Genomic DNA, 236164 nt, shown 5'->3' with positions numbered 1-236164 from the left:
TCATGGATAACTCAATTACAAATTAATTTGATCGCTCTTTATTTCTAAAATTAGAGGAAAAGAAATAAAGATTAACAATTGAAAAGAAGATGGTATCTGTACCTACAGCGCCCTCTCTTACATACGGCGTAAAGTTTTCACTATCTTCCTGTGTCCGTGAAAGGATACTCTATTATAACTTAATACAAACAGTACGAACAGTGCCAACCAAAATGTTTTTTTCTTTTAATTACATGAAATCCGATTGTTAAAAACTATGGCGAATACCTATGTATACTACATCACATATTGGGTAATTGTTCACTTTAACTACTTCTGGAATTTTCGCGTTTTTTCTGGCTAGACAGCCTCAGGGCGTCCTTCTACATCGTTTTCCACCACTCAAACCTTGTGCAAATGAATTTTCCTTACCCTTTAGTTATACTAAGACATTGGCGCGACCTTGACGCGACCTTGAAACAGAACAAGAGAGAGTAAAAAAGGCATTTGCACAAGGTTTGAATGGTGGGAAACGATCTAGGAGGACGCCCTGAGGCTGTCTAGCCAGAAAAAACGCGAAAATTCCAAAAGTAGTTAAAGTAAACAATTACCACATATTGTTGTGTGTTGCAAAATTCCAAAACTTTGTTTCTTGTTTTTCTTTAAGAGTATCCAAATCGTGACGTTATTCGAATTATTGATGAAAAAGAAACGCACATATGAGAGTTTTAGATAAAACTAAAAAAATATATGGCATTTTAGCAATTAAAAATTTGAATGAGTATTCAACTCACATCAAATTTTCCAATAAAAATGCACGATTTGTCATTTCTGAACCAATCGGAACGAAACTTCCTGATTATTCATCACATGTGCAAATTATAGATTATTTGCACTAGTGATGATTATCAGGAAAATGTAAATTTTGTTCGTTGAATAGTCCCTCGAATACCATTCTTAGTCAAAGTTAAGTAGACTATTTTGGTGGTGGTGTTTTCACTCATGTCCCCAACGCTTGAGAATACCACTCGTGCTTCGCACTCGTGATATTCAAATTCAAGCGTGGGTGACAATATTTGCGTTACATTTTATTGTTAACCTTAGATGTTTGTTTATTTTTGTTTGAGGTCAATTAAAATTTTACATTAAAAATTTAATTACATTTTTGAAGTAAAATTTTCTCAAAAAATCTTATCTAAGATACCATTTTTTTACACCATCTATAAAAAACAGCAGAAAAAATTGGGGTTGTCATTGAAAAAAAAACAATCATGACGTCATTGTGCAGAAATACATGACGTCATAAATAAAATGTTTATGTCATAAGGTGGCTAATTAAAAAATAAAATTGACCTGTCCGGGCGTTTTGCTTGAATAACGCAATTATAAATTTTGTTCCTTACTTTATCACCATACTGTATTACATATTTTTTTAATAACGACGAGAAAGTAAATTATTTCTATTTGACATCATCTCTTTGTACATATCGAGCGATCAAATTAATTTATAATCGAGTCATCCATGGATTTGAATCCGTAGGTCTTTGCGATTGATTGTCGTGATCTAACCTGTGTTTCAAACTGTGTTTATTGGAGCGTGGAGTTCAAGTAACGACATAGGCAGGGCCGCCGGGTGCTTATGAGCCGCCCTTGTGCAAACTTTAAAAAATGCCCCCTCCCCCTCCCCCTCAGAAAGATTTAAGAAAATTTCCTATTTCCATTGTTTTATGCGTTGACATTATGGATAATTTTAAATATGTATTCATTCTCCTTTAAGTTCTGTTAAAAATAGCAAAAAAAGTGAATTTTAAAATTATCTTTAGGCTTCATCATTCGCCTCATAATAAAACATTAGATTTCATTTAAATAAATACAGGGTGTAACAAAAATAAGTGCAATTATTTTAACTGGTAATAGTACTCATCAATTACAACAACTTTTCTGAATAATTTTTTTTAAACAAATTCTGAAGGGTTTTAAAAATTAATCTAAATTTACTAAAACTTTACTTACCAGCCTATCAAACGATTTTAATCTAACTACGTACATACCTACATCTAATAAAGAAATAAAGCAGGGAGGTAACAATAAACAAACGAAAGTGAGACCTTTTTATTCATCAAATACAACATGAAAATGTTCAGATTTTTAAAAATTGCACTCAACGTGAACGTCAAAATAAAGGGGGGACAAATGGCAGTTCAATTTTGCAAATTCTAAAATTTTTTATTTAAACAGTTGTAATTGATGAATACTATTATGTACCAGTTAAAAATAAATTCATTTATTTTTATTACACGCTGTATAATCAGTTGATAAGACAACATTTGTAATTAACATTAAAAACACTTCGCTGCAAAATTTTATTAATAGGTTTCTTTTGAAAAATGCTTAATTCAGGTATAAGTAGGAAAGTAGGTAAAATTACCTAAAATATAGTTTTTTACATAAAACAAATCGAGATCACAATGCCAAACATGTGCAACCACGTCTAGACCGTGACCATGTCTATTTGTGATATTCTGAATGAATACGGTGTGGCGGGCGGTCCGGGGCGGATATTTATGGTGCAAACTGGGTTTATTCCAAAATGTGCCCCCTTGGTATTTATTGCCTTATGGCCCTTTGAAGTCTAAGCAGGGTCACTGAGGACGAAGACATCTGGACATAATTGTAGGATTTTACCAAATGGAAACGAAAAAATAAATTTTATTATAAAAGTAATATGTAAGTACTTACACTGATGTGTACTTTGGTTAACACCAATCTCAAAATGCCGCCCCTTTAATTTGCCGCCCTTGTGCGGTGAACAACCTGCACACCTGTACGCGGCGGCCCTGGACATAGGATTTCGGATTCATGGATAACTTGATTACAAATTAATTTGATCGCTCTTTATTTGTGCATTCTTTGTTGAAAATTTCCTTCGTTATTAACATGACAAATGAAATTTAAGTGAAATTAAAATCCTTCTTTTAAAATCCCTTGTTTTTAAAAATAAGCACAAATTCCATCTGGTGTTCCGGTGAGTAGCTCTTGTAGTGGCACGAAGTGCACCTGTTTACAGTTACAGAAATTACAGCAGAAGAATTGATCTTATAATGCTGCAGTAGATGACTAGATGCCGCTACTCACCAGTGAGCGTCTCTGGCTCAAAATCACCAAGGTGGCAAATTTGCTTCGCCAGCAAATAAATTACAAAAATTACCATTTTATTGCACAAGTGAACATTAGTAAATACTAAAATTCATTTGTTTTAACTGTACATCATACAATATACTTCAAAAGTAAATAATATTTAATATTATTTCAAGATATATGTATGGAAAGTCATTTCGAGAACGCGTCCCAAGGATCGATCCTTAGAAATATACATCAGGAATTCCCATACAATAAACGATATTTAACAGTTTCCACTACTTATCAGCGGCCAATTTTATTTAACATCTAATTTTTTTAACTATTATTCAAAAAATCTAATTAATTTAAATAGAAAAATGCTTAAATATTTTGTCCGACAAAGTATGCATCATTTCAGTGAACACAGTTGTAACTAGCTGAAAAGAATTTATAATGAACACAACCTTTAGGCACAGATTACTCATATAAACAGATAGTGCACTCGGACCTCGAATTGTTTCAGTTTCAGTGCGCAAGTCTCTGTTTTGGTTCGCACGAATTTAAAAACCTGTTTAGTTGGTTTTGTTAATAAATACGATAACGAAGAATTTTCCTTTAGATTATTCTCTAAAACTGTATGTCCACATGAGAATTTATTATGCATTAAAATATTACAACCGCAACATAAATTGCCCAACACTTAAAAACAGAAAGTTATTGAATGTATCGCATTTGTGACTTTGTGAAGCATTTATTTGAGATAGTGTAAAAGATAAAACGGCCTAACCCAGAAAATATAGAAATATATACTTAATATAATACACTCACCGGCACAAAAAACGACTCATTATGATTTCTTTAATAAATGATCTTGAAATTATATTTGTGCTTATTTTTCTTTATTATAGTTAAATTGGGATATTTTCAATGATCGGGAGTGCTATGGTCACCATGGCAACCGAATTGTTTTGTTTAAATAAATAATTAGAAAATTTGCGTTTTTCCACGTTGTGTTTTTGTCGGTTAATTTACGTGTTAAAAGATTTAATGTGACAATACGAGATACTAATTCAAAATGCTGTTCAAATTTTGGCAATTTTTCATAAAATAAATTTTTTTCTGGAAAATTACTTTTATTTTTTTTTTCATTAAAATTGTATTTGCTGTGTTTAATGTTTTGTTTGTCGGATATTCTTTGACAAAGAATAACTTAAATAACACATCAATACAACATGACATCAAAAAATTTTTCTAAGACAATGAATTACTTACTTAATTATATTAATAAATTTCAAAGTGAGTCGTTTTTTGTGTCGGTTAGTGTAGTTATAATTGACTACAACATAATATCTTTAGAACCAAAGCCTAATAATAACTTACAATTAATTGGTATAAATAAAACTGTGGTTTAAATTCAATACAACAAAATTTAAACTTATTTCATGCCACAATTAAGTCTGTATGGGTTAGCCCGTTTCCAGTTTGATTGTTTTATTTAGAATAATTGATTTGTTTGAATTGTATTCCTTTTTTTTAATTATTTTTTCTTTCTGAAAGATATATTACGTTAATATTTTATTCTGGTTTTATTTTCTGTATCATTTTTATGGACATAACATCAATAGAACTGATTAGAACTCATATATTGGTTTTATTTGCTTTATTTACAATTTTAGAATTCCGCGTCGATCGGGTCACATTTTAAATTCGCGCGAACCAAACGAAAGTTACCGCGGCAAGAATCTTGGACCGCTACAATCAATGCATTGCTGGTCAAATGCACTATCTGCTTATATGAGTAATCTGTGCTTTAGGTGCTAGCCGCAATTTGTGGTAGGAGATGATATTATAACCGGCCGTCATAAGTGTTTTTCGCCAAATTAATTATAATTAAGTGATAAGTACCTTTCAATTCACTATTTACAGAGCGTACATCAATAAGTCATCATTCCGGGAACGCGTTTATAAGTTTGGAATATTGAAAAAATTCCTTTTAGATTTCAACATTAAAACAATAACCTGAAGTATTTTACACTAACCATGTCAGACCGCGTCGAAAATGGCTGCCGTCAAAAAAAAAACAGCGTTTAGTTGAAAACGTCATTTCGGGAACGGTCATTTCGGGAACGATCCCGGACATGATTTCATGTTCTCAAAATGATAATGATGTTCCCAGGATGACTGTTTCATTCCTGGAGTGATATCTGCTATTGCAAATTCTCAATAAATGTATTGTTTATGTTGTGTTTACACAATTTTCAACAAGATATTATACTTGTTGTTTTTATCATAGCAATATGGCACCACGAGGCTGAAAATACCAAAACAAGGCTGAAAAAGTTACTAAAAAAAGATAGTTCGTCTTATTTGCGCTAATTTGCGCCGAAGAAAAAAAGCTAATGCTAGAAAAAGAAAGTTCTCGAAATGACGATTTTTTGCGATGGCTTTTTTGAAAAACAAATTAGAAAAAAATTAATGTGTTTTGTGCTTGCCCAATTTAATTATTATTTATACACAAGTTTAGTGACGATTTAAGCTAATTTTCATAATCATAGCTTCCAAGTTTTTTCATCATAAAACCAAACTTGTAATTTACCACCTTGGTGATTTTTACCCCTCTATGGTGAGCGTCAAAAGTTTGGAATAATGGAAATGTCTTTTTACCCGCTGAATTTTTCGCAAATAACTGCAACAGTTCAATATAGAGAGGCGGTGAAATTCTAGCTTTACGTCGAAATTTCCACACAAAATAAATTCTTCCTTTAATAAAAACATGATACTCACATGGTTGAATTTCGATATTTCAACATCAGCAATTTAACAATAAAACATTTTTCAAACTAAAGATATGTAGGTACTCATAAATCATTGCTTAATTTAGATTTCTGAAGATTCATTGAGTAGGCTGCGCGGTTTTCCAATCTCATCCCATTCAATTTTTTATAGTTATGTCAAAACTCAAAAGGAAACTTTATTTGTCCATGGAGTCACTGGAAGGCAAGGCAAGGAAACGGAAAGAAAGAAAAGAAGGAAAGAAGTTTATTATGTATTAGCAAAGTGCTACCAAATTACAATACATCGAGTAAACATTAAATAAAGCACAGTTTAATTATTTAAAAAAAAAAACAATAAAAACAGTTATAAAATGAGTTTTTTGTTCGACACTGTCAGAATTTGAGAATTTTCTCCTATGTGAACGGATTTTGATAAATGTCACAACTTGTCAAAACGAAACGTCAAGCTAATTTTAAAGGTTTTAAGCGATTTGGAGCCTTTAATGGGCTCGTCGAACAAAAAAACGTTGTATTCAACTCGTTCGTGTGTAAATTGGGCCTTTTTTGGCACGGGTGGGCCATTTTAAAACGCGAGTGAAACGAGAACACACAAACTCGTCAAATAAACTACTATTTTTATGTTATTTTTTCGAATTTGCACCCTTGTTTTAATTTTTAAATAAAAAAATTAAATTTTCAAATTCTAGGGAATTTTGTATTATGTAATTGGTAATTCAAGGTAACGGATGCAACTATACAGGTGTCCCAGAATTCGCGTCCAGCCCTTGAAGGGGAGGTTCTGGATTAATAACTTGAGTGATAATCTGCAGAAAAAAATGTCCAGGTTTTAACGGTATAAAAACTACAACACATTAGATTTTATGATCAATTTGTGAAGTAATTAAAGTTGTAATAACCACTAAGCATTAAAAATCTTACTGAAAAATCATATTCATTTCAATACCATTGGTTCTTGCCACCTCCATGTAACATTTGTTCCAAAGCTCGCTCTCTTTTGATAACCAACTCCCCTTCAAACAGCATTCTGATTGGCCAACTTAATCGTCCTCTAGCTCTTAAATCATTGGAGCCTGGACATTTTTTTCTGCAGATTATCACTCAGAAGTTAATCCAGAACACCCCCTTCTAGAGATGGGCGTGAATTCTGGAACCTCCTGTATACATCTGCAACAGATGTTAAAAAGTAGAGTTTGAACATTAATATTGGAAGTTTTTTGGTGTAAATGACAATAATACACTGAAATATTGATAAAATATTTTTTTGTTCGACTCTGTCAGAATTTGAGAATTTTCTCCTATGTGAACGGATTTTGATAAATGTCACAACTTGTCAAAACGAAACGTCAAGCTAATTTTAAAGGTCTTAAGCGATTTGGAGCCTTTAAGGGGCTCGTCGAACAAAAAAACGTTCCGTAGAGGGATATGGAGGGAGCACTGTCTATAGTGCCTATGCTGGCAATGTAAAGAAAGCGGCACGTCGCGAGACCTGTGCGGAGACCTTTTATGACACCTTTTAAAATGACCGCCAGTACTTCGTGAAATTTCGTGACGAGGGTCGTTGGGCATCAGATGCTTCATAGGCGTCGGTGTTCCGTCATTTTACTGGGATTTGCTTTTTTACACGTGGACCGGTTGGTGAATTGTCTTTGTATTTTTTCAGTTGTATAACTCTGATCTGTTTTTATTTTTTACTAAATATTTACCGTCGTCTTCCTACAATTCCTACAAAAATTGTCCCCAGAAAAAAGTTAAAGGGACGCCACTGGAAAGATGAAATATCTGCGTTAACTTCGGTTTCGCTCGGCTCATCTGGAGACCTTTTATTAGGTCTACAGAAAAGCGCGGTCGTATCCACTTTTTTGAAGAGTGCTCCCTCCATATCCCTCTACGGCGCGTACCAAACTGCCAATAGTGGCACGCGTGCCGCGGGTTAGCCACCACCGTTGGTCTAAGATGTACTTTAAATTTAGATAAGTTGTTACATTCTTTTTTCTAACACTAATATCTTATAACTTATACTGTTTCTATGGTGCATTTGAGCTGATATGGAAGGAAAGTTAGACGTTTTTTGTACCAACAGGCAAGAGATCAGAGCACTCCTGTATAACCTAATCAACAACCGTCTCGCCATGAGAATCAATAGCTGATCTTTTTCAACTGGTGATTTGGCTAATTTTATGGTTCATGCCTAATACGTTGCTTAAGGTCCTCAATATTCTTCGGTTTTAGGCATGACGCATGAAGTTAGGCAAATCACACCGGAAATGTTACGAAATGTAAGGGATGCTGGTTACTATCGATTTGCAATTTGCCAACAAACAAACGGTGGCCATTTTGAACATTTTTTGCATTAAATAATGTTAAACTTATAAAATTGGTTTTTATTTTTTAACCCGTAGGCTTTGAAAATATTCAGGAAACAAATAGTGCGTTGTACTCCTTGCTAAGTAACCTTTCAAACGAGGTGTCACTTGGCATACCCTTCCATTTGAAAAAAAAAAAAGTTGGGGGTGGTTGCTAACTTCCGGGAGCAAATATGCAAAAACCATATGCGTCAAAATGTGGACAAGAAAGACCATCTTCTTGTGTTAAAAAGTTATTTTCAAAGGAAGCATTAAAATGTAGAAATATTAAATACCTAAACGCTGGCAGGGATTGTATTAAAATGCAAAAACAACATACTGAAAAAAAAAACATTTTAATTTCTTTTTCTTCTGGGTACATTTTATGCCCAAAAATAAATTGGTACTACCTACATTGTTTTCAGGCTCAGAAAAAATAAAACGCAAATGACTTAATACACAGTCGTATATTTTTTGTAATTTAGAATACATATCACAAGAGATGATTATGCATAATTATATAAAAATGGACAATACAGTATAAAATCATTATAAAAAGCTACGTCACTAAAATATATGGACAGATCATGTATCATACAAATGTAATTCATTAATAATAATTTTGTTATATTTGAGTAGGGTATGATTAACAACATTTTTATAATGTACAATTATCAATTAAGTACAAACATTTATAGGTACATTAAAAAATGTTCAAAACTGTTTACTCTCTAAATTGAAACACTGGTCTTTTGAAAAAAATTTCTTAAAACACAGTTAAAACAACACTGGTATCAGCAAAGCCCTTTAATAATGTCACAGGCTCCATATTTGTAATACACTGCATTATAAAAGCAATGTCATATTTATTACATACAATTGAATGTCATGCTATTATACGTATCATGTGAATCTTTCTCACTACAAAAAACTACAGAACAATAAAAAAAACTGTAAACTACTATTACTATGTATAGTACCTATATAAAAGTGCATTATAAAAAGCTATGAGCAAAGAACACTTGTTACTGAAGTCGGAATATGATTGACAAAAATTGTTACATCGTATTATTATTGACAGCTTTATTTATTGTAAAACAGTCTATGTACTCGATTGTATATTACTTTGTCTTCAAGAGTATTTTGGCAGTGCTTTGTGGCTCAAGACAATCAATATACATTAACATTAACTTAAAAATTACCTTAATGATATGCTTTATACACTACCTACATACTTAAATGACAAAATGATATGTACAATTGTATAAACTCCTTTCAGCCAAGTCTAAAAATTTGAGATCAAGAAACTCGATAATTTTACAAACTCAGTGAACTTAATGGCTAAATATAAATAGAAAATATTACAATAATAGTACACACAAGACACAATCAATTTGCTCTTAACATCGCAATAAGGCTTATATATTTCTTTTCAATAAACTGGAAGCTTATACGATTATTAAAATTTCGTATTCTAAATTTGGTTTAGACGACTTCAATTTCGTAAATTATATTTACATAGACTTAAGTACTTCTTCTATTTCTTTCGCTAACTCGGAGAAAGTCGGCCTGTTTTGCGGATTCACGTCCCAACAAGACATCTGCAACAAAATCCACTTGCATTCCACAACAACCTGAACACCTAAAACTTACTTCTAATGTTTGTAAAGATTCTGGCGTCGACGGATGCGGTTTCCACTCGAGTTTCTTCTCTTTCAATTTATTTAAGAAACTAGTGTCGTTCATTTTGGGGAACGGCAATTCGCCTTGATTGAATATCTCCCACATGACAACCGCAAACGAATAGACGTCACTCTTGGTGGAGTATTCATCCTCGTACACTGCCTCGTAAGGCAACCACCGCAACGGTATTATCTAAAACCAGAACCGTCACCTCACTAAGTAACTTAACAAGACGATGATTATTACTTGATTCATGTGCTTGCAGTACTCTTGACTGTACGGATCTCTCGTAAGCCGCGGAAGACCAACTTTAGCCTTTAAAGTGGAAGTGACTAGACAATTTCTCGCCGCTAAGTCTTTGTGAAGCAAGCGAGCAGCAGCCAAGTGATCTAAACCTCGACACAGCTGGTGGATTATGGCCACACACTGCACAGGCGTCAGCGGCGGAGGAGAATCTTTCTGAGTGGCCACCAAGAACTGCTTCAAATCCCCCTAAAACGACCCACAGAGTAATAACAACAACAATCACTAACATTCATCATTGTTACCCAATCTGTATGTTCGAGTATCATGTAGTGAGGTTCCGCCTCGCGGCAAAGACCGTACAGCTTTGTTACGTTCTCATGCGACAGTTTCACAAACATGTCAATTTCTCTCTTGAACTCCGAAAGCGAGCTTTCGTCTTTAGTCTGTGTCAGTGCTTTTACTAATACTGTTAGTTCCTTATCTTCACTGGAGGCGGTCGGAGTGGTCGCCTGGGAGTTGCGCCGCTCCGACAGCAAAACACTCTTTGCCAGTTTAGCCACCATAACATCGCCAAACTCTCCGCGCCCTATCAGTTTCATCTCCTTCAAGTGCGTCCTCGACAGGGCTAGCTTGTCGTAATTCGATTTAGACTTTTTTGACTGATTTGAACTTTGGGAGTGGGTCGTTTCGGCACCGTCGCTCTTCTGGCCCTCTTTCAAGGCCTCGAGTCCGTTGGTATCCAGTTTTGAACAGTGTCCGTTCGCGCCGTCCTTCAACTCGGTGTGTTCCAGATCTCCGTTTTCGGTTTTTGTAGCTGAAATCTCACCGTGATCAAATACAAAAAAAAAAAAGAGAAAAGTTGACAAGTACCATCTGTCACAGGTAGTTTCCTTGACCTTCTTCTATATCTGCACCACACCATGAGACCAATAACCAATATGATGTAAGCCCCAGCAACTGACATCGTGATCAGAACAGCTTTGGTAACTGTGGAGTCACCATCTGGATGGAAGCCATCTCGAGCTAAAAACTTGATCTTTAGATTTGACACATTTTTAAAAGCGACAAATTTACAGTGGACAATCAACTGAATCTCTTGTCTGTTCAAGCCGGCGCTGTTGCCTGCAGTACATCCATATTTATTTTCGTCGTCTCTGTGAACCTCGCTTATGAAGAGTGTCCCATTTTCCAAAACTGTAAATCTAGACTGGTCAAAATCGTTCATTTTTAGATTCTTGTCCCAATGGATTGTTGGTTTGGGATCTCCTTCAACAACACAATCGATCCAGACCGACTGTCCTTCAGTGGCTTCCGTCGGGTTTGTGTACTGCACGCTAAACTTCGGCGCCACTAAAATATTTTTACCTTCGCGGGTGCCCAACAATGCAGATAAAAACTTACCGACGACATCTATGGTGATGGTCACGTTGATGACGCCTTGACTGTTGTTGGCGATGCAGCTGTATTTGCCTTTGTCTTTGTTCAACACCCCGTTGAAGATGAGCGTTCCGTTCATGCTGCTGATGTGCGAGCTGGAGTAGTCGAAAGGTACTCCATCTTTTTCCCAATTAATGATTGGTGGTGGAGTGCCTTGGGCCTTACAGTGCACCCTTGCGACACTCCCCAACTCCAGCTTCTTATTTACAGGTGGGGGTACAAATTTCAATGCTTCTGCGGTATTAAAAATACAAAATAGTAATATATTAAAACATGAGTTTTATAAAACTTAATATTAAGACACGAGTCAGATTTGCAGCACGACTGAGTGCCTATAAATGACGAGTGCTCTTAAGTTTTATGAAACGAGTTTTTTGAGCTACTCCATTCTTTATCTTAGTGAGAGGTCGATGCGATCAAGCAAGCCATGGGTAGCTTTGTAAGTTTTACTTTTTCCACCAAACTTTTGTGTGGTGTAAATCAAATATTAACTGTTATCGCTGTCATTCAGATTCAGAATCTTCGTCAAGCATTCATGTCTAAATCTCGCGATCTTATGTCGCGAAATGTAAATATATAAGCCGTACACATTGATTCTTAAATTTAACCGTTCTCGGTCTGAAAATTATCGGCGTCCGTCGTCGCTCGTCGGTCAAACCGACCGAACATTATTCCCGTTCCGGGCAATATTGCAAAGAAGTTTTGGTTTGAAAAATTAACCGGATTCTTAAACCATAAACCGGACCTAATTTGACCGGAAAGTGTGTGGCCGGTCTAGAACATTTTGAAATTCCCAAGTAAGTTATTAAAATCTTAGAGAACGATGCGATGTGAACATGACACATTTGAGGTTATGTCTCGAGTCTCGGTGCATGTGAATCATGAGCAATTTAACTTGGAAAATAATAAATAGAAAGACTTTACGGCGTCTCTGTAAGTACATTATTGTAATATTTGAATATTTTTTAACAACTACCAACGCACTGTTCCATGGAAACTTGGGAACTTACAAAAATCCCTAAATCCTAAATTCAACTTGGCAGATGAAAATTTCCCAAAGACCACTCCCCAAGATAAAGAATGGAGTATATTGTTTCTAATTTGCATATTAAATACATGTTTTTTACAAATAAAATCAATTTTGGTAATTTAGAGAATTTTGTGGTGACAGTTGGCGACACTATTATTTCAAAGTTGATATTAAAGTAAAATTTTAAATTTGAATCTAGACTAAACATAAATGTCATTTTTCCCAAGTGAAATTACAATTAAAGATGAATTATCCAGAAATACGGCAAATAGCAGAGAATACCACAGTAAATTTGCTGCCGGCAATGTGTGTTACCAACTGAAAAAAGTTCCTAGATTTCGGATGTGATAATGGTTTATTAACTCATTCAAAATCAATGCGTTAACAGCGTTGTTAAAACAGCAAATTAGAAAAAAAACCTCTATAGACTGCGACCACTCACCAATGACGGAAATAGTGGCCGGTTGCGACAGAACCGGTTCAAATCCCCTCGTTAATACCTCACAAACATATTCCCCCCTATCTTGTGTTTCGGTCGAACGTATCAACAAAGTGGCGTTGTGTTTGAAGATTTTAATTCTTTGCCGATCCAGGGGCGACTCGCTGAAGTCGTGCTTGAGAGTTTTGCCGTCTTTGCGCCACTTGACCACGGTGTAGTGCGGTGACTTTGGTTCGTAGTCGCAGCTTAACATCGAGGCTTCGTCTTCGTCGATGGTCACACTGGAGGGGTGCGAAGTGATGGCGGGTTTGCTCAACACGACGAGTCCCACGGTCTCTTCAGTTTTGCCGGCGATGTTTTCCGCCGCACAGGAGTAGTTGCCGGCGTGCTCCATCTTCACCGAGTCTATCATCAATCGTCCGTCGTCGTCGACTCTGATTTCGCCCGAATCCGAGACGGTGTGACCCGCCGGGTTCGTCCACCATTTCTTAGCCGGGGGTAGACTGTCGGGTTCCAGACAAGTCAACTGAAACGGACCACCCTCGGCCGCCACAACTTCCCTCGAGTCTTCCGGGAGCGGCGGTTCGAAAGACTTCGAAGTGAAGTTCTTCAGATCTGCAAGGGTCAACGTTAGGAGCGTGTTTTCTCATTTGAATTATCACCGACGTACAGGCCAGTTTTAATTCGGCTATATAACTTTGGGGCACTTCTGTGGATTCGCTGCGGATTCCCACGCAAGTGTAAACTCCCTGGTCGGTACTCTGGACGTCGTTAATTTGAAGAGTACCATTAGAGTGAATCTCGTACCTGCAACCAGAAACGTTCCGGTCTGGACCGACTGCAACTTTTGTGACTTACTTCTCGTCGGTTTCTAGCTGTCTGCTGTCCTCTTTGAAATGCCACTCTGTGACTTCGGCCTGTTGGTATTGACAGTCGAAATAGGCGGTCCCACCTCTCGCTACTAGCTGGTCTTTCGGAACGACTTGAATTAGCGCAGTTTGATCACCTGCGCAACGATAAATGTTACATAAATCCCACTAACTCCTGTTAAATTCGCACCTGCAACGGCGAGAGCGAAATTTATGTCGCTGTAGCGTGTTCCAGCGGTATTATTGGCCGAACACCGATAAACGCCATTATCAGACGGTCCTACGCCTCTGATGTGCAACCGCTTCTTCTTGATTTCGATCCTGTCGGTCTTGACCAGTCGATCGGTGTTGCTGCAACGATTGAACAATTAACGTGGAAGTGTCGCCGCGGTGGCAAGTCTTATTTACCGGAACCACTCGTAGTGGACGTCCCCGGAAGCGTCGGTGTGACACCTGAGGGTCACGTCGCCTCCTGGACTTATGAACGAGGCCGATTCGGGTTCCTGCAGCTGCACGGACACTTCGTCGATCCCTGCGACAATAAATAATCCTGTTAGAGTCGTTACGGCAATAACGCACTGCTCGCATATCCTTTTTAAATTCGCATAGCGACTTAGTTTATTACTTCCACGATATGCGGACACATAGGCGACATAATGGCATCTGTGAGATTGACGACAAGCTGTTCTGGCCCGTATCTGGAGAAAAACGGCAGGAATCGTAATAAAAACGCTGTTAAATTTAAAGAGCGATAAGAAAGTCCATAAAATGTTTAGGACTTCTGCATTAACGACATTAAACCAGTTTTGCAGCGAATTTATCCACGGCTGATGTGGTATTCACAGCGAGTCAAGTAAATCCAAGTGCTCCGGACCCGATTTTTTGTGCATTAATCTTCTGGTGCAGCGTCCGGTGCAGGTCTCAGCGCCCTGTGTGCTCCACCGCCGGTATTCTTACCAGACGGGGTGGATAATTCGCAATTCAATAAATTCAATAATTCGCCGACTGATGCATTTAGGTACAAGCACTCAGTCCAAACGAGAACAAAACGGCCGTTGTACTGCACGGTCGGGCCGCTCATTAGAGAAAATAAAACCAATATTTGCGTATAATTTACAACTTCCTCTTTCCGCTTTAATCGCTCGATTAATTTTTAATCAACGACGCGGGTTCGGTGTGGCCGTTTCGAACGACGTCTGTGTCTTCCGACTGTTTAAAAATAGTCGTTTGTTTTAATGAATCGGCTTGGTAGTCGGCGAAACACAAAAGCGTTGCCTATTGATGGTGCTAGCCCGAAGATGATCCAGACCCGCTATGAGAAAGTTAAAGTAAATCCAATTAATGGTTTCCTGTAAATAGAAGACGCTCACTGTGTGTATACGAGGCTGAGTAAATATACAGCTCCGACAGCGTATCTTTAACACGTTGCCTTCAAATTTCATAAACCATAACAGATTCACTTAGCTGCTTTTATCGCCTAATCTTTAACACCTACCCCTGAACGTAAACTTTAACAGTTCTTTTGGGTCTGTACAAACACATCGACAACACCAGTTTTACCAGCCTTTTAGTGCCGAAAACTCCACATTGCCCGCGGCACGGCTTTGACGGAGCTTCCAACCAACCCTTCTGTGTTATCACAATATGGAAGAAACATGTTGTGTTCAACTGTTCCCGTTCGACGTGACCACCGCGAACTTCCTCCCGACGCTAATCAAAATCGACTAGTCCTTCGGTTTTAATTCCTTCCTAAATGAGTCGCCGGTTTAACAAGTTGCGAACTCCATAAAAGTTCTATTAAGTATGCAAACTTTATTTTCGGCCCAAGTGGGCTCGGTGCCATGCTCCATAATAATTTTACAACTCATCAACTTGCAGATTCTCTACGGCGGCCTACCGAAGAAAGCACTTCACTGTAGACCAGTCACGCATTGCGAATTTTAAGGACATTCGTAGCTTTAAAAAATGATGTAGACTTGGCTCGGAGTGGAGCTAGATAAGCGAATTTATATCAAAGTGCCTTCAGTCAAAGGGAAAGGATGAAGTTGCAAACTCTCTTGGATATGGCTTAAGTTGATAAAATCACGCATTCCTGCATAGAAACTTGCGGATCGAACTGAAACTAAAATGGAAAGGCATGTCCCTCTGCAGATAAAATTCGACGAAAAGGAAAACTTTTAACAATACGGTGATACAGTCGAGGACCGGCCTTATCATGAGCTCGACTTTCGCCCGTTGCAGGAGTTCAAAGAAACTCCGGTGTGGAGTTGCATGCGGCTAATGACAGATCGACTTGTACACATTAACCGACCCCTCGTTTAACTTAATCTTTCTGTAAATAGTCGATTCTCCGGGCGAATTGACAAAAGGAATGCTGACAAAGCCGCTGCGCGGTAATGATATTCATGAAAAAATATTCCCAAACGCGGGCATCGAGTATGTGACTGCTTTATTCTCAAAGGTCGCGACGAAACCCAAGAATCGGGAGAGAAATATTAAATAATACAGTTATTACTTGTGACAAATTGGATAGGAAGCGAAAGTAAAAGGAAAACGAGAAAATGAAAAATAATAAATAACTCGGGGAAAAGCACGCGCGCAGGTTACAGATGTTGACTTTAGCTGTTCGGCTTGAACGGCAAACCGTCAAAAGGACAATGTAATTCGTTTTTTCTAGGTCTTCCATCTCGGAAAGTCCGGCAGGATTTCTCCCAGGATTACTGACGCGACGTCATAACCGAAGGGATAAAATATGTCAGATTCTTGTTCGTTGCACCACGAGAAATATGTTTCTCAGTCTGGACGACGCGCAGCCACGTTTCTCACAGTGTCTGGGATACGCTTGATGCGAGATAAAATAATTCTCGGAATTTATTACTTTTTACATTAAACATCGACCGCAAATTATAACTTTCAGCCAGTTCCGTGGAAGTGAGACCGCATTTAATAGTGCACAAATCCAGACAACGTCCGTTGTGGACCTCGTCCTGCTGTGTGGTCGGTCAACCTGCGTTTGCTTTCGGTCAATTCTTTATTGAAGAGGCGATGATGATTTGCATCGACATACCGGGCCGTGCAACGAAAAATGTGAAAAATAAAAGGGAATTAATTATTTCAGCAAGTGTCCTCCTGTCGAAAGCTTTTTTTAAAGCAATTACTGTTGAGAGTTCAACATCGGAATTTGCGTACGTTAGAGGTGAATTTTCATTGGAAAGCTTGTCTGGATCTGTTCAAACGAACAAAGCGCACGAGTCGACCAAAAATTCATCACAAAATTCACCTAGACAGACGGAACAACGTTTGACATTGTGCAGGCAGAGTTGTGTTATTGTACAAATTTACCCATCAAATTTTCCTTAAATGCCACATTGATATTCATGTTACTAAACATGCATGCAATACGACTGACGTCACGTCATTTGTCTCGTTAGTAAACATCAACTGCAAGTTAGTTCTTCATTAGTCTTAAAAATGATTTCATGAATTTCAAACAAAGCTTGATTTTATGAGACCGCCCCTTTGAGACTGAAGTTTTCTTTTTCATTAGTCGCAATGGTTTGTTGACCTCATCCATCGCTCTGTTATACGGTGACATACTACTCTCACGTACATGGCATTTTTGGATTCCACGTCGATTTATAAACTCAACAAACTTTCTATTTATACATATTTAATTACTCGTTAAATTAAGTTAGGAGTGACTTAGAAAATATACTTTTTCCCTGACAAGTAATCATGTGTAAAGTACTTTAGAGGAACTCCCTCCATCTTCAACAAAAATTTCTTTTGGTTCAAAATGCCAAACAAAGGACGTTAATAATTATTAAATCAAAAATAATTAAAACATAAAGTACAAGATCCTTGGTGTAAAATTTAAAAAAAAAACCGGCCCACGCTATCCATAACTTTGCTATTGATGACCCAAATGAAAAAAAAATATACAGGAAACGAAGTGGCTCTAAAAACACTACAAACCTGAGTGAGCATATAGTTTTTATACCATCCACCCATTTATAGGCAATGAGCAACTTTTATTTTTCAAATGGTAAAAGTTTTTTTTTCTGATTGTAATGGCATACCCTTTGATAACAAAATTTCCGAAAAAAAAAGGAAAATATGTTATTAGCAGACACAAGTTCAGATGTGCTTACTTTGAAACTGCATGGAGGTTGGAAAAGTTCAAGTGTCGCGGAGGGTAATGTTGAAACTATTTTTGACTATCATCAATGATAATAATAACGTAACCTTCACAAATAGTTTTGCACAAATTTTGTCCGAATTTGCGATTTCGGAAAACATTTAATATGCACTTCGGCAGAAGAATCCAAGTTTCATCCCCCAAAATAAATATATCTAAAGGGCCTTCAAATAAATTTATGGTAATTGTTCACTTTAACTACTTCTGGAATTTTCGCGTTTTTTCTGGCTAGACAGTCTCAGGGCGTCCTCCTAGATCGTGTCCCACCATTCAAACCTTGTGCAAAGTGCAAATGCCTTTTTTTTTCTCTCTTGTTGTGTTTCAAGGTCGCGCCAAGTCTTAGTATAACTAATGGGTAAGGAAAATTTTCATTTGCACAAGGTTTGACTGGTGGGAAACGATGTAGGAGGACGTCCTGAGGCTGTCTAGCCAGAAAAAACGCGAAAATTCCAGAAGTAGTTAAAGTGAACAATTACCAAATTTATATTTAGAGCAACCTATGGAAATTCAATTGTTTGTAACATTTTTCCAGCGTAGAAAATGACACAAGAAACGTCTTGACATTTTAACGAAATAAAATTAGGTTAGAAAATATTTTTAATTTTTGTAGTGCATTCTCCCTATTCCCCCTCCACGAAATATGACAATATTAAATTGGGAAAAAGCTTACTATGTAACCTGTGTAACTCCGGAGAATAATTGGTTACCTACAAAAATTACTTTACACTGTTACACAGAATTAGAATGTCGCCTACGCCTACTCTAAATATATATTTATTTGAAGGCCCAATAGATCCTGAACAATAATAATTTGTCTGAGAATTGAGTTCTGATCCGGTATGAATATTTTCAGTATCCATCAATTTTTTTTGTCGTAATTCATTATACATAAATAATGTTACAGAATAAACAAAACCATCTGATATCAAATTCACTGTAACTCCTCCAATCTTGGGGAATCATATCGTGAATCAAATTAAATGCTTACGGCGTCGACTTGAATGTTTCAGCACCAACACTTATGCAGAGTGCAGATGTTTGTTTTTGGAAGTAAAAGTAGTTGCTACTTAAGAGTGGGTTATTGTTAATTCTTCGGTTGCTTGTACATACGTATCTGACTTAAGACTAACTCTGTTGGTTCCTCCCTTCTTCACGTTGAGGGTGGGTTACTGTTACCCCTACCTTATCTTGTGAGGGTTTCCGAACATTAATATTTTCTTGTATCATAAGTAATTCATAACGGTCAAATTGCTGGCCACGTAATAATAACAGTGCAGAGATGCTTAGTATGTATGTACATTATGTATTAATATCTTTATGGAATCATTACAGCGGCAACCGAAGCTTTTTTTTTCTACTTTAAACAAATTTCATATATGTACAGGAGTATTCACGAGTAATAATGGCCTAACAACGTCCCGACGCAACCAAATAAACATATTTCTCAAACGAGTAGAGTTCAATTGATCTTTTTATTTTTTAATGAATCCAAGACTGCTTTTATTAAGATAATTTCCAGTTGTCGTTATGTGACATCTATCAAACCTGACATGTATTTGTGTTAAAATAAAAATAACCTAAAAAATTTACATTAATTTAGATGTCAACTTCATGTCAATTAAAAAAAACACTAAAACCAACTGTTTTAATTTTTTTTTAAATAAATATAAATGATCCACGAAGGCGATGAAAATGTATAACTGGTTGCGTTTCAAAGCTTGTAAGGCCCATTATTACTCGTGAATACGGTATTATTAATAAATAGTCATTCACTTTCTGCCTTCTACAACGGAAACAACAAATAATGAACCATCACCGCCTAATATATTTCTTAAAGATTCCTAAATCTCCCCCTTTCTCTTCATGATATAATACAATTTATATCATTCGCTGTACTTAGTTTTGTACTACATACTATTGTTTAATTTTACCGTTATTTAAAAAAATACTTAGTACTTACTAATCAAAAGATATTTGTTTGGAATAAGTATCTTTTATCTAAAATCATCTGATCATCAGATAAAAGCAACTTTATTGATGTGAAAGCTCTACTCTAAATTGTCATTTTATCCACCGACAATCTTATTGGTTCCCAGTCATGGAAAACATTTGCAGGACCTTTTATCTACCAAATACAAGAAAGTAGCCATGGTAACGAAAGAAACATTAAAATTTTAAAAATATTGAGCTAAAAATTTGTTTTATTATTTTTTTTTTGTATATTTGATCGTAGATAACGCATAGTCTTATACTCGCTAGTAAAGATTTTTGTCCGTTTAAATGATTACATGCACTCGCCTTCGGCTCGTGCAGGACCTTTATTTTCGTGGATAAAAACCTTTCCTTGCTCACGTAATAATATGCTATTTATTCCTTTAAGTTTTTATTTTAATTTTAACTACGTATTCAAAATATTACACTTTTTCCAACAACTAGAATAGTATGTTATAATATATATATACAGAGTGTCCCCAAAAAAGAAGACGAGTCCATAACTCTGTTATTTATCGGAAGATTTTAATTATCTGGACACCAAATTAAATGGTTGTTAATAAACTACCAAATGGCCTAATAAATTCAAGTATAGCCCCATGGGCTTCAAGGGTAAACTGTCAAAAAAAATTTTTCAAATGGGATTACATATCTTTTTTTAGTAATTCTGATAGAGATTTTTATTCTGAAAACAACAATATATCACAAGTATACACTTAAATACCAAAAATTCACCAAAAAAAATGTAAAAAATCGCTACTATCGTCTATGTTCCATTTTGCCCTAAACATTGGCGGCATATCTGTGCAATCCCACATGTTATTATTTGTCATTTGTTTTTCCAGCTACCTTAATTTGGTTATTACATTGTAACGCGATGCATTTTGATAGCTTTTCGCTTTGTGCTCGTCATTTGTTTCAAAAGTTAGTGTTATTTTTTTTATGTGAAGTTATACTTGTGATACATTGTTGTTTTCAGAATTAAAATCTCTATCAGAATTACTAAAAAAAAGTACGTAATCTCATTCGAAAAAAAAATATTTTGACAGTTTAGTCTTGAAGCCCTTGGAGCTATACGTGAATTTATTAAGCCGTTTTGTAGCCTATTAACAACCATTTAATTTGGTGTATAGATAATTAAAATCCTCCGATAAACAAGGGAGTTATGGACTCGTCTTTTTTTTTGGGGACACCTGTATATATATAATATATACGCCAAGGTAGAGAAGACATTTTTTTAAGCCGAGGCTTCTCGGGGAATAAAGAAGCGAGGCTTAAAATTGTCTTCTCTAGCGTGGTGTATATATTATTTTTTTCACTACTAGATCCGTTAAAACCCTTTCTAATAATAATTATTAATTAAATTTGTTTGTCCGATGCGACGATCCGAGTTCTCATTTTTCAACGGTTGCTATGAAAATTGAAAATCGTCTGTCTACCTTAACCAATAAAATCAAAGAAAATCTTTCGTTGCTAGGTGACGGCTGTTCATTATTGACCTTGGTTAATAATGAAAATTATTATTAACTTTGGGAGAGAAATTCTACTTCTGGGGTCAGTTCGAGAGTCAATAATGACGCCTTCTGAGACTAGTAGTGAAAAAACACTATTTTTAAGTCAGTTTATTTTTTCTCATCCTTTGTTATCTACTTATTTTTTATGGCTGGGAAAATTCCGAATTTGTTAAATATTTCACATTAAGATAACATTTTAATTTAATATTTAAATTAATTTGAATTTAAAACGAATAAATTAGGTACCCGTTAAATTTAATAATTCGTGTGGTAATAAAATGTTTTTGTCCTCCTACTCATTTTCTCTTGATGTAATGTTATTTTTAACAAAATTAAAGCGGGAAAAAGTTCTTAAAAATCACCATTTCCGTTCAAATTTATTAAACAAAATATCATATTTGTATTACAATGAAAAACACAGAGAAGCCAGAAGAGTTTCTCGGTATTATATACGACGAGCTGTAACATGTGTAAGTAATGCATTTTTTGTCATTATACAAACAATCATTTTATAATTGCAACAACAAAACGCATGTAGACCGCACCATATTTTAAACACGAAATAATTTTAAAAATTTATCATGAATAACTTAAATGCCCAGAAAGATGAGTCAGAAAGACATTTAATAAATTATTATTGCTTGCAAGCTGCCTTTAACACTTACTTCATCTTTAAGTAAAAACAAAACATGTAAGTAATTTAAACAAATTTACAAATGGAAATTTCCCTTTATAATCCTTATGATACCATAGTCTACTGTGTAATGATTAAATTCAACTAAAACCGTTAACTTAACAATTATGCTCATGCACGAATTACGTCATTTGTTAAAATTAAATGAGACGTTCAATTCGTGAAATATCGATTATAAATGTGCTCAAAAATTTATGAACTAGCAAAATGGGAAGTTTTATTCGTCAATAAGTTTGGTCCTCGCTGGATAGCATTAAAATTTAACACAATTTTTAACATTCGACCCTCGAATCGAAAAAGAGGAAAACCGCGTTGTAGACGACAGCTTTTAACCCCTTGCACGTCCTGTCATAGCCCATTCGTACAACAACACTTTCAGGTGCAACATTTTAAAAGTTATAAAGTGCTACAGTGTGCCGGCGTTTCGGCGGGAGCGGCGAGCACTCCGCCGAATTAACGACGCTCGTAAAACGGATCCGTTATCGTCGGGGGGGCGGCCGCGACGGACGCCCCTGGGTTTTACGAGCTTGGGGCAGACAGAACGGCGCTGCTACCGACCGTTGAATCACGGCAGCGGAGAGAGCGTCGGCACCGTCGAGACGCCGGCTGCGTGCGTCTGCACCGAAACCCATAAAACTTTACGACCGAAACATCGACCCGTCGCCACGGCAACGCGCACGTGTACAGTGCGCCGCAAAAATCGACGCACCGACACGTGCTCTGGGGCATTGGCGGCGGCGGCGGCGCCGACTGTACCCGCCGCCCAATTGACATGTCCTGAATTTTGATAGCGCCGCTTGCACTCGTCGTTATGTGCAGCGGCCCCGTCGAAGGTCCGGCGAAGACGCCGCCGTCGGGCGAACGGGGATGTTCGAATCCGGGACCCAGACGGAGAAAAAAGGAATTCGCAATAAAATCCTGCAACACAGGGTTATGGATTCTTCCGGCCGTTCCGAAAAAATTTTATTAGGCGAATAAAATTCCAAACGCAAAATAGTTTAAGGAGATTATTGCCGAATTGGGGAAACAATTCCTTTCGCACGGCTAACCCTAACAATGTTTACGGTTGTCAGTTGGTTCCAGTTTCTAGGGGACCGTCCACGACGCTCCAAACATAAACAAGATCGGAATGAGAGAGTGGAGTTTTCTTATCGAGATTAACTTCGACAAATTACAAGTTGATGGTTTTTAATTTACTCTTCTAGTCAACAAAATCGAAAAGCCTCTCATCAATTTTACTTGTCCTGAGAAACATTAATTACTTTCTTTAACACTTCACAGCACCGTTTCATTATGTATCCTCTAAACTGGAATAAAATTTAGAAACGCTAATTTTGAGATATAAATTGAAAACAATTTGAAAAATTACAAAGAGAATCTTATTTTGAAAAAAACAACAAACAAAAATTTTAGTATTAAAGATTTTTACCAAATCAAGAGTTAATCATTGCAGATCTTGCTACCCCGTAGTATTGGGTGTTCATTTAAATTTTCAGTCAAAGTTGGCGTTGAAGAGTCTGTTGTGAACGCACCACGGATTACGGATCACGGATTAGCCGTTTAAATCTAACCTTATTTTTTACGTTTTTTGTGTTTTTAATCTGCAGACTGACGAGTGGTGCGTTGACAATCGACTTTTCAACGCCACTTTTGATGGGAAATTTAACTGAACACCCGATAGTAGTAAGTATGCTATTTCTGAAAATATAATGGGGTTACGGTTTTGCATTTTAAAGAATGTAGTTTGTAATATCCTAGCCGTCACATGTTAACCGCTTCCGAATATTAACTATAAAACAAATCCAATACGATTCTGTAACACTCTATTAGAGACAAAACAGTTATAAACAAGTTTATGGAACCCAACCCTGGAGTCATGGATCATAAAAACTAAGAAAGATTAGCTATAATTGCACTGTATCTTTGAAAATTGCAGTTCTTTAAAGCTTTACGATGCGAATTTTGCATCGTGCAGTAACGCAGATGAAAAAGAATCAACAGTACAGAGTGATCAACAAAAAAACAAATCAAGAGTGCTACCTCATTTTTTGTTTTATCGAAACGTCTCTCTTAGCTTAATCCTACACATAATGTATACTTGGTATACACAGTTGTTTTATCGGTTGCCTACCTCTCGAAAAATCTATTATTAACTAATGAATTATTAATAACTAATGCTTTATCTTCAATGGTAAAACTCATTCTACCGCATATTCTGGGATAATTGTTGCTTACAATTACAGGAAACGTCCGTAAACTTTGCCGAAATCGAAAACTATTTTCAAGGTTAACATCAAAACCGTTGCTTTAAAACTAACGTTTCTTTGACATTTCACCGAAAAATCTGCTTACCAATGGCGTCGCGTGTGGCAATAAAGCTGGTAAATTACCCATTACGAATGTAAAATGTTGCTCTTGTTTATTTTATATGTTTTCTCCATCAGATAATTATAATAAAATGCATAATTATAATTCCAACGTTTAAAATTCATGAGGTATGATTTATTATAAAATAATGTTTGAGACCACAAATTGTCTACGCACATGCATTGAACGCTTATTTGCATAGGATTCCGCTACGACGTGACCGATAATTTGCTACGCCTGCTCTGATTTGTTTTGCTTTTAATGACTGTACTATAGAAGAGTATACCATGCATATTTATCAAAAAAAGAGTGGTTGTGAAAAAAATGGATAACGTATGGCGTAACTTGAATGATTCACCCATAAATGGTTTTAGTTTGATGACTACATGAATGAATCACCCTAGATACCTTACAATAGTACTGTAATTCACAAATTCAGTGTTAGGTTATGTGAATCGTAATATAGGTATACATGTTCATGTCTAATAATAATGTTAAGCTGAGCCACACGTTTTCGACGCTTTTGTTTTTCACATGTCCTCTTGATCATAATTTTTTGAAACATGCAGTACCTTAGGTACAGTATGCAAGTATTTTTTTTAAGTGCAGTACCAATTGTGATTTTTGGTCTTTAGTTAAAAAGAAAAAGTTGGAAAGCTGTTGGGAAATTGGTGGCTCTTGATGTTTTACAGTCTCTAGAAATCAAGGAAAAATAAATTTCTGGTGGAATAAAATTTACCAAAATTTGCAAAATTTATTCAAGATTTTCAAAACATAATTTTGTGGAAGTAAGGATGGATCACAGAGAGATATGAAATTTAATAGAAAGTCATTAGTATTAAATAAAAAGTAATTAACAACCCTTTAGAAGCAAAGCATACTATTTATAAACGTCATCAAGAGAACCCTATCAAAGCCTTTGGTAAACACTGACTTCAGTGATAAATCTAAAGAGAAAGAGTTAGTGCTGACGGTTAATTCTTATGATTACCAACACTAATGTTCAGTCCACAAGAATAGCTCTATAAAATGTGATACATAAAACTATTTGCTACATTTATCCTATCAGTTCATAAAAGAGTTCATACTGAAATAGGTCGAGAACTGATCCATCAATTTGCAACTTGGCAGACTTGAAACTTTAGGGATATTTTTATGAGTTTTAAAAAATATCAGTTTTAGTTTGATCACGGAAGAACGCCAGCGAAAAACAATTGAACTGTAATTTCATTATTCCTTACTTCCTTACTAAACACTAAATCCAGATCAAAAATCGTAAAATGAAAATAAATTTATCAAAAACCGTTACAAAATGTTGTTGAAACTTGTAACAGCGAAGTGTATATTTCCTTCAATGTCTGCTCTCCGGTGAAAACTACGAGAGTCACAGCTTTGCACTTAGCCAATCATTGCTATAATATTAATCATACAACATTTTAGTAAATCTTTTGAGCAAGTATTATATGACATGAAAATGAAATGTACGCGAAAACATCAAAAGGAAAAACAATTGTTGTAATATAATCTTATATTACTAAGAAACGAGTGCGTCAGAGTATATCAATAATTCATTGTCCCGTCGGAGTTATAATAATGGATGGAAGTGCATAAATCTGGAACTATAAACACTCAGGCAGTTTCACCAAACAAAGAAAATTCGTCCTTTCTTAAATTAAAAATTGCGCACGACAAAAAACGGTTTTGCAATAATTACAGGACAAGTCACATCCGCTGCGCAGAGCTGTTCATTTTAATAAAACGGAATTTTAGATAAGATTATAATTACTTTAAGCTACTCTACATAGTAAAGAAACATCCACTGACTTAACAATCAACATCCTTTCCCTACAGCGTTATAACTCGACATTTCCTGCAAGTTTAGGATCCAAAAGTTGTGTGCAACCACATCACAGTAGTAATTACCAAAATAAGACACTTTACATTAATCTCATTATGACATTCAGGTTTGAATATAATTTTAGACAACTCTGTTACCGTGTACAACCCAAAAGTAGACAAGTTTGTCTATGGTAGGAGCGTCTCGTCTTGTCAACACTGAAAATGCGCTAGCAGTAGTAGTATGTAGTTGGAACTGGCAAATTAGTTGTCTCTAAACTTAGCAAATAATTTGTCACAATTCCACTATGAATTATTCATTCAGTACCAAAAAAGTAGCGAATTCATGAAAGTTGTATCCAGTGCGCATACTTATGTCTACGAGATGTTAATCTACTTTTTTGTAATAAATTTGTCTCATTTCGTGTCAGTTATTAATGTATTAAATCATTCTATGTAAAGAACTATCTTAAAAAATTAAAAAGTAAAGAATGCAAACCGTAGGAAATGAAACATGTTTACTTTTTAGCTCTTTTGTATTCAGTTATGCTACTTTTATGTACACGTAGAAAAATAAATGCATTCAAAAATTTTTATTTGTTTGATGATGTAAATGTACATTATGACACCCATAAGAAACGATGTACTTTATTACCACAATGATGATAAGCATAATAAATTCTTGTTGACATATTTTAATCCCTTGGATGCAATAACATAAGTAGCTATCAAATTAGGTAATGGGTGTTGATCCGGGTTGCTAACCGATTAATAAATTTCAGTATTCCACGCAACTTTCAATATCTTTTATTAAGTACGTCAGTGGAACACAATGTAATTGTTATTAAGTTATAACTGAATAACGTATTACATGCTGCGTTTAAAATTCGTTAGGGTCGGAAAGTTATGTGAATCAGTGTCTACTTGTACAGTATTTGTGGAATTTCAAATTCCATTTAATGTCTTCTACGAAGTAGTTAAAAAAGAAACTTGATTCCTCTACTTTGAATGTGTGAAGCAATGCTGATCGGTTTCTACAAGACATTTCAACTCTTCATCCTTTAATCTTTACTCATTTAGAGTTACTATAAGTAGTGTAAAGCATATTTGGAATAAGTTATTACAATTAGTAATTGCCTGTCGGTTCATCAAATACCACGCTGACTCAAAACAATAAATGATGCAACTTAATGATCTGCATTGAATTGCATCGATAATAATTATTCAAAAGTGAGTGAGTGAGTAGATGTGACATCTGATTGTAAGTGGCTCAAGTTCAAATATTTTTCAGACTGCATCCCTAACTTCCTACAGATATACGTATCATTGAAATATTTACAGAAAATAGCTATTTATGTAGTTAGTTGCAAAATGAGAGTGTTTTTCGCATGAGACGTGAAAATTGTCCCAACGAATGAAGTGAGTTGGGCAACACATCGAATGCGAAAAACACTCGGTTTTGCAACGAATCACATACAAGATTTTTTCTAATTCCTCATAAAATTGTTAAAAAAAACAAGAAATATTTAAATTTTAGTAAGTACTTACCTAATTAAATCATTCTACCATTGAATTTGTCAAGGAATTTATGTTTCGCTTTACTATGACAATATGTAAACAGAAAAAAAATCCACAAAATCACAATTTGGTATCAATTTGGTCCCTCAAATGAGTGATTCCGAAGAAAGTGTGGGTGCAGATATTGAAGCTGCAGCGGAAGTTGCTATTTCGACCTTGTTACCAGCGAAGTCGCGAGCTGTTTATGAGTTAAGTTATCAACGCTTCGACCAGTGGTTGGGTTTGAGGAAGTTGGAATGCATATCCGAAAAAGTAATGTTAGCTTATTTCATGCAAAGGTCTAAATTGCTGAAACCATCAACAATGTGGAGCGAGTATTCAAAACTAAGAACAACCATTTATTTGAATAAAAAGGTAGATATTAGCAAATTCAACAATTTGATTGCATTCTTGAAGAGACAGAGTGAAGGCTATCGCGGGAAGAAATCGAAGGTTTTTACCAAGGATGAAGTCCATGCATTTTTAAAAGAAGCCAACGATGAAACATATTTAATGTTAAAGGTACAAGAAAAAAATTATTAGAGAAGAATTACATTACAAAATAATCATCTTTTTCAGGTTTTACTAATTGTCGGTATATCAGGAGCCTGCCGTAGGCAAGAACTACTTCAGTTGTCTATAAAAGACATAGAAGATATGGGAGAATTCCTGAAGATTCAGATCTTTGAAACTAAAACAAAAGTACCACGAGAATTTACCATAACTCCGGGAAATGTTAGTGGATTAAATTTATTAGAAGTCTTTCGAAGATATTCTTCATTGCGATCTAAAAATACACGGCACCAGAGATTTTTTGTTGGTTATAGACTTGGAAAATGCATTGCCCACCCTGTTGGAATAAATACTATTGGCGGCGCTCCAAAACAAATAGCCACTTTCCTTGGTTTGAACAATCCCGAAGAATACACCGGTCACGCTTTCCGCCGTAGTTCGGCTACATTATTAGCTGAATCCGGAGCAGATACGTCGATTTTGAAACGTCTTGGGGGGTGGAAATCGACCAATGTTGCCGAGGGTTACGTTGACGCATCAATACAAAATAAGAAGAAGATCGCTCAAATGATTTTAGGCAAAGACAACACTACCAGTAAAGCCTTATCTTTCAAAAAATTGAAAACACATGATGCTACGTCTTCAAGTGGTCAAATCCCAGAGAAAAATAATTACTTATCGGTTGATAGTTATCATGAGATGTCTGCTGTATCGTCAAACAATCAAATTTCAGACGAACTTAACTTGTCATCATCATTAATAGAAGGTTTCCATATTTCACATTTACATAATTGTACTGTAAATATACAGGGTGGTCCCGATATAACCTGCCAAAAAAATTCTGGGTCATTAGAAGGATCTAACAAGTCCAAAAAACCCCATTTTGTTAGGTCCAAAATAATGGGGATAAATTAACCCCTATCCACACCCATTCGACGCTGCTGACCACAAAAATACGTACCTACTCAGGAATTAATTGTTGGTGTTTGTAAGTATGACAGTATCTAAGCAACATAGGTACCTGAATCGTTTATGACAAATCTCAAATCTGACAAACTAAATCAAATTAATGACATTTATTGAAAACGCTGTACCTACACTGTGTGCGTTAATTCACCAGCTTATTTAGGTACAAAAGCTGATTTTGTAGACTGAGATGAATGAGTAATAAATAAAGTGGTGTTCCTCAATGTGTAAATAAATGTAGAGGTAGTGTGTGCAAAATTGTGGAAGAACTGTGTAACAAGAGTATCGTCTTAATTGTGGTTAAATAGCCAAAATAATGTATTGAATAAATTTATTTACACTTTACATATTCGTACTTTCAACTCTAACTGAGAATATCTACTAACTAATGAAAGGTAAACTAGACTAGAACAATTATTTTATAATAAATGTTCTGTGTGCCTTCCGTTGGCATTTAAGCACATTTGAGTACGCTGGTACCAATTTTAATAAACAGAATTCAGCATTTCTGGGTTTTTACGAATCTGGTTCGCGGCGTCTGTTACGCGTTTCTGGAGTTGGCCTCCTGTATTTATTTCAACTTCGTATACTAAATCTTTCGTGTGGTCCCAAAAATTAAAATCCAGAGGGGTTAAATGGAGGATCGGGGACGCCATCGTATTGGAATCAGTCAGAACCAACCTCACATAAATGCGGATGTAGCTCCACAAAAGTACAACGGGACGGAAGGACTCCTTCAGGATAACGCTCGCCGTATGGTCGCCTTGCCGGTCTTGAATTACCACGTGTTTCGCCATAGAGTAAATGCAAATCGGCGTATTCTTGTTTTGTGAATTTCATAACCTTTTGAAGGATTCGAAAATTTAAAATTAAACTTGACAAATGTCATAGGTGTTGCAGGTACCGTTGCTAAAGAAATTGCAGCCAAGTAACCAGAATTACCTTTTTAAAACCGATTAACTCATTAGCGTACAGCAAATTTTGAGCAAATTTTCAATTATTTTTATCTCGAAAACGAAAAGACTTTTATTAGAAACTTTTTTTGTGTATGAGTTCTACTCATCGTCACCTATTACTGGATGTCTTTTGGCAGGTTATATCGGGACCACCCTGTATATAATAAATCATCCACTTAATTATTCTTAATTGAATTTGACACTTTTTTTTCGCATTAATGCAAAAAAGTGACAATCAAAACACATTAGTGCAAAAAAGAACGTCATTTTGACATTCAAAACGACAACATAAAATTCGACATTTTACAACGGAATTAGAAAAAATCATTTTTGTATGTTTCAAAGATGTTGTAAATAGGTTTTTGTTTACAATAATCTGTGTTAAACATTTTTCTTACAAAAACTACCCACATAGATACATAAAGAAGTAAAAGAATATAATTTTTTTCTTTTCTTTCTTTTAATTTTTAACTTTACATTACGTCGTTTTTTGGGGGATTTTAACTATAATAAATATGAATAATTGTAAAAGTATGTAGATCATAATAGTTATTTGTATATATGTATATCAAGATCGCGAAATCATTCTTTAACGTACCGAGAGAAAAATTGTCGCCGAAGCCGCTTAGGACAATCTCGAAGAAGTTAAAAGGATTTCGGTGCCAAGGTGTACTATTGGGAGCATAAAAAGTGGGACATCAGAATTCTGTCAGTTTTGAAAAATTCGATGTAGTTCAAATTTTATTGTCATTTTGCCTTTGATTATTGTCATAGAAATTTGACATTATTCTAGCTGACACTTCAAAAATTTATTTTATACTCCTATTTTCCTATTCCAAATACCCTCTTCTTTTGATAAAGGTAGATTTTGATTGGGACTTTGCATTAAATAAATATTCATTACATGCTTACTTACACTCATTCCCTACAACCTACAATACTTAATAACAATTCAAAGTAGGGTTAGAAACAGATAATGGTCATTTCACATTAAAAGTCAAGACAGTGATGTTTGATGTCCAACTTTTTTTGCTCCCAATAGTACACTACATTTTTTGTGCAACCGAAAATTTGTACAATACATACATATAAATAATAGTGAAATTGGATTTCGCGGCTTGTTTTATGTACCCGTAGTGCTCGTTTCGCGTGGTATTGCACAAAAACACTTTTTCGATAAAAAAATCCAAATACTTTCTGCAACTCAGTGCGCTTTATTATTTAGAACGAGCTGTTGAAATAATTAACTGTGTAAGATAATTAAATTGTAATTAACTGGATTCATTTTGTAGCTGATACAGAAAAATAAAAAACAAAAAATTAAAACTTTCGAAATGGGCTTAAACTTCTGACAACTTTTTAATTAAATGTCACAGTTGCCGAACCTTCTCAATTTATTCGGCTGAATAGGCCAGAGTTTTCTAAAGGAATTTTTTATCTGACATTCTTTCACTTTTAATTATTACATTAGCTTCGTTTTATTTAATCATCGTAATTACATGTTAAGAAATTAAAACAGATAAGTCTGTGGTTCATCACTTTCGCCTTCAAGCACACATTTGAAAGCAGACCAACTAGTGCCTGATCGGTTAGTTTGAATCCAACAATCGACTGTTATTATAATTATGCGGCAGTTTCTTGTAACAATAACGTGTCACCGTTATCAAAAAGTGTCAACAGCATCGCAAGTTTGCTGATAAGCTGCGCCGAGTGCTAAACCACAATCTAAGCGAACACTTGTTTTCCTCATAGCTGATTATGATTTAATTATTTATTCATGAAGTGTCTGAAGTCGGCCGCCCCCACGCGATGCACCGTCGACTAAATGAGATGACAGGAGTTGGTGCGCCTCTTTCACTCGAATTTTCCTGAAGGATTTGAAGAGTTTAGGGCGAGCACGTAGCGGTGAAATGTGTATTACGAGCCGTCTGACTTTAAGTCGGATCGTGGCAACATCGAGCAAGATTCGCCAGATAGCGCCTTTATCGTGGGGGCTGCTTTTTATTGGTAATAAGTGCCAGGAGTTTCTGAAATACGCGGGCACTTACTTTACTTACGGGGTTGCCACAGCGGCGTGCCGCATAATGTTACGCCGCCGACTAATCCGAAAATTTAATAGCAAAACATTTCAGAAATTTTATCGTAGCGACTCCTGTATAAAAACGTTATCGTTATTATTTCATAACGACCCTATAACCCTAAAGTGGCACAGACGAGAATTTTTATTGTCGGGAAAACAGTCGTAACTTCTTGATAAGAAATGAGTTCTTTCTGGTGAAAACCTAAATTCGGCGCGTTGACATTAACAGTTTCATTTCGGCATGAGGCCTCGTCAAATTTAAACGCTTTTTATGTTTTTATCGTGCTTTTTTAAATTCACCCGCATCTGACGGGGTGCGGATATTAAAAAAGCAATAGAAACTTGTAATTTTTGCTTTACCGAAGGAAATGTTAGGAGAAAAACGGCTCAAACGAGAAACACGCTACTACAACAGTTTAATAAAATTTTGCGTTTTTGTTTACATCATCCGCCAATAGCATTTTCGGTTCCAATCGGTGTGATATTTTTTTTAAACTTAATTTGATTCGGGATCCAATTTACGCCGCCAACAAAATTCAGAATAATGTTATTGTTGCCTGCCGATATAAATCACAATTGAAACGTACTGTCCAGATAGTGTACGTTTATCATTTATTTATTAGGTATTTCACCGCCGTACAGTTGCAGAGATACCCAACGCGGAAATGTATCATAAAGATTAGCAACACTTATTCACAATGTTTGCGTTTCTACAAGATATACTTAGTTCAGTCAGATTATAAAGCTTTACGTTTGAATCTGGCATTCAAATGAATTCCCATAAAATTTTAAAGACAACCTCAACTTCAGCTCATGAAAGTTATGCAAATTAAGCAGCGGCACTTGTACGATTTCGCACCACTTTTTATTTTTTAACAGAAGATATGAATTTCAGACATTGTTATTTCTGGCATTTATTGCTACATTTCTTCGGTCAAAGTCTGTCAACTACCGAGATAAACGCTTTTGCCAACATACATTATTACAGTTTCTTGGTTCAAAGCAAACCTAAATTACATAATTTTACCATAAAGCAGCTATATTGAAATTTCTTTTGCGAATTGTGTTCTTTTTAGAAACGTGCCCAGAATATATGAATATATTAAAATGTTAAAAATATCGTGTCTAGTTACTGGATAGGATTAGATAAATCTTATGTAGCCCTTTCAATTTTTTATAGTAATGAGAATTTATATTTTAACAAAAATTTAAATAATCATTTTTTTAAATTCAATAAACCATTTAAATTTGATAATGCGTTTGAATAATATGGACATCAAGCTTTTTAAGTTGGTTCCAGTTTTGATTTTCTATTTTTGAAATTAATCAAGAATTTTACTTCTGCGATATTAAAAAAAAAACTGAATTCTGAAATTTAAAAGATTAGCACTAGCAAGATGCGCAGAATTCCTTTACTTTTCTGAAAAAAACTGAATATCTTTTTTTTAATTGCTGCATTATTGACAATTTTAAGGATATCATATGCCCATATGTTGCAGGTGAAATAATGTAATAATAATATAGAGACATGCTATAGGGTTTTCATGTGACTATGAAGGGTAGAACTCTAGAACTATCAAGCAATCAAATTAATTTGTAATCGGTTTATCCATGAATCCGAAATCGTATGTCGTTACTTGAACTCCATGCTCCAATAAACACAGCGTGAAACACAGGTTAGGTATTGACGGTTGACATTTCATGTAAAGTCCATTCAAAAATCAAAAAACCACCGACGTCGCATTTTCCTCGATAATTACTATCGGCAACGCTGCCTAGTGTAAAATTTGGTGACACTTGTAATTTTGAGGTTAAATATTTATTAAGTTCTTGTTTTTCTGGGCATATTTAAGTAAAAACAATAAGAATCAATAAACAAATGAAACGTGCTGCTAATAAAACAATATGAACGAAATTGATTTTTATTTTGAATCAAATAAATGTCATAATTGATAGTTACCAACATAGTATGAAAAAATATCTACCTAGGGTTTTTTAAATTTTACCAACCTAAAGCAACAGGTGGTGGTTTTTTGATTTTTGAATTTGATTTAAACTGTAAAATTTTGCAACGGTGGTTAAAGTTACAACGAATTTATATTTATAACTGTACACCCAGGATTAGGATCTGACGAAAAATTGAAATTAATAACATATGTAATTAGTTGTGGAGTCTACAACTCTTTTTTCGGATCCTTTTAAAAATTACATTATAAAAATGTTTGAAAACCAAAGCAATTTTAAAAAAGGCTTTAAAATGACGTAATTTTAGATACTCGATTACATACAAATTAATTTGATCGCTCCATATAAATTTTAAATTATGGACAAAAATCAATTACATACTAAGTAAATAAAAAAAATCTAATTAAAAAGTATCTCAACACAATGGTCATTTCTCTTTAAAATACGTTTTAATGGAATGGGCAGGTTATGAACAAAATACAAATTTAGCTCGTAAAAATGTAAACTGCCGCTTTGTTGATCTGGTGAATATTATAATTTTATTACTACATCCGACAGTCACCTAAAAACACTATACCTAGAAAAATATTTTTGTGATCGTTTTAACCAAAGGTCAAATTTTGTTAGTTATAAACTTCACAATGTTTGTATTTTGATACATTTTTAGCGGTATTGTAAATCATCAAAGTGGTCATTACTGAAATTATTTCGCCGACTTTTACAATCGGAAAGCCCAAGCACGTAGTTTGTGGGTTTGGCGATAAGGGTAATAAATGAAACGGTGAAAAACGTTACATTCAAACACGTGCTCGCCAATTTGGGTATGTAATATTGATTTTAATTTTTCAGTTCGAACCAAACAACAAAATTTAAATAAAGCCTGTTCAAACGTTTTATTAATAAATTTGTTCTGAGACTCGCAGAACCTGCAAAACAACACGACGTAGAATCAATTTTTTTCGCTATTTTTGTTCTGTTTTTGTAGAAAAAATGTTCCACATCAAATGATGAGGCCGCACTTTCCAAAAATCAAATTATGATTTGTAAAATGTGGATCATAATTTCCTACACATTTCAGAATTTTACTTCTCGGTGGTTTTTGCCAATTTCTCTTGATATTTACTGCTTAAAACTGGTGAAATGTCTATATTTGGAAATTCGTGAGTAAGCTACCACCTTTTGCTCATCCCATATGGTCAATTCAATAAACTTAATCATAACCAATACAAATGCCATGGTATGTAATATAAAATATGATAATCTTCATTCCTTTATTTATCTCATTTTTCGAATTTAAACTCTTTGAAAAATATTGTGCCAAACAACAATTAATTGTCTGTTAAGTGATGTAATAAATACTTTCTATTAGGGAATAATATTCCAGTATTTTTTATTATGAAATAAAAATATAAACTGAAGAATTTACAACTTCACTGTTTTAATTGCAACGACCTACATTTGGTTTTATATTAATATAAAAAAATAATTTATTTTTGTTTTTCACAGTTTACAATTCCTCAACAATCTTCAAAGTCAACTTCAAGAAAAATTATGGCAGTCAGATTTCCATTTTCAACCTCTGTGGGTTTCCATTCCAAATAAGGTCATAAGTTCTCTCAGTTGGTGTATTGATAATAAACACAGCTAAATACACCCGTTTTAGGTACAATAATTATTAATCACTTAAGAGTCAGTTTACATCTGAAGCAATTCCCAATGATTCACTTAACTGTTTCTCGCAATTTTAATTCCGTTTAAAACTAATAAAAGCAAAATTTTGATTGCACTGCATTTCTCTCGCATGTTAGGTTGTTCTGTTTTAATTATTCATCATATTCATAAAAAAAATCTAAAAAATTGTCGTTACACTCATTTCTGTCGACAGAAATCCTGAGATCGATTTAATTACGGCCATTGGAATGATTTACAACCAAGAAATTTAACGCTCTAATCTTTAATAAGCTATAAAATTGTCATAAATTTATACTGACACTTAAGTAGGTATAATTGAGTCCCAACTCCTATCAAGCGACTAACGGGGGTTGGCCATTATCGGGGAACCCGGGATAATGAAACCGGCAAATGCGATATTACTCCCGAAATCTTATAAAAATTCCGATAAAAAGTCGCTGGAAATAAGAAAAGTTGAACGATTTAATAAACAACCAAAGGGAATACGGAAATGAGCAAAATTCTGAACACTCGACTCGAGAAATTTCATTAAGGAATAACAACTTGCAGCAGGGCATTTCACAAGGATATGAGCAACTGAAAATTATACAAGTTCACCGCTACTCACACAAAATAAATAAACAAATCCTCGGTTATTTTTATTTCAATGAAAATACTTTCCCATTTTTCAAATCAGTGTTTGGACGGTGGCGGTGTTCGAATTGCTTACGAAGAGATTAAAACTGTCTCGCGCGACATGTTTATTCTAGCATTAAGCAAAGTCTAGAAGAAAATTAACGCCTTTTGATACAAAAAATAATAAAAAACGCCGCGTGATTCAGTTGTTTAATAATAAATTAGGGTATCTGAATGAATGCCTGTATACAAACCGGATGCAGGGGGCGAAAGGGGGATAACTGCTCTTCCCAAGGGTGACTGCAAACCGATTAAGGCTAAATAAGATTTCTGGCATTAAATTCCCCCTTGTAAAAAGGTTCTACCCCTATCTCATGTAAAATGCACTCGCAGTCATAAATTAACAAACAAAAACACCTTATGGGCCCTTATTATTTTATTTTTAATTTTGCCGCTCGGCCATAACAAACTCGATGCGAATGACTGGTAAATAACATCCACTTGTCCAAGAATCCCAAGTTAATTCCGAACACGATAGCGCAAGCGATTATTTTTAATGAAACATGGTGTTCCATAAATAGATTGCAATTATTATCCATGTTTATTTTAATTTCATCATCATTAGGTCGACTTCATGGCAGATGGAGAAACATAAAGAGCTGCCGCTTATGAATATTCTAAAGGAGAAGGGACATTACGTTTTACACAAATAACGAATAGCCCCATCCTTAGTTTCAACACGTCCTGAAACAAAATACTTAATAGGACACCAGGAGCCCTTCGAAAGGTGGGTCTTTTTTATGTGGGACCTTTCACGGCTGATCGACCGTGTGCGTTTTACATTTAGCCATCTAACCTTTTGGACTGCAGATCGGAAGGGCTATTCCGATATTATAAAATAAAACGAAAGGATAAAACATTTCGTTTGGGGTGCGAGACTTGTGGAGAATCCCAAAAGAAGCTATCACCTTTTTTGAGCCGTATTGCGTTACATTGAAATGAAACATGAGAACCAAACAATTCCGTTTCAGGTGTGATGCTAGTATTTTTACGTTCTGATCAAAATTTTACTTTTCACTCATAATCTTAAAGCCAGTAGTGCCCCGCGATCTGCTTTTATGTGACATTTTCGGCTTCAGTCGAAGAATATTCCCGTGACCTATTATAATCGGAAGTTTTTGATGGCAGATTATCTTTATTGAATTGAGCTGATATAAACCGACACTGCTGTGGGTGTACCTTTCAGCTAAGCAATCGATTCATTTTAATTTAATCATCTTACACGGAGCGTTAGATAAAACCGCGAAAGCTGTTACACGTTGTTTATTACCTTTTCAGTTGGGAAATGAACATCCCGACCACAACCACGCAGCCGCACCCATTCATATTTTGTAGTATGAGTGTAAAGCAACAAATCGGATTATTTGCTGAAATTTGTCATTTCCTACATGTAAAAGTAAATAATGGTCAAGTATAACAAATTTAGATCTTATGCGGGTGTGCTACTACCCAAAACTGACGACAGCCGCAGCAAACAACCGAAGGAGAAGGTTGTAATTGCACAATGTTAATTACACAACTTTAAATAATTCTAAATTGTGAATACCGAGGGTAAAGTTGTTTTCAGCACATTCAAATACAGATAGAGTAATAATAAAAGTCTTGAAATTGAAACCGTCTATCATCTTTGAAAGTTAAACATTTTGCAATCAGGAGTTTTCAAAGAGTAAAAATCTACCTAATACAAATAACCGAAGAACAAACATTGTTTAACAATGAAGAAGAGAACTTTTCAACGTTTGTTCAGTTATAACGAAATATGTTATTTCGTCTCTAAAAGTTAAAACCAGGTATGCACAGAGACTGTTAATATCGGGTGTTAATTTAAATTTATCCTCAAAGTTGACGTTGAAGAGTCGATTGTGAACGCACCACTCGTCACTTTGCAAAGTAAAAACCCAAATAACGCAAACAGTGAGGTTAGATTTAAACAGCTGATCCGTGATGCGTTCACGATCGACTCTTCAACGCCTACTTTGAGGATAAATTTAAATGAACACCCGATATAATGAATACCTACACAATATTTTGATTTTACCTTTATCAATAAAAATGTAGGTCTAGCGATAATAAGAAACTAAAAATAAACCAATAAATAGCAAATAATTTGTATGCATAAAAGTATAGATTCTATCGTAAGTGTAAATTTTTATTCGATTTCCACATCTGTATTTTAATTCTTTCGATTTTTTTTTTTAAATATGTAATAGCAATCGATTATTGTAAACAATTGGAATTAATTCCCGAAATAATTTTAAACATTTCAAGCAGATAAGTTATCTTATTTTGTGTCAAAAGATTAAATATCAGAACAGCTGAAAAATTTGCTACTTTATCAGAAAATGCAAATAAAAAAACATCTCATGATTTTACCTATACACTTGAGTGTATGTATGTCTATTATTTTAATATTTACTCTTAAATTTACGAACTTTTTGAGTTGCTTACGCTATTTTAGTAGTTCTTAGAATTTTTGTCTGCCTGGTTCTTTGTTTCACTTAGTGAAAAACTAATATATGTCGCTTTTCCGAAACGGAAAATTCGTGGTTGTGTTCAGGACTCTGTTTTACCACGATATAACGCTAGGGAGCGGTGCAATAACGATCTGTGTCTGCTGTATCGTGGTGTAATAAGCTCGCCTCGCTTACTTCTGTTGCGTTGATTTGAACCTAAAGAATGTGCGGTCATGTCACGTCACGTCTTATGTTTTTTAATTGCAATCCCAAACCTCAGAAGTTCATTTTTAATTTCCATTTTTACTCTAATTTTTTATGGTTAAGGCACTTGTTCCGAACCTGAAGGCCATGAAAGCTTTAAGAAATGTCATGTTATGTACTTTTACAGCTAAAACGGAAAGAAACTTTAGAGTTTTAAATCTTTTGTTAGGTCTAGGCTCTAGGCACCCTCTTTAATTTAAGCGCCCCCAGGGCTACAACCCCGGTAGTGCATAAGAGGTTAAAATAGCCCTAAACAGGTGCCTAATTTATTTTAAAAGGAAACTAATTTCACGTTACTAAACACCTAAAAGGGTCGCATGCAAGTAATACAGTGAAAAGGTGTCCGATAGAGAAAAAGATTGAGAAACCTGATTTCTTCTAATTCCTTAGGTCAAATAAGTTGGTTTTTTAAACGGACTTACATTTGATACTTTAGTAATCGATGTGGCGAGCTCAAACAGAGAGTTACACGAAGCTTTGGAAGAACTTTCAACTAAAAATTCAACTTGATACTGCCATTTTCAAACGCTAATCTCAGTCAAAACCATCTCCTTTTTGTACTCACTTCCTCACTTTTAGAAAATTTCTTTTCACTCAAAAAACTTCACTTCACATGAAGTTGATGAGGATTTGCCGCGCTGTAAAGCTATGTGGCGTGTGGGCAGCAAGTAGGTACACTGTAGTGGTGAAACAATATGTACTTTCCTTTTTGGTCACATCTTGTCTACTTTTAAAGTGTGTTTTTTAAAATTTGTGGTCGAAGTTAACGTCGAAGAGTCAATTGTGAATGAATCACTCATCTTATAAACACAAACAACGCAAAAAGTGAGGTTAGATTTAAACAGCTGATGAACAACTCGTCTTAAAAAAGACTGTAGTTTCAAACTGCATATTAAAAACACGCAAAAAGTGGGGTTAGATTTAAACATCTCATCAGAATTGTAATCCACAGTGCATGAGTGTGTGCAAACGTGTTTTGCTGGCGCTCTGTTTTATATTGATTTTGATTAATCAATTACCTGCTTTGTCGTGATTTCTTTATACCATTATATTGCTTGAGAATCGCTGATTATTTTCGTGTTATTCTCAGTGAGTGTAGTTGGTTTGGGGTGAGTCAAATTTTGATTTATTTTGATTAAATCTGCAATTATTTCGGGGGTTTTTTTGTTTTGGTAGTTTTTGTTGCGGAGCGATAGCGGCTTGGTAAATTATTTTTATCGTGAGGCGAGTGACTGCGAAGTTTTCGTGGCACTCGCCTTTTTTCTTTTTTTCTTTTCTCTCTTCGTTTCTTTTCAATTTTTTATGTTTCTTACCTTAACTCTTATTAAGTGTTATTTAACTGTGATTACTTGTATAAATTGCACAGACTTGAAATCCTATTGCTCGCTTCCCGATCGGGGAAAGTGTGAATTATACAGCACTGCGGCAAGCAGTACATAGTTTCAAGATGATGGTCCCCTGTGGATCTTGTCATGGAGCAATAGACAAAAAAGAAGCCTCTGTTCTATGCGCCGGTGTTTGCAACAAACGTTACCATCCTTCGTGTGTTAAAATAAATGCTGAATTATCTCGGCTCTTAAAAACAACTCCCGGACTCTCCTGGAGGTGTTCTGAATGTGACCGGAAATGTTTTACAATCGATCAGGCTGGTTTGAACACTTTTTTAGAGCAAAAGCATAGTGAAATTTTGGGAAGTTTAAATTCTGTTTTTGATAATTTAAAATGTGACTTTTCCAAAATCGCTGAGGAAAAATTTAAACTATCTCAACATCCGGTTCAATCTGTTTCTAAAACATATTCTGAAAGTTTAAAAAATAAAACTGAACCTGCAGTTCTCATTAAACCAAAGAATATTGTCCAGACTGTCAGTCGCACTAAATCTGACGTAAATTCTGCGATAAATCCTGTTGCTGAACAAATAAATGTAAATAAGGTTAAGAGTATAAACAACGGTGGCTTATTAATCGGTTTCTTTTCCAAAGAAGACAATGCAAAATTCAAAAGAGTTGCCGTAAAAAATCTATCACAAGATTATGAAATTAAAGAAGTGAAAGGATTACAACCGCGAGTAAAATTAGTGGGAATGTCTCAGCGCTTATCTGAACAAGAAATTACTGAATTTATTGAACATGCTGTCAAGTATAATAATGATTGCAACAACGTAGAATCGGAGTGTAAGTTAATCAAATGTTGGCCCACAAAAAAAAATCGCAATGTTTTCCAAGCTGTTGTTCAGGTGCATCGATCTGCATATGATCAAATTATGAAAGCCGGTGGAGTCTTCATCGGATATGATTTCTGTTTTGCCTTCGATGCTCATGATATCTTAAGATGCTATAACTGCAATGGGTTTAATCATTCTTCAAAATTTTGCAATCAGAAAAAGTCATGTCCAAAATGTGGTGTAGAAGATAAATTAGATCATACCATATCTGAGTGTGAATCACTGACCTTTAAATGTCTAAATTGTATCAAATTAAACAGAGACGAAAATGCAAATTTTGATACAGAACTGCCGCTTGGGACTTTCGCTGCACGTGCTATCAGCGTGAACGCGAAAAAATAAAAGATTACTTTCAACTAAAAAAATAGCAATTAACTTCTTCTTCTATTACTAGTAACAAGGCTAAAGAAATTACTATTTATTATCAAAATGTTCGGGGAGTTAACACAAAATTAAATGAAATATTCAATGCTATTTCCTGTTCATGTTTTGACTTTATTGCGTTATCTGAAACCTGGCTGAAGTCTTCAGTACTTGATTCTGAAATATGTCCTAGTAACTATAAAGTTTTTCGAAGCGATAGAAATCTGTTGAAAATGGACAAAAGTACAGGAGAAGGTGTTTTGTTACTTGGTAAATGCAATTACTTTATGGAAAAACTAGATCTGTCCTTGGCAGGATTTGACACTTTGTCATCAACTGACATCCTTGGTATTAAATGCTCCAATAATATTTCCACTGTTTTTATTTTCGTTATACATATATATGCACCCCAAATCCTCTGCATCTGAATATGAACTTTTATTTCAATTATTGGCCCAATTTGTCGATATTCAAGGACACAGGATTTTACTTGTCGGCGATTTTAACATCTCCCATTACTCACCTGACTTACCAATCGATAGCATTGGAAATGACCAAAAATTGTCAATTTTATACAACTATTTAAACTTTTTCGATGTCAAACAGTTTAACAATGTACCAAACCATCATGGTCGCTATCTTGATTTGATCATTTGCAACGAATCGTGTGAAATTACTAAAGCCAATGATATTCTCACAGCTGAAGATCCGCATCATCCATCACTCTGTATAACTTTGAAGCATGTTAGTATTGCTAATAGATCATTCTGTAATTTAAAATATAAGCAATGGAATTTTAAGAAAGCTAACATTCAGCGGTTGTATGATAATCTTTCTAAGATAAATTTGTCGTTTCTTCACAATTGTGACAATGTAAACTATGCTTGTTTATTATTTTATAATAAGCTATACAGTGTTTTCGATACCTGCGTGGCCAAAACGCACTGTGGTAGCAGCAAATCTTTTCCCCCGTGGTTTACAGCAAATATTATAAAAATGATAAAATGTAAATGGCAACTGTGGCGTAGCTATAAAAAAAATCGGTCAATCACTAACTATAATAAATTCAAAACAATTAGGGCTGAAGTAAAAAAGAAAGTCAATGCCGCTCACATTGACTATCTCAAAAAAGTTGAAAACGATATAAAGATGGATCCAAAAAATTTTTGGAGCTTTCTAAGTAATATAAAAGGTACCTCTGGTATTCCCAGTCAATTGATCTTTAACGGTGAAACACTCTCTACACCAATCAAAATTGTTGATGCCTTTGCTGATCATTTCAATGTAAATTATATCAAATCTAATTCAAGTCCTAGTCTAACTGATAACTTAATTTATCACATTATCTCTTTTGGCTCGGTTTCCGAAGATCAGGTCCTCTCTGCTTTAAAGAAAATTAAACCGAAATCAACAACTGGTCCTGATGGCATTCCGGCTTTTCTGCTGCCCAATTGTGCCGCTACACTTGCATTTCCTCTCTCAGTCATTTTTAACCTTGCACTAAAAACAAGTGACTTTCCTTCAACATGGAAAAATTCATATATAACCCCAGTTCATAAAAAGGGTGATAAGTATGACGTTAGTAACTACAGACCAATTTCACTTATCTGCAATTTTGCCAAAACATTTGAGTTCATTCTGCATGAGTATTTATTTACTAAAGTATGTAACCATTTATCCAACTGTCAACATGGTTTCTTTCTGAAACGCTCTACAATCTCGAATCTTTGCTGCTTTACCCAGTTTTCAGCTGAGTGTATTGATGAAAGAAAACAGGTTGATGTGATCTATACGGATTTCTCAAAAGCCTTTGACAGATTAGATCACAATATTCTTCTCTCTAAATTACACAGTTTTGGGTTTTCTGCTTCTTTGTTAACTTTTTTTAAGTCTTACCTAACTGGAAGGAAGCAGTATGTTTTCTATAAGGGATTCAAATCTAAAGAAATTATTCCAACTTCAGGTGTTCCTCAAGGATCTGTATTGGGACCCCTCTTTTTTTCGATTTTCATCAATGATATAGTCAATGGCTTATCATCTTTGAAACTGCTATTTGCTGACGATTTTAAGTTGTACCGTGAAATCTCTACCATTAGTGACTGTGTGCTTCTTCAAGATGACTTACTCAAACTCAGTCGATGGTGTCATGAAAATAAATTACATCTAAATCTGAACAAGTGTACTGTAATGTCCATTACACACAAAATCAACATCATTGAGTTTGAGTATAGAATTAATAACGTGAAATTAGCAAGAGTTCAATCGGTTGTTGATTTAGGTATTACGTTTGACAACAAATTGTCCTTTGTTCCAGATATAAACGTTGTCGTTGCAAAAGCATTTCAGGCACTTGGCTTTATTATAAGGTGTTCCATGCACTTCAGAAATATTGACACATTAAAACTCTTATATTGTGCATATGTAAGATCAAAACTTGAGTATGGCAGCATCATTTGGGATCCAAGTTATCAGAGATATGTGGATAAAGTCGAAACTATTCAGCGTCGTTTTCTCAAATTCTTAGCATTCAAGACTGATGGTGTCTATCCTGAGAGAGGTTATTCTCAACAGAACTTACTCAAAAGATTTGACTTTCTAGACCTTCAGACCAGGAGAAGAAATTTTTCAATGAATTTTAAAAAAAAATTGATCAAATACAAAATTGACTGTCCTGACTTGCTGAGTCAGATTTCTCTTCATGTGCCTAACACAGGAACTCGCCAGTCGAGAACTTTTTACATATCCACACCCAGAACGAATGTTTTGAAGTTTTCACCTTTACATCAAATGTGCACTTATTATAATGAGTCACAAGACAATGATATTTTCAAGTGATTGCTGAACGCCGTAAAGTTTCCTGCCCCGTAATTGGATTCGTCTGTCGCGCAGTGTATAATAATAATAATAATAATAATAATAATAATAATAATCCGGTGGTGCGTTCACAATCGACTCTTCAATGCCAACTTTGACGCCAAATTGAAAAAAACACCCATTACTTTTCAGAAGATTTGCATGATATTTCCTTGCAATGATCTGAACCCTATAGCTGATAAGAATCAAAAATTTCCGAAAACTGAAAAAACACTTTTGCCTGCTTTGGAAAAAAAGAATTGTTTTTGTTGTGATGTTTCTTCTTATTCTTACTGACAAAGTATGTATTTGAATTACTTACTTACACATACAAAAACAAAATTCACCAATGTTAGGCTATACTCGTATATGTTTAAAAATTGACTTGGGGAATAAATCTTAGTAGAAGGAAATTGGTTGATGTAATTATTTTTAACAACAGTTTAGTGTTTTGATTTCGAATAACTTCTCACAATAAAGATCAAGAATTTCTTTTCAAAAATATGTCATTTAAAATCTTTGTTTTTTTGTTGTACACAATCAAATTTGGAAGAATCTCTTTAAGTTACGAATAAAAATTACTTCTTATGATGTAAAATGACATTATTATATCAAACAGGTTTTTGTCCAAAACTGATTGAAATCACGTTTCTTCCCAATTTAGATCAGGTGCACGTTTTGCTAAAGGCTAACGTAATATGTATGTACATATGGTACCTATTATACGTGTGTTTTCCTGAATATAAATTTGATAGATACGGTTTGTGGAAAAAAAATCATTTTTACCTATAACTTGTGTCAATTTCACATATTTAAATTAGAGAAGTTTATTCATTCTCTACATACGTCCACTTGAAATAATCGCAACTTTTAAAATTTTTAATTAACACGAAGTTGTGAGGATTATTTGCTTACGTGTCACAGCTCCTGTTTGGTAAATAATAAAAATTTTATTGTTGATTTCATTAAAATTTTTTGCATTCCAAAAAGCGTGCCGTCATACAATACAATGTATCTTTTCAATTTCGCTCGTAGCTATTTCAGATACAAAAACTTCAAACAATTTGAAATATAACTGACATTCTTTGATTTGGCTGTCTAAACAATGGCGTATTTCTGTTATTCCAACGACTCAAATCAGTCGGTCTGAATCATATTTGTAATGCTCGATGTAATTTATTTATTTCCGTCGACATGCATAGTTTGGTCTGTGCTAGTATACACCTGCCAGTTTTCACTCTTCAAGTAATCATATTAAACGTTCGTTTACATGAGCTTTCAAAACCAATACTAAATTGATTATTTAAAGCAAGGGTGAGGCATTAAATCTCAGGTAGTGATTGATAGTACAAGAACACTAATTAAACATCACACAACACGACCAAAGGTAGCAGCTGTTCTTCCATTCTAAATTTTTGTTAATTAGTGATCATGATCCTGAAAAATGTGACCCGAAAATAAAGTTTTTTTGAAGACCAAACAAAGCACGTTTCCTACCCGTTGTAGAGAAAAAAAAGAAAAAAACGAACAGCTGATTAAGATGCATAGCGACCCATTGTGGTATGCACAAAGAGAAGGGCTAATTTGTTTGTACAATACCTGGTCTGCTTTGTGTTTAATAAATACCGCTCCATACGGTCAAGTTCATGGGCTTTTATGGCTATATCTACAAGCCATAAACTCTAATAGAACACTGTTAAAAGCTGCTCACTACAATGCCTTTTTAATTAGACATAAACGTGCGAGTCGTCCGGCTTGTTATAAAATAAAATAAAAATGCAAGGAATCCGCATGTGCAGCATACACAGTTGATTTTGCAAGTGGAGTTGTTTCCTAAATACTCCAAACAAATACCACTGTTGTTTGAATTATGAATATTAAAAAAAAAACATGGATTGCTACTAATACAAATAGCATTAGCAATTTTGAAATATACATTTCATTGAAATTAGCTCGATAGAAACGTTGATTAACGCATTACATCTTGTACGTCGTTTGGCGAATGCTTATTTGCTTGTACAGTTTTCGTAACTATTGGATGAAATTAACATAAAATCAATCAATTAGCAAGTTAACCACATCAGAGATTAGAATCTTAACGAGTACCTAGTAGAGGATTGAACTCGCTTAGCACCCCAGACAAAGTTAACACATGCACGATTTAAAATGCCAGAATTAATTAGAAACAATATTACTGTTGTATGTACGGGATATAGGATAAAGCAAATGTACAGAGTTCGCGTGTTGCGAAATAGAACAATGTATTTATTGCGTACATCATTCTACTATATGATTGCGATGTAGAACTCTTGATTAGTGTGGAAAATATGGAAATGACAAATAAAGTACGATGGAAAGAGAGTAATACAATGGTGTTAAAATAGAATAGCCACTGCAGTTCGGGTTCAGTACACCTAAGAGTACAAATATTTTCAAAATTTAATGTACACTCAAGCATATTTGGCTCATTAGTAACAGTACTTAAAACCACAACCCAGCTAAAATAAAATTACGAGTCCGAAATAGAGCATTTCTGTTTTGAAAGTTAGATAATGGATAATGTTTTATTTGCCCTATCGGCTTTTCGATTCCTGTTTACAGTTTTATCTAAAAAATAACAATCCAAAAAAGCCCCTTTATTTTTCTATTCTGTCCCTTCTTTTCCATATCTCTTTCATCCATCCTATCTCCCTTCCATCTTCATTCGGTATTTCTCCCCGTTCCTTTCTCTGCCTCTCTCATTTCGCTACATTCATTCCACATGTGTTCAATTGTCTATCTCCTCCTCATAGCACATTCTGCCCCTTCTTTCCTCTCTTTCCGTCCACTACCTGGTTTCTCTCTCCTGGTTCCCACATCTACACTCACCATCAATTTTTTCTTTCACTTGCACTCTCTCTCCCCAAGTATTCCGGAATTTCCTCATACACCTCTCATACTCCCTGTTGTATCTGGATTCTTTGATTCCCGCCCTTCTTTCTTCATTATCTGTGTCTTTGTCCCTTTCACGCAGCTCTACATTCATCCATCTTCCTTTTGCTGTTAATCTTTCCACTTCTTCACTGGCATACCCGTTCCTCTGGTCATATTTTTCTCTCTCCTTCTTCTCCGTGTTCTTTTTCTTTTCTCTCCAGCATTCTGTTAGTATTCTGCACTCTTCTCTTTTTGTCCTCAAACTTTGCCGCTCTCTTTCCCGCTTTCACTCTCAGCTTATTCTTCTTGTACTCTTCCCTTAATATGCAACCTGGCGTTTCTTTGTCCAGTCCTAGCACCCATCTCAAATATTTTTTTTGCAGTCTCTCTACCTCATTTTGTTCCTTCCATCCCCGGATCTCTGCCCGTACTCTCTATCATGCTCTCGAACATCATCATTCTCCTCCTGAAATCACCTCCCCACTTTCTCTCTCCTATTCCCCACACAGATTCCACTACCTTGTTTGCCTTCCTCACTATCTCTCTGATGTGTGCCTTATCCGTGGCTCTTTCATTGAATGTGTAGCCCAAGTATTTGTCTTTCTCTTTTCGTCTTCTCAATATTCACTTCCAGCTTTTCTTCCTCACGTACTTTCCCAGGCTCCTCATCATTTCTTTCATTTCTATCATGTCTCTCTCACTCTTTGCCACAACTACCAAGCCATCTGCAAACGCCAGACTCCAAAATTTCTCTCTACCACACCACTACTTGTATTTTTTTTTTTTTGAGAATTATAGATGTACTTTTAATTGAAGATTATGCTTAAAATGTATTTGATAAAAATATTAAATTAATTAGATTGTTCATTCTATTTAAAAAAATAATTTTCAAATTTCTTACAATAATACATATATCAGAAGCAGTTTATTGACCCACCTGCATATGCGCATATGTGTGTTTTTAAAATGTAATAATAATCGAACCAGCAGTAAGTAACACAATTGGACCTAAGCGATATTACCTTCAATTTATATATCATGTATAGCAAATGTATAGCAAAATTTCAGCAAATAAATTTAATAGACTAAACAATTTATCACTGTACAATACATTTTTATAAATCAAATAAACATAGATAAATTAAATGAAAATAGAATTTTCAAAAATTCCGTTATGAAATTTTTAAATTTCATTAGGAAATATGTAATTATTATTTGTGTATCTATTGTCACTTCCAAACCGAGATGGCTTTCTCGGTTTAAAAAGAAGTGGGCGTGAGAAATGACAGCAGTCCCGGTCAATCAAGGTCCAAAAAGTGCATCTTTTTCGTCCGAGTCTGAGTTTTCTAGTCGAGGCGGAGCCGAGACTTGAAAACAGGCGAGGACAAAAGACACTTTTTGGCAGAGGTGCGCACAACGTTTTTCGTGTTCGTTTAGGCAAAAATTTTGAAAAACATGAATTAATTATAATTGAGGTTAATTGAGGATATATTTGACAGATGTCAAGTTAGGTATATAAACTGAAAAATTTGGTAATTGTTCACTTTAACTACTTCTGAAATTTTCGCGTTTTTCTGGCTAGACACCCTCAGGGCGTCCTCCTAGATCGTTTCCCACCATTCAAACCTTATGCAAATGCCTTTTTTTTTCTCTTATTGTGTTTCAAGGTCGCGCCAATGTCTTAGGGTAAGGAAAATTCATTTGCACAAGGTTTGAATGGTGGGAAACGATGCAGGAGGACACCCTGAGGCTGTCTAGCCAGAAAAAACACGAAAATTCCAGAAGTATTTAAAGTGAACAATTACCAAAAATTTATATACATATTTAGTTATAACCACTTTTCACGTTATGTATCTCGGGAAACGAACACGAAAATACATCTGTCGATTTAGAAAATACTATTCTAGTTCTGAAGATAGAAATCAGAAAAACCAGTTGACAATCGATTTCGGGGTATCTCGGAATGCTCAAAACAATTTAGTTTTTCGAAGAATTCTCGAAATCGCTTACTGTCCATCACATTCCCAAAAACAAAATCAAATTACGTTCAAGCGAAAGGAGTTCGGTACTTAATTTCAATTTGGACCTAACTCAATTGTTTATAACGCGACCCTCTAACTAACACATTTGTTCGCCAGATCAATGTTCGGACTTGCATTAGGAAAAGTGAGTAAAGTCCTATTACGGTTAGTTGAATCTGCAAATTAAGTTCTCAACGCCCCATGCATCAATACAACCAACATTTACCAGGACAATAATTCGTTAATTTCATTACGAGAAAACCGTTGGAAGGAGCATATTTAATTAAACCAAGGCGCTTGATGAATCACTCATTATTAAATGTTCACTACATAATTTATTAATTTAATGAGCCTCCTCCCATCGAATTCTCTACTGCACGATGTGCATAAATATTCTTCCGGGTGGTGGTTTGAAAGGCATTAATTAAAAAAATTATTTCAACAAATAATCAAGAACAGTTTGTGAACTCATCGTAATAGGACTGTTCGGCATAGGACCCTTTTAATACACAGTTTAACGTGTCCAAAACCCTCGCCACCCCAATTCTATATTTCTAATTCTTGACATTTATGGCGGCATTATTTAAGTTACGCGTTTCTAGTCACGACGTACGTTAGTTCAGGATGTGTTTATGATTCACCAAAAAGCTCCCCGTCCAACCGTCGAGTCAAACTTTATCCCAGATTTAACCAATATTCACCGCTGCAATGTAAATGCTGCAACCGATTTCATCCGACTAAAGTTTACAAAAAAGAAAGATGACATCCATTACGGAATTGAGAAAACGAGATGTTCTCTTTCCGCCAAGAGGAATGGAATTAAAATCTACGAATTCTGCAAAAAGGCACGTTTTTAATGCATTAGTAAGGAGATACGCGAAATGCTCTCGCAATCAAAATGCACATTCGTCTGAGAGTAATGCTGAATTTGATATCGGCTTCAATCTGGGTATTTACTTTAATAGAACGAAAGTACATATTTACAGTTAATGTGATTTAAAAGTCAAATATGTCCACAGAAGGTTTTAATGTTCGCTCCGGCATTTTATGAATGACACTCTCACCCCAATGACAAGATGAAATGTGATTATTTTATAATTATCTCTAAAAACGTACAGTTTACTTTTACTCTTCAGCACAAACATGCTTTACAAATCAATAGTGATAAAATATTAAGAAACTAAAATAATTTGCATAGGGATGGGATAAGAAAGTCAACTTTTTGTATCAGAGAACGTATCATTTCTGCATCAGTTGTTATGTAAATAGGGAAAACAGAAGATGTCTCCACATATGGGGGAAGAGAAGAATGTTGACATTTCTCAATATTGAGAAAAAACCGAAATACAGGAGTCATGTTGGTGACATTTGAATCACTATGTGTCTTTGACCGAGTACTGAATCTTTATGAAAAGAATGAAACGAACATTTTAATTGAAGTATGCTTTAAAAAATTTGCAGCTCGCGAATGCCTGCAAGTGATGGTAATAAAAGAAATTATTTTGATTCAGCTCCAATAAATAGAATGATTCCTTTAAAATAATAAAGTTGGGAACATTTCCAATTAAACCGGAGCTCTTTCAAACACTTTATCTGTTATTCATAAAGCGGTATTTTATTACTCGAACAGAACATGCAAAAATCATTGTGTTGGTTCAAAATTTAATCAACAAAACCAGATTCCGGACTCTTCCGGTAAATATTACAATAGGAGGAAAACTGAAATATGAGCCAAAGTAAAATAATACCATATTTACGAAGGTGCTAATAAATGTTTAATTTCTCATCTCCAAAATACTCGTTCGTCAGAATTCCTGTCATCGAACCACCAACTTTCGAATTACGCATAATTTGATCTTTTGCAAACCGTGCTAATAATTCATACAGTTATTTGGTCAGAAAATGGATAGTTTTGGGAGTATCTATGGACCAAAATGTATCAATATCTTGCAGAATATCGATATGAAATATCTGGTAGGGTATCGATGCTGAAAAATGGATATTGCCTTGCCTTAACAAACCCCAACGGGGGGATAACGGGTGGAAGGAGAATGAGAAACTGTTATTATTCTGGGTGCATCGCGCCCATGAAAAATGTTGCACTATGTGGCAAACTCGCGAGCTGCGCTATCACATTGCATTTGAGGAGAGTTGCTAAAATCGAATACCTCGAGGGCTGTTGTCTACAAGCCAGAATCGAATCAACACGAACCTAATTCGGTAATTGTAATATCCCTCACTGAGAGATCTGCAGTGCGCGTGCAGACCGCAGAATAAGGGAAGCAACCCCACAAAGCTTGAACTACTAATTAACTCTTACCTAACAACCTTTTTTCCTTAATTACCGTAATGCTAAAATACGACGTCGAACAGAATGATTTTCTTCTATTGCTCGGAGCATAATTGAATGTCTGCGTCAACAAATTTATGCGGCTTTTTGCAAGGGCGATAATCCAGCCAGCACACCGACGCCCCCGATGACTCACACTCGGAGCGATGCGTTGTTTTTTCGAAAAACGCCACCACCAACGACGACCCGACAGATAAATATTTAGTAATTTTTTATGTTCGAATCATTACCGGGTGTCCCCGCTTAGGTAAGCAGACATTCTGTGTACAACACGTGGCGCATATGTCGCATTACTTTCGGATCCTTACAACAACAAACTGCTACCAGTGCTACCCCAGTGTGCGGCGCGGAGCGGGTTGCGCCTCTTACTTCGGCACCCTTTTGAAACCTAAACTACTAAACCAAAATAGGCAGCGGGGATGAATGAGAGAAACGAAATGACTGCAAGTGGGTCGAAAAACTACAATCCATGCGGCCGAGCCGAGCTGAACGTTCACGGTCCTTTGGTTCTCGATTAGGTGGGTTACTTATCCTCCCTACCTTCGGCCCACCCCTGCTCGTCAAGGGTGTTCCGCATACATCCCATTTAACGATCCCCAGCTGTACTCGATAAACAACGGCGTTTTTGTTTTTGTTGTTTTGTACCCATCGAGGATGTTTCATTCGATCATTTCGAGCTTTTACATTGATTAAGAGGAGGATCGGCTATTGATTAAAGCGGAATTTCAGCTTGATTAAAACATTTTATATGGCAGCAATTATCGGGGTCCTTCCCTTCGCGTTCGCCGACGACTCCGCGATTTACTGATTATTATTCGCGCAATCAGCATCCGAAGTGGTTCTAAAATAAAGAAGCTCTTTAGCTCGAACAACGACGCATATTTAAGGCGGCACAAATTATCACTCGAGAGAACTCTTCATTTTAGTCCAAACATTTAAGTAGCAAATCATGTAGACGGAAAAAATGCGGTTTCTTTAATGTATACCGAAGACACAAGAAATATCCAATGGTTCGTTAACTACACAAGGGTTCCCCCTGTCATCGAAGTGCACGGAGGTCCTAGCGATTTGGATGGCGCATGTCACCATGGAAACAATCTTCTCACTCGCATAAAATAAAACAACACAACAACCGCTTTCCCGGATTATTCCTAGTTAAATCAGTTTTTATCCCTATCATGCATAAATCGCGATTCCATCCGATTAACTGCAAAAAATGAAACACAAACTCCTTGTTTATGACACGATACGTTAGCGCAGGCACAAATGAAAATGTGGGTTTTATCAAAAATAAACATTAACCAGTTGAAAGTAAAAGAAAATAAGCGTAGCTAATAATTCCCATATAGGATCTGATACTAGCGTTCAACGAATTAACTAATTGAACTAACAAGTTAAATTAATAAACCGTAGTCATCATGTTTACTGCTTTTACAATCATAATAATTACTTGCATTATTACATTTATTTTTAATCACCACTTGTAGCAAATTTTATAATAGACATAATTATTATTTTTCTTTTACGAGGTGCATTCATTAATAGTAGATTATTCACGGAGCGTGTAATGGTGGTTTTACTACCCACAAAGATACCGATTGCGGCACGGGCCGTAGGCGAGACCTGTAATCATTCGAGCGAGTAATAGTAATTACACGCGAGTAAATACGATACGACGTACAAATTTCATCAAGTGTATTATCAAATCAAAACTCATTCATTTTAATCATCCTTTTTAATGAAGAAAAAAAACGTGCTTAGACTCGCTAATTATGACAGTTCAAAATATTACATATGAATGTTCCGCTGTATCGTAGCAACTTTACAGTCTGCGGGATGACTTGCAAATGTAGTCATTACTCACGACCGTAGGTAATGAATGTCATTACTTAACAGTCAGTCCGCATGCAAAGAATGTATTCTTTAATAGGAGCAGAAAAGAATATTTCACTGTTTACTACTACGTTGATTGCTTTCGCAATAAAAAAAAATAACAGACTGTGAATTTTTATTGTTTGTTTTACGGCTGTATTGTCTTATATAAACGTCATCGACTGAAGTGTTCCCTTTTTTATGTTTAATACAGTTCTTCAACTCCGGAAGGATTAAATAAATCACTGAATTCCGCAGTTATGTTTAATCACGGTTTTTGTAATGTACCTACGTAATTTTTCTGCCCGAATAAAGTTGATAATCATAATATCTGTTCCAAATTCACATAATATAACACAGACATACATATAACACAAAAATTAATAAATATTTAGAGCTCTCCGTTGCTATGAGAAATCTTTGGTGTTTAGAAAAAATTTCGATTTTACCATTTCAGCAACGGGAATAGTACCGCAATCTCTTTTTAAAAATTTAAAAATTCTGGATTTAGATAACACATTGGTAGTTGAAATTCAAAAAGGTATATTATTATACTCATCTCACATCGTGAGGAAGTTCCTTAACATTGACACAGAACATAATACACAACAAAGACAAAATGCGGAGGCGAGACGCCGGTAATTATGTTGATAAGCACTGCACTATTACTTGATAGTAATATCCGTAATAGTGTATGTACTCCGGCAAAATTGCCGTGCCGCCGGGTGGAGGTGGGATACGAAATTTTATTATTATGAACAGGCTTTCAGCATCAAAGAACTAAAAAGTGTGGTAAGCTCATCTGAAAAAACATAAACATTTGGTGGTGTTTGTAGCTACATACATATATCTAAATAATGTGCAGAAATATTTTTTGTTAAATGAATTAATAAAAGTTGATAATAAACATTTAAAAAGTGCATTTGCGTAATCGTCGTGAAAGTGTAAAAATGCAAACTACGAAATAATTTGATTGATAAGAGATTCTGAATGTAATAGCCAGCACCAATCACAACACACTTTAACCGATTGCTCCTGGTCGTGAGATTAAATCTCTAAAACTTTCATTAATCCGGTGTCAGGTGAAACCATGAAAATAAAGTTTTCAAAACTTATATTAAATTGTTTGATATTTACTGATTGGCTACAAGAGTCACGGAAGTTAAGGAAAATACAAACATTTGTTCAGACTAAACTTCCAAGCTTTACAAATGTTCCATATTGTCTTGAGTTTATTGGAATTTCTCTTCTATCTTATTTGAACAAAGTAAATCCGACAATAAAAATAAACTAATAAAAAGTCTCGTAAAGCATTTGTGGAATATATTTCCAAAGTGAACATTTAAAATTAATGAAATGCCGGTTCACATAATTCAGATTGAAAAGGTCAGGTCGCGAAAATAAAGATCAATGAGTTTATTTTTCGGTGAAAATGATTTACGTTCCGCTTTCGACTAATTTCGCGTAAACTGGTATCGAAATCTGCACTTAATTTCATTCGTTTTTCGTTTTGCAGCCAAAATTACTCACAATTAGATGCGATGATTTGACGATTAGATGACACACAATACACTATCTATAAATAAACTTGAGCGGAAGGAAAACTTTAAAATGTGTAAAATAATTTCAAATTGTTTTAATTTAACAAGAATTCGTGTCATACTTCTGTAACTCTTGGAATTTTCATTTTGTTTTGTAGGAATAAATTTGTATTCGCCTTCATTAATAAAATATTAAATTTTTTTATAATAAAAAAGAACTGTTCAAAATACCGTACAATGTAATTTTGTAAAGCTTTAATTGTTAAGAATGTGGCTATTAAAAAAACAAAACATTTGTTGTCCCGCGGACCGTTTAATGATCTTGTTCTCGATAAAAATCGACATATCTCCAACAAATTAATTTTATTGTCGGTACCCGCATTAATAAATTAACCGATGCGCTTAATAACAATAAAAAAGCAAACCTATTTTGTTATAACCATCATTAAATCATTTCCTTTGGCCCCAAATGTCGATCCGTAATTTAATATATTGATCATTAAGGTAAGGTATCCGTGTTCGGTCGATAGCTTTGAATAAAGACCGAGCTCGATGAAAGAAATTTGAAACCTGTCTGGAAACATAATTAAAAATAAAAAACCCAAAGCCGGACCATCAGGCAGCGGATATTGCTCTTTCCTTCTCTAGCGCGTCTACGCCTCTCTCGAGAATCTTCTGTTTATCTCGGACACAATGACACAAGGGGTATTTAATTAAATCTGAAAGCCTACGCGAATGATCTGAAAGTCTGACAGTTGCATCGAAAACTTCCCACAACTGAAACAAAAATCTCATCGTGTAATACAGTAGAGTCGCGATAACGTGAACACCCTATAAGGTGAACACCTCGGTAAGGTGAACACTCAAAATTTTCTACAGAGAATTCTATAAGGTGAACAACTGAAACCTCGATAAGGTGAACAAAACAAACACTTTTTTATTACACATAATGCAATTGTATTTTTATATTTTCAAAAAGCTTCTTGTACCGTTTTTTGTAATTTTAAGTTACTGCGCCTCACCTCCTTAGATTTTACGTTTCTGCAAGTCTGCATATGTTCATTTCAATTCAGATTTTTGTGGCATTAGACGTAGTCTTGTAGTGTTTTTAAAATTTGATAAAGGGTCTAGCGTGACTGCACTTTTTCGCCATTAAGGTGTTGCTAATTCTACAGTTTGTGGCTCTCAAAAATTAATTCTCGGGTATAAATAATGATAAACGAGTAAAAAAAGAACTTTCGAAAATGGAGGCAGCATTATAGGCATGGTTTTTGAAAATGCGACGTAGGGATTTGCCAATTCCTGTGCAATGATAAAAAAAGCCAAAATATTTCAATGGTATTTTAAAGGAAAACAGAAATTTTAATAACAGCCAAGGATGGCTTCACAACTTCAAAAAAAATTTGGTCTATACCTACCTATGGTCGCAAAAATTTGCAGTCTACTCGAACTAAAACTAAATTTACGCATTACTTTGAAGACCAATAAATCTAAAGTGTTAAATAAAGAGTTACACGATCATATTTTGCCTTATTTTTTTGACCTTGATAAGGTGAACAAACTCGATAAGGTGAAAAGGGTCTGCCTGAATTAGTTCACCTTATCGCGACTCTACTGTAAATCTTTAATTTAAGAGTTATTACGAGACGCCGGCTCGGTGCAGTCAACAAGTCGATTTTTCAATAGCGTTAAAGCACGGGATCAAAATTAAATCAAGGAAGATTAAAGCGTGTAGGGAATTGAAGGAATTCGTCACAAAAACGGAGACTGGCCGTCTCGACAGGTTTTTCGACAGGTCAGGCCAACTACCATTTCGACTGGGCGGCCACTTTGCCATGGTAAATTAACAAAAAATATATAACAGTTTGCAGGTATCTGAATAACAATAGAATGGGCCTTTGTCTAAAATCAGTTTGATTCCTTCAGCATTTTGATCGGTTCAGCGTGTCCACTTTTTACTCCGTCAGACAGTTTTCTTCTTGTATTATTTTCGAACAAACCGCCACAAAGGGTCCACTCAACAGTTCGTTTTTTCCAAATACCGAAGATCCATTAATTTTTTCGTGCGCTACTTCTAATTGACAATTTTTCCCCGGCAGATGACACTTCTGGCTTAAAATCCCAATAAATTGCAGCGAGGAATGTCGTTAAATTACACTGAGAAAAAACAAAACGTTCCTCACTATCAAACTGAAGCACAACAAATCACCGGTGCTCCCTGCGAACTCTCATATTTTACGATTTCAAGGCAATATATTTAAGTGGAGAGCAAACAAAAACAAATTAAGCGCTTCTTAGACTTTCAGCTGGTGGGCATTGCAGAAAACCGTTGAGAAAAATTGCCAGATAAAAATATCTGCAGCGGTAAACACAAAACATCCACTTGTATTTTCCAGGGTTTAACGTGTTGATGATAATTTCCCCCGAATCCTGCAGCGTCGGGAGATAAAACGGAACCAGGACCGAACGAAAAACCCGAACTCTCGGCGTGCGAAAGAAGAGGAAAACGTCTGTTTCTCGATGGAGTTTTCTACCTGAACGTGTTTTCCACTTCGTCGAAATCACGTAAGTTCACTGTCACTACAGTAAGAAGTTTGTCCTGAAATTTATTATTTATGGTATTAGAAGCGTTATCGTGTTGGCCCCACATTAACCGCGAACTCTATGTAAATGAACGGAAAGGAATGGAGCCGCCTCCCGAAAACGTCTCAACACGTTTTCCTGTTTCAGCAGCGTTGACAACATTTCTTGTGTTCTTCATAACACGCACTCGTGGCCTTATTAGACAGCTGGTGCTCGACTGGAGATGCCAGATTTCTCTTTCACGAAGAGAACACAAGCGACCAGTAGCGTAACCGAGAGGGACGTTCAAATTGTCATTTCTCATTTAAAAAAGATTAAATCTAAAACAGAAAAACCGAGAGTGACATGTCTTTGGTACCCCACATGTTACCGCTGCCCGCTATATTTCAGATGTTGGAAATAACTAACATCCCGGACTTTTTGTTTTGATTTTGTCTGTTCTGATGAGACTCGGGATGAAAGTCGTGGCTACTGTATCTCTTTTTTTGCACTTGTTAAAATGACTACAGCCATTTACATTTAAGTATGCAGTATACAATAGCATAGGGACTATTTTCTCGTCGTTGATTGGTTACAATTAGAGAAAAGTTTACACCAAGGCAATGCTCGATTTTTGATAACCACTGTCAAATTTTGATATTTGATCGATTGTTTGGTTATTAGTGTCAAACCTATCGAGTTTTTGTATCAAACCCATCATTAAACTACAATTTTGTTATTAGAATACCACTACCGTTCCTTTATGACTTTTTTTTGTTAATTTTGCTTGGAATGTATGTTTTCAATTTTGCCGCATTCGCCAGTGTGAAACGTTCTCCATTCAAAGCGACATCTACTGCATTCTTAAATGGAATAGAATAGACCGTAGTGAATTATATTTGATGAGAGCATATAATGAATAAATAAATGAGGAACATTTAATTTATATAGAGTGATCAACAAGGAAACGAATGCTACCTCATCTTTTGTTTTATCGAAACGTCTGTCTTACCTTAATCGTACACATTTGTATACATGCTATACTCAGGTCGTTTTATTGGTTGCCTACCTCGAAAAAAAATCTATTATTAATTAATAAATTAATTATTAATAATTAATGCTTTATCTTCAATGGTAAAGCTCATTTTACCACTTATTCTGGGATGGTTGTTGCTTATAATTACAGGAAACGTAAACTTTGCCGAAATCGAAAACTTTTGTCAAGGTTAACATCAACACCGTTGCTTTAAAACTGACGTTTCTTTGACATTTCACCGAAAAATCTGCTTACCAATGGGGTCGCGTGTGGCAATAAAGCTGATAAATTACCCATTCTTACGAATGTAAAATGTTGTTCTTGTTTATTTAACAAATTTTCTCCATTATCAGATAATAATAATAAAATGCACTATTATAATTCCAACGTCTAAAATTCATGAGGTACGATTTATCATATTATGTATATGTTACGGACAAAGACGATAATTCGGCCAATAACGTTATTGGTCGGTCAATGACGATAATGGCCAGTCAAGTTGGACATTAACCATAATGACCGGCCAGTAACGTTAATGTCCATGTAATTTGGGCAATGTTAATAATTCATTCATAACATAAAATAATACCAGCGCGCTGCATAAAAAAAATTTGCAATTCGAAGTACCATGGATCACTCTCATGCCACAACAAAAATGAATAATTTTGAGTACTCTCAATATTATTTGAAAAATTTGTATTTTTCACTTTGTTCTAATTAGCTATTTATGCACCAAGGGCGTTACAACGATGATTATGCCCGGAGAACGATGAATCCAACTCGAGGGCTTTAGCCCGAGAGATGGATATCGTTCGATGGGCGTAATCATTCGGTGACGCCGTGGTGCATACAAGATTTTATTTTTCACTATACGTGTTCTTTAAAAAATTTCATTACACCCGCTTATTCTTATTACACCCTGTTATTATTCCCCGGTTGTTATGGACATGTTTACGTATTTCGTATCCTAGGAGTTATCATGCAATTATAGTAAAGTGAAAAATAAAAAAAAAATTTAGTTTTTTTTATTTACTTACGTTACCAAGTAAAATTTGATAAGTGTGAATAATATTTTTTCACATAGTACCTACTTCAACACATTTGATAAATAAAAATACTAAAAGAAAACAATATATGTATTGTCTAGTTTCAATAATAATCATGTAACCTACGAGTATATCAGCATTACCCAGCCGTTTTTGACCATTATCATTAATGACCGGGCATTGCTGTTAGCGTTAGAATAAAAATGACATTTTTAATAACATTGCCCACTCACCACGGGCCATAACGTTAATGTCCGGTCATTATCAATAATCGCCAGGAAAAATGGACATTCACGTCATTGTCCGGCCATTATCGTCAATGTCCATTTATCGTCTTTGTCCGTAACATATACACAGACAAGCGGAGACAATTGCCCTAATAACATTTTTGCCAAATCGATGAATAAAAAATGTTCTCATGTGGTGTGGACTTCTTCGCACACTGTACTTTTGCTAATCCATTCAAATACAGACAAAAAAATTGAAGAATAAAAACTGTGTGAGATATGCTTTCAGCCTAATTACATTTTGAAAGCATTCTTCAGTGGCACCTTCCCAGAGCCTTAATAATTTCACTTGTGAGAACACTTCTCATCTTACAATTAGATGTGTTTAATCAAATTAAGGTCTCATGGTTGAGCTGGCCATCTTATAACTATACACATCTATGTATTACTTTTTTATGGAACCATTTTTTACAAACTTCACTGCGTGCTTTGTTATTTTGTTGTAATATGAAATTCAACGGCGTATTATCTTGTGTATAGGGAAAATATTACTTTATCCAGTATGTTTTTATAACCCATGACATTCTTGCTTTTTTTTTATCCGACATATTGCATTCATTCCCTTTATTGAAAGCATCCCCCAAGTCATGACAGATTCTGTTCTATTTTTTATTGTTTTGTGGTATATTTTAAATCACACCTGGTGATGGTGACCAGCAGAAACCCACCAAAATTACTTTTATGTTCGTTTCATCAATAAATAAAATGTTATGCCGTTCTTCTTAGTGATTTTAACTTTAATTTCTTTTTCTATCTAATGCCCTTCCATACATATTTTGTTGAACGTTTCTTTTCGTACAAGCACTAAATTTTTCACCTATTATTCCATCCACTTTAAATTTAATAATAACACACGTAATTTTAAATGTTGTGAAATCGTTTTTCGATTTAGGGTGTGTACAGAGTTTTGAACTTTTCTAATGTCGCTACCATAGACAACACAGTAGATTTACTGTGTTGTCGATGGTCGCTACGTCGCCTTATTTCAGCATCATTTCAATTGTTACGGTTGGCTTCAAAAAAAACGGGAACTGTCAGAAAAAGTTCTGTCAGATCTTATTAAATTTTTATAGTTTGAAACGACCTTTTAGAGTTTAGGTTAAAAAACTGCACTTATGTGTCAGAAATACTACTGTCAAACGGACACAAATTGACATAAATTGACAAATTAAATTTCCAATTCACATTAGGTCAGATTTCAATTCTCGTTTTTTTTTAAGCCAACTGTAAGTATCAGGTCTTTATTTACCTAAATAATGATAATAATAAATTAAATATTATGAGCAAGAAAATCTGTAAACGCGTAAACTTTAGGGAGAAAATCGTATATCTTCTCTGATCGATGTGCTTAATTGTGGCATCTAAAGTTACGTCATTTGAACACTTTAATACAATTAATTTAGTTTGGAAAATTTGGTATATTTGCTATAAATATACTGGTGCGAGCAATAAATTTTGGTCGTCAATGTCATTTCAAAATTTGGTTATATTGTCACAAATTAAACAATTTTCCCTGCCTGATTATGCCCATGTCAACAAGGTGTCAAAAAAATGAGAAAAAATGACAATTAATGTCATACAACATGATGGTAGGTTATGATATTTACGACTGTTTTACAATGGAGCATTTTCAATTGCGTCAAAAAATGACCTTGACGATCAAAATTTATTGCTCGCGACTGTACATACGTCGAACTGCAACCTTTAGAATTTATTTTCGTCAGATTCTTGTTGGACATTTCGTTGCAACTTGACTCACGACTGCATACATGTTTACATGAAACGTCAACAAACAATTTCCTAACCTTACTTTCTCGCATTCTTTTATTCTGACTGTCATTTATGAGATACATACTGCTGCAAATTAATAAGACAAATGTCCTCGTTCGAATTTGTGAAAATTCACACATTTTTCCAGACATTTCTGAGGCACATGATATAGGCGTAATTAACTGTTATCTTTAATATTTAATACCTCTAAAAATGCCTGTAATAAGGAAACTACATCAATTTTGTTATACATATGTATTTGAAGTTGATTAATTTATGTTTAGTACCGTAAGTGTTATTGTATTTTATGGAAACGAAATAAAGAAATGTAAATTTCAATTTATTGTAAGTATGTACATATACATATTATTTGAATTAGAAAAGGGGTAATCAAAATATCTTTCGTGATGTCAGTACATTGCCCGTGAGAGTGACTTCTTAGTTACGCCACTGCGGGTGACGACATCGACACAGGCGGTATAAACTCCGGGTGAATAAATATTTCAGGTGATAGACACGTTGGCCGTTCGTGACACACCAGACAAAGCGGGATCCCTTGCAACGAGGAGAAAATTGCGCTTCTCTGCCCGAATACAAACGTGCACACAGCAGAAGTCTTCATTTAATTAGAATTCTTTATATTTCATTCAGCGACAAAGCCATTTGTCCGGAACAGTCGTCGGAGGAATGTGTCGCGCACTTGAAAATCTAGTGCTCTCCGAGGCCGCATCCACCAGGTATTCAACGAAGTGAACGACCGTCCCTTTTAGACAAAAGATAGTGCTCTTTTGGTTCCGCTTTGGTGATTCTACTTCCGGTTCGGTAAGAAGATTGCTTCCGTTGCTCTGTAGAGGACGTGCCGCGCCTCTGATTAAATGTTTCGATTTTTCGTTTTGCACAAGAAAATTAGGGCAAACAGCGCCGACTCTGAAAAACTCGAATGGAACATGGCTCAGACCACCCCAAACTTAAATGAACAACCGGAGACATAAATATAGACAATTCATTAAAAAACATGAAAGATCCCACCGAAAAATCTCCACGAATAATTAATAGATTTTTTTTCGTAAAGCTAGCTGCAAGTGAGCTAACAATAATAATTGAGATACTTGTTTAATTATTTAGTGCCATAAATAAATAAATTTCGATTCTTCCTTAAATTAGTAAAAATCCTAATTCTTTCTCGTTTCAGTTTATTATTATAATAGTCCTATCTACTACAGTCTACACATAGTGATATTTTGTCTCTTCTTAAAATTCAGGCATGAAAGGATTAAACGTGAATAAATACAGAAACATTTGGTCCGGAAGGAAGTTCTATTCTGACTGGATTACTTGAATTGATATAGTTATTCTGTAAATTGAGATAAATGGGATTCCAATTTAAATTAAATAATAAACGTCCGAGCTTAAATCAACATGACCATGATCGTCACCCCGCAGAAAGCGCTACAATAACAATAATTCTAGAGCACTTCAATGACACGACTTTTCAAGTTATTGAATTACATAACAAAATAAACACAAATTGGTAAGTAAATCATTACACTTGTTCACACCACATTTAACACTCGGTCTTTGGTGTAGTTCTCAAAGATGGCCCACTAATAACAACCGAACTGGAGAAGCAGGTATAATGCCGACCCAATGAATAATTCTGGGACGGATGAGCAATAAACCTAACGACAAACTTGGGGATGAAGTAACAGAGGTAGATGAGTCCGACTATTACGAACGGTTGCACACCGCAATGAAAATATTCCATAACGAAAATTAAACTCGTTGAATTAGTAAAAGAGCTTTTAACAAAAATTAAAATGAGCATCAGTCGTCAAACAAAAATGACTCACTGGAATGCATTTTTTCAAGTTTTGCATTTAGAGTCGTCATAAAGTTTATTTGAGGGGTATAAATCACCCTTTTCCCGATGCAAAACGTCAAAGACCTTCCGCTGTGATAATTTTACAATTTAACAACCGTAATCCAGGTAAATGTGTCTGCATTATACATTAAAGGAAATTTGCCGCTTCTAGTAAAATATTTATCAAGTGATTCAGTGGAGCTAGACAGATCAAACTGTAAATAAGACTAAATTGGCTCAGTTCTGTGTTATTTATTTTGTTGTGAATCACGTTACAATACTCGAGTACTTTTCGAACTGAGAACAATTTTCATTTGTGTAAGTTCGCTGTTTTCTCTAACTTGTCTGTGTGAGGTTGTTTATTTATATACAACAAACATAATTTCTATCATTTTGTGAATAAAAGCAACCCATTTGAAGAACCGTGTTATTTCTTCGCAAGATAATCTTTACAGCGCCATAAATCATGATATTGCAACAATATAATTATATGTTCAAGATTAAGTAATAATCATTATGTAAGTATTTATTACTTCAATCGATTATTATCGTTTCACACACTAGAAATATTGAAAATGATACAGCAGTTTGTTAGATAATGTAGTCACTCATTTGTATTCTAATTTAACAAAAGATTTAAACAATTATAACATCTGTTGGTGACAGATCTAAAAGCTTCTGAAGCTCAGTCGACAGAAACCTCTTCTTTCTTGTTGCGTATTTCTTTGGCAAAGGGTTCAAAGAGAACTGTCATGCAAATGCGTTTCAAGTAACTTTTTAATGTTTCTTCAAAATAAATTAAACAATAACTTTAAATTAAAGAAATACAGTCTCCAATTACTCATTTTATTTCATTACGCCATTACTCATGTTAGTACAAAATATTTCAACTATACGTAGTCATATTCCGTAATTTTTGTTGCTACATTTTTTCATATTCTGTAATTGGCTATGTGCTTCCTGCTAGTAAATATTTTAATTAAATTGATAAGTAAAATAGGGATAATATTGTAGTTTTATGACACATCTTATAATTTGATTTTATTTCTTGTATTATTTTTATTCTGGATGTATTAGTTATTTTTGTTGAACACTTTTTGCGATCTTAAGCCTTACGTCTAACGTTTGCCAAATACGATACAGGTGGGATAAAACTACTAACAAGTCATTGAAACTAATTAATTTATGTTTTACAAATATCTGGCCTTGTGTGGTCGTGCATTATCTTGCATCACAGTAATGTTGTCACTTGTACAGAATAAATAGATCACGTAGGTTATTATTCGTCACAAAGTCTCCTCAAGTCTGCGTTAAAATTAATTTTTGGTAAAACGAAACAGTGCGATTTCGAAAATAATAATCAAATTTGGAATAATTTTTGCAATGATGGATATTTTTGCATTTAAAACAGCAAACACCGCCGCATCTGCTTGGATGTAAATACTTGTAGGTGTAGCATCGGTGGTTCAGTGGTAGAATGCTCGCCTGCCACGCGGGCGGCCCGGGTTCGATTCCCGGCCGATGCATCTTTTTTTTTTAATTGCAATACAAATTGAAAACATTTTTTGTAACTTCACCGATTCAATTTTTTGTGATGCTACTAAATATAAGCATCATTGCTTGTAATTGCTTGTAATTAGTCCAAAGAACCGTGCACTTCAAACACATTTGTTAAGCATCAAAGCATCAACTTATTTTTGACTTAGGACAGAAGAAAAAAAAAGGAGATTTACGTCTTCGGTCGGAAAGTGCAAGCCGGCGGATGCGTATCGCAAACGTTCTGACACGGGAGAAGCAGAATTTTAACAAGACTTTTTTATTTGCATTATTTTTAACTTAACAGGAAACTCGAGGAACGGTCACATATTTTACGTTTGAACAGGAAACAACAGTCATAACGATCAGAAACGTTCATAAACTGGCTAGGTATACAGTTAAACTATCTCAACATTTCGAAAGCTTGTCCTTTTCGGCAGATTTTCCAGTTATTTTTAAACTTTTATTTCCGACACATGTTGTGCTTTTAATGCGTTTTTATGAACGTGCTTCGGATTAACTGCACCAATTCAGCGACAGACGCGCTCTTGTCTGTTCGGAAAGTGTTGACTTTATCTTCCATAAAAGCAAATAGTTTCCGTATTAATAGGCCATTCGGATGTAAAATTCATCTGTTACGTTAACAACCCCGTTAGCGGGATCTTCACAGCAGCGCTCACTAAATTATGAAGAAGTGCCATACAAGAACACACAGTCAAAACATAATTTAGATAAATGGCCGACACCACTAACATTAACACATGTAATAAATAAAAAAAGCGATGCTCGAGGTGACAACTTAACAGACGATAAATAATATAACCCAGACACTATCGGATTTTTTATTGACTAATTATTACCAGAGATGTTCCCAAATAACTTTGCTGATGATGCTCAAGAAAATTTTTCATACTGTCTCCTAATATGCGACAGAAAAAGTTTTGAAAAAATAGTAGTTTATTTAACGGGTTCGTGTGTAAATTGGGCTCTTTTTGGCAGGAGTGGGCCTGTTGAAAACGCTCGTTTCACATGCCAAAAAAAAACAACAATTTACACACGAACTCGTTAAATAAACTACTATTATCTACTTTGCGTTACTGATGGGCTCATTATTATATCGAAAACAATTTAATAATGAATCGTATTATTAAACTGTTTTTGGTAACTTTTAGCTTTATGTATTGGCAACATCAGCCGTTTCACGTCAGACATCAAGGTAAAGTGTGAAGCTACGAAGTAAATTTAGTAAATATAACCTTACTTTTTTGTAAAAAATGTCTGTTACCAGCCCACGCAAAAGTCCCTAGTCTAATATAAAAACTTGAGCAGCCGAAATTTCAGGAATTAGTAAACCAAAGTAGATAAAATGGTATATTACCCTCGTTTAATAAGACGTATTATCACACTCGTTCCATTAAACATATTCGTGTGATAATAAAGATACTTATTAAACTCGTATAATAATTCCTACAACAAACTGAATGGCTACTTTTTTTTATTATCAAAAATTCCAAACACAAATCAAGAAGACTTCTAAGGTGTGTATTGAAATGTCGTTAAAAACGTAACATTTTAGTTTCATTCCCAAATGTTCCATAATGTAAAAAAAAAATGTTTAGGTAAGTTTTTAAATTTTATGATATACATAAACATGTTTATGCACTTAAGTAATTCTGGCAATTAATGAATCACGTTTTAAACGAAATGTAACTACATACAATTATTTAAATAAATTGTAACGTTTTTTTTTACATTTTTTGTTATATGTATCTAGTAACATATTTATTATCTTTTTATTAACCATATCGGTTTTTGTATTATAAAAATTAACTTTCACTAAAAGATGAATCATTTACTTTCATGAGTTTGTAGAAAAAAAAAATCTTTTCAATTCATTATTAAAATAGATTTACCGGAAATTTGGTGTTCGTGTGTAAGAAAATGATATTTTAAATAAAATAAAACGAAATTTAATGTGAGACGTAATGGACGATTGGCATTCTGGAAATGATTTTGTAAACATGTTAGTTAGTGCCTCTTCGGATATTTTTAAAACGTGCCAAGTGATATTTTTTAGCAAATTTGATGTGACTGGTTGAAACAACTCGACAAGTCGGCATTACTAAAACAGGGCACAACGAGCTACTGTCTCCTCGCCTATAATTGAGAGGTTTTTCGTGTTTTTCGCGATTTTATTATGCTTATCTAAGTCCAATATTGACAGACGTACTCGTCGCGACATCAAAGCGGTTCTTTTTATCTGGAATATGGCGAAAAACGCACCAACTGATCGAATCCATCCGCGTTCATTATTCCCACTAAGTTTGGACAAAGGTTGTAGATTCGCCTGACAGATTGTGTTTACAAATTGCGATTCCGCGATGGTGAAAAATCCAATCTAGATATGAGCCGACGATGTTTTATCTGCAGCAAGCACATGCTGCTGCATGCCGGTCGGTACGAGAAGAGGTCGGTACTCACATTGAATGTTGAGCGAGGCTCCTGAACTTGTGATGGAGCCGGCTAATGATGAAGTCGAGTCCTCGGCTATGCAGGTGAACTGACCCGAGTCGCGTTCTCGGTCCACTCGAGTTATATGAAGGTTGGAACCCTGCTGGTACCGACGCGTTGTGTTGGCTATTTTCGAACCTGCAGGAAACAATTACAACTCATTTACCTGTCAAAACATGCATCAAAGGACGGCAAGCTCTGCGTCTCTCTCTCTTTTGATTAATCTCTGATCAACTATCTGTGGTCCGTAAGACATGGGTTGATTGCATAGATTCTCGTGACTAAAAAACTGACCTACCGTCTGCGCTCTGAAATGAGCGTAGACATCCATAATTTCTATATAAATTATACTTCATTTTCCTCTGAGATATTTTGAAGTTTTTGTGTAACTACGCATAAGTATTACCGCATAATAATAATAATAAATGACAAGGGATTAAAATGCATCTTTTCTCTCTCTCTTTCGTGTAATGATTGCTCTCGCTACCCTCGTATAATGCACTTCCATTCGGGATGAAAGGATGCACTTTAGTCTAGCATACATAATATGCTTTTAGTATACTTATATGTAGTATGCTATTTTTGGCATGACCTAATGTATTTAATTATTTTTTTGATTAAAAAAGAAATGCGAGCAAAAAGACAGTATCCTATAGCTGTCAACGTGACATTGCATATTCATAAAAAGTTTATTATGAAATAAATCTAGGTACATATTCACTTTTGGATATTTTTTGTTGAGTTTTTTACCGGTATTTTTACATTGTTAATTCATTACTGTTATTACTTTGACACATTATATCAAGGTAATAATTCCATTTTCAATAAATTATCCAAATTATACTACAGAGCACTGAAAACATTTGAGATAACGATAGCTTAGACAAATATAAATTTCAGATGTCTCCACTATAGCACATGATTAACAATCATTAGGTATTATAGCACAAACAAAGCATATAGCAATAAACAATCAGGAACTGAAAATTCTATTGACTTCTAGATAATGCCGGTGGCAATAATCTTGTGTTACTTTACTTTTGAAATTTGTTTTAACTTATTTTTATAGCTGTCGATTTAAATATCAATATTAAACAATTTCTTCCTTATTTATTGATCTGTAAATGGGTTTACATGTGTTGACCATATTACTTAATAATAATAAAATCAAATTACTCCGCTGTGTTTTTACTCCCAAGTCTTTGCTCCCAAGAGACTCAAGTGTATTCCCTCGATGAGGGACTAAAATTACGCTTTATGCAAAGATCGAAAGAAAGAAAAGAAAGAAATTAAGACCCAGTTGAACGTAAAAAGTAAAAATTGATTCGTACACTGATTGATTTATGAGACTTACGTTAACTGATACATTAAACATTAAACCTGGACTAAAAATATATTACGTAGAGTCGATGGACAAATAAAACTGGAACAAAAATGACAATCACATAAGTCAAAATTTACAAATTTGCATCGTTTAATTACGGCTTTATCACAAATAGATTAACTTTAGTATGACATATTACATAGACACTGACAAATATATTGAAAATTCAATAGTCTCATTTACATAGATTAAATTTTAAGTGTCCCAGTTTTATTTGTCCATCGACCGTACAATACTTCACTCTATAATGACGGCGATGCGCTATAAATTGACTGCAAACTTTATTTGAGTGAAATTATTATTACTATTGCAATCATTAAATTAAAATACTCTAAATCATGCTTATTAAAATTGTCACACATGAATAATGAATTTGTTGTCAAATTTATCTACAATTTTTCAATATGAGCGATGACAAAATATAAAGTTTATAGTTTTTATTTATTTATTTTCTATTTTTTATTAATTAAAACCTCGTTCTATTCCATTTGTCCAGTTTTTAAAACTTCTTGAATGTTTTGTCGGTAAATCTGACATTCATATTTTCAAAATTGACACAATCAAAATTAAGGTTATTAATACATAAAGGTCGTTTTAGAATGTATGACAGTACGAAGACAGACATACTATCGGTGGACATTAAAACCTGGGACATCCAAAATTTGCTCATTGTATATCAGACTTTTGAATTGTCACTCAAAATAAAAATTGTCAGTATTTAAAATTAACTCTTTGAACGTAAGAGATGCTAGATCAATGGTGTTATTATATAAAATCATTGTCAATGAAAAGAACGTTAAAGAACTGAACTTTAACTTGGTGTTTCTGACAATATGTCATAATTTTTATAACCTTGTTTGTAAAAAGCCAAATTTACCCAATGTATATTTCTGATTTTTGACTTTATACAATTGTGACGTTTGTCCCAGGTTTTTATGTCCACCGATAGTACATATTAAATGCAAGATTTGGCATTATTTTTAGAGATATCTATTTATCTTAACTGACTTTGCACCAATATTGAAACTTGTTAAAACGTATGCGTAACATTATTTTCTATTATGTTATAATGAGCGTTCAAAAAAAACTGTGATTAACTAACTTGATTCTTGCATTTGTTTCCTTTAACGAAAGGCGGAGTTTCATTAGCTGGGTTAGAAGTGGACGACCAAAAGCAGTGGAAAAAATTAGGAAAATAGATGATTCATTTTTTAAATGGAAGTTGATGAAAGGTTATGTATTTGATGGAAATGTCAAAGCATACGTAAAAACGACATGCGCTTGTAAATAGACAGAAAATTGTTTGACCACATGTTATTTTGAACTCTCGATTCAACTGATTTATTTTTAAATTTGCAGATTTCACAATTTGACGGGTACAAAAATCAAACAAAACAGATAGGTATCAGATAATTAAAGTGCATCTCAAAGAGGTCATGAGATAAGAAATTTTCAAATGGTTCATGCGTACTGTTTTATATTTAATTTATATTTAATTATATGTAAATGAAATAAAACTCCACTCTACATTTCATATCCTACCTAGTTTCTTTCCAACAGATTTTAATAAATAAATAATAATTACGAACTTCCACTTTTATGTCTTATTCTAAAAATCTACATTCTTCGCCTTTCTTATGCTAATTTCTCTTAATTTTTAACTTACCCGACCAAAGGTAGGTAAGTTATTGTGATCGGTCCAAAATTTCGAATTGCTAATTTCATCAGATCTTTACGTTTTGAGGTCCTCTGAACACGTTTATGAAGTTTTTAGAATGATGTCTGTCCGTGCGTCTGTCTGTGCGTCTGTCCGTGCGTCTGTCTGTGCGTCTGTCCCACTTTTCGTTCTCCCACGATTACTCAAAAACGCTTTGACCGATTGCTTTCAAATTTGACCAACACAAACTTACCCATGGTCTCTCGAGTTGAAAAGCTTTTGGTGTCAATCGGACCACGGGGGGTGGAAGAGGGTGGGGGTAGATCGAAAAAATTATAAGAAACATGGAAATTTGACTTTACCGTTTGAAAGGGCATGTATTTTTATGTTGGAAACGATGTTTACCATTTGCGGATTTTTCCAATATGGCGGACTTATGAAGTAATTTACGTCTTCATAGATCGACAGCGATAACTGTTGAAACTTTTAACCCTTAGTTAGGCGCGCCCAAATCAGCTTACACAGTAAGGCGCATGGGGTGATTTTGATCCCATCCCCATTTTTTCTTAAATTGTGTGTTTTTTTTTAATTGTAGTACCTGAAATATGTTCTTTGGACCTTTGGTAACAGTTGTCCAAAATATAGCAAGTTGATATAGCTTATTACGGGTGTTATTGAAATATAAATGTAACCTTACATTTTTTAGACAGACAAAATTTAAATGAAAAATTTATGGTAGTTAATTTTATGAAAAAAAAATTTACCCTATATAATCAACACACAAGAAGGTGGAGTGAAGATTCCAAATGAGTTTTGCACAATTGTTGCAGTTTTTCCTTTTTTTTTTAATTTTTTTAGGACAAAAATATCACCTCATCTGAGTTACGTTGGGGGGTGGGTGGGTGGTTAGGTTCAATTTTTCTTCTGCGGATGTACTTTCTAATCTACATTTCAGGGGTTTTGGCAAAAATGGTCTTTTTCTCTGTAAAATTAGACGAACTCCCTTTTAAATTCTCATATTGTCTTTTGACCTTTGTCGGTCTTCATCCATATAAAATTACATGAAGGTATTTTTTTTTGAGCTTTACAATGCTATTTTGTCGACTTGATTCATTGAAACACTGAAATTACCGAAAATGAAGGGAAATACCTTACTCCGTTAAAGTTCCACAATTGGTCGCATGGGGTGCAAATGGGACAATTATTTTTTTAGAAAAAAACCAATAATCGCTGCTTTGTAGTGATCGATGCAACTTACACTTCTCAAAGTTCTAGAAGATTACGTGAATTCACAGACCTATAAGAAGTGGCATACAAAAGATACACTGAAATTAAAAATGCTTGGGATCGTGGTAACCCCGTGCGCCTAACTAAGGGTTAACAAAAAAATCTCGGATCTTGCCATTGGAAATAACTCTATAATAATGACCACCGGATAGAGTTTGGTGTCAATCCGACTACGAGGGGTGGAAGAGGGTGGGAGTTACCCGAAAAAATAATGAGGTGACATGGAAATTTGACATTACCAGTTGAAAGGGCATGTGTTTTTATGTTGGAAATGATATTTACTATTTGCGAGAATTAGAAGACGACTTATGTGGGTTAACACGGACAAGGTAGGTAGGTATCTCGGGTCAATTCAGATTGGTTTAAATTGATGTCGGGTAAGTTACTAGGCCGGGTCTTCAACTCGGCTCTATCCCAATTTTTTCTTCTTATTTTCTCTATTGTATATTAGTGCATTGATACCATTTTTTTGAAAAGCACAGTAGAATGCAGTAATTTTTATTCTTAAACTTTCTTCTTTAATGCATTTTTATAACTACGTGTTGCCGCTTACAATTAATTTAAAGCTGCTGAACTGCTTTAACAACTCTTTATTAAAATCTTCTGATATCTTAAAAAGGTTGGGCAAACATTATTGTACATAGTTACGAGGGTGGTTCATTATGTATGCCCTCGAGAAAGAAAACGTCGACTGACAAATTAAAAGCTACTTATCTTACTTGCTGATCATTTACAGTAACACTCAAATTCAAACATTTGGGAGCAAAATATTCTTATCTTGGGTCAATCTACATTTTCATTTCAAGAACTACTCCAGAGATTTTAACATGCATCAGACACCGAACAATCCCCAACTCTTTCATGGCACAAGAGAATGTCGACTTAGTGCAGTACGCAATACTATAAAGGAAAAAATTGAGACGAGGTGTGCCGTTTCATCACAACAATACTCCGGTATATAAGAGCTGCACTTCCATAACTGCTATTCATAATGCCAGTTTCAAAACGTAGAAGCAACCCTCCTATTTGTCAGATCTGGTGGTTACTGTGATTTCCCAAGACGATGGAGCAGTGATGAAGGAGGTAAACAAGTGGCTTAAGGCACAAACCAATGAGTTTCTTCTAAGGACATCAACGTACACCAAAAGTATTATCTGAATACATATATTGAGAGCGAAATAGGAATTTGACATTCCGAGAGTTTTTTATTCTAACCATATCAAGGATAATGATGAATCACCCTAGTCTTAAAATGCATGTCCTAAAATTATTTCAAATTTCCTTATTTTGTTTCTTAAGGTCATTCTCATTAAAAACAAACAAAACCGCTACCGAAAATAACATTATTAATTCTCTTCTTAAAAAAAAATGAATCGATAATAATTAATTTGCTTAAAGAATCTTTCTTTTCCTGGCAAACATAAAACAAAATATGAATCACGTCGTTCGGCTAATGACTGCAAGTCATGTAAGGCGGTTAAATAAAACTTCTACAACTTCCCATGTCTTATGTGACCGCCACTCATCATAACTGAATGCACTTGATATACATTATCAGTTGATAAACCATAAAATGTCAGGAAATCATCCGTCTACATGATACGACCGATAATTAGTCGTAACTTCTTTGAGTAACATGTCTCCCATCATTTTTTAATGTCTTAACAACAAACACCGAATGACATTGAAAAGTGAATTTGTGATAAACATAAAATAACAATGGTGACCCATAAATGAAAGCGGACCGGTGTGAATGGAATCCTTTGAGATTTTTTAGAACTGAGACTAGTATAAATACTAATTATGTTGTAAATATACCCACACTTCCACGAAGGCCCACACGGCGGTGTTTATTTTCTTTTCTGTGATGCCGCCTCTTGCTTGAGAAACGAATGAGCAAACTGAGAATATTTCTTAAACAAGAACACGCCAGTAATTTATAACTGACAACAAAGACAGTGAAACACAAGTTGTAGAATCACATTTACCTACTATGCAATATCACACCGGTCCTGATTAATTGAAGAACCAAATCGGGGAACAAAATTTAATTGGCAAGTTTGTATTTCGATAGGGTATTAAAAGGACATTAAATATTTGCACGCAAAATTGGGATATCAGTATCAAACCCCTGTTATCCACTTACCGTTCAGTTCCCAGTAGTATGTCATCCCCATTCCTGGTGTCACTTTACAAGGTAACGTCACGGATTTACCTTGCACCACATCGACATTTTTAGGGCTTTCGCTGAAATATGGATCTTCCTTGGAGTAGACAACGCGTGCTGGAACACAAGAACGACAATACAGTAACAGTTGTGTTTGTTCTTTCTTCTGTTTGTGTTCTGAACTTGTTTGCTGTTGTTTTCTAATTACGACTTTAACCTTTCAATTACGAGCAGTAGTGTAGTAGGTACTCCGGTCAGGTTCAGAGAATGTCTCTTATGGCTTCTCGATAAGTTGTGTGTTCTCAAGTCGGCCGATGGCCGACGGTTTCTAATTATGATTTTAACTAGTCTGTTATGTGTGGTACCGGAGTACTCCAATCCGACGTTGTTATTCGACGCTACTCAATAAACATTCAATCTTTTCAAGTCTCGTCATAACGTCAAACCATATAATTACTTCATTATAACATTTGCTACGATTTATGCTTCCAATTCGTTGCAATTATGAAACAAAGACACACGACAAACGAACGACATGCGCCTGTTATTGTGTAATGGAGGTGCATGAACGCGGTCTCTGCACGAACAAAGCATTCGGCATATTTATAACTCCGCTGGAATTATTATAAATTATAATTAACAATTTATTTATACATAACGAGCCAACTCTGGACGCACCGATAGGTACTTGTGCTTTTACGCTGTTCCACTCCATTTCTGACCGTTAAAAAATGCAACAATTGCTGCAGGGTCGAAGGGAACAATGTTGATTTTTATTTATTTTATGATCCAATTAGCTGTTCTTTGTTCTCGCATCGGTTCCCCACGAAACTAATTTTTTATTATTCACGACGGCCAGACATTCTGCGACAATTTCTCACTACGGTTTTTTTTACTGTAAATTTACTGCAGATGTAAAGAATAAAGAAACAATGCTAATGTGAAATTGTCAATTATTAGAACAATGCACATGCAAGTTTGAACCAATTTTTTCACCCATCATTCAATTTCGGATGTACCATGCCTTCGTGGTACTTTGTCTATTGTTTGGTACTACTGCCACAATATGCGAATAACGTCACGTGGTAGTCCGATGGTCGACTTGAAGCCGAATATGGGGAACAAGTACAATTTCACCAAGATTTTCCAGTTTTCCGTGCATCATTTAAGCCGAATGAGGTTTGCCTTATCGTGTTCAAAGAGAATTGATTTTCTGCACCAAGGTCAGGTCTTAAGAAATAAATACATAACACACATTCACCTCTTCGCAACAAAGATAGGCTTTAAGAAACTGACTATTAGGAGTCGCAGTCTAGTAGGAGTTTTAGAAATAGATTTGCTTTTTAATTTAGACTCAATGAAAAAAATGTTTTTTTGAATATATTTTTTGCTACAATTATTAGATTACTTTTTATTTTCATATATGTACCTATTTTTCCTTGCGTTTTAAGAAGCCCTAGTTCCTGGCCCCGAGCAGTGGTTCCAAAACGTTGAACAATTATGTACATACAATTAAACTACAACATTACTAGGACGCAATTTTTTCCTTTAGATTTTTTTTTTGTACTTTTCACTCATGAAGCTCTGACTATTATCTGCTGAGCCCACAGTTTCAGAACCACCGGTTCAGAAGCTGTCGAAAATATCTGGATATCTGTAAATTCAAACTGTCATTTTTTTATTTTATGTGGAAACTCGTCGACTTGTTCTTTCCCAACTTTGTGTGATATTAGACAGTTTTCCTTTTAAAGGATTAATTTGAAGAGTTTCACAAACATGAGTTAAATTTAACTACATATTAAAATGTACGAAAACATTGTTATAACAATAGGTAACCAAAGTATCGAAGCATTTTAACCTGCAGTTAAATTTAACTGGCGTTGGTGAAATCGGCCCCAAGTAATCAAGTTTAATTTTTTTATAACAGTTGTGATTTGTAAGATCTAAAACTGATTAACATACTTATCTTTTTGATGGTTCCTTCGTATTTGTAGACGTAAAAGAATGAATTATTTCAGCAATATGACTTAATATACCTAGCAGTACAAGAGATAATTTGTTTTTCAATTTTTAAACAGAGAAATTTTTAACTCCCAAGTTCATTCTTGCCTCCAAAGACTATGAAAAGTAAGATTTTTTTTCACATCAAAAATAGTCATCTAAGACATCTATTTGCTGCGACGGCGACGTACCTAAAATGCTTTGAAATTCTTTTGTTTGTCGAACCACTCAAATACCTTCGTCATCATTGCTTCATCACCCGGAAATAGTGAAATACGTATCGGGTGTTCATTTAAATTTATCCTCAAAGTTGGCGTTGTAGAGCCGATTGTGAACGCACCACTCGTCAGTCTGCACAGTAAAAACACAGACAACGCAAAAAGTGAGGTTAGATTCAAACAGCTGATCCGTGATCTGTAATCCGTGGTGCGTTCACAATCGACTCTTCAACGTCTTCTACTTTCAGGATAAATTTAAATGAACATCCGATAGGTATACGCAACATATTTATAACACAATATTTTTTTAAATGAGATGTTTACACTCACGAGCGTAACAGAGCATACTTTTTTTTAGGAATTATGCTAAGTAGAATACTTTGACGAAGTCAAATCTTGGGTCTTGAATAACTAGGTTGTTGGTAAAAAATATTCCGGCAGAAAACTTGCCCAATTTTTGAACGGCTGTGTAGGAATACGAAACCCATCCAAAACCCATTAACATTTAGGTTGATTAAATTTTAACAACTGAGACAACATACATAAATTCCATGTTTTTAAACCCAGATACATAAAAAATATTTTTTAATTTCGAGCCAAGATTAATTTTTACGAGTTAAATTTACATGACTCACAATAAACTCAACTTTATATGACCACTCCGAGTAATTAAATATACTCCAAAATTGCAGAATTAGCAAGCTGTTTATGCTGTCATTAAAATTTCATCAGATATTAGTCCCACACTGGTGGGCCTTTTATCTTACAGCCTCAGTCGGAATATTAACGCACATCACAGCGTAATAATTGAAGAAACGGGAAACCGCATCTGATAATTATTTGGAGTCGTGTTACAACCGCAGACGTCTCCATTTCGATATTCCCCGCTCGTACTCATTTTATTATCTTAATTTCTTTATTCCATAAAACCAAATTGGGACAATGCAAACACGAAAGATGCTGTTGAAACATATCTCTCTGAAACTCACAATTAGTTCGAGTCTTCTATTATGTAATAGAGGTGTGTGTGTGATTTCACTGAATACATGCTCTGCATAAAGTGCACTTTGCACAATTTGCCCGCTAAAGTGAAGGGAAACGTCTGTTTGATATTCACACTCCACAGGAAATGACATTAAACTTGGGAATTCAGTCCACCAATATGCAATTATTATCAAATGGGATCATTTAAAAAATATAAATTATTAGTATTATTTTTTCTCTTAGGTTCATCTTGACATTCAAACGAATAATTTGATCTGATTTTTCAGAATGCAATCTCGTTCTTATCTTCTCAGCCTCGCTATTACAAAACAAAAAACCTAATTCTTAATAAGCTTATTTTTTCAAATTAAACTTTTTTTATCTATGCAAGCAAGTCTTTGACATGTCCCTGCAATTTGCTCTGAAATACTTATATATTTTTGGGGACTTCGGGAATGTGTCTTTTTCTTCCTCTTTGGCAAAACGGAAACTGTCTCGATTTATTCCTCTACAACACTTTCACGGCAATTGCAAATTCTTCCGTTTCTCAAAATAGCAATAAGAGAGAAATGCGTTTGTTAACGAATCTCCAGTTGGCAAACTGACGCCTAATTAAAGAATGCAGCGGGGGAGAACTAGTCGTTGCAAGATGAGTCCCTCGAGAAGGCGAGCTACAAAAGTCCCGGCATCATGCAGATGTTGAGGGACGTGCATCGGTAACATGCCGTCGATTGTTTCGCCTGTAGGAACCCAGACAAAGCATAGAAACACGCTGGACCATGAGAAATGCGCCTGTATTGATTATGCACGCGTGATATGATCACCAGTGGCGTAGATAATGACTCAAAGAGTATAACAATAAAATGAGTGGATTGGTCATGGTCTCTGTGATGTCTTCGGAAGATGCCATTGTGCCGTAAATCAATATCTTCAAAGCTTATAAGCTTTTGATTTCGAATGGGCGCTCGTAGTCCAACAATAAACCGACAAAAACGAAAGTATTCAAATGCAATTACGAAATAAATTAGTACGTGTATAATTTTTATGTTATAAAAACTGAACCTGCTCCCATCCTACATTATATTATCCAGTTCATTATAATACAAATGGCCGAGTTTTATGGTTTAAAATATGCTTAAATTAACTATCCGTTAACATTTAAAAACATGAACTTGGTCGTGCTCTTCAATCAACAGGAAGTTCCATTTGCATAATATTTGGATAGTTACAACGAGCCTCCTTACCACATTTCTGAAATATTTTACTTAATTAAAAATTAGAAATATGCAACGTATTCCCTACACCATTCCAGTAGAATTCTTCAACTGTAAATACGAGAAGAAAATCTTCAAATAAACAAATCATTTCCACTTTTTGTTATTTGCGTTTTTACCACAGACAACGTCCTATTATGATCGCAATAACCAAGTAAACGAAAAACAGGTGGCTATCCTAATTTATAGTAGGTAATACAGTTTGAAGTACCATTAAATATCATAAACTGCAGCTGTTTTATTTGCCGAAAGCATTAACTTCTTTTTAATTGGTGCTTAATCAGCTGTGTAAAGATCATGATAAAATTAATAGTATCTTGTATCGACACAACTTATACGGATTACATTTTAAATGTCTAGCACGTTTAAAATCACCAAATTATAGGAAACATTTTAATTTTCCTTCATTTTTATAGAAAATTAGTCCAAGCATGCAGCACCGAATTCAAATCTAGCCATCATGCTACTCGATCAGCAATGAAGATAAGATCAGTATAATTTACATGAAGCAGATGTGTTATGCCTATCGGATTCACACTTCGATAGATTTATTATTTAAAACTGCAAAAAAAATTAATTACATTTTTCATTCCTAAAATCTGCTAATTAGGGATTTTGTGTAGTACAGTAATAAACTAATGTTTCTTTATTAGATTTAGAAAAGTGTACAACAGAAGTTTCTAAAAATTAAAATTATCATAGAACAGACCTGATTATTATCAATAATAGCTAAACATTAAAAATAAAACTGGGAAGCTATGAAAGAGTTGCACAAGGTTCTATATTAAGACCTGTAAGAGTAGGCTGATGGTTCCTCACATGAATATAATTTTCTACACAAGTTTGACAGTTGCTTTCAAAAATATCTCCAATGATCTACAAACACAATGTATCAATAGTGTTATGATCATAATTTAATACTCAACGCAAACAATTCCAAAGCCAGGTCCTTTTGACAAAATACCAGGCTTTTGAAGAATGTCATAACTACTGTCCGTTAAAAATTCTTCAGTAGCACTCACTTTAGAAAAGAAAAACAAACAGAATGATATTGCAAGAACGAAACCTTTTTTAGAACCAACGTATCCTGTCTGTTGGCTACAAACTATGTAATACCCTTATGTCACTAATCCCATTTTTCAAACAGTTCTTTTCAACAAAATTTTACATTTACTACTTACTGTTTGCGCTGCACGACACGCCTCACATTTTCTCATAAAATCAAGTACTTGTAACTTGTAGTGGTTAATAAACGTGTGTTTAAACAAGGGCACACTCAACAATTATTATCAAAACACGATGCATTAACTTATGTATTTGTAAAGGTTGAGAGACACTCAAGTGTCTTCCAATTGATGCCTAACGTTGATGGTGATCACAAGTCGAATTGTTTCCCAATTTTAAAATTAATGAAAGGGGAAGTTTCCATCCCTCAAAAAATTGGAAGAAAACCCCAAAATACAACAGGAAAGAATATTCCGTAATAAAACCAGAGTACCTGTTTCACTAAAAGATGCAATTGCAACGATGTAAGGTAGGAAGCAATAAACTAATCCTCAACTGTTTAAAATACATACATTAATGCACGTACTAGGTAAGAGGTAATAATAAAATATTTTCGTCTTACAAAATGTAAACCAGGTAGCATAGACATATGTACACTTCTATTCAGAAAAAAAGCGTACAAGTAGTGAGCACAATTTTGGCTAGATTGCCATATCGTAAACCTATCTTTTAATTGTTGTTACTTAGAAACCTGTAACAAAACCCGTGACGATAGCTGGATTTGATCGATGTATTCTTCAGAGATTTTAATGTGTATAAATGTTTTGCTTTATTTATTAGGCATGTATTATCAATTACTACAAACACAATTCAAGCTTTTATTCACAAATTTATGGAAAAAGGCAACTCTCAACAATCTAACAACAATTTAAAAATGTATAAAAAACAGTGTTCACACATTTGACATACATACAAAATGTCAGTAATACGTTTTCTTGGAAACGATTAATTAATTTTATCCCCATTTACAGTAGCTCTCAATACGTGTACGCTTTTTTTTTGAATAGAAGTGTACATCCAGAATCAGTTGAATTGATTGTTTTAATTTTTATACATATGTATTTTGATTGAATTCCAAAAATGTACAAATTCAAATGATTGTAAAATGTTTGACGAAACGACAAAAAAAAATCAAATGTAGAATTAAAAATGTACTAATGACAGTTTGGAACAGCTTCCAGACAACTGCGTCAAAAAAACATAAATGTGTCTTTATTTTGGCAGTTTCATTGAGTTTTGTTTATCACACGTGACGAAGACCAGAGCTACACTCCGCTGATATCTATTCATCTTATCTAACTGGGAAATATGTAATTGATCAACTTCTTATTTTAAAAGATATATTTCCTTCAGCAATTTGTAATTTGCAACTATAATTTATAATTAATGTAATTAACATATCTGCAAATTATTTAAATTCTTTTTGTGCCTTTTTAATTACTACTATTACTATCTGGAGAGCAATCATTATGTACTCTTCTTTTATTATATTCACCATATTTTAATGTACACTTTTCACATTGCTACACTTAAAACCTAGGAGGTTTATTATTTAAATATATTCATATTTGGATGTCGGGAGGCTTGCCCCTCAGCATGTACAGTGGCTCATAGCCAGTGAAAGTTGCACATGTATTTCTATTCAGCGTGGAGAGGTTTTAGAAGGACCCTACCGGTGGGAGCCGTGTAGTGAAAAAGCAAGATCATTATGGGCGTTATCAACAAGGCTTTACAACCCTTCTAACTTAACCCGAGCAAGTATTCACGTTTACAACACATGCGAAGACTGCTCTTCAAAGTACAAGCCAGAACCCGCTGCCGGTTCTCGGTCCGACCTCGCAACAGTACACTCCGAAGAATGGAGGCAAGACAATGCGACTTATTAACATTGAATTGAATTATATAGACTCTCAAAATTATTACCGGTTGCATTCCGAGCGAGCCGAACCTATTTTTCTATCAGCGACTTCATTTTTTCCGAATAGTGAAGAGTACGACGTAAGTAATCTTATGTTAAGACAACTCGACCGACATCCCACAATCGTCGAGATAATGATACGGTGAGTTGCGGGCACGTTTTAGTGATCCCGTATCACGCGAAACATTTTCCGAATTCTTATTATAAAAATGACGGTTATCTTGTAATAATACGTCGGAATTTTTTGCTACGTATAGGTGTAATTGACTCGGAGGGGCAGCCCGGAATGCGAAAAAGCTTACCTGCCTAAATGGCGGGTAGAAATATTCTGGATGATTCACGAGAATTGAAATATGAAAGTAATTACGACAGGGGAATTTTATTTTTTGCTAACGTCTCTCCAATTTATTGCTTCAAATTCGAATTATGCAAATTGGACAGATATCGGGGTTTCAGCAAAAAAGAACTGATTTGTGCGGTTATCCAGGTTACCGTTCCGATAATAATTAATTACCAATCGGCGTTCTCCACAAAAAAAATTAATTGCAAATTGATTTGTTTCTTCATCAATATTAAAGACAGTCGTCGCGGACGTTAATTATTATTAATCTGTGACAAGCGACTGCGACACCGACACTCACTCAAAGGATTCTTCTAATAATTAGTTCACTGTTATGAATGTTTTGATAGTTGCTTGAGCTGTCAAAGCAATAAAAACGAATAAAATCGGTAAATATGTCTGTCAAACCTAACATATGAACTTCACATTTAAGTGACAACACAAGAGTAATGCTTTGTGTTCGTGAAGGAAAAAATCAGACTAGATACATTTTATCCCGAAATATGGATGCATCAATTTTTTTTTATAAATATAGAATATTCATTACTGTCTCGATTCATTTATACATCTGATCGATTTCTACAAATCTGACACTAGCGAGCGGTACAAAATAAGTTTATTTTTTAAAAGACTAATTTTGATCCAGTACTTTTTGTTAACCTGAACATTCATTAATAGAAGGTTGGAGCGAAAAATTTATGTTTTTTTGTAAATAAAAACTATAAAACAGCTTCCATTTTGGATGAGAAACTGGTAGGTATGACCTGAAAAAATGTTAAGTAAATCTTTAGACATTTTATTTACAAAGTGTAATTTTTTTTATTTAGATTAACGTGTAATATGGTTCAATAATATAATTTAAATTTGTTAAGTCCTGTAACAATTGTTTATTGCCATGAACAATTATAGATAGAAATTAGTTTATTGACATCATTTTTACCTTTATCTAAAATACCGATAAATCCCTGAATAAATAGAATATTACTTAATACTCAATAACCCTAAGTTGTTCGGAGATACCAATAATTTTCCGAATATTTATCTCCAATATAAAAAGTTTCTAGAGCGTGAGTAAACATAACGTAAAGTAGTTTATAAGGCAATAAATATAACCATATCCAGCAGTCATTTGAATAAACGTTTTTAACCACCGCCTTGAATCTATAGTTTGTTTCGATTTGCATTTTTAAACTGTACTTAATTTAATTTTTAACGGATTAACAATTATTAAGCTTGACAGCTTAATAAATTAATTTAAAATTATGTATTATTAAATTAACTGTTTGGAAGAAGTGCAGCTTTTGATAAATAGTGGAAACAAGTTCACAACACAAACATGATAAATGTAAGATTTTAAATCTGTAATGATGGTAGTTCTGAGATGTTTGGGTCGTATTGGGTAACTTTTTGAAACAACAAAATGATGTAGTTTTTAGGCGAGACGCCGGGCAACATATGTGAAGAAAAGACGAAGCAAAAATAATAAATAGAGACAAAGACGTTTGAACTTACCCAGGACGACAATAAAAAAAATCAAATCAAAACCTGACATTACGGAAAATTAAAAATAAACAATCACCACAAATATCACGAGTGCACAAATAAACACGGGTTAATAAAGTTTAGATCACATTTCGTGTAAAGTTTGTCTACAAGACTGAGAAGCCGTAGTAAACAATAGATAACGTAACGTATAGAGTCGGTGAGCCTCTAGCCTGTAGCCTCTACACCCCTTCGACAACCATATGAAACTGGCCTGATGCCTGATGAGCCAGACAGAAGGGAAAACTTGACAGGCGGCAGCCGGCAAAAGTTTATCCGGTTTATTTGAAAACCTAACAATTCCGACCGACAACGAACTTGTACGAAGTGATTGAACCAACGAATACTGGCCACGTAGGCAACACACTATACAATGGAATGAGGAATTCGGCTTTCGGTTCTTTTATGTGGCGGTGATTAATGACGGTCATTAGGCTAAAACGAGTAAAGCTTTTAATGCTGACCGTCCATATTAAAAAATAATTTGTTTCTCTCGTTTAAAAACAATCGAAAACGGAATTTGAGAGAATTAATTAAACGAGATGAATTAATGCAAAGCCGAAAATCCCTTTAAACAATGGGGACGTTGAATTGAAATTTAAATGAGAATATGACGTAATTTAGAAGAGTAAAAACTTTTTGTACGATTTCAAAAATATTTTGTTTAATGTTGCACGTTTTCCAGTTAGTCACAAAGACAAATTTTTAATTATAAAAGTAAGAAGTGTTACCTATAGCTATACCTAAGCAAAAAATAAAAATATATTAAAATTTCGAATACATAATCAGAAATAATTTAGTTGACTATCAAGAAAAAATGAGAATGTACTGGAAATATGGGAATGCAAGATACTGAGAAGGACTTTTATGGAGGTAAAAAAGTGAGTAGTCAGTGGAGAAGGAAAACAAACTGTTTGGAGAACATAAAATAACACAGGAAGAAAAGAGCCCAACGATTAAGATAGCTGGGGCATGTGGAAAGACTACAGGAAAATACAATTCCAAAACAAACCATACACAGGGAAGACACGAGGAAAAGAAAATGAGATGGAGAGCAAAAAAGAAGTGGATACGAGGAAGGTTTGCATAGGATGTGAGTGACTCAGTGGAAAACGAAGGCAAAGAAAAGACCAACTTGGGAACCAAACCACTTGCAATACAAATTGTTTCCACAAAAATAAAACTAGGTAGTCTTCTAGTAACAAGATGTAATTCTAAGTAAATACTTACGTTTTTGTCAAGTGTTATTCTCAAGTATCGAGAAGTAACATTGAGCTGATAATTGGTGGTAAATTTAGTGATGAAAAACTGACATTGGAAGAGTTTTGTAACAACCCTGTTTCTTTTGTAATATTTAATATTGCATTAATTAAATGGTCCTTCAAATACGATTCGTAGTCAATGTTATGCAGATCATTTTTGCGGTGGTGTCACTCACGCCAACCAACGGCGCTTTCGAATTCGACTCGTACAAGGACTCGTCCCAGCGCCGTTGACATTCGTAACACCACCACAAAAATAATCGGCATAACATTAACTACTCGTCGTATTATAACTAAAAATCGGATTAAAATAAATTCCAAAAAAAAAGCACGAAAGGTAAGAATTAAACAGGAAATTATCTAAACTCGACCATAAACTATGTACTATGTTCTTAACGAACTTGAAGGCTTTTTCAAAATCAAATACAGTGAAACTTCTGAATAACGGACGATTCCCTTGGGCGAACAAATTCTGATTCCCGGAATCGCCGTCGTCCCATTGGTTTCTTCACAATAAATTCTTCTATTAAGCGGATACTCCCAATAACGGACGCGGACAACCTTTTCATTCAATTTCTGACCACAAAAATGTTTCTAAAGCGGACAGCAACCCCGTGAAAACGAATGTTTTCTGAGAAAAGCCATTTCCGCTGAGGTTGATTTGCCTTGCTCTATCGAATTCTCGAATTCCTAAACTGATGTATGTACTCTGTTTCTGAGCCCGATGCCGCTAAGTCATAAAACGACCGAAGCGCTGACAGATTCCAGTGCGTCCAAATGAATAATTAATTATAAGCAGCTTAGGCCATTCTACTGGTAGTATTAAAATTTTACAATTGAACGTTTTGAACTTCCTACTCTAAAGTACTATCCCTTACCTGGCATCTTCTGAACATCATGTTTTCTCACTCTTACTCCCGCACACAGCTTTCAGAATGAGATGGCCAATTTGTTAACGTGAGCCGAGCGCAAGTATCTTCCCGACAAAAGAAATTTGCATGTGCGTGTGTGATTTATTATTGAATTATGATAACCCGGTTTTACGACTTACCGGCATCGAACTCAGAAACGGAGTATAATATTAGGGTGTCCAGAGAGTTCTGAGCGTTTTTTAAAAAAATAGATAAAAATAAATAAATATCTATTACTTAAAAAATTACACAACAATTAAACTAAATATTCGCCGTTATTGTCAATGACTTCCAACCATCTTTGTCCCAAAAGTTCAATTCCACGACGATAGAAGATGGACTCTTTCGTCCCGACCGATTCTGATCTTTAAGACCTTCTTCCCCATTCAGAAATTTCGCAAACCATCTCCGACAAGTAGACTCTTTTACCGTCCCTGCACCTTCAATTCTGCATATATTTCTTGTGGCTGCTGCCACTGAATGTCCACATTTTTAAACTCATATAACATTAAATTACGATTTCGTTCTTTTTCCATGTAAACAATCAATTGTACCCAATTGAAAATTATTTAGCTGAGAAACGTCAAATTGTTTATGGACAAGTGTACTTCATATTTTAAAAAACTAACAAAAATTAGCGATCAATTTTACATTTATTTTATATCGTGAAACAGAATACCACAAAAACGCTCAGAACTTTCTGGACACCCAAATACATTTTTTAAATACATATACAGGGTGTCCCAAAAATAGCGTACTAACTACTTACTACCGTATCCAGGATGTTTCAATGTACACGAAAAAAATATGGAAAAAATTTTTCAGACAAAAAAATAAATAATTATTATTTTTATTATTAACGGTAATACAATGTAAACAAAGATGTACTCGTACATCATTACCTTGCAATGTTCCCGTAGTGGATTTAAAATATTTTTTTCGATTTCCAAAGCTTCTAAATTCACTATTGTGCAGGATTAGATATTGGTAGTGAGTAATCTTGTACTTTGTGATAATATGTACGATTAAAGGTAGCTGTCATGACAATTTAATACATATATTTCAAAATAATTTTCCTGTTAAGTGCCACTTTCAAGGACCGCCAAATCAGCAATTAAGTCCAATAGAATTTTTTAAACATTTTTCTGACGTTTACGCATTCGACTCCTCTAGGACGGATACAATCCCGACTTCTGCAATTCCAATAAGATATACCTAATTACCTACCGAACCTTGAATACAACGCTCAAAATCTCCAAGGCTCCGACCACAAACTAGAACTCCCTTGACTAACCCAGCAAATCTAGGACCACTTGGAACTATAGGCTATAGGACCATTAAACCCTTGGAGGTCTAGGAATTTTTATTTTCAGATACCGAAACCGAAAGGATTTAGGAAGAAGAAAGACTTTAATTTTACAAATATGTAGGTATTGTAAATTATGATTAAACGAAACAAGAAAGTGTATTACATATTTTAATACCTGACGCTGAACAGACTCTAAAGCGTCAGCCTCTCAATCTCAGCCGAGAATAAGTTAACATAAGCGATTAAGCGTTCAATGAAGAGATCTCTTAAGTTATATAAATATAAATGTACCAAGATGGTACCAAAAAAAAATTGAAACACAGGTGGTCCCGAAATAACTTGCCAAAAAAATTCTATTTGGGCACCGTTTCTTACTTGGCAAATTGCAAATCGATAGTAGAACATGCATCCCTTATGTTTTGTAACATTTCCGGTGAGATTTGTCTAATTTCATACCTATTAGGTTGCTTAGGGTTTTCAATACTGTTCGATTGTAGGCATGAAATGAGGCAAATCGCACCGGAAATGTTACAAAACGTAAGGAATGCATTTTACTATCGATTTGCAATTTGCCAAGAATGAAACGGTGTCCATTTTGAACATTTGTTGCTTTAAATAGTCTTCAATTTATAAAATTGGTTTTTATTTTTTAGCACGTAGGCTTTGAAAATATTCAGGAAACAAATAGTGCGTTGTACTCCTTGCCTCGCTCCTTGCTAAGTACTGTTACGATTTAAGTCGCCGCGCGATTGTAAATCTTCGCGATTTTTCTAGAATGTTCTAGAATCCATCGCGACGGAAACGTACTCGGACTTCCGCCGAAAAATCTGCGCACAGAGGGGGTGGAAGCTATAAATCGGGGGAACCAGAGACAGAACGGGGATTTTTCACGACCTTTTGCCGGGAGTGTTGTCAGTGCCTGGGGAGAGTCAAGGGGACAGTGATCGAGTGAATTTGCAGGGCCGACGAGACGACGTAGTGGAGTTCACGAGGGCCGTTGGAGACGATTCGTCTAAGTACCACCGCCCACATCGCCAAGCGGATCACGGACTTCACTACGGGAGGTTCCAGACCGAACGCTTTTGCGGATCAGGATCTCGTCGAGTCCTGTCAGTCCAGGTCGTCCCCGGACTCACCGGAAGGTGCCGGATCTACCCACCAGCAAGTCCGGAGCAGTGGTGACACCCCAATTTTTACAGGCCGTAGCTTCTCAAAGTTTTCGGTTGTATTTTGTCACTCCGTCGAACTAATTGAGCGTTTGTATTTAACTATAGTCAAATTTCCATTGTCACTCATTATTTCGACGGGTGAAAAGTTCTATCAAATTCCTTTAATTTGTATATCGCGTTTAGGATTTATAATTTGTTCCACTGTTAAAGTTGCAGTTTTGTCATAAGGCGCGTCATTTCATTAATCGTACTAACTTAAGAAAAAATTTCCTTATCAAGTCCGTCGGGTTTTTATATTCACGAACGATTATCAATCCGTGAGTGACCTCGCCAGGAATTGTGTATCGCGCTCACCGAACATTTTTTTGCGCGTGGTTCTTCACCGGTCCATACCGGAGAAAAACATCTTAACTTCAATTTTTTTTTTGAGCGAAGGAAGACTTGGAGGACCTCCCCCGCTTATGCGGGCGGCGTAGCCGAATAGCGACGTTACGTAGGACCAGTCGGCCTTCCTCCTTCGCTAAAGAAGGGAATTTTTTTTACTGTTTCGCCGGTACTCGTTCGTTGAATATCTGGGACCCGGAGGACCCTCCGAGGAGTTAGGGTTATTCAATTTTGTACACGCCATAGGGCTAGTCAGGCTTCGTTGTGTTCTTTTTCATTTATATCATTATTTTCATTGTTTGACATCTGAATAAACGATTAGTTGGAAAATTGTGTATCATTTCCCGTACTCCGGGCTGTTTCGGGATTTTTTACAAAAATTACCTATGTCCAAGTTATGAATTTTATTCCAGTTTAAGTTTCCACACTGTATGTACAAATACACGTTTTGGGAGTATCTAAAAATTGATTTTTTTACACACTGCCTAAATCGGAAAATGAAACCGTTGTACAAATATAAATTAATACAAAATTAAAAAGCTTGTTTCTTTATTACTAAATTCAAAGGATAATGAGCTTATTCACCATAATGATGAAGCTTTAGCAGTCTGGAATGTATAAAATGAGAACGAAATACCAACAATTCCACAATTTCAGAAGAATTGGGATAATATCAATATCAAACGAATAATTGCCAATGACTTAATCTTTAATTCACCTAGAGACTTGGCTCGTTTTAAGGCTTTGCAATGCAGAGAATCAGGATCTTGGTACTCTTTTAGATAACACTTCCTTCCAGGTTTGTATTGGTTTAAGATTGGGTTGTAATCTTTGTACACCTCATATTTGCAAATGCAATGCGAAAGCTGACGAAATTGATATTCACGGTCTAAGTTGTTCAAAAAGCAGTGGTAGATTTTCCAGACACACTGAAATTAATTCTACACTTCGCTCCAAAATTAACGCATAATTTGTAATTTATATGATATTATTTTTGTTAACTGTTTCTTTCAACAGATGTGAAGGAAATATGTTTACCTTTCTTATTCAAGTTTTTTTTGAAGATAAATCATCACAAAATGATGATGTGAGAAAAAAAACATAGCAGTGTTATTTTCTGTTTATTCCTTGCCACATTTTTGTCAATTATCAAAGTTAACTGCTTTGAAAGTAGCCTGTTATTGTTATATTCGAGTAAAATGGATCGTAATGGATGAGTTCGAATAAATCTTTCCGCGGAAAAATGTGCGAAAGTGGTGGCGTTCTCCGAAAAATGCGAATCTCAACAATCCATCTCTCGACGCTTGGGGATGACTCAATCTACCATTATAAGGGTTCGAAATCGAGTTAGAGGAACAGGTGCCAATACGAGAAGGTTGGATCAGGGTAGAAAAGGGATACAAACGCAGCTCAAGACAAATTTTTGCGCCTACGAACCTTGAAACAACGATTTGTAACAAGTTCTAGCTTGAGTCAAGACTTTTCCCGGAGGTACAATACTCAAATTAGCCAAAATACAATCAGGCAAAGATTGGCAGAGCATCATCTGCTGCCGTTTGTACCCGCAAAGGGTCCCCTTTTAACCACAGGTCACCGCAAAAGACGACTAGAGTTTACTCGCGATCACCTAAATTGGCAAGAAGCTGATTGAGTTAAGGTATTGTTCAGCGAAAAGTCTAGGTTTTGTCGATTCTCTAATGACAGGTATACAGTGCATTTTTTTTTGACTGTTGTCATAGGGAATTGCATGGTAAAACTTATACCCCCTGTTAACTTTTGTTCTGATGAAAATATTCAAACCATTTTTGCAACAAAGTTGGAAGATTTTTTAAACTATCGGATATATTACAATTCAATATCCTGAACTGTCGAAAAAGTTGTGAAAAAAATATTTTCTAGCGCGCCGGAACAATAGTACGTCGAGCGGTCGCCAGAATAGCGTCCCTGTCGGCTCAACCAGCACCTGACCATCTCCACTTTTGACTTTTATCACTTTCATTTAAAAATAGGGAGATCTCCTGGAGGCTATGATTAAATTAGCTTTTGGAAGGCAGAACATGTAAACATTTATTTATTTAAAAAAAAAACAAAACGTTAACGCACAAATAACTCAACAAATTAACAGGAATTATTAAAGGAAATGTTCAAAGTGTTTTCCTTCGACTGCTAGACAATGTCCCAAGCGATCTTGAAAATTTCTTCGCGTGTTATTCTTGCCCTTAATTCCTCCACAGTTTCTGGTTGACCTATTATGTTTTTTTTTTAACTGTTGCCGTAGGGAATTGCATGGTAAAAATTATACCCTCTGTTAACTTATGATCCACTGCAGATTTGGTGCAATTTTTTATTTTTGTAATAAATCATTAATAAGACTATGTAATGCATACTGTTTGAACAACGAACGACAAGCAGTTTTATTTTACTAATTTTACTCTTCAAAGTTGAAATTAATGAACGTAAATAATTTGACAAAAAACGTAGTAGGCGATATGGGAACAAAAATTAGGTTTTATATTTTAATTTATTATTTATTTTAATCATAGCCTCCAGGAGATCTCGCTATTTAATTTTTAAATGAAAGTGACAAAAGTCAAAAGTGGAGATGGTCAGGTCTCAGGTGTTAGTTGAGCCGACAGGGACGCTATTCTGGCGACCGCTCGACGTACTATTATTCCGGCGCGCTAGAAATATTTTTTCACAACTTTTTCGACAGTTTAGGATATTGAATTGTAATCTATCCGATAGTTTAAAAAATCTTCCACCTTTGTTCCAAAAATGGTTTGAATATTTTCATCAGAACAAAAGTTAACAGGGGGTACAAGTTTTACCATGCAATTCCCTATGGCAACAGTTAAAAAAATGCACTGTATGAAAGTCTACAGACGTCCTGAAGAACGATTTGCCCAGTGCAATGTTGTTGGAACCGTTAGTTTTGGTGGAGGCTCAGTTATGATTTGGGGAAGCATATCTTTGGATACCCGCACGGAGATGTTTGTTGTAGCAATGGACACTTAAATGCCTACGGACACATAACCAATATCTGGGCACCTCATGGTATGGCCTATGCACCACATATCGGCTAAAATTTCTTGTTTATGCATGATAATGCAAGGCCTCACGTAGCACAAGTGATGAGTCTTTGACTTCTATTCATGTTGATTCAACTTTAGAACCCAGATGGGATGACTTTAGTACCATGGAAGGTCAACCTTTATTTTGGGACGTTACTATTGTAGATACACTTGCAGATAGTTACGTTTTGAAAACTTCTGAAGTTTCAGGTTTTGCCGCTGAAATGGCTTGCAACGCAAACATAGCAAATATATATGTAGTTCAATTATTTCGTCAAATTACATATTTAAAGGTTTAGCCTTTGAAACTTTAGGCCCTTGGTGCAAAGAAGCCATCGATTTCATTAATGTCATCGGAAACCGACTTATTGCGGAAAAAGGCGCTTCAAAATCAAAGAAATTCCTTTTCGAGAGGATTACATCGTCTGTAAGTGTAATAGCTGAAAAAAGTCGAAAATATACTAAATGTGTATTAATTGAAACACTGCTAAAGATATCCAATGTTTTATTACGTAAATTAATTTAATTCAATGCCAACAATGCTATTATCTACCCATGCTTCATTATTTGTTTCATCTTTAAATTTAATTTGAGAAATAATTTCTAAATTCTTCATCTGCTGTTTAACTTCATTCTTGGCCAACGCCGCTATTTCACTTCTAATAATATTTTCGATATCTTTTCTTAATAGTTTTACTTCATTATTATTAGTAGTAATATCTTTTCTTAATTGTTTTAATTCATTATTATTAGTATTAAAATTAACCTCCATTTTTTTTAACACAGACATTAATGAAGCCTTTTCTTCTTTTAATGTTGCGTGTGCCTCCTTATATTTGCTTTCCCACGTAGCAAGCTGTAAAAATAATCATATAATAACACAAACGCATAAAGACGAAGACACGTGACGAGACAGACACATAGAAAGACATAACGAATGATCTGACAACGCAGCTCATAGCTTCGCTATAGCATAATAAAAGGTTTTGCAGGGAAATGTTTGTAGCACGACCTGCTAGATGAAAATGCGTCTATTACGTCCCGCTCAACCTGCACAACACGGTGTAGACATCGCGAGTACACACCGGAAGCCATCAAATGACGCTAACATGACAACGAGACCCTAACCTAAGATTTTTTGTGTCAAATGACGCTTCGAAAACAAACGAACCTGAAGTGTCACTCGGCTTGTCAGTTTGACAGAAATTGGTGTGTGCGAGCGCCACGTAACGGAAAAAATTGCGAATCCCCGAAGTCAAAAAAACAATGAAATTTGCGATATTGAAGAGGCCGCTAAGACGCACTTACATCTAGCAGGTTGTGGTTTGTAGTAATCAAAAGTTCTGTGTTAATAATGTCACGTGTGAGTCGTGTTTTTTGTATACATTCGGTACACTCAGCTAAACTAGAGGTTATAAAGTTAAATTGATGAAAAAAAAGTAAATTTTCAATTAGGAAACGGAACTCATCAATTTTATTAGTTAATTTCCATCAAACCAATATAGGGGAATGCCGTGTTTGTATTGCTAATAAACATCAACGAATGAAACGTTTAGGGCAAGGTTGATATTTTGTGAAAACGGTACAAGAAAACATTTTATCAATATTTTTAACAATTGCTCATAAAAAGGTGTAAAGAGAGTATTCCTAGTATTTCATTTTGACGCGTTTAGCGAACGAATGGCATAGTTAGATGATGATCACGTGTATAGTGAAATTTTTTTAATAAACAATTGTCAGTGTCAAAATGAAGTAAAAAACCATACTGTACCACCCTAAAATTTGGACATATGGACCAGCTGTATAACAATTTGACACCAAATCATGGTTAAGGTTATGTTCACTTCACTTCCCGGACCTGTTTTCCGCGAATTTATTTTCAAAACAAATTTAATGAGAAATCAGGAGAAACCTTTTCGAATTTGAAATAAACTCTCGCTCGTTAGGGCGCAGGCTCAGTTACATAAAAAAATGTTGACACTCAATGTGACCAATCGTATTATCATGAAAATCACAGTTTGGCTCATACCAACAAGACAACGTTTTGACAATTGTTTATTAAAAAAATTCAACTATATGTACTGTTTATACATCTATTTATTTCCTTTTCTATATGTTTACAACAAACGAAAGGGACAATGCTGCAACTAGTGGAGAGCGTATCTGTGTGCTACGTTGCCAGATCATTGGTCGTAAATAACATTACAAACAAATAGGACACATTAACACTGGAAAGTGATTATTACACTTGTCGTCGCTCTTGTCTCGCTAACGCTCCTCCGTCTTCTTTGCGTCTCTCCGGAACTCACCTGCGGCCGTGACGGCCTTGGTCGCAGCGTAGATGTACTTCTTGAACTCATATTATTGGACCTAACATAAAGAAAGATTAGGATCATAAAGAAATATTACACATACAGGTCGCTAAAAAGTATGGATACAGCTAAATATTTTCAGAACGGTTTAGCAGAGCTCATTGAAATGTAGGATACAGTTGGAGTTTTTTTTTCAATTTTTTACCATCATTTATTTTGAAAATGCAAGGCTAACTTGATTTTTTTTTAAATGGTACGGGCGGTCAAATTTGTTATTTAAAAAAACGCATTTTTTTCTGAATTCATTAATGTAACACATGCCCATCTTTATTTTTATGAAAAATGGTTTTTTTTTTGTAAATAAAAACTATAAAACAGCTTCCATTTTGGATGAGAAACTGGTAGGTATGACCTGAAAAAATTTTAAGTAAATCTTTAGACATTTTATTTATAAAGGCCCGGTTGCACCAACGTGAGTTAAATTTAACTACAAATTAAAATATACGAGAACATTGTTATTACAATAGGTAACTAAAGTAACGAAGCATTTTAACCTACATTTAACTTTAACTGCCGTTGGTGCAACCGACCCAAAGTGTAATATTTTTATTTAGATTAACGTGTAATATGGTTCGAATATAGTAATTAACGTTATAAGTCCGGGAACTCATAGTTTACAGTACGAGTTAGACGTTTAAGGACGAGGCGACGAAGGAGCCGAGTCTTGAAACTCGAAACGAGTACTGTAAAAAGAGTTCACGGACGAATGTCGTTATGTATTTTATTTCATCCTGCCTCAAATTTCGTTTGAAAGAAACATTGAAATTAATTTCAAAATATTCAACAAAAGCTCCAAATCTAGTCACATTTTAGGAACATGATTAGCAACGGCTGTTTGGCAGTTGTTTATTTTGTTGAAATAATTTTGTGCGTCAAAATGACTTCTAAAGCAAATCCTCCAGAAATTGTAAGAAAATCTGCAGAAGCCTGTGCTGAATTAATACCTAGCAAGTCTGGTGAAAGGTACCAAAAACAATTCAGCCATTTTTGTAAATGGAAATCAGAAAATAATGTGAAGAAAATTACGCAAGAGGTTATGCTGGCTGGCCTATTTTTTAGATTTGGTTTAAATGGTTGTATTATTTTATTTGTGAACTACCGTTTTTAGTCTGAGAAAGTAAGTGCATCTTCTTTGTGGCCGAAATAGTAAAATTGTTAATTTGTATTTAGATGTAGTTTTGAATAAAACATTTCTTAAAACTGAATCATTGTTATTGCGATTGTTACTTTTGTGTTTCCAGTAGCAACACTTAACCGGCGTCCGGCCGTTTTTTGCGTTTTCCCGGATTCAAACTGATGACGTAAAGTATTGAAATTTGACACAGGATGAAATAAATATAATTTAAATGTGTTAAGTCCTATAACAATTGTTTATTGCGTTGAACAATTATAGATAGAAGTTAGTTTATTGACATCATTTTTACCTTTATCTAAAATACCGATAAATCCCTGAATAAATAGAATATTACTTAATACTTAATATTACTAAATATATTAAAAAATATATTAAAATTTCGAATACATAATTAGAAATAATTTAGTTGACTATCAAGAAAAAATGAGAATGTACTGGAAATATGGGAACGCAAGATACTGAGAAGGACTTTTATGGAGGTAAAAAAGTGAGTAGTCAGTGGAGAAGGAAAACAAACTGTTTGGAGAACATAAAATAACACAGGAAGAAAAGAGCCCAACGATTAAGATAGCTGGGGCATGTGGAAAGACTACAGGAAAATACAATCCCAAAACAAACCATACACAGGGAAGACACGAGGAAAAGAAAATGAGATGGAGAGCAAAAAAGAAGTGGATACGAGGAAAATTTGCATAGGATGTGAGTGACTCAGTGGAAAAGGAAGGCAAAGAAAAGACCAACTTGGGAACCAAACCACTTGCACTAAACTGATAAAGTTTCTGATCTATTAGAGAGCAATACAAATTGTTTCCACAAAAATAAAACTAGGTAGTCTTCTAGTAACAAGATGAAATTCTAAGTAAATACTTACGTTTTTGTCAAGTGTTATTCTCAAGTATCGAGAAGTAACATTGAGCTGATAATTGGTGGTAAATTTAGTGATGAATCTAGATTTTTTCGTGGGGTTGCATTTTTTTTACAGCGGAAAATGAACACAGAAATATTATTTTCTAACAAATTAAAATGTACAATTTGAAAAATTGACATTGGAAGAGTTTTGTAACAACCCTGTTTCTTTTGTAATATTTAATATTTCATTCATTAAATCGTCCTTCAAATACGATTCGTAGTCAATGTTACGCAGATCATTTTTGCGGTGGTGTCACTCACGTCAACGGCGCTTTCGAATTCGACTCGTACAAGGACTCGTCCCAGCGCCCAGCGCTGTTGCCATTCGTAACACCACCACAAAAATAATCGGCATAACATTAACTACTCGTCGTATTATAACTAAAAATCGGATTAAAATAAACTCCAAAACAAAAGCACGAAAGGTAAGAATTAAACAGGAATTTGTCTGAACTCGACCATAAACTATGTACTATGTTCTTAACGAACTTGAAGGCTTTTTCAAAATCAAATACAGCGAAACTTCTGAATAACGGACGATTCCCTTGGGCGAACAAATTGTGATTCCCGGCGTCGCCGTCGTTCCATTAGTTTCTTCACAATAAATTCTTCTATTAAGCAGATACTCCCAATAACGGACTCGGACAACCTTTTCATTCAATTTCTGACCACAAAAATGTTTCTAAAGCGGACAGCAACCCCGTGAAAACGAATGTTTTCTGAGAAAAGCCGCTGAGGTTGATTTGCCTTGCTCTATCGAATTCTCGAATTCCTAAACTGCTGTATGTATGTACTCTGTTTCTGAGCCCGATGCCGCTAAGCCATAAAACGACCGAAGAGCTGACAGATTCCAGTGCGTCCAAATGAATAATTAATTATAAGCAGCTTAGGCCATTCTACTGGTAGTATTAAAATTTTATAATTCAACGTTATGGACTTCCTACTCTTGCCTTACTTGGCATCTTCTGAACAACATGTTTTCTCACTTTTACTCCCCCACACACCTTTCAGAACGAGATGGCCAATTTGTTAACGTGAGCCGAGCGCAAGTATCTTCCCGACAAAAGAAATTTGCATGTGCGTGTGTTAAACGGTGATTATTATTGATTTATGACAACCCGGTTTTACGACTTACCGGCATCGAAGTCAGAAACGGAGTATAATAATTTTTAATCTGAAAATTAATTTGAACCAATTCTCGAAATATGTATCGTACTAAGTAAGGTAACATGCTTGCTGCAATTTTTTCCCATAAATTTTTTAAATACATATATCTAACATAAGCCCCATTTTCTAATTTAAAAAAGTGTCAAATTTGAGGTACCCCGGAAGTCAAGTGACAACTCTTGTCAGTCATATTTTACTCTTTAGAGAAGCAGCGACGATTGCCCTTGCAAAATTTTTGCCAAATCAACAAATAAGAAATTTTGTCATATAGTACGAACTTCTTGGTAAACACTGTAGATCTTGAATTTGAAAATGCGCGTGCTTTAGTGTAGGCGTTGAATGGAGAGACATCTACTTATTCAACGGTATAGGAGAACTCAATCTACGCATTCGACTCCACTAGGACGGATGCAATCCCGACTTCTGCAATTCTAATAAGATATACCTAATTACCTACCGAACCTTGAATACAACACTCAAAATCTCCAAGGCTCCGACCACAAACTAGAACTCCCTTGACTAACCCAGCAAATCTAGGACCACTTGGAACTATAGGAGCTATAGGACCATTAAACCCTTGGAGATCTAGGAATTTTTATTTTCAGATACCGAAACCCAAAGGATTTAGGAAGAAGAAAGACTTTAATTTTACAAATATGTAGGTATTGTAAATTATGATTAAGCCAAACACGAAAGTGTATTACATATTTTAATACCTGACGCTGAACAGACCCTAAAGCGTCAGCAGGCCGCCGAGAATAAGTTGATCTAAGCGATTAAGAGTTCAATGAACAGATCTCTTAAGTTATGTAAATATAAATGACCAAGATGGTACCAAACAAAATTGAAATACCTATACAGGTGGTCCCGAAATAACTTTCAAAAAAAAATTATGGTCATTAGAAGGATCTAACAAGTCCGGAAAACCCCTTTTTGTTAGGTCCAAAATAATGGGGCGCTGCTGTCCACAAAAATACGTACCTATAATCAATTCATTTTTGTAATGACGAACTAAAGTTACTATATTTAGTAACTTTTGTATTGTGAACACATCTTTTTACCGAGAATTTGGGCTTTTAAAAAGTTAGGTTATGGGTCACGTTATTTGTACTGGTCCCAATCAAAGTATTGTGAAATTAAATTTGTTTAATTATTTTGAAAAAAAAACGAAAGTTGCACTAAACAAATACGAAAAGGCAATTGAACGTAACAATGAAATAATTTTGCATTTTGCTACTCATCCACGTCATCGTCGCTGTTTTCTAAGTCCGAATCGGAATCTTCAACCCAATTAACAATAATTGGGGATATGTCATGGATGCTAAAGTTTCCCATAAGCCTTGTTCTTGTTCTTCATTTAAAATTTTGTACATACTTTTGGGACTGAAGCCTGTACAGCACTTAGGGAGAGTTTTATTTTAGATTAGCATTTATCGAAAAAACATCCGCCACTGCTTCTACAGTTTTTCACTTTACATATTTACGTTTCCATTATCTCCATGAGTAATTTCTTTTATTTTGTTCAAAGCCTTTAAAACGTGCTGCTTCATCTGCTTGCTTATTGATGCTTTACTCGGTTTTGGAAATTCATTCATTTTGGCAGTGACAATAAGACAATAATATGACAATTTAAATCATTGCCAACTGTCGAATTTTCATTTATTTTGTAAAATCTAACAAAGAAAAAGTTCCAGTTAGTTTGTCATTACAAAAATGAATGCATTATACAGGGTTATTCTAAATGATTGTAGTCGAAGTAGGCGTGAAAACTGAATGTAAAATTTATGGTTGCCGCTCCACATAAAAAAAACATCAAAATGATGTGAATAAGTGAGTACACACCGTTCACACACGGGTGCAAAACAACTCAATTTTTTTGGATTCAATCGTTAATTTAACGAAAATAAATAAAAAACCCTTCACCGCACTTTTCACCTAAAAAATGAGAGTGACAGCGAGAAAACTGACAGTTCACATGAAAGCGGCAAAAATGTAATAACATGGGCATGGCCTACGTCGACTACAATCATTTAGAATAACCCTGTATTTATCCGTTCACGATTGTTTCAAATTCGGACTGTCTATGAAGATCTGAAGATTATAATTGAATTACACTGATTCAATTAGGGAATTGACAACAAGACGAATATTTAATAACGAAACGTCATATGACCGGACCTGGGGGCTTTATTTGAAGTCATTCGCAAAGTTGCGTGTGCGCAAATCACCAACATGCGAATGGTATTGCGCATATCGCTAAGCGACCGTTCACAATACCATTCGCATGTTGCTGATTTGCGCACACGCAACTTTGCGAATGACTTCAAATAAAGCTCCCCTGACGCCAGTCTAACAAAAAAAATCGTGGCCTCCTGCGTGTTTAAAACAATCGTGAACGGCATATAGTCAGGAATTAATTGTTGGTGTTTGTAAGGATGACAGTATCTAAGCAACCATACCTGAATCTTTTATGACAAATCTGACAAATTGAATCAAATTATGCAATGACATTTATTGAAAACGCTGTACGCTGTGTGCGTTAATTCACCAGGTTACTTCGACGTGTCACTTGGCATACCCTTTCATTTGAAATAAAAAAGTTAGGGATGGTTGCGAACTTCCGGAAGCAGATACGCAAAAACCATTAAGTACGCCAAAATGTGGGCAAGGAAAAACAAAAGTTGACCTGTTTCGGGATTTTTTACAAAAATTATCCATGTCCAAGCTGTGAATTTTATTCCAGTTTCCAGTTTCCACACTGTATGTACAGTTGCGGAATTAAAATTACGGGCACTATTTTTCTGTCACTTCAACAAAATCTCTGTAAAGCACCTTCTACTGTCATCATGACTGACATTCAAAAATTAAACTTTTCTGTGTCAGTCACCCAATCAATTCTGAATTTTGAGATTTCAGTTAGTTGCACTGAGTGTAATTAAATCATCGTTTTGATATGTTGCCTACCCGTTATTATGCCACAAATGACAATTTTTGAATGCCAAAAAGACAAAAACATGACAAGAGTAAAAAATAAGGTTATTAACGTAAAGGTTGTTTTAGAGTTTATATCATGACATTGACAATAGTGTCCGAAATTTTAATTCCGCAACTGTATACAAATACACGTTTTGGGAGTATCTAAAAATTGATTTTTTTACTCACGGGCCGCCACTGCCTAAATCGGAAAATGAAACCGTTCTACAAATATAAATTATTTCTTTATTACTAAATTCAAAGGATAATGAGCTTATTCACCATTATGATGAAGCTTTATCAGTCTGGAATGTATAAAATGAGAACGAAAGACCAACAATTCCACAATTTCAGAAGAATTGGGATAATATCAATATCAAACGAATAATTGCCAATGACTTAATCTTTAATTCACCTAGAGACTTGGCTCACTTTAAGGCTTTGCAATGCAGAGAATCAGGATCTTGGTTGAATGCAATAGGTACAGTTGCGGCTGTTGAAATCTCGGACAGGAAAGATTTAAACACTCTGTATAAATTCCGAAATTTGATTAGCGTAAACAGGATTTTCATCAAAGATTATAAAGTCAGTGTCAGTATTTGACATATTAGGTCAGAATCGCGTGTAACTTTTGAAATGCCGCAATTATCTGATTTGCAAAAATGTGTTTGACTGAGCGACGGTGTGAGTATAAGAGCCATTGCGAGAGAAATTAATGTGGGTAATGTTTGAGTGACATTTTGAGAAACGTCACTTTCAATACCATTTACAAAGCTAAAAGTTTGGCGTTGTCAAAGTGTCTGAGTTTTCAACGGCCGCAAGTGTACAATCGCGGCCATCCAAAAATGAACGATAGCTTGCGAAAATTTCCGTATTTTTCGTTAGATTAAATCAGGCTGTATTCATTGGCGTTCGTGCAGCAGGCGTTACTATTTTAATAACAAAAAGTTGTAATAATAAAAATGAGACTGAGAAGTAATTAATACATTATTAAAGTGAAAGTAAACTTTAGTAAAGAAACCTTTCCAACACCTATTCGCATTGGCCTCTCAAGCCTGTTTTCTTGACAACCCCTCTTTATATTGAAGATGCAAGATGCAAGTCTTACTGCAATGTAATTCTCTCGCCACAGCAGCCAACGACCCAATTTTCTTCTAGCTTTGCAATAGCCCTAGCTGTCTGCATCGGAGAGAGATGTGGCATTTAAAAAAAATAGTTTCAATAAATTTTTTATCGCTAGTGTCAAACTTTGACATTTTAGGACGCCTATGATTTAAAGTAAATATCAAACTATAAAAAAAAAAACGTTCACTTTTGGATGGCCGCGATAGTACCTTCTCCTAATATTGGTAGATACTCTTTTAGATAACACCTCCTTCCAAGTTTGTATTGGTTTAAGATTGGGTTGTAATCTTTGTACACCTCATATTTGCAAATGCAATGCGAAAGTTGACGAAATTGGTATTTACGGTCTAAGTTGTTCAAAAAGCAGTGGTAGATTTTCCAGACACAGTGAAATTAATTCTATTATCAACCGGTCTTGTTAATTCAACTTTAGAACCAAACGGACTGTCTCGGGATGATGCAAAACGCCCAGATGGGATGACTTTAGTACCATGAATTAAAGCTCAACTTTTAGTTTGGGACGTTACTATTGTAGATACACACAGATAGTTACGTTTTGAAAACTTCTGAAGTTTCAGGTTTTGCCGCTGAAATGGCTTGCAAACGCAAACATAGCAAATATAGTTCAATTATTTTGTCAAATTACATATTTAAAGGTTTAGCCTTTGAAACTTTAGGCCCTTGGTGCAAAGAAGCCATCGATTTCATTAATGTCATCGGAAACCGACTTATTGCGGAATCAGGCGATTCAAAATCAAAGAAATTCCTTTTCGAGAGGATTTCCCTTGCTATTCAACGTGGAAACGCTGCAAGCATTCGGGGCACTTTTCCAGATTCCGCATTATTATCGGAAATTTTTGCATTGTAAATCAAAAATGTTATGTAGTTATGTTATCAATACTTACATCTAATGATTTTTTTTATTCAATTAATTAATATTTTTAAAAATTAGAACAAATCTTGTATGTAACACGTTAAGAAATGCAATTTTGTGTAACTCGTGTGATTTTGCGGGATCTCGCTGCGCTCGTCCCGCAAATATTCCACTCGTTACACAAAATAACGCATTTCCTAACTGGTTACATAAATAGCTATTGGGTCATTGTTCACTTTAACTACTTCTGAATTTTCCCGTTTTTTCAGGGCGTCCTCCTACATCGTTGAAAATTTTCCTTACCCTTTAGTTATACTAAGACTTGGCGCGACCTTGACGCGACCTTGAAACACAACAACAGAGAAAAAAAGGCATTTGCACAAGGTTTGAATGGTGGGACACGATCTAGGAGGACGCCCTTCTGTCTAGCTAGAAAAAACGCGAAAATTCCAGAAGTAGTTAAAGTGAACAATTACCTTATTTTGATAATTTAAATGCATGTTAAGTATGTTTTAGTTGATATCTTGCAATTAGTGTTTAATTAAATCCACATAATTCAAAATGACGGTGTTTTAATTCACCAATCAAAACGTAAGATGTCGCTGCTGATGGAACATGTATTTTTACAGAACTTTCCTTTTCACGATTAGCGAATTCTACTTTTGACAACTATTATTTGAGTGATTTGACAGTGACGTTTGTGAACAGCTGTCGAATTGTGTACTTTAGTTGGTGCGTGCTAAAAACATTATTGTAAATTACTGTTAATACAATTCCATCGCGCAGTGTTCAATAATACTTGCTTTTTATTAATTAATTTGTGTGCCATCAACTTTCGTAACATAATTACGTCAGGTTCTTCCTAGTAGAAAGTTTACATCAGTGTTCACTGGGAATTCCTTCTTATCACCTTAGGCCAACGCTCGTCATAAACTCATTGTCCACACTAACTACGTATGCTTCATTGTTAATTTTTTCGCCAACATGGTCAACAAGTGCAAGGTAGGAATACAATTTCACGCCTTGGTCTTTAAAAATGATTTTTAAATGCCTTACAGGAATGTGGTTGCATGTGCAAAAAATGTGTGGCAAGTGACCATGATGTACATTTACACGTTGAAATCGAAAATCTGAAACAGAAATTGGTCGAACGCGAGAATCATATTGTCACAATGGAGACAAATTTTTTGAATGAAGCTAACAAATTTCCCAGTGGAGAGTTGGTTGCGCTCAGGGAAGAACTGCTCACATGGCAGGACAAATATAAGAGGTAATTAATCAGATAATGAAGCCTTAAGCTGACACCCAGATTAATGATTTAAGGTTGTATGATGCACATAGACGAGTCCAAAGAGTAAACCAAGGATTAGAAGATAAGCTGCTAAAATTAGTGGATGTTTGTGAAACGGAAAAAACTACGTTAACTAAAGATGTGGCGGTTTTATCCCAAAAACTGGCAGAAGCCAATTATGCTGTTAAGAAGTTGACTGAAGACAATGTGGGTTTAATATGGTCTAGTTTGTAATAGGTGAATAAATTTGTGTTTTGTAGGAGAGGTACAAGAACGATGTTTCTCTAGCAATACAGTTTCTTCAGTGTAAACAAAGCAATTTTGTAGCTCATAAATTTGATTCTGTGAGTATACATTGTGGGAAAGGTGTTGTCAGGTATGAAATATTTTTTATTGTAGTTACCCCAGGAAGTACAAGTACAAGTGTCTTCTCACATGACAAATAAACGAAAACCTGAGGAAAAAAAGGTTTCTTATGAAATGAAAAGTATTAAAGTGCCCATTCCTACATTTCCGCCTACCGCAATGGTATACTCAGTTCCTAAGTCCCCCAAACCAGACAGGAAAGTAGAATCTGAGGTGGAATCGCCTGCAGTTGACATAGTATCAGCGGCAATAATGGCGAAAGTCTTAGAAGAGCGTCAGAAAGAGAAAGCTTTCGCTAAGCATTGCGATACGTGTACTTGTTCAAAAAAATTGAACATAGTTTGTGAAATATCGCACTACACTGTAGGGACCCAGACGGGAGATTACAAGAACGTATTGTGTCTTAGGTGTAACGAGAATCTACCACAGAGCCCCCAGAGAATGAAATTAGTAAAGCAAGAGCCGCCTAAAAAGGTACCGATCTACCCCAATGAATCTACAGACACTGCTCAAACCAACGGAAACAATATCGTTAAAGTACAGCCCAATAACTTTCTAACCGATGAAACTCCACATGTAGAATCAAACAGCCCTTTAGTCACTCAACCAAACAATAATTTATCGAACCCTGAGGTAAAGTCCCAACCTGATATAAATTTTTTTAGTATAAACGAAGCTCCTCGAGTTAAAAACGCAAAATCTCCGAAATTAGGAGTGAAAGTGGAACACCACCGTCTGTGCACCAAAACCTCGCCAACTTACGAAGTCGAAAACAACAAAGATAAGTCTGAGTCCGACGAGACCAGTGCCAAAAATGGTTCTTCCGAAAACTTGAAAGGCCCCAGATACTGCTCGATGAGAGTGCAAACGGGTACCAGAAACATCCTGCTCGACAACGCTCACAACAACGTGGCGCCCGTCTTGTACAAGCGCCACCACAAAATCAAACACGAAGAGACCCCGACGACGCACGAGGCGTCGCGCACGGAGTCTTGCTCGAGCGAAGACTTGAAGAATATCTCCATCATCAGCGATAACTCCACGCACAATCGGCAGAGAGTAGCGGACTGGATACAGAACAGTAACTTGGAGAACGAGAACAGTAGTTCAGAAAACTCCCAATCGGAGCCGCTGATCGGCGGAAAGAAGCCCAATTTGCCCGGTGTGGATAAGATAAAGTACGCGGAGATGGAAGAGCACGTTAAGAGATTTCTCTTCGGGGAAAGCGAATTTTTGAAAACTGTGGAAATCGGCAAGTTGAAATATCAGAACTACAGGGAAAATGAAGGCGATCGTACAGAAACTAACAGCTCGAGGAGCAACTCGCATACGGAGACAGAGATCTAGTTAAATTACTTCACACATTATGGCTTTAACCATTAAATTTATACTTTGTGTTAATTTATTCGTCTTTTACATGAGTGCAATGAGTCAAGTTAAATGTCATTACAAATTAGGATATATTTTTAAGTAGTGTGGAACTCGAATGTGATCCGTAAAAATTAGTCGGAAGTATCGGAACTGGAGAAGCAGAACTTCACAGTTTTTAAATATTTTTGGATGAGCATGATTAATATCGTAGGCAATTAAAAAAAACATAATCAGGACTTACGAATTGTTATTCTCAAATATATCAGGTGCGAAAGTTCCGCTTAAGACTACTGGTTTTGTGACAAATTATTTGAGTGAGTACTCCCATTCTTGTTTTTAGTGCCACGAGATTACGCGATCATGCCATAACATTATTATTACCCTGTGATTGAGTTGCAGCAAATTTGCGAAATAATACCACGGCTGGATTTGTTTAGTAAACAATTACACACTCTTCAGCAACTGTGCTTCATGCAACAACCGTAAAAATGTTATTAATGGTAAAGTTATGTCTGCCGATAAATAGTCTTAACATTTTGTTAAGGCTCCGGTGGTTCTGTCTGTTCTGACCGAAACCAGTAAACAGTGTGGAAATCGTTTACAATATGTCAACATTGTTATCGTTTGACGACTTTTGATTAATCTCATCGATGTCACTCACCTTGGAAGTCGGACGAGACTTGGCATCAGAAATTCAGCGAAAGTTAATCAGAAGTGGTGCCACACAAATTCGAGCTTTTCTTAATTTTTCATCGTTTCGGGCGTCCAAAATTTCAAATTTGTGATCGCAGTAGTTGCCAAATTTTTTGAAAACCCTTCAATGAAGTTGTGAACGCCGAAACGTTTCACTTTTATTAATGTTATAGTTCATATGATAAGCTGTGATTTACAATGTATGTGAGATTTTAAAATAGAATAGTAGAGGAAACTCCTATCACACTACATGATGAGTTACCTGACCAAATGCTTTAATTATTTTCCGACTTTATATGTCGACTGTAATATAAGTTTTAGTGTGTTTCGTGATGTTTTATGTTGTAGCTAAGTGATTAAATGAGAGTGGCATGAAAGAAACATAACAGTAGCGAAAAGTACAAACATTCACCCGTTCCAAGCACACAAATACTCTGCTATGAATTTAGTTCAAAGAGTATTCCTAATAATTTTAAATACTCCTCGCTCAAATTTTTTTTGCACTAAATCAAAATTACGGAGCAATATGTGATTTGCAAATGTAAAATTGCTGGGACACTGATCTCTGTAACTTCATTGATCGGTCAGTTAAAATATCTTGTTTAAGAGGTTGTGAATTAATTTTTAGTTGAAAGCGAAATTGATCGTCGAATTGTTTAATCAAATTTTTCATGTCATTCCCAATTTAGAAACATTTTATGTATATAAATGTAATCAGTCTGATTAGTGTACCTATCGAATTAGCCCCCTAGTTACAAAGAATAGAAATATTTATCCATACATCTGCTGTTTTATTTTTAGCCTTTTCGGTGGTATGATAATTTTAAACAATAAGAGCCGATTTTTTTTTAATTGTCGTTTACATATGACGATTGCGTCATAATTTTTTCGTACAATTAGTAATAATCCTTGAACAAATCAGTTGCAGCTTACGAGAATATAAAATTGTAATTTAATAAAACTTTTTAGAATTTGTGTCTCTAATAGGTCTATTATTGTATTCAATTTGGAGTCGTTTATGGCTATCTATTAAAGCACTCGTGGTTTACATTTAATAGATCTCTAAGAAAATTTTGATCAATATTCTAGTGTATTATTGTCATTTACACCAAAAAACTTCCAATATTAATGTTCAAACTCTACTTTTTAACATCTTTTGCAGATATAGTTGCATCCGTTACCTTGAATTACCAACTAATTTGAAAATTTAATTTTTTTATTTAAAAATTAAAGCAAGTGCAAATTCTAAAAAATTACATAAAAAACTCGCTTTATAAGGGCATTGGCGCACTCGTCCCATAGAAAACTCCCCTACGGCTTGTTTTCTACACTTGGGACTCGTGCGCCAAATCAACCCTTATAAAACTCGTTCTTTAATAAACTATTATTAGTTTTAAGAAGTGTATTTAATAATCATTAACGGCGGAGAAAAAATAAATGTTATAAAGTTATGTTACAAACATGACGTAAGTTATGTCTGTATACTTTCTTTGCATTGTGTTTGTTCGCCAAATTAATAGAATGTGTAGGTATATTTACTTATTAACTATGATGAAGTTCACGGCAAACTTCTTCTCTTTTTCCAAATTTAACAGTTACCATCAGCTATTAGTTTTGGAAAAAATGTTCTGTTTAATGCTTTCAATCTACATTATGGATTGAGGACTAGGTATGTACTCAAGTGCGTTTGCTTCAACTTCGGTGTTGATTTTTTGAATAACTTGAATAGTAACATACTATACAATGGTGTCAATAATGATCATGTCGATATTTCGGTTTTAAACTAAGACAAAAGGTATTAATTTAATATAATTATTTTAAATAAAATAATTTCTTATAAATTGCACTTAACTTGTTAACTTATAAAAATGTTTGTACCTTCTGATGCGAAGCATGTGCGTGTAAAACAATTAAAAGAAATTTAACTGACAAAACAGATGTTTTATGAACGTTAAGAAACGGACATCGTAAAAACTTTAAAAAGCGGTTTGATGATGAAATTTTAGATCATATTTTAAATTATATGTACGAAGTAAAATTATAAGTAGGAAGCTGTTTATTCTCGTTGTGTATTAACAGGGACCTTCTGATTATTATTCAGATTTTTTATAATTAATAATAGTAATTACCTACCAATCATTATGTAACAATTCTGAATGTACAAAGCAGCATTAAATGAGATGAAACTAAATACGGAAGCTAATAAATCAACTTCGTGATTTTTTTTTACCTTTCATAACAGCAGACATATTAACAACTTTCAATTAATTACTGGCGGTGTACCTGCATTTACGCACATAATTGGTAATGGAAGTTGGAATTATATTTTTTAAGAAAATAAAGCTAAAAAAAAAAGAAAAATATTGGGTAGGTACTTAAAATGTATATGTAATAGGTATAACACCACGAAGGTGGATCAAAATTCAAAACCAAAATATATTTTTTTTTATTTCTTGGGGTCTTGATGTCTAATGACTAATGTGCTGTCGGACATAGCAATAATTGTCCTGTCATCATAAATTATGTAAATAAGTAATTGTATTGCAAATAGTAAATTTCTCCTTTTGTTGGCAAGCTGATAAAAAATACTATAAAAAATTGCTAATATGTACTATTCCGGACACGGAATCTTGGCCATAACTGACATTTAACTGACAAATATGTGTAAACTGGCCTTTATTGAATATAACCCAACTTTTGACTCGATAATGCTATTTCCCTGCTTTTTTGATGTCACAAGAAAAACTTCCAAGTGATTTTTAATAATTGACATTTATTAATGACACTAATGGCTGGTTTACATCATCTTTTTAGAAATGTCTAAAAAATGTTGGCCAAGATTCCGTGTCCGGAATAGTACATATTAATAAATGTATCTACATATTTGAAAAAAGTAGATACAAAATAAATTTGTGATTTTTCCAATGTCTTTTGCTTTGTAGTTCGTGCGGTCGGCTAAAAAATTTAATGTGCACCTCCGCCAAAAAGCGCCTTTTGTTCTCACCTGTTTTCAAGTCTCGGCTGCGCCTCGACTAGAAAACCCAGACTCGGACGAAAAGATGTACATCTTTTCGTTTGAGTCTGGCCTTGATACACAAATAACTATGTATTTTGAAAACAAAATATTGGATATTAGCAAACAGTAGACTGTTTTTTACTATTTGTGACAAATATTAACCAAAATAAGAAGTGCAAAACGGCTTTTTATCGAAGAAATAAGAATAAGTCGTTGAAGAAAGAAGTATACAGAATACTCGACCAGATACATTGCTGCAAAAATCTATTTAGTTCCTCGCGTTATTAACAATCTTGTTAAGAATGTAGAAAACATTATAGAGGAGGACCTACGATTACTCTTCGGAAAACAGGAAGAAGAGCTATTTTTCGTAGAACGTTAAATTTTTTACTTATAAAAAGACAAATTGAGCAAAACGTTTGCAAGTGTGGGAACTGTTCACAAGGTAATTAAAAAATAATTTGAAGCTCGCCACTATAAAGCTAGACTGAATCTTGCCAGGAACCATAAGCACCGGACTGGAAAAGTAGAATTTTTACTAACGAAAAGAGATTTATTTGTTCCCTACTTGTAAACATCAGTTTATCAAGTCACTGTATTCACCTTGAAAATGTCTCTTAACTGGCTAGCATGTAAAATGATACTAGCAAGCGTGTAAAATTTTACCGGCTAGCCCGTGCTCATATGAGTGATGTGTGTTTCCAAAGCAATACGTGTAAAGCTCATACGATTTTTTTTTCAAATATCGGAATTTTTAATAGTTTGTATAACTATTTACAAGGGAGGAACAAATAAAATATTCAACAATACACGCATGGTAACGGGTTTTACTGGCTTCAGAAGGTGACTGGCTCGCCTTCGGCTCTCCAGTCACATCCTTCTGTCGCCAGTAAAAACCCTTTTTACCATGCTAGTAATGTTAAATACATACTATTTGTTTGGATGGTCCAAATAGTTTTTCATTCCATTTTTACGAATTAAGAAAAGAAAATGAGGTTTTCTCGAGATGTCACAATGGAGAAAGAGGTGTAATGGTACGCCGAGCACTCTCTTCTAAAGCATTTAGTCATACACGAAAAACAAACTGCAGAAAAATATAAACGACTTCGTATATTAAAAAAAGACAAAAAAAGGCGAGGTTAAAGTTGACGACGTTATGGGAGGTACAGAATGGGTAATCCAACAGGATCATGCTGCAATTAACACGGCAGTAAATATTATTGAAAATTTGCTTTGCAAAAAAATTTACTCTAATGAATGTTACACAAAAATGCGTTCAATACCCACCTTTAAGTTTGTATACAGGATGGGACATCGTATACGCGCACGCGAGAAATCGCGACTTCTAATTAAATAAAATTGTCGAAAATTTTCACACTTACCTGGCAAGGTAAGGTAAGGTAAGGTAGATTTCATAATTTTTTGATAATTTTTCACTTACAAACAATGCCAAAAAAATATGTAAATTTCAACAAAAAAGTCAAATTCTGATTTTTATACTAACCTACCCAGATTGACTTCCTATAATTATTTACGAAATCAGCGGAAAAAAACACCAATTATATTTTGAATTAAACGCAGTTTTACATTTCAACTTTCAAAATCATTTTTATTTATGACCTGCTATTTGTGCTGTCGTTAATTTAGGTGACAATGGAAACTGTTAATTTTAAGGCAAAAAGGTTTAAAACGGTCGGCAATACCTTTTGTTGGGAAATTATACCATTGTGCCATAAATCAGGCGTCTGGTTTGCGTTTAAATAAAAAAGCGAATTATTTAGCTAACCAAGTCAAAATTTGTAATTGTGCCACCAGGGTTTGATGCGCTAGCAGATACAGATTCATTTAGTTTAAAAACTTTATAGGTAAATTAACAGTTAATTTCAGAAAACTAATAAAACTGTTACGACCTTATTTATCAACAAAATTTTTTTTTAAAATTCTCAAATATATCTTATCAATAATTAGTTAGGTATATAAAATTTCAACAATTTAATTTAATTAGAAGTCGCGATTTCTCGCGTGCGCGTATACATACGATGCCCCATCCCGTACATATTATTCAATTCTAGTTACATTATTCAGTTGAAATATAAAGCTGTGCGCAAGACAGTTAGTTTTTTTTTAAATATTAACAATACGAGTAAGGTTAATTAGTTGTCACACATGTTTCTAACATTTTTAAATGAAAATGTTCTTACTTAGTTTTAGTCGTGAATTTTAAAAAGTTATAATCGCAAACAAATGAAATAAATAAAACATTTTAAATTAATCTTCAGGAAGGAAGGAATTTACAACACAACTTTGTTAACTAAATCTCTACTCGTGAAAACTCACTGCATTAATTCTTCTTTCATCGTTTCATCGACCCGTTTAGGATTTGCAAACAAATTCTAACACTAATAATTTATTTGTCTATTGACAGAATATTATAATATAAAATGCAAAATGTATCCCCCATGCTAACTCTTTATTTCACGAGAGACTTCTTCAACACTTGTTCTCATTTAATATGACAGTTCTTGTAAAGGATTTAAAGCAACAAATCTTCTTAATATATTTCTACAGTTATGCAAAATTTTGTGAACTTCCAGCGATCTCTTCTGGTTCAACTCCCACAGCCGCACGCCCGCAACGTTGGTAGATGTGAAATCCAAATTTTCTTTTTCCACATTTTTCATATTACCAAAAATTAGTCAGATGTCGATATTATTTTTTTTTTTAATTTCATATCCAGTTACACTGGTGAAGGCACACATGAAGTTAACGATCACATTTAAACTCTCTTTGCAACACCTTCCCTTTTAATAAACTACTTGATCGGCACAGATTTCATTATTTAATTTTTTTCACAATGATGTTTTTGCTACTCAGATTTATATGGATCCAAAAAGATTAAAAGATACTTTTATAACCTAAGCGTTGACGATTTACATGAATTCTTTTCACAGAATTATATTCTCAACTTCCTTAAAAGAAAAGGTAGTAATTACGCCACCTTATAGCAGCCCAATACAAAAAACAATCTATCAAACTTAAATTATATATGTACTTCTTACCCTACCTGCGGAACCTGTTGAATGTTGAATAGAATATTCGTCGATACTTTCTATCTTAGTTACAGTTCTTCTTTACACTTAGTTACTATATTACATGTATGTACGCTGCAAATTTGATATTTCTTAATTTTCACGGACCCAACATTTTGTTTTTTGGTAAAGTATAAACACTTCATCATTGGTACGGTGTCAAAAAATTCCTGCTGCAAATGCACGCTAATTTAATTTTGCTGATAGCAAAATGCGTTGAGTTACATTAACAACTGATAATGCAGTGACATAAAGTTAAACAGAAAAAAATGAAAGTGATAAAGGGCGCGCCGTTTGTCGTAATTTAATCCCCTTATTAATAGCCCGCAGCATAATTGTATTGTTGGGGTCACATCGTATTATAAACTCATTAATGAGGAAACAGCAATTTGACGCGACGACCAAGAAAAGTAATAATAAGATTAAGGTGGATACCCTTTACTTCAAGTGTTCGACTGTATGCGTCACCCACACAGACCAGGGCCGTACCAGCGTGTGCCCCGACCTCATCGACCCACACCACGACCTCACCCGAACCTCGCCACCTTTTTCGCCAACAGTGACCTCAACTCTCCTCTGCGGGACCCTCGCTCCCTGGCACATTTTCAGAAATATGGGGCGTTCGCCCCATTTCTATCCGAACCTCCGGCCCTGGCGCTCCGCCCGAGAAGAATGGAGCAGTGCGCGCGCCTTTTCGTCCGCATTTACTTGCGGAGCAGTCGCTGCGGTGGTCGCCGCTAGAATCTCGTGCTCGATTGTCCGAGTCACGTTTTCTTGGAGGCGGTAGATGTTTACAAACGCCGATTTCCGTGTTGTTGCGAGATCATAGACGATCTGTGATAGAAATGTGACTGTTTGCAGTGATTGACATCGTTGTCGTTTCTCAAATATGAGCGACTCGGACCGCAGCGATGATGACACCTGGGAAAATTTCTTCGGTGAGTGCTAAACTAAGGGGTTGACGGGGGTAATTCATGTTTTTCTTTTGCGATTCTTGCTCCCGGACTTGACAACCAATCTCTTTATTTCCTTAGAGTCATTTTAATTATTTATCATTTCGTACTTCGGTTATTATGTTGTGTCTTACACATATTCTATTGTTGCTATTCGATCAGATGTGAGTGACAGCGCAAAAGAAATGTATTTTGTGTTGATAATGAAGTGAAGTCGGTTCGGCATAACTTCACCGGCTAATTAAAATCTTCAAATTTTATAGTGTAAACTATGACTGTGAAACTTTATTGTCTATTGTATATGCGTTAATCAAGTGTTTTTATGTCTATTAAAACATACTAATTTAGATTAGCGTAAATGTAAGCTTGTTTGGAAAACATTATAAATAATATTCTGCGTTCCTATGTACCTAACACATGTTTCTGTGAAAAGCACAATAGGGAATGTTGCTCTGTTCACTGTGTTCTCAATGTTGTGTTTTGAATTTAGCTAAACGTTAAAAGTGATATATTTTTAAAATTTGTATAATAATTATGCATACTTGCTTGGTAATTATTTTGGTAAATTTGTTGAGAGTTAGAGTAAATTATAGAATTTGTCCCAAACAGAATAATCTGGTGCAAAATTAGTCATTTTACTGATTAATTAACCCATATACGTGTGAAAATATCAAAAGACTGATTGCTATGTGCTTAATCATAACTTTATCCATGATATTTTTGCCAGAGATCACGTACTCTCTTTGATTTCTTTTTTTTTTTGGTTGACATGACACAGTTTGATAGTTATCACTCAGTTATCTACATCGTAAAACTAATAAAATTTTGATACACTTCCGGATTATGTCAGTTTTCATATTTACCATTTTACTGAGTAAATAACCATAAAACATTCAATATAGACTTAAATCTATAAATAGAGATATGAACCACGAAAAAGTATACATGAATGTGGTTTCAATTTTCCTCAAAGAAAATTATTATTACTAGAACGTTAAAGGCCCTTTCAACTTCTCAAATCATGTATATACATTAATATTTGTAAACACGCCCAAATTTGTTAAGAAATTTCTGATTTTTGAACCTATTTCAGAAATATCTTGACCTAAAGTCCATTCAGAAACCAAAAAACCGCCAACGTCGCATTTTCCTCGATAATTACTATCGGCAACGCTGTCTAGTGTAAAATTTGGTGAGACTTGTTATTTTGAGGTTAAATGTTTATTAAGTGTCTTGTTTTTCTGGGCATGTTTAAGTAAAAATAATAAGAATCAATAATTAAATGAAACGTGCTGCTAATAAAACAATATGAACGAAATTCAAAGCAATTGAATTTTATTTTGAATCAAATAAATGTCATAATTTATAGTTACCAACATAGTATGAAAAAATATGTACCTAGGGTTTCTTAAATTTTACCAGCCTAAAGCAACAGGTAGTGGTTTTTTGATTTTTGAATGGACTTTACGTAATTTTTATGTAATAAGGACAAATGCCACATTTTTTACCTGGACATAGAAAATCGCAGTTTTAGCAAATTTTGAGTTATGTATTAATAACTAATAAAAAAATAGATTTGATTTTATGCTTTGCGTAGGTATCTATCCTTTTTTTAATCGAACTCTTCGTAAAGAGCAGAACATCTGGTTGTCTCAAATAGTTACAAAAAAAAAACTTGTATTAGTGAAAATTCAATTTGTTCAAAGCTTTAGATTAACATCTTAAAAAATAAACACACTGATTCACATGAGCCTTATAATAACGGAAAATTGAAGAAATATAAATAGTCAACAAAAGTAATTAATTACGACATCTTTCTAAATATAGTAACTTATAATAATTTTATAGATTATTTTCCTTAATTATTAAAATACTCATATTAGTTAAGAGCTTATCTTCGTGGATGTGAAAAATAAAAATATAAATTGACATGCGTATGCTGTAGATGAGTAATTCTTGTGATAAGTAGACTTTTTAAAGAATCAGATATCCACAATTAAAGATAATAACGTTGCACGAGAGATTTACAAGAATTTATTTCTTCTCCAATTTGTTTAAAATAAAGTTTTAGCAAAGAAGAATAAATTTAGAACTAAAATAATCCACTAAAACGCCTATAGAGTCGGGTTTCTACGTGCAAAGATTATTGGCGCCACGCAAATGGCAACAGTTCTGATCATGGTGGTAGTGTGTACTTTATCGCCCCAATGTCTTCTGTTCGGCTAAGTGTAAGAAATACTGCCCAAAATTGACTGACTCTTCTACCCTACACCTAATTTGGCCTCGCATTTTTTTTTGCAAAGCTTGCAGTATATCGATACTAAACTATAAATAGTGCATATTCTTCGGACCAGGGTCATTTATGCGTCATCATCCACACTGGTCAACTAATTGGCGAGATGGGAAACTGAAGTGATGAAAAGGGAGTGAAAGGAGAAATTGTTGAAAATTTGCATGACAATTTTCCGTTGAAGCGTTGAGAACTAAATGAGGAATTGATGTTTGCTGGGCTAGTTAACGGATCGACATTAACCTTTCGCTTCTTTTTGTTAGCATTTTCTGAAGCTCTAAAGACGACATTTGTACTACAACTTCCAATATGTGCTAGTAGAACAGTTGGCGCTATGTTAAATTCTGTCAGTGTAAAACTAATTGAAACTGACAAACTGGTGCCAGTAATATCGATTCCGATAGACTGGCGTACTTCTGGTGCCAGTAATCTTTGCAAACGACTCAGTTATTTTTTCAATGCATGAAAACAATACGTCAAAGTGAAGTTACAATGTTCATTCATTTCCGAGAAAACGTAATTTACAAATCGCTGTTTCAAGTTTGAGGGGCCATAAACTTTTTATTATCTTATAATTAAGAATGATGAGGTCCACGACTCACTCTGTATTATTTTCTACAAAAGCGGCAAAACTGTCGCACCCTCTCTCAATTTAGGACAAAAATATGGTTCACGCATGGTGATAACTTAAATTAGAGAAAACATTTATGGTGTGCAGTAAAAGTGATGTAATAGCTGCGTACAAAATTTACTCTGCTTAATATTAGGTCTAAATATTTATTAATAGATTAGTCGTTGTGAAACGCACTCATTTTACGCTTCATTGTACCGTTGTGTGAAGATGGATTAGTCGCAATTTACGAAACCGAAAGAAGTTTCGAAAATTATTTTCATTGTTTACCGTGAAAAATGGTTTGGTATTCCTCGTTTCTAACAAGAGTTCAAGTTCTCGGTTGCTTGCTTTCTTTCACTTAAAAATACACGCTTCATATAATATAGTCATTAAAATGCCAACGTTATCATATTTTGATTCACTTACATGCAACAATTAATGTATGAAGGACAGATATACCTTTGTTTACCGTCGTATTTATTTACGGCCAGACTTTGGACCATTGAGTGACTCTCTTCATTGTTGATCAATATTTATAAAATTTACCGGATTCAGTGTCGTTTTGGAGGACATATTTTTATGAAATTCTGATGTAAAAGTTTTGCAATACTTGCGTACAATTAAAAAACTGGGTTATTCCAAGTATTGCCTTACAAATTCGTATAATGTAATTACTTTTGGGAATGCTGTTTTGGTCATTTCTGTTATTTTCGGCGATGGTTATCGTGAATATTGTCGGCCCATTACCATCTTATCGAGTCTTGATTTCAGGTTCCAAAAATCGTAAAATTCACGATTATTCCGTGTAATATTGAATTTGGCCTCGTTCGTACAGTTACACGGAACACCTCAACAACGGACGAGCCCACTAAAAATTCCAATAACTTTATTAGCCCCGGGAAACCACTAACAAGATACGCGAATAGGTAACCGCAGAGGGCGGACGCCAATATTTACAGACGGACTCGGCGGATACAAATATTTACAGACAGCAATAGATGTACCCCCATAACACAGTGAACGTTTGCCGTTAAGGCACGTATAAATTCACTTCCGTTTCCATATTATATGATACATAGATCCGGTGTGCTTCCCATAAAGAACGTTTCCATTATTCAAAGTGTTTGCTGATACTGTACTTTCGGATTGAATTTGTATTCGGTAAACACGCCACGTCTTTCATTCGGTTCGAGGAATATGATGGAAAAGTAATAGGAAGGCACTAATAGCTGTTTCATTAACTTCAACAAAGACAAAGTAGATAACTTCGAGTCACAAACAAAATTAAATTAAACCGGTGGAGGCAGCGAGGCGTTGACATTTATATTAATTACACTCTTAACAAGGGTGTTTTGAAAATGTAAAATGGGCCGGATTTAATTTTCTGTACTTTTTGTGCAGGAAATGGGCGGAAAATTGAGGTAAATAAAAACACCAGGTGTAGAGATGATATTTAGTTATTTTCCAGTGTTTTTCTTCTTTTTTGGGTTGACATTATTTGATTGAAATGATCAATATTAGATGAATTTGGTTGCATTTTTTTTGGAAAAGTGTTGACATCCACAGGACTTTTATTTTCGTAGACGTCAGACGCTATTATCTAAATTCTAAAGCTTTAGTTTTGGTGGTAGGTATATTATGATTCAGAATAAGTGGCATCGCGGTAGGCGTTGGAAATTCAAATTTACGTTGGCAGCAAGACTCTTGCTAATAATACCCTAGTTTCGATGCTGTTGGTAACCTTCGCTTTTAATTTGGCCTTGATATTATCATTGGAATCGTTTTGTGTTTATTTTCTTGTTATAAGTACATATTTCCAATTTCTTTGTTTCATTTATGAAAAGTGTATTATTTGTCTGGGGGTTATCTCTGCTGTGGGTGAAAACCATGTCAAAATTATGTAACGCAGAACCTCAGAATAAAGTAATGACGGTTTCACATGTTTACCAAATTTTTTTGACATAACATAAAACTCACTTTAGAGAATCAACGCCTACTGCGATGCCACTTATTCTGAATTATACTTATAGTAAAAAACAAACATTATTTTAAAAATTAGTAAAAATTGTGATTGTGGATAGCAATTATGTAACTGAAAAGTAAAAACTATTTAATTAAATGTGGAAAAATTAATATTGGAATTAAGTTCGAAGTGACCTTTTCATTTTTCTTTCCGATAAGTTTCCAGAAGGGAACTTTAATGTGAAGCCAAAGTCAACATCTGGTTGTCATACTGGGCTTGAACGCTTTGTTGATGGGTTTATGATGTTTTGTATTGAACAACAAGGACAAAGTGACTGTAGCGAAAGTCATAAAATCCCAAATTAAAGATTGACGTAAAACAAAATTTTTAAATATCTATAAACTTCTTTGTAGTTATTCTGTACTATCCACTCTGTTTCAAAAAATCAGAAAACACGAACGGATTATAAGAAACGCCCTTTTGGTACATAAACAAACGCTTTTGAGGAAAGATATCTTTCTAAATTTGAAAGAAAAGTAGTGCATAAAGGATAAAGGCTCAAGATACAAGAATTGTCCAACAAGAAGTTGTTAGCGAATGCAAAGTTTACAAAATTTTACTTCCAAGTGTTTTTTAACATTTTATTAAAAGAAGTATCCTGGCCGTAGAAGCAACTTCTTTGTTTCATCACTTCACTTGTTCAGTCCCGAATAAAATAAAAATTACCTCAAATTTATTTAATTTTTCCTCAAGAATTTGGTCTAATGTTAAGATGCAAGTGTAACTATCATTTTTTGTTATATGTATTGGGTGATTCAAAATGATTGTGCATAAGTATGGCAACTATGTACGAAAATTTATGTGGCAATTATGTGGATGGGGTGAAGTTGACATTTGTATGACATTTCATAAACGTGGATTTGATTCATTTTATACCATTGCACATTGATTTGACAATTTTCAAAATTGCGCGACTATGAACTGCCAAAGAAATGTCAACTTGTCTGTTGCTGCGATTGACTTTTACTCGTACATCATCAAATATAGTCAAGAAGGAACATGAGAAGATGGATCGCAAATATTGATTTTGACCCAGGAAGCCGCTGCAATAGACACACCATACCTTATCTTAGAACATTCGCATAATATTCCCTTGTTATGGTTGAATCACTCGAAAGAGAATCAGTCATGATTATTTTCCAAAATCACAGAAGACTGAAGATGGAATTGCTTTTGATTCCTCTAGAGAAGAATCGACACAGTTTCACTCTTCTATGGTTTTGTACTATCAGGTGACAAGCTCATGATGTCAACATCAGCTACTTCACGAATCTTCAATTCTGGGTCCTTTCGTCCCATATTGATCAGCTTTAATAACAGTTTGCTGACTCGTTGCAAATCACCCACTGCGAGAATCATGTTTGATGCTCTCACGATTATGTTTGCATTGCATGTCATCTTCTTGATGAGTTTTTGTAACCGTGTTACGAAAAAATGAACAAACTTAAGTTATCAAGAGTAGTTTTGAAGTCGATACATCAGTTTTCCAGTTAATTTACGTTTAATTACACCAAAAACGTGCGCTTTATTCCAGTTGTTACACAAGCAGATACAATTTCCCACTCCTTCGGCTATCTTCTCAAGTGAGATCTTGGTTTGAAATGCATGAGAAACCACAGTGATTAAGGAATCAGATGTCCATATTATGTTAGATCTGCCCTTGTACAGCATTTTAAAATTTCTAAAGTTGCTCTAGTGCAGTGCTTCTCAACTTTTTATTTAGCGTTCCATTTGGCCCATTTCTCTAATGACAATGAGATCCTTGAGCTTGATATTTCGTGGGTCAAACTATTCAATAAGTGTTCAACGGGAAGTAATAAAATGTTATCGGGTAGGGTTCAAATTTTGAGCGCCACAAACCACTGTAATACCCCTGATTTGTCTTTCTGCTCGAGCGTTACGAGGGCGACAACAAATAACAACGACCGTTACGTCTCAAGAGTTTTGTTTTTATTATATTAATACGTTTAATTCTCATGCAGAACTCTGGCATTGAGCAATACTTTTTCCGTGAGATTCTGAGTATGTTATCACAGTAAACATGATACTACAAGTGTCGCTGTAAACAAGAGATAGCAGGTACATTTTTGCACCGAGAGAGATATGCATTTAGACATCAAGTTTATCACAAATGCATTTTACCATATCAGGGGAAACAACAGCTATTTTAAGAACGACACTTCCATGCAAAATCCATCGTGTCTCCTACGGATGGCCTTGTTGCTTCGGTGAAAGAAAAATGCAGAAACGTACTCAATTAGCAGTGCGTCGACGTCTGTAAAAATAAATGTGGCAACAAATATAATTTAAACAGAAAACAATCCCACCAAACGAGTCTTGCAGTAAATGCTCCACATAAAATTTCCTTTATTGGAATATATAGTAATTGTAAGATAATCAATCACCGACTAACTGCCGACATAGGGCATGTTGTGTTAATTTTGTTATATTTCTCCCGTTTCATGTAGGTACGAGTAGACAGATTTAATCGCTACTCAGTCGTAATAGTACTAATTTTAACTGGCGCGTTGATACAAAAATCGTTTGAAACGTAACGCAATGCAAATAATTATTGACAAGTTAATTTTAATGTTGCAATTTTTTGAGAGTAGTTTCTCGAATATTGTAGCACATGCATATTTTTAACGCAAACTTTCACCTATAATGGTGAGCTCTGTCTTATATAATAATTAATAACTTATTAGTAATAGTCTGACGTTCAGGTGTACAACTACATTTGGTTGGCAATAGCCAAAGTAGTTTGTTTATTTGCATTTTCTGGAGTGGCACTAGTACTTGAAATTTTATTTTAAATGCACGAACACGGTCACATGTTTAAACACGAATGTATAAATATGCTTGGATTATTAGCATACAAACATTGTAAAGACCAAAGGGTAGACACAACAAAATAAATAAAATGCAGAATAAATCACTTCATTTTGTCGAAAGCACCGTCCAGACCCGCCACATGTTATAAAAAATCAATTAAAGCGGCCCGAAAACTAGGATTATCTCGTTGATTCCTCGACTTCCGGCTATTTTATCTCATTACACGAGGATATTGCGAAGAGTTCGACATTTCATTCCAATTTTGACACCGTTACTCTTGTCCATAAGTGGGGTAAACGCATGAAGAACAACATGTGCTATTGTTGGTGTGGGCAGCACGTTACTTACAGCAGGACAGGTACGTTTTAAGAACTGGTACTCGTGGGTCGCTCTGTGAATATTTTGAAACTTCTTCTGGTCTATACAGTCGTTGCCGCACTATTATGAAATTGATTTTTCTGCTAATGCAATTTGCGTTTAATCGAACTCCGTAAGTGTCGACTTTGTTTGCGGTTACAGTGCTCTCTTTCACTTGACGGAAAAACCTTTTGTGGGAAGGAATTTGTAAATCGTCTTTGTAATGGTGAGTGTACTTGATGTTATTGTTTGTATTGTTTGAGGTGTCGTATTGAAATGCTGATTTAAATGAGTTGAGAAGGTCGTAACAGTTTTGAGTGTGGACTGTGTTTGGAAAAAAGTCTAATCATCATAATCACTAATCAGGTACTGCCAGCGCTGAAGAAAGTCATGCGAGATTGAATTACTTAATTCTAGACGTTTTTCTAAATCGAAAGTAACTCTGACATGAATTACAGGTTTTTTTTCCTAGAAGGTAGTATGTAATTGCAAAATGGTTCCACACTTGTTAACTCGTCTGCAATTTACTATAGTTAAATTGCTTTATTTTTGTTGTAAAGAAGCGTTCTAATGAATATGAATATGTATGTCATTCAATATGTTGACACTCAATACTCGTAGTTAATTTTTCCAATAATTAAATGGTCCAGAACAATGTTTCTGAAAGTGTGGGTATTTTGAGAATATGCAGAATTTATAAAAAGTAACGTAATTAAAATTAACGAAAAATTATACATTTAATAAGAAAACATGAATCAGCAAGTAGTAGGATGATAACCAACTTCTCAAATGTAGGTAGGCTGTCTGTAACAAGCACAAAATAAAAGAGATCCTTTCCAAGATCGAGTTTATTTCCACATTTTGTTTTGTTTGCAATTATTCTTTTCAACCAAAAGTGGTCCATCAGCAAATATTTCGACTAGTTTTTGTTACAAATTTTGCCAGTTTCATTAAACTTTTCCAAAAAAGACTTTAAAAGATTTTTCCATTTCTGATCAGATAATAATTATGTACCTATATCTGTAAATTTTCAAAAATAAAAAAAAAAACTCCAAAAGAATCTCAATTAATAATAATACATACTAGATTGGGTGATTCACAATGATTGTGGATAAGTATGGCAACTATGTACGAAAATTTATGTGGCAACTGTGTGGGTGGGGTAGAGTTGACATTTGTATGACATTTCATAAGCGTGCATTTGATTTTTTGGTCATTGTTCACTTTAACTATTTCTGGAATTTTCGCGTTTTTTCTGGCTAGACAGCCTCAGGGCGTCCTCCTACATCGTTTTCCACCACTCAAACCTTGTGCAAATGAATTTTCCTTACCCATTAGTTATACTAAGACATTGGCGCGAATTTGACGCGACCTTGAAACACAACAAGAGAGAAAAAAAAAGGCATTTGCACAAGGTTTGAATGGTGGGAAACGATCTAGGAGGACGCCCTGAGGCTGTCTAACCAGAAAAAACGTGAAAATTCCAGAAGTAGTTAAAGTGAACAATTACCGATTTTTTTTATACCATTGCACATTGATTTGACAATCTTCAAAATTGCGCGACTATGAACTGTCAATAGTAATACAACGAGTGGGTACGAAATTGCCGGAAATTTTCGATCTCAGATACGAGTATTTGTTTCGGCGACATTTTCACGAGTGAGCGAAGCGAACAAGTGAAAATTGTCTTAAGAAACAAATACGAGTGGTCTGAGGAGAAAATTTCCGGCAATTTCATACCCACGAGTTTGTATTCGGCATGACAATTCACCGAGCGAAGATTGAAAAATTTAATAAAATAGAAAATAAAATATCCTAGTGGAAACATTTTGTTGGAAATTTTTGGTGGCAATTTTCACTAGTGAAAATTTCCGCGGCAATTTTTTTAAAACAAACGTGATTGGTCCATGCTGATCAATTTCGTAAATCTGATTGGTCGAGAGAATGCGAGTTGAATTGTCAAAGAAATATCAGCTATATCGTACCCACACAGTTGCCACATAAATTTTCGTACATAGTTGCCATACTTTTATCCACAATTATTTTAAATCACCGAATACCTTGGATTTATAGTTTACATTACAACTACTCTGGATCTATTTCTATAACTATAGAAATAGATAGATTTTCTAGTTAATGAAGAATTGCATTTCTTTCTTCAAACTGTACATTTTTAAGTATGGGGTCGCCAAAAAATTTTCTCTCATCAAAAGGGAGTCACGCTGTCAAACATTTTGGCGGAATCATCACTGTATTGTTATTGTTGGGTTAGAAGCCTACAATTTAAAATTTTCCAATCTCTCGCTGGACGAAGTATATCACAACAGAAAAATTCCGCCTTTACCCATAGGGGGTTATATGTATGTACATTTTGAGGCTAATTTATTCCAGATTTTAAATCAGTTTGTAATGCATTTACGTAAAAGTTCATACACCCTGTATTGGGTTGCTTATTGCCCCAGAAAATTTAATTCAAATTATAACGTAGCACGTTCCACGTTGGGTAAAAAATATGAATTAAAACTGTCTTTTCGTTGTGGAGAGACAAGACATTATCTTTGTAAATTGCAACCTTTTTTGTACCTACGCAAATAACATACGAGTGACATATCTAAATTAGCCATTAACAGAAGTTGTTTTTTAGTCTACGGAGATAATAAGACATTACCATTTTTTGACTTTTTTATTTCAAGTATATTTTAAACATTTTATTGACTTTTAATTTTTGGAAGATCCCGTACCATTCTGAACCCACAGTAGAGGTACAGCTAGAATACAGAACTATGAAAAATATTAGAATATATACATATTAATACATACAAGGAGCTTTTTTTTATCTCTGAACATAGCCCATACTTAGTCCCTATGTTCAGTTTTTTAAAAAACGCAGATCGATGCATTGAGAGTATTTGCTATGCAACCAATTTATACTCGACGCATCCGTGGTTGTTAAATTTTGAAATAATGTTAAAAATTGTTCCGATTAATGGAATTAGTCTATCGGGATAAGTGACTGAAAAAACGTGACGCACATTTTTTATGATCCGATTGGCCTGGCATTATGTGTAATTTAATTGATTTTTTCACAATTATAATTCAAACAACTTGTCTTTTATTATTGTCAAGTACCTATATTGTCGTAACGTTGGTTACTTGTTTAGATACATGCATTGATCTGCGTTTTTTTAAAAGTGAACATAGGGACTAAGCATGGGCTATGTTCAGAGTTAAAAAAAGCTCTCTGTATATTGCTCGCAAGTGAAATACGAACACTCAGAAACCATGCGTTTTTTTAAATAAAATTTTACACAGATTCAGTCAGTAACAAATGGTTAAAGTTAGAAGGAATCGGGACAAAGAACTCACGGTCGTTATCAATATTTTGTTGAAAACCAAAGTATCTTTTTATTGGGTTTGATAACGTTATCTGTGAAAAAAAAAATGCCCGTTTTATCCTACCTTGATAACGTCAGTTCAATCAAAAATGCAGAAGGAGACACGCTAATTTTTCTCAGTTAACACAATTTGCTTCGTGAAGGTGGTTTTTCTTTTCGCCAAATTGCGGGACGTATAGAGCGAAGCGTAGCAAGTGTGGTGGCAACTTGGAGGACATGGGATGAAGAACACCGTACACGTCGTTCTGAAGGCTCTGGGGCTTCCAGAAGAACCACACCACGAGAGGATCGTCTCCTCCGAATTATGGCCCTCAGAGACAAACTGCGTACCACTCGATCCATTGCGGATCAGTGATACTCGTATGCAGCAGAAGGTAGGCCCGTTCGTATGCGTACTATATGCCATTGCCTACGGCCGCGTTTGGTGCTCCCATTAACGCCAGATCACAGTCACCTACGTCTGGAATGGGGCAGAGAACGTAAACACTGGACTCTTCAGTGGCAACATGTGTTTTTCTCCGATTTTGTATGGGAGCCCATGATGGACGGTAGAGGGTGAGGCGACTACGAGGTGAACGCAAAAATTTAACGTTTGCTGTTGAGTGTCATGTATACCGTACTGTTGGAGTAATGGAATGGGGTGCTATTGCTCACGACAGCAGATCTCGCTTATTTTTTATTCGAGGCCCTATGACAACCCAATGGTACACAATGAAGTGTTAGGGTCCATTGTTGTGCCTTATGTTAAAAGCATAGAAGAAGGTATTTTCCAGCAAGACAACGCACGCTCACATATTGCTCGAGCTTCTTTGGCTTTCTTGGAAGAGGAAGAAATTGAATTGTTGCCATAGCCCCCTCGATCCCCCGATTTATCGTCCATTGATAAAGTCTCGGGTACGATGGGGAAATTCTTTGACGATTTACCACATCCTCCAACAACTTTGGAAGAACTTCAGGGTGCCGTAGCAGACATTCCACAGGAGTTCATAAACAACGCCATTGCCAGCATGATGCGCAGAATGCAGGACTGTATTCGAGAGCGGGGTAGCCCAATTTTTAACTTTTTGTTCGCCGAATTGCTCTAAACTTTAATCATTTGACCTGACCTGACTGTACCCTGAATATGTGTGTAAAATTTTATTTAAAACAACGCATTTTTTCCGAGCAGTATATTAAACTAAACTAAAATAGCACCCATTTAGAATTAAATGCTGGTACAATGTACTATGGCGGCCAAAAAAATTTGGCCGTCACTTTCTTGACATTCAAGTAAAGTGTAAATAAACCTTTAGGAATCATAACCCCATTTCCGATTCTTGTCATTTTGACAATCAATTTAAACTGTTTGAAGCTGAGATATTCCAAAAATCCGATATGAATGAACAAAATTAGAGCAATCGTACATAGATACTTAACCTGAGGTAAACGTTCTGTGTAGTAGAAATGACAAAATAATTTTGAGTTTTGAAATTTACCACCCAAAAAATAACGTTCATAATCAAGACGGTAATCATGATGACAATAAAGTAGGGATTACATATTTTTTTTTTGAATTGACAGACAATGACGGCCAAAATTTTTTGTCCGCCATAGTACCACTACAATTTCTAATTTTAAATATGACAATAAAAATAACCGCAAATACTCCAAATGAAAGAATAACTTTGTAGTATTTGGGCTTATGTTTTAAGTACAAAACATTAGGAAAAACCATTAAAAAATATAATTCTTTTGCTTTTTATTAAAATATAATTTCTCCTTACCCATAGGGAATGGGAATAGGTATACAGCCTGTCCCAGAACTCCCTCCCCATTGAAAACAGGCATGTGCCGAAGCTCGTCCTCAGGTATTACTAAAAATTGGACAGGTTGCTAGACAGACAGAAAAGTTTACTTGGAATTTTGATTTCGAAATCCCGGCAACGCAAAATTGCGGTCATCCTACCTCGATGGTGCTCAACTCTGATTGGTCAGGTTTAGGATAGGAGATAGGACTTTTTTTCTTTAAAATTCAGATTATTACATTTACCCAAATACTCTCTTTTTTCTCCGGGGAGGCAGTTTTAGGACACCTCTATGTTTATCTAGATTTCACATTCGAATTCTTACATTTTAGTCATTTTACTAATTTACTATCAAGGAAACATCTTAGATTATTAGTTGTAATTTTAATTCTACATCTTAAATTTATAAATATCAGTACCTACCTTTTTGTTGATTGAAAAAAGGGGAAGATAACTTTACAACATGATCAATAAAAAAAAAAATAAGGAGTAGCTGTGGAAAACATGGCTATGGTTTCTATCATAAATATTTTGTATTTTCGATTAAAAGTCAACGTAAATTGACAGGTGACAGTTTATTAAGTTACGCTGCACGTTTAACGAAATCTTCTTCTCCATGGCCGCCCCATATCTCTTTTTTTGTAGCTGTATGGTGAATAATTTCTTCAAACAGAAATGGATAATAAATGATACCAAAACTTGTAAGGGTATTATTTTCGTTGAGTTGCTAAGTTTGAACGAGACTGGATGTTCTATTGAGAGCTCTCAAATGCCATTCAAACTGAAGTTAACAAGAAAATTTAAAATGGAGAAAACTGAAATTAAGATTAAATTAACTTAATCTTTATAAAAGTAAGATATGAATTTTATTCTAATTTATGGTTTAAGTATGTACATACTTAATTAATATTTTGATGAGTCCCGGCGCGCCTCCGAATTAACATTTTCTTGTTACATACCTTAAAAGCGTGCAGATTGTTTTCTTAACCGAGATGGTCAAAGTGACAATTTTGAATTATGTGTAGATTTTCCGATAAGTAATTACAGTTTATTACAGTCCTGGGAGTACAGTTTGCGTGGATTAATGATTTCGTGATTATCTGAGCTCAAGTATTTCCATTTGCATTTTCTCCACGGTGAACGTAAACCGAGGTCAACAGTCGGAAATTCATTTTCTTAATCTCGCTCCTAATTTTACACGTCCGTAAAAGCAGCGTTTAGTAACTTGACGAACAAAAATAGCTTGCGTTCAATCATAGGTGTAATGTCTCGTCGAACCATTTGCAGACTAATTAAGTTTTCACCGGTAACAATTTTTGAAATGTTACTCCTTTCCCCAGCATGATTTATTAGAGTGCACGCTCTGTGTTTAAATCGCAATTAGAGTCTCACAGGACTGAGAAAAATCAAACAGCTTGCCGCCTCTCTGTTCTTTGTGTTAATAACATGTATCGGCGATGTGATGTCGTTCGGGTAATCAATCCATTGTGGAAGTACGCCCAAGTTATATCTGGTCTAGACGTTTTTAACAAATTAGTGTATCCATCGTGGCATCACGTCGAAGCGAAGACGGATTAAAAATAGGGTGCATGGATATGTGAGAACCGTTTTAGAAAGCATTTCAGGTGTTGTATTTCTGTTCTGGAACTTGGTGTGAAGAAAGGACTTCTTGGTTGAACGGATTCGACTTGATAATGTGAAACAAATCGATTAAAACAATATACCTTGGCTTAATTTGGCAATTCCTTTTTGCCGTTTTACTAAATCATCGAAAGTGTCGACGGTAGTGTTATCCCAGTGTAGAGTAACAGTGATCGGTAAATATTTGTTACGAGAATTGTCAAAGAGAAACGTAACACGTGTCATCGGTGCGACCAAATTCGAAAAACTCCAAGGTAAATAAACGCCAACTGAGTCTAAATTTGTACAGAGTACCTCTAGCAATCGTTTCTAAGAATAAATCAGTTCTTTAATGAAAGTTTTAAAAGTCGTAGAAAATCTTCCTCGTCTTGAAAGATTTCTGAAGGCACTTGTTCTTAACTGTGCTCTTGAACTTGGTTACCCTTTGAAAAGTAAACAGTACATTTGAATGTTTAACAGCTGAGCAAAGATAATATCGAGAAATCCTTCTGTATTTACGCTGGCGGGGACAAGAATGAGGAACGAGATTCTAATAATAACCAACCGGCTATGTGGAGATGTTTCAGTTTTTCAGGTATTCCTGGAGCTGTCATTTTTTCTCCTGTCAATGGCGAACATGTGTAAGATGTGGAAGAATGTCTCGTTACGTTACAGTTTCTAATCGATCGACAATGTACCATCATCAAACGGATGTACAATTAAGTTGTGTTATTGATAATAATCGGTAAACATGTTCGCCAGGTTGCTCGTGTGGGATTTTTATGAAAAACTTGAACTATTGGAGAAATAGTAAAACGTAACATAAAGAAGTGTAACTGTTATGTAATACAGTATGATTCAGGGAAAATATTAATACATACATAGTTAGATCATTTCATTCTATCAAATTAGTAGGTACGTAGTGATATTTTAACTTCGTCGTCTCATTTTTTTCACTGCTATTTTTTTTAGTTGTAATCAAGAGTGTCCAGAACCTGAACCGAAAGTAGCACCGTAAATCATTCCACCCGTTATTTTAATTTTTAAAGGACATTTTTTCTGGCGATATAAAAATAAAACATAATGTTGGTGTTTGTGCAGACTAACAAACAAGACCTTCGACGAAAGCTGTTTCAGCAACAAAGTGTGTACTCTGCTGGAGTAATGTGGCGAGAATTTAATAGACAAAGAAATATTTTTGAAAGTACAGCTTATTTATTTAACTCCACGTTGTCGGTGTCTAATTAAATTATAAAACTTAATATGCGGTAAGCAGTAAAACAAACAAGTGTTGGTAATATTTATTTTTTATAAATGATTTACGATCTTTACAACTGTGGTTTTGCTATTACTCACCAAACAACTTGAGGAGAATGTCTTACTAATAGGAGTCAGAGGTAAATGAGCATTCTTAATGAGAAGCATGTGTGACAGGAAGTTGAATATTAAAGGATTACATTTCCAAAACCATGTCTTAGGTAATAATTTTACCGACTTTTTTTTGAAAATTCAAGTGAATGAAAAACAAAGAAATGGAGCTATTTTTAAACTATTCAGTTTTTTAATTTATGATCTTAAAAGAAATTGCAATAGCTTTCAGGGGACTCGGATTTAAATTTTTAAGAAGAAATTTCTTGTATTGCTATCATTGTACATTTTCAATCATTTGCAAAGAAAATTTTCATCTCTAATGCATAAAACATTTTTTTATAAATGGATAGTTTAATGATTTCAAATCAGGAATAATTCAGTTGGAATAATTGACAATACATAATTAAATAATTTGCTTTTTTGTGAAATTTTTCAAATGGAAATGTCCATAATTCCTTACCTTTTTTTTTCATTATTCGACTTTTTTAACATCAATGTAACCTGCTCTGAAAAACTGCGCATGATAAAGGGATTTATTCAAAATGCCTACTCATTTACAACAGTATATTGTGGTGTCTTCAATAAGCCTAACTGCTATCAGGCATTTTGCAAAATGACTGAAAACGGCAAGTCATTTTCAATAATTTAAAGTTATTACTTATTATTCAAAGTGACGCTGTTTTGCAAAACGCCTAATTCTGCTATATGCCTGCGACATAGTTATACCGAGTGGAACAAAAGTATCAAATAATCGCTGTAACTTTTTAATTTGAAAAATTATGAATGGTTTATTATCATGCATGACCTTCAACAAAAATTGTCAACATTCTTGATATTGCATTTTATTACTTAGTAAGTTAATTTTATCACCTTTGTTTTTTTTTTAAATTTTATTCTTTTTCCCCATAATGGCAAAACTGTATTTATGAATACAGAAAGATACGCTTGTTTGAAAATCACAAAAAATGTATGGGTACTATTTAAAAAACCAAAGTTGATTGCCATAGCAGCAAAACGAAAAAAGATAGGAACAAACTAGAAAGATCAGATGATGCAGGATAATACACCAATCAACTTTTATATTAAACATTTTTTCATAAATTGTCAAATTAAAAAGTTACAGCCAATATTTGATACTTTTGTTCCACCCTGTATACAGTGTGGAAACTACTTATAGAATAAATTCAATAATTTCAAAACTAATGACATTTGTCGAACAGGATGAAACAGGTCAATTTTTATTTCTCATAATGCTCGTTTTAAGTAGCTTCACTTGTTCATGACATCCATTTTTGAGTTATGACGTCATCAGCATCACTAATTTTTTTAAAATAACAACCCCCACTTTTTTCTTCTCTTTTTGATAGACCTTCCAACTACCTAAATGATCAATGAAAAAAATTGGTACCTTATATAACGTTTTTTTTTTTGAGAAAATGACGAATTTTACTTCAAAAATTTAATTTAATTTTTAATGTAAAAATCTTAATTGAACTCAAACAAAAACAAACAATCATCTAAGGTTAACAATAAAATGTAAGGCAAATGTTGAAATTGCCGCCCGCCAACTATTTGGCACTTACGCAGGAGTGTAAACACTGTACAGCCCGCTCAATAATGTCAGGGCTGATTTGTTCCAGGTCAGCGCGAATTCTCTGTAGTAAATCTTCTAAATTCTTTCGTCTATTGAAGTAAACCCTTGATTTTAAATAACCACATAGAAAAAAAATTAAGTACTCTCGTGTCAAAAATGGATTACTCCCTAGGATTTAGGGATATTCGTTACTAGGTTGCCATAAATTTGGTTAGGTTGGAGGCTATGTGGTTTCTGGTGACAAACAAAAGACATCCCAAAAATGTAAGACAGCAAATTAATTGTAACAGTTGCAAATGACTAATTTCTCGCTAAGTGATAGATGATTTTTCGTTTCACAATCAATTTTGGTTACTGGCGGCATATTTATTTGGATTTAATCTCTCAATTCAAAGTAACCAACCTTAGGCATTCAAAATAACTTTTGAAAATTTTAGTTACACAACATGAAAAACGTTATTTCCCTAAAAGTTCGAATTCTAGGGAGTAATCCATTTTTGACACGAGAATACATACATTAAAAATTAAATTAAATTTTTGAAGTAAAATTTGTCGTTTTCTCAAAAAAATTGTTATGTAAGGTACCAAATTTTTCAATTCATCGTTTAGTCATGAACAAGTGAAGTAACTTACAATAAGCATTATGAAAAACAAAAATTAATAGGCAGAATATAGCCTAAGGGAGTCCGTTTCGGCTCAGGGACGCGAGGGTCGCGGGTTCCATTCCGACCCAGGGCGGAATAAAAAAAATAAAAAATAAAAAAAAAGGCTATATTCTATCTCGTGATTCGGAAGTCACGTTAAGCCATTGGTCCCGGTCTATTGAGTTGGTCATCATGCCCCTCGTAGATTTGTAAACCAGTCCTAGACTGTGTAACAACATTTTTTTTTTATAATAATAATAATTGACCTGTTTCAGCGTTTTTGACAAATGTCATTAGTTTTAAAATTACTGAATTTATTCCATAACTAATTTCCACACTGTAGTATACTTGTAACGGGTGGTTTTTTTAAATTTGGCGTCGAAATTGGCGTTGAAGTCGATTGTGAGAGCACCACCGGATACAAGTCTGATCAGCTGTTTAAATTGGGTGTTTTTAATATGCAGTTTCAAAAATCAGTCTTTTCGAGTGGTTCATCAGTGGTTTAAATCTTACATCACTTTTTCCGTTGTTTATTATTTTAATCTGCAATTTGAAAAATCGGTGTTTTTAAGGCGAGTGGTTCATTCACAATCGACTCACCAACTCCAACTTCGACACCAAATTTTAAAAAACCCATTATTTGTCTTATGGTATCTTACATTTTTTATATACATACCCATTTTAAATTTTTGTTAATTTGAAGTTAGGGCTCTTGAACTATTAACATATTATTTTGAAACCAAAAGCTTTTTCCGTCATTTTTTATTATATGTATAAAATTATATCGGGTCAAAGGAAAACTTTGTCTGTGGCCGAATGTGAAATATTTATTACTTTTTATGAATAGGAAGTATGATGTCAGGGTCAACTTTTTGATAACCGCCGCCACCGCCGACATTTTTGTTCGGTGTAATCAATAATAAGGAACTTGTGTAATTTCAATAAAAAAAGATAGGTACTTTGTTCCACCTGCGTGTAATTCTGCGAGAGTAAAGCCTTGACTTCCAACAGTTGAGAGAGAAATTTTGCGCACCGCCGTTTTTTCGAGGTCTGGTGTGCGCCAAGCTATTTCCTCGATGGTATCAAGCATTGCCCTTTCTTGAACCGAGTTCATCACGGTTTATTTATATCTTCAATAAAAACTCGGCGTACACGTAGAGATAGAAGGCCGTATTGAATACCGAGCTCCATAAAACAGTCCGACTGCCGCCTGCACCATATTAGGCATAATGTAACATTGTCTTCCTTCCAAGTTCTGTCCTCTGCAGTTCTAGCTCTAAACCAGTGTACGCAGTGTGTACCCAGTCTTACGTATACGTACTACGTACTCTCCATCAGCTACCATCTTATATAATATGGTGTAGGTGGGCAGTTTGTTTTACTCTTCCCAAAAATGGACTTCTTGGGTCAAGTTGAAGGTAATTTTGTATTGTGTGTTACAGTGGGTGTCTCTGTCTGGCACATGCTCGGTTCGGGTGTTTTATGTTTTTGTCAAAAGGGGGTCGGTAGGTGGTCCTACTTCCCACATTTTTTACTATTACTCGTATACTAGTCATTTTGATTTAACACACCGGTATTCAAACGGATATAATGGCTTTTTAGTAACAAAAATGGTGTAAAATGTTTTATTTATGTTGCAAGACCATAATATATTTCTCTTGGTTTTTCGGAATTTATTTCTGTGACAGACAAAAAATACAACTGTTGAGTAAGAATCTGTGGAAATTAGTGTAAGATTTCGCTTTTGGCAAATACATGTGAAGCAGAAAACACGTTTCGTAACACCTGTCAACTGTGTTTATTTTTATTTTCTGAAAATTAATTTTTTGCGGCCGTTACGTCGAATGGCGTAATTTTAATAGAAAATACAAACAACTCCAGACCAGATTGAAGTGGTTGAACAGGTTTTTAATTTTTCCCAAGATAAACTTCCCTCTTCCCATAACATTTGCACAACTAGTCTTTTCATATAAGCTGCTTTTAGTTTTTGCTCTTTATTTTTTTGAATTGTAATCCAAACATATGGCCTTCGTGTACTTACGTGCTAAGTAAATTCCCTTCGCGTCTCAATTGTTATATGTACTTACTCTTGATGACAAGACTAGACGTTGCGTCTTATTATCTGTTAAAGACGGCTAGTTTACTATTTCCAGAATTATTCTGCATTCATTCTTTCGTTCCAAATAATTTTGTAAACATTTTCCTTCAAGTAAAAAATAAGAATGTTTAGAAACAAGAACTTGGAACGTTGAAAATTTGTAGACTCAGTATGGTTATAAGTTGACCTTTGATAATTATCCATATACAAGGTGATTCACGAGTAATAATGAACCTAAAAAATTTGTGATGCAACCAACAATACATGTCTCCCATAGTTTTTTTAGTTTGTGTTCGTTTTTTCCCACGTAATGATTTTGATTAAATTTGACAAATGTAATGTCATGTCATATTTGTTTGAAAGATTATCTCGAAAAAATATTTTTATTCATCATCCAAATGAATTAAATATTTCATGTTTTAAATATTTTTAGTAGAATAAAATTTTGCTTCAAACTGTGAATGCTCTCACATTTCCACCCTTCATGAAACCAAAGCTCCTTTTGTTGACTTGTGTGAAACAGTTATCTGCCACTAAATTTTTAGCCTTTGATCTAACTCTAAACACTCGGATACAGTTTTGTTTCTATCTGAAACAACTGTACAAATGGTAAACTAATCGTATCTTGTAGCCACGGTAGAGATCGTGTCAAGCTGAACGCTTTTACGAGTTACAACTCCGGTCGATGTATCAACGAAGCGTGCTTTGGCGCTTAGGTGTTAATTGAAATTGCAGTATGAGCGTAGAACACGTGTAAATGTAAAATAAACTTGCTTTTCTACTGCCGTTGGAGACGCTACAACAGTAGTGGACACATTTTAGTAATCAGAGGGGAAAAGTAGGTGTGGCGTTGATTTCTGCCTTGTTTGAGTTTTTCTCATACAAACTAACACAGTTGATTGAAGTCCACCCCAAGTTTGTTGATTACAACGGTTTTTCCCCTGTGGTGTGGTCAAGGGAATGAATAAGAATTGTGAGATTTATGTCATGCTGTTATAGAGCTCTGGGTGAAGGGTCCCAATACACCCCCTCAATGTTTATATGGGAAGCTTTTATCAAATAAACGCCACATTTATGGGATCTTTTTTATTGACGGAAAACGTGCATTAGTCGGATCTAATCTAAACTACCCGTATTTTGGGGTTCAAGGGAAGTTTGAAACTCTTGATTTTCACTACACAGTCATAATAATTAATTTGGCGCATCGAATTTTTGTATTATGTATTATTAAAAATGAAAAATTTTGGTTAGGGATGTATCAGCCCTACCTAAATATTGTAAAAATTAATAAAAAATGGTGGAGTTGATCCTTTCATTGTTCTAATGTGGTAAAAAAAATAATTAAAATGAATTCAATAAACCGTTTACGAGTTATTACTGCGATTTTAATTTTACACGTGCTCTTAGGAAATGCACATACGATTTTGTCAAATACGAGTATAATAGCCAAAAAAATATTATAGAAAAAGTACCAGCTTTTTTCAACATTTTTGTACGTTTAATTTTTAAATAATCGAAAGTTTTTCCAAAATTTGGTTAGTTTTTACAACACCGTTTTCGAAGAATTATAATTCATGCAATTTTCGATTTTTACATGGCGCATTAGTTGGAGGATGGTGACATTGAAATCAGCGGAACAATTGAAACGAATCTGTGTCCGAAATTTTCTAGAATAAAATTACGTTGTAAGGCCTTTTTTTGATTTCGTTGTTCTCATTTAGAGATAGATAGAGTTAGGGAAAATGAGAAATTAGCGTCTTTATAACATCAAACTGGGCACATGACGTTTCTGTGCATAGCTGTCAATCTATGAAAAGTATTACGGTGTTGACAAGTTTAACCCGTTCCAAATAGAGTCGATTGTCAACGTTGATGATAACATAACCATATTAAAAAATAAATAAACTTTTAATTTATTGAAATCACATTTTTTAATTCTGGATATCATTTGTGTCATTTATATTTACGTTTATCACAGATAGGGCACCGATATTTAATAATTTCGAACTTCAGATCCTTTTATCCAAGATTGTATGGCTAATATGGCTAATACATCCTTAAATTGAAAGTAAAACGTACAGTCGCGGACAGAAAAAAGTAGGACCAGGTTTCTTCGCAAATGTAAGTCTGTTTAGTCTTTCTGTGGTTACTGTTAAAATATTTGTTTATTTATTATAGTAAGCCCGGTTTACTCAACTCAATTTTAGCTAAATTTCTTAATAAGACTTGTCCTACTTTTTCTGTCCGCAACTGTACTATTGGGGACAAATTACTTTGGTCGTCAAAGTCAGTTGAGTGACATAAAGTTGTAAAGCAAGCATTAGGATACTACTGTCATTCATTGTCACCCACTGTCACTGTCAGATTCATCATTACAAAATGTAAAATACCGAAAAATGGACCACTGAATGAGAAATTCCAAAGAAGGAAAATTGAAAAGGTTTCCACAAGGCAATTGGCCCATGAACAATTCTTCAGAAGAAAGGGAGACGATTCTAAATTTTTGAACGGTGGAAGGTGCCACGTTGACGTTGATGTTGACGTTGACGTTAATGCTTGGTTTACCTTAATTTTTTTTTGAAGTTGCAGAAAAATGATGACCAAGGTATGTATTTTGTCCCCAATAGTACGAGTACAGATGTTAATTGGTGCGATTCTGTTTTAAAATTTACCAATATTGCTATATAACAAGATTGTAGTTGCTATGATATGAAGCTGTTGATTGGTTTGATCTATACAAAATCTATATTGTTCAATAACAGTATTGTTAAATTTTGAAACAGAATCGCACAATGTCATTCTTTGACAATTGCTCTATTCAGAAACGGTCACAAACTTAACGCGTCGTGTGAGTGACATTAATTGGCATCATTTTCTCTTTATAAAATTGTATTGATGAAATGAAACAAACATAAGATATATTGAAAGAAAATTACTTAGTTAATGAAATTATTCTTACTTTACTGAAATGTGATATTGAGGCAATGATTCTTAAACAGTTTTCAAAAAAATAACCCTTGACAATTCAATTCAATCTTTTATTTACAGTTTGTTGATATTGAACATAACCAAGGAGGGAGAAATTTTAACTTTTAATACTACGAAATAATCAATGGTGGCGGCTGAACCGTATTTGTTCATGTTAGATTCGATTCAGGTGCATTAATTACATATACAGAGTGTCCCAGAACTGGCGTACATCCCGTTAACTGCAAATGTAAATATTTATTCTGAAATGGCAGCAGAAAGAGCGGAGCACGTGGTTAACGGGATGTACGCCAGTTCTGGGACAACCTGTATATACCATTCACGATTGTTTCAAATTCGGACTTTCTATGAAAATCTGACATTTTAGTTGGCAGTATTGTGATTTGTCATAACAAATGTATTTTAGGTTATAATTCAACCGAACACTGCTCCGAGGTTATTGTATTTTTTAAACAATTGACGCATTGGGAACAATAATCGTAAAATTTTAATTGAAATGAAACATACATATTTGTAGGGCAGTTCTGGGTAAATTATTATTAACTAAATTAATGACGAAATTGACAACAATGCCAATATTTAAAAACGAAACGTCATATGACAGGACCTGACTCCAATCTAACAAAAAAATATCTTGTCCTACTGCGTGTTTAAAACAATGGTGAACGGTTTATATCTATAAAGTGTCTATAAAAGAACGTATATCAAGAGTCCCGTGGAATTGTGAGTCTCTAAAATTTTATTGTGCGAACTGTGTCGAGCCGTCAAATCCGTCAAATCGTCAAATGTCTTAAGTAGTTGTTTTGCTTGTCATTTTCAGTTTTTTTTTTTATGTTTTCATTACTTTTTATCTTACAATAATCTTTTAAAAATCTGGCCTGACATAACCTTTGTTTTTCTATTTTGTACTACAACATGCTACAGAACGGCAAAAATCAAATATAAAGTTCATTTTTTCTTTAAAACAATTGTCAAAGTGTTGTTATGTTGGTATGAGCCACTAGTTATTCGATGCTTATTAGATTGGCAAAGTTAAATGTCAATTGTATGTCAACCATTTTTTTTTTTAAAGGCGCTTGCGCTACTGAATATGTTCAGTTGTATTTTTCAGTGTCATTATCGTCTTTATTTCTTCTCTTTTAGTATAAAATTTGCTTTCACCTTAAGCTTTTCTGACTTTTGAAAATTATTGAGATAACCTCACACCTGATATAGGGAGATTATACGATACAGCAAAGACACTGTTAAACCAGGAGCCAGTGCTTTATTTCAAAAGTTGAATATGTCTGACAGTTTATAACCATCGACTTCTATAAAATGTCAATCTTCAGTAGACCTTAATATTCACATGTTGTAAGATGATTATTTGTAGACTACTTTACACTTTACATATTCTGTATTTGCTATCTATCTCTGTCTCTCGGTCGAAATCTTTTTTAAAAATGTCGTTTATTGTCAAATCCTTTACAACAAAATCAAAATGCATTTACTTAATATAATCAGAAATAATATATTTAATCATGTTTTTAGATATTTTTTTCGATGAATAAGATTAAAGTGCTAAGTAGGTACAATTCTCTTCAATAAAAAGTGGTACTATCGGCGCCATCGAAATGTGAACGCCAAATTTTCCTAGTGTGTGTTGAAGCATCAATCATAGGCGTGCGTTAATGTGACAGATTTGTGACAATTTTCACAAACATAATTAGTCAACAGATTTAATTTATTTTTAAACAATATACCTGCCACGACACTTGACCGATATGGGAAAAGCGAGGGCTGTTGCCAAACTCGACGAAAATTGTAAAAATTGTAATAGAAAGTTATAGGTAATAGAAATCTTTTCTTAACTTCCATACATATAGTACGCCAGTGAACAAAGTTTTATTTAATGTAGAACAAAACTGAAGACGTTTCTATGGCACCAGAAATTCGTTCACATTTCGTTGGCGCCGATAGTACAGCTAATTAAAAATTTAACTTTTAAAAAAATCATAAAAAATACGAATATTGTTGTAAAAATTAACCGACACTGGGAACTTGTCGGTAACGTTTTCTGTTAGCGTTATGTAATGGTTTAACGTTAAAAAGAACTTACATTACTTGTAAAACTTTTTATTCAATACAATTGTACATTTAAGAACCAAAATAGTATATTATGATACAAGTTTATAAGGAACCCTTTAAAGCACGCGTGACGAGTTTAGTGTGATTTATTTACGACTTTCAACTATAGTTTTTGCCAAAACCAAATAACCACCAACACTGCATTCTACCCAAAAAATCAACCGGCAACGTTGTGTACTTAGATTTGATTGGTCTAGCATCCTAGTAATATCAAAATTCCATTATACCTACAGTTAGTGTAATTTTGTTTTCACCAACTTAATTCGACAGGTGGTGGTTACTTGGTTTTTGGCACGGCCTATATTTTCGCATTTTCCAAAGTGACGCGTTAATTTTTGGGAGAAGTGTAGTAAGGCTGTCAACAGTAGCATGTAAACTAGACTTTACTCGATTTTTTAGATCGCCCCAAAAGAATTCAGTTATATTTTTATTGAACTAATTCTTTTTCATTAACTGAACTAGATACAAAATCTTCAGATTTTACTTTCTAGTCTATTCTTATTTAACTAGAAGTTATAACATCTTACAAGGGAACAACTTCACCTAAAGGAAGTAAAATACTAAATTATTTTAAAAAGATTATAAAAAGAGGATCAATTACAAGTGATGATATTGATAATATCAGATAATACATCAGACTCGAATCCATCAAAATTGTTACTCGACATTGAAGAGTTATTTTTTTTTGAAGCGTACATTTCATTTTCACCGTCATCATCCATTCTTGTCTTCCTAGAATTTCATTATCTCTCCTCTTCTGCTTTGACAAACGTAGACATACTCGTAGTCTCGTAGTAAAGTGTGGTAATACAAAGGCCATACCTGGAGCCTTCCAGAAGAGTTACTTTTGGAAGCAGATCACGTTCATGTCACTCTGTAATCAACTTTAATTCCACCGATTCGACAAATTCAAAAAATCAGAAGTGATGTTTTCTGATGAAATGAGAGTACTATTAGAGCTACTACGGAGTTACTAGAAGCCAATGTAGACTTAATTGGCCAGAGTTGTTTCCTGAATTATGCCCCATTAAATATGTATCGGCAGGTACGTTTTAAAAAATACGTTGGCATGCAAGCGTGCTTAACGCACGCAGTTCAGCCACAGAGACCGACAATTGTTTTGTTGATAACTTTCTTGGTGGAATTTAAAAATGACGTTTAAAATGCGAACAATGCAACAGACTTGCGAGAAAAAGCTAAAGGAAATAAAGAAGCCAGCAATAACAACTGTAACTGAACGAATAACAAAAAATCAAAACGAATATTTCGAACATCCGTTTACATGTCACTCTCCCGACAAATATAACAATAATTAAGGATGGTATTTTAAACGATCCATTGTGCCAGCAACTAGGGGGACAAATCAGCGCAGTCAACCGAGAATTAAAACCGACGACTAACAAATCGTAGAGAATAAAGTGTAGGACGAAAGTCACATATGTCGGTTTTGTAAATTTATGGTCCGGGGACAGTATTAAAATATTGGGATAAATTATTATGAAAATCTCCATTTGGTGTTTGGTAAAATTCAAAATTTTTAACCAATTCGGCTGTGTTCGTACAGACTCTGTTAGATTTTTCGTAAAACATCCCAAACGTTTGATAGCAGTGGTGCATATTGGATTATACCGAACCATCTGTCCATATTTGAATTGAAATCCTGTGGGAGCTCACACATCCGGTGAAATAATGTGTTGGCTGGAGCATGTACCGACGACGGTACAACAAGCACATGAAATAACTGATCTCGTTATTTAATATTCAGTAGATAAAAATCTTACGTTTCCCGTATTTTTCCGGTCGAAGAATCAATCGATGGTCATTACGCCCATTGCCTGAATACTTAGCGACCAGTCCAGATCAAAATAGCTTCAATAACGAACGATAGGGATGTAATGGTCTTTTTCGCTTCATTTTTCACATCGCTCCGTGCAGATTTATAAATCCAGCTACTCGCGCCAGTGCGCTCGCACAAATTTCTAAAAATGGGTAAATTGCCCCGCATATGAAAATAAACGATTCGCACAAAAACCCGTCGCCATCGATAGTTTCTCCCAGACGGCATGAACCAATTTCTTGGCGTATGTGGTTTCGCTGTTGTGACTGAAGAGGTATGTATGTAAAGAAAAGCGACGGTTCGTGATGACATTTTTATGCAAGAAGCAGCATGAGCGTGTGAGAAGAGGCAGAGCGCCGAGATGGCGAGACGCGACCACTACCGATTCAAGACTTTTTTCACGTCTTCGATTGATGTTAATCACTTTTTTGACACGATTTCGGAGTTGCCGAGACAGTTCGGGTGATTGTCGGTCGTGCGGTAACGCCACTTACCAATATCGATTTCGAAAACGACTGACACAAGCCAGACGGAAGAGGAGGAATCTAAATCCGTGCAGGCATTAGTGATAGCGGTCTGAGAGCTCCAAAAGCAGTTTATCAGACCACCAAGGCAACGAAATTAATGACGTCTTTCGGGTTTATCTGCGACCGTGGTCTATGGCACGGATTAGGTGCCCAACATGTAATACTTGACGTTATTTTAAGTCACTATTTATTTATATTTTAATTGTGATGCGGAGCGTGGACTTCGAGCAGAGGCGTGTCTTCCTAATGGTAATGCTGTATTTGTTATTTTTTCAAGATGTTTATCGAGTTTTCAGTATGGTGTGTAACAATGCTGTAAATTGTTCTTGTTCGGCTGCATAATTTATAGCATTTAAAGGCTGTATTATTACGCATTTTCACTTTCTGTTCTTATTTATTCGAATTTCGTTCCATGGGAATCGAGTGGTGATTCGTGACTGTTGAGCGCAGACGGAAGTTATACCAAAACACAGAAATGTTTCCAAATTTGCTGTTCCGTTTGTTCTACGTGATCCTAACAAAACATTTCTTTCGTGACTTATTTGCCTTATAAGACACTTGTATAATAAATAGCCATTACTTGAGGTCTATCATTATCGCTTTATTAATAACTTGCGTCATGTTTGCTTAAAGACTAATTTGATAACAGATATTTGAGATGTTCTAGAAATTTTGATACAGTGTGGTACTTACTGAATCATGCTACAAAGCTACCCCAAAAATAATTTGTGAAAAATATTAATAACATTTCACCAGGTAACTATGTAATAACTAATAATAATCGTGGCTGAATCTGTGCTAAAGTTGAACTACAAAAATACATTGACATTTTTTTTTAGTAGAGTAGGTACAACACAAGACAACTGCAATAAATCGTAACAGGATACTTTAAACATTAACATAAATTGCGTGAGGAATTACAGACACGAGTGGCCAGTAAGAAGGATTTTATCCACTCCCACTGGAGATAAATAGATTTACTATATCCGGGCAGCCACCCTCATGTTTAATTTAATTATTAGGATGTTGGAGTGGTACAACATTTATAAAGCTTGCAGGAAATAACATTGCTGGCACAATTGGTTCGAAACAAAACGGAATGGTGGGACTCATTAAGAGAACCATTGAATCAGAAATTTATTAAATTGTCAAATAAAGAAAAAACGTTGCAAGAAATGTAGAATTACGGATTTTACAAAGTTTTAAATTGTATCCTTATTTTAAACATTTCTTTCTCGTGATTTAATTAACATATCTAGGACGAACACGATTTTTTTTTAACGAAACATTTCACATAATAATTATGTTTTTATTGATTCATTTGTAATAGGTTTCAATATTGATCCTGTTTAACTAGACGGTGTTGAAGATAAGAAATATTCTAACTCAGAAACAACCCAACACAGTATTTAAAATATTGTTTGAAATTGTGAGCACATCTGTATTGATTTTCTCTCCTTACGAAGTGTTTAGATTAAAAAACAATTTTAACCTAGAAATAAGTAAACCAATCCACTGAAATCGATGGATAATAATAATTCTGTACTTGTCAATTTTGTGAACTGAGCAACTAAGAAACTCAAAAGAGCAAGCAAAGTCCAAATACAGTCTACAGAAATTGATAAGAAAAATGAAAGTAGCACTTTTAGTTCCTTGAGAGTAAAAATATAGCCGACCAAGTTCAATAGACAGAATGTGTAATAGTAACAATAAAATAATGTACGAACAAGAAAACACAATACACAATGATCAAAAGAACAAAAGTGAGTACCCACATTTATTTTATAGTAATGTTTCCGTTCAAGTTGCAATTATTGCACCTGCTTATTATTTTACTATTAAATGATTAAATGCATTAGGACGTGCAAAATGTGGCATATATACCACGATAGTAATTGCTTCTTTATCCCACATATACAAGTTGTTTTCGAAGTTGAGACGTTTCTTGTAACACGAGGTACTATACATTATTCTTAAGAATTTTAGCCTAAATCTTCTCAGTAAAATGTTTGTATTAACGGAGATAATTGATTGTATGTTGGTATTGTTTTCTAAAATTTTGAGTCCGGTGCTGTCTATTTCTCCGCTGTACTGACGTGGCCCAGGATGGTGTCTTTCCGGAAATCGCTCTGCGTACTCTCTGGACGCCTCAGCAGCATTCTGATAGCATTGCCCATACATCTGTGAGCTCGTTATTTTCGTAATGGTAAGCCATTCCGACTAATTTATGCCATGCTCATTTGATTTTTTTTTGTCAATTCTAATTTCTAACGAATCAGCGTAAACTTGAGCAGGACCGGTTTCAAAAATTTCAAGAAGATTAAGTTATTGTATCTTCATTGAGGTAGACATTTTACAAAGGTGATTATGGCTAAAACTCTTTTGAACAACGCATACTATCACATGTTAAAAGAAACGTCTCAACTTCGAAAACACCCTGTATAATTTACATTGGGAATGAAAAGATGCACTTTAGTCCCTTGTCATATAATGTACCATTTTATTATTAAAAAAAAAAACGTCATTTTCCTTTCTGTTGAGTACCTATGTAGTTGAGGAATGCAAACAAGCTGCGACTGTAATATTACCTGAGATTACTATAAAAGGCAACCGACTGGATTATTAACGACATGTTATATTAGTATATCCACATGAAAATAACTTTCTTTTGAATACATACATACATGCACTAATAATGTTCGATTTGGTTTACAATAGAATTCCAAGACAATAACATGGAATGTTGGGTTGTTGCTTAACATTTGAAGGCTTGTTTACAAGTTACACTTGTCATATTATGTCATACTGAACCAGTGACAGTGAACGCACTGAAGATGTCATGCTCAGCACGACACCATATTCATGGATGAATATTTCAAATTATTTTTATCGTCATCATTAAAATGAACAATAAACAAATCTTAACACCTCGTTCTTTGTGAAATAACCGGATGAATGAAAATTAACATCATTCCAAGTTACGAATAAATGTTGTCTTACTTCATCAAGGTCGTTTTAATTGCAACCATTTGGTAGCACTGCTTTGCATTAGCTTGTATACTCCGTACTCTGATAGATTGCACGTTTCTTGACAGAAGACAGACACAGAAACTGGTTTGGCGGGAATTAATCCGCAGGGATACAACGGTTTTCTACATAACGTGAAACAATTGAGATGGAGAGTTTAGTATTTTTCACTGCTTTATGTTTTGGAACTAGAATTTAAAAACCTGCAATCTATCACCGTACGGAGTATACGAGTAGAAAATAATACACAATAAAGAGCGTTCAAAAAACTTTGCGGACAAGTGACCTGGTGGCCTGGTGCTTACTTTTATTCTGGCGTAGTTGGATCATAAATATCAAACTATGTGCAATTATTCAGTGAACGAAGAGTGGTGTGAATTATTTCTTAAAAAAAAAAGACAGCATGACCAACAATGACTGAGTCTGTTGGCAATGAAACAATTGAAAAGTACTGGTGTTTTTTGTCTCGTAATTGGCAGACAGGATTTTTTAACTTGAGACGACATTAAATAGATATTTTTGTATTAAGGGCGTGAAGGAGGCGATTTTGGCCCGCGGCGGAATTATAAGTACAAGTCCGAAGGGCCGAGGGATTATAAGACGCCCAAAATACATTATTTTTTGTAAAATAATTTAAATCCACCTTAAAGCTTTGAAAAAGTAAATGACATGATTCGTTCTCAAAAATCAAGAGTTATGTTGTTGGTTGCCAATGTGATGCAACAAATAAAATAGTTATTAAAATTATGTAATTGTTGTTCTTTTAGACCTTAGGGCGCTATTACAAAAATGAACCTGAAAGTTTGCCAAATTTCATTGTTACCAACAGATTCAGTCATTCTTGATCACACCGTAATTTCTACTTTCAAGGAATGTCTTAATTTACCATTAAATGATAATGAAAGTGAGGTTATGTATCTGAATTCTGAAAGAAATGTCAAAGCATACCAACTGAATTACCGAATAGACGACTAGCGTTTGTAACGTAGAGAGAACACCGTGACCTGCTTGACCACACATTTTTTGAACACTCGTTGTAATTAGCATTAAAGCATGATTAATTGATTAGGTACATGCATAATGAAGTCATCAGCACCACGCGTTCTGCTGGCAAAAAAAATGAATTGATTTTTTTTTTTTTGTATTTTACATACATATATCGAAATATAAATTCTCGGACATCCTGAGCCATCTTTTAATTGAAGTTGCTGAGTAAACTGCTGCAAATATTACAGTTTCTGATTAATATTTCTAGTTAGCGTGGAAGTGTACTAAAATTGACATTAAAAGAGCCGAAGGATTTTTACCACATAAACATTTTTATGGAGCAATTTATAAAACACGTAAGGGTCTTATCACTTCACGTCTCAAGGCGGCAATTAACTAGAACATTTTAAGGGTCGCTTCCACTCCGGCGGCACTTTGAAGGGTGAAAACCTTGAACTTTGTGTCCGTTAATGCATCCATCATTTCAGATAACGTACTTCGTGCGTGTATTCTCCGTTTTTGGTATGTTGATTGTTTTGTTGTTACCGGTAATTGAAAATTTTAAATTTACCATTATCTGGTGACAGGCTACATGCAGGTTTATTGAAATTAGATAGGAGCGCGTTCAAATTGTTCAACTATTATCTAGGAGAGTGGTGTTTTGGGGACGGAAAGTCATTTATCGATTGGCTTAAAGTGGGCCACGTCTTCCCCATATGGAGCAAACGATTTTTCCCGACACTTTTTTTTTATCCCATTCTGACACGACGTGGGTAGGACCCGTTAGATTGTTCTCCAAGACTATCTTAATATGTACGCGGACACATGTTTCGTTATGCATCGGTTTCTACTATTAATTAGATATAAATGCGAGGATTATCACGTTGATGGCTTTAAAGCCGTAAAGGACAGTGACGACTGCTAGTTTAGATAACGTCCACCGGTTGGGATAATAATTAATCTGTATCAAATTTTTCTCGGCGTTGGGATAATGCATTTAAGAGTGATTAATATGTCTGTAGGAAAATGCCCAACGCCAGCTGACGCGGCTGTGGAAGTCTCGGATGTTGAACCAGTATGTGCGTAAAGTTTGCTTGTACAACTTTTTATTCATTCTTCAAGCTCTGCACGCCAATAAGTGCTCTAAATTTTTCCACTCGATTATGAATGAATGGTTAATGTTCATTCACATTTAACCGTAACGTTAGATGGATGATGTTTGTTCCGGCAGATATAGCGTTGGAGGACTGTTTATAAATAAATGAGCAGATTTTCTAGTGGATTCGCAAAGATGAAGGACCACATCAATCAATTTGGGAAATTTGCGCCATCAGTGAAGATAATTATTATTAATTTAATCTTTTTGGTAAATGCAATTAATGTCGCGCAGTGAAATGACATTCTTACATCAATTAAACATAAGAATGGAGGAAAAAAAGCAAGGAAACGTAAATCAATTTTCCGATTAAGTAGCAGAAACAACTACAACGTATAGTAGACCCAGAAATATAGTGATTTTATGAGGGATGGAGTACTATTGCGGGCAAAAAAAGTGGGACATCAACGTCATTGTCTTGACTTTTAATGTGAAATAACCTTTATCTGATTCCAACCCTACTTTGAATTGATTGACGTTGTCATTAACTATTGTAGGTTGTAGGGAATGATTGTAAGTAAGCACGTAGTGAATATTTATTTAATGCAAAGTCCGAATCAAAATCTACCTTTATCAAAAGAAGAGGGCATTTGGAAAAGGAAAATAGGAGTATAAAATAAAATTTTAAACTGTCAGCTAGAATAGTGTCAAAAAAAATGACAATAAAGTTTGAACTACATCGAAATTTTCAAAACTGTCCCACCTTTTTTGCCCGCAATAGTACATTAACTTGAGGTGGTCAGTGGTGGTAGGGCAATAAGCTACTGACACCCGTCGCGCGACTGGGCTTTACCTACCTTTGTCTCCGATGGTCCATTTTCAGACGACTCAAAAACATCTGTCATAGAAGATTTATAACTCTCTTCAAGTTGGTATCTAATAAAAGTGACCCCAAAATTGTAAAGAAATTATCGGCCTAAGTCCATAAAATCACTATATTTCTGGGCCTACTATAACTGTAATTATTACTGGTTTATAAAAGTTTTAAATAAAGGGTATTTCACGAGTGATAATGAGCCCGGCGGAATTAAAAATGCAACCCACAATACAATATTTGAAATAGCCTTGTTAACTTTGAGAAAAGTTAACAAGGCTATTTCAAATATTGTATTGTTTTAAAATGAAATGATGAGTCCATGATGGGTTTGCTTCTAAGGGTTTTATTTGTCACAACTGACGTTTACGAAAAAGTTAAACTGCGATGATTAAAATGTATTCGAACGATGAGAAAACAGACAAAAATGCTTCTGCCCAAAAACTTTTCTTTTTTTCACAATTTCATTTGACCAAGCGAATGACGTTTATATCAAAATTTACGAAATTGCACAGCTAACCATGTTTTATGTTTTTTAAATCAAAAAACAAATATCCACGTTAAATTTGCAAATGTATTGTGGGTTGCATTTCCAATAGCGTCGGGCTCATTATCACTCATGAAATACTCTGTATATGCCATTCTCCGTTATCGCCGCACAAATTTCCTTCTTGAATTCTGGTTCGAATTTGGATGGATCTGCTGTTTCGTCCAAAAAAACTTTTTCGTCGTATATGAGGTGTTTTTTTCCGCACTCACTATGCAAACCCGGTGCAACGGTTGAAACCATGAAGGTTTATTCTATTACTATTAACAATACTAGGTCCATGGCTAAAACTAATAAAGATTCCCTTCTGGATTCGTTCAATTCCAATGAATAGATTCTCAGGTGTCGTAATTCATTTGTTGCCTCCACAACAATTTCCGTTGAAGAGAGATCTCGTTCTCCACTTTTTCATTGTTGTCCAAATAGCATTTTCAGAAATCTTTAGCTTTTACCAATTTTCCCTCGAATAATCTTCATTAGGAAGTTTTCTGTACCTATGAGTTAAACAAGAGTGATTGCCAAATTGAAAACTTCTTTTTTAAATTGAGGATTGTGACGACTTTTAATGTTTCGTTGTATTTTCCGCCCCTTCACACTGATTTTCGTCACCATAATAAAGTATTCCATAAAATTGAATTGTCGGTGTAGTTGACCACGCACTTGACAAAAGCCAACAACTTCTGCAGACCTAGAAATAGAAGTACATATTGCAATTTACGAGCTCAAGTGAGAATTTAAATTTGAAATTGAGAAAGCAATAAAATGCACATTAATGCAATTGCATCCGGCGAAAATCCCCGACTTATTTATTGTTGCAAAGAGCAGTAAATTCAACAAGTGCAAATTAATTGCTTACAGCCTGATTGTGTTTATGAGAAATTATGGCCATTTCAGGTCATAAATACGATCTTCAGCGTTTACAACCTTATGATTATAATATTTATTGTTAGATTTTATTACTCCCGTACTTATCGTGTCAAGTGTGAATAACAGTGATTTGGCGACAACAATGGTTCCATTGTGTGGCGTTATTTCCTTTTGAAAAATTTAACATTTCGCCATAGTTCTAACTGTTCATTCTAATCTCGGTTCTTTCGCGGACATAAACGGAGCATAAGGAAACACTTCTGTGAATGTGGTTTTCATTAATGTTTGTTTCCTTGTTTTTAGCCGATTGAGAAACACCATTGGCAACTTTTAATTATTGCCGACAAGATTTGTGATGCTTTAAGTAAATCCAGGTTTTTATATCGACACGATTACGTTAGCGACTCTAATTTTATCCGAGTTTTGTTGACAAAAAAATGTGCTACTCGGAGTTAATCCAAATTATAACTACTAAAAACGTTAATTGCTAATTGACATGTTTTAATTTTTAATTTAGTCGGTAACAAATGTGCGGCTTTGTCGAACAATATAAACCGCATGGCAGTGGCGCCATTCATCTGTATTAGTTTTTAAAAGTTTTTATGAAATCGCTAAAACGTAAAAATTAAAAATACAAAAAATAAGTAAGACGTAATTTTCAATATAGAAAACAATGATTGTTGTTATTTTAATGTCCTTGTCGAGTCTTCGTTTCAGAAAAAGATGTGATTGATTTATTGGATAACTTTCACTGGAATAGAGAGAAGCATTCATTCATGACTGAAAAACTTAGATTCGTAATGTTGTAGTCATATTTTACTCATTCATTACCTTTGTGAACGAATTCAATTATTTACAAATACCATGTGGTTGACCAACACAATAGGCTTAATGAGGATATGGCAATTCAATAGTCTTATTTTATTTACTTCGAATACGTGGTATGTGCCTATTGAATTCAATGCTAACCTGAAACATGACTAATATAGCGGTTTCCCACATAATTTTCTGGCCTAGCGCATTGACAATGCCGCAATAGCAATTTGGAATTCCTCATGTAAGTTGCATGCAATTTGAGAAATTCAGCACAGAAAAATTAGAATCATGATTTAGGTTTATGATTTTTTTGATGAATTGTTGGCAACATTGTAAACGACAGATCCCTCCAGCGGTTTGGGTATGTTTCAAAAGATTTAGTATCCACAATTGCTTAATTTTTGTGTAATACCTATCATGTGTGTTTACCAGTTTATAATGTGATAGAGTCTTGTTAAGTAGAAGGTGATTAGTAGAAAATATTTATCTGTCAGTAAATATTTATGTCGATGTTAGTTGCATGAACATAAAATAAAACTTATGTACACATTAACATTGAAAAACAACTGGCGCCAATTCTTCAACAATGACCGCAGTGTTCCTAGTTACTCGGCGACTCTTTCCGATTCGAACAGAAAGAAATTCCCACACAGGAAGACAAACGTGATTGTCACGTGTCTAAGTATAGAAGTGCTATACCGGAGCATGAGCAGTTTTCAGATTTTAAATATACATATTACTGACAAAAGTTTCACTAAAATTGTTGCAGTTTTAATTTTATTTCTTACAAATAGGTACTCGTTTACTAATATACACAGGGTGAAATTGAAATGCATCATAATAGGCAAACCATAGTATGTATCTGCAATCAGTGAATAAACCGAAGAGTGTGGTTAAAATGTGGTTTTAAATGTATAAAGTCCAATTTAACTTAATTCCATTCCGAACGAGACGCTTCTGGAAGCTCTCAATAAATTAAAACATGAAGAGCCGCAAAAACGCTTTAAAAACAGGAACTCCAAAACCTTACTATGAATTAAATGTCCCAAAAACACAGAGCCGCAAAAACGTGTAAGAATATGTACTGTGAATGAGAACCAAACACTTTTTTTGCGTTGCACTCGCAATATCGTAACCGATGAGGTTTATCCGAGGTACGATTATTGCTAGTTGTAAACTTTTCTGTTGATTCTTTCAATGGTTTTAATCTTACTATTCTTGATTTGATGTAATATCAGTGGCGTAGTTTTGTGCTTGAACTGTACATGGCATGTCTTCCCTCCTGCGGATCTATAGCGCAAAACTGAATACACATGATTTTCACAATTCGTCTGAAGATCCTAGAGTTTTAATATTCTGATGTATTTCGATTTCACCCTGTATGTTATAAATTGTAATATAAAAATAAAATAAGAAATTGGTAGCTTTACTGAGGTGCTTAGATTTGAAATTAGATCATACAACTAACACTTTCGGTTTATTTGTATTTGATTCAAGTGAAGGAATAGTAGTAAACAACTTTAAACAATGACCGGTGTAAATCAATTCGAACGTAAATTTTAATGTCATATATTAATTAATAAAATTAATATAACAGTTTCTGTTCTTGAATTTATATTTTGGAACAGCAACTTCTATACTTAGGATCTGATCAAGATATTGAATTTCATCAATCCACGGCTTGGCACATGACATAAACTGCGTTTAAACTTATACCAAAACCATTTCAAAAACTTTTTTCTTTGAATTCTTTCTAGAAAGGTTTAACTATAAAAGTATGTATAAAAAACAAAATTGATTGAAATGTTCAATTCGACTTAATTAATGCTTTTTGATAATCTAAATTAAATTGTCTTCCGCGACCCAAGGAGTTTGTACTGTACCTATGGAACACATGTCGATTTTTTAATATTTTATAATCCACAACAAAGTAACGAGCTTTCAAATAAATTTGTGCTCAAGCAGGCCCGTGGGGTTTTCTCTCTCTTCAAACGTGAATCGTCTTTTTAGTTGACAAATTCTTCAGATACAGAACCTGACCACACTTTCATTTATTGTGAAAAATTGAAGTTTTCTGTTGATTCGACTAGTGCTTTAATTGCTCTACGGGCTTTCGGATTCCTGGTAACAATTTTATCTAAACATAAAAATAACAATTCCAAAAAAATAAATAAAAATTTTTCTTTCTATCTCCCACCCCTTTCTTTTTCTACTCTGTCCCTCCGGTTCCATATCTCTTTCATCCATCCTATCTCCCTTCCGTCTTCATTCAATATTTCTCCCCGTTCCTTTTTCTCATTTCATCTCATCCATTCTCTTTCTCCTCGTAGCACATTCTGCACCTTTTCTCCTCTCCTTCCGTCCAATACCTGTTTTCTCTCTTTTGCACTCTCTTTTCCCAGATTCTCCGGAACTTCCTCTGTCGTGCACCTCTCATACTCCCTGTTGTACCTTCATTCTTTGATTCTCTCTTTCCTTTCTTGCTTGTTCGTGTCTTTGTTCCTTTCACTCAGCTCTGCATTCATTCGTCTTCCTTTCGCTCTCAATCTTTCCACTTCTTCACTGGCATACCCGTTCCTCTGGTATTAATTCCCTCTTTCCTATTCCTTGTTCTTTTTCTTTTCCCCCCAGCATTCTGTCAATATACTGCACTCTTCCTTTCAATCCATTTTGTCCTTAAACTTTGCCGCCCTTTTTCCTGCTTTCACTCGCAGCCTGCCCCTCTTGCACTATGTAACCTGGCGTTTCTCTGTCCACTCCTAGCAGCCATCCCAAATATTTTTCTTGTACTCTCTCTACCTCCTCCTGTTCCTTCCATCCCCAAATCTCGCCCCGTACATCGATACATTCTCTACCATACTTTCAAACATTATCACCTCTCCACTTTCTCTCTCCTATTTCTCACGCGCATCCCACTACCTTGTTTGTCTTCCTCGCTACCTCTCTCATGTGTTCCTTATCCGTGGCTCTCTCGTTGAAGGTCTAGTCTAATTACTTGAACTCGCTCACTCGTTCTACCTTCCTTCCTTTCCACTTCCACTCATTCTCTTCACTAGCTTTGCGCAGTGACAATATCGTAACCTATGAGGTTTATCCGAGGTACGATTATTGCTACATATTTGAAAACTTTCTTGTTGATTCTTTCAACGGTTTCTGAAATTTATATTGATGGTCGATATCCTTCTGTTTTACGAACTATTTGGGACATTTACGCCATACGTAAAAGTAAGCACCAAACCACTCGACCACAAATGTTTTTGAACAGACGTTATAAACACTCACAAGAAATGAACTGCACAATAATTGAGGATTGAGATCACCTCATGAAAATCCGTTTTTCTCTTTTTTTTTGTTTTTGCTTTTGATTGTATCGAAAACTAAAAGAGGCAACGAAAAACTTCCAACGACAAAAATTTTCATTTTTTCACTCTACAAAAATGTGTCTGTAGAACATGAAAAAATAAACTCTCCCAATATTTTTCCAAAAAACTTTTTTTTTGTTCTTTCAGCATCTTGTTTGTTCATATAGTTGACTTAAGTTGCAAAAAGCCACTTTGCTTTTGCAACAGCACTTTTATGGCATTAGTCATTTGAAATTATGTACTTTAAAACCGTACTTATATGGAAAATCGCACGACACTTAAAAATAGCCAATAGAAAAACAGAATTCGGTGTCGTTTCTATAACAGTATAGAGATTTCCTGGAAATTTTTGCACCTAGCTAACTCAACATGAAATTAATAAGTGGAAATTTTTTCAGCCAATCAAAATCATTTATTTGTTAAAAATCTCAATTTTTTTCCTTTGTCAAGAATAATTCTGTTATACAACTTGATTTTTTTTTGTCAGAAATTTATCATTTAAGAGCATAATGTCCGTGTCCTTGCGATTTTCTTACCGAATATGCCCTCGTGCATTGATTAATATCCGGAAATAATCATGCACTTGGGATATTATAAGTGAAAATATTCAATCAAAACTATGATTTTCTGGTCCCATTGTGCCTTAATTTGATTCAAAAATATTGAAAAAATGCTGTTGCAAATGACAAGTGGTTCTTTGCAACTTGAGTGAACTATACAATTTGTCTTTTACTTTATAAGTGCATAAAACATGTGGTTTTATTTCATTTGTAATACAGGGTCTATCAGAACTGGCGGACCAAAATAATACGGTGAAATCATCATCTTCTGGGAATAATAGGAAAAATATTTTTAAAAACCCATTCTCATTGGATTTTAAAATAAGAACGTTGTTAATTGACCAATCGCGTGTAGATATAAAATAACCTTAAAAAATTATATTAGTAACTATTGAAACAAATTTGGTTGTTGCAAAGACATAATAATTGAATATTATGTCATAATAAATTATTTCTGACAATTACAAAAGTCATTAAAAACGCTTAATGTTTACTTCTTCAGAATATTTTCTTATGCTTGTCTTATATGGACAGTGTGATGAGAGTGCCACAGTTGCTGCTCAGGAGTACGCAGTAGGTACGTTTTCCCAATAGGGAACATCCTAGCAGAAATACTATAACCTGAAAAATACTATAACCTAAAAACGTCCGTCATTGCACAAACAATGCGGATTCCCAACAATGCATATCATGCATCATTTGAAATGCATCCATAGTTACAAATAAAGCAGGAAAACTGATTTATAGGTAACTTAACATCAACAACAGGATTGGTCAGTTTAAATTGCTTCTTTCCTAATCACTATTTAAGATAGATTTTTTTTTACAGTGTTCCTATTATTCTCAGAAGATGATGAATTCACCGTATTATTTTGGTCCGCCAGTTCTGATAGACCCTGTATAAATATTGAACAAACTAAATATGTAACAAGCGTATGAAAATAACTTAATTCCTGGTATGCACTTATCTTATTTGAGACTTTATTTTATAACATGACAGATTGTAAAATTGAAGAATTTCTATAGTAATTTCAACAGAAAAATCAAAGACCAAAGACCAAACATGTACTGTAAAAAATGAAGTTAGTTTATTTGAATTCAATTTGTTTAAAAAGTGGGAATAAATCAGTTGGAAAATGTTTTGACTCATCAAAAGCTACATCGAAAATACATACATTTATTGCAGATCTTTAAATAAACCTCGTTTTCAAATTAAACAAACTTTAGTGGTAACTTTTTGTCGGCATCATACATTACGTCAAGCAGAAATGTTTTTTTTTTCATTTTCTTTGAAATTTTCCCGAAAACTGGACCAGGTGATTGAACCCGAATTTTATTTTTAAACTTTCGGTGTCATTTTTTCATGATTCCCATTACACACTTACGTAATGCTTCCTCTGCTGAGTACTGTAGGAGCGTCCAATTTAGAATTCAGTTTATCAGTCGCGTGTCCTTTTTGTTACATTGTGTACGTCTTAATAAGGTCCATTGAGAGTGTTCTTTTTTCTTGGTGACGCTGACACTACTTACCATGACAAACAAAAACGCTGGATTAGATAGAACTGTTGGTGTCACAGGCGAGCGATCAACCAATTTCATCAGGTTTGCCGTCCATCCGTCGTACGTTTGAACATGTTGTGGGCAGCATTTGAAATACGTGGTCGCGTTAATAACGAGCTATCGGTAGCATGGTAATGAGACTTGCAATCCTATTAGGAACTCCATCTAGTTAGGCGTTGTTTGTGTGCACACTTAGGTGGCTTTTGTATGCACGCCGTATTTAATTTAATGACCCAGGGGTGTGCACGCGCGGGCTTGGCCAAAATAATTACACGAGTTGGCTAATAAAAGACGGCCGACCAAGGAACACCGGAAAATTGTTATGCACTTTTGATGGCAGCTATTCTGGTAACACTTTGATGATGCTACAAAGTGGCCAAAACCGTTTCGGTTGGGTTAACTTCCGGTTCTTGGCCAATACTCTTTCCAGTTGCCAGAAGTACATTTTATTAAGGTCAGTATTTAACACAGTAACACACCATCTGTAGTCACCTAAGAGTGGCTATATGATAAATAGTGGTGCCCGAGGGACTAATTTCAAATTAATTTATTTTGCTTTTAATAATGTCGCTGTTGAACTGAGTGTTTGTGACGGTAGGAAGCAGATCGTTTTCCAGAAACAGATGTTTATACCGCCCCCTTGTAATGGGGGTGGTACATAGGCCACTTAGACCACCAGCGATCTCCAGATATCCTAAATCTAAATAATTCGTTTAAGAAAATAAAAGTATTTAATGAAATGTTAAGACACGTTGATGATGATAAGTATCATCTTTTCGAATAGGTTCGTTTATCTTGTTGACTGTTCTGGTTTCGTTTATGAACAACGGATTAACACTTTTTTAAATAAAAATTATACTTATAACAAATAATATTTAAATTATAAAAATGATTTCTTTATTTCTGTTTATTATGTTATGTAAATTGTACGTATATATGTATGTACTTGGTAGATATAAGTTAAAAGTTAATATTCTAGAGTGTGAAATATACCGTATGTTTCAAAGAATTCATGGTCAAAAGCAACTGCAAAAATTCAAAAAACAAAAACATCGAAAACGTGTAGTGTAGCCCAGCCTAACATCATTAGTCAATTAGTCATTAGTCATTAGTGTCATTACACATAACCATAGATAAGATTCACATAACCTAACTTTGAATTTGCGAATTACCGTGTTATTGTTCGTTCTGAAACCAAAATAATTTGTGATTGATTAATTTGTTTCTTCATGACAGTCCATGATGGACGATACAATAAGTTTTAAAATCTTTTTCACAACTCTTGATCATACATTGTTTTAAACATACATAATTGTATTATAAATATTAAATGTTTATCATGATAATTTTAAAACATGTTTACATACTTTTCAACATATTTTATGGAAACATTCTTGTACTCGTTATTAATAATTAAATCAGCATTTACAAAGCTCACGGGATTAATTTAAATCTGTCTGTAGAACACCTGGATGACATCTTGTCCTAACTTTTAAAGTCACAGACGACATTTTCTGATGTAACATGTAGATCTTTCTTTCAGTATCTTGTTAATTGCAACATACAGGGTATTTAACGAGTGATAATGTAGCCCGACGGAATTGGAAATGCAACCCACAATACATTTGCAAAGCTAACGTGGATATTTATTTTTTGAATTAAAAAACGTAAAACAGTTAACTGTGCGGTTTCGTAAATGTCATATTCGCTTGGTTAAATGAAATTGTGAAAAAACAAAGAGTTTTTGGGAAAATGTTTATTGTTTGCATAAACGCGCAACGGCAGAGGCAGTTTTATTACATTCGCCCTAAAATCAGAATCATATCTGTTTTCTTGTCGTTCCAATACATTTTAATCGTCGTATTTTAACTTTTTTGTTGTCAGTTGTGACAAATAAAATTATTGGAAGCAAGAAGCAGTGGATGCATAATTTCAATTTAAAACAATACGATATTTAAAATAGCCACGTTAACTTTGGAGATGTATTATGGGTTGCATTTTCAATTCCGCCGGGCTCATTACCACTTGTGAAATATCCTGTATACAGCGATTATATTTATCAGTTCAAGCTCTAATTTTTTTTGAAAAAAGACAATACAAATTATTTTGATTTCAAAATATCAATATTTGCTGTCAATGAAATTGCAGATAAGAAATCATTGATTGCAGAAACACTTCTTCAATATTTTCATAACAACCGTAAATGCTACAATTGCTTTTTGTTATGAAGGAACCGAATGAATTATAAATCTAAATAAGTACAGTTAAAAATGGCAAATATTCAGTTACCGTCTGCATCTGTAAATGCCACATTCGGAACGGATTACACGGAGTATACTGTTTAGGTGTTTAACCTTTCTTGATATACTAAACCATTCCTTGATTTTTATTGTATTAAATTACTTAAGAATGGCCATGTAAATAAATTATTCCTGTTTTCAGACATACCTATGTACTTTACTAAAAGCCAGTGTTCATTAAAACAAAAAAATGTGTTATAATTTATCAACAGCATTGATGAGTATTAGTGATTTCAACAAGATTACTTCACCTTATAGAACAAAAGAAACAGACACATATTGCCTACTTTGTCAGCGCTGCAGAATAGCCTCCATACGCACCAGACCTGAACCCAAGGGGTTATGGTACAAGGTCAATTTTTAAGAGTAGAGCTTGTACTAAACTCAGGACTTTATAACAACAATCTTTAAAGAATTTGACACAATATTGTTAGAAGAATAATTGTTATTTTGTCGTATTTGAATTTAGTTCAAAATTGACAAGACAGAAAAATAAATTAGGAAACTTTAGAAGGAAAAATTTGTAACAAATTTATTTTGTAATACTGGTGCCAAGTTCTAGATAGATAACAGAAAGAAAAACAATAGTTTTATGATTAAACTGATCGAGAGCAGACGAATTCTGGAAGGTAAAAGTTGTCCTATACGAAAACAGATGCAAAAGTAATTTGTGGAAACGAAGGAATAATTGGAAGATAAGGAAGTGTAGAATTATAAATTATAAAGAAAAAAGCAGTACAACTTGTGTGAAAAATTAAAGAGTTGGAGAAAATCTGGAACATAATAGCATGGGCGCCTTGTAATAAGAGAGAAGACAGAAATGATAAAAAAGAGAAAGAAAAAATAGAAGCCAGATTTGTGTGGGTAGAATTACTACTATGTACAACTATTTTTGTACCTGTTGCATGAATTAACTGTAAATAGTAAAACTGTATCTGATCATCTGAAAGTTGATAAGTTGAAAGACAAACACTTGTAGTGTTACCACTTACAACTCTCGTCATGGCAATCAATCACAGAGAAAAACTTGCACCTTTTTTCGCAAAGAAACCAAACCGTCTGAGCTTCTCTGCATCAAGTTCTAGCGAAAATTAGTGATTGTTGTCAGTTTTTTTCGAAATCGGCAACGGTGTCGCACGGCCGTGGGCAGCGCGGATGATGTATGCAAATGAAGATGGTCTGGTGCGTATGTGGGATTTTAGACGCCGGTGTGGCGGTTGATTGGCAGTGCTGGAGTATGGTGGCGGTGGCGGAATGTAGCCGACGAGTGCGAGGCGCCGTGCACATATCGGGGTCAATGCTTTGTGGCCGCGCCGTCATCGAGAGGAGGCTTACTTGCACCACGGCCACGGTATATCCACCGTGCACGCATTCACAGACTCAGCAAGACACCCGCCTGGACACCAACAATGGGGCCCCACCGTCCGAATTACCATTTCTCAATTTAATGATTGTCCGACAGCGCGTTTTTGAATTAAACGCATTTTAGAGCCATGAATGAAGAACCAATAAAAATGAATGGGACTTGCGTCACCGGCAACTCGATTAGAATCGGGATTTTCCTTTTCGACAATGCATCCGTTATTCTCGGGAGAAATACAAAATTCGTATTTATTTAAAACACGTGTGTTGGAGCGCCAGACGATAATTTTTTTTATTGGCAACTGCGTAAATCGCCGTATCAAATGTGATTTCGAATCGTGTCACTTTAAAAATAGCCATTTTAACACCAAATGTTTAGGAAACGTTATCACCTATTTTGTAATCTCGAAGAGTGCCAACTAAATCGACCTCTTCGCTACTTTACCAATTTTAAAAGAAGATTCGATTTAGTGCATGACAAGCGATACTGAAATTTCAGTTTGATAAAATGCATCCCCATTACGAAGCATTTTGCTTAAATCGACCCGATTCGTTTAAATACTCATCAATCACTGTTCAAGTGGTTGATGAAGGGGTGTTTAATTACATTCTCTGCTATGAAAATAATGATGTCACTAAATTAGTTAATCACCCGTGTCTTAATTAAATTGTCACTTAGTCAGTTTGCCATAATTTGCCTAAAAAATCCAGAAAATCGCCAACAAGGAATTGAAAAATGAAAAATGAGTCTGGCTTTACGTGGCGATTTTTGTTCAATATTTTTAAATATGACTTAAGTATGTATACAAAAATGTAGTACCAAAATGTTTGCATTCTTAGAGACGACCAACCCAGTCCATTTTTGTGCTTCCTGTTTAATTTGTAATGGTAAATACTTGGATAAAAGTGCACACCAGCCAAAGCCGAAGTTGTATCAAGAAAGTATATTTAACAATTGCTTTGAAAAATTGCTCTTGCAGGCTTTTACATTTTTTTTTTAATCTCTGATTGTAAACTTTTTCAAAATTAAATTTAAAAATCTTTCAAATATTTTAACTCCATACGAGTTAGATTGGAAATGAATTACATATTTCAAATGAAACTCAGAATGTTATGTACATTTGAGTTAAACTTTTTGATTTTAAATATTAACAGAAAATTAGAATAGCCATCTTTCTGTAGAAAGTTGTTCATTTACCGTTGCTTGCTTAATAATTTGCCATAGTTTGAATTGGTACAGTTCTTATCATTTTTATTCTACACTATACCTAGCGGCAAAATTAACCCCCCACCAAAATTGTAATAAACTATTTTCAAATAAATCAAAGTTTAGCTGAGATTTTATTTGATTTATCTCATTTATACAGTGTGGAAACTACTTATGGAATAAATTCCGTAATTTCAAAACTAATGACACTTGTTGAAAACGCTGAAACAGGTCAATTTTTATTTCTTATAGTGCTTATTTTAAGTTGCTTGATTTGTTCATGACGTCATTCATTTTTGAGCTATGACGTCATCATCAATTTTTTGAAATGACAACCCCCGCTTTTTTCTTCTCTTACTAGCTAAACAACGAATGAAAAAATTGGTACCTTACATAACAATTTTTTTGAGAAAATGACAAATTTTATTTCAAAAATTTAATTTAATTTTTAACGTAACAATTCTTTTGTATGGGTTTATTTAAAATAGAAGATTTATTTTAATAAACCAAACAATTCAGAAGATTTAAGGCAGAGAATTCGCGCTGAAATGGAGCAAATAAGCCCTGACATTATTGAGCGCTGTGTACAAAGTGTCGGTGAGTGCCAAATGGTTGGCGGGGGACAATTTCAACATTCACATTAAATTTAATTGTTAATCTTAGATGTCTGTTTGTTATTGTTTGAGCTCAAGAACTCAATTAAAATTTTTACATTAAAAATTAAATTAAATTTTTGAAGTAAAATTTGTCATTTTCTCAAAAAAATTGTTATGTAAAGTACCAATTTTTTTAATTCAACGTTTAGGTAGTGGGAAGATCTATCAGAGAGAGAAGAAACAAGTTGGGGTTGTCATTTAAAAAAATTGGTGATGACGTCATAGCTCAAAAATGAAAAACGTCATCAACAAATGAAGCAACTTAAAATAAGCATTATGAGAAACAAAAATTGACCTTTTTCAGCGTTTTTGACAAATGTCATTACTTTTGAAATTACTGAATTTATTCCATAAGTAGTTTCCACACTGTATATTAGTTATATTACAATAGATTGATTAAGCCGCCTTTGATGCTTTTTCCTTGTCCATAAAATTTGATTCATAAAGCACACATATTTGACAAAGTTAAGTCATTTAAAGCGGGTGAGCGGTTTTTTATATATGTATCTATAACGATAAGTACGTTCCGAAAAAATATTTATTTGCTTGTTTTTATTTTTAGCTGGAGAAAATATCCATTTGGAATTTGGAATATAGTTTAGATTTGAAAAATAACGATTCGGTATTTTAAGGTATTAATACACTTGTTTGCTATAAATCACCGGTTTAAATATTACAGCCATGAAATTAGAACACTATTTTGCTGCCTTTTTCTTATTTTAACCTATAATTATGTATACAATGTTTTAAAAATGTGAAGATTAATTTATTTTTGTCCTGGTGTATTTCGGGTTGCAAACCCACCAGGCGTTCTACTAATAATAATAATTACTTTTGAAACCAAACATACACAATAAACAGACACGCTGGGATAAACCCTAAATGTAGATCTAATATCGCAGTAAAACCCCAAATTTAAGTAAACATCCTCTCCACAACTGAACATTTATATTTTGTCTTGAAATTCCTTTCTGCGGTCGGTGTGTACAAACAGCATCCTAGTAGCGATCAAAAAATAATTTCTTGGTTACTTTCTCCTCCAAATCCTAGATAAAATAATTGTCACTATTAATTTCGATATTGATTTTCTATTACGAGAGTTACATCCTTAGTATGTATTATGATTTCATTGTACATATGTACATTTAACACGAAACCAATTTAATCGGTTTGATAAATAAACAAATATTTATCGGGACTTGTCTGACTTTACTTTTATTGACTGTCGCTTACACTATTTTGGGAAATTCAGGCCCCTATTTACATAATTATTTATGTAAATATTTATTTAAAAACCATTAGAGCGCTAATTATGGAGCCTCTCCCTTGTCGAAAGGTTCTAGCTGTCAGCTCTTATTGAAAACGCGAACAAATCATGGTATGGTTATTAATTATTTAAATAAATGCACACGTCGGGTATAAAGTCACATCAATAATCATCGGATCGTAATAAATGTCTCCAGGAATAATATACGCTATGTGGGACTAAAACCATCAAGCACCATATTAACACTATAAACTGATCGTACATATTTACGACAACTAATTTCTCCCGCATTCCGATGTATCATTCAAACGGAAGATAATAAATCTACCTAACAACCAGCCACACAATATCAGTCCACTTCATCCCTATTTTTTTCTTTGGAGCCCGAACAGTTCCTGTAATAAAAGCGCCTCTAATATGATAAATTCCGCTTCAAATTATACGCCTGCTAGTTAATAACACCCCCAAAGGTAGTAGCTATTAAAATCAGATATCTTTCTAACAATAAATCTATTTCCGACATCAAACACCTCACCGCGAGCGACAAACTGGGGCTGCACTTTATCATGTTGCTTTTCAATTAAACAGATAACCAAACGACATGCAGCGATAACGAATAACGATCGTAAGGTATGTGATCGTCGATACAACAGATTTTATTGAGCAGTGATGCTTGTACCGAAGATAGCAAGAATCCATCGGTGAATGCACCCGATAAACATGACACTAGACTTAAAAATTTGATGGAGTCTTCTTGCAGACAGAAAGTCTGACGCCCGGAGCAAGAAGGTTTCTGAATGATTTCCACATTGAGATTGATTATTGCGCCATGTACGAGGAGTGGTTGACATTGGGCCACTTTAATTTCTGGATCATATGGTTCGAATAAGTGTTATTAACGTTTAATTGAACAGCAATACCGGCGTTATGTAAGACGATCTGGTCATCTGGTCCGCGGGAATTTTTCGTGCATTGCGAACAGGTCCACCCAAATGTTTATTTCAAGAAGCAGGTTAATAATAAGATTCTTATCTAGATAAAGTGCGTGATTTAGGTACCGTTAGCACCGAGCAAATCGTACGACAAGAATGGTCTAATTGTTTCTCAGTTACATAATTCAATCGGTGATTGACTCGAGTTGTTCACCTTTATTGGAAAACTTTGATTCTAAAATAATATGCTGGACGAGTAACGGGAAATTAATTAATTAGAAAATTTAGAAGGATTCTTAGTTAGCGTGAAGGATAAATTACCATGAAGCCGCTCGTTCTCGGGTCTGAATTTTAAAAACAAATTTATTCAAGGTTAAGATTGAGAGTCTCGAAACGGTGGTACTTTGTACCGGTGAAACATAATTGTACAAAAAGCTGTAGCAATTTGTTTGAAGCAATATTTTATTGACACATTGTACCGCAGCATTATTATTTAAATACGGTGCTATAAAAACACTTTTTGCAATCGTTAAGTGAGCAATTGTAATGCGATGGAGCTACAGTCACTTTTGAAGACTACATACATACTTTGTATTCGTGAGACCATAGCACTTCTTTCACTGCCCAAATTAATATCGAGTCCTTGCGTTACTGTTCGCCGATTTATTTTTCATAGGTAACGTTATTTGCAAACTAAAATAGGGAAGTCCCAGTTTGTGGTGACGTCTCTTTATTCATAAAAAAACACGGTTATTTTCAATCGATATTGATTTTTTATCTATATTTGTACGATCTTGTCTAGTAGTTTGAAAATAAAAATAAACACTCAAGTTGGGTACGTCAGAAGTACTCATTCATTTTTTCAGTCCATCGACATCATGTGTGACGTATGTAGAATAAAAAGTGTTCGCATGTGTAGCACTAACTTGTAAAATACTTCACAATTCGTTTCATTACTGAATCATTTTCAAGTCTCAAGTAGAGCTTTCGAAGACAGTTGCAGTTAGTGTCCCTTAAATGTTTTTGCGGTGAAATTCGGTCAAGTTGGTTTGATGTTATCGAAATTCCTTAATAGATAGATTAGTACTGTTTCCTCAAAAGATTTAGTAAAAAGAAAAGTAAACAATATAAACGATCTATTTAATCTCCGCTTAAAATATAAACTGTATCATCTGTAAAAGATAAGTAGAGCAGATTTTCAAAAATAGAAAAGCTTTCCTGCCAACATAAAGACTTAGTACCTTCTTTATATGTATAAATTGGAAAATAACGAGTAAATGTTGATGAAGTTATGTAAAGATGTAGGTACTTTCCATTTCAAAGACAAAAGATAATTTTTTTGTAGAAAAATAAAATGACCATCTGTTTGTGAAAAGTTGTCTTTTTGATTTTGTTTGAAATTTTTAGAATTGTTTTTAAAGTCAGAAAATTTTGTGAATGAATATAACCCAACTTTTGACTCGATAATGCCACTTCCCTGCTTTTTTGATGTCATAAGAAAAACTTCAAAGTGATTTTTAATAACTGTCATTTATTAATGACACTAAAGATTAGTTTACATAATTTTTTTTGGAAATGTCTAAAAAATGTTGGCCAAGATTCCGTGTCCGGAATAGTACATACATATTACATATATCAAAAGTCCCATGGAATATTTGATTTTTCCGCTCTGTAGCATATTGTGGTACCAAATAAAAAAAAACAGAGGGTATGTAAAGCCATTAATGGCAGGTTTTTAATAAAGACTGTTGAAAGATGAAAAGCAATTAAAATATAGAAAAACTGGAGAAAATCACAAGCAAAACAACTAAGACGTCGAATTCGCCACTGACCTAAGATTTAAATAATGTGACATTTGACTGTTGAATTGTTGATATTGATCTGATTGACGGCTTCAACAGTTCGACATATTATCCGTTTATTAAATCCCGCACTGTCAGTGTCAAATTTTTGACTTTTTGAGTATAACTATGGTGTCGTACATTTTCAGTTGCCTGTACACAAAATCTAGTTATAAAAACGTCAACAAGAAAAGTTTGGTTATGTTAATGGGGTTAATTCTCTTCTTTCCAAACAATAATTAACAATACCGTGCTTCTCTGTGGCCGTTAACAGTATTCTTTTACGTTTCATATCTTCGTTTTATTCAGCCATTTCGTGTAAGTAATACTTTGAATGAAAGAAAGCGAATTTATTAAACTTAACTTCAAATTTGAAGTTTTAAATTTTTGCGCCAACGTTGAAGAACGGCAGTGCGGCAACTTGCAAACACTTTGACAGTGCGGGAGTTTAGTAAATGGATAGTAGGTCGACACAATAAAATTATAGAGTCTCACAGGACTCTTGATATACGGTCTTTTATAGACACTTTGTATTATTTTAATTGAATTTAGAAAAAAAAATTCTGTGAAATCTAAAGAATCTAGAAATCTAAAATAACAAATTTGTGATCATTTTTGACTGAATTAATAATGCTACATTTTTTACTTTAATTTCATGATTTTAATTTAATTTGGTTTAGTTAACCCTGACGGCATTGTTGAGAAACTAAAAGTTTCATATTTCTATAAAAATCTATAAAATCCGCAAAAATCCATTAAACTCGTGTTTGTTTTTGATGTAATCGATAATGTTGCAGTTTTGATTTCAGTTTAATTACATATTTTACTTTGGTTAAATTTAGTTTAGTTAATTTTGAATGGTGTTAATAAAACTTAAGTGTCATATTTCTTCTGCAGATTTAAATACCTTAATCAAGAGCAAGTTTGTTTTAAACTCGAAGATAAAAAAATCATGTTGAATGCTTTCGAAATTTGTACTGTGATAAAAATGTACATTGTTGGTTGTTGGTTTTGACAGTAAAATAAGTTTTCTATTGTGTAAAAAAGATAAAACAATATTCCATTATACATTATGTTTAAACTGCATTGCAAATGATAATATGTATCAAATAAAAAGGCAAAAATTTCCACATTTATTGATTATATCGGCAAGAAAGTAGAGTATGTCTAATTGCGAACTTAACGCATTCCCCTCCAATTAAAAACAAGTCTCATCCGATTGTGCCGTTATAATAAAATCAAATAACTGTCATCTAAATGCCAATCGCATCGACTGCATAATTGGCGTTAACACTTATCTAATTATTTTTTAAACCGGCGCACACCACTGAGCGAACGAACTGTCTGTCCACACTCGCTGCGAAATAACAAAAAGAGGGAAAAGCTTAGTTTGCTGAGTTACGACCAGACGGTCCAACGTCAGACCAATGTGCGATTCCGAGAAACCTCCACCAAAGCTCAAAGCTGCCGCCGGGCAAGTCGAACACTTTGTCCTGCTGTACGTACTCGTGCAGACAAACAAATCGGGAGCTTCCTCGGTAAATAACTGCAAGTTGAACAACTCGTTGCTCGACGACTCGAGAATTGAAGATAATTAAAAGCGAGTATTAGTATGATTCATACATGAGTAAGTCGCTACTGGACTGGGACTGCTAGCTGTTGGTTACTCGCCGGAATCAGTTGGTGTTAGCCTTGTAGAGTGTTTGGGTGTGATAAAACTCCGCTCGTCTAATAGACGATGGCGTAGGATAACGTGTCGTGAAGATTAATGGGCGATCCACGGGTGGTTACAATGTGCACCAAAATCGGTTCTAACAATGCTCCAGGTATGATCCAGCGTTAAGGTGGCGCCATAGTGTTTAGGCCCTAATTGCACGTTAATAGTCGTGAAATTATTTTTTGGAAGTGGTGGTGTTACACTATACACCTGAGATCTTGGGAAAGAATACCTTCGTCCTTGTTTCACACCCCACAGTTTGGAGGCGCTTCAAGATGGTTTTATGGCATGTTCGTACTTTAATGAGTAATCTCATAAACATTTTACGTTAAAATTCAGCGCCTGTATGCATAATCGTGCTCACATTATCATGCCTATCACTGCCGATAAATGATTTTATTGGTGTGAAGTACAGAATCTCTACAAATGTGGATGTCCTTGTTGCTTTGTATTAGTTTGCAAAGAAGGTATGAACAGCGACACTGTTTACGTAGAACAAGTCCGACAGCTTTAATTGAATTTTTTGTAATTGACGAGGACTTGGCTTTTTAATTAATTCAGATTGGATTAGCACTTTGAAAATTGGTCGAGAATTGGGACAATTAAATTTTCCAATTCCATTCGACGTCTTACATGGGTTAAATTTGATCTTATTATGTGTCATTAGCACTTGTGGGCACCAGGGTCACGTTTTCACAAATTATTGCACCATTTAATGGCACACCATGTAAAAACTAACTACAAGAAATTCGACTAAACCCGCCTTTAATGAACGTTCATGTTTATGTTTGTTTAAAAACAAATATTCTGTATTCAAATTTTATTCGGGCCACATGTTTCGTACCTTTCAAGTTCGAACGCTTTTCCGACGTGTTTACCAAGTGACGCATTTTTTGTCGTTTTACAGCCTATTTATGTTTCCCAATTACGCGTCTATGGAAAATCGCTTCATCAAAAAATATTTCCATGAGGCGTCTCGTTTAAAGTCTGTTGAAAACCGTTTCATTCAGTTGCAGTTCCAGTCCTGTTAAGTCGAATTGGTGCATTAATGCAAATTGGAAAGTAAGGGAATTGCAACGATTCCAATTTGAAAATGCCGCACAAGTAGGACGTTGCATTTTTACAAAAAATTATTGCCAATTATCGCGACTTTAATCACCGAATAAACTGTTTGATTTGTTGTTAATTGACTTGCCAGAATCATTCTAGAACTGAATTAGATGTTGCAGTTTGTTAGTAATTTGATAATTTGGGGATTGCCTAAGTTTTAAGTTGACGCTGATAAAAGTGGTAACTGATAAGCGATATTCCCCAGATAAAAGGTTATCTGTTAAAAATTTCCCAGCTGTTGTGTACCAAGCATCCTATTGTTGTCAATTGTCAGTAAATTGCAAACAGTCGATTAGATTAGTGGTGAGTAATAAAGGGACTTGTTCCAGGAGCGCCAACCGAGTTGATGCCCAGTATTATGGGCGCATTCGACGCCATCATAGAAAATAGCAGAACTGAGAACGAACCAGAAGTGAAGACCAGCACCCCGAAACGATCGCTGCAAGTCGGCAACTTCGCCAATCTGTCGCCCTGCGTCCAGAAGATCCTCGCAAACGTGCCGGATCAAGAGCTCAACAAACGCTTCAGCTCTGAAGAAACTTTGGGACCAAGACGACCCAACAGATCTTCGATCTACCGATCTCTTCGGTCTCCCGAGAAGCAGCTAAACCGGAGCAACGAGTCGCTGGACATCATATCGCCCAACGTGCAGAAGATGATTTCGAATTTTCCGGATGCGGAACTGGTTTTGCCGACCAGTGAAAGGAGTAAACCCGGCCGAAACGGTTCGTTTTTGCACGCGAAGGGTGAGTGTTTCGCGCCCAAAATCTCGTGTCTGGATGGCGACAACTGTTGCGGCGACGGCAGCAAGACGTCTCTTCATGCGATAGACGCTAATGTGAACAGTGAGTGTGATAGTTTGAGTGTTGAGGAAGCGGACACTTGTGACAGTTTGAAGAACAGTGACGGCTGTGGTAATTATAGTCCCAAACCACTCGGTTCTTACTTGCACACTTCTCATGGGATAGCCTCGAGAACTCCGGTTGGGAGGAAGCACATGGGGAAGTACCTCCAGGTACGATACTGTTTTCTTAATTTTTAGTTTAATGGCACTCGGCATCTTCAGTAATGTCGCATTGTTGTCAGTTGTCTTTCATTATCTGATTGTTGCGATAATTTGCAAGCGAGTTTGTGGCCGTCATTAAAATTAGATTATCACAGATTTTACTGTATTGTCGGCTGGTTCGTGGTAGTACCAACGAGCCAACTGCAGAGGACGTGCGATAAAAACTTCCTTGTAGACCAAAAGATAAAAGTGTTGTGTGTATGCAGATTGTGAGCACTTTGCTTGTCTATTATTAGTTCAGAATGTCTGAAGTAAGTAATGTTGACATAATTAATTGCAATTACCAATTATACCAACCAATCCATGGCCTTGGTCTAAGTACGAAACTTGGACGAATAACACATGACCTACAAACCATTGGTTGGTATTCAAATTACGTTGCTGTTGCTGTAGTTGTGGCGGAAAAATGTCAAAACAAGATGTCATCTTCCTCGTCCATATTCAGAATTTCGAGAAAGAAAATAAGAGAGTTTCTAAATTATTTAAGGTTAACATCTTGTAGAGCCGAGACCACACTTGGAAATGTTGTTAAAGGGACAGTAAATTGAAGAGAATTAATGATCTAAATTAAATTATCGGTTACATTTGTAGTATCGGAAATTATATCGGATAAGAATCATAAATACTAGCTCTCTGTTACATCCACATGTAGTTTTCCGTGTTATGTCAACGTTTGCGTGAATTCACAGTACAAACTCAATAAATTAAACAGGGAAGGTCGTTGCTATGTTTGTGTCAAAACGGAATTTTATCTGTTTGGATTTTTCACATTTCTCAGCACGAGTGTCTCCTACCTTCAGGGTGATCGAGACAAAACGCAATTGTTAAGATCTCTCTCGGTGCTGTAGTAGTTGCATTTTTAATCCGAAGAGAATCTGCAAAGGACGTGAGAACCAATATTTCACGACACGTTACGTCACATAAATCTTTTGTGCCTGATTGGGCCCATAAAAGGAATAATTCGACAAAAATTACATGACTATTTAAGGGAATGCGAAAGGTTGCTCCTCCTCTGCCACACCGTTACTTAAATTACTTCGTACTGAACATCAAACATCATTAGCGGTATTCTTGAGACGCAAAAATATATTCACAATAGCCCCTGATCTTATCGGTTGCGAAGAAGCGACCATCAAAGAGCAATTTGTCTTTTCTCAAGTTTATCTGACCGAAATTTTCGCTGGGACAAGTGATGAGTCCGGTTTGACAATAACTTCAATTATTCTTGTAAGTAACAAGGTGATGAGGTTAGGGGCAAATTTCCTGTGTTATGAATCAACATGAGTCATTGGCTGGATGGTACTGGAGACAACCGCAATTATTGATTTCAATTTGAATAATTCATTTATTCCGAAATATCCTGTGACTGTGAAGAAGATAAGACATTATTTCAACACCACATGAAAGCGCATCTCGGAACTTGTTAACCAATCATGATTTTAGGAAGAGTTGAAAATACTTAATATGTATTTTTCATTTGTAAATGTTGTTTCAAGTATTTTAATTCAAAACTACAAAATTCAGAAACAAACAACAAAATTAAAGAGCATAGATTACTCAGTTTGTGTTTATGGTAAACTGATATTTGTAAAACAGAAACGTGCTGTTATTTTCGCATCACAAATATGCAGTTACTATTTTGGATTGGAAGGTTAGGCACCAAGACAAGCGTCGAGTTCTCCATATTTGCTGCACTGGTTGGTGCTTTTAATGTAGGAGACTAGTTCATAAAGCACATAACTAACTGTAACTTAGATTGTAAAATACCGTCTCGTAATAGTCATTCTAAAAGCATCTCGAAAGGAGTAAAGTAAACAACAAATATTTATTATTTAAATTTGATTATCACAAGATCAATAGGAACATTTGCAAAAGTGTTATTTGATACAAAAGCACGTAGATAGCATTGGAAATAGTTTTAGAAGAGAAATACGAAAGCTTTTAGGTATAGTGCATGTTATATAAATCAAAATAAGTACATACTAACGAATATAATCAACAAAATAGACTTTCTAGAGTTGGAAATAGTTGTTTATTAGTATGATGTGGAAGATACGGAAATTTTTTGTTAACGCTTCAAGACATAATGTCTTTAAGTATAACTGTTATATGTATAACTATTTTTGGCTCTTGAATATGGAACTCGAAAAACAGTTTACAATACATATTTTCAAACACATTTTATACTCTTCTGAAAATCGTCTAGATCTACTGTGGTTCTTTGTAAATATTTGTCATTTGAAGAAAATCGAACTTCGATAAATATTTAGTTTTTCCATCTCACCTTGGTCTTGGACAGTGCAATGGTGGAACTTTAACTAGAATGTGACTGAGAAACATCTACTATCACAATTCTTCAAGAAGAAAGTTATAATGGTGTACCTAAATTGTACAGAAACAAGGTCGTCTAATTTTTCTTAATTTGCTCAATAAAAACAATTTCTCTGGAGATGAAATTTTAATCATCTGTTCCTTCCGTTACAACTTAAAAGAGATGATGTTCTAGCTAATGCCACATGGTTGTACTATCTAATTCTATGAAGTCATGTCAAAACACAAAAGTAAACAACAAAACAATGATCAAACAAATCATAATACATAATTGAATGAAAGATTTATCGGCAAATTGTTGTGAAATAGGAAATGATTGTAATTATCAATGGTTTTCCTCAAAACCAAACATTTATACAGATTTAAAAGATGAGGATCGCAGCTGTTTGATGTTTATCAAAATTTACTTTGTAGGTAATGTAATCAAAACTGCAACAAACTAAACGGATAATTGACATATTAAGTTGGATCTTTACAAGATAAGATCCACAAATTGGGACATTAGTTGGGCTGCTATTAAGGAAAGCGTGGCGAATCTTTGATTGCATCGTGTTCATCGGGTAGATAATAAACCTTCAAGTATTTGCTTGCTGTTCGCATTCCATTGTTAATCTAACGCAGTCACGCGTCCTGGTAGGGAAATTTTATGAATAAATTAGATTTCATTCGCATCCACCGTGAAACACGGCCCATTGGACAGTAAATGGTTCTATTACATTCAAAGAGACTGCACAAATTGCCGTACGAGAACAAAATCGTTTTAGATGCAAAACTTTGTTCCAGTAAAAGAATTTCCACAAGGGGAACAAGAATCATAAGGTGCCAGAATGGGACCTAATTTTGCCCTTGAGGCATAAAAAAGTGCCCTGTTTGCCATACAGTGAGATTAAGTGTTGTGGTAATGTAAAATTATCTTACTTTTAAGGCGCCGTAAACTGCAATTTTCAAACACTTTTGTGAGGCGTATTCTTGTATAGGGACCAATTTGCATTAAGTTTGTATTAATTCCCCAAAGCAACAATTGTAACTGATCCATATTTTAAGAGAAAAGAAGCAATAGTCACGTTGTCTATACTTCTAGATTTAACTGTCACGATGTTGTAGATCGCTGTAGAGGTACCTTCTTCCTTTTTTTAGAGTTTTTGTGCACCATTGGACGCGGTGTCTATTATGAGGTACCACGAAATTTTTCTGACGTCCAAGCTATACTTCAAAATGTTGTTACAGTACTAAAAGTACTTCTTGCAGATAACTTTACAAGTGACACGCCCATTATCTTTTTTTATTCTTCAAACAGTAACTATGTATAGTATATTCTTAAGCGATAGCAAGAATGAGTCTTCGTTAAGGAAACCAATTACGACAACCTTTCCGAACACCCAAGCCATGGTGCAAAATATTGTTACAGCACCAAAAGTACTTCTTGTAGATCACTGTACAGGTGACTCTTTAATTTTTTATTCTCCAAAGAGCGGCTATGTATGTTTTCTTCAGCAAACTTGAAAGTAGTCTACGTTAGGGAAGACCTTGGCAAACTCAAATCCATTGTAATAGTTGTAGACTCCAGTCGCTTCGTGAAGGGACATTAGGTGGGGATGTGTAGCAACGCTATTTCGTTCGTTCGTTCGTTCCATTACACTACCCGACATGATTTTTCTAACTGACCCAACTATGAGAATTTCTTATACCTTTCATTTATTAGAACTACATATATGACACCCGATTTCCATATTCCATCACGTCACGTTTGCGAACTAGACACCTATGTACATTTTTTATGTACTCGTGTATAATAATATATTCATTGTAAATTCATTTCTTTTACAAGCGTGAAGAGTACACTAGAATGTGCAAAATTAAGTAGGCTTAAGTTGTGTTTGGCATATGTACCAGTGGATATGGTATCCCGCTATGATTGGTGATTTTTGTTGGGTTCTTCAAAAGGAAGATGATAACCCGCATAAAAGAAAAAAATAAATTTGTTTTGTATTGGATTGTACTGGTACTTAATCGTCCTTAGTCTGTTAACAATGTGCAATAGAATTATCATTGGTTTTTAAGTTTTTTTACTGTTTTAATAAAAATAACATTAATGCATATGGGTTGTCACATGTTATTCCTAACTCGGAATCTAGACGTGCTAGAATAAATCTGTTGACGTTTATAGAATCAACAGACCCTAATTACCCCAGATTAGGTGTTTTCACTGCAGTTATAAAAAAAAAATCAAAATGTCGGGTAGTGTTATTAGCAGAGAGTAAATAAGAGTGCTATTGGTTGGATATTTGGACGGCGCAAGTTTCCCCCACCAAATGTCCCTTCAGCTGCTAACAGAACTCTCAAGTCTAAACAGTTCGGACGCGTTGACCATCTTCAAACCATGAGGTACCCAATGACAACAAGCTTTCCTAAAGCTCAGCGGTGATGCAAAATTTTGTCACAGTACGAAAAGTAGGTACTTGTTATAGATAGCTCTTATTTGTCTTCTTTTATTCTTCAAATACCAACTCGGACTGTTTTCTTCATTAATAGCAGAAATTAGTCCACGTTAAAGAAAACCTTGTCAAACTCAAATCCATTATAAAAGTTGTAAAACATTTCTTTCAGAAATTGCTTCATTAGCAAAAAAGGAACTGGGGTTTTCAACGCATTGTTTCAGTTTGAGACAATTTTTAAATTCTCTTTTACTCATAAAAGAGTGATAGAAATCCAGCGGTACGGTTGGTACAACCACGTTTTAACAAGCATTTAAATATTTTATGGTCAATATAATTCTATAGGCGCAATTGATAAGTTTATAGATATTTTCGGTTTATGTCTGCCATAAAGTACACTTTTTCCTTATCACATTGTGGTTAGGTATTTGTAACAGAGAGCCAAGTCATGAAGGCTAAAAACCTACAATTTTTCTTCCGATTGACTCAGTTCCGTAGTGCAGCACCCTACCAAGAACTCCCAACGTCGGTTTTTTTCCAACATTTTGCAATGCGCGCCAGACAAACCGCAACTTTCCTCTGGTCGAAACGGTGGAATCATAAGTTCATTTTCACAAAAAAAGTATGTTGCATCACACGAGCGATTTGAGCCAACGTGCCCCGAAAATGTTCCATCAACCGCATCTAATCTAAATGAAAACAAACGTTCCGGCTTGCGCGCTCCCGAGTCAGAAACGGAGGCAATAGGACGAACAAAATTAGATCCAGATAAATGTGTTGGAGCAACTTCTTGAATTTTTGCTCTTTTTCGCTTGCAGGTTCCGAGCGAGAGCAGCGTGGGCACGAACAGTACGACTTCGTCTGAGGTTTCCCGTCCGGTGTCGCTCACCAGTTTGGGGTCGTGTTCATCGAGCGGCAGCAGCGGACCCCATCAACCCAGTTCTGCATACCTGGCCTCGGCCGAGAGTCTCGACAGCGACCCCGAACCGACCGGAAGTCAAGGTCAGTTAAAAATCTCCAGGTCGTCATTTTTGAAATTTTCCGCATTGGTTTGCGGTGAATGCAGATGAAGTCATCAGCATTCTCCGTCCGGTCGGAGCCGCTCTTTCGGGGTACTCGATCGACGGATTCGCCGATCGATTGTTCACTTTTCGGAAATGTGAGTCGGAGGCAGCAGACAGACACGTCGAGAGACATTTTGAATACAAATTCGTGCGACTGGTAATCGTGAGACTGACTGCATTATGGTTGCACCGTGCAATCTGTCGGTAATATCGAAGGTAATTAAATTATTCCAAGTACAACAGCCTTGCGTGCGACGCCAAAGGTTCCATTAAATTAGCATGCAGGTATCTAAAACAGATAGAAGAGTGCAGAAACGTGCCATAAACATTATATCCTGAAGCTCTCTAAGGAGTACACTTTATCAGGACAAATGCCAAGCCAGTCGCGATGCTGGCTCAAACATATTCGTGTGTCGGTTCGGTGCATTCATAAAGTGAAGACAATTTCTTGCAATGGATGTCGAAAGAAACTCCTCGGGACTAAACGCTGATTGAAAGGTATGAATCTCTTAACACATCCACATTGACAGACGTCTGATAAATGTTTAAATTATGCCATGTAAATTATCAAATTAAGAAACCACCTACATGCTCATTTGTAAACTTAAATGTTAAATGTTATCAATAACAATTAACCTTCACAAATTTGCATAACAATTATTACAAATCGTTTTGAATAGAACCTTTTATTCTACATAATCTAGTGCATATTTTAGCAAGATTAATAGCAGTTTCATTATACTTAATGACAAAATAATTCTTCATTTATCACTGCCAAAATTAAGGACATGATTTATGACCGCAATATTATTGTTTTGATTTTAATTTTAAATCAACTATTGCAAAATGCCCGATAGTTTATTGTGTGGGAATTATTTATATGATATGTTATATTATGGCCTGGCCCATCGCACACGGGTGATATGGCATTCAGGCCGGCGTAATTAATCATTACGGATATTTTTATCAAATAATAATAATATGTATGTACAACTATTATTATAATTAAATACATAATTGAAGTTTACATACAGGGTGTTTCAAAACTGCCCCCAAAACTTTACAGAACATGATACAAACATGATTAAAAATGTCTCCAGAAGATAAAGAGTTGCAAAAGCTGGAACAAAGAAATCTCTATGTGTGTTGTATGTGTATTCATATTATTTTAAGATGGGCATATGGCCATAACTGACATGTTCCATTAAAAAAAAACCTGTTTTCCTTCTTTTACCAGGATTTCTAATGCGCACCGCCCCATACACACTCCGGAAATCCTCAGAGGAAAAACTGTGCAGTTCAGGCCTTCCGTATTTCCGGAGGGTGTGTGGTGGAAAACTGCGCGGACTTGGCGGACTGTTCAGGCGGCCGGATAAGAATGAAAAATCGATTCTGAATAACTGTGCAGTCCCAAACTGCAGGCCGACCGGAGCGTGTGTGGCGTCGCGTCAGTTCAGTTTGTTTGAGATCGCCTTCAGACAACATGAGCCAGGAATCTCTGGAAGAGTTTATCAAGATTTACGAGTCTAAACCATACCTTTGGCAGGTTAAAAGTAAACTAAATACAATTACAAAAAGAAAAAACAAGAAAATTAATATCACACACAAATCAATGAAAACAATCCAAACAAGACAAAAAGGAAATGAAAAGATTGACTTCTTGCTTAGATACATTTGTTTATTCAGTAATTCAAAAGCCATGATCACGAATTATTTGACTGACGTTATCTGCAGTCCTCGTAAAATTTCTCAAAATCCAATTTTCGTCAACAGTGGTGCTATTCTAGGAATATCGATACGATTTTACGAGAACATAATTTAATCAGATGTCTTAGCTTGAAGGACGAGAGGTGATCGTGCAATCCTGTTCCAGGTTCGGCGGACAGTGGCATAGCGGAGCAGCCCACGATGAGTCCTGAGGCCCGCGTTCTGCAGGAAGTGTTGGACACCGAAACCGTATATGTTGCCGACCTCAACGAGGTCATCCAGGTATGTCTGCTACATAATAATAATGTTTTATTTTCGCCACAGCAGGCCGTCAAGCTTGCATGACATAATAAATAAAGATGATGGTGACGTCAGGTTGTCGCTGTCAGGTTGCCGTACACCTTTCAACCATTAGCCATTTCCACAAGAAATCAAAACAAACAGCGATTAATTGTAACATGTGGGAATTGTTTTCGTCTTGACATTGAAATTCGAATTTAATTATCACGACTTTGTACTCTCTCGTTCGCCGCAAATTGTCGGTTTCCGTTTGTTAATTCAGACGAGTCATAGGCGTCGCACAAGTACGAGTTGAAAATAATAATATACGTGAGCAAAATGAGCATCGACCGACGATTCTGTGAAAACACTTAATGTGTCACCTGGAGAACTGTAAAGGTGTACCGTCTTTTTCTTTTTGATTTATAAGCCGACATCAATCGACTTCTTCATAACACTTAAAACGGTTATTTAGTGACGGTGTTTCCAGTTTATGACTGTATGGAAGACTTTCCCGAAGCTGTAACATTTCTGAAATAATAAAAATTGCCCTTTCGAGATTTTTATTACTCAATATTTATGTAATCCTTTCGCAACAATCAAAGCTCAAAATTATATGGACCACTGTAAGTAGAACAGAGCAATTGTTTGTCGTAGGTGTATTGACAATAATAAAACTAGACTAAGAATAACCTACAATTAAAGATACACCTATAAGTGCCGCCAATTTAGCCTATAAAACATGTTAACAGAGCTACATTTTCATTACTCGACATGAATCCATTATTTATTGTAATTTCAGATAAAGTAGCCGAAAAGAAAACAAACTTATCATTTTCAACGAAATTGGAGTTGTTGACAGGTCATTGTTATATCATCTAACAATGGGTTTTGAAAGTGTCAATTTAGTACAGACAATTAGATTCTTCAACATTTGTATTAAGATGTTTCCTTGGCATTTCGTGGGTTGTGTCGTTAGGTTTATCTTCGAAGTTAATAGCGGTTGCTGCATCGTTAGAAAAGATGAAATCATTGAATTTGCTTTGCCTAGATAATTGAGTAAATGCTAAATGTGTATGCATTCTGACAAAAGTAAATAGCTTTTTATAATAAAGTGGTACTGTAATATGTTACCTACTAACTTAAAAAAGAATTAGACAGGTATGTATGTGCAAAAGGTAGTAAACTAACTGAATTCAATGAAATAAATGTATGAACAACTGCAATCCTTCAAATAGTTTTTTAATAGTTTTTTGCGTCATCTTACTGATTATAAACTAATGATATGTGAGTCACGAGATAATTTTACTTTCTCCAAAAGTGTATTTAGATGATGGTTTTATCTTATCTGTGAAGATGCGCATTTTAAAAATTAATAAGAATTTAACACATACCAACTGATGATCTGTTCTTCTAATAAACATGATAATAAGCTGTTCTCCAGAGTTAGGAAGTTTAAATATTTCACAAACTAAAATAAAAATGAATACGTTGGCTTTTATCCTTTGCGGAAATGAAACTATAAAAAACGGTACCCAACAATATGTCTGTGTTTTTCCGTGGTTGGCGAGTTCTTGCACATTATTAACGGAATAGAGATTTTAAGCAGTCATTTTTTAAACAAATTTTATTGCTAAAACATTCTGAGAGCGACCTCCTTAAGGCAACAAACGTAATTGAGAATTTCAGGATAATTAGGCAAATAAGAAATTGTATAGTGATGTTGAGTTTTGCCGAAAAAAAGCCGAAAGTGCACCCACATGTACAGTCTCATTTTGGAAGTTGTGCAGATATTTTAACCTGAGGTACTACGTGTTAAAAGAAGGCAAAATAACCCAACTTGCGTTATACAGGGTGACTGACGAAAAACCTTTGACGCTGTATCTTACTTAATCTTTATCCGATTTGAATATCTGACACATCAAATGAAATAGTTCGAAAAACACTTCATTATTATCCTATTCGATATATTTTTCGACATCTATTTTTTGACAGACGATAGCCAACTTTTTTTTTTTTCAAATTACACTCTATATATTTTTTTATTCGTTCTTATAAAGAATCTCCTTCTGAATATTCTTACATTAAAAGAAAAAACAAAAAATGTATTTTAAATGAAAAAAATTGAAAATCAAAAATTAAGTATGTAATCAAATTTGTAAACAATACAAAATCTATTCTAGTGGCTCAAAATTTCCTCAATGCTGTTGCAGACACTGTCGATGCCTTCTAGAAATGCCCACCTTTGCATTCAGTAAAAAATTTCGGGGTTTTCCCTGACATACTCGCACTATCTTTTTTCTTAACTTTTTTTGGGTACCTGATGGGGTCAAATAAACATTGTCTCGAAAGTTTCGAATGAATATAAAGAAATCCAATGGATTCAAATCTGGGGATCTAGCGGGCCATCGAATAGCTCCATGAGCACCCATTCGTCGTTCACCAAAATGATTTAAATGATTCAAAAATTATGTGACATGGCGCCGTCCTGATGAAACACGACTCTTTTCAACACTGCTAATGGTATCTCATCCAGAAAATTGCTTATTTCGTTTGATAATAAATAATATGATATTTTGTTTGATTGAGACTGCTATCAATAAAAAAGGGACTCACTAGTCCATTCTATCTCCAAAAATGCCACACCAGACGTTAACACTAAATCGTCTTTGGAAATTTTCTTCCACAGCAACATTATTATTATCAAACTGTTTTGACAAATGAATACTCAGAGCTTACTTAGTCATTTCGAGCATTTAGAACAAATTTTTCTCTTGTTTATTTTGGTCACTTGATTTTTAAATTTTGTACATTTACTCTTTAATTTCTTGACTTTTGTTTAATGAATGGGTATAGTTCTTTGGATTTTTATATTTAGAAGACAAATCTCTACAATACTGAATTTAAAAAAATGTACAGTGCTATTTGAAAAAAAGAAGCTGATGCTAATCTGTCAAAAACTGGACGCAATATATTTTTTTTTTAATTTAGTTGGTATTGAAGTGTTTTCAAAATTATTTCATTTGATGTGTCATTTATTCAAATCGGATAAAAAATAAGCAAGATACAGCATCAAAGGTTTTTCGTCAGTCACCCTGTACAAATGTTAATGGTTTACAAGAGAAACAAAGGAATCATTTTGTTTGCGAACCGCTGAAAATTTTCAAATTTGGCGGGCAGTTTTGACGTACCGCCAACCCATAATAATGTCAAAAGTTTTTCTGTCATGCTCGATTTTTTGAGTTTTATCGTGAATCTTTGATAAAATTTGTAAAGTGCTGATAAAATAGTGCAACCTGCAACTTATTCAGAAAACAACAAAATAAAAATACTGTAATTGTGAGTAAAACCATAAGATGAAATATCAAAGAAGTTGCTCAAAATGCCTGCTATCGTTTACAATACAAGCTTCATTCAGTAAGATGTGCCCAAGAAAGCCGAACGCCGAGTTCGTGGCTGTTTTTCAATTTCTTGAAGAATTCCTTCTTCTGCAACTAAAATGCGACCTTCTCGTGTACGGCCAAGATTATTCATTTCGAAACGCCCGAAATCTCAAAGATGCTGCACAACGTTTACAAAGGTCCATGCACTGGGAAGTATCCTTTGAGGAAATCTTTCACCGTAGATTTGCCGTGCTAGCTCTGAATGTCCACGAACTTTGTCATAGAGATCATATTTGATGAATGAATTAAATGGCAACAAAAAAGTCTACTATAATTTTTTTACCCATTTTTTTTCATAGAATTCAATGGCTCTCAAACTTTTTTTGAAAAACTTTTAGCCCATTTTTCTCGAAAAATATCAACATTTATATAAGACATTGTTGGCTCAATCGTTACCTATTGTGGAGTCCTACCACTGGTTCAAATATCTGCATAAACTTTCAGAAGTCATCCTGTACGTATAGTTGAACTTTGAACTTCATGGGTGGAATTGAAAATTGTCAGAAAAAACTGCGACTTTAATTTTGATTTCTAACCTCAAACTTGCATCGTTATTTCTCATTAAAAACAACCTTCTGAAGGTTTTATCGTAATTCGTAATTGAGTTTCAAAATAATTAGGCATTAATAAATAAATTAATCGAGTAGTGATGTCTAGAGGCACTTTAATGAAAGGACGAGCAGAAAGGGCACCCACGTACAGTTGCGGAATTAAAATTTCGCGCAGTACTGTCATTTTCATACTGCAAATGTAAACTCTAAAAAAACCTTTACGTTAATATAACCTCATTTTTTACTCTTGTCATGTTTTTGTCATTTTCATTTATTTACATTACATTAATTACATTAAAAAATAGTGATTTCTGCCATAATAACGGGTAGACAGCAGGTGAAAATTTAATTACATTCAGTGCAGTTAACTCAGTACATATGCAAAAACTGACTGCGTGACCGACACAGAAAAGTTTTGAATGTCAGTCATGAATCATGATGACAGTAAAATGTGGTTTACAGAAATTTTGATTCCGCGACTGTGCTATATACTTCAGAACTTCATGGGTGGAAGTCGAATTATTAATTAAACTGTCAGAAAAAACGGTGACTTTTTGAATTCTAATCGGACAAATTTGCATCGTTATTTCTCAGTAGATACCTACTATTCCTATTCCAGACACGGAATCTTGGCCAACATTTTTTAGACATTAAAAAAAAAAGATCTAAACCAATCATTAGTGCCATTACTAAATGACAATTATTAAAAATCACTTTGAAGTTTTTCTTGTCACATCAAAAAAGCAGGGAAATGGCGTTATCGAGTCAAAACTTGGGTTATATTCAGTAAAGGCCAGTTCACACATATTTGTCAGTTTTTACGACACTCAACCGCAACAGATTGTACTATGGCGGCCAAAAAATTTTAGCCGTCACTATCTTGACATTCATGTAAAGTGTAAATAAACCTTTAGGAACCGTAACCCCACTTTCGATTCTTGTCATTTTGACATGCATATTGTTATTCTGACAATCAATTTAAACTGTTTATCTAAATCTAAATCCAAAAATCCGATATGAATGAACAAAATTAGAGCAGTCGTACATATGTAGATAACCTGAGGTAAACATCTGTGTAGTAGAAAATGACAAAATAATTTCGAGTTTTGAAATTTACCGCCCAAAAAATACCAATCATAATCAAGACGGTAATCATAATGACAATAAAGTATGGTTTACAAATGTTTTTTTGAAGGGACAGAAATTGACGGCTAAAATTTTTTGGCCGCCATAGTAAAATGGTTTACCTGATACACGCCTTACAAAGAACTTCATCTCCAGTAACCATTCTCAACATCTGATCGGGATTACTTATTGGGTAGGGCTGTTATAAAATACTGAAGTAGTCAAAGCCATATTCGCACTATATTTCTGGTCGTATAATTGATTTCATATAAATGTTCATCAAGTGAGCCGTGCATTTGTAAAAGCACCTTTAATTTAGTTACTTACATTACAAAAGTCAAATTTATGAAGGTCATGTCCAATAAATCTTTACTTGGTAAAAATACAAAGACAGAAACAAATAAGAATTAAGTACTTTAATTTAATCAGTAAAAGACGTAACATTGCTTTTGAAATCAGCAATGTTAAAGTGGACAAAAACTGAAAAATTAGTCAAATCGGGTTCGCGCAGAGCAAGCAACTGTGAAAGTCAAAGTCACTAGTTTTAGCTTTAATACCAACAGAAAATCTGATTTTCATGGCTTGCTTAGATGCACATTTATATGAAATTGAGTGTACTATGGCGGCCAAAAAATTTTGGCCGTCACTTTCTTGACATTCATGTAAAGTGTAAATAAACGTTTAGGAATCGTAACCCCACTTTCGATTCTTGTCATTTTGACAATCAATTTAAACTGTTTGAAGTTCAGATATTCCAAAAATCCGACATGAATAAACAAAATTAGAGCAATCGTACATAGATAACCTGAGGTAAACGTTCTGTGTAGTAGAAATAACAAAATAATTTTGAGTTTTGAAATTTACCACCCAAAAAATAACGTTCATAATCAAGACGGTAATCATGATGACAATAAAGTACGGATTACAAATTTTTTCTTTGAATTGACAGACAATGACGGCCAAAATTTTTTGGCCGGCATAGTACTTACTTTACCAAAATTCCGAGTCCGGAATAGTACTTACTATGGCGGACAACAAATTTAGGCCGGCCTGTCATTGGCTTGACATCAAAACGTGAAGCTGGCATTATGTTCAACTAACACCATTTTCGATTTTTGTCATTCTTGTCATCGTGACAGCTATAATCAAAATTAAAATTGGAAAAAGAAGCGTGCACCAGAGAGCAGTGCTACTACAAATCAGTTATGCTAGTGCGTCATGATCTGTAAGTTACGAAAAGGGCGAAGGAAACGCCAAACAGCTTGAAAACCTTAAGTTTGACAAACTGACACATCAGTCCTAATGACAATAAATGGTCGCTTGCATTGACTTTTTTGAAATGTCAGAAATTTGCCGGCCTAAATTTATTGTCCGCCATAGTAAGTACTTAATAAAATCTTCTGGAGTTTTTATGCCCCCAGCGAACTAAAAACTTCACAGTGAAGTCGAAGACAGAGAGAGTACAAAATTACATATTTATATTTTAGTAGTTCTTTATTGATCTGTTGTTCATTTCAAAAATCGATCGATATGCCAACGTCCTCTGATATTGTGTTTACAAATTAACACTACTACAACTGCTTTCGTCTTTCGTCATTGCCAACAATAACTTATCTTGAGAAATGTTCCCAAAAAAAATCAACTCTGTTAATGTAATCATTTCATTATTAACAACGTCATTCTTTCTAGTGAATAAAGTGATTAAAAGCTTGCAAAAGCAATTCACCAAACCTAGAGACGGTTCTCTTCTTTTATGTTTTGGCTTTATTCGTGCACTATGTTTTAAGTTTTTTCACATTTAACAACTACCCACTCAAAAGACTAGATCGGTGTACTTTTACTTTAGCAATCATCAAGTTAAGTAAGGTCAGGCTGACTATAAAATACTCAAAACTTTACGATTCATCGTTAAAAGCTCGTTATCTAACACGTTCACTTATTTATGAAAAATGAAAACGTCCACGATTGTGCATCCTCGGTAAACATCTATCATTTCCTCTGCCCACATCCCATTTTTACTTAATGGTAGGTAATTATCTCATACCTACATGATGCTCATCATCTTACATCATTCCGCGTAATAAAAATATCTAGATGCTGTAATTTATTCAGAAAGATTGCAAAACTGCTGCTCGGAACAAGCTGCGACGCAGCGCAAACCCGCATTCTTGAATATCAGCGTATTTTTGTATGAAATCATTGAAATCACGATCAAAGAAAAGCACTGTTGAACAACCACTCTATGACTGCGTATCCATCGTCGCGACAATTTTTATCTAGTTTCGTAACACTTTGATTGGTCTTTGTCCCATGTCCACCTGCTTCAAAATTGTGAAACTGGTGCAGCTATAATCTTTTAAATCCGACACAATGAATAGATAAGCATTTAAAAATTACTTAATAGCGCGACCATGTTTGTGTTCATTGTGAAAGCAAACGAATTATTGAGTCTGTACGCGATAAGACTGTTGCCACACATGAATCAGATCGTTCCAACTGCGAGATAGTGTCTTGGAGCCGACGGGGATGACAAATAACATTACTATCTTGTTAGCAAAAGACCTTGGTATTGTCAAGGGGTTAGTTGGTTGCGGTTTCCGACATGCGACTTGAATAATCACGTGTCACGAGTTCACATCACATTTTCAATTCGGTCGATGTTTATCTCGAAAGTCAAAACGCACGAAGAAAGTTTAACATTTAATCAAATGAGGGTCAAGTTTAAATAAGCAACAGTTAACATTTGTAACAAAAACAATAAACTCGGCGAAGATAGGCGCGCCTTTCACATTATGTCGCGGAATGTGGAAGAGAAATAAATAAAATTATTGGCACTTATTCTATTTTCGTTATTACAAACAAATGAAATCTATATGTGCCGTTGTAAATGCTTCAATAAATAGAACAATCTGTAATAGACCGACCTTGACTGTATCTTCCGGAGGACACAAGCATGCCAATGACTCATTCTCGACCATTACAAATCCTCCGAGTTCGATCTCCTGCTACGATCCCGCTTTATTAACAGTGAGTTGTAGTTACGCAATCGTTGTCCATTAAGAGAACCGCGTGTTATTCATCAGGTCTCTTGTTCACTAGTTTCATTAACTTCTTTGTTCGACCACAGACTCTTTACAAACTCTGCAAAACTGGCACGGAACTGCTCCCCGCCGGTTAGCTCGGATTTGACTTTTTTCGAATCGATACGAAAAAATTGTTTGAACATTCTGCACAGCTCACACGTGTTACCTAACAAGTAAACTTCCTGCAGGGGCATTTACGAGTTTCCATTTTTGCCAGCGCGCAGCGGAGTTCCACGCTTTTGTAGCACTTTTTGTCGCCAAACGGAAAAGAGTCGTAAACAGTAGTCTGCACTAGGGACTGAAAAACAATTAGCAGAGTGCCAAACACATATGCAAGACTAGAGACATGACAGAGTTTTTGTTCCAGGGCTATTTGCAACCTTGGAAGTCGGAGCCAGACTGTTCGCTGTCCGACCATTTGACCGATCTCTTCAACAATCTGGAGGAGATCTACGAGTTCAACAGGTATTTCGAATGTGCTCTTGACGAAATGTAGCTGAAGGTGTTTTTGAAGGTCGTTTCTGGACCAGCTCCGAGATGCCGACTTCAACCCCACGAAGATCGCGAACGTCTTCATCCAGAACGACTCGGGCTTCGCCGTTTACAGCGAGTATTGCACAAAGTATCCTCGCACGATGGAGGTTCTCGGCGAGCTGACTCGCGACGACAAGATGGCCTTATTATTTAGAGAGAAGCAAATGGCTCTAAGTCACGCTTTACCCTTAGGCTCTTATTTACTGAAACCAGTCCAAAGAATCCTTAAATATCACCTTTTGCTGCAGGTATTTGTGCGATCGCAGCTTTGGGGGATTCGGTTTTAATAGGATTATGTTACAGAGGCTTTCCAAGCAGTGCGATCCACTTCATAAACCCACCGTAGACTTGGCTTTAACCACGATGACTTCGGTCGCTTCCAGTATTAACACGATGAAACGTAAACACGAACACGCCGTTAGAGTCCATGAAATACAGTCGCAGCTGTACGGATGGTCCGGTCCGGATCTTACCACTCTTGGAGAGTTGATCGCCGAGGGAACGTTCAGAGTTAACGGGGCCAGAGGCCGAAGACACGTTTTCCTCTTCGACAAAGTACTGCTGATGGCGAAGAGCAAACAAGATGGGGCTCTAGCGTACAAGAGTCACATCGAGGTGAGTCCCCTCAATTTTTAAAAATTCGTGCGTTATTTGGGGATTTTAGTGTTCGAATTTGATGCTGGTGGAGCAAGTGAGGGGCGAGCCCTTGTCCTTTCAAATCTTGCCTTTCGACAACCCTCGCCTGCAGTGCACCTTGCGAGCGAGGTCTCCCCAAAACAAGCGCGAGTGGACGTTGCAGATCAAGAGGGTTATCCTAGAAAATTACAGCGCAGTTATACCGAATCACGCCCGGCAACTGGTCTTGCAGCTTGGACAGGATGTTCAAGAAACTGGTCAGTTGGTAATTGCAGCAAAATGAAACAGATTCGAATTTTTACTGTTTGCAGAAGACACGACCGAGAAGTGGTCACCGTTAAACAAGCACTCGGCCCCACATTATCTAGAGCGCAGATCGAGAGTGCGAAAATCGAGGGATTTGTCTGGGAGACGCGCTTCCTCGCAGGACCGCTCGTTCCCCACGTTGGGCGGCTGGAGGAGGAAGTCCGAGCCCAGCATGGAGATGATACCTCAGTACAACTCCAAGACGATACCGAAAAAAATCTCAAAAATCAAGAAAGCCAAAGAAAGCTGTGCCAAGTTCTACACGGACTTGTCGGACTCGGAGAATTACGACGTGATCGGGGAGTCGAACGAGAGTTTGGAGATTACACCGACGGCAGACGAACCCGACAAGTGCGGCGACGGTAGTGGCAGCGGCGAAATCGAGAAGAGCGTCGAGAACAACTTGGAGAGGATAGTTTCCGATTTGCTGATGCAGAATCAGGAGTTCCAGAAGGTGATGAACCGGCAGAGAAGATGCGCGAGGGGCAGCGAACCCGAACCGCCGACTTGGTTCGACGAAGAAAGCAGAGCCAAGTTACCGAGTAAAGCGGATTCGTTGCCCAGATCTTTCCAACTCAATGATCAAATCGATGCGGACGCTGCCGATAAAAGCAAAAACCAAGAGCGTGTTTTGGATGAGTCATTGAAAGAGAATCCCGATGCTGATGAGCAACACGAAAAGTAGGTTCCTGACGAGACGATAACTTGGTACTTATTGTTAAATATATGTTTTAAATGTTCCAGTGATCTCTCGTCTCAATTAGATGACAACGAATATCCGGAGCACAAAATCTACAGGAAAACAGCCATACGGTTCAGTTTGTTGCAACGAATTCGCACCCTCATGTCCGAGCAGGAGAAGCACACCAGTAAATACCCTTTGCACAAGCAAGGTTCTAAAAGCATGGGCGAGAAAATCGCCCACCCGGACTACGCAGACCCGCAGAAACTCTTCGTGAATTCGTGCTGTTCGAGCAGGACTAATCTAAACGTGGAACTGACGGAGTGTGACATTATGACGGAACCTGAACATTTAGATATGACAATAAGTGAAAAAGAAGTACTTAACGAATTTGAAAAGCGCCTTAACAATGATAGTACAAAACCTGTACCAGACACGGGCCAGAATCTGTCGAACGGTTCTGGTCAGAACGAGAACGACACGCTAGAAGAAGACGAGTCTGCCGAAAACGTAATTAATAATTCTAGTCAAAATTCTGATAGTTATTACGAGAGCATACTCGAGAAGAATTTAGTTGAGGAGTATACGAAGGACGAAAACGGTAGACTAGTTGCCAAACAAGATAGCTTTAAGGGTAACGAGAACTGCTTCTACGTTCAAAAGTTGAAAGTTTTGGAGAGGGAAACGTCGCAAGTGAAAACACTCCGAGAAGTGAACGGTAACAGTGTCGAGAAGAAGAGTGCAATCAAAAGACCAACCAAAGCTCCTCCGCCCATTCCCACTAAACCGAGCCGTTTAGTTTTTAGTACAAAAAATATTTCCAACGTAATCATGTCAACGGAGACAATAACGTCGGGTACTACTACCAACTGTAAAAAGTTATACATAGAACAAAACAATAAAACGAATCAAAATGAGAACCACGAATCGAGGAACGTCAGCGTCAGCGAGAGAAGTTGGGTGAAGACCATGGTGGGGAGGTTCGAATGATATTGTCGAAATTCATAATCAAACTTTCCGATGTGCTATATATGGCTGTTCTAGTTTTATTTGTTCATTACACAAGCGTTTGTTTTTATATTATAAAGTTGATAGATATTTATTTTTTAATACAAAACACTTCAGATGATTTGTACAGTTTTAACAACATCTCTTTATAGTTGAAAATGTTATGTATACTAAACATACGTATTTACCATATAAAATTAAATGTGCCAAATGAGTCCTTGCTTTAAGGATCTTTTAAATTATTTGTTAAAGGTAGCATTAATTTTGTAAAAATATCAATAAATCATAAATCTGTATGATGCTCGTTTTATTAAAAAAGACAAAGTGTAACTGTATCAAAATGGAAATTAGGGTTGCATGCGTAAGGCGCCATCTAGTCTGATGGTTTCTCCGTTCAACATGGGATTTTCGATGATGCTTTCGACCAGCTGCGCGTACTCCGATGGGTTGCCGAGTCTAGGCGGGAATGGGACTGACTTTTCCAAAAATGCAACAACTTTTTCGGGGAGAGCGGAAAACAGCGGAGTGCGGAAGAGACCTGAAAGATGTGCGCATTACATTGTGCGTTGGAGAGAAGCGAAAAGTACCAGGTGCTATGGTGACGACTCTTATTGCTTGACTTGCCAAGTCTCTAGCGATGGGAAGAGTCATTCCTACGATGCCCCCTTTGCTTGCCGCGTACGCGGCTTGTCCCATCTGTCCTTCAAAAGCTGCAACACTCGCCGTATTTATTATTACTCCGCGTTCACCTTTTTCGTTGGGTTGGTTTTCCCCAATTAGTCCCACAGCCAGTCTGATCACATTGAAGGTGCCAATGGTGTTAACCTAAAAAGGGAAAACGATGAATTTATCTTTTATTTATTTCACTAACATTAGGTCTTATGCGAGAAGTTTGACAAACCTACCGTGATAACTTTTGTGAAGTCCTCCAAGCTGTGTGCAGTTTTCTTGTTGAAATTGTAAGTTTTAAATGCAACTCCAATCCCAGCGCAGTTTACGACATTATCCAATTTTCCAAATTTTTCTTTCGTCAAGCCCAAAGCAGTTTTAACATCACTCTCGGATGTTACCTAATGAGAAAAAAAAAAGAAATGAGTACATCGACGACGTCAGTAGTAATTGTGCTTCTTACATTAACAGGAGCAAAGATTACTTTATCTTCACCGATAGTTTTAGCAACCTCGTGACCTTTGGAAGATTGCAAATCACACAATACAACTCGGCTACCTTGCTGCACCAGCCTCTCAACTGTGGCTTTTCCCAAACCGGAAGCCCCTCCAGTTACCAATGTAACAGCGTTCTAAAATAGAGTCCATAATTAAAAGCAAAGCAAAATAATTAGTTGTTACAAAGTTATGTTATTTTAAAATCATTACTGAAATTCATCAATAAACATAAATGAACCAGCATCATAATGGGTTCGAAACATTATGAACCCGCCTATATAGATCTTTAAACTGACTCTAAAGGCCCTACTCATAAACCGATAGAGGTCTAAAGTCAAAACGAAACATGACATCATCATGAATTTTCCTTGCCCTTTAGTTATTGATGCGACCTTGAAACACAACAAGAGAGAAAAACAAGGGCATTTGCACAAGGTTTGAGTGGTGGGAAACGATGTAGGAGAACGCCCTAAGGGTGTCTGGCCAGAAAAAACGCGAAAATTCCACAAGTAGCTAAAGTAAACAATTACCGGAACTAACTTTCTCTACGTAGAATTTTATGTCAACCAATCTCTCGCTGGACAAACTATAGAAACTCCGTTTACAATGAATTGAATTGAATCGTACGTAATTCGTAATACTTTGGGAAATACAACTACACAATGCCAGTCCCTGCATTACAGTTTTATGTTTTATTAGTCAGACCTTCAGCGTCAGTTTAAAGACATAGATGTCAGCACAACGGATCTATCTTCTATGTCTATCATCTTTTAAATTTTGGAAAGTGGACTTTTTTTCAATAATATAAACATTTAACGGACTGGAAATTGAAAATTATAAAAATAATGTCATGCCACGTTACTGCTTAATTAAAAAATGTAAAGCAGACGTTATGCACCAAAAATTAACATAACCTTAAAAGTCACTTATGGAAATTTATATTGCTCTTCGTTAAAAACATAAATAATCAATTTTCGGGGGTGAATTCCAGTACAGTGATCATTTTTAACAGTCATCCAACTAAAATTTAGGTAAGATAACAGTTACCATGTAAACGTGGTTATCTTTCCCGATGTACGTCTAATGTGGTTACTATGTAACTAATTAGCTAATAGTTACTTATCTTACCTTGATCATTTTAAAGAAGTTACAATGAAACAGGTAACACTTACAGCGATACACTTATTTCCGCCGTGTAATTGATTAAAAGACGAAAGAACAAAGGTCGTGTCTCGTGTCGCTGTTCAAAACAGATTCAGATGTTTGTCATAACACAACTAACCAAAAAAACCAAAGTAAAAAATATATCTTCATCATATCATGAATGTTATCAGTACATTGTCTTCGTGAGTTTACAAAACAAATTTATAACCCAAGTTTTTGATGCTAGCAAATGTTAAGTAAATAATAATATTTTAGGTAACCAAATGGCTTTAGTTGCATATGACTATGATAGTGGTAGTGAAAATGAAGAAGATGAGGTGTCTACATCGGCAGCGGTTATAATTAACACAGAAGACGCATCAAAAGACAAAAAGAAAGTTGAAGAAACGATCACAGTAAATCAGTCATCTGAAGAAGTCAATAATGGGAATGACGTCCCACAGATTCTGTCGCAACTTCCTGAATCTAAATCGTCGACAGCGAATATCGTAGAAGAAAAGATAGAAGACTTTATACCAAAATATCGACCAGCAACAGAAACAAAAGAAAAGAAACCACAAAAGACCAAAATATTAATCCCTTCATTATCAGAATTTGAAGATGAAGAGGATGAACCTGAACCGAAAAAGCGAAAAACGTCGATCAAAAGTTCTGGTTTGCTATCAATATTACCACCAGTTAAAGGTTCACCATTGTCAACTAAAAGTTTCATACCAAATGTGTTAAAAAATAAACCTCAAATCAGCGAAAAGTCGAAAAAACTCCTACCAAATGCGGTTCGACAAAAGGCGGAACAAGCAAAAACGGCAGCCATTAAAAAAATTATCAGGACAACTGAACATGGCAATGATGCAGAAAGCGATGACGATATTGAAGTACCTGAAACCTTTGATGACGAAATGTGGCAGAAAGTTTGTGGCCGACGCACCAAACCAAAACCGCAGGTCATACAAGCAATTGAGGAAGTCGCAAGGGAACCAATGGTAAATATCGCACCGGAACCGGTAAAGCCTTACGACGGATTAGACAACGCCGCCTTCAAAGAGTTGGTTGGAAAGAGCAAACGACCAGTGAACATAAAACTTATCGATATCAATGAAGAAGAAATCATACCCGACAAGGACGTGTGGCTTACGAAGTCGCTAACCGATCCAGACACTGCACCTAAGGCTGCCGTAGAAAATCCGGTAGATCCCACAAGGAAGAAGAAGCATCATATTACGTACTTGGCAGAGCAAGCCAAGGCCAACGAGCAAGAGCTTCAAAGTCAATGGTCCGCAAGCAAACACACACGAAATCAAACACGTGCAAAATACGGTTTTTAAACAAATATTGTAAATGTATTTTAAATATAAATAAAAGTTTATTTACATCAGTTGTCCAATGTATTCCGCCCTTCTCAGTTTCTGTTTTAGGCGAGGCCATTGGACTAGAAAGTTATCAGCAAAGTACACCAGAATTTTTCCGGTTAACGAAAATGTCTCAGTTCGGCAAAAGCTCTCGATAAAAACAATTCTGGTGTCAGTGATAAAGGCAACTTTTAAGAGAAAACCTACTAAACAGATAGGAATGCAAGTACCTGGACCATTACACAAAATTAAGTCTGGTCTTATTTTTAAAATAAAGGGAATTGTATACAAAGTAGAGAAAAGTGTTGTGAATACAGATGTGTGGTAAAACTGACCCACATTTCGACTTCTGGGTATCTTAATGATCTTGTACGAATCATTCTCTTTTGAGTCTTCTAAATTTTTCACTTTGGTGTAACTAGTTTTATCACTAAATGCCAGGAAATAATATCGTGGAAAGTATCTTGTGAAATCTATAGTACTAAGAAGATTTATCATTTCTGTGGTGTGTCCCCCGGAACCAATACAAATGACTGTCTTGCATGGTCGAACTCTTTTACTCGAAGCTGTCCTGCTAAAGCCTGTTGTAATTTTATGAATCACATACAACACTCTCGCCAGAATCAATACAAACACCAAAATTGCAAGCTCAAGTTTCAGTTGACCTGAAAATAAACAATTTAGTGAAATGGTGTTTCGTACAATATTTGTAGGTTACCTTCCATGCCACTTGTTTCTTCTTAATAAAATACTTTAAATGAATTTCACATCATCTTATCCAAACACGAATTGCTCAAAATGATCACTATTGATTTTTTAAAATTCTTATATTTTTTTAAGTCCCTGTATGCATGTCACGTGATCATAGTAAAGTGCAGCACCGTCACGAAAGTTATCTTCGTCTAACCTCGAATAACGCATCAAACCAACACCCACCCTACGAATCAAAGCATTTAAGGGAAGCGGAAATAAGGCTGTACGGACCGCATAGGTCGGTAACACATTTCAACAAAACTTAAACTTTTATATTCGAAATAAATATTTATCATAAAAAACATTTTAAATCTAAAAATATGACTACAATACATAAACAATAATCATTTTAAAACCAAAGATCTCCACCGTCATCCTCTTCTTGCACGGGAACATCGTTTACGTTCTGTCCCTCATCTTCACTTTCACTAACTGCAAGATCATCGTGAATTTTCAATTCTGTATCCTGGGGTTGCAGCACATGCTCATCAATTTTAATTTCATCTTTATTACTGTGCATCGGTAGTCCTGACATTAAGAAGTCCGACGGATCATAATTTGGGTCCACATCCATACTTTCCTCTGCAAAGGCAATTCAGTTTTATCTCTGCAAGAAACTAATTTCACTGTACTACCTTTGTACATTATGTCCGTTCCTTCATCGTTCTGCTGATAATAACCCATGGACCCTAACTGAACCATAGCTTCAGCCGCTTGTTGGCTGTCATCATCAGCATTAACACCTTCCATTGGAATTTCCGCCGAAATAACCAATCCACCTTTGTTATCCTCGAACTCGTTCAGAGGCACCTCATCCAGCTCCTCTTCGCTTGAAAACTGCAAATCTGACACAAGAGATCCATCGAATTCTTACGCGTCTAAAAATTATACCTTCTTCGAGGATCGCCGCCTCATCCTTTTTGTTTTTACGTTTTCTTGGCCTGGAAACGGAAGCAGAGATGTCTTCGTTCGACTGAATCCCTCCTTCCACGTCCACGTAGTCGTAGTCGTCCATGTTAGACTTCAAGAAAGAACTGTGATCAGGAGAACTTGCTTGACTCTAAAACAAACGTTTGAAGCGTTCCTACTTTAAAACTGTTTTATATTGTTACAATTCTGTCCGGTTCCGCGATGGTGTAGTTTTCTTCTTCACCAGCCATCCATGCTTGATCATCGTCCTGCATTGCTCGTTCTCGCGCCAACGAAATTTTGTTTTCCAGCTGCGTTAAATGCTCGTCGTACTAAAAATAACGATTCAAGTTACAATTCGGAAAAATAAAACATTTCTTACTTCGTATAACGTAGCTTTACAAATCTTGACCAACTGTTCGGCTTTTTCGGTGAAGGGAGAATCGCGACCGTTGTACAAGATACAATTTTGCAGAATTTGTTCGATGTCGTTCAAAAACTCGTGTCGGCTGTGGTACTTGTGCGCTAAAAAGAATTATTACGACAACTCAACATTAAGAGTTTGTTTACTTACCAGCAACTTTTTTGGAGATGGTTTCCAAATCCATCGGACGTTTTATAATACTGTAGTAATCTTTAACCAACTTTTTATTGACAGGCTTGAGGAACGGCCACGATTCAGACATGGCTTTCAGTTTTGTGTTGATGACATTGTCTAAAATAAAGGTCAACGCAACCTGGTCGTTGTCATCGAGCAATGGATTGATGGCTTTTTCTAGCCTCATCAATCTTTCTTCTTTTTCTCCTAAACGTTCAACACACTTATTCAACATCCTTTGAGCTGCCACAGTTAAGCTGCTCTTGGGACCTACAAAAAATTCAATTACTGTATTGAAAAACAAAAACATTTGTAATTTTAATACCGTTGTAAAGGCTGGAATTTTCTACGATCTGGTTGACATCGGCTAAAAATTCCTCCCGACTCTGATACTTCTTTTGACGCAGGTTATCTCTAATAGTTTGCAAATCCATTGGTCTTTGAACGATCCTGGAGTAGTCCAAGACTTTCTGAAAGGCATTTTACACGTTTCAGTACAATGTTAATATCATCTGCAGGACAATAAGTACCTTTTGATTGACTGGGAACAAAAATGGTTGTACGTCCGGCATGTCTCTCATTTCGTTCAAAATATTTTCCAAAATGGTGGAAAGAACAACTACAGGATCGGTACGACGTCTGTTAGCGGGTCTGTTGTGACGCTTCAAATAATCACAGTGTAGATCAGACACGCCACGACGTCTCCTCTTGGCGCCCATTGCTTCTTTGGGAACTTTCAACAGTAAAGTTCTACGTTTCATTTCTTCCGCGTGCTTCTTCAAACAAATTTGATTAAAATACATAGTAATTCAAATATCCAAGAGATAACAAACCTTCAGTAATTTACTCGACAACTTCACTTTAGTGCCGTCAATGTTAACAAGGTCTTCATCGTCAGTGTTCAATTGTTTTTCGATCTCCTCTTCTTGTTCTTCTGTCATTGCGACATTCATTGGAGCATTTGAACCGGAGTTCTGGTACAAAGGACAAGCTTTGTTCGTCCTCATGTGTCCAACATTACCACAAGCTCCACATTTCAGTTTCAAGTCGGGCTTCAGTTTTGTCTTTCTTCTCGATTTTGGAGGCGATATTACCGTAGATTTGTTCGGTGAAGTGTTGAACGATTGATTTGATGGACCTACGTACACAAAAATTTATCAAATTATTCTGTGTCGAGAAAACATTGCAATAAATATGGTATCAAAGAATTAAACAATATAAATAAAACTCGGGGTATTGGCAATAAACAATTTGTGGAACAAAACAATGCATCGAAATTATAATTTTCGATCAATTAACATCCTAAACGTTATATTGACAAAACTTTTAATATTTCGTTTCTTAATGTTTCAATTTTACATTTTAACGCGCCTCGCCGAATCAATATTGAAATTATCAGTCATACATTTTTCTCCGAATTGACCATCCAGCATTATTATCATATAATACACATACCCCTATTATTTATAAACTCACTGTCATTTGATCCTGATTTTTCGCCGAATCCGGAAACATTCGTGGACGAAGCCAATCCCAGCGCCAACCGCTCCTTCTCTTGATTTCTTTTAATCCTTCGTAACTGCTCTTGAATTCTTCGTTTCTCCCGTTTCATTTCTTCCTTCTGTGCTTCATCCAACGTTGCGAACTGTCTTATGAACGTGTCGTCTTTCGTGGTTCGTATCTTTACGTAAGCATCGATTACTGCCGCTTTCCTGACCGTCTCTACCCGCGTAAACTCTTTTCCTTCAGCATCACGGAACGTTCGCACGATTTTTAGTACCCGACCTTGCTGTGCGTAATTCGTCTGATCTTGGTTGTCTTCGTCGTCTTTCTTCTTGTCTTTGCCTTTCTTCTCGTCACCTTCCATTATCATTTTCCGCAGCTCTTGCCTTTCCTGTTCTTCTCTTTCGAGAGACAGTTGCGTGCTCGTCTTTTTATTTGCCAGCATGTTTTCGATGTTCTTGCCCATTTCTTCGATATCTTCGTCACTGTCTTCATCGGAACTTTCTCCTTCGTCGGTACTCAAAACTTCAGCACTCGACAGTACTCGATTTTGCAAATCGAATATTCGTTGACACTCTTCTTTGTAGCGTTCTTGATGCTCCGCGATGGAAAACCTGTTTCCTCTCGAAAACTTATCCATTCCTTCTTCTCCCGCTTTGGCTTTTTCGGTAGAAAGTGTTCTCACCACGTCGATAACCTCCCAACGCGACAATTTCTTAATCTGAAATGGCACAAAGGTTTCGTAAAATAAACGACTCACTCAGTTTTAACACTCACTTCTTCTTCAGGTACCCCGAATTTTCTCAGCAAGGCTTTAGCGTTGTTGAGGGATAAACGCCGCAAGTCAGCATCAGTTCCGGTGACAGTACGTTTTGGTTGCGACTCTTGTTCTTCTTTATTTTGCTAACAAAGAAAAACACAACATTATACAGAAAAACACGAAGATATGTTAATTTACAGTGGGTTTATTCGGCACTCTGACGTAACTAAAGCCTTCGCCACAACCTGTCGGATCAGCTGGACCAGTTAACTGAAGAAGACATTTCCCTTTCATTGCTTGAATATAGGCTCGTGTGGTGTTCCAAGGAGCCACTTTTACTTCGTCGTCCATTTTAAGCTGCATTTCTTCGTCATCATCTTCAGCCGGAGTAAATATGAATTTTTCACCGTAACCGGCGTCCTAAAGAATAAAATTCAATTCAATGTGACATAAAAGTTACCCATTACTTACCTTCAGTCTTTGTTCAGCCGCCACCATACTAAAGTAGGAGCAACACTGTTCTGGTGATACCATGGCTCTGATTTCCTCTTCAGTTGGAAGACGGAACTCCGGCTTTATTACCCACCAGTTTGAATCCATGCCTGTTCTCTTAAAATCGGCACACAATTTAAGTCTCTTTCGTATACTGCTCTCTGAATGTGAAGGAAACGCTTTTTTAATATCATCCATTTTTATTCTTCGTGGATTATCTCTACTTTTCCAGAACAATCGATAAATGAAAACCTGAAGTTTTATTAAAAATGAAAAGATTAACCTATATTTATATTACATTGCATTTGTACCTGTAAAAAGTCCCGAACAAAATTATTCGCTCTTTTCGAGTTTGGTCCTGGTACTTCATACAGAGGACACTGTTGCCCCGCCACATAGAGCGCATCTAACTCCCTAATATAATATTGCTGTCTTGTTCTTATGATTAAGAAATCGGTAGCTGGTATCGTGTGTTCATAAATTGGAGCTCTACAAGTAGAGAAACGTTTTAAATTTGAGCAATTTTGAAAATATGGTAAGTAGTTTTATTTAAGCAATTGTAATTCTAGTGAATTATACAAAATGATCAATAAAAAAGGATAAGGAGCGGCTACCGAAAACAAAACTTTTGAAAACTTACGGTGTAGTTTCAATTACACTAACAGCGGCGACCAAGCAAGATTTTGCCGAAACGCTAACAAAGAATGTTGTGTGTAATAAATCCAGTCATCAATTTCTTCGTTCCCATTTTAAAAATAGTAATCTGGGGTTCGTATGTTGTCACCATTTTTAAAATTAAATTAACATAAATGTCAAAATTGACAAGTGACAGAAATTTTGTTTTCCTTAGCCGCCGCTTATTAATTTTTTTATTTTGCTGATTATATCGTAGCATTTTGCAACAGACTAACCTGTACATATTATTCTCTATCGCTTGTATAGATTGCCCAGGATGTAAAATGCCCAAAAACGGCGAAGTATGCGCATATGCAGTTTCTCCGTATTTGTAAGTCGGCGGCCCCGAGTCTTTGGCCGCTTTTCTTTTGTAATAATTTTTAATTTTGGAACACATTCCGACCTGATTCATCAACGGAGGATGTTCCTCGCAAAATTCGATTAGAATGATATCACCGTCTCTTCCCGTCAGATCGTCTGGAGTCCTCATGAAGAACACGTCGCCACCACCAGATGCCATTCTTTCCGACTCTCTTTGCTAAAACTCGTAACTGTCGGACGTGTCTTCGCGAAGTTTTATTCTTACCTTGGCTTTCTTCTTGATGTGTTTCACTAGAGGCATCACCGGATGAGGACCGGGCTGGGCCAAGGGACCGTGCGAAAAGCGTTTCATTGGTGGTCTGTGGAAATTTCTCAAGCGCATCAAACCCATGTGGGTCTGAATGAACGGAGCTCTCAATTCCACGACAGGGGTGGAATGTTGTATTAAATTCGCTCCACCCACTTTGAGACGCATCGTGGTTTCCGACGAACGTGGCATGTAATAGCTATCGAAGAAAATTATTGAAAAATACTTCAAGGTCACGAAGAATCGGATTTACGTACACGTCGTTGGATATGTTAAATGGATCTCTGTTGGGTGATTTTGGTGGCGGGGGAGGTGTGTCTTCTTGCAATACGTTGATCACACCAGCTTTGCCCAGAAGAATCTTCGACTTCTTCACGTGAGGGTGTGGAATCTTCACCTTCACGGGAGTGGCTTGCCCTTAATTAACAAAGAAATATTATTTACTGTTCAAAATATAACTAGGTGTAAGAAAACAATTTATTTGTAACTATGTAATTGTTAAAAGGTGTCATAAGAGATTTACTTAACAAACAATTGCACAACATACCTGCAATCTGTTTTGATGGATCTATATCATCTGGTATCCCTAAAATAATATTTTCGTCGTTGGGATCTAACGTAAGAATTGAAGGTTTTGGTACGTTTATCATATTGTCAGCATCCCATATGACATCGTCTTCCCATTTTCCATAAACCAAGTCTTCATTTTCCACAGGAAAAATAGAGTACCAAGTGTCATCTTGTTCTGGATCTGGACGTGGTTTATTAGACAGACTAAAAAAATCAACAGTTGATGTGAAAAGCAATAAAAATGTGTGTTTTTTAAAGAAATGTTTTGTTAGTTATGTTTGTATGGTGTCACATTAAAGAGGACTTACATTTGTGTTTTTGACTTCATGCCGGGTAGTGGCGGTGCCGGAATAGGCAATCTTACTGAACTTCCGGACAGTAAACCACCCTTTCCTGGTTGACTGAAAGCCTGAGCTGTCCGATTCCCGCTGCTAGGCACCCAACCTGCTGCGTTAGTTTTGGAATTTAGCTTCTGTAACACCTACAGTTAACAACACTTCACTGAAGAAATGTGAACAAATCAGATTTGTCTCAAAGTAGAAAATACCTTATGTTTTATATCGTTACCATCCCATACAACATCGTCTTCCCAATGTAGTTGGGTCACCATTAGAAATGCATCATCAGGAAATTCATCTCCTTCTTTAGGTTCTTCAATTTCTTTTTTCACTTCTTGAGGCTAATATTTTGCAACATATTATTACTTCTACATCATGTTGTTTTTTCAAATTACCTTCTCTTCTTTTACTTTAAATCCATAATTGAAGCCATCTCCTGTTTCAGGTACTTCCAACATGTCATACCAGATCTGTGCAGGGCCAAATCTCCAATCAGCAACTTTTGGTCCAGTATCATCTTTTGACTGGGTTTCTGTTTTATTATCAACAGTTGTGCTTTCAATTGGTTTCAGAAGTTTCTCCTGTAACAAAACAAAATGAGATAAAAAAGAGAAAATATTTAAGACTGCCTCACTTCATCATCACTTTGACACTGTTCAAGTGGAGGTTGATCAGAGTAATCAAAGAACCATCCCCTGTGTTTAGGTTTCTCATCCTCTGAATTTGAGTCAGAATCGTGTTGATTAATACTATCCTTATGTTTCCTTCTTTTACGTTTCTTCCTAACATTGCGCCATATATTTGGTAAACTACTTGGTTTGCCTGGACCAAAAAGCCTAGAAAATCTCAACACCTAAAAAAACGACCCCATCAAGCTCAATTATTCACATGAAAATTGCTAAATGTAATACTTTTCCATGCCTAAAATCTGGAAACAAATCAGTCACATCAATATTAGCATATTTGGATGGCAACATAGCTGCTAATGGTGTTTCCAATTTCTTTTTATCTCCATCTTCTGCACTTAAAGGCTGTTCTATGGTTTCCTTAATTATTGGAACTGGTGGTGGAGGCATCAATTTGACATCACTTTCTTTCGGATGTTCATCATCTGCATCATAATTTTCTTGTTTTGTCTGAAAATACAAACATTGTTGCAATTGTTACAAATAAATAATTAATAAATAATTCAGTACCTCTTCTTCTTCTTCTGCCAGTTCATTAATATCAGAAAAATCAATAGCACTAGGAGATTTTGCTTCCACTAAAAAATAAAGTTGTATTAAAAAAAATATACATCCTTACAATTATTACTGTCATCATTTTGTGAATTTGCTTCGCTACTGTTCTCTTCAAATTTTGTTTTCTCAACATCTTGCATGTCATAGTCACTGTCTGAATCTTCTTTAGTAATATTTTCCACACCGATCATCTCTTTAAGAGTTGAACCCAAACCAAGCCTACAACAATTTGGAATTTCCTCTGCACCCTTAATTACAAATAAATCGCTTACTTTCCAAGATTTGAAAGTTGCTTTTGTGATTCTGTATCCAAAACATCGCTTTCAAGCTCCCCTTGTTCGTTGATATTACCAAACAAAAATCCTGTAAGATCCACACAGTCTTCATCTTTGTTATAATTATCTTCGTCGCTATCGCTCATTTTAATTTATATGTTAATTATCACTAACTGTAAAAATTAGAATTGCGGTTTTATATTCCAATGTAGAATATTCCAAATCCAATTCTTTCGTTTACGAAATGTAAACCTTATAACCTCTTCGACATAACACTACGATAACACTACAATGCGCAAGCGCGCACGACAGAGAGGAATCTGTCATTGTATGTCTATGGTCCACGTATTTGTGTTTCTGTTAATTTATGGTTCAGCCGTATATGGCGCTACGATGTAAAATTTGACTCATATTTTAATGTATTATCGTTGTTCCATTCCAGTAATTGTTAACTGGTTGAATTTCTTTTATTTTTGAGTTATTATCAACATTTTCACTAACGAGATACTCTATTCACATGTCAAATAAACACCGTTCACGTTGTTTTTGGCATAATCATAATGGGAGGCCATGATTTATTTTTTTAACGTTGAACATGAACACTGTTTAATTTCCGTCACTAAAAATTGCCTGACATGCGGACCTATACCGGGACATTTTTTTAACGCTGAACATAGTCCATACTTATTCCCTATGTTCAATTTTAAAAAACACAGATCAATGCATTGTGAGTTGCTATGGAACCAACTACACCGAACACCAGAGATTTTGAAATAATGTTAAAAATTGTTTCGATTGATGGAATTTGTCTATCATGTGTTGCATTGGAAATGTCACGCACATTTCTAATGCTCTGATTGGCATAGAATAACTGCATTATGTGTATTTCTTCTTCAAACAACTTGACCATTTTGTTAAACTGTCAAGTAATTATTTTCGTTACCTTGGTTACGTGATTAGATACATGCATTGACCTGTGTTTTTTAAAACTGAACATAGGGAATAAGTGTGGGCTATGTTCAATGTTAAAAAAATGTCCCGGTATACATATAATACGGTGCGATCAATTAAAAAATAAATCCAGTCGGCGTGTTACCTATGGCAACCCATGCTATAGCATAGGCTCCAAAGCAAACTCGATTTATTTTTTAAATGATCGCTCGGTATCTAAATGAACATAAAGCATCCCCCACACCAACGCGAAACTTTCGCTGGTAATCTGCGACGGAAAATTCGCGGCGGAATCCGGGGGATACTTCACATCGCATGGAAATAAATCGCACAAGATTTCATCATATTTTCAGTCAGAGTGCTTTACGAACAACATCATCAATAGTTAATAAAAGAGAAAATGTATTCATCGTCGGATGAAGAAGAACCACTGTTGTTGTTGCACATTTTCCCCTAATTCTGTTCCTATTTCAATTCAAATTTTGTATATTTTTGCAATGTTCATGTGACAGATCGTGGTCTTATTATATAGGATAATTTCGTATTATTTCAATAAATGTCTCCGTTTTATTCATCTTTTCTCTTGCTATCGTCGAGAAATCAAAGAGAAACGCGTCTGATTGCGAATCAACATCCACTGCGAACAAAAACGTTGTTAAAATGGCTGTCCAAGCGGAAAAATTCGTGCCAGTCTGAACGTGCAGATTTGTTATCGTGTAAAGTGTAAATAATATAATGCGAATTTTTTGGCGGTGCGAATATTCGCGACCGACGCGAATTTCCGCGTTGCAAGGATCCTGTTGCTCAATTTCCTGCCATGTCTGAGTATTCTTCTATTGCAAACTAGTAAAACTGACAACAATGCACTAGACATTGACGCTGTTTTGCTGTTTATAACCTCAAACCTCAAACTGAGAAAATTATAACCTAATTCAACAGACAGCTTTACTACAAAATTAAATGCAAAATTTTCATGACCTCCCATTAGGCCAAAATTGCCAAAACAACGTGAATGGTGTTTATCAAGTTTTAATTTTCGCGGTTCCTACGTGTGTTTATGGCTCATCCACAGAGAGGCGTTAGAATTTATCTTTTCGCTCTCATAAATAATATCATAGATTTCTGCATAAGTGCATAAATCGAAGTTCGCAGTCTACGCTACATTCACAGTTGATTTTGATTCTGACAAGTTAGTGGGAAGTAAACATTTTGCGTATTTTAAATGTTCAACATTTTGGTCAAATGTGGGTAATTACGATGGATGATTTTATTTCCATTATTTCTTGAAATACCGTTCTAATATTTTTTAAATATGACATGAATGAGGTTATCACAATGCAGCTATCAAAAATCAATTAAACAAATTTTAAAAATGCATTTTCTAAAAGTAAAAATAAAACATGAAACGTAAATAAAACATTCCTGTTTTGTTGTCTAAAATTTGATAGTTGAAATGTTTTGACAGCTCTTAACTACCTTGTAGGTATCAATTAAATGAAAGCTGCTATTAAAGGGATTCAGATAACAATAAACAAACTGAGTATGTTGAAAACTGAAGACGACATTCCCATTGTTAACTATCTGGGAGTCAATAAATACTATACTGAAAAACTGTCATTTACATGAACTATCTAAAAAATATTCACATAAGATTAATTCTGAGTACCTACTTGAGTAGAAAGTAAGTAAGTAAGTAAACAACATGATAGTTGTAAGAGGCTTGAAATCTCTAGTCAAAACGTTTACATAAGTTGTACATTTTTTGTTAGCAATATTGCATATTTTTTAGTTGATAAATTCTTATTCTGTATAGTTCAATGTTTTTAATTTATGGCTGCTTATAGATTCAATTTAATGACTTAATAATGAATCAGATGAACAATTTCTCTAGATCTTCTGTACTGTTAAAATTTATTAAGAATAGTCAAGTTTTTATTTTATAAATTCTTTTGTTTGTAATATTCAATAATGATTATGATTTATATGTTGCAAATAATAATGAAATAATTGTACTAAAAGGTACCTACCATTATCCTTGTTAAAATTTACAAACCACTTAAGAATACGTATAGCAAGAAATATATTCTTTATCTCATTTTTTAATAGATTTTCCATAAATATGGCCAAAAGAAAATCAGACGTTAAAGCAACAAATACAACAAACCTGAAAAAACCTAAAACTGGTGGGGGTGGCCACTGGAGTTTGGGTCTGGCGACATCTGTAAATGATCCAGCGTATTTTGTCAAGTCTGACGATTTAATTAACGTTATTAAAGACAAATATCCAAAGGCCAAATACCATTTTTTAATAATGCCCAAGGAAAAGATTAGCAGTTTAAAAGCAGTGACAGGTCAACACCAAGGTTTACTGAAACACATGGAGGATGTCGCTACAGAGATAGCAAACGACAAAAAACATGAGGGTAGTACATTTAAAGTAGGGTATCATGCGGAAGCGAGCATGACCCAATTACACTTACACGTCATTAGCGACGATATGAATTCAGACTGTCTGAAAACGAAGAAGCACTGGAATAGTTTCACAACCGAATTCTTTGTAAAGTCACAAGGTAAATAAAGTTTGAAAGCTGTTTCATTAAACTAAGATTTTGGTTTTTAGATGTTCGGAAAAACTTGGAGAAAGATGGAAAAATTCGGTTACTCACTACAGAGGACTGCAAAAAATGCATGGAGACGCCGTTAAAGTGTCACAGGTGTGATGTTAAACCCAAGAATATGCCAGCACTAAAAAAACATATTTTAACACATGTAAAATGATAACTACGAAAGATGGTTACGACCTTCACGAAATCCGCAAATGAAAATAAATTTTTTTAAGAAAAATAAAGTAATCGATGCTGTCTTCTACCCTATTTGAAATTTATTCGTGTTCTGTCAAATTGTCAAACTGTTAGATAAGAAATGTTTTTTTGGACAAAAATTAATGGGTATCAAAGAGCCAACAAAACTAGAAATTTGTTAAATTAATAAAGCAAGTTTCAGCGCCGTTGTATGCAGTCCATCGTATAACTGTATAATTGGATTATTTGTTAAAGTGTATGGTTTTATATCTCACTGTCGAAATAAAAATCAACGTTATAATGTAATTGATAATTTATTTATATAAAGCAGATTCTCTGTAAATAAGCAACACATACAAAGTAGCTACCATCAGTAAAAATAACAAGATATACACATGTAACTCAATGGTGTGGTAATGTCATAAATTAGATTTCCTTTTGACTTTGAGTTTGTAGCATTTAAATAACGAGATAGTTCTTAAATATTTCGCACAACTTAACTACAGAGAATAATAAAAATATTTGCACATTTAATAATCTCAGATTATAAAATCACAATTGGTTATACTCTATACTTACACGCTATAAAATAAAAGTAACTTACATGTAAAAAAAGAAAGTAACGATCATGGAAAAACCGAAATAATTTACACAACTACATGTTGGTTACTTTTCTTTTAATTACTTTGGAAGAGATTCTTAATATAAAATACAAATATAAATCGTTCCCTTTTAACAGTTGCGCCGCGTTCGGTTTTCGTTGTTTCAACTAAGAGATCAAAATCCGCAATCGATAACTAATTGTAAAAGCCACACTGTGGCACAGAGCGACACTGACCAGCGCAACTGCAAAGCCCACGACTTGTATTACTTTCTGCGAAACTAAGATAGGTATAAATAATACGCTAGTTATGAAACATTAATATTAAATTAAACTGTGTTTGGTAAAAAGTACAATAAATGTGTGCATTAAATGAAAACAATCAATATCAGGTATATAGGTAGGATGATATGGTTGTAAAAATACTAGACAATAAATTTAAATGACTTTCAAGTACGTAGGTAATGCTTTTAATTTTCAACGCAGCAACGTCGTCTTTCAGCACTCGGCCTGAATTCGCTGTGCTTAGAACTAAAGTAACTGTCATGAACTAGTTTTAAAAGATTTACAAACAATATCACAGTAACCACATTTTTAACAACGAAATAATTCAGCCAACAGATGCAATTGTGTGGCAGTTGTAAACACTAAAATATTTGGCATGCGATTATATCGATTTGAGCTCTTATTGCACCAACTGCCATTTAGCACGTCGAGATTGTGCACGGTACACCTAAAATTTTCACTTCTTTTTACATTACCTACATACGACAAAAATAACGAAACACTCGCGAACACTACAATAATTTACATGATGTCTCTTCGTTCGAACGTCGTCCCTAACAGTAACTATACCTAAATAAAATATAAAATCAGAGCAAGTAGTAACCTAATGGAGGACATGATCCTTCCAAGCGTTTCGTAAGCTTGCCCTCGCAGGGCTCAATTCGCACGGGCTGGGAGTTGGTGGACTGAAACCCTCGTCGGCTGAGAGAGTCAAGTCTTCCTCCTCTTCTGAACTTATCAAATGCTCTAAAGCAGCTGTACCGTGAAAGCTCTAAAAAACGAACCAAAAGTCACGTCAATGGCTGGCATTTAACTTTTTTTTTTTTTCAAAAAATAATGCAACATTAATTGAGGTCACTATTTTAAACTAGAAGATCTCTTTTGTCTGCTAAATACCACCCGTAAAGAAGTTTTATCCATTAACAAAAATCCTTAAATTAATCCGAAGAATTATTTTCAAACATTTATTTAGATTTGTGATTAAGCAGAACATCTTACAAACGCTCAAATAAAACACCTCTTCTATTTTTGCTTTTTCAATATTTCAATTATATGTACATATCTTGTCGTTTTACAATAAAGCCCTCGATGAATTCATTCAAATGCAAAATCAGAATTCTTATTTTAACAGTTTTTGTTGAGCCTGCGATTCATCTCTCATATTTTAAGGACAATAACTCACCGACGATTTGTTTTGAAAACGTGGTTCAAAGAAAGTTTTTCATCTATTTTTATGCAAGGACGCTATTGTTGAAATTACATTTCATATTAAGAGGTTACTTTAGTACCGTTCTCTAACTAAATAAAAACTTTCATGTTCATCTCTCAGAAGATATAGATCAAAGCAAAAAAAAGCAAACGGTGATGATTTTAAGTTCAAGTATACAACGTGATAATCAAGATTACTCGGAAGATATGTGCCAACAAATTACAACATATGTATGTATTTTGATTCACATACAATGAAATGAAGATAAACAATTGATTTTGTTCATTGACACTAAATCTGAAACCACCAGGAGTGGCACTCATAGAAATACCACATCGGGTGTCAATGCGAAATGTTCCGTTGGATTTATCTTTGGTGTCTCTAACGTTCCAAAATTGAAATTTTAAGATGTGTGTAAGTGCGTAGGAAGATGTAACGTAACATTGCAAAATTTTAAATGACACCCTAACATTTTTAATCACGGATTGTGAAGGAGCATATCTTTTTTGGTACAAATTGGTAACTTACAGAGGAAAGTTTTTGAGGTATTTGACTTCAAAGGACAAAAAAAATTGAAGATTTTTATTAAATATGCAAAAGAGAGATTGGAGCAATGAAAACAAATGAAAAAATATTAAAACTCAAATAGGGCACAAATATGTTTTTTCACTACTAGTCTCAGAAGGCGTCATTATTGACTCTCGAACCGACCCCAGAAGTAGAATTTCTCTCCCTAGGTTAATAATATAATAATGAACAGCCGTCACCTAGCAACGAAAGGTTTTCTTTGATTTTATTGGTTAACGCAGACCGACGATTTTCAATTTTCATAGCAACCGTTGAAAAATGAGAACTCGGATCGTCGCATCGGGCAAACAAATTTAATTAATAATTATTATTAGAAAGGGTTTTAACGGATCTAGTAGTGAAAAAAATAGTATACAGGTGGTCCCGATATAACCTGCCAAAAAAATTCTGGGTCATTAGAAGGATCTAACTAGTCGGGACCACCCTGTATAAACCACGCTAGAGAAGACAATTTTAAGCCTCGCTTCTTTATTCCCCTCGAAGCTTCGCTTCTCGGGGAATAAACTACCTCGGCTTAAAAAAATGTCTTCTCTACCTTGGCGTATAATATACTATTAACTGTGCGATTAACAATAACAAATAACAAAACAACAAACACCAAGATTTTTGTTACCATTTCAAAACAATTAAGTAATAAATGCCCTAATTTCAAAAAAATGAAATGTTCAAACCCAAAGGTTCGGATGGACAACCGGTATATGTAAACCACTGTACGCGTCATCACTTATTATTAGCCCACCACAAAATGACGAAGAAATTGTCTCATGCTGCTTGCTGCAGCTCTTATTCTCTTATGAAATGTGACGTACAAGTGTTCAGAGTCAACATGTCTGCAAGAGCAAGTTCTTCCAAAAATAATAGTTGGCTTGTATCGTATGATCAAAAAGTCTTTGGATCGCGGTAGCCATTAAATGTAAAAACCATCTATAGAATTATTTACATCTATTGTCCGTAGTTTTTATGTGTACAGTTGCGGCTAAATAAAACTGGACAGCAATTTTTTCTATTGTAAATCGGAATTAAATATTAAATCACCTGAAAAATCATCTCCTAGGAAATAACATAAAAAACTATTTTTCAAATTGACATCATCCGTCACTGTTATGTTGTACCACAGGTATGGGTATCTGGTTGCCAGAGAAACTTTCATTTTAAAAGCCTGAATTACCAAAATTTATAAAGATGACATAAAATGTCAATTTAGTAGTCGCTTTTATTTGGCCGCAACTGTACTTCAAAGTAGTGCTAATCTCTCACGGAACTCGTTTAAACATAAACGAGGCGAATAAATCCAATCACCATTTTCACCACGATTTCCATTACTGTAGTATGATTTAATAATAAAAATTGTATGTTCTCTTTGAAACATTTTGAATTATAACCTGCTCACTTGAAAGTTGTCAAATAAATGTCAAAAATCATTGAAATAAATAATTTCCTAGATAGCTTGTTAATTCCACGGCTACTCTGATCCAAAGACTTTTTGATCATACTATACATATTTACTTTCAATAAATTAGTATAGTATTGCCGTTATAACTTTTTATCTGCTCCGCCCACATAAATTGACCAATGAGAATCAAAGCCAGATTCAATCTGTATAATTTTTCATCACATTTGCCACATAAAAAAGTTAAGGTTAGAATTTTGCTGTCAAGTCCACAATTATTGTTTTAGGTTTTAAAAAATAAAATGTCAATAGGACAATTGAAATGTCAATTTTTTTTTCTGTGTAAATCAGATCGTCTTAACAACCTATGTATTTGATTGGTAACTAAGAAAATGTAAAGGCGGAGCAGATAAAATGTTACGTTGTCGTTAGTATAGCAAAAAAAATCTTGGTATAACAGAAATGGTAATTACACAATTTCTTCCACGTTTTTTCATCCAAGTGAAGAGACCAGGGAAAACTGCATAAACTTGATCTGATAGATGAAAGAATTTTAACAGTTAGAGATTGTAGAGATTCTCCTTGAAAGTGTGTAACGGGGACTTTTAGCGCTAAAATGGATTTTGGCAAGAAAGAACAAGAGTGCTCGGCGTAGACTGGGGCGTTAATAATAAAAAGGGAGTGGGCATCAATGCTCCATTGATTTCCCTTCCGCACCTACTCTGTCTAATTTTGCCACCCCACAAATTTCCAACAAAACAGAACACTTTTTGGCTGACTTTCATTCCAAGAAAAGTGTAATCAGACTTCGTATATACAGAGTGATTCTGAAATAAGTTTGGAAAAAAAGTGGAGTATCCTTGACACAAAATAATTCTCCGTAAATGACTTTTGGGGGTGAAATCAAAAGGATGGAAATTACCCCATATCCTTGTATTTCGACGCTTATAGATAAGAAAAATTTGTCCAAATTTGTTCACTTCATTAGTAAACATTGTTACATCAACGCTACAATAAAGTCGTAGGCTCGTAGGTGTAAGCAGACTGCTTTGTAAACGTTTCTCTGGAAATTATCGAAAGAAATATGTCACCTCTGTGACTGACAGGCACCTTTTACCTTTGATTATTATTGTTGCTAAACTACCAGGATAATCGATTAATCACTTTTAACTCAGCAGCGTATTAGCAATGTTGACCAAATTTTCAAACATTTGTATCTCGAAAACGAAAAAACGTTTATAAGATTTTTTTTTTGTATGGCTTCTTCTCATCATCACCAATTACCGATTTTTTTCCAAACTTATTTCAGAATCACTCTGTATTTGTCACCCTGATCTCTTTCTTATGATGAGGTAGGCAACATTAAGACCTCACGTCTTTTTTTTTGTAATATCAATGGGCGATGGTTGGGTGGGCTTTCAAAATATAGAAAAATCCAAGCATTTCAGTTAAAATGACATACAGGTGTCTCACCTTAGACTTTCAGGTCTTATATCTCTATTATTTATGGACTGATTTATGTGAAATTTGGAAGATAGATATTCTAGTGAATGAAGAATAAATTATACTGGTAATAAAATGACCGATTAATAAAAAATCTAATTTTAAAACATTTTTCTTTATTTGAATCTACACAAATCTAGTGTCCGATTGTTACTCGCTAGAAGAAATGTGTCTACACAAAGATTTAATCAAATTAACAGTTTCAACTACAAGAAATTTAAATAAATTAACACGGTTTTTTCCTCTTTTTCTTGTAGTACAGTTACGGCCACGGAATATCATCAGTCGTTGTTATTCAACTGACATTAGCTGTAAAACAGGTTTTATATATTTCTAATCCCACATTGGAATTTTTGACATGGATGTCAATTTGTCAGTCAAAAACGTTACTGGTGGCATTTTGATTTTTATAGTGCATGACAGAATTTCTGTCACAAAAATTTTGAATATCAGTCATAATGACAATAAAGCTTAGGCTACACAAGTTTTTTCGAATTGACAGTAAAACAACTGACGAAATTCCGTGGCCGTAACTGTACGACTACCTTTAGGGGACGAATTTTTGCGGAAGTCATTGCTTATTGTTGTTCTACAGTTTAGTATAAACCTTAAACGATTTAATTCACAAATGAAGGGAGTTAAAATGGCTTTTTTTAAGACTGGAGCTCCTCCAGTAACGCGAGATTAATCTTCACGTTAAATTTTTTGTTAAATTTGATTAAAATCTGTGTACAAATAATACAGATATAAGAGCTGAAAGTCTTAGGTGGTACAACCTGTATAAGCAATGACTTATGAAAATAATGATGGGGTATAATATGAATACTTTCTGACAAAAAAAATCAATGTATAAACTAAAACACTGTATTATAATTGATTTCTTAAAATGGACTATAAGATTAGCATTGTGGTATTGTTTTGTTTAGATAGATACTGCATTATCGACAGAACCATTAATCAACTAAATACCTCAGTCTTAATGATTGATTACATTTCTTTTTGTCGTCGTCTATTACTGATTATTTAAAATAATTTGTTACTTTGAAACAATTAATGCATTTGTATTAAATTATGTACCTAGATACTTCTTTCTACAATAATTATGTTTCAAAATGCAGGTATGATTCGGTTTATGTCGATTCACCTTTCACCCGCTTCACTTTTACATATTTTCGAGAATTCTGTACTGCTGGTCTACAATGCCCTTGATCACCCTCCGGATTCATGTGATTTGAATATCCACGACCTAGAGACCGAGACTTCCACCAAAGAAAAACTCACTTCTACGGCCGACAAATCAAGGAGTGATACCACCTTCAAGGCTTATTAGTTACGGACCACACTGAACGGAATTCTTGAGGTTATTCCAATGTCGGATAAAGCCACGTTGAGAGACTTGATATCATGAAAGGAATCTCCAACTTTTCAGCATCTCAGAATTAAGTTCCAAAATCATACGTCCGGCGTAAGCTTTGATCTGGATAAGTTTCGAATTTGCAACTCTATTCTCACGTCAATAACAGAGATAGGTAGTAAAGGAAACAGGACTAGATGACGTAGAAGTTGGTGAGATAAATGAGCTCCTTGGGAGTCATTGTGAAACGCTTTCAAGATTTAGAAGAGCAGGCTGAGACAATTGTCCAAACAAGATATAAAAAAAGTGAAGCTGACTCTGCAATGCTGGTTACGGCTTTAATAGCAAAATCAATGCAAGAAATACCTAATTACTAAGAGAAGTGAGATCTTAAGTGGGAGCAAAGCTCAACTGTTACGAGAAGATGCAAGTATGTATCACTTGTCTGGTTATAACTGCAGAATTACTAATCAGAGTTTGTTCAGGTTTCTATTAGTAGTTAGGGTGTTTGTTTAATTTTGGTTTTAATTCAGAAAACCCTTCACCTTCTTGCGAGGGGGCTGTGGTAACAAAAATGATGAAGCTACAGCGTGTTAACAATACATCCTAAATAAGTGTTTATTCGTCTAAATATGCAGCAGTGCTAAGCAACCAATGTGTGAAAATTACTGCAATAATTAATAATAATTTGCATGCTTTAAATTGTTCAAAGAGCCTGTGGTACATATACCACACCACCGCATTCACAGATAACGACCGCGCACGTGCGCAGTAAATATAGCTACGTTTTATACAGTGTGGAATAAAATGATTTACATCTAGTTACCTTTGGAATTTTTGCACATGTAAATTTTCCTGTACCGCTCTACTTTTTTTTTTTTCGAAATGCCGAACTATTAGTTCTGTCAATAAATGTCATCAATCGAATTGACAATTGTTACAATTTACTAAATTGAATTAACAAACGTTGGTGACCACTTTCAACACTAGCTGTGACTTGCTTTTGTTAGCTCCTTTTTAATTTCAATCTCAACTTTGCGTTCATATCATCCCTTCGCAATAAATCACATTTGGAATTTGGATATATATTTTGAGGTTAGGCTTTCTTTTTTTTTGTAGAGCGGCATTTCGTATTTTTACAAGGGTAATGCAAAGGTAACTAGATGTAAATCATTTTATTCCACACTGTATAAAGCTATTTCTGATTTTAATTTTTTTCTGATAGTGAATAAATGTAGGAATCGTAATTTGAAACAAATGTAAATGGTGTTTCTACAAGATATCTCTTAATAATAAATATTAAATAATCAAAAGATTATTTATTTTAATGCAGAACCCTGAAGTTTTAAATGTTAAGTGAAGCTAATGAATTAAATAACACTATAAAAATTATAAAATGCAAAATTTTTAGGTTCCGGCTATAACAAAACCCTTCAACATTTCGTAAAAAAGTGATTGATCAATTTCTGAATTAAAAGTTCGGTTAATACCAACACAAGCCAACTGTAAGATTTGAAGTTTTATCACACAAATACATTTTATGAGGATTAGTAAAATCTGTGACAACTATGGTGGTATTTAGCAGACACCCCTCCAAGAGTTGAGAAATAAAGGATAACGTTTTCGATTGAACTCATATTTTATTTGGCAGAATTTGTGCTTTAAAGAATAAAATCCTTGAACCATGTAAGAGAGAAAAAAGCTAGTCACAGCGAACAGTTCAATCGAACCCGGATGAAATCTTCAATATCTGTATAATACATTGCGATGTTAGTCTAAAGGAGTGGTATAGTTTCAGAACATTATTGTGCTTGGCTGTACGTAATTCAGTATGGAAATTGCATTGTTTGATCCAAAAATGGGTAGTAATGTACAAAACAATCGTTAAATAAAACAAAACAAAAAAAAATCACCCATTGATGTTAGTGCATTAGTGTGGATAATAAAAAAAAATAGTGTCAGTGTTTGTTAATCATAGATTGTGCTTTAAAACTAACTTACGAAGAACTAATTAAAAAATGACGATCTACTTGTAGTTTCTCTAGTCAGAAGTTGCCTTCCACCATGTTATTTAGGATAGGTGAAACCTAGCATAGAAATCGATCGTGCACTATATCCATCAACTGTTTTTCTGATTAAAATTGAGAGTGAAAAATTTAGTCATTAAATAGACAGAGTAAAGCTAATCGTCTAATGTTTGATTATGACTTCAAGTTGGACGGTTACATACCTGGGAGCGGTGCACCGAACTGGAATGGGACGGGGAACTATCATAGTCTTGATTCTGATTGGCCTCAGTGTATGACTGTGTCATGATGTTTTGTCTTTTGGCTATTTCTTTTTTCTTCCCTTCTGCTGCCGCTTTCATGGGATCGTAGCTCTTCCGTCTCTTCCAGTTTTGAAATTCCTTCTCCCTGCTCGACAACGAAGAGTTACTTCGACCGCTCGATTTTTTACCTGAAAGGACAATTTTTACGTTTAACAACGTGCCGACAACAAAGTCGTCGTGACGGATATTTGCTTAATTGTTATTCCTTCAATTCTATTAATAGAAATGCTCATCGTGTGCAGTCAACGAAAAAAAAAAAATTGATAACAATCTATACTTTTTTACGTTAGAAACTGTTTTGATGCAAGTTCTGATTGTGTTTCAACTTCAATTAATCTCTGATGTTTACGTTGAAGCCACAGAAAACCTTTAGATAATTATGTAAAAGTAAATATCGATAAAACTGGTATGAGTCAACAGCCTCGACTTACTCACAAATACAACGTTCATATAGTAAACACGATTAAGCATTTCAAAAATTCATATATCAAGTAATTTGCTAATTGGCTCATTATAAAGGAAAAAATAAATTCGTAAATTTGTTTGCAATGTCGTAAAAGTGGAGGCGTAAAACCGTCACAACACCTACTGGTAAAAACGAATAAAAATGACGAAACTGACAATGAGGTCTACAAATTGTCAATCCTTTTTGTATGTTTAATTAAAAAGGAATAATTAACACTTTTACATAATGTCGAGCGAGCATATTTACGAAAATACAAATTTATGCAATAATACTTTGTAAGAAACAATATTTGACCTTTTCGATTTCTGCCAAACGTATGTTAAAAATAGTATATTATGTTATGAGGAGCAAAAATGAAGTTTTATGTGCTGCGGCTGGTAGATTGGCAAACCAGCCAAAGCACATAAAATCATTTTTGCTCCGAATAACATATACTATTTTTTCTTCAAACCTTCATAACAAATTATTTAAGACATGTTAAGAAGCCAGGTAGGAATTTCAAATGATTTAGCTAGTTTACTTTACAGCCGTTCATCAGCGGAGATAAAAACTTCACGGACGCTGGCCAGCTCGTTAGATGCCATGACAATGAAGTCACACTTTAGCCTTATCAATGCAGCAGTGCAATGTCAAATTTTACGGACGTTTGAAGAAAAATTAATTTTATTTTCATGTGGTCGAAAATCGCGCCTTTGTGTATCGCCATAGAAACGGTTGAAGTGGCTTTTTTTGTAACCGGATTTGAAACACTTCAAGTCCAAGGAGTTGAAATGTCCACTCGACTGAGGCAACTCGACTGAGTCAAATGTAAAGTCACTTAAGGCATTTTTCACGATTTATTTATCATTACGCGAAAAATTTAATAATTAAATTATCCCTATTAAAAAAAGGCCTGTAAAAAAATAGTATATTATGTTATGAGGAGCAAAAATGAAGTTTTATGTGCTGCGGCTGGTAGACAAACCAGCCAAAGCACATAAAACCATTTTTGCTCCGAATAACATATACTATTTTTTCTTCAAACCTTCATAACAAATTATTTAAAACATGTTAAGAAAGCAGGTAGGAATTTCAAATGATTTAGCTAGAGATAATAACTTCACGGACGCCCTCAGCGGAGATAATAACTTTATCTGCGGCTCGTCAGCTCGTTAGATGCCATGACAATGAAGTGACACTTTAGCATTATCAATGCAGCAGGATAATGTCATAATTTACGGACGTTTGAAGAAAAACAAAATTTTTATCCAAAATGTAACCGATGCCACTGTGGTGTAACACGAGTCGCTCATGTGCACGGATGACAAAAAAATCAAAAATAGCAAGGTGGCCCATCAACGTTAAAAAGTAAACATTTTCTATTTTAGTAGACTTTACTAAAATTTGTTACACAGTCTAGGACTGGTTTACAAATCTATGAGGGGCATGATGACCAACTCAATAGACCGGGACCAATGGCTTAACGTGACTTCCGAATCACGAGACAGAATAGAGCCTTTTTTTTTTTTAATTTCGCCCTGGGTCGGAATCGAACCCACTGAGCCGAAACGGACTCCCTTAGGCTATATTCTGCCTTTTATATTCTGAACTTTCAAGTACAAGAAAGTAATTCCTATTCCTGGTGCCTTAAAATTTAAAAATTGTAAGTTTGAAAATTATCATTTTACTGTAACTGCAGCAAAAGAAAATAAATGAGTTCATGTCCGATTTTTTTTGTGATCCGCTTGAAGATAAAATAGTACATATTATATTACATAGCGGGACATTTTTTTAACATTGAACATAGCCCATACTTATTCCCTATGTTCAGTTTTAAAAAACACAGGTCAATGCATGTATGTAACCACGTAACCAAGGTAACGAAAATAAATACATGACAGTTTAACAAAATGGTCAAGTTGTTTGAAGAAGAAATACACATAATGCAGTTATTCTATGCCAATCAGAGCATTAGAAATGTGCATGACATTTCCAATGCAACACATGATAGACCAATTCCATCAATCGGAACAATTTTTAACATTATTTCAAAATCTCTGGTGTTCGGTATAGTTGGTTGCATAGCAACTCACAATGCATTGATCTGTGTTTTTTAAAATTGAACCCAGGGACTATGGACTATGTTCAGAGTTAAAAAAATTTCCCGGTATATCATTCAGAGTACAAGGTATTTTTGTGTTCCGCCCAGTTGCCGACCTCGACGTCGTCTCGGTCTTCAATCTCTTGGCTTAGCACAAAAAGACTCACTTCTACTCTTAATGATATAACCTACTACATATTAACAAAATTTTTAAGTACTAAAAATGCTGTAACACAGTGTATGGTTAAGGTAGTTTTTTCATAAATTATACGTTTCTACAGTGTACTTCATACAAAATGTATACTTTTCAGAAGTTGTCACAAGGTCAGAATGTATTTTCTAAATTAAGTACATTTTTTTTTTGTAAATAACAACATTGTGAAGATTTATAAGTGCGCTAGGTCATTATCAAGATAAAAACTGCCAACACTGTTATTATAAGTTATAACCATTTACTTTTTGCTATCCTGACAAAATTAGTCATTTTTATCAAATATTAAACATAAAAGATAACAAAATTCATGGAAAATGTATGCAGTGACAATGAATATGATGGGAATAATGCAATAAAATACATTTTTTGATTCTGACCTAAAAACGTTTTGTTTTGTATTTTTGTTAAAATAAAATTCAGTTCTAAATTTAACAAATTTTCAGTAATAAGTAGCAAAGTCTCCAATTTTGATTCAATCTTTCACACGCAAGTTGAAAGAAACTTTTATAAAATATATCTTGCCAACCAAATACTTACTAAACATGTACGAGTATATATAAATTATCAACATTTTTCTGTCGAATTTAAATCTTGGGCCATAACTGCTTGTCTTCCGATTACTTCTTATTTGGTAACGAGCACCGTTATGTAACTTTACAATAATAAAACACCAAACACACATTCTTGTGATCTTTGTTCAATGTAAGCTTTGGAAAAGATCGATTGCACGTCGTTCATTTTAAATCTACCTGAGCCGGCGTTAGAAAGTATATGCTAGAATGAAAAATTAGGCAATAAATAAGTAATAAAGTTTTGACAATAAACCTTAATAAAGTCTTAATATTGATTATTCAAGACCAACAACCTCAATCGTTCTGTGAGAGTGGGAAGGTAATTTGAGAAAAACTACTGTGTAATTATTTTTACGTGGCACATGCCTACGAACAAAATGCTTAAAAAACGAAACAATGAGTAATATGCTTGCCTTAAAAGCTAATTAGTCTGTCGACAATAAGTGACAAACCTCCAGACAGACAATGAAACGGAAGCATCTTTTTTAATTTTGTAAACGAAAAGGCCATTACCATCTCAACAAATGTAAATACAAAATATTGTCTTACACATTTGTATGGAATTTAAACGATGTATCTACTTTCAGTCACACCTAAAACATTAGTCACAAGTAATATTTTCATTTACAATGAAATTTAATGAATGAAATACAATGTGTGATGGATGTTCTTATTATTTTGTTGCATCTAATGTGTAAGTGGGTAGGCACCTCTTTTTGCATTTAAGCGCTTTGCGAAAAAAGCTTGTCGTCCCCAAGGAATTCATAAAAATGTAAATAAAGTGAAGCGAATCTGCACTTTAACACCAAGAGATTAAAATTGATCTAGAAATTTTTAAGTTGACATAAATCTTGTAAATGTGCGTAGAAAATGTTTTGAACACTTAAAACATGCGGCTATCGGATAACTACCACAACGTCCAATCAGAATCGTATTCGATAACTGACCTCTGAGGCAAATTTAGCTTGAATGGATTTCTTGAAAAATTTGTAGCGGAATATGCAGATTCTCAGTTAATAAAGTACAATTATAGCTTTAATCTAGAGTAAAAAAGGTAAAAAGTGGAACCACCTCTTCGAAAATTTCACTGCATTTATGGGATTCTGATGCAGTGCTTTTGACCGACTCTTTGTTCGGCAGACAGAGTACAAAAAGAAAGTATTATGGTAAATTAATTACAGCACGCGGTACTATCAAAAGAACAGATAAAATGGAAACGAAAAGCGTTCTGCAGAGCAACACTTTGGCTCACAAGAGCTGCATTTTCATGGCTGCTATTCAGTTTAAAAATATTGAAGCTATCGCCGTACTCGCCAGATATAGCCCCACAACAATTACTACTTTTTCCCAAACTGAAATGACCACCTTCGTGGTGCTAATTATTCAGACTACGAAGCAGTGATGACATACGGTAGATACCTTTAAAAAACAATAACGACTAATACTGCACATCAGAAAGTTACATAAAGACATGTTCTGTACGTTTCATTGTTTTTTCCAAGCCAAAACTAAAACTGAATTAATGAATCTAATGACTCACATTAATCAATAATAATTACTAACATAAAATTATCTAGACACATCGGGTGTTCATTTATATAAATTCATCCTCAAAGTAGGCGTTGAAGAGTTGATTGTGATCGCACCACGGATTACAGATCACGGATCAGTTGTTTAAATCTAACCTCATTTTTTGCGTTGTTTGTGAAGATGACGAGTAGTGCATTCACAATCGACTCTCCAACGGCAACTTTGAGTATACATTTAAATGAACACCCGATATAAATAACACTGAAGACGAAAAACATTTAAACACTCTTACAAAAAAAAAAAAATACGAACAAACCCTATCGCAAACATTCTCAAATTCTAACAAAATAATAATTCTTTTAGATTATCGCAAAACTGAAAAAACGCGATATTCTACTTTTACTTTAGGTTTTCAACGTTTCAAATTTACATTACGAGTATTAAATACATACAGGCTGGAACAAAAGTATCAAATATTGGCTGTAACTTTTTAATTTGATAATTTATGGAAAAATGTTTAATATAAAAGTTGATTGGTGTATTATCCTGCATCATCTGATCTTTCTAGTTTGTTCCTATCTTCTTTTGTTTCGCTGCTATGGCAACCAACTTTGGTTTTTTAAATAGCACCCATACATTTTTTGTGTGATTTTCAAACAAGCGTATCTTTCTGTATTCATAAATACAGTTTTGCCATTATGGGGAAGAAGAATAAAATTTAAAAAAAAGGTGATAAAATTAACTTAGTACGAGTAAGTAATAAAATGCAATATCAAGAATGTCGACAATTTTTGTTGAACGTCATGCATGATAATAAACCAAACAATTTTTATATTAAACATTTCTTCATAATTTTTCAAATTAAAAAGTTACAGCGATTATTTGATACTTTTGTTCCACTCGGTATATCTCGCAACTTATTCTAATAACTGAATTAGGACGTGGTGACACTGCCTGAATACCTTCAATCTCAAAAAGAAAAACTGCCACTACAGCAACTTGGACCTGTTCGCTTTGGTCTAGTCTGCAAACGTGATTTATTGTCTCTGTGTGTTTGTGAAGCGCTCTGGAAAATGAGGATTGATCTACCCCAAGACGTTGAATAAACGAAAGTTTAATTCAAGCATCTTTAGATAACGCAACAGCTTAAATCCGTTCATTCAGCATTGACAAAGCTACCGATTATTTTGGTTTAATTAATTTACCAACTTTTCCGTAAATTCTACTGAATTTTAACAAACACCTCCAAAAAAAAAACGATTACAATTAACATTGTTTTCATAATTTTGTACTGTAAAATGCGACTTAATCTTACATAAATTATGTACTATTATGATGATCAAGTCTTTTTTTAGTTCCCTAACGGAGGGTTATATCATAGTGCTTATTTGCATAAATTTGTTCAACGAGTATTTTGCAATTAGTATAATTATGCGGAAACAGCATGAGATTTTTTTGATGTCCTTTTTTTGGATCCTGATTTGTCAGATTCACCGACATCACAAACATTCACAAGAAACCGCCTTTTTAATTAATCAATACCTTTTTTAATATTCCTAAATACATACGTTGGATTTAATTCTTTGTACAGTTTAATTTTTCACACGAATAACAACCGAATTAAAACTAAACGGCATTGTTTATTTGATTTGAGTTCAGATTATCTAATTAAAGTCCATCGCTTTTTGGTTTAAGTCAAATCCATTTAACTATGCACACACGAAATTAGCAACGCTACGTTTATCTCGTCAGTTTACTATTCACACGAGTTAATTTCGTGAACAATGAAACAAGATTTTGGTAATGAACAGTTATTTTTAATGGCGAAAATTATTTTTAATTCTTAGAGCCACTCTCACGATGCAGCAATATCAGAAATGATCCCCGATTTTGTTTAATTCACTCCTTTCGTTCTTAAATCTTAGTAGGTAAATTTGATTTTTCTTTGTTCGCTGTGGAGAAAAGCTTGCACTAAGATTACGCGATAGTTAATGTTTTTTTTTACGTTCATGCTGATGGGCATCGTAAAAATTTAACCACATGTTAGAACGAGATCATAATCTCCATTTGAAACTGAAAGTTTCAAGAAATTCACATACACACGTACGTAATGATAATTTCATTATCCATAATTATCACGCTAGCGTAAACTGTACTGCTTTCGTTAAAAAATTCCCGTTCATCAATTGCAAATGCAAAAATAAATGCAAACTTTTCTTTCTCAATCATTATTGCGTTTTCTATTTATAATTACGGTGTGGTAATGTTTGTCGTTCGTTTAACTCTGCTGCAGAACGGAATAAAAACAATTTCTCAGAAAATGAATTAGGAAAATGTACCCCGCACAATTTTAGCAACAAGAATAACGACTAAACAAAATGATTGCGTCGACTTGTGTTGAATCATCATTGCGTAAAGAACAACAAGAGACTACAGAGTCGATTCCATAACTCACCGCTTCCGTCCTTCTTCGCAGCCTTCGGCGCCCCCGTCGTCGGTGGTTTGTTCGTCCTCATACTAAACCTACCACTATCTGTCCTTGAAAACACTTGAGGTTTATTCGAAGCATTTTTATTAGTTGTGCTTGCAACTTTTGGCACATGTTTGATTGGCTCCACCTTCCCGACGACCGGAGCTTTCTTGGTAACGTTGAGCAAATACCTGCTCTGCACTTCGTTCGTTTTGACCGGCTTCCTGTCCACCGAAATGGCCCTCTCCATCCTGAGGTGGTCCGGCTGGAACTTCCGCCTCATCTCCGGAGTGTTGGGACATTTCGGCGGCACGCTCGGCTCGTCCAGTCTCGCCCTCCTCAGGCTGAACGCCCGGTTGTACCTGGTGTTGGTCAGATTCGACAGGTCCTTCTTCTTCGACATGTTCTTGTCGAAGTCCTCCTCCGAACTGGACTCGGTGTCGCCGAACTGGTTCCTGTCGATCTTCTGGTGGTCCGACGTGATGCTCGACCGTCTCAGCTGGACGTAGGTCGGCTTGAAGTCGACCGTCGAGGCCGACCTCTGCACCGACGAGTTCCTGCCGAGGCTGGGCGAGTTGCGCAGGTTCGTCTCCTGCTGCACCAGATTGGTGTTCTTCGCGGGGATCTGGTTCCGAGTGGAGAAGCTGCTCGACCGCCTGATCGGACTGTTGTTCGGCGAATTTTGGATCTTGTGGATCACCTTGCTCTGCCCGTATTGATTAAACATGTTGCTGTAAGTTTGATCAATACTTTGCAAGTTTTTGTTCTGGAAATGTTCCAGTTTGTTCGAAATTTTCATGGTCTTGTCGTCGAGTGAGTTGTGCCGTATGTGCGTCGCCCTTTGCTTCAGCAAACTGTGAGGTGAATTGTTCAGCTGCAACCCGTACTTTCCTTCGTAGTCGCTGTCTGGATCGCTGTCCAGCGACAGTCTCTGCTGCAACGAGTTTATGCAGTTCTGAGTCGGTTTCAAGTAAGACTCCGTCTCCAAACTGCTATCTGACAAATCGACGTTGAGAGAACTGATACTGTTCCTACTTCGCGGCCTGGAAATCGTGTGGATAGGTGAAGGAATCTTAGTCGGGGAGACCTTCCCTCCAAACGCCCCCACACTGGGAGGCAAATTTGTCACTTTGCCCAAAACCAAACTACCACTGACCACCTTCTCATCCACAACCCCATTCTTCTCGCCATTTTTAGTTGAAATACTCTGCACGTTCACAATATTCGCCGTCAACTTTCTCGTGTTGTTTTTGTTTGTTGGCGTGGTCACGCGCGCCGTACCCTCGTTGACCTCCACTTTGTCACCCACATAAGCCTCGACCTGCACCTCCGACTTGGTCAGACTCAATTTCCTCACGTTGGACTTCTCTTTTTCACTTTTCGTTCTAAAGGCACCGCTTGAAGTTACCGATATCACACTACCTTGATCCACGCGCTGTTCCAACCCGTTGGCGTTCTTCGCCTTCGGACTGGGGAACATTATTTTAGTAAAAGTCTTATTCGCCAAATCGTCACTGCCATTGTTCATCTGCTTGTCCTTGTCGTCGCTCTGCGTTATCGATAAATTCTGCGTGGGCGATAGGATCGGAGAGAGCATTTTCGCGTTCGCCTTGTGTGCGAAATTTTTGTAATTTTGAGGTGTTTGTTGCGCGAATTTATTGCTCGGTTTTGGGGAATTTGGCGACTGCACGATGACCTCGGCGCTCTCGATCACGCTCAACTCCTGCACCATCTTGGTGACGTCAGTGTCGTTCTTTTGCTTGTAGGTGTTCAGACTTTTAATGTAATCTTCGGTTTTCTTCAGTACCGAGATCTGTTCTATCTTGAATTCAGTGTCTATGCTCATTCTCGCTTTCTGTTCCTCCGAATAGTTATCAGCGTCTAACGTGTAAGTACCTGCGTCACTGACGGTGTCCGACTTATCGAAATCGAACTCGGTGCCGTCGATAAAATTGTTGTCGGTGTCATTGCTCGGCTTTGTCTCGTACTCCGGGCTGGAAAAGTGACGCAAGAGGTTAGGTTTGGGTGGGTCTTTGTGCTGGGGTTTTTCGTTGGGGCTGAAGGGGCTGATCACGTCCAACTCGGGGCTGGAGACGTCTTTCAGTTCGATTTCGGGCGTGCTGATGTTGAAGAGTGCGCTGTTGGGGAAGGACTGGCTCATCTTGTCGGTGGTTATACATTTGAGGGGCAGCGACAGTTCACTACGTTTAGCACTCGCGCGAATATTTTTAATGCGGTCACTCTTTTCGTCCGAGGAGAAGTAACCCTCCGATTGGAAGCTGGACTTTCGGGGGAGATTTCCGGTGTTGGGGTGTTTCTTTGAAGGCAGGTTGAGGGCGGGTTCTTCGATCTTGGAGAGGGACTGGCCCCTCCGGTGCTTCTTTTGGAACTTTTCGACCAAAGTCTTGTGCCGCTGGGTGTCCACACTTTTGCCGTCGCCGAAGTCGACGGTGAAGGCGAGCGGCTTGGGCGATTCGGGTATTTTGAGTTCGTCGTTTTTGGGCGACTGCTTTTCGTTGTTCTCGTCCATGATTCAAGCCGGAAATATTTCGCCAATTTCAACCTAAAAATACAAATAAAGGTCTTGCCAAATTCGGTCCGGTGGCGTTTTGCGTACAATTTTAACGGCTTCGGCTGACTTACCGCGTGTCCGAACGATTCTAACTTAAAAAATTGCACATTACTTGCACTGTTTTTTCGGGTTTCTACTAAAAAACTATTCATTTGACGTTTCTCTACATTTTGCACAGCTGTAAGCTGTAAGCGCGGACGAACTGTCTGACGTTTCGACGTTTGACGTTCCTTCTCCTCGCTCTTCTCACTCTCTCACCACGTTTACACGACCTCTCTCGAACGGGATATTTACGACGGGAGGACCTTTAAACGTCGTCCTTATCCGGATAACAGGATAAACAGCAGAAACTGTCGCTTAGGAAACTTGTGCGTACGAGCACACAAACTACTTGACCTTGTAGCCTGATGTAAATCTTGCAGGAGATAATAAATTATTTTTAAATTCCCAAGTACAGTTAATTTCAAAATTATAGAGTACACCTAATTTTCTACAGTGTAAAATGCACTTACATTTTTTGTCAAAGATCAATGTCAATTTTGACAAACACAATGCCTAATCTAACCGAATACGCGAAAGTGGTCATTCTTTCCAAATTAGAAGAAGGGTGGTTGATTCGGAGGGTAGCCCAATATTATAACATCGCGAAGAGCACCGTGTAGAGAGGATAAAACAAACAATATTATGGTGCTCTAAAATATATGTTGTCAAACTTACCTAACCTATATAAAAATATGACGTCTACATTTCAAAAAGGCATCTTCACATCTGGAAAAAACTCTAATAAATCGACTTCTTGATTTTTTAGGTGTACTCGATAATTTTGAAATTAACTGTACAGTTAATTTTGAAATTAACTGTACAGTTAATTTCAAAATTATAGAGTACACCTAATTTTCTACAGTGTGAAATGCACTTACATTTTTTGCTAATGATCAATGACTAATCTAACCGAAAACGCGAAAGTGCTCATGGTTTCCAAATTGGAAGAAGGGTTCTCGATCCGGAGGGCGGAGGGTAGCCCAGTATTATAACATTACGAAGAGCACCGTGCAGAGGATAAAACAGACAATATGATGGTGTTCTAAAAGATCACCGACATATTATGTTGTCAAACTTGCCTAACCTATGACGCTGAAATTAAAAAAAGGCATCTTTACATATGGAAAAAGCTGTAGTAAATCGACTTCTTGGTTTTTAAGGTGTACTATGCCGGCCAAAAAATTTTGGCCGTCATTGTCTGTCAATTCAAAAAAAAATTGTAATCCGTACTTTATTGTCATCATGATTACCATCTTGATTATGAACGTTATTTTTTGGGTGGTAAATTTCAAAACTCAAAATTATTTTGTCATTTCTACTACACAGAACGTTTGCCTCAGGTTATCTAGGTACGATTGCTCTAATTTTGTTCATTCATGTCGGATTTTTGGAATATCTGAGCTTCAAACAGTTTAAATTGATTGTCAAAATGACAAGAATCGAAAGTGGGGTTACGATTCCTAAAGGTTTATTTACACTTTACTTGAATGTCAAGAAAGTGACGGCCAAAATTTTTTGGCCGCCATAGTACTGTCGCGAGCAATAAATTTTGGTCGTCAATGTCATTTCAAAATTTGATTAATTGTCACAAATTTAAAAAATTTCCCTGCCTGATTATGCCCATGTCAACAAAGTGTCAAAAAAATGAGATAAAATGACAATTAATGTCATACAACATGATGATAGGCTATGATATTTACGACCGTTTTACAATGCAGCATTTTCAATTGCGTCAAAGAATGACCTTGACGACCAAAATTTATTGCTCGCGACTGTACCTACTCGATAATTTTGAAATTAACTGTATCTCTCTTGAAACACGAAATTGAAAAAATACACCGAATACTGATAATAGTATATTATGATACGAGTCTTATAAGAAGCATTTTATCGCACGCACGGTTTTAGAGCACGACGAGCGTAGCGAGGAGTGCCCTAAAGGAGTAAGTGCGATAAAATGCCTTATAAACGAGATGTCATACAGTATTTTTTCTACTTTGCCACTTTTTCAATGAAAAAAAATAATTTAAAATTTAAAACCGTTAAAGTTGAAGGATTCCACCCAAGGTCACGTCTGCGGTCTGCCGCGACACCACAGTATCGGTCAAAATTAAAAAAAAATAATTTCACTCTTTTTAGTATTATTATTATATCACGCCTTTTCCTATTACGATACGCAAAACAGTATCGTAATAGCATCAGTACGAACGCAAAGTAGAAAAAATATTGTATAAGCCATTCACAAAATTCCCGACATTTTTGACATTTCGAGCTTCCCAAAATCATATAATTAACGAAAATCTTTTGAAATTTGGGTCGATACTAGCATGATTAGGTACATTTAGGTCCTATGTACAGTCGCGGCCGTTGAAATCTCAGACAGGAAAGATTTAAACACTCTGTATAAATTCCGAAATTTGATTAGTGTAGGTAAACAGGATTTTCATCAAGGATTATAAAGTCAGTGTCAGTTTTTGACATTCAATCTATCCCAATAGTCTATAAATATTTCATTTTTGTTGTATCCATGGAAATAAGAAAGAAAAATCAAAGCCACGTTGCCATAAGTTATTTGAGGTAAAACCGACATAAAATCACTTCTTGGAAATGCTAGAAATAATGAAGTAAATAATTGCAAACCTGATCACAATCATTCGGAATTATTATAACATTGGCTAAAAAAAAACAAATAGTCAAAATCTTTTTTAATATTTAAAATAAACGAGATCGAAGGAGCACCTTTGGAGCCCCCATATCTTCAAATCTAAAAGATATAAATGTTTTTAATTATTATTTCTCTAATAATTTCCTAACATGAGTTGACATTGCCCCACTGAGTTGTTCCGCGAATTTTGGGGCACCCGGTATATACATACAGTATGTCCCCGGATTGAGTTTAAAAGAGGAAAACTCCCAAAAAAGTTTAGACATGAGGCTGCACGACCGAGTGTTTAAATTTTCAAGAGATTATTTCCTTCATATGTTTAGCAACCAATTGCGTGACAAATATTGACCAATCAAAACGAGAAAACAAAAAAGAACCCGATAAAATTTCTCTAAAATGCACACTGTGCAATAATCTGATAAAAAATGTCGGTACCTGATTTTTTTTTAAATAAATTATTTTGAATAAAAAGGATTGGAAACAATGCGTTTGGTTTCATTCAGGAAATAATCAGCCGTATACACCTCGTGCAAAATTTTAATATCGGAAATTTTTTTGCTAATGAACTCAAACATCCATAAATTATTCGGTCAGAATAACTCACACGTTAATTAAAATGACTGCTGGAAATAACGCTCTTAGATTTCGTGAGGAATGTCTTCTTCTGCAACTAAAATGCGATTTTCTCGTTGGGGGCCAAGATCACACTTATTCATTTCGAAATGCTCGAAATGTGTGATTAACATGTATGTATTTACAATAAGTACCTAGCTTTTCTTTTGTATTGTTGGCTTTCAATACATTTTGTCTGTTTGCTTCTAAATAAAAATGCGTTACGTAATGAAACCAGTGCGGTAATGAACTACATTACGCAACTCAAATGTCTTATCCAAGCAACCGTAGATAAAAAGTTATAACGGCAATACTATAATAAATTATGTATAGCAAATTTAGGCTAAGTTCCAAAACCTACTCCAGAGTAAAAGTAAATGTATAATAGACTATAATGAAATAAGAAAGGGAGTGAGGGTAAAGTAAATAAGTTTTAGAACGACACAATTAGTGCGATTCTGTTTCAAAATTTAGCAATATTGTTATTGGACAACATTGATTTTGCATAGATCCAACCAATCAACAGCTTCGTATCATAGCAACTACAACCTTGTTATGTAGCAATATTGGTCAATTTTAAAACAAAATCGCACCAATTAAGTATGTAGCCTCAATGTTTTTGTTTTTTTAATCTTAATTTTTATTGGTGATTTCACAATTATTATTATCACTATGATCGCGGCTTTTATTCATTATTAATGACGGAGACTCGCAATCAATGACTTGGCAAGTTTTCTAATATTTAGGTTAAGTTCCAAAACCAAATATTAAAATTTTGAGTTGTCAGAGTATTAGCAAACCTCCTAATCTAGTAGAGTACGAAATAGCAAGCTCTACAGATTAACTAGTAATGGAACGTCAGGATAGTATTCTGTAGAGTTCAGTACTCTTTATTTTCGAACGAAGTGAAGTAAACTCAGAGCATTGGAGTATGCTTTTGGAACTTAACCTTAGTATTACATAAAGTCCATTCAAAAATCAAAAAACCACCACCTATTGCTTTACGTTGGTAAAATTTGAAAAACCCTAGGTAGATATTTTTTCATACTATGTTGGTAACTATAAATTATGACATTTATTTGATTCAAAATAAAATTCAATTGCTTTGAATTCCGTTCATATTGTTTTATTAGCAGGACGTTTCATTTATTATTTTTACTTAAACATGCTCAGAAAAACAAGACATTAATAAACACTTAACCTCAAAATTACAATTCTCACCAAATTTTACACTAAACAGCGTTGCCGATAATAATTATCGAGGAAAATGCGACGTTGGTGGTTTTTTGATTTTTGAATGGACTTTAATTTTCTCCAGTAATAATTGTTAGTAAAAATTAAAGTTTGGTGCAAAAAAGAAATAACTCTGCTATGAAAGTGATTATGTATGAGTATTTGAAAAAAACAATAATTTTTTCTTAATTTTACAGCCTATTATGTATTAGTATTACATATCTCCTAAAAATGAATAGAACAATTAGGTTTTTCTGTATTGCTCAAAATCTAGTTTAATGGAGTTATGCCCTTTTTGCAGCAAGGACTTCAAATATCGCTAATTCAAATTATTATGTTCTTGGAAAATTTGATCAACGAAGAAGAAACTATTCACTCAGTTTTTTTATTTACACAAATTAATTAAAAGTCATTTTTCTTCTGTTTTGTATTAGAGCAATTTTAGCTCAATTTGTAGAGCAAATAAACTAGGCAAAAATATATAGGGAATTTTTCCTTTTTTGAATTTTTTATTAATACCGTTTAAAATTTGTAATGAAATGTGTTACAAATATATTAATCTACACATTAAATGTAATGTTTCAAGTACTTGTAACATTTTAAATTTATCTTGTGTTTAAGAACACGTGGGAGGATTGGGGCAATTATTTTGCTTTCCTAGAAAAAATGTGGAATTCCCTATTCATTTTTACCTAGTTTATTTTATTGACAACATTTTTAAAGCGAAAAGTTATTCCTGAATGATTTGTAAGAAATACCAGCACATATTGGCCCTATTTTCAATAAATTTCACGTTTTCAATAATTCATCGAATTTATTCAGATTTGGGGAAATTGAAGCAAAGAAAATTTTTTAACGTTACAGAGATTTAAGTGAGACCCACTTTTCTGATTTAAAATCTTCAAAGCTAGTTGAAGCAATTTTAGTACTGAACCTAAGACATCTACCGTTTTCCCAGTGTAGGTCAAAGAGGTTAAGGAACCAAAGAATTGAGGCCAAAAAATACATACAATTCAATGTAGGGAATTTTTTATCATTATCTTGTTCAAATATAGGTGCATACGTATGTACAAATGTACTTTATAATGGATAAAAATAGTAACGGATTTTTATAAATAAATTCCAAGTTGATTCATTTGTCTGCGATCCCTTTAAATCTCGTTAGAGGCGCTGAAGGGAAAAGAACTGTCTAATTTAATTGTCTTTGTGATTCAGTTTCTCCTGTTTCACTTCATATGCGTATCTTAGATCAGCATGTATAAATAGAAACTTAAAAACAAGAAAGTTTACATAATCAAACGAATATTTTCTGTACACACAAAATCACCTATTATGAAATTATTCTATTCGGGCACTGACCACTTAACAGTTTCATTAATTCCACTTTATTGCTTCTACTGGTCCACACAGTTTTCTCAGCGTCCCTATTTCCTAATGAAGTGGATTTGTAAATTAGTTCTTCGGGCAAAGGATACAAACAAATAACAGCAGGTGAACGGACGCACTACAAAATTCAATGCTAATGCCATAATAACGGGAAGATGATAAAAGTTGAAAGAATCTATCCTTGATAATAACCAGTAACCAGTTATGATCGCTTGTATTCCTGACGTTATTACTAATGAAGGGGGCCCAAAAACGTTCTGAATTATTAATTGTTCAATTGTTATTGTTGTTAAGATTGAAGATTCACGGTTTGTGCACCAACCTTTCCAATGTTTGTTCTTAAAAAAAAACAGTTGCTCAACAATTTGTAAGCTTATTAGTCACTTTAAAAGCGGAATTACGATTTCTCTTTTTATCGGAGTCACTTTGTTGATCAACTACGTACAAGACGTTTTTACGTTTTAATTGGTTTATTTCAATTAATCGTATTACGATGTAATGTCTGAGTAATTAAGTGAAAAGTTGATGTCAAATATATTAATTTTTCGCTAGTGAAAGTAATTCTTTTAATAACAATGAAATGACACACCAAATGATAAACTAAAATGAGAATTGGAGAAAATACATTTTATAGGTAAAATCAATAACACTTGGCTGGTTTCAAAACCTAAACAATCATTTTCTTTTAGAGCGCAGTAAATTTGCACCGACGCGATGTCACTAAATTATTTATTGAAGGTTAAGGTGGAAGCAAATGATCGAATTTCGTGTTCAAACCTTTGCGTGGGATATTTTAATAAATATTACAAAAGCAGCACCTTTAGTCCATATACCTGTACTGCCACCCCCACAATACCTAATTAAACAAATTTAAGGAAATTTGGTAGACGTAGCTGGTTAATCGTTAAGAATATTTTTATTTTTTCTGTATTTTTTCGTTATCACATGAAGCTCTTTCTGAAGAAGTTATAAGCACTTTAATTTTGTTCAATACATAGCAACCTTCATATCCACTGTGACAAAATACTCTTCCGTTGCCGTTCCATTATTATTTTCCACAATCATCTACCTACACCATAAATAACAATAAACACTGAACTTTTCAGCCTGTATTTGAAGAAAACGCAGTTCAAAGAGTGCACTTTCAGACCAATGTATCTTTGTGGGGGAGTCACGATTTTTTTTTTATTTCCATATTTGGACTACCTACTGAAGTGATCCCCTACAACGCTCTGAATTCGGAATTCGCGAATTTTGAGACACCGTGTACTATAATAAAAAAAATAATTTTAGACCAAATCTCCAGTTTCTGATTTTTACACTGATGTATGTGTAATGAATGCTCCTCAATATTTATTTATGAAATTGGTGGAAAAAATTAGTAATCTATTTGGTAATGTATGAAGTGGGTACATACTCGTATTAATGCGGAATCTGGAAAAGTATCCCGAATGCTTGAAGCGTTTCCACGTTGAATGTCAAGGGAAATCCTCTCGAAAAGGAATTTCTTTGATTTTGAATAGCCTGATTCCGCAATAAGTCGGTTTCCGATGACATTAATGAAATCGAAGGGCTTCTTTGCACCAAGGGCCTAAGGTTTCAAAGGCTAAACCATTAAATATGTAATTTGACAAAATAATTGAACTATATTTGCTATGTTTGCGTTTGCAAGCCATTTCAGCGGCAAAACCTGAAACTTCAGATGTTTTCAAAACGTAACTGTCTGCAAGTGTATCTACAACAGTAACGTCCCAAATCAATAAAACCATCCCATTTGGGCGTTTTCCATCATCCCGAGGCAGTCCATTTGGTTCTAAAGTTCAATTAACATGAATACTCGTAGAAGTCAAAGACTGGTTGATACTAAAATTAATTTCAATGTGTCTGGAAAATGTACCACTGCTTTTGGAACAACTTAGACCGTGGATGCCAATTTGGTCAACTTTCGCATGCATTTGCAAATATGAGGTACAACCCAATCTTACACCAATACAAATTTGGAAGGAAGTGTTTTTTAAGAGAGTACAAATATTACGAGAAGTTGTTGCATGTCACCAAGATCTTGATTCTTTGCTTGCAAAGCCTTAAAACGAGCCAAGTCTTTAGGTGAATTAAAGATTAAATCATTGGTAATTATTCGTTTGATATTGATATTTATTATCCCAATTGTGGAGTTGTTGGTCTTTCGTTCTCTTTTCTACATCCCAGGCTGCTGAAGCTTCATCATAATGGTGAATAATAAGTTCATTATCCTTTGAATTTAGTAGCAGAGAATAGTATATTATACACCAGGGTGAAGAAGTTCATGATTATAGCCAGAGCGCCAGGCCCCAGGCGTGCCGAGGGGTCTAAGGCGCGAATGCTATAAGGGACTTCTTCACCGTGGTTTATATAGTTTTTTTTTTTCTAGATACGTTAAAACCCTTTTTGATAATAATTATTAATCAAATTATTTTGTCTGATGCGACGATCCGAGTTCTCATTGTTCAATGGCGGCTATGAAAATCGTCTACGTTAATCAATGAAATCAACGAAAATCTTTCGTTGCTAAGTGACGGCTGTTCATTGTTGACCTTGTTTAATAATGAAAATTATTATTAACCTAGGGAGAGAAATTCTACTTCTGGGTTCGGTTCGAGAGTCAATAATGACGCCTTCTGAGACTAGTAGTGAAAAAACAAGCTTTTTAACACCATGAATTTAAGACAGGAAAGCAGGGAGGCAAATATCGGAATTGCGGCGAATTCCCAGTTCACCAAATCTAATCGGTAAAGTGGACTGACACCATTGTAAATCAGTTCAACGCAAATTAACTATTCTTTCTAAAGAAGACTTTAAAGAAGAATCAATTGAATTAACATAATTAGAAAATTTCCAAAATGGAGTTGTTCTTCATAAAAAATTAAATTTTAGTATGAAAAGACAGTTCTTGATTAAAGTATAAGCTACGTGTCTGCTAAGAAGTTCAGCTTTGTGTAAAAGATTTTCAACTATAATGTTTTCAATCGTGTATTTGAAGCCTTGGTCAAAGATTGGGAGCTTAAAAGAGATAAACTTCCTCGGTCACAAATTTTAATAGCTGGTGCTAAACAGCAAAAGATCTCGCATTTGTTAAAGTTTAATTCAAGATCAATTTTCCTGGATAAATTGATAACTTTCTTAAAGTCGGACAAAACTACTTCCGGGTCAGCTATGGTTCTATCATCTAAATACCAAATATTCAGTTGAGAATCTAAAGATAAAATAATTGGTTGAATGGCAAGACTAAAAATCATGGGACCGCAAAAAATTAATTAGATTTTGAATAAAATCGACTTTTGCATTATAAAATCAAAGTTGCCCAATTATGTATTTATGACCTGCGTTATTGATCGTAAATTAAATTTTTCTGCATCATTTATACTTTTTATCATTTATACAGTTTTTCTCTGTTTATGTTTTGATGTAATACATATTGCGCAAAAATATCACAATTATGCGGTGAAAAAACAAATTCAAACCGCAAAGCCTTGGAAGCTTCTCAATTTCTTCAGTGGATTTTAAGAAACATAAATTTTCCTATCAAAGAGAAAATATTGTACGAGTATACTAATTGATTTTTTAATTAATTTGCGTGATAATAATACTTTCTGAACTCAAAAGGAAGTTATTGTCATTTACTCATTTTAAATTACTAAATTCTAGACGTGCAGACTGCCTAAGACTGCCAAGTGAAGTAATTAACCATGGTACTAACAAGAATTTAGTTAGCAGAATATGTCAATACTGAATGAAATTTTAATGCAGGAGGCTTGATTTATTACACAGTTAAAAACTTATTTGCTCACTCATAGCAATCACTAAATTTGTAATGTTGAATCATAGTGTCAATAATTTTTCTGATGATTTACATTACGTAAGCTTCATAATGCAGTGGGATGCGTCTTGTATAAACTCGAATTATGTTCCACTTTCTTTAAAGAGAAACTAATTGAAAAATGTGTCTATATGAGACAATCAGAATAATGATCAAATAATAAAAATTTCGTGATGTAATATCTGATTAAAAAATAATAGTAGTTTCTTTGACGAGTTTGTGTGTAAATTGGGTCTTTTTTGGCACATGTGGGCCATTTTAAAACGCGAGTGAAACGAGCGTTTTAAAGGCCCACGAGTGCCAAAAAAGGCCCAATTTACACACGAACGAGTTGAATACAACGTTTTTTGGTTCGACGAACCCCTTAAAAGCTCCAAATCGTTTAAAATCTTTAAAATTAGCTTGACGTTCCGTTTTGACAAGTTGTGTGTTGATAAATATCAAAATCCGTTCACATAGGAGAAAATTCTCAAATTCTGACAGTGTCGAACCAAAAAATTAATTAGGATATAGGTAATAGTTAAAAACTTTTATTACACAGCATGTGTACAAAACTTTTTCGGTCAACGAAGAGATTATGTAATAAAATTAAGTTACATTTTCGACAAAAGTTATATTATTTTCGGTCCTACCTACTACTTTTATTAAACAGCAGCAATCGGGTGAATAGAAAATTACTATTAAAGTTAAAATAAAAAATATCTAAAGGATGCATTAAAAAATTTGAAGATACTGTGTGCATCTAACAAAAGACCTGGGTCGACTGCAATTTCTCTTTTCAAATAAATTCAAAATGATTGATCCTTATATTTTCGCTACCTCAAATGAAAATTCGATAATATCTAATCGCAGTAAAAATATCAAAGCGACAGGATGTTCTTTGTGTTCTAATTGTTCATAACATGTTTAACGCGCTACATTGTAATGTCCTTATTACTTATACAGGGTGATTCTGAAATAAGTTTGGAAAAAAATGTGGAGTATCCTTGACACAAAATAATTCTGCGTAAATGACTTTTGGAGGTGAAATCAAAAGGATGGAAATTACCCTATATCCTTGTATTTCCAACGCCTATGAATAGGGAAAATTTGTCCAAATTTGTTCACTTCATTAGCAACCATTGTTAATCAACTCCACAATAAAGTCGTAGGTGCAAGCACACTGCTTTGTAAATGTTTCTATGGAAATGATCGAGAGGAGTAAGGTTACGTTTGTGATTGACGGGCACCTTTGATTATTATTGTTGCTAAACTACCAAGATAATCACCTAATCACCTTTAACTCAGCAGCGTACTTGCAATTTTGAGCAAATTTTTAATCATTTGTATCTCGAAAACGAAAAAACTTTTATAATCATCATCATCATCACCAATTACCGGTTTTTTTTCCAAACTTATTTCAGAATCACCCTGTATAGATAAAAATCGAAAGTTTCTAGACATGGTGCTGCAAAACTTAAAAACACAGTTTTAAATACATTACTTAAGTACCTATCTACCCAATACCTATATTCTACGTCTTTTAAGTGCAACGTGATTTTTGATTATTTAATTTTTTTGAAAAAAATTAAATAAACATGCTTCGAAGGTATAACGATTCTTAACCAGTCGACATAATATTAAATTATAATTAACATATTTTTTAGTAAAATATGGAACTTTTATTAAACAGAAATAAACATTCCGTTGGGTAATTTACTTACGACAACTAACCCACTCAGATGCCATACTAACGCAAATCTTGTCATAGATCAAATAAATGTTTTCTTGTGTTACAACAGTTGTGAAGTATCCGTCTAGTAGATATATGTATGTATGTTCCACGAAATTCCTTGTCAAGTTTAAAATTTCACAACCTGTTCTTAACGACTTTACATGAAAGTTCAGAATTTCCTAACATTTCAATTTTTTACGACCATAAGCTTTTTCAATAGAATAATTGTATTCAAATTTAAAAAAATATAAAACCTTAATTGAACAACTGACTGAATAATTTCACATATTACTACCAGCAGGTAAATAATCATTCCATAAACAGTTCTTCATTCATCAGTCAACGTCTGGTAAAATACATTATGAACCACCCTCGTAAGGTTCACGACCATCAATACGAACTTAAGAAACTGTCGAAAGAGTTAAAGAAATACAACAAATGAAGGTACCTAAGTAGGTATGATCAAAATGAGGTTACGCATCTGAAGGATTGTCATATTTATGATAAAGGTAGGTACTTTCCCATGCAGTTCTTCTAACTGTCTCTTATGTCAATGTTTCCTATTATCAAATACAACATAGAAAGTTTGAACCAACGTTTTATTTTAATTTGATTGAATAACTGTACAAATGTTTAATTCCTGGTTGCAAATCAATTAATGAATGATTTGTATAAAATGTCATAAGAATTTTATTTCTCCCAACTCTCACATTTTTCCTATCTTATCTGAGCTTTAATCACTACACTGATTTAATAAAAATAATGACTTTGAGCAAACATAAACTATATAGGTAGGTATTATACCGAGCGATCATTTAAAAAATAAATCGAGTTTGCTTTGGAGCTATGCTATAGCATGGGTTGCCATAGGTAACACGCCGACTCGATTTATTTTTTAATTGATCGCACCGTGTTTGTTGAAGCAACAAATGCGAATTATATTTGTACACTGCAAGGTACCTATGCCGAATGTGTTCCTATGGGATATATTTAAACATTCATTCGTCAAGTAATTTTGTTTACACAAATTACGATGCTGTAATTTGAACTTACAAATTTAGTATAGTGTCACGGTAACTACGGAGGTTGTTACGGAAAATATATTTGCTTAGAAGCGGAAGCAGTTTTTCCAAAATAAGATTTACAAAAATATGGAAATGGTACAATTTCCTTTAAACGTGATAAAAATTGTGAAT

General features: G+C 35.0%; 10 protein-coding genes, 3 long non-coding RNA genes and 3 other non-coding genes across 27 annotated transcripts; 8 read left to right on the top strand and 8 right to left on the bottom strand.

Annotated features, from left to right (window-relative positions):
• Positions 1-8686: 8686 nt before the first annotated feature.
• LOC138134805 (tyrosine-protein kinase-like otk) lies at positions 8687-84497 on the bottom strand. 2 transcript variants are annotated; one of them, XM_069053351.1, is made up of 15 exons: positions 84216-84497; positions 74883-75020; positions 68379-68546; positions 14349-14472; positions 14131-14291; positions 13930-14077; positions 13742-13878; positions 13075-13686; positions 11567-11836; positions 11240-11515; positions 11036-11188; positions 10468-10979; positions 10166-10411; positions 9890-10111; positions 8687-9837 (listed from the first exon to the last, which is right to left on the bottom strand). In XM_069053351.1, the coding sequence occupies exons 1-15, from the start codon at positions 84253-84255 to the stop codon at positions 9751-9753; spliced, it is 3294 nt and encodes a 1097-aa protein (XP_068909452.1). In that variant the 5' UTR covers positions 84256-84497; the 3' UTR covers positions 8687-9750. The 2 variants fall into 2 exon arrangements, with proteins under 2 accessions (XP_068909452.1, XP_068909536.1); XM_069053435.1 differs by having other exon boundaries at positions 84283-84497.
• On the top strand, positions 28098-29922 carry LOC138134917 (uncharacterized). Its single transcript, XM_069053550.1, has 2 exons — positions 28098-28620; positions 28678-29922. The coding sequence occupies exons 1-2, from the start codon at positions 28210-28212 to the stop codon at positions 29524-29526; spliced, it is 1260 nt and encodes a 419-aa protein (XP_068909651.1). The 5' UTR covers positions 28098-28209; the 3' UTR covers positions 29527-29922.
• Positions 43124-44965, bottom strand: LOC138135071 (uncharacterized). The gene is made up of 2 exons (XR_011160861.1): positions 44146-44965; positions 43124-44089 (listed from the first exon to the last, which is right to left on the bottom strand). It is a non-coding gene; the product is annotated as an uncharacterized lncRNA (long non-coding RNA).
• TRNAG-GCC (transfer RNA glycine (anticodon GCC)) lies at positions 65817-65887 on the top strand. Its single transcript has one exon. It is a non-coding gene; the product is annotated as a tRNA-Gly (tRNA).
• Positions 84498-92839: 8342 nt separating the features above from the next.
• On the bottom strand, positions 92840-95304 carry LOC138141151 (uncharacterized). The gene is made up of 2 exons (XR_011163022.1): positions 94598-95304; positions 92840-93207 (listed from the first exon to the last, which is right to left on the bottom strand). It is a non-coding gene; the product is annotated as an uncharacterized lncRNA (long non-coding RNA).
• Positions 95305-102970: 7666 nt separating this feature from the next.
• Positions 102971-103850, bottom strand: LOC138126927 (uncharacterized). Its single transcript, XR_011158006.1, has 2 exons — positions 103710-103850; positions 102971-103645 (listed from the first exon to the last, which is right to left on the bottom strand). It is a non-coding gene; the product is annotated as an uncharacterized lncRNA (long non-coding RNA).
• Positions 103607-107407, top strand: LOC138126919 (uncharacterized). The gene is made up of 5 exons (XM_069042741.1): positions 103607-103908; positions 103965-104176; positions 104230-104404; positions 104458-104541; positions 104597-107407. The coding sequence occupies exons 1-5, from the start codon at positions 103891-103893 to the stop codon at positions 105908-105910; spliced, it is 1803 nt and encodes a 600-aa protein (XP_068898842.1). The 5' UTR covers positions 103607-103890; the 3' UTR covers positions 105911-107407.
• Positions 107408-113393: 5986 nt separating this feature from the next.
• GEFmeso (Guanine nucleotide exchange factor in mesoderm) lies at positions 113394-188419 on the top strand. 3 transcript variants are annotated; one of them, XM_069058531.1, is made up of 10 exons: positions 113394-113670; positions 168203-168888; positions 174524-174707; positions 176643-176758; positions 185325-185422; positions 185472-185739; positions 185795-186106; positions 186156-186384; positions 186439-187114; positions 187178-188419. In XM_069058531.1, the coding sequence occupies exons 1-10, from the start codon at positions 113622-113624 to the stop codon at positions 188103-188105; spliced, it is 3546 nt and encodes a 1181-aa protein (XP_068914632.1). In that variant the 5' UTR covers positions 113394-113621; the 3' UTR covers positions 188106-188419. The 3 variants fall into 3 exon arrangements, with proteins under 3 accessions (XP_068914632.1, XP_068914638.1, XP_068914625.1); XM_069058537.1 differs by lacking the exon at positions 113394-113670 and adding an exon at positions 133587-133626; XM_069058524.1 differs by lacking the exon at positions 113394-113670 and adding an exon at positions 166709-166872.
• On the top strand, positions 151111-151235 carry LOC138122487 (U4 spliceosomal RNA). The gene has a single exon (XR_011156524.1). It is a non-coding gene; the product is annotated as a U4 spliceosomal RNA (small nuclear RNA).
• LOC138122498 (U4 spliceosomal RNA) lies at positions 153054-153180 on the top strand. Its single transcript, XR_011156534.1, has one exon. It is a non-coding gene; the product is annotated as a U4 spliceosomal RNA (small nuclear RNA).
• On the bottom strand, positions 188414-190560 carry scu (scully). 2 transcript variants are annotated; one of them, XM_069058604.1, is made up of 5 exons: positions 190418-190560; positions 189256-189423; positions 189029-189193; positions 188711-188948; positions 188414-188661 (listed from the first exon to the last, which is right to left on the bottom strand). In XM_069058604.1, the coding sequence occupies exons 1-5, from the start codon at positions 190424-190426 to the stop codon at positions 188471-188473; spliced, it is 771 nt and encodes a 256-aa protein (XP_068914705.1). In that variant the 5' UTR covers positions 190427-190560; the 3' UTR covers positions 188414-188470. The 2 variants fall into 2 exon arrangements, with proteins under 2 accessions (XP_068914705.1, XP_068914699.1); XM_069058598.1 differs by lacking the exon at positions 190418-190560 and adding an exon at positions 189830-189982.
• Positions 190129-191828, top strand: LOC138138587 (proline-rich protein PRCC). 3 transcript variants are annotated; one of them, XM_069058585.1, is made up of 2 exons: positions 190129-190320; positions 190709-191828. In XM_069058585.1, exon 2 carries the CDS (start codon positions 190717-190719, stop codon positions 191776-191778), a length of 1062 nt encoding a protein of 353 aa, XP_068914686.1. In that variant the 5' UTR covers positions 190129-190320; positions 190709-190716; the 3' UTR covers positions 191779-191828. The 3 variants fall into 3 exon arrangements, with proteins under 3 accessions (XP_068914686.1, XP_068914691.1, XP_068914681.1); XM_069058590.1 differs by having other exon boundaries at positions 190319-190450; XM_069058580.1 differs by lacking the exon at positions 190129-190320 and adding an exon at positions 190501-190635.
• Alg14 (ALG14, UDP-N-acetylglucosaminyltransferase subunit) lies at positions 191767-192704 on the bottom strand. Its single transcript, XM_069058628.1, has 2 exons — positions 192521-192704; positions 191767-192467 (listed from the first exon to the last, which is right to left on the bottom strand). Exons 1-2 carry the CDS (start codon positions 192525-192527, stop codon positions 191821-191823), a joined length of 654 nt encoding a protein of 217 aa, XP_068914729.1. The 5' UTR covers positions 192528-192704; the 3' UTR covers positions 191767-191820.
• Positions 192705-192812: 108 nt separating this feature from the next.
• On the bottom strand, positions 192813-200846 carry Taf1 (TATA-box binding protein associated factor 1). Of its 2 annotated transcripts, none has more exons than XM_069058504.1 (26): positions 200542-200846; positions 200343-200488; positions 200225-200292; positions 199940-200164; positions 199663-199881; positions 199424-199609; positions 199238-199369; positions 198999-199171; positions 198668-198894; positions 198378-198537; positions 198079-198319; positions 197729-198030; positions 197129-197306; positions 196797-197069; positions 196524-196745; positions 196343-196468; positions 195539-196286; positions 194896-195200; positions 194593-194838; positions 194388-194532; positions 194039-194332; positions 193847-193989; positions 193668-193796; positions 193447-193615; positions 193191-193400; positions 192813-193137 (listed from the first exon to the last, which is right to left on the bottom strand). In XM_069058504.1, exons 1-26 carry the CDS (start codon positions 200688-200690, stop codon positions 192905-192907), a joined length of 5649 nt encoding a protein of 1882 aa, XP_068914605.1. In that variant the 5' UTR covers positions 200691-200846; the 3' UTR covers positions 192813-192904. The 2 variants fall into 2 exon arrangements, with proteins under 2 accessions (XP_068914605.1, XP_068914612.1); XM_069058511.1 differs by having other exon boundaries at positions 198999-199162.
• A 1766-nt stretch (positions 200847-202612) lies between these two features.
• On the top strand, positions 202613-206098 carry Aptx (aprataxin). Of its 2 annotated transcripts, none has more exons than XM_069058619.1 (3): positions 202613-202739; positions 203602-204065; positions 204116-206098. In XM_069058619.1, exons 2-3 carry the CDS (start codon positions 203615-203617, stop codon positions 204271-204273), a joined length of 609 nt encoding a protein of 202 aa, XP_068914720.1. In that variant the 5' UTR covers positions 202613-202739; positions 203602-203614; the 3' UTR covers positions 204274-206098. The 2 variants fall into 2 exon arrangements, with proteins under 2 accessions (XP_068914720.1, XP_068914714.1); XM_069058613.1 differs by lacking the exon at positions 202613-202739 and adding an exon at positions 202835-203176.
• On the bottom strand, positions 204592-223791 carry LOC138138559 (centrosomal protein of 170 kDa protein B). Of its 4 annotated transcripts, XM_069058561.1 has the most exons (5): positions 223532-223791; positions 220874-223451; positions 213458-213684; positions 213229-213314; positions 205813-205954 (listed from the first exon to the last, which is right to left on the bottom strand). In XM_069058561.1, exons 2-4 carry the CDS (start codon positions 223416-223418, stop codon positions 213273-213275), a joined length of 2814 nt encoding a protein of 937 aa, XP_068914662.1. In that variant the 5' UTR covers positions 223419-223451; positions 223532-223791; the 3' UTR covers positions 205813-205954; positions 213229-213272. The 4 variants fall into 4 exon arrangements, with proteins under 4 accessions (XP_068914655.1, XP_068914649.1, XP_068914662.1 ...); XM_069058554.1 differs by lacking the exon at positions 213229-213314 and having other exon boundaries at positions 204592-205954; positions 223506-223786; XM_069058548.1 differs by lacking the exon at positions 213229-213314 and having other exon boundaries at positions 204592-205954; positions 223532-223785.
• Positions 223792-236164: the final 12373 nt, after the last annotated feature.

The sequence above is a fragment of the Tenebrio molitor genome, chromosome 1, assembly GCF_963966145.1.
Source record: "Tenebrio molitor chromosome 1, icTenMoli1.1, whole genome shotgun sequence".
Lineage (NCBI taxonomy): Eukaryota > Metazoa > Arthropoda > Insecta > Coleoptera > Tenebrionidae > Tenebrio > Tenebrio molitor.
Note: the sequence above shows the minus strand (reverse complement) of the source record. Positions and strands in the feature narration are given on the sequence as shown.

Bases quoted from the DNA above. Each gene is read 5' to 3' on its own strand.
- LOC138134917 (XM_069053550.1), top strand. From the start codon at position 28,210: ATGAGTGATTCCGAAGAAAGTGTGGGTGCAGATATTGAAGCTGCAGCG. The intron at 28,621-28,677 runs GTACAAGAAAAA...CATCTTTTTCAG, and splicing joins AAACATATTTAATGTTAAAG to GTTTTACTAATTGTCGGTAT.
- LOC138134805 (XM_069053351.1), bottom strand. From the start codon at position 84,255: ATGTCAGGTTTTGATTTGATTTTTTTTATTGTCGTCCTGG. The intron at 14,473-68,378 runs GTGAGTACCGAC...TTATTGTCGCAG, and splicing joins AGCCTCGCTCAACATTCAAT to GGATCGACGAAGTGTCCGTG. The intron at 11,516-11,566 runs GTAAGTTTTTAT...AAAATATTTTAG, and splicing joins CATCACCATAGATGTCGTCG to TGGCGCCGAAGTTTAGCGTG.
- LOC138126919 (XM_069042741.1), top strand. The intron at 104,177-104,229 runs GTAATTAATCAG...TAATGATTTAAG, and splicing joins TGGCAGGACAAATATAAGAG to GTTGTATGATGCACATAGAC. The intron at 104,405-104,457 runs GTGGGTTTAATA...TGTGTTTTGTAG, and splicing joins AGAAGTTGACTGAAGACAAT to GAGAGGTACAAGAACGATGT.
- GEFmeso (XM_069058524.1), top strand. From the start codon at position 166,815: ATGGGCGATCCACGGGTGGTTACAATGTGCACCAAAATCGGTTCTAAC. The intron at 185,423-185,471 runs GTATTTCGAATG...GTGTTTTTGAAG, and splicing joins GAGATCTACGAGTTCAACAG to GTCGTTTCTGGACCAGCTCC. The intron at 187,115-187,177 runs GTAGGTTCCTGA...TAAATGTTCCAG, and splicing joins GCTGATGAGCAACACGAAAA to TGATCTCTCGTCTCAATTAG.
- scu (XM_069058598.1), bottom strand. From the start codon at position 189,967: ATGCAGGGACTGGCATTGTGTAGTTGTATTTCCCAAAGTATTACGAAT. The intron at 189,424-189,829 runs GTTAGTTCCGGT...ACTCTATTTTAG, and splicing joins TAAAATTCTACGTAGAGAAA to AACGCTGTTACATTGGTAAC. The intron at 188,662-188,710 runs GTACTTTTCGCT...CACATCTTTCAG, and splicing joins AGTCGTCACCATAGCACCTG to GTCTCTTCCGCACTCCGCTG.
- LOC138138587 (XM_069058580.1), top strand. From the start codon at position 190,614: ATGTTATCAGTACATTGTCTTC. The intron at 190,636-190,708 runs GTGAGTTTACAA...ATAATATTTTAG, and splicing joins GTTATCAGTACATTGTCTTC to GTAACCAAATGGCTTTAGTT.
- Taf1 (XM_069058504.1), bottom strand. From the start codon at position 200,690: ATGAGCGATAGCGACGAAGATAATTATAACAAAGATGAAGACTGTGTG. The intron at 200,293-200,342 runs GTAATAATTGTA...TTTATTTTTTAG, and splicing joins AAATTCACAAAATGATGACA to TGGAAGCAAAATCTCCTAGT. The intron at 199,172-199,237 runs GTATTTTCTACT...TGTTAACTGTAG, and splicing joins GTAACGATATAAAACATAAG to GTGTTACAGAAGCTAAATTC.
- Aptx (XM_069058613.1), top strand. From the start codon at position 203,118: ATGAACTATCTAAAAAATATTCACATAAGATTAATTCTGAGTACCTAC. The intron at 203,177-203,601 runs GTAAGTAAGTAA...ATTTTTTAATAG, and splicing joins AGTACCTACTTGAGTAGAAA to ATTTTCCATAAATATGGCCA. The intron at 204,066-204,115 runs GTAAATAAAGTT...TTTGGTTTTTAG, and splicing joins ATTCTTTGTAAAGTCACAAG to ATGTTCGGAAAAACTTGGAG.
- LOC138138559 (XM_069058554.1), bottom strand. From the start codon at position 223,418: ATGGACGAGAACAACGAAAAGCAGTCGCCCAAAAACGACGAACTCAAA. The intron at 213,685-220,873 runs GTGAGTTATGGA...TTGTCCTTTCAG, and splicing joins TGCGAAGAAGGACGGAAGCG to GTAAAAAATCGAGCGGTCGA. The intron at 205,955-213,457 runs GTATGTAACCGT...TTCGTTTTTTAG, and splicing joins GTTCGGTGCACCGCTCCCAG to AGCTTTCACGGTACAGCTGC.